Source organism: Schistocerca nitens, chromosome 1 (genome assembly GCF_023898315.1).
Source record: "Schistocerca nitens isolate TAMUIC-IGC-003100 chromosome 1, iqSchNite1.1, whole genome shotgun sequence".
Lineage (NCBI taxonomy): Eukaryota > Metazoa > Arthropoda > Insecta > Orthoptera > Acrididae > Schistocerca > Schistocerca nitens.
Genome location: NC_064614.1, coordinates 1,059,150,937 through 1,059,413,599, shown reverse-complemented (window position 1 = coordinate 1,059,413,599; position 262,663 = coordinate 1,059,150,937). Strand labels below are relative to the sequence as shown.

At 42.6% G+C, this 262,663-nt stretch overlaps 1 protein-coding gene across 1 annotated transcript; it reads left to right on the top strand.

The window, feature by feature from the left end:
* The first annotated feature begins 32,078 nt into the window (after positions 1-32,078).
* LOC126197723 (inter-alpha-trypsin inhibitor heavy chain H4-like) lies at positions 32,079-227,908 on the top strand. Its single transcript, XM_049934660.1, has 13 exons — positions 32,079-32,142; positions 86,758-86,924; positions 91,952-92,062; positions 99,536-99,674; positions 114,760-114,874; positions 119,003-119,163; positions 143,536-143,739; positions 162,606-162,753; positions 173,905-174,275; positions 198,267-198,554; positions 210,213-210,333; positions 217,263-217,355; positions 227,475-227,908. Exons 1-13 carry the CDS (start codon positions 32,080-32,082, stop codon positions 227,516-227,518), a joined length of 2,025 nt encoding a protein of 674 aa, XP_049790617.1. The 5' UTR covers position 32,079; the 3' UTR covers positions 227,519-227,908.
* The last annotated feature ends 34,755 nt before the right edge of the window (positions 227,909-262,663 follow it).

Here is a 262,663-nt window from a genome sequence, read left to right as displayed (position 1 = left end):
TTGCACCCTCAGTACTAACCAGTTATACAGAATGGAAAGTGCAACACTATACCGATCAGTCAGCTTCTGTGGCTAAAGTTGCGGCAATAAACAAAAGAACACACAGATCACGAGGGGGAAATACAGATATCCGGAATTAGCAATGCGATCGCACCTGGATGCCATAACGGGCAGGAAAATGAACAGCTAAGATTCATGTACCATGGGATGGCGAAAATGTGCGATTAGGTTTGTGAAAGTATTCTGCAAATGTAGAACTAGTCTTGCAGCTGGACAAACAACGCGAGTTCGAAGGGGCTGGAAAGCGTGCTTCTAAAAATCGCACCCAGCCACAGGATTGCAAACTGAAAATGCAGATAAACCAGAACAGGGACAGCAACAGTAGCACGCAATGTCCTAGAAGGTCTGATCGCCTCTAACACCACCGAGACAGTGAGAAAGGGCAGGACCAGTCGCGGTATGAGCACGCCTTCTGACCCTCAGGAAAATGAATGAAAAAGGAAGTTGCAGTGTACACACAGGTCCTGAAGGCTCACGAGGAAGCCCGACGGGAAAAGACACATCAGCGTCACTAAAAACGATATGGCTATGCAAAACACCGAAGTACAGGATCACTGGCTGACGCCGATGGAATAAACCCTGGATAGGCACAAGCCTGATCGCTACCAGAGCCCAAACTGAGAGGACGACACGGAATCAAAAGTTGATTAAGGCCACACGACATAGTTGGTCTCTGACCATTAACGTAAACAGAATCGAATCAACAACTAAGGTAATAGGTCTCTAACAAAATGTACGTACTATGGAGGCTGATATAATTCTAATGTTAGATGTTAGTACCTCCACATTAATATATATTTCAGGATAAGACACATTATTGAATCTCGGTAAAGAGCACAGCACGGCAGTGTTACTGCGAGACGCCTCGGATATTATAGAACCCCATCACGTCAACGTGATTTACGTTTTTGGCATCCAAATTATTAATAATCACTTGTCTTCGTCAGGAAACGCTAAGCAGAACGCAAGGCATTTTTCATTGCAGAAATAACCGTTTCTACTCAAACAGCATCTGCGCATAAACTATCGTCGCTGGTGATTTTAAGAGTGTACTCAACCACGTGGATCAGATACCTAATACGAACTTAAGTGACGATCTACAGAATTTTATAAGTGACCTTTAATCATCCAACACCTGGAGATTAAAATACCCAATCAGACGTCTCGCTTAGTGTCACACTTAACGCTGCAAATTGATTAGACGACATACCAGTGTAAAGGAGTCGGTGGGTGTGGAAGTAAGGTTCTGTGGTGTAGGTGTAGAAGATGCAGGCAGCCAATGGCGGATGGTAAAATTTGTTGGATTTGTTGTTAGACAAGCGTAGAAAAGGCTCGCAAATGGCAGCCGGGCGTCAGGTGGCGAACAGTTCGAGCTTGAGCCCAGCTGTAGTCCGTGGCGTCACCAAGGATCGTACAGCGGACATGGAAGGAGGGTTTCGGCTGGCGGATTCGTGTGGATCGGGGTTGGGAGGGTCTTAGTTCGACCCTAGGACCATCATAGCAGCCGGACCACAGAGCTGAAGCATCCATAGAGATGGTTGAAGAGCATTGGCAATCTCACTGCGGAAGCCTAGACACAGCAGACGCCGAGTGGAAACACAGCTGTATCTGTGATCAGACTAGTTGGAGGACTAGCTTTTATACACGAAAGAGAAGGCCTTCTTGCTGCAGATGTCTCGTACGAAGCACCGCCGATACGTCTCGAGTGCTGGCTACTGCCCGACAGCCGGTTCGATGGTTGTGGAGCCGTGACATGACGACATGCTTCTCTGGCCTGGGTCTGCATCGTTACACATGTATCACAACTGGTAAACCAAATATATACGGCAGAATCCCAGCCTACAGATTTCTATATTGTTCTGCGTATCAAGTCACTACAGCTTACGCATAACAAAAAGTGGCTCTAAGCACTATGGGACATCTGAGGTCATCATTCCCCTAGACTTGAACTACTTAAACCTAACTAACCTAAGGACATCACACACATCCATGCCCGAGGCAGAATTCGAACCTGCGACCGTAGCAGCAGCGCGATTCCAGACTGAAGCGCCTAGAACAGCTAGGCCACATCGGCTGGCTTACGCATTGCAAAAGAGCCATTGGATTAGAGGAAAATGGCAGCTTAATTTCAGCTTACATCACGATGTGGAATTGGAGTACAAACTGGAATCCACTGACGCAAAGGAGAGAGCTGCACCTATCTGAAATCGAAAGGGGTACATGGAAAACTAAGCCCGCATTAGTCAACTACGTAAAACTGTATGCTAAGTAAAAGTCTACCGGACGAAAACTAACGCGAGAATATTATTTCATAGCAGTGCAGTAGTTATACCAGGTGGACTCGTCCACAGTGGACAACATTTTCAGGATAAAAAAAGTCAGGGCTAACATTTACAGTCTGATAAACATGCATGCAATGGATTTTCACGTAAGCTGGCATTTACTAGAGGGCACGAGAAAGAAAATGTGCAATTAAACCCCGTGAATCATTGTACCACTAATGCAATTCATGAGGGCTCTAATGGTAATCTGAAGAAAGCCACAATCACTTCAGTCGCTAATACGCAAACAGAGCTGATAATGAAATTTTTGTGAGGGTGGTTAACAGCCGACAGAAAACTGAAGTACCTGGGGTACAAAAATTTCCGCAGTCTGAGAATGTAGACAACTAATTTTTTAATAGACTGTCGAGACCTCGTCTATATTACTTGGCAAAAGCAGGAAACGTTTTGGTTTGCTTTTCTAGACTTCCAAAAAGTGTAAGATAGAGTGGAACTTGATTACCTTGAAAGAGACATAAATTAAAAAAGGAATTAAAAGGGCATACGCCGAGATCGTCAGGGTACGCCTACAAAATGCGCACACCTGATTCATGATTAATGATAACCCTTTGGAGAAGATACAGTTACAGAAGATCCTCCGTCAGGGTTCCCCGTTGTCTGCTTTCCTCTGTTGCGATTGCAACAGAACACTCTGAGGATTAGAGGCTACACTGACCAGATGATGTATCCGCGGGATGAAGATGATCATTGTCTAATTTCAAAATATTAGCAGGTTGAGGCCAGCGGAATTCGCACTTTCAACGAATATCACAGATTTTGCGGGGATAGAACTGACATGCCTAACTCAGCTTGTGTCGATATAGCACCCAAACCTCCATCTTGACGACACCTACTGCCGCATATAGTGGACACAAAATTCCACTTGGCCATGATCGTCGCGGTGGATTCCATATACATAAACTCAACTGGGAGAAGATGATCCAATCAGTCAAAATGTCATTAAGGAGCCGGGACCTACCTAGACCAAAATTGGCTTATTACATTGATATGTATATATCATCAAAACCGAATAATATACTTCCATCTACGGTCCTACCAACACCTGAATATTGTGCGTGAAAAATTCTATTACTGTGGCGTGCTGTCTGTGGAGACTCAGTATGTTCAAATTAGCTATCCTCATCCCTTATTTATTTATTTAGTCATCACAGTCCACTTTATTGATGACAACAAATGACCATCACAGATAAAATTATATGTATGTACTTATAAGTGTTTATGGTAAAATATTTGTTTTTTATTTCCTAATTTTTCTCGATCCTGAACAATGAATTAAGTTTAAAATGTCTATACTACCACATTTTCCTTATCATTATTCTTTTTGGCTACTATCGTTCTAAATTTAAATGTCTATTTTGACGCTATTCTACATCTTTTCCACTCTGTCACATCTTCCTTTATTGTAACAGAAAAAAAGCCAAACGTTTTCAGTATTTCAAATTACTTTGACTACTTTTTACAGTTCTACTGCTGTTTCTACCGCATTGTATACCAATTACCGAATCATTGCGAATATACAATGAAGAGCCATAAAAAGTGGTACACCTGCCTAATGATACGAGCACGCAGAAGTGCCGCGACACGACGTGGCATGGGCTCGACTGATGTCTGAAATAGTACTGGAGGGACTTGACTCCACGAAGCCTACAAGGCTGTCCATAAATGCGTAAGAGTACGAGAGGGTGGAGATCTCCTCTGAACAGCACGTTGCATGGCATCCCAGATATGCTCAACAATGTTCATGTCTGGGGAGTTTGGTGGCCAGCGGAAGTGTTTAAATTCAGAAGAGTGTTCCTGGAGCCACTCGTTAGCAATTCTGGAAGAGAGAGATGTCAAATTGTCCTGCTGGAATTGCCCAAGTCCGTCGGGATACACAATGGATATGAATGGGTGGACGAGGATGCTTACGTACGTGTCACGTGTCATAGTCGTATCTAGACGTATCAGGGGTCCCATACCACTACAGCCGCACACGCCCCACACAATTACAGAGCCTCCACCAGCTTGAACAGACCCCTGCTGACCTGCGAGATCCGTAGATTCATGAGGTTGTCTCCATATCCGTACACGTCCATCCCCTCGATATAATTTGAAACGAGACTTATCCGACCAGGCTACATGCTTCCAGTGATCAACAGTCCAATGTCGGTGTTGACGGGCCCACGCGAGGCGTAAAGCTTTGTGTCGTGCAGTCATCGATACTACACGAGTGGGTCTTCGGCTCCGAAAGACCATATCGATGATGTTTCGTTGAATGGTTCACACACTGACACTTGTTGATAGCCCAGCATTGAAATCTGCAACAATTTGCGAAAAAGTTGCACATCTGTCACACTGAACGATTCTCTTCAGTCATCGTTGGTCCCCTCCTTGCAGGATCTTTTTCCGGAGAAGCGATGTCGGAGATTTTACGTTTTACCGGATTCCTGATATTCAGGTACACTCGTGAAATGTTCGTACGGGAAAATCTCCACTTCATCGCTATCTCGGAGATGCTGTGTCGCATTGCTCGTGCACCGACTATAACACCACATTCAGACTCACTTAAATCTTGATAACCTGTCATTGTAGCAGCAGTAACCGATCTAACAACTGCGCCAGACGCTTGTTGTCTTATACACGCGTTTCCGACCGCAGTGCCGTATTCTGCCAGTTTACATATCTCTGTATTTTAATACGCACTCCTATAACAATTTCTTTGGCGCTTCAGTGTAAAAAGTCCCTACTAGTACTGGCACCATTTTGAATTTTCTACATTAACTACTACTATTATTACCACTGAAACTGAACTTCGATTACATGTGATAATGTTAGAGTCACTGACCCTTGGAGAGCAGTTAAATGTACTGCGCAACACTGTTAATGGGTATCTTTCTCGAAATTCGGTAACTGTCCCTCACTGAGATGCAAATGATTGAAATCTGCCTCAAAATTGCCTGCAAACTTTTCGTATATTGATGCCTTTGCGAAAGCATGGCGCCCTGCAACATTACCCTGACTCGGTGATTCATCAAACAGCAAGCTGTCGACACACGAGTAAAAAGGACAGAGCTCACAAGTTCATCTGAAATGTAACGTGGATTAGTAATGACATATAGGCACCAAATTTTGCTCGACGCTGCAGGGGACGTCTCCCACGGTGTGGAGTTCGTCACACCCTCTCCTACCTAAATTTTATCGCTTCGTTGTTATACATTTATTACGTAAACCCAACACCGCCTCATGTAATCATGTTGCTACTTTGAACGAGTCTCACTCACAAAATTATTGACAGCTATACGCTGTGTGTATCTAAAATACAAAGATATATTATTTCGAAATAAGACGCCCTGGAGTAAAATATGATTTTATGCTATTTGTCAGTCTTTACTGAAAGTCGCCTAATTACTTTTAAAGAACATTTTTGAAAAAAGTAACTTCCCTACAATATGGATCATTTCACATTTTGCTGTTAGTATTCATAGTTAAGTTTTTTTTTATAGATTAATTTCCGGTGGCAATAGCGTATAGCTTACTTCTGCACTCCCTCATGCACGCTTACTAGGGATGGAAAAAACCGACCAGTTAGAACTGATAACGATATTTTAGTTCTCAATAACCATTATTTTTAGGTATTCGTCTGGTCTCGGTTATAACAGGTACATTTTTCTATTTTTCACTACTAACTGTTTAAAACCGAAATATCAATTAGCCTAAAGGAAGTGCTAAATTTTTTGGTTTTTAAATAAACTTGTTTCAAAAACCTAGCAACATTTATTCATCAGATTTCCATTGCTTTGAGATGCAACAAATATATGGCATAAGAATAGGTACAGCAACGCTGGCACAAAAATGTACACACTGGAATTTGAATGAGTAGGCCGCACCTGGCTGTATGCAACCAACATAGCATTGCGGAGTCGCAGGTCCTATAAACCCCCTGCAGTACAGTCGTTACTCCATATACAATGGATTAACACAAGAGACTACTTGCGAACACTGCTCATTATGGCAGTCAGTCCAAAGGTAAACCAATAACGTCATACAACACAAAATATTAAAACTTGTAAATTAAACTTCATTACAATAAGTAACACTTCATAAATCGTACCACACTCGTTAAACGACATGACGAGTTGGTTCTTGCGATCCAAATTTGAGCCCATTCTTAACCAAACAAACCTTGCATGTCTGATAGAGACACAGAGAGACGTAAAATATCAGTTTACATGGCAGCACCTCGAAATCAATGATGATCTGTACATCACAGCACTGGGGATCCCCAGGAGTAACCACGAAAGGTGTATAATAAAGTGGATGCACATATGGGAAACACCATAAAGTAAAGTTATGTGAATGGAAGGGGAGTAGAACCCAGTACCTATACGAATTGTTAACTAAGCACAATGAGACTCAAAAAAAATATGCTCACCAACAGCGTGATACTGGTTCAAATGGTTCAAATGCATCTGAGCACTATGGGACTTAACATCTGAGGTAATCAGTCCCCTAGAACTTAGAACTACTTAAACCTAACTAACCTAAGGACATCACACACATCCATGCCCGAGGCAGGATTCGAACCTGCGACCGTAGCAGTCTCGCGGTTCCGGACTGCAGCGCCTAGAACCGCACGGCCACCGCGGCCGGCCCGTGATACTGGAATCTGAATGATTTTTGCCTGGAAGGTATTCGAACCTGGTACCTTTCGCTATTGTTTTATAGCTATGAATTGACAAGAACTATTGACGGTTTCTTCACCAGTTGTGAGATGTGCACATGTTTGGCTAGAGGTAACGGAACGATTAGTACTGTGCCGCCTGGCACTCCCGACCAGATACATATCGTCATTGTTGACATGAAGAGGTGTCAACTATCAAATTCTCTTTCACTAGTAGTTAGGGTCACGCCGTTAGTAGAGACGAGACCTGGAGGAGCTTGGCATCATTAGGAAACAACGAAATGCTAGGACAGTAGCATCTAGAAGGGCTGAAATCCAGAGAAAAATTGTAATTGGAACTCGAATCCCTGTCCAGTTCCAATATCTTCTAAATCTCATGGTCGCGTAAAACAAGAAATCGAGGACCTGTGACCCTAAATGCGACTGGTTTGTAAATTAAAGTAACGTTACTAGTGTATGAAAGCTTACTAGAGACAGAATTTCTGCAAGCAGTGATTTCTGCCTCTGACAGCCAAAAGTAATCCCACAATGTTTCAGTCAGCAGGGAAGGACAAGTTTAATGTTGATTTGGACCCCAACACTGTCCTGCGTTCTCTACTAAGCGTTACCGGAGGTGAAGAGGGTATGTTTGTGGCTATTAAAAACTGGTACCCTCCAGCAGGAATTAAATCCACACCTTAGCCATTACAAACTACCCGCAGTCAAACCAACCTCCAAATTTCACATGCGTTAGCATTATGTTTTTGTCATAAAGGGATTATGCAGCACACTGTAGGAGAAATGTTGACTTCCATTTGAGCTTTTACTGTAAATAGGCTATACGTGGTCTAGTAGTGCGAACGTAAATCCATGATATCAAAACCATCCTTTATCTTTCTTTTTTAGCTGTATACCGTCTGCTAAGAATATCAATATGACAGATGTTGAGACATTAGGTGATTTTCTAACCAGCCAGAAGTAGAAAGATCAAGGGTAAACATATTTGTGAAAGGACTCGTGGGTGTTCGTCATTGTAAGACCAAATTCACCGGCATCAGCCAGTGTCCGCTTGATACAGACCTGTGACCGCCCAAGTGATCGCGACGCATTGCCATAGTGCCTATGATCTCCAGCGGATTTTTCTGCGCTCGATTTAACAATTATAACATCATGTAACATTTCGAATGATATAATGTTTCAGCGTGTTCTACGGCGATTTTGTTTGGCACGTTGATATAAGCGAATTTAACTATGGTTTTACTTCGTTTAAGTCTGTAGCAAAGCTCATACTATGACAACATCATTATTTCTCATTTTTGACGTTATGAGGAGCGTCATTTATGCATTAGAAAACGGAGTCGAGGCGGAGTAAAGTCTACCACTTGTGATATTGTGTTCTGTTTGTGTTTAATATAAGGGGGAAAGCAGTCAATTCGAAACACCTGATCCCTGTAGCGACAGAGTGCTATAAAGAAAGTCAAGTTGTACCATTTCAAGTACGATCGTTTAGAGTTATTATTGTTGTTGTTATGGTCTTCAGTCCAGAGATTGGTCTGATGCAGCTCTCCACGCATCTCTATCCTGTGCAAGGTTCTTCATCTCCGTGTACCTACTGCAACCTACATCCTTCTGAGTCTGCTTAGTGTATTCCTCTCTTGGTCTCCCTCTACGATTTTTAACCTCCACGATGCCCTCCAGTACTAAATTGGTGATCCCTTGATGCCTCAAAACATGTCCTACCAACCGATCCCTTCTTCTACTCAAGCTGTGCCACAAACTATTCTTCTCCCCAATTCTATTCAATAACTCCTCATTCGTTATGTGATCTACCCATCTAATCTTCAGCATTCTTCTGTAGCACGACATTTCGAAAGCTTCTATTCTCTTCTTCTCCAAACTATTTATCGTCCACGTTTCACTTCCATACATGGCCACACTCCATACAAATACTTTCAGAAACGACTTCCTGACACTTAAATCTATACTCGATGTTAACAAATTTCTATTCTTCAGAAACGCTTTCCATGCCATTGCCCATCTACATTTTATATCCTCTGTACTTCGACCATCATCAGTAATTTTGCTCCCAAAATAGAAAAACTCATCTAGTACTTCAAGTGTCTCGTTTCCTAATTCCCTCATCATCACCTGATTTAATTCGAGGACATTCCATTATTCTCGTTTTGCTTTTGTTGATGTTCATCTTATATTCTCCTTTCAAGACACTGTCCATTCCGTTCAACTGCTCTTCCAGGTTCTTTCTTGTCTCTGACAGAATTACAATGTCATCGGCAAACCTCAAAGTTTTTGTATTCCGTCTTCATGGATTTTTATTCCTGCTCCAAATTTTTCTTTTGTTTCCTTTACTGCTTGGTCAATATATAGATTGAATACCATCGGGGGTACGTTCAGGAAGACAGTCTCACTCCTTTCCAGACCACTGCTTCCATTTCATGCCCCTCAACTCTTGTAATTGCCATCTGGTTTCTGTACAAATTGTAAACAGCTTTTCGCTCCCTGTATTTCACCGCTGCCACCTTCAGAATTTGAAAGGGAGTATTGTCAAAATCTTTCTCTAGGTCTACAAATGCCAGAAACGTAGGTTTTACCGTTCCTTAATCTAAGATAAGCCGTAGGGTCATTATTGCCTCACGTGTTCCAGCATTTCTACGGAATCCAAACTGATGTTCCCCGAGCTCGGCTTCTACCTGTTTTTCCATTTGTCTGTAAGGAATTCGTGTTAGTATTTTGCAGCTATGACTTACTAAACTGATAGTTCGCTAATTTTCACATCTGTCAACGCCTGATTTCTTTGGGATTGGAATTATTATATTCTTCTTGAAGTCTGAGGGTATTTCGCCTGTCTCATACATCTTGCACACCAGATGGTAGAGTTTTGCTGTGGCTGGCTCAGCCAAGGCTATCAATAGTGGGACTGTGCGGCTGGTCCCGGCGGAGGTTCGAGTCCTCCCTCGGGCATGGGTGTGTGTGTTCGTCCATAGGATAATTTAGGTTAAGTAGTGTGTAAGCTTAGGGACTGATGACCTTAGCAGTTAAGTCCCATAAGATTTCACACAAATTTGAACATTTTTTATCAGTAGTTCTAATGGAATGTTGCCTACTCCCGGGGCCTTGTTTCGACTTAGGTTTTTCAGTGCCCTGTCAAACTCTTCACGCAGTATCATATCTCCCGTTTCATCTTCATTTACGTCATCTTCCATCTCCATAATATTGCCCTAAGTACATCACCCTTGTATAGACCCTCTATATACTCCTTCCACCTTTCTGTTTTCCATTCTTTGCTTAGTACTGGTTTTCCATCTGAGCTATTGATATTCATGTAAGTGGTTCTATTTTCTCCAAAGATCTCTTAATTTTCCTAAGGGCAGTATCTATCTTACACCTAGTGATATATGCCTCTACATCCTTACATTTATCGTCTTGTCATCCCTGCTTAGCCATTTTGCGCTTCCTGTCGCTCCCATTTTTGAGACTTTTGTGTTCCTTTTTGCCTGCTTCATATACTGCATTTTTATATCATCTCCTTTCATTAGTTAAATTCAATATCTCTTCTATTACCAAAGGATTTCTACTAGCCTTCATCTTTCTATGTACTTGACTCTCTGCTACCTTGACTATTTCATCTCTCAAAGTTATACATTCTTCTTCTAAATTATTTCTTCCTCCGTTCTTGTCAATCGTTCCCTTATGCTCTCTCTGAAACTCTCTTCAACATCTGGTTCTTTTAGTTTATCAGGGTCCAATCTTCCTAAATTCCCGCCTTTTTGCAGTTTATTCAGTTTTAATCTACAGTTCATAGCCAATAGATTGTGGTCAGAGTCCACATCTGCCCCTGGATATGTCTTAAAATTTACAACCTGGTTCCTAAATCTCTGTCTTATTTTTATATAACCTATCTGAAACCTTCCTCTGTCTCCAGGCCTCTTCTACGTGTACAACCATCTTTCATGATTCTTAAACCAAGTATTAGCTATGATTAACTTATGCTCTGCGTATAATTCTAAACGGCGGCTTCCTCTTTCATTCCTTAGCCCCATTCCATATTCACCTGCTACCTTTCCTTCTCTTCCTTTACCTGCTATCGAATCCCAGTCCCCCATGACTATTAAGTTTTCGTCTCCCTTCACTATCTGAATAATTTCTTTTATCTCATCACACATTTCTTCAGTCTCTTCGTCATCTGCGGAGATAGTCGGCATATACACTTGTAATGATAATTAAATCAAGACCCTACGCTGTCGACAGGTGTTGATATACACCAACGGGGACAGTTGAAATGGTGTGCCCCGACCTGGACTCGAACCCGGCTCTCCTGCTTACATGGCAGACGCTCTATCCATCTGAGCCACCGAGGGCACAGAGGATCGTTCGACTGCAACGACCTATCCCCTGCACGCTTCCCGTGAGACCCACATTCACAACTTAATGTCCACACACTACATTCGTAGTACCCCTGCCCATTACACTCATTACTCGCGGCAAACAATCTCACAGAGTCTGCCGTAAGAGTTTGGGCAGTACGTATGCATCCGCACAGAAGAAGAAGGTCAATGGTCAGTTAGCCTTAACTATATATGAAGATGGTATCTGTTCTTTCGGACATGTTCGAAAGAACAGATACCATCTTTATATATATAAACTTGTACTACTGTGGTAGGAGTGGGCTTCGTGTCTATCTTGGCTACAATAATGCGTTCACTATGCTGTTCGTAATAGCTTACCCACGTTCCTATTTTTTTATTCATTACTAAACCTACTCCTGCGTTTTGATATAATTACCATATTCAGGAAGAAAAACAGTAGTTGATGAAGGACGTTTCTGCAGTTTACTATTATGGTCAATGACAGTGTGTCTGATAAATGGCAAATGTGACGGCAAATTAACCACCGTGCGACACTTGTGTTTAGTAGTCATATTGAGGCTAAAAGAAAGGAAGGGGGGATAACTAGGTGGAATGTATTGTTGAGAATTTCTCTGATATTTGTGTCTATTTCATTCAAAAACCTAATTCCCCTGTATTTTATGTTTCTTACCTCTAGATCTACAGGTTAGCTGTTTTCAGCTCTGTCAAAGAGACGTAAAATGCTGCTCTTGCGCCAGTTTGGAACTGAGAGCTACTGCCTCTTACTCTTCACAGTTCGTCGACATTTTCATGGAGCAAACGCCCAGCTGCAGCGTCATCGAATCATCATTGACCTTGTGACGGCTGACACAGATAATTCACAATGTAGACCACGAGGTTAGTTGTAGCTGCTGCATGAAGGCAATATCCGCTGTCTGTAAATATATTTGGTAGGTCGATGACACATCAAAGATGAATTCCTCCGAATCTTTGATTGGTATAACACAAATATATGAAGTGAATCTTACAAGATTCTTTCTGTCATTCCAGAAAGTAACAAAACTATCACTGTGTCACCAGACATGTTTCACTATATTGTCATGTTCCTGTCATAATCGTAGCAGGACTATAATGTTTCTACAGGAAATGTCTTTCTTGAGTGGGCTAACAATTTAGGAGTGCAACGGTTTCATTAATTTTCCCATGACGTCATGAAGAATATACTAATATTTATAGTGAGGGAGACGAATGTAAAGTTGCACGCACCATTGCAATACAAAAGAAAAAAATAAACGTAATCCACTGAGTTACAGATCCATTTAATTGACATCGACATGTAGCATGACGAGCGAACAAATACCTTGTTCCAACGTTATGAAATATCCCGAAATATATTATCTATTGACCGCAAACCATCATCGGTTTCCAAAGTAATATTCTTGTGAGAGACATCTGGCACTTTATTCGCACTACGTAGTGGATACTGGGGTCATCAAATTGATTTCCAATTTATAGACTTCGAAAAACTGCTTTGATATAATTCCTCATAATCGGCTTTCAACCACATTGCTTTCCTATGGGCTATCCTCTCAGCTGTGCGATGCGATTCGTGATTTTCCATCTGAAAGGTCACAATTTGCAGTAAATGATGGGAAATCACCTAGTGAAATGGAAGTGATAAATGTGATTCGGCAAGCAAAGTAATGGAGATCTTCTGCTGTTACTAATACACGTAAAATATTCAGCAGACAATCAGAAAATTTCTCTTAGATTTGTTCAAAAATGTTCAAATGTGTGTGAAATCTTATGGGACGTAGTTACTAAGGTCATCAGTCCCTAAGCTTACACACTACTTAACCTAAATTATCCTAAGGACAAACACACACACCCATGCCCGAGGCAGGACACGAACCTCCGCCGGGACCAGCCGCACAGTCCATGACTGCAGCGCCCTAATCCCGCGCGGCTCTTAGATTTGTGACAAGTAATGTTGCCCTGTTGCCGTCTAGTAAACTCCTCAGAAGAGGAAATCGAATTCCAAAATAATATTGAAAATATATGTTCACAGTGTAAAACGTAACACTTGACCGTAAAAAATAAAATTTGTGATGTTCTCAACATGTTTACTAAGAATGTTTCGTTAGGCCTCGAGAAATCGATAAGTAATACAAATCTGAGTATTATAAATGTAAAGAAAGTCATAGGGATTAGAAACATAATTAACGTATCTGGGAAATATCACATGCTTTGGCGAAGCTGAAACAAATATTGGGTTATTGACGCAATCCTTAGAAGAGACAACAGATCTACTGAGGAGACTGCCAGCAATACGGTCGTTCGACATCTTCTGGAATATTGCTGAGCATTGTGCGATCATTACCTGACGGGATTGGCAGAGGACATCGAAAACGTTGTAAGTAGGCAGCTGATATTGTAGTACAGTGAATTGTGGGAGAGAGAGTCACGGATGTTTTTCTTTCTTATCTCCTTTTGGTTGGATGTGTCAGGGGACATGGGGACGAGTTTGCGACGCAATATTAAAATAACGCTTTTTCACAGCACCACGTTATTTCCATGATATTTCAACCACTATCATTCTCCTCTGCATGCAACTGTTTTTGTTGCCACCACCGTACAAAGAATGATATTACTGTAGTAATATAAGAATAGAACTCACACATAAAGATTTTAGTGTCCCTTTTTCTTGAGTTTTGTACGTGGGTGGAACGATTGAGAAACTGAAGCGATTCTGTTAACTCTTTACGAAACACTTAACTGTGAATTACAGAGTTATCATCTATCATTGAGATGTAAATGAAGTGCGTCAGCGGAACATAATTTCTGTCATGCAGCATTCCTTGTTTCAGAGACATTGCGTACCCTTTATAAGTGCTCAAAATGTGAATAGTACTCTGTACATACAAAATTACTTGCCACTGTTTACTTTCACAGTCCGCTTATTTATCTGGGCAGAATACATATTTCCTTAAGGCGAGATCTCATGCAGAACGCTTACAAGAAAGAATAGCTTCCTTTATCACAGGGTTGTTAGCTAGCCGAAATATTTTGTGGTAGCTACATTTATCTTGAGTGTATTCTTTAACTTATTTTTCGTTAAATATTTGAGGGTAACGTCAAAAGTAGATGCGCCTGCTCATGTTATAGCAAAATTGCTCGAGCGGCCTTAGTTTACACCACAGACTTGGGTAGGGTAGATGAAAGATTTGATCCTTCACGGAGAGTGAGTGGCTTCTCCACCTGGGCTTGTATTAGCTGCGTCTAGCGAGCTACAGGCCAGCCAGGCCGGATAGCTACGTTGGCCAGCAAGCTACAGACTGGTGCTGAGATGAGAACGAAGCGAACCAGCTGGACGTGGTAGGCCAACAGCCAATCCGGTCGGGGCGGATCGTCACGGCCACAGGACATGGCTCTGCCCCTGCCGCTTCTTTTGACACAAATGTATTTACTTTCTGTCCTGACATCAGTATAAGAGCAGCAAGCAGAAATACATATCAGTCCGACTGTTGCAATGGCTTGCTGGGAGAGATGAGATACAGTCGTCGCTCTTATCGAAGAAGGTGGATGTCCCATCAGAGAAACTGGCAAACAGAATGACGTGCCACATACCTCTGCAACGAGATGATGGAGAAGCTAGCTTGTAAGAGGCGCTACCAACAGAGCTCCTGGCTCCGGCAAGAAGAGAGGGAGCTCACAGCAGGAGGACAGGGAGCTAGAGTCTAAGAGCAGAGAAGTTGCAGTGGGAAACGAATTTCCTTGGCTCCAGTGACACAATTCACCAAAGGCTGAGGGATGCTGAACTGTATGCATGACGATTCGCTATCAAACAAGAGCACAGTAAAGGCAAAGTTTTATACTGGCTGGCAATTGCAGAGCTCTGTCAAAGTGTGTCTTGGGAAAACGTCATTTTTACTAACGAAAAGGTGTTTCCCACCAGTAACGACGGTCGATGCGAAGAAGAAGTGGGTAGATATCAGTTTCCTGCTGGGGATGGTTCTCTGTGAGAGGAGCAGGATTTCTTCACAGGATAGAAGAAACTCTCGACGGCCAGCAGTACGTGTACGTATTGGAAAATGTGATCCTTCCATCAGTTCAAATGCCGTACACAGGATGGGGCTTCACATTTCAAGAGGAACACTGTCCCGTTCACAAGTCTGCATTCGTTCAGCAACAGCTCTTCACGATTGGCGTCAACGTGATGGACTGGCCACCACGGCCTGCTGATAGGCACCCTATGGAAAACGTGAGAACTGCGGTCACCAGAATGTGTAACAGTGAGCTGGCCACGAAACCAACCAACAACAGCTGATGCTCTTTGGAACTACGTTCTTGAAGCTTCGGAGGAAGTTGCTTGTTAAGGCTGTTACATCCAACGGTTTGGAGATTCTATCCCAAGACGCATAATAGAAGAACAAAATAATGTGGGATTCTGGATAAAATATTAGAGTCCTTGAAACTTTTGCTATGTCGTCTTTTCCTTCACTTTTCCTCATTGAGAGACCGTGTAAGATTACGTGGCAACAGATAAAATAAAATTTGAGTTTGTTCTCCTCTGAGTTGCCTTTTCAACTAAAGTGAATTTTTTTGAATGTACACTTTGTCAAATATTCTATTTTTGTTTCATTTATACCTTGTCTAGAGATTTGGTTCAAATGGCTCTGAGCACTATGGGACTTAACTTTTGAGGTCATCAGTACCGTAGAACTTAGAACTACTAAAACCTAACTAACCTAAGGACATCACAAACATCCATGCCCGAGGCAGGATTCTAACCTGCGACCGTAGCGGTCGCGTGGTTCCAGACTGTAGCGCCTAGAACCACTCGGCCAGCCCGGCCGGCTCTAGAGATTTACAAGGTAATCAGGCTAGATAATATTTCTCTCTCCCGACACCCCCCCCCCCCCCAAATCCTTAATATACCCTCCATCCTTCAAAAATTATGCAAAGGAAGTCGTCTTACATTTCTTGATTGTTAATTTCTTCTCTCTTGCCTCTCTTTCATTATCACTTGCCGTTCTACTCATTCTCCCAAAGTGTTATAAACAAATCTAGCCGTTTCCATTGCAACTGTACGCTCTCTTTTAGTTCCGGCTTTCTTTACTGTCTTTTATCATTCCTGCCAAAATCTATGAAATCGTATTCTATTATACCCCCTTACTATTATCCATTCTTTGTCTTGAAAACATTCCTTCCTTTTCTCTCTGTCCTAAGACAAAACGAACGGTGGCATACATTTTCGTAAGGAATATTTTGCAAGCTTTTCGCTCTTTTATTTCACACTTTTGCACTCTTATTCATTCCTAATTCCCTCCCTCCTTCCTACTACACATCGTGTGTCACCTGTATTCACACTTGGGATGCTTACGAAATCCATGTTGGTTTGAGGTCAATATTTGGGGATATTTCATAAAGTTGGAGCAAAGTATTTGTTCGCACGTCCTGCTGCATGTCGATGTCAATGAAATGGATCGGCAACTCACAATTAAGTGCTTATCAGGGGTTGGTTCAAATGGCACTGAGCACTATGCGACTTAACTTCTGAGGTCATCAGTCGCCTAGAACTTAGAACTAATTAAACCTAACTAACCTAAGGACATCACAGACATCCATGCCCGAGGCAGGATTCGAACCTGCGACCGTAGCAGTCGCTCGGTTCCAGACTGTAGCGCGTAGAACCGCACGGCCACTCCGGCCGGGGCTTACCACGGGTTTCTTTGGACAACTTTCACATTATTTACCTACCGTCCACCCTCAAAAAGCGCGTGGAAACAATGAATAACTAAACCTTAAAGTGCAAGCACCGATGCCTCTTATCACATCGGTCATATCTCCTCTGTATATTAGGATAAATAAAACATCGTGGCATTCAGCGGAGGAGGTTGGCGATTGGAGTTTCGTGAAAACACCTCGCCGCAATGTAAAACGCCACGTTTAAGCGATTTCTCTTCTAACTCATTTATCATATCAGCCACATAGTCTCCTATTTCACGATAATACAAAGTGAACTGTCCTGCTTTGAGTTTTTTCTATGTCTTCGACTAGTCCTATCTCGCAGGGATCTCACGAAGAGGACAGACAAGTGTGTTTTAGACTGTCGCTTTAATTGATTTCTTGCAGCTTCTACGCATTTTACCAATAAATCGCGGCCTTTTGGTTTCTTCCCGACAATATTTTCCATATGACGATCCAGTTTGAGTTGTTCGTGGTCGTTTCTCTTAGACTATTAGTTGAATCTATTACCATTAAATGTGACTAATTTACCGTGTAAGCCAACTTTAACGGAATTGTTTTGGTTTTCATGTGGATCACATCAAACATTTTATTGCATAAGATCAATTGTCACCTTTTGCACTGTGAAGATATATATTCAACACGATTTTGCAATTCGATCTGCTCGCCTGAGGAGTTTACTAGATGGCAACATTACCTGCCAAAAATCTAAGAGAAATTTTCTGATTGTCTGCTGAATAGTTTATGTACATATAATATTAGAAAAAGCAGATCTATATCACTTTACTTGTGGAACACATTCATAACTTCCATTTCATTAGGTGATGTCCCATCATTTACTACGAACTGTGAACTTTCAGACGGGAAATCAAGAATCCAATCGCACAACAGACTTATGACGAATCATATCAAAACAGTTCTTCGAACACTATAAATAGGGAATCAATTTGATGACCCTTGTATCCAATACATCGAGCGCATAAAGTGCCACATGTCTCTCTCAAGAGGGATGCTTACGAAATCCTTGTTGGTTTGAGGTCAATATTTGGGGATATTTCATAAAGTTGGAGCAAAGTATTTGTTCGCACGTCCTGCTGCATGTCGATGTCAATGAAATGGATCTGTAACTCAGTGGATTACGTTTATTTTCTTTCTTATGTATTGCGGTGGTGTGTGCAACTTTCCATTCTCCCCCCCTCACCATAAATATTAGAATAGTCGTCATGACGTCGTGGGAAAAGTAATTAAACAGCTGCATCGTTGACACACAAGGTGCATTTCTAAATTTTTTGCCCACTCAAGAAAGACATTGCCTGTAGAAACATAACATCACTGCTACGACTATGACAGGGTCATGACAACATACTGGAACATGTCTGGTGACGCTGTAAAGTTTTGTTACTTCCTGAATGACAAAGGATTATCTTGTAAGATTCACTGCATGTATTTATGACATACCAATCAAAGATGCTGAAGAATTCATCTTTAATGTGTCATCGACTTACGAAATATATTTAGACAGGGGAGATTACTTTCACGCAGCAGCTACAACTAATCTCATGGTTATACATTGTAAACTGTCTGTGTCAGCCGTCACAAGGGCAATGGGGATTCTATGTACACTGCAGATGGTCATTTGCTCCACGAAATTGTCGACGCATTGTAAAGAGTAAAAGGCAGTAGCTTTCAGTTCCGAACTGGCCAAAGAGTAGCATTTTACCTCCTCTGTGACAGAGCTACAAACAGCTATATCACTAACCTGCAGATCTAGAGGTAAAAAACATAAAATACAGCGGAATTAGGTTTTTGAACAAAATAGACACAACTGTCACAGAAATTCTCAACAATACATTCCACCTCGTTATCGAAAAAGGTCTAATGATGCGCAGGTAGATTTTCGATCTCAGACATGTAGTGACATGCTGATTTTGAGTTAAGCCACGTTTAAATCACAGTCGCCCACAACAAAACAAACAGAAACAAAAATCTTTCTTGTGTTTGATCGATAAGGGGGAGAAAATATTTAAACACATGCGGGTGCCATATTAGAAGACGGGCTGTAAGCGTGTTTGCATACCAAGCTCCTTGGTGCTGTCTCCAGGCCACATTTATCACTCTGCTAGTGAAAGGCGTCTCATTTGTTGGCAGCAATGTCTCTGTGATGACTTTCATAAGACAAAACAGCTTGTTTGAGCTATCAGATGCACATCAAAAACAGTACAGTGTGATTATGTTTACAGGCCATCGTTTGAGATAATGTTTGTTATGGCTTACTCACTACTTTCTCCTTTATGTGGTTATCATAGAATACTTCAAATCCCCGTCTAGTTGCACTGATATAGTTTGACCGCGACCTCCTGAAATCCATTACGGCAATCCTTTAAGAGGGTACAGACGGCTTCCTTCCCCATCCTTCCCAGTTCGAGATTCTGCTTCACGTCTAATCTCGTTTTTCACGGGACATTGTACAGTAATCCCCCTTCCTTTCTTTTAACCTCAATATGACTACAGAACAGAAGTGTGATACGGAGGTTAATTGGTCACCACACATACCAGTTATCAGATACACAGCCATTGACAAGAGTAGTAAATCACAGAAACGTTCTTCATCGTCCACAACTTGTCTTTCTGAATATGTCGATTAATTTATCTTAAAACGATCGTACTTGAAACGGTACAGCTTGACTTTCTTGATAGCACTCACTCCACACGGGGCATAGGTGTTTCGAATTGCCTCGACTGCTTTCCCCCTTTTATTAAACACAATCAGAACACCACGTCACAAGTCTTAGACTTTACTCCGTTTTAGACTCCGTTTTCTTGTGTATAATCGACGCTCCTCATGACGTCAAAAATGATAAATATTCAATTTTTCATGGCACGAGCTGTGCTACAGACTTGAACAAAATGAGACCATAGTCAAATACGATTATAGCAACATGCCACACAAAATTGCCAAGAGCATGCTGAAACTTAGTTATATCATATGAGATGTTCCATGATATTATACTTGCTAATAATTCATAAAATTCATGGAAGCGAAGAATTCGCCAGCTAAAATTACAATAAACATTTTCTCCACAGCGGACTGACGCAGCAGCAGTTTTAAGATTTTCATTTTCAGTTCTTGGCCGAGTTCCAGAGCCACTACTCCGACTACAACTAATTGTTAAAAGTGGTAAGAAATATTTCTCTCGTGCGTGTGTGGGCAATTGCCAGTAACAATCGAAGATCTCATGCTCGAGGACAAATATTGAGCCGAGGCAAAAATACCAAAAGATTATTTCAGTTCGTAACTTAAATGTAATGTATGTCAAGATAAGTTCGTGAATAATGTTGCTCAGGATAAATATTAACCAACCAATGTTAAAAAAAGTCATTTAAATTCAATCAACCATTTTAATGAGCCCACCACGTCACACAATTAATTAATTATCTTATATATATATTTCTAATTGTTACGGGAGAGATTCGAGCTCCAATTGCAAATTTTCTCTGCATTTGAACCTTTCTAGATGGTACTATCACAGCATTTCATTGTTTCCTAATGACCCCATACTCCACCAGGTCTCTAAGAACCGCACGGTCCTAACTACTAGCGAAAGAGGATTTGATAGTTGACACCTCTTCTGCGGGGCCAACAACATCATGAATGGGACGACAATACGCATGGAATCGGAGTCCCAGGCGGCACAGAACTATTCGTTCTGTTACCTCTAGCCAGACATGTGCACATCTCACAACTGGTGAAGGAACTATAAATATTTCTTGTTTATTCATGACTATAAAACAATGGCGGAAGGTGTCTGGTTCGAATAAATGCAATGCAAAAAATCATTTCTGTCATCATTTCAGATTCCAGTATCGCGCTATTTGGTGAACATATTTAATATCTGAATCTGATGGTGCTTAGTCAACAATTCATATAGGTACTGGGTTCTACTCCCATCAGCACAACTTTACTTCATGGCTTATCCCAGTTGTGCATTGCAGTTTATTACACACCTTTCGTGGTTACTTCTCAGGGGCAATATAAGCTTTATTGGGTTCCCTGTGCAGTGCTAAATGTATCGGTATTTATTTCGAGGTTCGGACATCTGGCCTTATAAACTAATCTTTGATCTATGCATCCTGTAACTGAGAGAGTCAACCTTTTCTAGCTTTGTTCGATTTCTACTTCCAGAAACCAGTTGTTTTGAGGGGTGTTAACAGGTTAAACTGGCGTAAAAAAACCGACATAACTGAAAACCGGTTGTTTTAGAGATAACCTGTATCCTTAACGCATGCACTAGGCGAGATAGCCGGACTTTAACGTTCCGCAACAACCGACCTGTTTACTTACTCCTAGCTGGATGGTTGAACGATATACACTGATAAACAATAACGACAGTTATCTGGACATCGACAGCCTCATAAAACGTACTCTCTCTCTCTCTCTCTCTCTCTCTCTCTCTCTCTCTTTCTCTCTTGGCTATGCATGCGTGCAGCGAAGACCATTATGTAGCTTTTCGGCTCTTTCAGTGAAATCTCAGCGAAATGGGAATACCGGAATGTAGTTCCCACGAGGGGAGAATATAAATAAAGCGATTAAAAGAAAGACAGTGGAGTGAAACACTATACAAACATGACAACGGTAGCAAGTGCTTGCACCTGAGCTTCTTAATTCCTCTGTGGTTTAATCACTTCATTAAAGCACCATGTTTTTATTTTATATCGCACAATGGAACCTGTACGTTTACAAAGAAAATTCTATTATGGGAACAATGTAATTCCAAATTTATACTGCATCGTATGACCGTTTTAAGCACCATCGATTTTCCAGTGTGGGGGCACAGAAATGGCATCATAATCGGTTTTGGTTTCTCAGAAATTAACTGATCTGTTAAAACAGAAAGAAGAAAGGGAATAGTAAAACTAGGAAAACTAAATTCCGTACTCAGACTTTGTATACAGTAACACCCATTTGAGTCCGTTAAATCGAAATTCATCAAAGCACTGTCGAACACGTCAACAAATGTCTGACGACATAAACGTTTATGCACTCTGGTTGAACGAGATATAGGCTAAAATTAATTGTATACCTGTTCAGTGCGTTCGGAAAGTCGCTGTGCACTGGAATACCAACTACGGTTGTAGCTTATGTTGAAAGTTCGAAACAAATCTGGCAGAAAGCAACCTTCACAACCACCTAAACTAAATGAACCGGAGTTGCTGGATGTTTCCAACTATATGCAGAAGAGGCCAACAAAGTCGTCGTGCAAGTTGGTACAATAAAGAGACAGGGACGGGTAACCATGCAAAAAGCGGTTACGTAAACACGGAAGTTGTCCTCGTATAAAGTAACAAAAATGGTTCAAATTGCTCTGAGCACTATGGGACTTAACTTCTGAGATCATCAGTCCCCTAGAACTTAGAACTACTTAAACCTAACTAACCTAAGGACATCACACACAGCCATGCCCGAGGCAGGATTCGAACCTGCGACCGCAGCGGTCGCGCAGTTCCAGACTGTAGCGCCTAGAACCGCTCCGCCACTCCGGCCGGCTATAAAGTAACAGCAGCGCATGGATTGAAAGATGAGGATCATGAAAAGCGCAATCGTACTGCAAATGGCTTACATCTTTTGTTGAGAGGAATACCACTGATATTCTTGGCGTCACCTTGCAAACATACGAGGCCTGGTTTCAACTCTCTGGTAACGTAACACACAAAGCAGACGCCATTACTTGATTAGAAATTTGGAATGTCGCTAGCAATATCCGGACGACGTATTACTGGATCTTTATTTTTTGAAGAAACCATGAAGAGTGAACGTTATTGTTTAATGATCGACAGTTTCAATCACCATCTAAATGAAGACAAAATAAACTACTCATGGTTTCAACAAGATGCGCTCACAGCTAATAACACTGTGGGTGTTCTGGAAGAGTCTTTTGAGGAACGCGTCATCTCAGAAACTCTATGGTCCCCTCGCTCGACGGACCTTACTTACAAGGGACCCTCCCCATCGCACCCCCTTCAGATTTAGTTATAAGTTGGCACAGTGGATAGGCCTTGAAAAACTGAACACAGATCAATCGAGAAAACAGGAAGAAGTTGTGTGGAACTATGGAAAAAATAAGTAAAATATACAAACTGAGTAGTCCATGTTCAAGATAAGCAACATCAAGCATAGTGACTGTTCAGGAGCGCCGTGGTCCCGTGGTTAGCGTGAACAACTGCGGAACGAGAGGTCCTTGGTTCAAGTCTTCCCTCGGTTGAAAATTTTACTTTATTTGTTTTCGCAAAGTTATGATCTGTCAGTTCGTTCATTGACGTCTCTGTTCACTGTAATAAGTGTAGTGTCCGTGTTTTGCGACCGCACCGCAAAAACCGTGCGATTAGTAGGCGAAAGTACGTTCCTCTCCAATGGGAACCGAAAAATTTGATCGCAAGGACATAGGTCAACCGATTCCTCCACAGGAAAACACGTCTGATATATTCTATACGACACTGGTGACGGCATGTACGTCACATGACAGGAATATGTTGTCGATCCACCTAACTTGCACACTTGGCGAATGGGTAAAAAGATTCTTCTACCTTGCCCGATTTAGGTTTTCTTGTGGATGTGATAATAACTCCCAAAAAAGTGATGAAAACATAAGAGTTTGTCACATAAACTGCAACAAATGACTGCAACAGTTTCACAGTCACACAGTTTTCCCTGTGCTGTGTCAAAACATATGTTTTTAACGTTTTCCAATTTTTTCCGTGTGTCAAATCCTGCATATGTCCAAGCAAATCTGAACATGTCCTGGAATTTTCGAGAGCGAAGTTGATTGTGTGAGTGCCTGAACTTTGATAATTGACACACGTCAATTGCTAGAAAATAAAAAAGTTAAAATCTTTACTCGAAGGAAGACTTTAACCGAGGTCCTCTCGTACCGCAGTTGCTTACGCTAACCACGAGACCACGGCACTCCTGAAATCACATTGTCATTGATGTGGCTTATGTTACACATCGACTACTCAATTTGTATATTTTGCTTATTTTTTTCATAGTTCGACAAAACTTCTTCCTGTTTTCTCGATTGATCTGTGATCAGATTTTCAAGGCCTATCCACTGTGCCAACTTATAACTAAATCTGAGGGGGGTGCGATGGGGAGGTTCCCTTGTTAGTCCATCAGCCTTTTTTGTTTGTGAAGCAGCTAAACTCCTTGTGTAGCGCAATCGCCCACGCACGCTTTGTGACTTCAAAACTAAAGCAACTGTGTACGCGACAAGCATATCACAGTCAAATCTGCACTTGTTTATCCTCCCGTGGACGCGATTTCCAACATATATTTTAATGCACAGCAACCCTCTCCAACACTTTTAACTTTACCTAGTCACAAGAATTGTTAATTGTAAGATGTACCGTTCTCAAAATAAAACAAAAATTGTGAAAATTATTTGAATATTAATACGGACAACCTAGACGCTCACTAGAAGCAGGACAGAGCCGCCGTCAATCCACGAGAGGGACTTGCAGTCGGCGACGCTCGCAAGTGCCCACTAAACAGACGGTATGAAAGAACTGTTAAATAAGAACATTAAAAGATAAACGAGAAACAACTGAAAAAGAATACCCCACGAAAAGAAAAGACCAAAATAAAAACAGGGAAAACAGCCACCATAACACAACAAAACAAAAAAATTTTCACATCCAGGTGACATCACATAAACATCGTGTTAACACAGTCTCTAGTCATGATTAGGATCTCAGTTCGCCGAGGAAGGCAGTCCACAAGTTTCTTCACGTATGCCGTATGCAGACGAAGCAATTCACTGTTGACTAGATCATGTGGAGTTTTTAAATCGCTTGGATCTTGGTAAGTTTCAGATTCTATTGCATATCGTACCAGAAATCGTCTGCGTAACTATGGTGGGATGAGTTAGCGGACTAGACGGGGTTTGATACGGTTCCTGAGTGTTAGTCAAACTACGAACGTAGGCGTGCAGCCCTGTGAACAAGTCATTGTCGTCTTGGAATATGGGAGTGTCCACGATATGCTCATCATGAAATTCGTGACCGAGACTGTTGAAATAAGCATTCTATGTCGTACCACGTTAGCCTGAATGAGTGGGCCCAAGACACTGTACTAGAAAACATACTCAAAACATTACTAAACCACCTTAGTCCTGAGCAACACCCTACACGTACTGTGGGTTAAGCGCTTCCGTTTCCTCACTGCAGTGGGTCAGTGAACTCACAGATTGAAACGAAAATAATGACCACATTACTGCAAAAAGTTTGGTGTACCTTATCAGATAATTTTTTTAACTATATATGACGGTAGTATCTGTTCCCGAAAGAACAGTTACCGTCAATGACCATGCAGCTTTGCTAGAAATGAAATGATAATTAAATGGACACCCTAGCTGCAAGCAGGCGTTGATACACTTCATTGGGGACATGTTGAAAATGTGTGCCCCGACCGGGACTCGAACCCGGGATCTACTGCTTACATGGCAGACGCTCTATCCATCTGAGCCACCGCGGGCACAGAGGATGGTGCGTCTGCAGGAACTTATCCCTTGCTCGCTCCCCGTGAGATCCACATTCCCAACATGTCCACAACACTACATTCGTAGTGCGCCTAATAGATGTTTGCCCATCATACTCATTACTCGTGGCAGATTAATCTACCAAGTCCCGTACGAGTTCGGGCATAGCGTGTGCGTTCGCACAAGAAGGTCAAAGGCCGGAAACACATATTTTTTTAACTATATATGACGGTAGTATCTGTTCCCGAAAGAACAGTTACCGTCAATGACCATGCAGCTTTGCTAGAAATCAAATGATAATTAAATGGACACCCTAGCTGCAAGCAAGTGTATCAACGCCTGTTTGCAGCTAGGGTGTCCATTTAATTATCATTTGTTATCTGATAATGTACTGGTAATATCTTTACGTCGTATCTCAGGATTGTCTAAGGCAAGGGGATGACTACACGATTAACAGCTTTCCAGATACAGAAGATACGTTGGAATAGGAGTAATTCGCTGCAGCTGAGAGCGAAGAATCTAAGTATACTGAACCGCCGCACCAGTAATCTGTGTGGTACGACGCTGAAAGATGTTTGGAGAAGCAGCGCAGCTATCTTTTGTATACATGGCCATTATCAGGCCAGAAATAAATAAGAGGAATAGTTCGGCTGCCTTTCCTTCCTTGATGTGTTGCTCAGGAGATTAGTTGATGGTACAGTGGGACATGCCAGTTATAGGAAGTCAACTCTGATTTTTAGCTGATAGCTATCGCCATCCGGCTGAGAATTACCTCAGCATCATCTCAGACCTGAAAATATGACAGCTCAGCTACCCTACCTCCAAGCTGCCTTTCTCCAGAAGGGTTATAGCGAAAGATCAGACGTGCAACTTGTCTATTAATCAACCGTGAATCGGGTGAGTGATAGAAATAACGAGTTGGCAGTTAATTCTGCCTTACACAGGTAGTATTTGCAACAGGACTGATCGCATTCTGTGGAAACACAGTATGAAGTGTGTTCCTCGCTCACTATCAGGTCCAATTTATGGTCTGCAAATGATGACTAAGGCGCGTGTCTGCCGTATTTCACGCAGTTCTGGCATGTCATACGTTGGTCAGACCATCAGGACCGTGGAGGTCCGGTCTACTGAACATAAGCGTCACACACCTTTACAACAGCTAACCAGATCTGTTATTGCAAAACATTGCCTTGATACCAGTCATCCTATGGAGTACAATAACACAGAGATTTGCTATCCGCTTCTGTCTGTTGGGATAATATTATTAAGGAAGCAGCTGAGATTAAATTATCATCTGGCCATAAGACTATGCTGTTGCTTAAATCCTGCTTGAAATCCTGATCCCATGACGGTCTTTCCACCTGTCGAAATATCGTCGATTGTCGAAGACATCCCTCGTTTGCATTCCCGGAAGTTGTCTGAAAATGTTTTAAGAATCATTATTTTTCTATGTACGAGGGGCAACACTTTATTTCTGGAAGCAGGCTGGTTTTATTCAGGATTCCAGTATATCATATAATTTCTCACTCTTTTCGCTACAAAACCCTGTTTCCAGAATGAGATTTTCACTCTGCAGCGGAGTGTGCGCTGATATGAAACTTCCTGGCAGATTAAAACTGTGTGCCCGACCGAGACTCGAACTCGGGACCTTTGCCTTTCGCGGGCAAGTGCTCTACCATCTGAGCTACCGGAGCACGACTCACGGCCGGTACTCACAGCTTTACTTCTGCCAGTACCTCGTCTCCTACCTTCCAAACTTTACAGAAGCTCTCCTGCAAACCTTGCAGAACTAGCACTCCTGAAAGAAAGGATATTGCGGAGACATGGCTTAGCCACAGCCTGGGGGATGTTTCCAGAATGAGATTTTCACTCTGCAGCGGAGTGTGCGCTGATATGAAACTTCCTGGCAGATTAAATTGTGTGCCCGACCGAGACTCGAACTCGGGACCTTTGCCTTTCGCGGACAAGTGCTCTACCATCTGAGCTACCGAAGCACGATTCACGGCCGTTTCATATCAGCGCACACTCCGCTGCAGAGTGAAAATCTCATTCTGGAAACATCCCCCAGGCTGTGGCTAAGCCATGTCTCCGCAGTATCCTTTCTTTCAGGAGTGCTAGTTCTGCAAGGTTCGCAGGAGAGCTTCTGTAAAGTTTGGAAGGTAGGAGACGAGGTACTGGCAGAAGTAAAGCTGTGAGTAGCGGGCGTGAGTCGTGCTTCGGTAGCTCAGATGGTAGAGCACTTGTCCGCGAAAGGCAAAGGTCCCGAGTTCGAGTCTCGGTCGGGCACACAGTTTTAATCTGCCAGAAAGTTTCAAAACCCTGTTTGTCAACATACTCCCCGTTCAGTGCGACGGCCTCACGCCATCTTCCTGGGCGTGTCTGTATGCTCGTATGTTACCACTGCAGTGGTCGATGACAGAACCAACTCTTGCTGCATGAATAACTGCGCCATCATCCAAGTACTGCTTCCCACGGAGTGCATCCTTGTTTGGTCAAACAGGTGGAAGTCGGATGGTGCAATATCCGGGCTGTAGGGCGGATGAGGAAAGAAAGCCCACTGAAATTTTATTGGTTCCTCTTGGGCGTGCAGATGCGTATGAGACCTTGCGTTGTCGTGGAGAAAGAGAAGTTGAGAATTACACACTTACAAAAACCTCGAATGAAAGTGCCCGCACTTTCGAACATTGCAGTAGTCACAGCTGTGTGCGACGGGCCGGCACACGGGAGATTGGACAGATTCGCGCGACTTTGCAATGGTGACAGACGCATCGCCCAACAACTCTCCCTGCTTTTCTTAACTGCCAGATTTCCGTTAACATTCTGCGAGCGTCTGTGAATATCTGCGATGCCCTGGCCTTCGGCCAAAAGGAACTCAACGGCAGCTCTCTGCTTGCACCGCACCTTCTTTACAGACACCATTTTGAAGGCTACGTACAGCGTCTCCACCTGTTGGAACTTCATGAAATTGTAGGGGCTGAAGCGGGAATATTTCACGATGTCCCACAACAAATTTGGCAGTTTTGAACCATAACTGGCCGAGAAAAAAATGTTATATTCGTAGAAGACAAGTGAATCCAGTCCCAACATGAGGGAATAGAAATACAGTACTCGTAACTAACTCTAGATAAAGGAAGGGCCAGTGAAGGGAAACAGAAAGGAGACAAGGATTTCTGATCAGACAGGTATAGGATCACATCAACAGCAGCAGAAAATGGTATAACGGGAGTAACATTCGTTATGAAAAGGAAGGTAGGGCAGAAAGTAAGTTATTTCGAAAAGGCCAATGACATCAGAATTAACAGCAAACCAACACTGACAACAATACTCGTAGTTCAGGTAATCATACCAACTTCGCTGGCAGGGGATGGAGAGACAGAGAAAGTACATCAGGATATTCAACCGGTAATTCTGTACGTAAAGACAAAGGAAACTCTAAAAGTCATAAGAGATTGGAATGTGGTTGTAGGGAAGGGAGTAGAAGAAGATTTTACGGGAGAATATGGGCTTGGTCGTGGAAATGAGAGAGGTAAAAGACTAATTGAACTCTGCATTAAATATCGGTTAGTAATAACGAATACTCTGTTCAACAATCACGAGACGAGAAGGCATACTTGGAAAAGGATTTCTGCTCACAATTTATTAATGATGAAGAGTAGGCGGAAATTTAAGAGTTGTCAGGAAGGATCGATGTGCCAAGAAATGGGGTATGGAGTGCTAAAGAATGAAGAGATTTGCGTGAAGTTCTCTAAGGCTATACATATTGTGGTGATAAATAGCTCAGTAGGCAGTTCAAGAGAAATGGCAATCTCTAAAAAAGGCAGTCACAGAAGTTGGAAAGAAAAAGGTAGGTAGAAGGAAGGTAACTACGAAGTACAAAAATTTTCAGGGAAATTCAGGTATACAAAAATCCAGGTCACTCATGAATGACATAAAGAGGGAGTGCAGGGAAGCTAAGGCGAAATGGCTGCATGAAAAATGTGAAGAAATCGAAAAATAAATTATTGTCGGAAAGACTGACTCACCATGTAGGAAAGTCAAAACAATCTTCGGTAAAATTAAAAGAAAGGGAGGTAACATTAAGAAGGCGGTGGGAATTCCACTGTTAAAGACAGAGGAGAGAGCAGATATGAGGAAAGCGACTTGTCTGATGACGTGGTAGAAGAAGAAACTGGAGTTGATAGGAATAAGACAGGGGATCCACTATTAGAATTACAATTTAAAAAGGCTTTGGACATCTTATGGTCGAGTAAAGCAGAAGGGACAGATAAAATTCCATCGGAATCTCTCAAATCATTTGGGGAAGAGGCAACAAAACGACTATTCACAATGGTGATAGAATGTATGAGTTGGCGGTATACCATCGGATTTTCGGAAAATCATCAACCACGCAATTCCGTAGACTACAAGAGCCGACACGTGTGAGAATTACGGAACAATCAACTTAACAGTTCATGTATCGAAGTTGCTGACAAGCGTATAACACAGAAGAATGGAAAAGAAAATTGAGGATCTGTTGGATGACGATCGGTTTGGCGGCAATATAATATGATGCAAGATATTTTACTATAAAAATACAGCAACCAGCCACTTTTTTTAATTCGTTTTATTTATGCCAATATGCATTTCGGGTTTGCAGCCATCTTCAGCTGGCAAATTATATGTATCTTCAGTTTCTACAGTGGTACAATATCGACAGCAGTTTGGATGCTGCAGCTGGCCTGTGCAAAAGCAACGATTCCAATCATTTACTTCAATTTCGCGATTGTAAAGTTACGCACTATCAGTTGTTCATTTTACTTTCATTCTCCTCAACGTTTTTTTTCTTGGCTTTTCTCCTTTTTTGCAGCAGCACAAACACTTTTTGTCACGTATTTTACATAGGCGCACTGCGTTATCCGCCATGTTGTCGACTGACAGTTTTTTTTATTTACATAGAAGCAGTTTATCTATGGACAGAGTTATATTTTATGAAAGTTTTGAGGTTCTAGCTAAGCTACTGTTTACTAAACATTGACTTGGGTGATAGAAGTATTCTAAGTACGATGTATACTAAGTTTTTTTTGTTACTTATGCAGTATTGAAGATCATAAACTAACATAACACATTTATACAAAGCAGTAATTCATACATTTATATTTTTTTGTTACTTAGGCAGTATTGAAGATAATAAACCAACATAACACATTTATACGAACCAGTAATTCATACATTTACAATATAACAAAGATAGAATTAAGATTTTCATGTTGTATATTATTACATGCATTTGTTGGGTTTGTATTACTTTATGTTATTTCTTGATTGTGCTTATTCAGTGGTTTGATAAGTAGAGTGTGGAAGTTTTTCAGAAATATTCGGTTTGGTAACTCTGTTTGGTCGTTAAGTATGTCAGAAGGGGATGCATGTTTATGTGAATAAATTTCAGTTTATTCTAGGAGGTTCATTCTTTTCCCATTGTTGGCTAGGTGGAGAACTTGTAGGTTATGGGATATGTCTGTTACTTGATGTTCTTCTTCTGCTACATGTTGGGCAAATGTGGATTTATTTAAGTTTTTTAAACGAAGAGCATCCATGTGTTCTCGAAAACGTATGTTGAAGTTTCTACCTGTTTGGCCTTTGTTATGATGCAAGATGTCGGGCATTGCTGTCCTCAGTGAAAGTGAAGAAGAATTGCAGGATGCGTTGAATGGAATGAATAATCTACTTACAGAGTGTCGATGAGAGTAAAATGAAGAAAGACGAAAGTAATGAGAAGTGGCAGAAAAGAGAATAGAGAAAAACTTAACATCAGAATTAGAGATTACGAAGTTATGGAATTCTGCTACCTAGGCAGCAAAATAACACATGAAGGACGGATCAATAAGGAAATAAAACGCAGAATAGTTCTGGCTAAAAGGGCATTTGTGGCCAAGAGAAGCCTTCTAGTATCAAGCATAGGCCTTAATTTAAGGAATAAATTTCTGAGAATGTCCGTTTGGAGCACAGCATTATATGAAAGTGAAACATAGACTGGGAGAAAACCGGAACAGAAGAGAATCGAGATGAAAAGATTGGCACAGGAGAGGAATTCGTGACAGGCCACATCAAACTAGTCATAACGGTGATGACTCAAAATTAAAAGAATTGTGGTCACTAATTGGAGAGTTGGATACTCGCACTGTGCAGATTAACTGATCGTACGTGATGGGGCCATAGAGGGAAACTCGTTCAGATTCAGACCGTGCGCTTCAAGATTAACATGATCGATACGCGCTTTGTTGTTGACGGTGGATGCACACTCACTGCACACTGGCTCTTGTGCCGCTGCGGTCACGTGACTCCCAGCTGGCGACGCTGTGGCGGCCTTGAGGCTGCTCCCGCCGGCGCTCGGCCAGCGCCCGCCAGTCGGCGCCAGAATGGGGGCAGCGGCGGACACGTTGTGCGCAGCGCTTCTGCTGGCTGTCTGCCTACACGTGCAGGTACTGTCTGTCAGACCTGTACAAGGCAGCTTCTGTCCGACCGAGGTTCAAATCCATCGCCGTAACAACGTCTGTTTTAAACACTCATTCTCTATACTAACTTCATGCAACTTTGTTTTAACTACGCATTTATGTCGTAGATATGTAATAAGACTTAAAACACAGTGCAGCTGCAGCCAGTGAAGCCATAAATGTCATATATACATGTTCAATCCGAACTCCACCGACAACGTCTCGGCGGTCGTTCGGGGAAATTTCCTGAGTACTTTCGTTTTGGTCTCCATTGACTTGAATTTTAAATTTACGAGTAGTTTCATTTCTTAGCCTCATTTTTTTATCTGTATTGCCCTGAAAACATCATGGATGTTACGTGCTGTGTGTCTTGTTTGGAATCTAACTTCTTTCACTCACACGCGGTACTTGCTGTTAACTTCAACCACCATTTTACTATTTGCCCTCAAGCTTGCTTGGTTTTCACTGGGATTTGTTTTTCCATCACTGCTAGTTGTCTTCTAACAGTGGTGTATATCACTGATATACGTCAGGTGTTCCAACAATAACTCACAGAAGCTGTTCATAAAATACCCTGTTGCTCGTTATCTTGTCCATAAGAATATGTTTTACTTCTCTTTTCCAATTGTGTTTTGCTTTGTTCTTAATCTAAAGCATTTCGCTTATTGGCTTCATCAATCTTCAAGACGTATCTCAGCAATGTTCCACTTAATTCGTTTCTTGTATTAATTTCTGTTCCGTATTGATTAATTTAGACATGATGTTTATAAAAACTATCACCTAATTCTGTGTTGCCGCGTACGGTTACTTTGCTAATTTCTCACAACATTAAGACCTGAGCCGACCGGTGTGGCCGAGCGGTTCTAGGCGCTTCAGTCTGGAGTCGCGTGACTGCTACGGTCGCGGGTTCGAATCCTGCCTCGGGCATGGATGTGTGTGATGTCCTTACGTTAGTTAGGTTTAAGTAGTTCTAAGTTCTAGGGGACTGATGACCTCAGATGTGAAGTTCCATGGTGGTCAGAGCCAGCCATTAAGGCCTGAGAAAATAATGTTAGGTATATGTACTGTAGTTCTCCGTTACGAGAGTTCTCATTCTTCTTTCCGATTAAACATCAACTTAAATACTACTGACACTGAAAACTATGAATGCGACACTAACGTCATTCTTCGATTACGTTTTCTATGACAGCTCCTTCCCACCCCTAATTCCACGCCTACTAGTGAAACTGTCACCAATTAGCAATGGCTAGAACTAAGTATCTGATGGGTAGTGCACCGAGTTCAACTGATATTACTGTAGGCATATCAGAGTTTCTACCTTCAACCTAGAGGTTCTATGGGCAAGTCATATTCTTTGTCCGATAAGAACATCTTTTTGTAAAAAGATTTGGTCACAAGTGTCCTGACGTACCAAAGCGATATTGGAAAACACATGCACACACAAATTCATTCATTTTAATATACGGAATGTATGTAAGTAATGTATACAGATTAATCGTTTCACTACAGTAAACAGGTTTAGGTGGCATTAAATGAAACAACAAGTTTACTGTTACCAGTCACCGTTTTATTTATTTCCACGACGCGTTTCGAAGGTTTAAACCTCTATCATCAGGTGGATTTACATTAGTAAAACGGTGACTGGTAACAGTAAACTTGTTGTTTCATTTAATGTCAGTAACAGTCACGGTAAAGCCTAACCTAAAAATGTTCGCATTTAAAAGTTTAGGTGGACGAAGGCTTCAGTAATTACGTAGATGTGAAGAGATTTTCACAGCATATACCAGGTCGAAAGCTACTCCCTAGGACAGTCTTTGGACTGAAGACAGAACAACAATTCAGATTAATGTGCACACTTAGTTTTATCAAATGGTTCAAATGGCTCTGAGCACTATGGGACTCAACTGCTGAGGTCATTAGTCCCCTAGAACTTAGAACTAGTTGAACCTAACTAACCTAAGGACATCACAAACATCCATGCCCGAGGCAGGATTCGAACCTGCGACCGTAGCGGTCTTGCGGTTCCAGACTGCAGCGCCTTTAACCGCACGGCCACTTCGGCCGGCTTAGTTTTATCACCCGTCTTAAAAATTGATGTAAATACGAAGTTAACTTAAAAGTGTTCCTAACTAACATGACATATACACTGAAAAACTAAAGAAATTGGTACACCTGCGTAATATCATGTAGGGCCCCGCGACATGCAGAAGTGCCACAACTCGACGTGGCAGGGTCTCGACTAATGTCTGAAATAGTGCTGGGAACTGATGCCATGAATCTTGTAGGGCTGTCCATAAATCCAAAGAGTGCGAGGGAGTGGATATCTCTTCTGAACAGCACGTTACATGGCATCCCAGATATACTCAATAATGTTCGTGTCTCGGGAGTTTGGTGGGCAGCGGAAGTGTTTGAACTCAGAAGAGTGTTCCTGGAGCCACTCTGTAGCAATTCTGGAGGTGTGGGGTGTCGCATTGTCCTGCTGGAATTGCCCAAGTCCGTCGGAATGCATAGTGAACATGAATGCGTGCAGTAGATCGATAGGATTGTTACGTACGTGTCACCTGTCAGAGTCGTATCTAGACATACCAGGAGTCCCATATCACTCCAACAGCACACGCCCCACTCCGTTACAGAGCCACCATCAGTTTGAACAGTCCTCTGCTGACATTCAGGTTCCATGAATTCATGAGTTTGTCTCCACATCCGTACACGTCCATCAACTCGGTACAATTTGAAACGAGACTCGTCCGACCAGGCAGCATGTTTCCAGTCTTCAACAGTCTAATGTCGGTACTGACGGGTACAGGCGAGGCGTAAAGCTTTGTGTCGTGCTGACATCAAGGGTACATGAAAGGGCCTTTGGCTTCCAAAGCCCATATTAATGATGTTTCTTTGAATGGTTCGCACGGTGACGCTTGTTGATGGCCCAGCATTGAAATCTGTAGCAATTTGCGGAAGGGTTGCACTTCTGTCACGCTGAACGACCCTCTTCAGTCGTCGCTGATCCAGTTCTTACAGGGTGTTTTTCCGGACTCAGCGATGTTGGAGGTCCTTGATATTCCCTTTATACTCGTGAAATGGTCGTACGGGAAAATCCCCACTTCATCGCTACCTCCGAGACGCTGTGTGCCATCGTTCATGCACCGACTATAACACCAAGTTCTTGATAACCTGCCGCTGTAGCAGCAGTGACCGATGTAACAACTGCGCCAGACACTTGTTTTCTTATGTGGGCGTTGCCGACCGCAGCGCCGTATTCTGCCTGTTTACATATAACTGTATTTGAATATGCTTTCCTATACCACTTTCTCTGGCGCTTCAGTGTATAAACTTCACACATCAAAAGGAATTTGTTATACTGTGGAGATTCAGGTTCGTATATTATACAGACAACTATCCTTCTTAATGCTCATCATGATTCGGCGCATTTCTACAGTCAACAATTGGTTACTTTTATTCAGGCCTGTAAAATGGAAGTATGTTACGAGTAACAAATATTCGAATGGGAATTAGGCCTAAAACATTTATACCTATTCTGCGGAATTTTAGTTACTAACATTGTAGAGCAGGTGGTAATAGTCACGAGAGATTTAATATGTTTTATGCCTAATTTTCCTTCCTTTACAGTACTGAACAAAGTTGCGAACTGTACAAATGTGCCAAAACACTGTTGAGCATTAGTGAGAATTGCTGTTTGCATAATGGGTGGGCTATAGTTTCATAATTGAATCTTCAAACACCAATACTGTTAGAATTTCAAAACAAAATGATGATAATTATAGTACAAAAATAAGTATCACAAATTCCTAAGTAATATAGTATACTAATGCTGGTGCATTTTAATGCACAAAAGGACAAAGAGAAAAAAATTCACGAATATTATTGGAAGAACTCATCTCACGAAAGAACAAACAGGAATGGGGAAAGAGAAGCAGGACTCTGCAGAGCAAACAGCGTACTAATAAAACTCACTTCCTTCAAGCGTCTCTCTGCACAGAAAAACACATGCATATCTGCAAATCCCTGTTTAAGAGAATTTCAAAGAGATCACGTTGCAATATCTAGCGAATCCTCCCAAGAAGTCCAGAATGTTCAGATAATTAGAAGTGCTGAACTAGAATTTGATACTACCTATCTAAAATCAAAGTTAAGATCTAACCGCCGCGCGGTGTGACCACGCGGTTAGAGGCGCCATGTAATGGATTGCGTTGCCTCTCCCACCAAAGGTTCGAGTCCTACCTCGAGCATGAGTGTTTGCGTTTGTGTGTGTGTGTGTGGGGGGGGGGGGGTAGGTGTTGTTCTCAGAATAAGTTAGTTTAAGTCGTGTATAAGTCTATGGACCGATGACCTCAACAGTTTGATCCCTTAGGAATTCACACACATTTGAACATTTAAATTCTAATCAAGAAATACCAAGAGACATGCCAAAGTAAATACTTTTGAATATTTTTAGAAAAAATTTTTAAAAAACTTTTTAAAATATTTAGACCACTTGTACCCATCTCCTGATTATGTCAGGAAATAATAAAGACTCTAAATATGACACTGAAAATTAAAACGAAGAAGAAGCTTTTGGACAAATTGGTACCGAAAAATCCAGAAAATGGAAACTATTGAAACAGCTCAACTACTCATAGCAAAGGAAACATTTCTTTTGGCCAAAGTCGCAAGGCAAGCCTGGTGCAATTTGCAATATGATGAAGCAGTCATGAGAAGACAAAATGCATCACAAAAATGGAATGAAGACAGGAATACGGGACACACGACAAGATAACTTCAAAACTAGGAAGAAAAAAGTCAAAATGATCAGGAATACGAAGAGAAATTGTGATAAAAACCAAATAAAACAAACGGACCACAAGTGAACATAGTGAGTTACAGTTTCCATAGATCATTTAAAGGATATATTTCGTCGAAATGATGTTAAATGAGTCAGTTTACAGGATATGTATACGTAATTAGTATTAATGTTAATGAACATATTATTTTTTAGTCCTGCTCATGAAAACACACTTAAAAATTAAGTTTTCTTTTTACAAGTTGCCACCTTTTCTAATAAAAGTTCATCGCTGGAATAGGAATTTCCAGTGGAAATTATAAGGTTTGGTACCCATCAGACGTTTTACGCTATTGGGCAAATGGTCATAAATGAAGGTCTCATCGGATTTGATGCCGGATCCTAAAATCGCCACCTTCAGGAGTACGCTGCTTCTCCTGATGGGTTCCGCTGAGAACTGACGCCAGGCTGCAAATCGACTTCCTATATAGGACTTCGTACCGTACGCGGCGCATGCGCCGCCCATCACGGTTGCTGCCCTCCAAGACTGGACACGTGGCGCCGCCCTTAGTATAACATTGGCGGCAACGATATATCGCACTCAGGGACGATTTTCGAAGACTCGGACTGGTCGCACCGAAGATCGTTCTGTTTTGATGCGAGATGGTACAGGATTCCACGTCCTGCCAAGAGGAAACGCATTGTCTCAATGAATTAAATTATCCGCCAACCTAATTTCAATTGTATCCTTATAGACATTGTTCCAAAAATTTAGGAAACTATCACAATTTCGTTAAATTTCATACCGTGTCCCTCATTTAAGCAGTGTTCTGCTACTGCCGATTTTTACGGCTATTGTAGCCTCGTATGACGGCGATGTTGCACATACTTGTCACGAACTGTGCGAATCAAACGGCCGATTTAAGCCTTCCCACATCGACACAGAATTCTGCATACACCAGGTTTCCTAAGCCCAAAATCATTTTCAGTCTTGGAAGGTGGACGGAACACACTCTTCGTGTTAAAATTCCTTAAATTCTTCCAATCTTAAACGATATGTCCCAGCATAAGGAATATAGGTCACCGATCTATGTTCCTATTCATGCACCTCCGGAGATTGTCGAAACTCCATAGCCCAACGAATCTGCTTCTCAGAGTATCCATTTTTCTTAAAAACAGCCATCAAATGAGCAAGTTCTTGGGTTAAGCTATCCGTGTCGCAAATGACATATGCTCTGTGTACCAAAGTCCTAAGGACGCCACTGCGTTGGTGGATCCTCCAGAGGGACTCGTGTAAACAGAGACACCACATCAAAACTCACTAATAGAACTGAAGGAAACCCGGTGTATACAGAATTCCGTGTCAATGTGGGAAGGCTTACATCGGCCATTTGATTCGTACAGTTCGAGAGAGGTACGTGCTACATCGCCGTCATACGAGGCTACAACAGCGGTAAAATCGGCAGTAGCAGAACACTGCTTAAATGAGGGATACGGTACGAAATTTCACGAAATTGTGATAGTTTCCAAAATTTCCGCTTTTGGGAACAGTGTCTATAAGGAGAAAAATGAAATTAGGTTGGCGGATAATTTAATTAATTGAGACAATGGGTTTCCTCTTGCCAGGACGTGGAATCCTGTACTATCCCGCATCAAAACAGAACGTTCTCCGGTGCGGCCAGTCCGAGTGCTAGAAAATTGTGTCTTAGTTCGATTTATAGTCGCCGTCGATCTTCTACTAAGGTCTTGGAGGGCAGCAACCATGACGGGCGGCGCATGCGCCGTGTACGGTACGGGGTCCTATATAGGATGTCGATTTGCAGCCTGGCGTCAGTTCTCAGCGGGACTCATCAGAAGAAGCAGCATTCTCCTGAAGATGGCGAACAGCCGAAAACCGAAATATCGAATCGAGTTGATTTTAGGATCCGGCAGCAAATCCGAAGAGGCTTATTACGCCGGGACAGCCTACGAAGTCACAAATTGTCATACATCTTTGTTGCTGCGTTGCGTAAGACATTATGAAGTGGGTATATCCTGAGTATGTCTGGACACTGATTCTTTTGTTTCCACGACTAGCAATTATTTAAAGATCAAAAGCAGCTGAAGTTAACTGTCTGAGCAGCTCAGTAACATACTTCTTCCGGGCCAAGTATCTATCAATACGCATACCAAAAACTTTGTAGAAATGTAAATAACAGTAGAAATTTCTATAGGACTTCTAAAAAAACTTAATTAAATGTTCTCCATCGAAACCTCGCCTGAAAGACTAAAGCTGTAAAAATAGCACATAATAACCGACAAAACTTTGACTTTTTAGTAAAATAAAAATTTTTAGTAGTCTTGGTTGCAATAAAAAATAAAATTATAGCATTTTAGCAAATTACTTTGAAAATTTATAAATTTGTGACTATCTTAAATCAAGTTTTAACTTTATATGAGAACAGCATACCAGAACTCCCATCCTCTGATGAAAGCAGAAGTCGAGAAAAGCATCAAATTCCTCGAATACAATCAAGCACATGGGAACGACTGCGATGACAATTAATCCGAACAGAAAGCAGCTCTTCCATTTTTATACTACGCATTAACAGCGCGACAGTAAGAGCACAATGCTTCAGAGGCTGTGACTGTACGCGATTTTTGAAATAAAAACTACGTAGTTAAAGCGTGATTAATAAAAACGTTGATGGGTGTTAATACATTTGAATATCTTAAAGTTTCATTTTACGTAACTTAGATATCTAATATATAAGTAGGACCTACTTCGAAGAGCGTAACAACACCAGTGTACATGTGCTACGGCTTCTGATCAATGATCGCGTTTCTGTTTGTTTAAATTAGGTTTATTCTTATGATGAACGGGTTATAGTAGCAGTCAGCATGGGTCAGCTTAGTAATGCCCCTCATTATTCTTCGTATTTTACTGCCTCTGTCAATACATGTCGATAAAACGAATATCACACTACATTAACCTGAGACCACTCTTTCAAATGGGCACGTAAGATTCCGCTTTAATCCTTAGCTTCCCAGGTCGGATTTTTGTCATGCCCTGTCCCAGTACAATCTCACAGACCTCTATATTTATGTAGCCATAACAATTGCATTCAACAATTTCAGTGAAAAGTTTCAGCTTTTTTATATAAAAGATTACATTAATATCATACAAAAATATATTGAAATAAATTTTATTTTTTTACGAAAAAACGTATTTAAACACAAAACTACGTAAAATAACAATACATCACAATATTAATTCTATAAAAATTCAAATATCATGTACTCTAAATGTTATTTTTTTGCTATGTTTTTATTGTTTTTTACACATGTAATAATAGAAACACAAGAAACTCCCATGAAACATAGAAAAAAATTAAAATTGCACTAGAATCTTTTAGGTTTTTAATTGCTTTCTCAGAAGTTCTCTTTGTACTCGCAAATTTCTGTGTAGCGGATTGGCTTCTTGCAACGATCGCAAATATGATGCGTCTTCCCCATCTATTTTGGGTCACAGGTAGAGCATGTTTAGCGTTTTTCCAATCGTTCAATGACGACTTCTGCTCTTCGTTCTGCTACATCCAGAACACAGCGAATAGATGCATTACTTTCGCGGGGTATGTGAGAGTTGTTGACTCGCTTTTCCGTCTGTGGTGTCAGCAACGAGTGTGCAAACTTCTTCAAAAAATTAAAGTGGCAGACTTGAGTATTGCCCTTGAAAGAGCTGTCAAGGACGAATGCATGTTCAACAGGCTGAAAACAATGTCATTGGCTACTGTTGGGTACGTCGGGCAGTTGAATACTTGACACACTTTTCATCTAGGGCATCAACACCACCTTTAATATGATTCTAGTATTAAATTATTTGTGTTTTACTTGTATGACCATCTTTACATTCTTCATGGTTCATAGACGAAATGAGAATCAGGAACCTATCCGTTTTTGGCACAAAAGAAACTAGACTTAGATCAGAACCAATTTCCTTGGTTGTTACAGGTAAGAATTCTTTTCCAGTTTTTTACGCTCACGTGTACTTTATTTCTCTCGATTTCAGACACGTTGCTAGCTAGACCGAGCTGAAGAAACTCTCTGCAGTAATACTGCTTTTAGTCTGTTTAGTTGGTTTAGCTAGTCTAATCACAGTCTGAGTTGGTGTCTGAACTTAGATTTTGTCCATCTGAGTCCCTTCCCGTGTAGACAAATGTGTTAAACAGATAACCAGTGCGAGCATCAATACGCCACATGATTTTTGAGCAATACTTCCTTGGTTTGTTTGGAACGTACATTTTGAATCTGCATTTACCACAAAATGATTCCTGCGTTTCATCGATACATGCACATTCTCCAGTGCTGTGTGACGTTGGACAGTTGTCAATAAATTTTGTAAAAATTTATGACTGGATCTAAGTGATTGTTTTCCATGCATTCAAAACGGGTTGCAGGGTCACCGAATTACAAGTATATTAGATCTGTGTCAAACCGATTTAGGGGTATAATGCATCTTAATGTATCACGTCCAGTACCACCTGTGGCATACAATAATTCGTAATCTTCTCTACTGGATTTGAAAATAGCTGAATAAAATAGTGAACCTAAGAATATATTTAGTTCTCGTGAATCAGCTTCATACCAATCATTTGGATCATTTTTAGGTTTTTCTTTGTTTATTTTTACGTTAGTTCAGTAAAAAGCAAATTCAGTTAGTAAGGGGATCTGGATTATCACGTACTTGAACAGGTGGTCGCACTGTTGCAGACGAATTATATTATGCTGGCGAACACGAAATCGCTTGAGAAAAGGTTTCGATGACCAGCGATATTTGTTTCGAACTAGTATATTTTTAGCAGAACTTTAGCATCAGAGTAATAACAAACGCTAGGATTAAAGATCATTTTGTTCGTAACGGGAAGCAAACCATTTTCCGTCGACATTGCACGTTGCATGAAAGACGTGATTAACAGTTTTTGTTTCGTCTGATGTCAGCTACACATTGCAAAACCTAAATTGCAAATATATGCCGAAACACCGGAGAAAATGTACATGCTCGTATTGTTAGCCAATCAACAGATTGTGCTAATAATTATGAACTGTATTTTTTGTACAAACATACATTTTTAATGGAAAAAGCCTATTCACTTTAATAAACTAAAAGTAGAGCAGATTAGAATGTCTGTGGTTTCTGTGGCAGGATTACAGTGCGAGTTGTTAACGGAATATCGTATTTTGAAAAGTTCTCACGCCGAAACTTGTTTGTGCCATTCAGCCTGTGTGGTTGCCAGGTACAATAATGTCATGTTTGCTTGCAGTGTACTTGTGATTTCCTTGAATACGTTGTGATTTGCTAGTCAGTTAGAGTGTGAGAGTCCAGGCAGTAGGTTGTGAGTGGCCGACTGCTCATTGTGTATGCAGAGTGTAGGAAGAAAGTAATTTCTGCAGTAGTTACGGTGCAAGTTTTAGGTGATCCACCCTGTACACGGCGTGTTTGCTTTAATCTGAGACAACTAAATATCTCGAAAGCAACGCATCAAATGCAAAAAAAGGTCTAGGTGGACAGTTAATATCAGTAAATGGCACATCTGTCTGCGCTACAACTGGCCACCTCCTAAACAACCCGTCTGTCTGGGCGGAATCAAGTTTGCATTTTCTTAGGGGAACGCTTCATTTTTATCAGGGTCCCGTACCTCAGTTTGTAAAACCGGAATTCTTATATGCTCGCTTTATTGTCTGACTATCAGTCTGTTTGTCTGACTGGTAAGAACCCTTCTTTTCAGGAAAGAGTAGATGTATCGAGTTCAAATTTATGTCACGTATTAAGCTCTACAGTGTACACCTTGGTGTAAAACTGTTAAGCTTCTATGTCAGTTCAGTCAAAAGAAACGGCCATTAATATTAAATAATTTGATATTCGAAAACTCATTCATTAAAACCTATAGGATACTTCCTGCGGACCTGGAATCGTGAAATTTGGCAAGAAGCAAGCTTTCACAGTGTAAGTAAAATATTCTAAAATGCTAAATCTGTAATTATATAACATAAAAAACTATTTTTTGTCGTTTGTTTATTACTCTTTCTGTTTGTGCGTCCCTCTGTCGAGACTATTTTTCTCTGGAAGAGATAGGCATATTAGATTCAAATTTACATCACATATGAATGTCAATGGTCGTTTGACGGTGTAAAAATTTTAAGCTTCTAAGTCAATTCAGTCAAAAGATACGGCTATATGTGTCCACATATTCTGATACTCAAAAACTTACTCATCAAAACCCATACGGTGAAATTTGGCTAGAAGCAAGGTTTCACAGCACAAGTAAAGGGAAAATCCGAATTTGTTAATTCGTAATTGTATGAGACGAAAAGAAATTTCTCTTGTCATTTGTTATCCGATTTCACACTTGAAAATATGACATTCTCGAAAGTTTTGGAATCACTGGGACCGATATCTTGCCAGTATCACTGTCGATAACAGCAATAATCGTGAACGTCCTCGATTTCTGGAATGGATCGACTATCTATACAAATAATACGGAACCCACAGTGCCCTATTCCTGCTCACACCTGGCCAGTCTTTTGCATAATTGGATTTTACGCTAAAATATACGCACGGTTTCCTCAAACCATTCTTTATCCATTCGTGGTAGATGGTGCTGTAATCAACATGTACCAGATGTGAATTTTAAAATTTTCCCGGCAAATTGACTGTTCAAACAAATTTCGGGCTTGCAGCCGGTCGTCGTTCAATACTTCGCACGATATTTCAACTGGGCACCTGCCAGTCATCTTCAGGTGAGCCATCGCAGACTGGCGATAAAGTTTTTTTTTTTTTCTTTATTGTCTTTCAATTCCCCATCGGGGCAGGCTGGCAGCAGCATAGGTGCTGCTCTTCAGCTGAAAGACATAGAACAAAACAATAGAAGACATTTAAAAAACAGCAAAGGAGAGAATAAGGTGAACATAGATATAGAAAAAGGGGGAACATCTTGGAAGGCAATAGACAAAAAACGGGGTGACTGTAAAATGGAGATAAAAAACTGTTTAAAAGTAGCACACACAAAAAGCCACACACTGCGACGGTTAAAAGAACACAAGGCACAGTACGACGGGAGCATAAAGGTAGCGACGGAAGGCATAGCACATAACGTAACACTGACGGAGAACCCCAAGGCAGTACACAATTAAAATCACACCTCTAGACGCACACGAGAAACAGCACTAAACACAACACTGACGTGGCACACTGACATGATCAATACAGAGGATCTGCCAGGTGCAAGGAGATGAGGGAGACCTGAAGAAGGGAGGGAGGGGAAGAGATGGGGGAGGTGAGCGGGGGGTGCGCGGAAGAGGGCCAGGTAGGGAGGGATGTGGGAAGGAGAGAGGCAAGTAGGGGGTGCAGGGTCTCAGGGGAGGGGGGGACGGAGGAAAATCCGCTCTGGGAGAAGGAGGGAAGAGGAAAAGGGGCCCTGGGGAAGGGGGGGGGGAACAAGGCCAGGTTATAGTTGGAAGGAAGGGTAGATGTCACGGCGAAGTTCGTCATCCGGGAGGGGGAGGCGTTGGAAATTGCCCTGATGAAGGAGATGGAGGGTGTGGAGGTGGAGAGAGGGAGGGATACAGCGATAGGGGCACGGCAACGGGCGGGGGGTGGAGAGGAAGGAGGAAACCAGAGGGTGGGGGGGATCAAGCCTGCGAACAATGTAAAGGATGCGGAGATGTTGGAGGAACAGGAGGAGGTGGGGGAAGGGGATCAGTTCATACAGGAGCCGTGTGGGGGAAGGAAGGCGGATACGGAAGGCAAGGCGGAGCGCATGGCGTTCAAGGATTTGGAGGGCCTTGTAAAAGCGAGTGGGGGCGGAGATCCAGGCGACACTGGCATAACAGAGGATAGGACGGATGAGGGATTTGTAGGTGAGCGATAAAGTTCTCCGCTCCGCAATATATAGCGTACTGTAACTATTCTGCGCATGCGTCGAAAACTTGATAGTTGAATCAACACTGCCCGCCGGCAGCGCCCTCACTGGTGGAATAGCGGAACTCAGTCGCCCTCTGCGTTGCTGTTTGCCACGGCCGTCGACGCACTCTGTCGTCTTCGATTTGAGCAAATCGTGGAGATGATGGGATTCCATGCACTGTCCAGCTGGTAGCCGCTGTCACGGTTTAACAGATTTTCCGCCAGTCGTATTTCTACGGATTCTTTAATAATGGAGTCCCAGAAAGACGTTGCTGTAGACAAAATCATTGTTTTCTCATACTCCATTGAATGTCCAGTAGAAATACAATGTTCAGCAATAGCGGACTTGCTTGGCTGCAAAAGGCGGGTGTAACGTTGATGTTCAGTGCAGCGTTCTTTCACGGTGCGTGTGGTTTGACCTATGTAAGCCATACCACATTGGCATGGTATCTTGTAAATTCCAGCCTTTCGTAGTAACAGGTTGTCCTTAACTGATCCCACTGATTGGTAACATGTTTCCTGTTGATATCACTGCTTTGTTCAGGCACGCACTTTCCTCAACTTATTTTATGTTTAATCAAGAATATTTTGAACAGACTGACGGTGTCGCCATGGGTAGCCCCCTCTCTCCTTTGGTCGCCAACCTTTTTATGGAGGACTTTGAAGAGAGAGCACTTGAATCGGCTGCCCTGAAGCCAACAGTTTTTTGGCGGTATGTGGATGACACTTTCATAGTGTGGCCTCATGGAGAAGATAAATTAATGGAGTTTCTACATCACCTCAACTCCATTCATAGCAACATCCTGTTCACCATGGAAATAGAGAAAGATGGTTGTTTGCCTTTCTTGGATGTCCTGGTTCGAAGGAAGAATGATGGTTCTCTAGGGCATTCAGTTTACCGGAAACCCACACATACTGATTTGTACCTGCAAGCATCGAGTTGCCATCACCCATCGCAAACCATGAGTTTGCTTAAAACGCTTGTTCATAGAGCTCATACTGTCTCAGATCTAGATAGCTTATCTCAAGAACTCGCCCATCTAAAGACAGTATTCAGCAAAAATGGGTATTCCATCCGGCAGATTAACAGGGCACTAACAGTTAAAACTAAGAAGCAGGAAGTGAATAAAGAGGAGAACATGCCGGAACAATCTTTAGCTTTTCTTCCTTTCGTTGGCAACACTTAGTTTAAAATAGCGTGAATCCTCCGAAAATTTCAAGTAAAAGTGGTTTTCCGCCCACCATCGAAGATTGCGGACCTTGTGGGATCAGTTAAGGACAATCTGTTACTACGAAAGGCCGGAATTTACAAGATACCGTGCCAATGTGGTATGGCTTACATAGGTCAAACCACACGCACTGTGAAAGAATGCTGCACTGAACATCAACGTTACACCCGCCTTTTGCAGCCAAGCAAGTCCGCTATTGCTGAACATTGTATTTCTACTGGACATTCAATGGAGTATGAGAAAACAATGATTTTGTCTACAGCAACGTCTTTCTGGGACTCCATTATTAAAGAATCCGTAGAAATACGACTGGCGGAAAATCTGTTAAACCGTGACAGCGGCTACCAGCTGGACAGTGTATGGAATCCCATCATCTCCACGATTTGCTCAAATCGAAGACGACAGAGTGCGTCGACGGCCGTGGCAAACAGCAACGCAGAGGGCGACTGAGTTCCGCTATTCCACCAGTGAGGGCGCTGCCGGCGGGCAGTGTTGGTTCAACTATCAAGTTTTCGACGCATGCGCAGAATAGTTACAGTACGCTATATATTGCGGAGCGGAGAACTTTATCGCCAGTCTGCGACGGCTCACCTGAAGATGACTGGCAGGTGCCCAGTTGAAATATCGTGCGAAGTATTGAACGACGACCGGCTGCAAGCCCGAAATTTGTTTGAACAACATGTATCAGGTGTGCCTGTTTTTGCGTTTAAGAATCGACGCATTTGATTCTATATGTTTCATTGTATTTCTTTGTATTTAAAGGTTGATATTTATGTTCGAAATTTACTTTGGTGATGCAAATTTGACAGTACAGAACAATATGTGTAGCCCTTTCAATGTCTCCTTAGAAACTACGTCTAGCGTAATCCGTGAACAACGACGTGGATCTAATACCTCTCTGTTCCGATCAGGATGCTTGACACCAGTGACTCCCCTCGCCTCTCACAGCTTGGATGCTTGATTTCAGTGAGCCCCTGCCTCTAAGGAAAATTGTAATCCACAATGATTTTAAATTGTGTACTTTTGTTCTGCGAACGAACCGATAAATCCATCGAAATGGAAAGACGTCAGTTTATTGTCAATTACAGTTGTGGTGAGAGGCAAAGGGGCTCGCTAAAATAAATGACCCCAACGGTGAGAGGCAAGGGGATTCACCGAAATTAAGCTCCACAGTGGTGAGATCCAAGGAGGCTAGCGATATCGGGCTTCCTGATCGGACGACAGAGCTACTAGATCGACGCCGTTGTTCCTGTGTCTCGCTAAACGTAATTTCTAACCAGCCATTGAAAGGGCAAAACATATTGTACTGTACAATCCAATTTGCAACACTAAAGTAAATTTCTAACATAAATACCAACCGTTAGACCTCAAATTCTTACATTTACATCGTGAATGAAATGTAGAATCAGATGAATCGGTCTTGAATGCCAAAACAGCCACACTTGTTGTTTGTCGATTGCAACGCCATCTGCCAACAATGGAAAACAATGGTTCGAGTAAACTGTACATGTGTTTTGCGGTACAATCTGAGTATGAATAAATATGGGCGGGGGTGTTCCCGGGTTTAAAGTACAAAGTTGATCCCTCCCACGTAGGAGATGTGGTTAGGAAGTGACCAGTTTTTTTTTTTCATACGATTCGTCGTTTTCTATACACAGTTGTTTGAGGAGAAGAGGTCAATATTTTTAAAGAGTGATAGAATAAGTAATTCTGAACTAAAAATGTTATATGAACATGGGTCCGCAAATGCTTCGTTAGGGACGTATGGGTATTGAAAGGAACTTTAATTCTGCAAATCTGATGTGCACAACGGGAACGCATACGCAATAACGTGATTTTCTTGCAAAGAATGCACGGTTACATGCCAGGTTTACGCTATGCAACCTATCATGTATTATGGTCATGTGACGTAGTTAGTACGTAGTACAATCACCAGTTGTTTGCGCAGTTGTGCCGTGTAAGCCGCATTGTGTAGTCTACCAGCGACGGATCGGTTAGCTGTGTAGTGTATGGCGTTAACTGTGTTCGTACAAGCGTTGCTAACAATGCCACACGTCTACATTAATGAGGAATACGCAGATATGGTGTATGCTTATGGCTTCTGCGACGGTAGTGCTACCGCTGCAACAGAAGAATACCACAGGCGCTTTCTGAGTCTACGATTACCTGATCGCAGGGTGTTTACCGAAGTGTGTATCACTTTGTGTGCAACAGGCTCTCTTCCAAGTAGACATTTTTCGTCCGAGCGTGCACGTCAACAATCTTTGCAAGAACAGGAAGAAATTGTTGCAAGTCAGGTTACCTTCCATTCAGAAAGCTCTTGCACTCAGCGATAGTTATATTGACTTGTAAATTATAGATTTCAGCGATCAGTCGTCTTCTTTAAATTTTATTGTGTAGATCTACATTTCGGCTAGAACCTAGCCATTCTCAATGCACTATTATTTTCGCTCAATGCATGTAATGCCTGTAGGTCGGGCTTCATACACAGTTATTTAAAAATGACAACTGATTGCTGCAATCTATAGTTTACAAATTATTGCAAGTGTTGAGCATACGAAGAATGTCCCTGCGTATGAATGTCCCACAGACACATGTATGGGAAACATTACATGCGCAAAACCTGTATCCATTTCACATACAGCGTGTCCAAAATCTCCACGTTGGCGACAATGCCCAACGACTTCGCTTCTGTCACTGGGTAATCGCGAATAGTCATTTGCTTCCATTCAAACTATTCACGTACGAAGCCCAGTTTTCACGACTTGGAATAAACAACACACGCAATGATCATCGATGGTCACGGGAAAATACGCGCACTTCAGTGCATAGTAATTTCCAAGTTCGTTTTGCCATAATGTTTCGTGCGGAATGATCGATAACCTTTTGATAGGTCAATTTACTATCAATCAGCGATTGACGAGAGAGAGCTATTGCATTTTTTGGAAAATTCATTTTTGTAATTATTGGAAGACCTTCCTTTAGCCAAGCGAACTGGCACGTACTTTCAACATGACGGTGCCCATCCACATGTTACCTTACGTGTGAAGGACCATCTCAATCGCACCCACCCTAATCGCTGGATTGTCCGTGGCGGTGCTATTAACTGGCCTCCAAGATCACCTGACCTTGCACCTTTAGACTTCTGTTTATGGGGTTGGATGAAATCAGAGGTGCACAAAGTGAAGGCAAATACACGAGATGAACTGCTTCGTCGCATCATGGACGCTGCTGTATTGATTACGAACCAACCACAGGCAACTGACCAAGCAACACAACATGTTATCGCTAGAGCGAAAAAGTGCATTGACTTTCATGGTGGGGTATTCGAACCATTTCTGTGAACTGTACAACATCTGTACGATAAGTGTTAAAGCCGTATGTAAAAGACATGGTACGTCTTTTTCAACTAAATACATGTATCATGCATGTTGTAATGCATTATGTACTGTATGCAAATTAAATAATCATTATTTAAAAATGTGTAACATAACTGTACTTCTCTGTAACATTGTTTTCAAGAAAATCACCTTACGGTCCAGTCATATTGCGTATACGTTCACGTTGTGCACATTAATTTTGCACAATTAAAGTTCCTTTCAATACTCATAGCTCCCTAACGAAGCATTTGCGGACCTATGTTCATGTAACATTTTTTGTTCAGAAGTACTATCACTGTGTAAAATATTGACCTTTCCTCCCCGAACACTCTGTATATACGTCTGTGTGTGTATGTGTGTGTGTGTGTGTGTGTGAGAGAGAGAGAGAGAGATTGTTTGGCAAAGGTGCTGAAAGAGCTACAAGAAGTAGCGATTGCTTTTCTGCTGGTTCGGTACGTTATGTGACGAGAAGTGTGGCCAGTCCTGTCAGAAATGTCATACTCACTGGACGACGATTCCTACACGTACATTAAAGTTTAAAATGCTGTAATTTTACTTCGGTGCATATGTCGGTTTTAACAACGTACTGAATCTGTAGATGACGATACAAGCGATGAATATCGCTTCAGAAAACTCTTGCAGCGGAGTTGTTTGAGCCGCTGCAGTCATTGCAGTGAACAATATATGGTTGCGTCAGATTAGATCACAAGTTCTCCATCACAGTCTACAAGCTAGCACAGTTGATATGCAGCAACCGTCGGAGTTATTGCGTTGGTGCCTAAGTTCGTAGCCTTTGTCCGTAAATTTGATAAGTACAACATACGCACATAACAGAGACTGTAGTTAGCAATAATGTATTTTCCTTCACTACTTAAAACTGTCAGTTAGCCAACGCTGGGATAACTTTTCGATTGTGCAGCTGTAGAAATCAAGTGGTTTTGAGGCGAAGAACTCATCGAAGCATGTTCGGAGCGCGTTTTCATCCGGAAAGGAAGACAGCAGAAAAGTGAAAATCTGAGGGCGCAAGATCAGGTGAATAAGGTGGGTGCGGAATGATTTCCCAACTCAGCTTCTGTATTGTCTCTTTTGTCAATCTAGCAGAATGTGGGTGAATGATACCACTGACAAGGGAACCTCCCCATCGCACCCCCCTCAGATTTAGTTGGAAGTTGGCACAGTGGATAGGCCTTGAAAAACTGAACACAGATCAATCGAGAAAACAGGAAGAAGTTGTGTAGAACTATGAAAAAATAAGCAAAATATACAAACTGAGTAGTCCATGCGCAAGATATGCAACATCAAGGATGATGTAAGCTCAGGTGCGCCGTGGTCTCGTGGTTAGCGTGAGCAGCTGCGGAACGAAAGATCCTTGGTTCAAGTCTTCCCTCGAGTGATAATTTTCTTTTCTTTATTTTCGTAAAGTTATGATCTGTCCGTTCGTTCATTGACGTCTTTGTTCACTGTAATAAGTTTAGTGTCTGTGTTTTACGGCCGCACCGCCAAACAGTGCGATTAGTCGACGAAAGGACGTGCCTCTTCAATGGGAACCGAAAACATCTGATCGCAAAGTCATAGGTCAACCGATTCCTCCACAGGAAAACACGTCTGATATATTCTATACGGAACTGGTGACGGTATGTGCGTCACATGACAGGAATATGTTGTCGACCCACCTAACTTGTACACTTGGCGAATGGGTAAAAAGATTCTTCTACCTTTCCCGATTTAGATTTTCTTGTGGATGTGATAATCACTCCAAAAAAAGTGATGAAAACATAAGAGTTCGTGACATAAACTGAAAACAAAAAATTAAAATTTCCACCCGAGGGAAGAGTTGAACCAAGGACCTAACGTTCAGTAGTTGCTCACGCTAACCTCAGGACCACGACGCTCCTAAGCTCACATTTTCTTTGATATTGCTTATGTTCGACATGGACTACTCAGTTTGTATAGTTTGCTTATTTTTTCATAGTTACACACAACTTCTCCCTGTTTTCTCGATTGATCTGTGTTCAGTTTTTCAAGGTCTATCCACGTTGCCAACTTAGATTTAAATCTGAGGGGGGTGCGATGGGGAGGTTCCCTTGTGAGTAGCATGACGTCACACAATCTACCTGGTCGTTGTGCTTCGATTGCGTCTACAAGATGTCTCAGCTGTCGACAATAAGTATCAGCAGTGATTGTTACACCTCAGGTAAGTAATTCGTGGAATACCAACCCGTCGCTGTTCTACCAAATGCATACAATTATCTTTTGTGGACACAAGCAGGTCTTTGTACTGGAATTGCTGCTTTGTTTGTGCTCAACCATTCCTTTCTTTTCCTTATGTTCGCCTAAAGACACAATTTCTCTTCACCTGCAACGATACAGTATGGGAATGGTCAGTGTTGTTCACGAGCCAGTTGATTATTATTTATCGTGTCGAAAGTACAGTACAGAAATATCAAAAAATAATTGTGTAGCTCTCATAAGGTCTTGCATGGTGCAGGTGGTTGGTGATGAGGAACTCTGAAAGAAATGGCTGTTGGTCTGCTCAACGCCACACTGGCAAAGAACTGAGTACACAGAGAAGCCCCAAGTCCGCAGATTGGTCTTGCATTTCGTTGTGTGTGATCGTAATTTATTGAGAGACCTCCATATTGACCACTTCTCCGAATGTCTAGGGGGACGTTCTACCTTTGGAGCCATCGATTCTCCCAAATACCGATATTTCTCCCGTCATCGCGAGATCCTTGCCGCATGTGTATTCTCGATGAGAGCCTCAGTAGTTTCCAAGACTTTCTTGAATTCAGACTAGGATGTGCGGGCTGACGACAATATAGTGGATGGGCTTCCTTCGTTGTTGCCTTACTTTTCTCATATCTCGCAGCTACCTCACGTCTGATTGCAGGAGGAGCTATGCCAGCGAGGCAATGGAGTTTGTCAACAGGAGTAGTTCTTAAGCAACCACTGATAACCCGCCAAGACTCATTTAGAGCCACATCTACGTTCCTGGCATGACTGGACTTGTACCATACCCAACATGCATATTCAGCAGTGGAACAGCATAGAGCAAGCGCGCTTGAGCGCACAGTGCATGAAATAGCACCCTATGATGTACCTGTCAATTTTCGCACTATGTTATTTCTAGCTGCCACTTTCTGTTTGATGTTTAGGCAATGCCTTTTATATGTTAGCGCGCGATCCAGAGTTACTCCGAGAAAGCAAAGATGCACATATGGTCACCCGTTCATTTTTGTGATTTTGGCTTAGAGCGTGCGGTACCCATGACCCGGAATTTTAATCTTCCCCACTGTGTGTGAATTTCACACGATGGTCGAATGATTACAGTTCATTCACATTTGCCAGTTCACGGGAACACTAAAGTGAATCATAGTGCATCAATGCGTTTAGACGATATTCATCTAACCCCGAAGGTCTTCCTGAACGTGGAGTGCCACTGATGTCAGAACGGTCGTCCTGAAATCGAGAAAACCATTTTCTTGCCGTGCTCTGTCCAATGGCATTATCTTCATACAAGGTGCAAATATGTCTGGCTGCCTCCCCTGCTGTCAGCTCTTTATTGGAAAACAGAAGAATATGGCGGAAATGTTCCGATTTCTCCATTTGGTACTCGATTTTCTAGCACCCACAGCTCCACCAGTATTTCCAAACGACAAAATGACAATATATCAACTCAGACAGCAACAGTGAACTACAAGTAAAAAATGACAGTCGATCAACAAAGCCTAAGCAACACGTGTACCAACAGATAAAACAAAAACGCTACGTACATATGCAGCAACCTAGTAGTTCAAAAATTAAGCAACTCTCCATCTCCTACATGTGCTTATCCGCTATGGGGGTTATCGCATTTTGATGCGTAGCGGGAAGAGGAAGATGATAGAAAAACAAAAATATGTATCGTAAATTTACGCTCGTCAAACGATACGCTAATGTTCCGTCTGCAGGTCCTACGTGAAGTGATCTTCAAGGTTACAAAACTTACCCAAAACATGTAAATGCGTACACATTAAAGAGCATACGTGCATAAAATTACTTCCAGGCTATTGCAGCCAAAGTCTGTCAGACAAAAACACATTACAGTTCACCTAACGAGGTGACGCTGTCCTTAGCACACTGCTCTGTCATTCGGACGGACGACGATTCAAATCCGCGTCCAGCCATTCAGATACATTTTTTTTTTTTTTTTAATTCTTAGCTTCATTACTTCTCGGCATTGCAGACAGAGTTTCTCCCATGGGGTTTGTGAAAATAATACATCTAGAGCAACGGATTTTGTCATTGACGGTGTTTCGCATTCTGCAACGGAATGTATCAGTTTAACTAATTGCTATATTTGCGTCAGTGATCTTTTGCTTATCAACTTTAGTTCAGTTAATTCTCATGTATAAAGTTTAATGGATAAACAGATTTCTTCTGACTGGCCACTGTCAACGGACTTATGTATGCACGCAAATAGACCTGCGACAAATTTATTTCAGTAAATTAAATAAAAATTGACGCCATACATATTTTTCAGGGTTATTGATAATGGATAATCAGTCGAAACCGGTATTGCAGTAAGCAGCTTACGTGAGACCTAACGAAGTAAGTTTGTTGGCGTTTCATCTTTTGCTCGGCTCTTCAGATTCCCAGAAACAACCGTTTGCAGAAGGAAGGGCTAACTCCCCTTTGTTTTTTCCTGGTTCAAGCTCTTACAGAGAATCTTGGAGGAAGTTACGACGCGAGTGGAAGTTTATTGCACTCTGGCCTTGACATGTTTCCACACGGTGTCCGCCGCTGTGTCGCTGTTCTAAATTAGCCACTGTGGCAATGAACTCGGGCTCTGCAACGGGAGTCAAGTGTATAAACTGAAGTATTTTGAGTCTCTCTTCAATTATCGCAAACTCTTTTCCGACACTGTTTCGTGCTTATAGGGAAAAATACTGCATTCTTTTCGAACCAGAACGCTTTCTAATCCTTTCATTTGTTGCGTGAGCCGTCACGTAAAAATACGTTAATAAAATGCTGGCCAGGTAGTTACGCCGAAGTGTTCTGTTTTTCATCCACTGCTTGTTTATGGACAGTACAATGCTTTACTTCACATCTGGAACGTAGGAAGTAGAAAGATATGCTTTAGTATCAGCAAAGAAGGAGGTGGAATGAGATTTTCACTCTGCAGCGGAGTTTGCGCTGATATGAAACTTCCTGGCAGATTAAAACTGTGTGCCGGACCGAGACTCGAACTCGTGACCTACCAAGTGGTAGAGCACTTGCCCGCGAAAGGCAAAGGTAGCGAGTTCGAATCTCGGTCCGGCACACAGTTTTAATCTGCCAGGAAGTTTCAAGAAGGAGGTGGTTTGAATCTGAAAAGGGTCATGAAAAAGAGGGGGAAGGGGGGGGGGAGGAGGGGAAGAGACGTCCCACGGCGTTCTGTTCTGGGTTCGTTGCTTTCCTTGGTATAAATCAATGACATTCTACCAAACGCGATAGACGACACAAAAATCTTTGCAGATGACACAACTGTTGTTATGAAACATATGGAACGTTACTAATAGGGAAGCCAGTAACACCAGCTCTTGGCTTTTAGAGAAGAGACCAACGCTTAATTACAACAAAAAACAACGCATTCTTTGACACGAAACTCTTCTAAAAGCGAGGTGTTACCATCAAAACGTGGTCAAACAGTATGTGATATCGAACGTTTTCAATTCTTGGGACTGAGGGTAAAGAGACTTAATTGGAAGTAATACATTGAAGGTCTGGTACAGAAACTGAAAGCTTCTATCTTCACTATAAGAATAATCTTCACTGTCTCTGACAATGAAACGCATAGGAATCGTTTGCTTACTTTCACTGTACTTTCTCGTATAGTCTTTTATTCTGAAGCAACTTCGCTCACTTTGTGTAAAAAGTATTCGGGTGCCCCGCAGTTCTAACTGTGCCGTTCCTGTGAATATGGGATTTTTTGTTGACAATGTTGATCCATTCAGAAGAAACTGCAAATTCACTGAGTGAACGCTACACCCTGACAACACATTCTTCAGCACTTCACAAAAAGGACTGCACTATGTACCACGTATCATTTTCAATAAGTTTCCAGCAGAATTTCAGAAATTGAGTCATAATCCCCAAGCACTCAAATTTAAGGTTAAAGGTTTACTTGCGGCAAACTGCTGTTTCGCACAGGAGTTCCTCGGAGTAGTTGGGGACTTTTCTCTGCAATGTGTTGTTTATTGGTATATACTCTTACACTTTTTGTTTTTTAATAATTCTTTCGCTTATAATCTTTCTAGTCATCATTCTGTAACTATGTACTGACGTAGCTTTGGCTCGTCAGGACCCACGGAGCGTGATATATAAATAAATAATGTCGTGCTCGTATGTTATAAATGTTTATAGAGTGATACAAAAATGTATTCTCTTCAATATTGACTTTCTTCGAAACAAAATAACTGTATTCACGATTCTTTCGTGTACTGTACTTTAAAACTATTGCGGAGGTATTATAGGGTATGTATACCCAGCTAGCAGAACGCAGTATATAAAGGGTACGTGGAATAATATTATCCTTTGAGAGCGGGAAAAAGCGTCAACGTGATTAGTGAAGTTCCTAAACATTAGCGGTAGAATACTAGTAGAACTGAGCCACTGAACAATACCAGCCATCAGGGTATGTGTGAGGTCTATGACACTGTTTATGGTGTGTGGAAGTGAAGATCTAGGTACACAATGGTTGAAGAAGTTTTCCCAAAACCAATTTTTTTACACGCTGTGAGAAATGAGTGAAAAATGAGTGAAAAACAGTGCATATGATTACAGCCCACAAAGAAACACACCAAGGATGTAGAATATGTCAGAGTATGTAATTGCAGAATTTCCACCAATTCACTCTCCGCTAAAGTACACAAAAAAATCTTTCAAGAAACAAACATATACTTCCGATGACTTATCAGTTGTCACGCAAAGCCGTCAGAAGTATAAGAGCAGGTAAGTCCTGTACAGTACCATCTTTAAGACTACTCAGTTTCAGGTCAGCAATCATAAGGAAGTAAAAACAGGTTACACTTTTTATACGTATAACACAAAACCAACCAAAGGTTTTTTTTTATATTATTTTGCAGAAATAAAGTGAGACCGACTAAAGAAGACTCATAGGTGTCGAAATAATGTTTTGGTAAAGAGTAATAAAACAGGAAAAAACTTTTTTTTGCAAAAGGCAGAGTTCTCAAAACTAAAATTTAATTCGGAAGCACGGTAAAGTGGCAACAAGAGCGTAGCCCAGCAAGAACAGTAATATGTTCACCTCCTAGTACTGCAGTGTTGTAACATTTCATACATTGTAAGGTTTCTACTTTACTTTTGGTATTCAAGTAACGTGATATAAGCTCTGTTTTGATTCGACCTGTCATACTTCATATATGTATACTGGTTGTTTCAAACAGGTTTTCGATGGTCGATATGATACGCCACAGAGGTTCTGACTACAAACAGCGTGATCTTGGGTTGCTAGTAGCATCGTCATTGCAGTAAACACTCTAAACTAAGCTAGTGAAATAGCTGAGCGGTTGGAAGAAGCTCGTAGAGCACAGAGATAAAGGTACACAGAACGATGAATTGTGAATTCTGAGTTAGTAAATATTAATTGGACAAGCGAAGATTATGAAATAATGTTTTCTCTGCATAGTTATGATTTGTTTCGGTACTGAAAGGTTAAGGGTAACTTTTCTGTAATGATTTGGGTTAGTCAGTTTTATTGGTTCGGTATAAGTAACTAAATTTATCAGTTCATATGGCTACCATTCAGAAGTTATAGATTTTACCACTCCTTTACTGTTTTCAGAAATTAATTACTTACTGCAGTAAATATTGTTATTAAACATAAATTTTTGCAATGTTTGTAGTAATCGGACAGTGAGTTCCAGTGTTTACATTACGGCTCTTTAAAGTTCAGTTCCTGTCATTAGTAAATTCAAATTTCATTACCGTCTCCTCACGAAAGGATTTCATATTATCTGATTATGTGTGTTGCCATTCTGCGGAACACACTGGCTAAAACTGAAACATGATCTCTGCAGAATAGTTGCATGTCCTTGCATTGCACTGGGCAAAGCTTTTTATTTCCTATTTAGCCTGCTTGCTACCGCGCTGCATATTTTATATTCATCACTTCAAGCAGTACAAAGTTTCCATTGCCACAGGTGAGCCGTAAGAAATTTATTAGTGCCAGTTTTGCATTACAGTCAAGACAGATCATTTAGTGTTAAACATTGCTTTTAGATGTTATAACCAGTTTCGGTATAGTTAAAGTTCAGTTAGGATTACGTTTCTTGTCACACACTTATTCTCACAGAGAAGTGCTACATTCGCGTACGTATTATTCAGCGCCTAGAAATTTATTAGTCGGTTTTGAGTATGTGAATTTACAGGATATTTTTGTAGAAACTCTTTAGTCATTTATTCCATGAAAATTTGATTATTAATTTCGTGAAGCGTTTTTTATTATGTTATCTTTGTGTGTTGAAACTACATGTCAAGTATTGCGGCATCACGATCTGTACCATTCTACGGTACCGGACATTAGAATTTCACTGAACGCCGTATTTAATATACTGGGTGGCCCAAAAAGGATGGTCGGATTTGAACTGCGTAGTACCATTGAAAGGTGAGGAGGGGGGACCACTGCCGGCCGTCTGCAAGTCGGCCATTACACCCAGTTTGCCACGAGATGGCGCAGTGGACGGTCGAGCATCGTGTTTTTGCTGTGGAACAGTTTTTCAGAAATGATGAATCGTTTATTACTGTGCAACGATTGTTTCGACAACGTTTTGGTGTAGCGCCTGATGGACCCATTCCAGATCGCAGATCCATATCACGTTGGGTGACTGCATTCTGGACAACAGGGTCTGTCAAAAGTGGTAAATCTACAGGGCGTACACGTACGGCAGTTACTCCACAGAACATTGATGTTAGAGCGTCAGTGCTGCAAAGCCCGCGTCGTTCCACTAGGCGTCGTGCTCAAACTTTAGGCCTCAGCCGTAGTTCGTTGCAGCGTATTTTAAGCCGTGAGTTACAGTTTCACCCACACAAAATTATGATCACGCAAAAGCTGTATGATCGTGATTTTGAGCAGCGAAGACGATTTTGTGAATCAATGCTTGACATTTTGTACTCTAATAATGATGTTGTGCTTCTTATGTCAGATGAAGCCCATTTCCATTTAGACGGCTATGTCAATAAACAAAACTGCAGGTATTGGGCAGCAGATAATCCCAGAGAATTGCACCAAAAGCCTCTTCATAGTGCTAAGGTAACAGTCTGGTGTGGAATTTCAAGATTGGGGATTGTTGGTCCTTATTTTTTTGAGGAGAACAACGCTACAGTCACAGTGAACTCGAAACGTTACGTTAACATGCTACGTAGCTTTTTGGTGCCGAAACTGCGAGAGTTACATGTAAATCGAGATCGAATTTGGTTTCAACAGGACGGGGCCACGGCCCACACAGCCAATGACTCCATGTGTGTTTTAAGGCGGATGTTCCCCCACCACATCATCTCGCGTTTTGGAGATGTCCACTGGCCCGCGAGATCACCTGACCTCTCAGCCTGTGATTTTTTTCTTTGGGGATACCTAAAGTCAAAAGTCTACGTACAGAAGCCCCGAAACTTAATTGATCTGAAGGAGGCAATCAGTGCGGAAATTATGGCAATTCAAGAAGAAACAGTAGTGAAAGTGATGGAAAATTTCGAGGAAAGACTTGTGGAATGCATCACCGAGGAAGGACACCATCTTCCGGAAGTCATTTTCCGTACATGATTTTTTGTGGTTAGTTCTTGTAATTGGGTGCCTGGGAGCATTTAGTTACGTAATTGAATAAAATTAATTTGTAAAACTGATGGAGTTATAGTTATTTAAAATGTGACCATCCTTTTTGGGCCACCCTGTACTATTACGCTTTTTCATCACTGTGATCACTTTGGTAAAGTGAACTAAAATACAGTTATACAGTTTCAGGCAGTTTTGGAGCTCTCTCACATAGCGTTTTCGTAATCACACCACTTCCACTGTTCAGAATTACAACACAGATACCAAAGTTATTAAGAATAGCAGTTCAGTTTACTCTAGTTTCAGTTCGTAAGATTAAACTTTACAACTGTTACAAAATTCAAGGAAAATTAATTCTATGAATGTCCAAATTAACGCATAGTGGATTCTGTGGTCTCCAATGTTGAAAGTATACATTCCAATATTAAAGCAAACACTGAGCGTCGATGGCCAATATCGAAGGCTTTAAAATTGCTAGTGAGACTGAAGAGGTGAACAGTAAATGGAATCCTTCGTGAATTTTATCTGTAAACGCGTGGCTTCATTTGTTCTTCTCCTTGGAGCGTTCGGTAACTGGGCAGGTATCTTCAAACAATAGGTATCTCTGACTTTGGGGAAGTTCTTCAAGACGAAAATCGTCCCCAGATCTCTGAGGCAACCCTACGTGGCCTTGGCCCGATGTTGGATCCAACGGAATGTGACTGAAGTCTTGGTACCAGTTGACCACGTCTGCGTACCAAGTGAGGACCTCAGTAATGTGCACCAAGCACATAGAAGCACATCCACATCTGCACCTGCTATCCGGGAACAAGTAATGGACTCCTTATTCTACCATTCCGCACCGTTGATCAGAGACGAGCAGCAGCCAGAGTAGTGAATTACCGTCCGATTCCTAGGCTGCAGTTATCACAGCAACACGAACGGCTACGTTTCAAGTGGTGCTATGACCGGGAAACATTGACTACCGATAAATGGCGTCGCTGTGTGTTTAGCGATGTTTCGTGATTCTGTACTACCCCAGATGGCTATCGCCGGCAAATATGGCGGCGACCAGGGAAGAGGTCTCATTGACAAATTGCCGGTGGGCTTCTGTCTCCGGTTCTTCGTCCGACATTCTCTGTCGATTTTTCTGACGTTTCGCCAGCACGAGCGACTGGCACTGTCAAATCTTCACGCTTCATGGCTGGTGACGAAAGAACATGAGTCAGAAGCCGTAGGAAATTTGTTAGAAAGTGGCCGTGAAACCCTTAGTAAACACATCAAAAAAACTTTTGCATCACCTCGCTTCCGAGAGTTCCGGAACCTATACTGATAATTGGAATACAGATCAACATAAACATCATTTCCGCCCTTTTTATTGTTCATGAAAACCATACATTGAATGTTGTACCACCATACAGCGAGGTCGTGGTCCAGATTGGTGTACACACCGGTAGCTCTAATACCCAATAGCACGTCCTATTGCATTGATGCATGCCTGTATTCGTCGTGGCATACTATCCACAAGTTCATCAATGCACTGTTGGCCCAGATTGTCCCAATCTTCAACAATGATTTGGCATGGATCCCTCAGAGTGGTTGGCGGGCCACGTCGTGCATAAACAGCCCTTTTCAGCCTATCCCAGTCATGTTCGATAGTGTTCATGTCTGGAGAACATGCTGGCCGCTCTACTCGAGCCATGTCGTCATCCTGAAGGAAGTCATTCACAAGATGTGCACGATGGAGGCGCGAATTGTCGTCCATGAGGCGAATGCCTCGCCAGTGTGCTGCCGATATGGTTGCACAATCGGTCGGAGGATGGCATTCACGTATCGTGCAGCCGTTTCGGCGCCTTCCATGACCACCAGCGGCGTACGTCGGCCCCATATATTGCCACCCGAAAACAGCAGGGAACCACCACCTTGCTGCACTAGCTAGATAGTGTGTTTAAGGCGTTCAGCCTGACCGTGTTGCCTCCAAAAACGTCTCCGTCGATTGTTTGGTTGAAGGCATATGCGACGCTCATCGTTGAAGAGAACGTGATGATGATCTTGAGCGGACAATTTGGCATTTTGTTGGGCCCATCTGTACCGCGTTGCATGCTGTCATGTTTGCAAAGATGGACCTCGCCATGGACGTCGGGAGTGAAGTTGCGCATAATGCAGCCTATTGCGCACAGTTTCAGTCGTGACTGCACGAAAAGCATTATTCAACATGGTGGCGTTGCTGTCAGGGTTCCTCCGGGCCATAATCCGTAGGTAGCTGTTATCCACTGCAGTAGTAGCCCTTAGGCGGCCTGAGCGAGGCACATCATCGACAGTTCCTGTCTCTCTGCATCTCCTCCATGTCCGAACAATCTCGCCTTTGTTCACTCCGAGACGCCTGCACACTTCCCTTGTTGAGAGCCCTTCCTGGCACAAAGTAACAATGCGGACGCGATGGAACCGCGGTATTGACCGTCTAAGCATGGTTGAACTACAGGCAATACGAGCCGTGTACCTCCTTCCTGGTCGAATGACTGGAGCTGATCGGCTGTCTGACCCCCTCCGTCTAATAGGAGATGCTCATACATGGTTATTTACATCTTTGGGCGGTTTTAGTGACATCTCTGAACAGTCAAAGGGACTCTGTCTGTGATACAATATGTACGTCTATGTTCAGGAGTTCTGGGACCCTGGGTGATGCAAAACTTTATTTTTGATGTGTGTAGTTTTGTATAGGTCCCATTCTTCCAATGGTTTGGAGACGTACAGCAGTGTTACTCAAGGCAGCATAGAGCCATCCAGTATGACGTCATCGCTGGTAGCGACTGAGGAAACTAACGACACAACTGTACATCCCATAAATCGTGAGTCATGCGACAGTACTGTGGTGCCAATTTTCAACAGAACAATGTCTTTCCAGACATGACATGTTACTGTTTAAACATAAATGTGACAATGAAGTACTTCTGTGGCCATAAGGATCTCCAACATCTTTATTAATGTGACAATAATGACGTGAACTGTTTTTCAATCTTTAAGTATCACATTATTCGAGATTCAATCTACTGAACAAGCATTAATGTAAAAGGGGAAACGCGTCTAGAAGGTAAATAAATACACATTCTACAATAAAAAAGCATTTCAGTTTACGAAATGAAAAAAAATTACGCTTAGAGTCCTTGGTTTTGTATCCCTGCTTCTATCCTGTTCATAGTTGATTGGCACCAGGACAGCTCTTTAGCTTTGTCAACGTTGAGACACTTCACATTAGGTTCGAAATTGGACCTTAACAAGGACATTTAATCAGTCAGTCATTAAAACAAAAGTACTCAAATTCCTTCACTAGAGAAACGTCAATAAGAATTTATTTGATTTGATTTAATGCGTGTTATTTAATGATGCAGTACTGAGCTAAACCAGCCACAGAACAAGCTAAATATTTACACTCATTTAGCAAAGGGGTATGTATCCGTTTAGTATCACATTTAATTACTTGACTATTTTGCTAGCTCACAGGTGATTCTTAAACAACGTAAGTAAACACAGTCTGAGTTTATTGTCGGTACTTTTGTGTCGTCTCGTTATCACTGTAGGCTTGTACCATGGGAAGCAAGGAGAGGATGTTGTTTGGTGGGCAGTATCTTCTTTCTATAACACAGCTGCATGCTTGTATTAACTGGGTTCTTTATTCATAAGAATAAGAAGTTTCTTATCTTAAGCTAATTGTTTTAGTACAAGCTCTTCTATAATAGTCCATGTTAGCCTCACAGCTGGTGAAGCACAAGTCCGCTATGTACACTACTTCGATCGCTAGGTACTGACTGACTCAGCAAGAGGGTGAGCTAACTGCAACTGCGACTCCCACTGGGCTGCAACTGATGTCTCCACTCGCTGACTCACTGAATGACTGACTAACTGGGCCCTCCAGTCCGCAGTGGCGATCTGAATACTGACGGCTGAGAGGGCGCTTGCGGCGCGTTTCTTGCGGGTCTGTCTCTGGCCTCTATCTATCTTCTCGCAACCTCTTTGCCACCTGGTGTGCTGACGACTGTTTGAACAGGTAATAGGTAACTGTTCAGCTCGGAATGATTCTGCCGCACCACTCATGTCTACATCAATTACCTGAAATGCAATGAGTCATAATGAGTCATATAGACTACACCTTTTGTGATTACTGCCATTGAAACGATCCTGATTTTGTAGATAATGCGAAATATTATAAATAGTGTTGTTAGCTTCTATTAGCGATACCACCAGAGTGTATCTTGGCATGGCTAACATTAGAGACAATGATTAAATGCAGTGCAGTACATTCATTACTAACTTTATTTTCGCTCTATACCAATAAACTCTATTTCTCTCAGTTATGAATGTGGTGTCGAAAACACTCGTACCTCCCGTGTACAATATGAAGTGATCATTGCAGATCTGGAATTCCACAAGGTCTTACATGTGTTCAAGAAAAAGTTATGATCTGTAGGAACTGACAAAACAAAGACTATTGTAACAACAAGAAGGACAACTCCTGGAGCTGTTGCAACAGTTCATGAGTCAACAGCATGTACAGCATTTCAAGACATAACGGTTCATCATATCTGAATAACTTTCTCACTCCCTTGTTTAAAACCGATTATTTTCTGATCTCTTTAGCGATACCCTTACCTTTTACTGGAAGTTGTGATCTTGTGGGTATGCATTTACAGTGTGACACCCACGACGTTGCTTCTCGTTTGAATTTCCTTCAGAACATGAAGCAGTGTAATTTTGTATGACGTAAATGACGGGAACGATCGGCTGGTGCGTTATCGTGTTTGACTACAAATATGTTGCAAATATCAGTCGTTCTTAGATGTGTTCTGTGTAGTTGTGAGTGCATTATGTCGGAGCTCAGTACATTCGAAGTTAGGCGACCTGCTGCAATTTGCACAGGCTGCAGGGTGGAACATGCAGCTTTTCTAAGAGAAGGTAGAGATTTCAGAAGTGCACCATACCACATTGTCGCACACTTAATTCATCATGATTTTCTGGAGCTCTAACGACCGCTCAGCTCCTGTATAAGGCTGGTTCCCGCAAGCACAAATCACCTGAAACACAGCAACGATCATGTGAAACAGAGCTCGTCCTGTTAGTTTACAAGATCTGGTGGCAGTTTTCAGGTAGACAACGTGTTTATTTACCTTGTGAAAGCCTTAGATACAGCTCGCATCGTCACATACTTAACAAAATGCGTTTACGTGGAATATCCGAAGAATTGTTCGACTGCATTTATGACTTCCTGTCAAACATAGCTCCACTGGATTGTTCATTCATTCATTTATCTATTTCTTCCTCATGTTCCTCAGATCACATCTACATAGAGGAGCTTCAGGGATGTGGGACAAAGGCAAAGAAGTTATAGAAACTTAATATTTTTTATCCTGCATAGTGCTGTAGAGACGATACTACATACATCAGTTGTACAAAAGTATGGAAACACTACGAGAAATGTGTACGTCATCGTAAGTGCAAATGCTATTCAATCCTATAGCTTGCGTTATCGTGTTTGACTACAAATATGTTGCAAATATCAGTCGTTCTTAGATGTGTTCTGTGTAGTTGTGAGTGCATTATGTCGGAGCTCAGTACATTCGAAGTTAGGCAGATTGTTGGTACGCGTATGCTGAGTCACTGTGGAACTGAATGTCTCACTCGCAAACCCTGTCACAACAAAAATATGAAGGGAGCTCCATAAGCTGGGAAAGTCTGGGCGAGTGGGAATTCCAAAACTTCACATCAGTGATGCAAACTCCCGTAACATGAAAATATGGTTTGAAAGCCATAAAACCTGGACCATGGAGCAGTGGAACGAAGTCACTTGGTAGGGTGAATCCTGTTTCGAGTTGTTTTCAACTTCAGGCCAAATGAAACATGACGGTGGTTCGGTGTTCATTTGGATGGCCATATCGTGATGTTCCATGATTACTGTGCAAGATGGCACTACTGCCAAAGATTACGTGACCATTTTGGCTGTCAGGTCAGTCTTATGGTATAATGTTTGTTTCCCAGTGGTGATGCTGTGTTGCAGGGCGATAGGGCTCTTGTTTACATCGCTCGCATCGTCGAGGACTGGTCTTGTAAGCACCAGGATGAATTGTTGCATCTCCGCTGCGCGCCGCAGTCAACAGGTCTCAGTATTATTGAGCCTTTTTCGTGTACTTTGAAGAGGAGGATGCGTCATGGCTTTCCAGCTGTATGATATTTACCTTTATATGCCACTGTTTAGCAGACAGAATGCTAAAAGAATCCTTTGAAAACCAAACAGAATATTTACTTATCCATTGCGAGACGCCTGCAAGCTGTTTTGAATGCCAACAGGTTTGCTAGAACGTTTTAAAGACGCTAATATGAATTTGATGTTTCCACATTTTTTCCCACTCTCAGTAGTAGCTGTCTATCTGCTATTAGTCGCTAAGTATCTACTAGATTTGAAGGTGTTTTGCAAAGAAAATATGTTCTTTTATCTGTAAACACTGACTCCTAATTAAAATACATTACTGTATGGCAAGTATCTTTGTAAAAAAACTGCTTGCCATGCAGGCAAAAGAACTTTTTAATTCATGAATATGAATATTCATGCAGTTTGTAGAAAGGGTGGTTAATGAGGTACGTTTTTAATTTTATTTTGAACTGGAAGGTATTCACGATGTCTTACTTTATGTTAGATGGGTGTTTATTGAAAACCTTCCCACTAGTTCTTAGTCCGTGACTGTATAAATCACATACCGGCTGAAACTGACATTTGTAATCAGTAACAAAAGGTACTAAGGAGGAAATTTATTGAGGAATGAGTGTAGGAATTCCAAGATCCTTTTGAAGGGTTCTGCAAGATGTGCAGTTATTTACTTTATATTCCTTCTATTCGCTTCTGGTTGAATAGCCGCTTCATTTCCTTTAGTTTCACTGTTCTAAAGGGAATTCCGTATGAGAGCAGGATATGAAAATGTGCAAAGTCAACGATCTTGTCCTGAGGTCAAAACAATGATAGTTCTAAGGGCAAAAGACGCTACCAGTAAACACCGATTCATCAAAGAGTCGAACACCCCTGTATGAAACGGCTTCAGATGTTTGATTACTTTGCAAATGAGCTAATAATAATTAATGTTAGACTTTAAGCATGCAACCGAGAATAAGTTTAGGAAGCGTTTGAAATTATGCTTAAAATTTATTGGAAGTCGCTAACTGCTCTCATTATGAAACACAGGATTAATATAAATTGGGTAATTTGCGCTACAGTTTAAGCAAAATATAGTTTTTAAAGGATCTCAATATATATGACGTTATATCTCCTGAGATTTGTGCCGTACAATGATATAATTTTTCAGGTACGATCACTGATATGTGTAGATACTGTCTACGAAGTGTGTTGTGAATAGAGTTAGTAGTAAGAAAGTTATGTATCAAAACGTCATGCCTGACGTTGCTGTTTTATTCCATAAACAGCGAAAAAGTAGTAACCGATAAGCTTGTTTCCTTTCGTCATTATGCGGAGGGTTGGCAGCGAGAAAAAGTTTCGAAAAGATTATAAATTATGTGTAAAATTTGTTGGAAGTCGCGAAGTGCTTTCATTCTCAAATACGGGACAAATGAAGTCCGACTATTTGTACGTCTTCAGTTGCACTGGCTCAAGGGAAACACACAGTTTCCAACTGTAACACTTTCTTTAGTGTGTTAATCTTTTAACATAAGATTAAACCTCTTCACGAGTGAATTACGACAGCTTTTGAAATTTTTAATTTCTCTGAATAATTGCGAGAAATAATTTTTTGTTGTCGCTAGAAACCGTTAGACAGGCAAGCTGAAACTGGTTCTGGGGTTCCGTAATAGTAATAAATATATGTCGATACTATTTAACTGCAATATAGCTGATTCACAAGAACTCTTACACAGTGTGTTTTATTTGTACGACCATTAATGTCTATTTCTGGTGCTGATACATCTTAATCGTTGACTTGAAATAGCTTGATGATATTAACAATTAAACACTTAGTTACTTCTTGGCACCTTCACCTATGATCTGAACTGTCAGTACATTTTTCTTAATGAAGACGGTGTAACTGTGTACGTTAAAACAGGAATTACGTTTGTCAGCAACAATCGGAATGCAATAAACTCAGCAGTGTCTTGAGCTGGAACTGACATTTAATTCTGAATATGAATAAATGTAACGTAATGCGTTTAAATAGAAGAAAAGTTTCCGTATCGTTAGGTCACGCGATAGTAACACAGTGTAACAACTTTCGAAGAATCTCTTTAATGCAAACAGCTAGCAGCGTTGTAATCTGAGATAAACAGTTGCCAGCGCAATTCCGTTGTTGCTCACAACAGGTTTTCATTCATGGTTATATTTCTGTAAGGACAACAAGTTTTACAAAACGTCCGGCTACTGCTAAATTAGGAACACACCGATAGTGTTACTCCTCGGAAAGGAATTAGATTTGACCGTGACTGTGTACTAACGATTAAGGTATTGGACTGTGGTTTAAAATGGCTCTGAGCACTATGGGACTTAACATCTGAGGTCATCAGTCCCGTTGAGCTTAGAACTACTTAAACCTAACTAACCTAAGGACATCACACACATCCATGCCCGAGGCAGGATTCGAACCTGCGACCGTAGCGGTCTCGCGGTTCCAAGCTGAAGTGCCTAGAACCGCTCGGCCACACTGGCCGGCTATTGGACTGTGTTTCGCTTATCTGAAGATATCTATTTAAAGAAGAAATAGCAGAACCAGTGTTCTATTAGTGATAAAGAGTTTCAATTGCCTCAACATAAGGGAGCACCAGAAGCCTTATACACAGGGAGCACAAGACTACACCAAATAGGAAGGCCAAGAAAGGTGATATTAACACAGCAAGACTAATTACGTTAAAGTGACAATAACTAGTCAACGGTATACGCGCGTCACTGCAAGATACTCACTGCAAGATAGCGACTCGACAAAGGGGGCGAAACGCTCGAAAGGAAATTAGGCTGCCAAATCCAATTACATAGCCTCGGAATAGCAAATTTTGAGACTCAGACACCTCCTGAGCCAATATAATTAAAACAGCGATGACATCTTCAATGTATCTCGAAACTGGCATCCGGACGTCCGGCAGGAAAAAGGTACTTCTCTGGTGCTCTAAGACGTTTAGCAGGAACATTATCTAAAACCCAACAATTCAGTTACTGCGCGACGACGGGAGGAGGGTTACGGCCACAGCATAGAAGAAACACATCGCTCCGTCTAGTTCATACTGCAGTGTTCGTTCTTAAATGCAGAGCGAACAGCGAAATAAATTAATGCAATACTCGATAGACAGTAAGTGATCCTTACACACTAAGGAAATATTCACAGAAAACGACAGATGACCAGACAAAGGGTAGACGATTTTAAACCCCCCCACTGCCAACATAACGCAACCACGCTCTGCTGCCGGTTGAAACCTACAACCACGGATAAAGGGGTGTAAGGCGAAAGGTTGGGGTCCGTGTACCATCATGTGTCATCTCCTGTTATTACCTTACCGACATAAATACCACTGAAACTTAAGCTTTTGGCAATCAATTTCAGTTAGTTGCATCACAGATTGAGCAAGATATCGAATGTCAGTAACAGGTCAATAAAAAAGGTAGGCCTTGATTAATAAGAGTTTAAGCTAACCCAAATTATGAAATATCTCTTAATTTAATTTCAAGAGAACAGGTTCAAATGGCTCTGAGCACTACGGGACTTAACTTCTGAGGTCATCAGTCCCCTAGATCTTAGAACTACTTAAACCTAACTAACCTAAGGACATCACATACATCCATGTCCGAGGCAGGATTCGAACCTGCGACCGTAGCGGCCGTGCGGTTCCAGACTGTAGCGCCTAGAACCGCTCGGCCACCCCGGTCGAGCAAGGGAGCAGGCTGGCCTTCAATAATAACAGCTTCAGTCAAGTAAAATTAGAAAACAGGCAGACCGTCAATGAAAGCAGCTTCAGTTGGGTAACCAAGAGTTTGAATTGACTCCTCACAAGGGGCGCACCAGAACCCTTATGCACAAGGAGCACAAGACTATACCAAATAGGAAGGCCAAGAAAGGTGACAAAAAGAGGACCGGTCTGCCAAAGCCCTTTTCGTTCGTACAGACCGGCAAAGGAAACATTCAAAAAGCAAGGTTAATAAGCTAGCGGGATACTCGCGTCACTGCAAGATATCGCCTCTACGACGGCGAAACGCCCGAAAGAAAACTTGGCTGCCAAAACCAATTATATAGTCGCAGCAATTGCAAAATTTGAAACGCAGGCGCCTCTTTAGCAAATGTAAATTGCATGAAGGGGAAGAAACGAAAGTAAAGGGGAGGGATCACTGCTGTCATCAAAACGATGACGTTTGCAATATCCGTAATGCCTGGGGGGGGGGGGGGGGGGGGGGCGGTGTCTGGCCACAGAGTAGAGGAAAAACGTTATTGCTACGGCTCAGGACACAGCACCGGCTCACACAGTTTAACGGCAGTTTAAGATATCCTGTTAAACAACCAAGGTCAGCTAAGAAATCGCAAAGACATGTCGGTATCCGTAAGAAAATAAGAGTTCAGACCTCAAAATCTAAAACTTAACTAATGTTCGCGAATTGAAGCTGAAGCTTGCCGGTTACATAGGGAGCCCAGAATTCTGTACAGCGAAACTGGCTTCAATTGCCTCATCTGTGTAGCACGTCCCAGAGCTGGTTGGCGGACTAGACACGAAGACGGCACTCAAAGTAAGCCACGAATTCAAATCGGCCACAAACATGCCCAGCAACCACTCGCCGAACTCCGTGCCATGGCGCTTGCACAAGTGCTCGCTTTCCTTGCCGGGCGGATGTTTCGTACCGTCCTCCTCGTGCCATTCCCACTCGTCATGGCACCACACTCTCCGACCCCATTAACAACATCGAGCAAAGATCTTAGTGGCCTCATACCGTAGGGACATCACACAGCGTATCGGGCCAGAGGCGCCAGGAATTCGAAAGGCGACGCCAGTAACTCCGTCTCGGCTGATAAACCGAGCACACATAAGATATGTGGCCCCTGAATCTGTAGTAGTTTGAATAACGGTGCCCAGTTACTTATTATAGCAGATAAATGTTATGAAATTGGTAGTTTTACGTCATTAGCACAGTAACTGTAAGTTGGGAAGCAAAGCTAGCTCAACAATTTGTATACGGGGTCCGAGGCCGATAGGGAGGGGGGGGGGGGCTAGAAACCAATCTATCAAGTGACTAAAATGCAGGCTGAATAGTTCTGTTACAACACAGTATGAAGAACACTATTAATTACGAGCATATGAAATATATTGTACATTGGTTGTTTTTAAGCAGACCCCGCAAATTTACGAGACAGTAACTATTGCGACCGACTTCAGTTTTTTGCAGGTAACTTCGGTACTGTACTGTACTGATATTTCAATAACACTGACATTAAAGCAAAGCACTTTAGATCTTTCCGTGTCAGTTACGCGTTTGTGAATCTTTAACTATCCTCCGTGAAAAACACATGATGTACTTCAAGAACAAAACTCACTGAATGATAAAGAAATCAAGTACTACACAAAAGTTGAAAATGTTGTTATAGAAATCAGATACTTTTCAGTTGAATATAATAGGACACTTGGGAATATCGCAGCCCTGGAAATGGGACCCTGTCCGGATACATGATGATAAACTATGGGTTTTCGACACAAAATTTAAAGAAAACAACATTGTTATTTGGATAAGAAAACAAATATCTGGTGCATGCTATTTTATAATACCCACCTGGTTATTTGAGACGAGGGTGGTGGTTGTGGCGATCTCCTCTGGATACTCCAAAAGGCGGCGAAAGTATTCATGGCTGTTGCTATATAACAAGTTCTTAAAATTTACTTCTTACAGTCAGAATTTCATACTACAAGGCTAACCAATGTATGCCGTGAATAAAGAGCCAAATATCTTCCATATTCGACGCGATGTTAAACAGTCTTGCTGCTCTTCTTACCTAGTTCAGCATACAAAATGCGATCAATTAGCATGCCAACCACCAAGTAACTTGTGGTACAATGAAGCCTTGAAGTTCAACTGCGAAATCCATCTTTTCTATTCCCGCCATGCGGGTATCATTGCAAAGCTACTTCCCTCCACGTTGTGCATGATTACAAACCGAAGTATCTTTTGCATGAATCAGTGTTAGAAGTAAAGTCTCAATACTTCCATTCTTTTACGTAACATTACTCTTAATTTTAAATCTATAGATTAATTACAATGACATAAGTAATTAATAAAAGATTTACATAGATGTTACATCAAAAAGCTTGGTGAAACAGAAGTCACATTTAGTAAAAGTAGACAACGAAGTTCGATAGTTCAACTGCAGATAACATCGATAATAACGTCATAGTTTGTCTTCTTAGATTACGGTTCCTGTGGGATAATCACATTTCTTTAAAATATGCAAAATTTCTCTAAAAGTTTTTAATTTGTTTTTAACGTTTGGTACATGCAACGTAGAGACACAACGAGATAGATGAACGCGGTAACACGCCACTTCCGGAATATGGGCAGGCCATCCTGGTACGGATCGAATCCGACTCGCGGATTAACGTCGACAGCTGGTGAGCCGGACAACCTTGAGGCGGCTTTTTAGGTGACTGCACACATCCACCTATGTAAAAACTTGGGTAGAACCCATGTCCCGTCTCAGATACATCTACACAGACACGTAGGGAACATTCTCACACTTGAACATCAGGCTTACTATAGAGACAGACAGATGGACCGCACGACCTCCGTCCCAGGGGATTGGTGACATCAGGAAAGAAATGTGGCCACCAACTGTCACTAACATTACCTCAACCCATATAACAGTGCCGACCCCGTAGAGAAAACTGGACTGGCAAAAGAAGCAGTAGAAGACGTACAGCCTATAACAGGAACGTGCGTTTAAACCAGTAGTGATTTCTGCAGATTAAAACCAGAGAGAAAACTTAGTCCTTAAGAACTATTCTACACAAGACAAATGAAAGATAAAGCTAGGAATAGAGGGAACTTCACCGGTTATAGGTTCAAAAGTCTATCAGAAATATCTATGCAGAACGGAGATTAATATGATTAGACTACCACATAAGGCAGAACTTGTAAGTAAGGGACAGTTAGACTGAGAAACGGTAAGTGAGAAATCAAAGACCTGCAGGGGAGAAAATTGATTAACAAGACTTAAGTGATACGATTTTCCCAACTACGAAACAAAAAGAAGCTGTCACTAATGAAAATAATCATGTTTGCGATAAATTTTGAAATGATTTCATGTACCTGCAAGTGTTCGTATGTCCACAAATTTTCGCGACGTAGAATTAATTCTTACTTCATCCACTCTTGTTGCAGTTACTTTTTATTGTAAAGCTTGAAGGGATGGATCAAAAGTAGAAAATTCACGCCAAAGATACGAGAGTAAAAGAAAAAAGATTTCAAATTTGGGTGAATCGAGAAAGAGAGCCTTTAGAAAGCTCGAATAAATCGTGCATTTTCAAACAATTTGGGTTTTAACAATAAAATATATGATATCCTATTATTTCATATTGGCCTCCTAAACGGCTCATGTTTGCTTCGCCACTCTTCTCATTAATGGAAAAACACATGACTTAGACGAACCTCAACAACACAGGCACATCACTTGTCTTGTCAGCAAGTGGCTTTCACAAAATTTCAGTACCGCGTTTCCGCGTTTTCACTTAAGGAGTAGCGCCACAGTGAAAGCTGTGATAACCGCAAGCGAAAAGGATGGACACAAGGTGGAAGTGTCAAACAAATGTTTTCTTCACGGCTGTAGTTTTTTGGGAAGATTTCCTCTCCTAGCGGTGATTTCTATACTATGCTCTTTATAGTGTCAGCAACGAATGATTGTGAAGGTAGTTGTGGCAATTAACTGTCATGTACTGATGAGTCAGTTACCTTTCAATATATCTTTAGATGTTACAGAGAATCTCACATACATTGTAAATGGACCATCGATTCCCCAAAACATTCTACGCTCTAAAATTTTCATTAAGCTCTTTTTCTTAAGCAAGATTTAGTTTTGAAACATCCCCTTAGAAAAAACTTATAAATGAGAGTGCTGTAAAACCTCTACGTTATTTGATTTTCAAACAGCTGAGCAAAACTGAACGTACTCAGACATTTCTCTCTTTATTTATTCTGATCAACACTAAACTGACACACAATATTTTTAGCGCAACGCAATCTGACTTCCAGTAATATATCAGTTCATGATTTCCATCTTTACAAATTTCCTTTTTCTGGCGGACACACCTCCAAGTCGTCTGCTTATAGTAACCTCTCAAAACTCCGCCATCTCTCTCTCCACACCCACCACTGCTGGCGGCTCACCTCCAACTGCGCAAGGCTACCCGGTTTCCACATCCAACTGCCCAACACTACAGTAGCAAATATTCCAACAATGCAAACCAGCCACAGACTGCACACAGCACAGTCAGTGATTTTCATACAGAGCGCTACGTGTCGTTAGCAACATAAAAACCTAAACAGCCTACTTGCAGTTTGATCCTGTGTCCTAGTTCCACCTATAAATATTACTGCAAGTAAATTATTCAGAAATGTGGAACATTGATATGAAAGGTGCTTCTGAAAGTTTCGTTGAAGGGGCCGATACCTGCATGATAAAGTTACAAATGCACACATCCATGTGCTCGTGGAGAAACATATCGAGAAGAGTTTCATATCATAGATCACACTAAGATGAAGCAGATTTTCTACTACGCCCAGTGCAAAGTACTACCTGCGAAAAGTTGTTTGATAGTCTGATGGAGCAGCGCATAAGCATAAAGGTTTACTATCAGCTTCTTATAACAACACCATGGACGTACGCACGTCGATGCATTGTATTGCTGGTGCGTATGTATGAAACAGAAATCGGGGGTAGAAGATACGTTTACACCTGATTTAAGTGCTGTTGTTGTTGTTGTGGTCTTCAGCCCTGAGACTGATTTGATGCAGCTCTCCATGCTACTCTATCCTGTGCAAGCTTCGTCATCTCCCAGTACTTACTGCAATCTACATCCTTCGAAATCTGCTTAGTGTATTCATCTCTTCGTCTCCCTCTACGATTTTTACCCTCCACGCTGCCCTACAATGCTAAATTGGTGATCCCTAGTTGCCTCAGAACATCTCCTAGCAACCGGTCCCTTCTTCTTGTCAAGTTGTGCCACAAACTCCTCTTCTCCCCAATTCTATTCAATACCTCCTCATGGGTTGTGTGATCTACCCACCTAATCTTCAGCATTCTTCTGTAGCACCACATTTCGAAAGCTTCTATTCTCTTCTTGTCCAAACTATTTATCGTCCATGTTTCACTTCTATACATGGCTACACTCCATACAAATACTTTCAGAGACGACTTCCTTGTCATTGCCAGTCTACATTTTATATCTTCTCTACTTCGACCATCATCAGTTATTTTGCTCCCCAAATAGCAAAACTCCTTTACCACTTTAAGTGTCTCATTTCCTAATCTAATTCCCTCAGCATCACCCGACTGATTTTAGTGCTACCAGGATGGAAAAGAAACGGCTAATAAGTCACGTTTGAGTCTAACGTAATCCTGCCTAAGGACCTAATTATTTCGGACTTCGAAAAACTGCAAAAGCTGCCGATACAAAATCGTTGACCTTTGAAAAAGATACAGGGGGTGAATAAAAATATGGAAATACCAAAACACAAGATATTACCATGCCTGATAAAGCTGTAGGGAACCTGTTAGCATTCAAAACAGCTTCCAGTCGCCTTGGAACGCATTAATACAGGTCCTGTATGGGTTTCAAGGGAGTCTTATACCAATGTTCTGGCAAAATAGAGGCACGTTCATGTAAAGGTGATAGAGGCGGACAGCGATCACGCACCCTTCTCTCCAAAGTAGACAGAAATGGTTCAATAATATCGAGACCTGGTGACTGTGGTGCCAACGGAAGATGCGAAGGTTCATCCTCGTGCTCATAAAACCAGCCGTGGACGATGCGGGCTGTGCGAACAAGGGCTCTGTCGTCTTGGAACACAGTATCACCATAAGGGAATAAATACTGCCCGTATGGACCTATTCAGCAAAAATTGTCGTATAATCCTTAGAAGTAATAGCATCTTGCAGAGTAGCCGTGGGGCCATGGAATACCACGACATGGCAATCCAAATCATCCCGAACCTACGCCAAGTTTCACTCTTAGGCATAAAGTCGGCCAGAACTTGGGTAAAATATATGGAACCGCGCGACCGCTACGGTCGCAGTTCGAATCTTGCCTCGGGCATGGATGTGTGTGATGTCCTTTGGTTATCTAGGTTTAAGTAGTTCTAAGTTCTAGGGTGCCGATGACCTTAGAAGTTAAGTCCCATATTGCTCAGAGCCATTTGAACCATTTTTGAACCACGTTTTCCCGTTACAGAAATTTTAATTGCCGATGAGTGGTTTGGAATTCCAATTTTCCATGCAATTTTCCATTTATGGAGCTCCTTTCGTGTTGTTTTGATACTGACAGGATCTACGAGTGCGACATTTAGATCTTCAGTGAGTTTTGCAGCTGTCGTCACGTTATTTTTCGTCAAATTCTCTTCAATGACCGTCAATCACGATGTCAACACACACTTTCGTTCGCGTTGTGACTTAGCGGATGACGTTTTTCCGCTCTTCATGCATACTGTATGCCACCTCTTGAAACACAAATATTTTGGCTACTTCGGTTACGAAGCACTCAACATAAGAGTACCAACAGTTTTCTCACTACAGAATTCACTTAGCTCCGATATAATGCATTCACAACGACACAGAATACAGTTCTGACCACGACTGACACTTTTAAGTGAGGACATTGCACAGCCGCCGTTCATGGTAACATACAACAGGTAGGCTTGGCTATAATCTGCATTTATGTTCAAGCATCCATTTCTCGTGGGTGTAGCTATACTTTTCTCCAACCACTGTGTGAGGAACTGGCAATCGAAGACTTTTCTAGTTCTCACGCACACACATGGAGAGGTCTCAACCACTGTTTCGTTGAACCCTTACAACGAGTCAGAATATATTTAATTAAAATGAAATACATTCAAAGATTCGAACTGTAGAAGAGATAATAGGCCAAACGACTGTCATCACAGGCCATTTCTGTGCATAATCAATGGGCTGGTAAACCTGAGAGACAAATTTCCCCACAAAAATAATTTTCTCCAAAATTCTGAAACAACCAAAGTCTTTCAAAGGAAAAAAGAAACCGTCGGATGAGAAAGTCCAGAAAATTTGAGACTGCAAATAACTTATTTATTAAAATAGTCCCTTGATGTCGCCTTCATTAAAAGGGAAGAAAGAGCTGTTACATTCAAACTTGATTCATGACATCATCATCATACAAGAACACTTTTTTATCAGCGACTCTGGATTGGTGTCAAAGTAAGAAATGAAATCCCTTCAGCTGCTCAGCAGTAAAACATCAGTAGAAGACAGTGCCGCCTCCACTGTAAAGATAGCGGCGCGAACTTTTTTTTTTCAGTTGAGGCACACCGAATAAAGAAACAAAACCGATGGAGACATGCTCTCCAGCCACCCAGAAGAAGTTACTTGTCTCTGCCAGTTGGTCAAGGTTCACTGAGATCAGTGTAGACGTCTGCAGCCATCTTGGTAACAACATGTGCAGCATTACCTGTGAGTCAGACGTCTACTGGAAGCTCACAATAGTAATCCAGTTGTATCGCAGTAACGTGCATCCAATTTCCACAACAATACTCATTCCCACCCGGTTCTGCAAGCAACCTAGTACAAGCACGCCGATGGTGCAGCTGGGCGCCAGAGTTGTAAAACTTTGGCAGCGTCTGCACGCAGATGACAGTATCTCGTCTTTCGCCAGCTATATCTGTAAAGTTGCGCAGCTTCTGCAAATACAGAAGCTTCTCAATCATTTTCACGACCATCTCTTTTCATACCAGCCTTGTACTTGCAGTAGTCATTCCCAGCGTCTACTGTATGCTTAATTGTATCTTGACACGAGAGGCCAATCAATGGAACGATAGAGAAGCGTGTGCTTGCCTATATTGGCATCCTTCCACTCACAGTAGCCAGTCTCATCTATACGTAAATCCAGTTAGGTTCCCCAAGTCTATTGCCAACCAACCTGAGTTCACGTTAATGAAATGTTACACAGTTGAAGTTTATATGTTTGTTCTCTCTTGGTCTTGATATTAGTTAATAAAACTCTTTGTGATACTTTTCAGTGACACCCTCTCTCATTCCCCATGAAGTCATTTATTTTGTTGTGGGTTTGAAGTAATTAAATCAGTGTTATGCCTAGTTAGCCAACTCAGGAGTGATCCACACACAGTTCACTGTTTAATGTCAGATTTCCTTGCGTTATCAATAAATGTGGTACCTCTTTGGTAAGGTGTTCATGATCTTTTAGTCGTTTGGCAGATAGGGAACTGCCGCCAACATTAGTTTGCACCCTCCACTCATCTCCAAACTGAGGGAACCCAATCAGCTCTGGGAACAATGCTGCAAATTGTGAGCTCTGCTTGCACTCCACTTGCAAGACCAGCAACCTTCATTACCTCCGACAGCAGCCGGTATGAAATGAGGATGGCCTCAGAATCCGTAGCTCGGACGTCGTTGGTGCCAATGTGAGCTGCTACATACAGATTATTGCACCCTGCATGCTCCACATTTCGGTTGAGGCCCCCTGGCTGACATAACAAGTGCACACTGGCTTTCTTACCATTTCCCTAAAAGCTCAAAAATTCTATTATCGAAATATCTACTGTAAAATAAGAGCCCTGATATTGAACGATTAAGAGCAAAGGCGGATGTTTCAGCTCTAGTTCAGCTGATAAATCGCAGAAAACAGTGATAGAATTGCTATAACGTTCGCGATCATCGACAGCAGTCAACCATCCGAGTTTTTTCATGATACCAATGTACACATCCTTTGTGGTCAATTCACCTTAGAAATTCCACATTCGATATTTGCCCAAATGTTCATAGCCAAACGAAGGGCGTGGAATGGGCAAATGGGGTATCGAAGTCCCAGCGAAAGTCAAGTTTTGCAAACAAAGATTCAAATTATTGGAAGAAATCCGGGTAATTAATAAAAACTTAAATAACGAGCAACGAGAAATTGAATGATGGGTTCTCAAATTGACCAGCATGAGGCCAAGTTTTGTAAAATCAGTATTTAACTGCTTGAAAATAACCGTAGTAGTTAAGAAAAACTTATTTATTTATTTGAAGGAAAACTGAAATGTTATAGCCATAGTGCTACTGCCTGCGTAAATGAAGTGTCAAAAAAATCAAATCACGGCGTAAATTGAATCTTCTCTCTTTTCCCTCATCCATTTTCTTGTAACAATAGTAATCGACATGTAAATATACTATATTTCAAGCTTTCTGAACAATGCTTGAAAAAGTTAAGAAAAAACAGTGAAATATTTTGTGAAATAATTTGTCTTAAAGTAAGAAAAATATAGATTAGAGCAATATTTGACACGCCATTGAATGATGTCGAAATTATGTACAGAAAACGGTATGCTGATTGAGAATTTTAAGCTCAGTACTCAGCTTAGAATCTTGGAATTTTAAACGGTAGCACAGAATAACTGTCTGGTGGAATTTAACTCAGTGGTCTTCTTGCGCCATTGACATATGACCATCTCAGCTGTTGTCATTCTGCAGTACTTCATGTGATTCCCTAACCTATATTTTTTCTTGCTTTTAGATAACTTATATCACGAAACATTTGACTGGTTATTTTAGCTTGTATTTTCATCTATTAATCTCGGTGGGAGTGGTGCTGAAGCAACGCTACAAAATTGTGCAGGGTTTCAGTCCTAGAACATACCGAACACGAGTTACAATCCAGCAACAATTCTTTGGTTCCATCCTACTGCACATCAGGGCTTCCTCCAAACCTCCCCACTTTCCTTCCCCTCAAACTTCCTCCATCTATTTTCTCCTTATTCAATATATGGCCTTGTCTCCATCGAAGTTTCGCGCAGCATTTCTGTTTCCTACCATTTAACCTCCACATCACAGCCCCTTGAACCTTTATTTGGCAGCCGCTGTGGACGAGCAGTTCTAGGCGCTTCAGTCTGGAACCACGCGGCTGCTACGGTCGCAGATTCGAATCCTGCCTCGGGCACGGATGTGTGTGATGTCCTTGGGTTAGTTAGGTTTAAGTAGTTCTAAGTCTGGGGGACTGAAGACCTCAGATGTTAAGTCCCATAGTGCTTAGAGCCATTTGAACCAATTGAACCTTTATTTACACCCATATCCTAGGACCTTCCAAAAATTCTAACCTGCCCTCTCCTAGCCCTATTTTTTGCCACTATAGGTTCTTTCAAAACTAATTTATGGGCAATGCTCTCTTTCTAAGATTTTCCTCCTTCTTCCTCTGTTCCTGTTAAAAAACGAGCAGGGAAGTCAACAGCCATATTTTTTAGATAGCATCAATGAAAATAATTACTTTAATATAAAAACACATGTAAATATCTCACACTCGAATCAAATTCAATCAACCCATGTAACTGAAAGCTTTTCCACTGAATGCTGCTGATAACCCACCACTGCCTTTTAGAGAGGTGAGGAGAGGTGAAACAACAATAAAGATAAAAACAGGCGCCAATTGTGAAAGGCTTCAATGACAAATAAACATAGCAGGTATGAGAAGGGGTGCTACTAGTTTGACCCAGAGAAGGGTAGACAGTTGACAACGATCCACATCGCATTTCCACCGATATCAAAACATGTGAAGTACATCCATAAAGGTTGCTTAAAGTCTGTTGTGGCCAACAAAGTTTACTTGGTAGACAAACAGAATTTTTTTGCTGCATTCTATTTTTAATACAACATTAACTGAACTGCTTCGACGCTCCTTATAGAGTTCATTTGCGTTTTATGTCCAAATTTCGTCGATTAGTCTAATGAAGAAGTATGGCCAAAATTCCAGGAACATTTCTTACACATAAGAAACAAAATGTTATACACACCTTGATCTGGAAGTGTTTTATATTCGTGATACAACCCTTTTGTGGTATATTAACGGTAAGGAAACACAGGAATTCTTGAATCATACGTTAAAAATGCCCCCGTCACTATTAATCCACGCATCAGTCCACCGTCATGTTGCATCCTGAATGCGCTAATTCATCCCTGAAGTATTGCCCATGATTTCACAGTCTTTCACTAGGCCACAAAGACTCTTTGCATCTTGTACCGGACTCTGGTGTACAAGAGCGTTCAGGTACTTGAATGTCTAGTGGATTTACCTTCCGAGAAGAGGCCAGAGAATTGGTCTGCCTCTACCAATCTATCTGTCACTGTGTGTGTTACTTAGAAACCGATACATATTAACACTGAAATAAGGATGAACTTCCTCGTGCATTAAGTAAATGTTTCGCTGCAGTGGTAAAAGCGCATCTTCTAGGAAAACAGGTGAAGTACCTCTAAGAAAGCATTCACTTTTCAGTCTTTGTGAAAATATCTAGGAGTCAACAAACATTCAACCAGACGTAACCAAGAGGACATCTTGAATGTTTCAATGCAGAAAGAGATTCATGTGGCATTCTTGTAATTCTATTCCCATGTGTTTCTACATATTAATACATCACAAAATGTTTAGGAACATAATTCTAAAATAGAGCCAAAGCGTTTCTGGGGCGATACCCATATATTTCTCTCTTTGTGAGTATAATTTTATTATGCCATATCAGCATTACGGTTTATACTAAGCGTAGTCATTAAGCTATAATCACTCTGAAAAAAATCGAGCTGCGACCATGAAAGATGATGACATATCCTTCAGTGAGCAATTTTCCCAAACGATGACTGACATGGTGGAGACCTCGTGTGTAGGAATCAGCTTTCCGACAGTTTAGGAAACGCTCCATCAAGAAATCTACGTCGTCGTCATTCTGGAAATGCTTGACACCCAATGGTTTCTTCGTATAAGGAGAGAGGGAGAAGTAGCTGGATACGATGTCAAGATGACCACATTTTGATTACTGAAGGAAGCAGTATGTGTGATTGTGTCTTGTGTATAATGATCTGGTTCTTTGGAAAGAGTAGGGGAAAGGATTAATAAAGTTTTGACACTTTGGGAAACACTCATACAGTTTGTAGTAGTACGAAACAGAGAAGATCCCTCCCCTAGCAGGTGAACATTCCCCTCCGTCAAGCCTTAATTCAAATTTTGTACCTTTTCACTTTAAAAAAAATTGGTTCATTTTTAGAAGACGTCTATTACAACAAAACTGGTTTTGCATTTAGAGAACTTTCTGAATACCTGTTAAATACAAACATAACATTTTGTTTATAATGTCAGTGAATATGGGATAGTAACATTTCGTAAATGTCTCCAAACCCTCCATCCGTAACAAAGAACTTCGCTTCGTTATTGTCAATATTTCTTTTAGGTACTTAACAGAAAAGACCGTATAATAAAGATTTGTTTTGTTTTTCTCATGCTTCCACTGTTATCAAACAGACATAGGTGTGCTAGGCAATTCGTACGCGAACCACTCTTTTAACTCATCAGGTGAATGAATCGTTTACAATATTCTCTGTCAAGTCTCATAGTTGACATGCAGCTATGCTGGACCACTTATGCGTCAGAGGTTCAGATTTTGTAGACTAAGTTCCTATTGTTTGAAGAAAATGTTCACCAACGCACACAACTTCGTAGAGCTTTACGTCCTCAGACGACGGTGTTGTTGCAGCCATAAGTGAAATATTTTACGAATTTTTTCACGAATTTCTGTTTTCCCACTTATCAGTCAAAATGTTGGTGATTGGAGACAGAACGTACACTGCAGCACTGTTCCTTTGCTTAACACATGTGATTGGCTTTTGGTATATCACAAATCCAACTGTTCACCACACTGTCTGTGAAACTTCTTCCATGTGAAACACCCCCAACAAAATGGCTCTGAGCACTATGCGACTTAACTTCTGAGGTCATCAGTCGCCTAGAACTTAGAACTAATGAAACCTAACTAACCTAAGGACATCACACACATCCATGCCCGAGGCAGGATTCGAACCTGCGACCGTTGCGGTCGCTCGGCTCCAGACTGTAGCGCCTAGAACCGCATGGCCACTCCGGCCGGCAAACACCCCCAACACTCTTCAAGTTCTTCATATAATAGTTTTTAGAGCGGTTTTGTTGTTCAAGATCTAAGTCACTTTTTCAGCACATATGCAACAGCCTTCTTTGAAATTGAATGGATAAGAGGAAGACAACCCTTAAACTTCTGTCATCTACATGTGCAGCTTTCCGGTTAATTAGTTTCTTTGTATTACGTCGCTTAATACACTCCTGGAAATGGAAAATAGAACACATTGACACCGGTGTGTCAGACCCACCATACTTGCTCCGGACACTGCGAGAGGACTGCACAAGCAATGATCACACGCACGGCACAGCGGACACACCAGGAACCGCGGTGTTGGCCGTCGAATGGCGCTAGCTGCGCAGCATTTGTGCACCGCCGCCGTCAGTGTCAGCCAGTTTGCCGTGGCATACGGAGCTCCATCGCAGTCTTTAACACTGGTAGCATGCCGCGACAGCGTGGACGTGAACCGTATGTGCAGTTGACGGACTTTGAGCGAGGGCGTATAGTGGGCATGCGGGAGGCCGGGTGGACGTACCGCCGAATTGCTCAACACGTGGGGCGTGAGGTCTCCACAGTACATCGATGTTGTCGCCAGTGGTCGGCGGAAGGTGCACGTGCCCGTCGACCTGGGACCGGACCGCAGCGACGCACGGATGCACGCCAAGACCGTAGGATCCTACGCAGTGCCGTAGGGGACCGCACCGCCACTTCCCAGCAAATTAGGGACACTGTTGCTCCTGGGGGATCGGCGAGGACCATTCGCAACCGTCTCCATGAAGCTGGGCTACGGTCCCGCACACCGTGAGGCCGTCTTCCGCTCACGCCCCAACATCGTGCAGCCCGCCTCCAGTGGTGTCGCGACAGGCGTGAATGGAGGGACGAATGAAGACGTGTCGTCTTCAGCGATGAGAGTCGCTTCTGCCTTGGTGCCAATGATGGTCGTATGCGTGTTTGGCGCCGTGCAGGTGAGCGCCACAATCAGGACTGCATACGACGGAGGCACACAGGGCCAACACCCGGCATCATGGTGTGGGGAGCGATCTCCTACACTGGCCGTACACCACTGGTGATCGTCGAGGGGACACTGAATAGTGCACGGTACATCCAAACCGTCATCGAACCCATCGTTCTACCATTCCTAGACCGGCAAGGGAACTTGCTGTTCCAACAGGACAATGCACGTCCGCATGTATCCCGTGCCACCCAACGTGCTCTAGAAGGTGTAAGTCAACTACCCTGACCAGCAAGATCTCCGGATCTGTCCCCCATTGAGCATGTTTGGGACTGGATGAAGCGTCGTCTCACGCGGTCTGCACGTCCAGCACGAACGCTGGTCCAACTGAGGCGCCAGGTGGAAATGGCATGGCAAGCCGTTCCACAGGACTACATCCAGCATCTCTACGATCGTCTCCATGGGAGAATAGCAGCCTGCATTGCTGCGAAAGGTGGATATACACTGTACTAGTGCCGACATTGTGCATGCTCTGTTGCCTGTGTCTATGTGCCTGTGGTTCTGTCAGTGTGATCATGTGATGTATCTGACCCCAGGAATGTGTCAATAAAGTTTCCCCTTCCTGGGACAATGAATTCACGGTGTTCTTATTTCAATTTCCAGGAGTGTACTTTCACATCGACATACCTTTATTCACTTCAATCATTTCAACGTTTTGTAGAAGAGTGATGAGCCTCATCCTTCCGGTCCTTGCCGATACGTGTCAAAGTTTCCAACTCCTTATTCATTTTTGATAGCTCCCTTTCTGGAACAGATTTAGTGCAAATGAAACATGTGATAGACTCCAGTGTTATTCATCTCTGACTCCACAGAAAAGGTAGTAAGAAGAAATAATACCGGAACTGTCTCGCATGGCTTACGTAAGTACACAATGCAATCTGAATTAAACTGGAGACGTACAGCTGTAAACGGCAACGACAGTGGTAGGGGGTCGGTGAGTGAATGGGAACGTAACCGTTTTCATCGTTGGGCGGCTAACCCCGATGTCAGCAACACTGAACTAGGACTGTTGATATTTTTAAAAATATGGGGAATCCAATGTATCGATATTTTAAATGGTATCAAAATGGCCCTCAAAATATCGTAAGAGGTTTCGCTACAAAGATATATCACGGAAAAAATATCGATGTACCGGAAAAAAGTCGGCTGTACATTGTAAATATACTGCCAGTTACAGAGCTGTATATTTAAGTATTCATTTATTATTAGATATTCTGTACATCAACAAGCTATCTGCCTGCTCATTTCCCTCAGAGCAAGCATTGAAATGAAAAGGTGCACTTTAACGCTTGGCGATTACTACATTGCTAACCATGGTGACTGCAGGTAAGTGTCGCAATAAAATGTCAGGTTACCCTCCATTCAGAGGCTGTTGCATGCAGCGACTGTTATTTTTACTTGTAAATAATAGATTTCAGCTATGTCATCCTTTGGAATTTTTATTGGCAGATCTAGATTTAAGCTAGAAACTAGCCATTCTCAATGCACTATCATTATTGATCAATGCATGTAATGCCTGTTGGTCGGGCTTCATCCGCAGTTCATTGAGTATTCAATGAACTGTGGATGAAGCCCGACCAACAGGCATTACATGCATTGATCAATAATGATAGTGCATTGAGAATGGCTAGTTGATCAATAATGATAGTGCATTGAGAATGGCTAGTTTCTAGCTTAAATCTAGATCTGCCAATAAAAATTCCAAAGGACGACTGATAGCTGAAATCTATTATTTGCAAACAATAGAAGGTGTCCGATGTGTCCGTCGTTCGGTTTCGTCACATGTCGGATTTGTCTGGAACACCTCATGTCGACTTCCTTGCTTTTCGTTTCTGCAAACGCCAGCGACATGGCAGTTGAAGTGTCGTAATCTTCTTTGTGCCATTTATACTTATTTCAGATAGTCAAAGAGAAAGACGGGACCTGCTGAAAGCTCAAAAAGTAGTATGACTTATTCTCACAGTGAAAATAAAATAACGTTCTACTGCAATTTCAAAACATTGCAAAAAAAAATACTGTATAATAAAAATATCGCCACTAGATAAGCCAATTTGACGTCAGTATATCGATATTCGGCCAATATTGTCAGAGTCCATCGATATTCTATGGTGAAATATCGACATAACGATATATCGATATCTCATTAGTCCTTATACTAAACAAGCAAAATAAATTTTTTTCAAGTTGAAAAATGTTGAAAATAATCGAAATCTTCCCATATAATTTATTACCATTTTTATTTACATAAGTAATCACAATCATCCCTAACTATTCCTAACTATTTGTATAGCTTAAATTATGGACGAAACATTTTTGTATAGAAATTAGCAGGAAGTATTACTTGTAATTACAGTTACCTTCTAAAAATGAACCATTTGTGCAATTTTTTTTAAAAATAGAAGAAATTTACTTGCGGTGGGGGCAAAAGAGGGTCGGATCTTCCATACGGATGGGGGAGGGTGGGAGGAAGAAACTTTCCTGTTTCTTACTACTATACTCATATGAGTATTTTTACGAATATTCTATACTTTATAAGCTATCTCCCACATTTGCTGTTTTTTGACTAATTTGCCTGCGGTATTTGGACAGCCCCCGGTAATCTCGTCAGGAAATTTCTATAGTACGCACCTGCGAGGATTCACCCCTTGGAAGCACTTCGCGGCAATCCCCCAGCCCCCCCCCCCTCCAAAAAAAAACAGCATTACTTTCCCCTTGTCACTCGGTGACAAGCAGCACTCGAGCATTGCAGTGAGTCAGCGGCTGGATAGTTCTAACAGTGCTGCATGTCCACTCCTCTCTTCGTTTCGCGGGCCTTTTGAATAGCCTTCAACATTCGCGGAACTCAGCAGTTGGTGAAGTTAGTCCTGTTAAAAATTCCATGCGAAAAGTTGAAATCTGACACCTGACTGATTTTCACTTTTCCCGCTATCGCCTCGATTGTGATACGCTGGACTTCCATCACCAGTGTCTCACCTGGTCGTCACAGAGAGACGGTTTACCACTTTGTTGTCGTCATGTCATAACTATACATTACTGACGTACAGCTTTACCAAAGCAGCACTGATTATTGCAGCGTTGTTCGGATGCAGATACTTCACTTTAACAACGGACAGCGCTATTATGTTTTGGTTTATCTACTGCGTGCTACAGTATGGTGGCGTGGGGATTTCAGTGTGTACCTGGACTGCAGACTTGTAACTGCAAACAAATTAGCTATGTAAATTTCCTCTTTCAGTGTGATAATAAAGCCTTCTGACTACCCCTCGTAACGTACGACGCGCCAGATTGCAGAAGTTAATCGTTATTTTTGCCTTTAATTTCCAGGGGTTTCGTCGTCCCGATGTATACAGCGTACGCGTCTTCTCCGAGGTTCGCAACCGGTACGCCAAGACGCTGATGACCACCAGAGTGGCCAACCCAGCGCGGCGCGCGCAAGAGATAACCTTTGACGCCGTGCTGCCTGACAAGGCCTTCATCTCTGGATTCGTCATGTGAGTCCACTGAAGCAGCATAAGCTGCCGACGCCGCTCGCTTCTCCACCTTGTATGGTCCCCGTCGTCTTTGCTACATACTGCGTGTAGCGAAAAAAACGGATGATTACTTCTTTTCGGTTTTTTATTCGTATTGTTTTCTGTAGTAAAGGTAGAAACTGAACAAAGAATGAAAAATTTTTGGCTTTCTCAGTTTCAAGATACATAGAATCAAAATATTAAATTAAATAGGCAAATAAAAGAAAACTTAATCGGTCTACCAGTCTCTGCTGTTCTCGAAAGTGGTGAACGTTTGAATGCTAGAAAGAAAATCACGAATATTCTCGTATTGAAGTTAATGTTTCTAAACTCTGCTCAAAAATCATGTTGTAACGGGGGATCATACCACTATTTGAGCATTACGAATAGTCAGTGCTAAAGGGTGAAAACTGAGATTGAAGAACTCTATTTTTTGTATTAATTTCTCTGTTTTCAAGCACTACAGGCAAATAAATTTTCGGGAAACGTTCAACTATTTACCAGATGAAACCCCTTTCATTTTGTAATAACAGGGTGTATACGTGGACACAGGCAGCAGATCAGCTACTTTCTACTTTTATAGTATATTATGGATCAACGGTTGTTAAGTTACATCTGTTATAAAAGAGCCGGCCAGTGTGGCCGAGCGGTTCTAGGCGCTACGATCTGGAACCGCACGACCGCTACGGTCGCAGGTTCGAATCCTGCCTCGGGCATGGAAGTGTGTGATGTCCTTAGGTTAGTTGAGTTTAAGTAGCTCTAAGTTCTAGGGGACTCATGACCTCACAAGTTAAGCCCCATAGTGCTCAGAGCCATTTGAACCATTTTTGTCATAAAAGAGGCTAAACAAATACCAAAAAATACCAGTTATTCAGAACTAATTTATCGGTATTTGTTTTAACCAGTCGGTTTTCCTGTTTCTAGTCCTGCAGTGGTAAACAGTTCCTCTCCTCACTCACTTCTGCAAGAGGCTGCAATACTAGCCGTATGAAAATATTGCCTTATAAGTAGACCCCAGTGTTAACGTTGTTCTGCTATTTTTCGTTGTTCACCATTTATAAACTGACATTTCCATTTACTTCCGTATTCTAACACTAGTGTGAAAAGGGAAAATTCTAGTGGAATGCACATACACACACATGACACCCGTGTTGTAAACAAGAGAGTAACTAAAAAGCCCTAGAGTCGGCGAAGCTTTAAATGCATGAAGAGAAACGGGTGTCATGACGAAAAAATACTTTCAGTGCTGTATGCACAGAGCCAATATTAATAAACCGCTTAAACCTCAACCTCATATATCATGGACACACAAATAGGCAGTGTGACCAATACTGTTGTGAAAGCTTCAGTACGCTGAGAATAAGAGGTGATCTATAATACTTACAGCACTCGAATCTCGTCCGTTTGCAACTGCAATTTTGACGCATTTATATTCTTGAAAATGTATTTACAACGAACAATGGAGGAGGAGAAACAGGAAGAGATTAGGTTTTAACGTCCCGTCGACAACGAGGTCATTAGAGACAGAGCACATGCTTAGATTAGGGAAGAATTCGGGAGGAAGTCGACCGTGCCCTTTCAAGGGAACCATCCCGGCAGTTGCCTGAAGAGATCTAGTGAAATTAAGGAAAACCTAAATCAAGATTGCGGACGCGAGGTTGAACCGTTGTCCTTTCGAATGCGAGTCCAGTGTGCTGACCACTGTACGATATCGCTCGGTTTTTAGAACAGTGCATACTTTTTTGCTATAAAGTGAGTCACAAAGCACACCCCACTAGTTGCCACATTCCTACCGTGCACATTCTTCTCAGGTGCTGACAGTACAGTACAACAACGTCTTACACGCCCCAAAACCGTGGAATTCATCTCTTGGACCACAGTATAATGTTGGACCACAGCATAACAGTCAACCTAGCACATTTTATACGTGGGACAAGTTTCATTTTGAGTGTACTTGGTCAAGGGAAACTGCTCCGACATGGAACAACACACGGTTAGCACAATGTACGTGAGGTGTCGATTGACAGAGGTCTGTACGACTGTGGAAATCCGCAGATACGTATGTCGTATATCAGAAGATACCTGCAGTAATATTCATTTTGCGGATACAACCCTGAACCACTGCAGACATCCTTGGGTCTACCAGTAGATGTCTGCAAAATAAATTACTTTGTGGTTTAAAGTTACAAACTAGCTAATATTACGATTTCCGTGTATTTTTATCGCTAAAGTCATTATTAATACCGACAGCAACGGATTGCAGCTAATTGGCCTGAATGAGCAGTGCGAGGATGTGGCAGCTGCTTTGTTGACATTTAGTAAGGCTAAAGATGGCGACGTGACGATTTCCTGATTTTCTACACAGCTACACTTACGTTCTATTTCTATCGTGTTTTGTTTAAATTAACAGTGAACACTTATGTAACTATCAACAGCTGCCACAAAACGATATTAAGGCTGTTCTAAGACACTCCATCCATTTTAATAATGAAAACGTGATCCAAGTAAACTGTATTCTTTTTATTATCTATGTGATTGGCCAATTTCAACACCTGGGTCATTTTTAAACACGTATCTCAAGCTTTCAGTTTTATTTTACGTTGTAATACATCACAAGTGCATGTGGACAGGAGTACGTCGTACCTCTGTGCATATGTGACACATTGGGATTTTTGCTTATTGGTGTGACCCCTATTTGTGTACAATGTAACTTTCGACATAGCATCAGTTATGTTATTAATTTTTCTCTTAGATAGTGCACAATATAACGCTTATTACACAGAGGAGTGTATCATTTTAACATTATTTAACCTGATGATTAATTAATGTTCATTTGATAGACGAACTACATGAATAACATTTAATATCATGTTGCGATACCTGGTAACAGGAGTTCATTTGACTTGCCAATGTTGATGGAAATATTGTACAGAAAACTTCACAATATCTGTCGAGATAGTTGCGATGGAAAACTGTAACTTAAGGAACGTATGAAGAACATGAGAGACCATGTTGTATTTAAATCTGGTCACGATCGGCCGCTACGTTCTTAGTCTATGGAATTCAAATTACGAAGTCCGACTTCAGCTGACGAAACTTCAGGCCAGGCACTAGCATACTGCCAGAGTTCCAACCTACCGATCAGACTAGAGGGCTTCACAAAACTTGTAATAACAGGCTTGTGGATGAGGACAAGAAACACGCAGATGCGGATTGTATTTTTCTTATTCGTGCAGACGTGTAGCGATGGAACGTAGTCTGCAATGCGGATAGGAGCATTTAACTACACTACTGGCCAAGAAGAAATGCATATGATAAAACATTGGACAAATATATTATACTAGAACTGAGATGTGATTAGATTTTCACGCAATTTGGGTGCATAGATCTTGAAAAATCAGTACCCAGAACAACCACCTCTAGCCGTAATAACGGCCTTGATACGCCTGGGTATTGAGTCAAACAGAGCTAGGATGGCGTGTGCATGTACAGCTGCCCATGCAGCTTCAACACGATACCACAGTTCATCAAGAGTAGTGACTGGCGTATTGTGACGAGCCAGTTGCTCGACCACCATTGACCAGACGTTTTCAATTGGTGAGAGATCTGCAGAATGTGCTGGCAGGGCAGCAGTCGAACATTTTCTGTATCCAGAAAGGCCCGTACGGGGCCTGCAACACGCGGTCATGCATTATCCTGCTGAAATGTAGGGTTTCGCAGGGATCGAATGAAGGGTAGAGCCACGGGGATCGTAACACATCTGAAATGTAACGTCCACTGTTCGAAGTGCCGTCAACGCGAACAAGAGGTGACCGAGACGTGTAACCAATGGCACCCCGTAACATCACGCGGGTGATATGCCAGTACAGCGATGACGAATACGCGCTTCCAATGTGCGTTCCCCGCGATGTCGCCAAACACGGACGCGACCATCATGATGCTGTAAACAGAACCTGGATCCATCCCAAAAAATTAAGTTTTGCCATTCGTGCACCCAGGTTCGTCGTTGAGTACACCATCGCAGGCGCTCCTGTCTGTGATGCAGCGTCAAGGGTAACCGCAGCCACGGTCTCCAAGCTGATATGATAGTCCATGCTGCTACAAACGTCGTCGAACTGTTGGTGCAGATGGTTGTTGTCTTGCAAACGTCCCCATCTGTTGACTCAGGGATCGAGACGTGGCTGCACGATCCGTTACAGCCATGCGGATAAGATGCCTGTCATCTCGACTGCTAGTGATACGAGGCCGTTGGGATCCAGCACGGCGTTGCGTATTACCTTCCTGATCCCACCGATTCCATATTCTGCTAACAGTCATTGGATCTCGACCGATGCGAGCAGCAATGTCGCGATACGATGAACCGCAGTCGCGATGGGCTACAATCCGACCTTTATCAAAGTCGGAAACGTGATGGCACGCATTTCTCCTCCTTACATGAGGCATCACAACAACGTTTCACCCGGCAACGCCGGTCAACTGCTGTTTGTGTATGAGAAATCGGTTGGAAACTTTCCTCATGTCAGCACGTTGTAGGTGTCACCACCGTCGCCAACCTTGTGTGAATGCTCTGAAAAGCTAGTCGCCGGCCACGGTGGCCGAGCGGTTCTAGGCGCTCAGTCAGGAACCACGCGACTGCTACGGTCGCAGGTTCGAATCCTGCCTCGGGCATGGATGTGTGTGCTGTCCTTAGGTTAGTTAGGTTTAAGTAGTTCTAAGTTCTAGGGGACTGATGACCACAGATGTTAAGTCCCATAGTGCTCAGAGCCATTTTTTTGAAAAGCTAGTCATTTCCATATCACGGCATCTTCTTCCTGTCGGTTAAATTTCGCGTCTGTAGCACGTCATCTTAGTGGTGTAGGAATTTTAAAGGCCAGTAGTGTACATTACCGATTAAAGGAGAAGCAATTCTGAGAAGTAATGATCCAACTAGCATTATGTTCGTCTATAATCTTACGAACTTTCAATAAATTGCATGGCATTAATAGTTTGTGACACCAGTGTTGTTGCAGTGAGATGGACGGTAAAGCGTACCACGCGTACGTGAAGGGCAAAGAGGAGGCACGCAGAGAATACCATGATGCGGTGGCGCAGGGTCGCGGAGCAGCGCACGTGGCCGTCAGGTAAGTCTCTGGTCCACGTGGTGCCTAAGACCAGCAGTTGTCAGCCTGTAATACAGTCTGTTGTTGAATATAAACACAGAACAGTGTGTCTAGTCACTTTTTAAATATTTATTTTTTACCCAAAAAACTAGTTTTCGAGCCTTCTCAGGCTCATAATCAGATGGGACATGCAGCGTATAGGTTACATCTTTAATTTCATAGCGCGGTGGTATGCCTCTGTGATAATAAGATAGAAAACACTTTAAGGTTTCGTCACGAATGGTAATTATACGTCAAGTTGTGCTCAGAAATGAATTCCATTATTTACTGTAGAATGGTCAATATTTTAACTGTCTGTTGACTACGTATTGGTCACCATAAATACGTTGTACAACTCTGGTATATTACCAAGATCTCCTCTATAAATCGCAACGTTTCTCTCTCAGAAACAGGTGTCTTGCTTTTGTGTGCATAGTATAATTGATATGTGGCAAATACAGTATATTGATCTATAACGCTGTTAATATGATTCTTGGCGGACTTAAATTAAAATGCAGGCTGCCATATGGACACTAAATACAATACTGCCCTCGTAAATAGTGGAATTCGTTTTTCTCACATCATTGTTACTCATGATGATACACTAATCTGCTTCCTATCTTCTTGTCACGTAGCCAGCTCCCACCATGAATCTAAACTGTACATAGTCTAAAAGCTTAAATAAGCTTAAACAATTAGTTATTAAATGGTGAAACTAGACAAATAGCAGTACTGGCAGCTATGTATACTACCAGTATACAGTCAGACGTAAACAGCTAGTCACATATAATAAGGATAGCGGTTCACAGAATATTGTCAAAAACTACACTGATGCTCATAAAATGACGATAATTGCAGAATGTGGTGCCACGCAACGTGACACTACACGAAACTGGCGCTAATAGCATAGTCACATAGGGAACACACACGACACAGATCTGTAAGTCCACGGTATTGGTGATAAACTGAGAAAACCGTCCCGAAATACATGTGCTACAAAACACAAGTACACAGGCCGCACAACGGGTTGGTGGCATACTCTGGATCAGGTGGTCGAGCAGCTGCTGGGGTATAGCCTCCCATTCCTGCACCAGTGCCTGTCGGAGCTCCTGAAGTGTCGCAGGGGTTTGAAGACGTGCAGCGATACGTCGACCAACAGCATCCCAGACGTGCTCAATGGGGTTTAGGTCTGGAGAACAGGCAGGCCACTCCATTCGCCTGATATCTTCTGTTTACAGGTACTCCTCCATGATGGCAGCTCGATGGGGTCGTGCGTTATCATCCATCAGGAGGAAGGTGGGACCCACTGCACCCCAGAAAAGGTGAACATATTGGTGCAAAATGACGTCCCGATACACCTGACCTGTTACAGTTCCTCTGTCAAAGACATGCAGGGGTGTACGTGCACCAATCATAATCCCACCCCACACCATCAAACCACGACCATCATACAGGTCCCTTTCAAGGACATTAAGGGGTTAGTATCTGGTTCCTGGTTCACGCCAGATGAAAACCCGGCGAGAATCACTGTTCAGACTATACCTGGACTCGTCCGTGAACATAACCTGGGACCACTGTTCCAATGACCATGTACTGTGTTCTTGACGCCAGGCATTATGGACTCTCCTGTGACCAGGGGTCAGTGGAATGCGCCTTGCAGATCTGCAGGCGAATAAACCATGTCTGTTCAGTCGTCTGTAGACTGTGTGTCTGGAGACAACTGTTCCAGTGGCTGCAGTAAGGTATCGAGCAAGGCTACCTGCAGTACTACTTGGCCGTCTGCGGGTACTGATGGTGAGATATCGGTCTTCTGGTGGTGTTGTAAACTATGGGCGTCCCGCACTGTAATGCCTGGACACGTTTCGTGTCTTCTGGAATCGTTGCCTAATCTGCGTGACACACGGAGGGCCCGTGCTACGACCTACTGTGTTTCACCAGCCTCCAGTCGCCCTAGTATTCTACCCCTCATAACGTCATCAATATGTGTTTTTGAGCCATTTTCAGCACACAGTCACCATTAGCACGACTGTAAACGTCTGCACACGTACTCGCTGCACCGTACTCTGACATGCACCAACACACCTCTGCGTATGTGGACTGCTGCCAGCGCCACCGTGCGACGACCGCAGGTCAAATTCACCACATGGTCATACCCCGAGGTGATTTAAACCCTCAAACCGCACAACAGAGCGTTGTTTCACCATGTATCAACATTATCCTTAATTTATGAGCATGACTGTATATAATGCAACAGCAGCAGTAGTTGGACTGTTACTGCGAAGCAAACAAGCGAAGCATACACTGAACTTGTCAAAATACCAAATTTAAAACCATACTAGAGTGCAACTCGCCAAGCAGCGGCATTAAAGGCAGCCAGCTAAGATGGCATACTAGAAATTTTGGCCGTCTCCTTTCTTAAATTTGTTTTCTTTATCCTTTATCTTTCGCCAATCACTCGTATGATGATCTTTCAGTCATCCTGAGCGGTTATGAAATGCTAATCAACTATTGGTGCAGCTTCACACCGATTCGTGCCGGAATACGTCGAGAAACACGCGTTCATTTCATCAAGAACCATTTTTATAACACGATTATACCTTTTCACGGATGTAATACTCAAAGTCAAAAGTCGCACACTCAAGAAATGAGCTTGAGGGAGCCAATTCGGGATTGCACCGCCTTTCATGGCAATCTCCTTGTCGAGATGGTATGCCATTACATTCTTCCGATCTGTTATGAAGTGTCAAGCGTGCATCTGTGACGTGTGGAAGACTGTGACGAGTGTGTGAACTGTGCCGTATTGTAGTTAGAGTGAACAGTCAAGATCCCAATACCATTCGTTTATTAACCGATTTCGGCATGTGTAAATTCCATCTTCAGAATTTTTGGCCCTGCAAAGGTAGGAACAGCAGAGTCACAAACAGTATTACTTATGTTACATGTGGCTTTAAAATAAGATACAAAATAGGTCTAGTGAAAATTACAGACAGTACATACAGTATATGGAGTGATAAAAACAGAGAAGACCACAGCGTTTACCCCTATGGCCTGTGCTTGCGGTTCTCGGTTATTTCGTGATATACAGGGTGTTACAAAAAGGTACGGCCAAACTTTCAGGAAACATTCCTCATACACAAAGAAAGAAAATATGTTATGTGGACATGTGTCCGGAACTGGTTCAAATGGCTCTGAGCACTATGGGACTTAACATCTATGGTCATCAGCCCCTAGAACTTAGAACTACTTAAACCTAACTAACCTAAGGGCATCACACAACACCCAGTCATCACGAGGCAGAGAAAAATCCCTGACCCCGCCGGGAATCGAACCCGGGAACCCGGGCGTGGGAAGCGAGAACGCAACCGCACGACCACGAGCTGCGGACCGTGTGTCCGGAAACGCTTAATTTCCATGTTAGAGCTCATTTTATTACTTCTCTTCAAATCACATTAATCGTGGAATGAAAACACACAGCAACAGAACGTACCAGCGTGACTTCAAACACTTTGTTATAGGAAATGTTCAAAATGTCCTCCGTTAGCGAGGAGACATGCATCCACCGTCCGTAGTATGGAATCCCTGCTGCACTGATGCAGCCCTGGAGAATGGCGTATTGTATCACAGCCGTCCACAATACGAGCACGAAGAGTCTCTACATTTGGTACCGGGGTTGCGTAGACAAGAGCTTTCAAATGCCCCCATAAATTAAAGTCAAGAGGGTTGAGGTCAGGAGAGCGTGGAAGCCATGGAATTGGTCTGCCTCTACTAATCCATCGGTCACCGAATCTGTTGTTGAGAAGCGTACGAACACTTCGACTGAAATGTGCGCTCCATCGTGCATGAACCACATGTTGTGTCGTACTTGTAAAGGCACATGTTCTAACAGGTAGAGTATCTCGTATGAAATCATGGCGGTGAATCGAGGAAGTACACCACATACTGACGAAACTAAAATGAGCTCTAACATGAAAATTAAGCGTTTCCGGACACATGTCCAAATAACATCTTTTCTTTATTTGTGTGTGAGGAATGTTTCCTGAAAGTTTGGCCGTACCTTTTTGTAACACCCTGTATATGCCTAACATACGATGACAAGCAGATAGAAGAAGTGCGCAGTGTTAAATTCTTGGGATTACAGCTTAATAATAAATTCAGCTGGGAGGAGCACACCACAGAACTGCTGAAGCGTCTTAACAAATCTCTATTTGAAATGCGAATTGTGTCAGATATAGGGGATATAAAAATGAAAAAGCTGGCATACTATGCTTACTTTCTTTCCATAATGTCATATGGGATTATTTTTTGGGGCAATTCATCAAGCCAAGCTAAAGTTTTCCGGGCACAAAAACGTGCAGTAAGAGATATATGTGGTGTGAACTCAAGAAAATCTTGCAGAAGCCTGTTTAGGGAACTAGGGATACTAACTACTGCTTCCCAATATATTTATTCCTTAATGAAATTTGTCGTTAAAAATATATCACTTTTTCAAACCAAAAGCTCAATTCGTGGAATCAGTACTAGTAATAAGAATAATCTTCACAAGGATTTAAAGTCACTTAGTCTTGTACAAAAAAGTGTACATTATTCAGAAACACACATTTTCAATAACTTGCCAGCAGCCATAAAATCTTAACAACCAATGAAATTCAGTTTAAGAGAAGCCTAAAGGATTTATTGGTGGCCAACTCCTCCCTCCATTGATGAATTTCTCAGTAGAACCAACTGATTTGTGTATATTTATTTCAGTGCAGTGATGTGTTCATTGTAAATAAGTGTGTGTGTGTGTGTGTGTTTGTGTGTGTGTGTGTAAGTACAATCTAACTTCAGTACCAGTTCAGTGCGGTAATATGTTCATTGTAAATAAGTATTTAGTAGTTGTATTACAAGTTTATTACCTTATAAATAAATAAAAAACTTTTTTATTTTAAATTCAATGCATTAGTATTTGTAAAATAATTCTTTCATATAGCGTTACTTAAAAAATTATTACCATGCCACTTGGGACCTGTGGACTGGTACATTAGCTTATTTTTTTGCGTTGTAAATATTTGTCATGCATTGTTGTTTTTCTGACATGTTCTACATCCTAGAGGACCTCCTCACTACAGATCAATTGGAATGAAAGTAAATCTAATCTAATGTAACCATGATCGTACACTGACTCTGGCTGTAGAGTCATTTGTTAAATAGTGTGCAATTCGCGCGCTGACTGTGGCTCACGTCATCACCAGCCAATCGCAAACGTTTCACAAGAGCTGTATGAAATTTGCACAGGGTAAGTAGCCCGCGTACGAGTACATAAGATGTCAAACATTATCAAGCATAAGGCAAGTAGTCATTTACGTTCAAACAAAATAAAATAAACAAACTTATAAAACAACAAAAGAAGCAATGTAATCTATTGACATTGATGTGAAACATGAACACATCGTTCTTACCAATGTTTTGTCGATACGAATAAAACGAGAGAGTGGTAATGTAATTATATGCATATAGATATGGCCGGTATTACACTATCAAATGTCTTTGTCAAAGATTTGATCAAAGATGTGATCAAATATTCGTCAAATATATTTGGCAAAGATCTTTGACGTGGCGCTAAAAAGGGGTATTACACTGCCATCAAATTTTTCGTCAAAGTTCAAGATGCCTGACAGCAACAAACTTGTTATTAATTGCAGCAGTTGCTTGTACCACAATTGCGCTGTGTGCACATGTGAAAGAGAAGCGGGGGAAAGAAAGGAAACGTACCTGGGTGAAGCTGTGGGTTTTACGACGACAAGATAAAAGCATTCAACAAAACTTGTTACGTGAGCTTATAGTGGAGGACGTCAAGTCATGCATCAATTACTTACGAATGGATGAGCATACATTTCAGTATGTGCTCAGTGAAGCGTTTCCTCATATCACAAAGCACAATACTCAGTAAAAAGTGCTATATCTGCAGAAGACAGGCTCACTGTAACACTCCCATTCCTTGCTACAGGAGAGGGTTAGGTTAGGTTAGGTTAGGTCAGATCAGGTCTCCAGTCTTCTTAATCTATTTTTGTATTTAGGGTGCTTTTCACGTTGTAAAGCGCCTCATCAGCTTCATACATCTCTATTAATTTTGTAGTTGTCGGTACAAAACAATTGTATTTACCAGCAATGTTTACAAAAACACTACAGACGACAGAACGCTGCAGGGTTACCACGTGGTAACACGTCACATTTCAGTGAACAGAAGACAAGCGACTTCTTTGATCAAATCTACAGCGAGGCCCTAGATTTGATCAAATATCGGACGACATTTGACAAAGTTCCCTATTAAACCATCAAATATCTTTGACAAAGATATTCGACAAAGACATTTGATAGTGTAATACCGGCCTATGACACAAAGAGTTAATGAGAGGTAAAATTACATTAAAAAAACATAACCATCAAAATATATACACGCCATTGTGTATTTACAAGGCAGTGCTCTCTTGTAAGAATTTAAAAACGACGCCGTTTCCACGACAACTTGAAGGTTAATATGGCCGCCATGATAAAATAAAAGTGTGCGCTGAAAAAGACGCCGTGGTCATGGTAACGTAACGGCCGAAGTGGCAGTCGAGAAACCAAAGAAGTACGCGATGGTACGCCGACTACGATCAAGGTATCGATTCAGGCCGTATTGGCTTTGTGTTGTTATGGATGAAGGTCGTGTGCCGGCACATAGCCGACTCCTCTCGAAAGGCACAAGGGGGCCACCAAGCTTAATGCCCCCATCCGACGGAAGGATCATTTAGAGCAGTGTCACAGGACCCGACTCCGTGACTCACTGCGGAGAGGTTTGGAATTTTATCAAGGACACTGGCGCGAGGAAAGGTAATTAGGAACTCAACGCGACCAGCCCTCTCCACCGTTATCTCAAGGCGAAGAGAAAATTGTCAAACCACATGGCGGATAGTACTAGGAACAGAAGTATTCTGCACTGTCTATAAATTAACCTTACTTTGGCACACAGAGATGCAAACTATGCAGCCAAAATGTATTTCGTCACCTTCCCTGTGCACTAAAACTGTTGACAAATAATGAAAACTTTTAAGAACAAACTGTAATCATTTCTGCATGATAACGGCTACTTTGCAGTTAGTTTTCTGAGTAGGCAGTATCTATGTGGTTGAGGTACTTCAATTAAATTGTGTCGTAGATTAAGATAAGATCAAGAAGTAGAGTTTTGTAAATGGCAAAGTTGTAGTCATGTTTCCACAGAGGAAATCCGTCTTAATTTTGAAACTACCGACACCTTCTACATCACCGCAATATGTCGCCATTGTTATCCATGGAACATGCAAAAAAAAGCAATACAGAATTAAAAATAACAAACAAGTAACTTTGTAATAGTGCATGCAGAACGTTGCGTAATTTAGTCGACATTCGCACATAAACTTCTCTCAACGATGATCTGAAACTTACTTACCATTACAGCGCGCGAGACTCTAACGTGGTGCAGGTGTCTGTGAATGTGGAGGCCCAAACAAAGCTGACCTTTAACCTGACGTACGAGCAGCTGTTGGAACGGGAGGCGGGCGCCTACCACCTGCGCATCAACCTCAACCCTGGACAGGTGCGCAGTTCTTCTCAGTCACGTCTCTGCTTATTATGCATCTGATGTCTCTACTCCGATTCTGCATTGTTTTCTTTTTTTATTTATTTATTGTATTACTTAACGTGGCAATATTAGGACATGGAGATCCACAGAAATTTATTCACTGGGGAAGAGGATACGGGAGAATGCGGAATATAAAAGTGCCAAAAACTTAAGTTATGCAGCATCAGGTAAGGCTATAGTACTGACCCACCTAATGCTACAGCTGGCTAGACAAGAAGTGTAGCGGACTCACGGAAAATCACTTCTATTTATTGTAATATGTGAGCATTCTGTAACGAATAAAAGCTCTCCGGACTTCTGAAAGGAGCAAATGTCCCCTCTTGCCCTTGTGGATAGCAATACACAATCTGATCCAAAGTATACCAACACCCCTCTGTGGTGCGGAATTGACCACTAGACGTAACCTAAAGGTGGATCCCCGATTAAAAAACTAGTTGGGGATTATAACATTGGCAGTAAACGGCCCATTGCAGGAAGCATTGCAGCGTGCAGAATCAAACAGTGGACCCCACATCAGATGGCGGCAGCTCATAGCGGTTACTTGTGCACGCTGAGGTGATGACGGGCAGTTGCTGAGTTTGCCTGCAAGGCGATGGCGACTGGGCAGCTAGATAGCCCAAGCATTAAATGCGGGCCCCCAAGGAAGTTGGCCCACTGTAGATGGAAATTAGACTTAGTCAGATAATAGCTAGTGTAGGTGGCATCTGGCGGCAGCAGCTCTATGAACTCCCATTTCTGGACGTTTAATGACGTAGACGTCCCCTCACAGCTAGCAACTGACGATGACTGATACTGCCTGCCTATATTGGTTAGTATTCTTACAAACTTGGTCCACCATGGTTTCCTTAAAGCCAGTTCTTCTCTCTCGTAAGTCGCAACACATCAACAAGGCATGACCATTGAGCAACCGTGACATCATTCGCTTAGAGTGTCTTAAGCAAAAACACCTAATAGGCCCCTGTACTGTTGTTTCTTACATCATTCTGTTATGATATCTCCAGAGTCAGTCATGTGGTTGTTCTGTTGGAAGAGGTGGAGTTGTGGTGCAACATGCTTACATTCTATGGAAGATCAGGTCCACCGGATCGTTGACGATTTACATCTCTGGAAAAGGTCTCGATAACACATCTCATAACTTGACAATTATGCACCATGCATTTTCATTTTCCTGATACTAATCCAGCTTGAAACAGAATGTTCAGTGGTTGCTTACTTAACTACGTTTTGCTTCCTAAGGCTGACCTGCTCAATTGGAAACTGGTGCACAGGTAGTTTAGGCGAGTGGGTGGTTTTCAGCCTAAAATAGACCAGGCTGCACAAAGAAGAGTTGAAACCACACCAGTGCTTGAAACTGAGACACTCACCATTACAGCTCTGCAACGTCGATCACTACGATATTACTGCACGTGGTGGAGGACCTCCTCCGCAGTAATGTGTCCGCTTTTAGTTGCTGTTAGTTCACCGAGTGTGTGGAAAAAGACGAGTTCCACGCAGTCGTTGAGACAGTTTAGTTTCTGACTTGAGAGCACTTATGCTGGTTTATCTGGCTAGTACAACAAAGGTTGTATCACGTTTAGAATGTTTGTACCAGTTGTCATAGTCTTGAAATGAAAAGTTGATCCTACGATGTCGCAAGTTAAACTGTTAATCAACAAATTGCTGCACTGCAGCTCCAGTCGTATCGCTTCCAGCTTCCCCACACTGACCTTGCTTTTAGCAACTCGCAACAACCATTTGCATATAATGTATCTGATGTTGCAATGCTCTTTGAAAATATGGTATAGAGTGCCAGGATATCCTGTGGACGTCTTCTGCTCTTCAAGGCTCTATAGGAATAATTGCACCTCGTATGCCTCTAAGTCGGTATGAACCACGTGGGTCAGGCACATGTTGATCCATCCACTCTTTAAGACAAATACAGACTTTATCCGCTGACATGAGCAGTCAATTCTTCCCTTCTTTGGAAATTTACCTTACTTCTTTTGTTTGCATTTGTACATATTTCTCCAGGCCCTCCGATTTTACCAGATTGGGATGAACTGTACTACATTTGTACCAGCTACTGGAAACTGGACCAACACATAGAGTCGAGCACTGTGTGTGTCGATTCCTACCATTATGGGATGATAAAATAATTACAGGATCTTGTTTATTCAGCCCTTCGATGAACTACAACCCAGCTGGTAGTTCCTTCTGGTCGTTCTGTAGGTTGTCTAGAGGTAGTTCAGAAGGTAACAGTGTACGGCTCAACTGCCCATGTACTGTTGGCCTGTAACCTCCTGCAGCCCCATTACCACCACTCGAGATACTGTCAGCTAGTGATCAGAAAAGTGTCACTACTGTTACCCTAGTGACCAGCATACCTAACCGTTTTCGTATAACATTCACATCACGATTCACCATGCTAATGGCAGTTTTCACATGGCCTGTCAAGTCTGCTGTTAGCTTTCTCAGTATTCGAGTGTTGGTCAGTACATTCCAAAATTCTCAAGTTCATAGTACGCCACTCAGTCACAACTGTAGTACCATCCGTTGTTTCTGTCACCTGTCCAAGAGTATCATTCAGTCTCATATGTCGTTGGTACTTATGATCCCGAATATCGTTTCTGGTAACCTACCTCATCTTCCAAAAAACTCTCTCATTACCTCCCTGCAACCTACTTGGTACTAAATCCACCGCTTGCGATAACTGTTCCCACAAACGATCGTGGGTGAAACATAACCCTTCATACTTCCCCTGCGCTTCTTTCAACACCTCCTCCCCCTCTTCTTGTTATCCATAAGGGGCAGTTGCGAGAACGCCTCCTCCGTACTTCGTTTCTCACTTTCACACATGGTATGCTAATTTTAGAGCCCAACAGTGGCTGGTTACCAATGCATCTGACTTTCCTCGTTGAAGAGGTACAACACCACCAGAACTAGGATACGCATCATGGTCGTCATTGTTGGTGACGTTACCAGAAGAAGGAAGCTGTTATCATGCTCCCTTTCCTTTCCAGCTGATCCATTGTCTGTGATCCACACCCATGAATACAGCATCAATCACATGAAAACAACTTCCATTGTATCACCGTACACCTTACCTACCAGTTAATTAAAAAACAAACTTACCTCATTCCTACTTATCAGAGTGAACAAATCTCTAACTCCCACCATTAACAAAACTATATTCGAAGCAGAAAAAGACGAAAATTACATAAACAAGATACAATAATTAGCAAACACATAGCTATAACCGATGAAGACTCTAAACTAACATCTCAAGCAAAATTCCGATTCGGTACATAAAAGCATAATGTCAATCCCCTTCACAGAGACTGCATTTGAAGTAAAACATGCTAGTCTACCCCTTACTTTCAAAACTTGAATGCTTATGGCACTTCACGGTTAGCTTGTGCAAGTGTTTTTGGCTCCCTATTTTTCCTTAGGGAATGGTGACTATCTGCGGCAACTAATCCAGCACGTCTTGAAGGACGACGAAGGAGCTCCACCTGCATAACAGTTTTACTCGTAGCCAGTGTAACTTTCACCAGCGATGTCATTTCAGCAACTTGGTACAGGCCCTTCGAACACAGTCTAACTGGCTTATCCTTTGCGAGGTACGAATCTGGCAGCAGTACGTCATTGGAAACAGCCTCTCTCAGTCTTAGCAACGCCCCACGGAGTTCCACCGGAGCACTGCTGAAGATGAGTTTTTGCACGTTATTTACACCATAAATCCAACCCTAGAATCGCGCAGCACCCTTCATCTACATGGGACAAAACGTTCATACTCTCGCAACTGGTTTGCTCCAGTATCAATACCTAACATCGCTGATGTAGCAATTCTGCATCATTATCCCCTACGCCTCATAACCCGTATTGTGGAGGGTTTATGCTTTCTATAGATTATTACGCCATCTAAGCAACATTCCACTCCTACATACATCTTCGTAGCATCGATAGTTACTGGGAACAGCGTCCAGTTGGTGTTTCACAACTGATTACCTGTAATTCGTCTTCGCGCATTTTGCCTCTTACTTCCACAATTCTGCTCTTGGTGCCAAAGCACTCCACACTTTGTACACTATGGTTCGCGATATTGCCTCTTAATATGTTCCAAACTTCAAATGGATAAAACCTTAAATTAGTGGAGAAAACATCTAATTTATTCCGTATTCTTGCTACTATGTCAGTCTCTTCACCCTAAATTTGAATCCCGCATTTGGATCTTTCTTTTATTACCGTCGTTGCTTCTTCGTTGTATAAACTGAACAGTGGGGGCGAAAGACTACATGCCAGTATTACATCCATTTTAATCCGTGCACTTCCATCTTGGTCTCCCACTCTTATTATTCCCTTTTGGCTGTTGTACATATTGTATATTACCCGTCTTTCTCTATAGCTTACCCCTATTTTTCTCAGAATTTCAAATCTCTTGCCCCATTTCACATTGTCGAATGCTTTTTCCAGGTCGACAAATCATAAAATTGTCCTGATTTTTCTTCAGTCTTGCTTCCATTATCAAACGCAACGTCAGAACTGCCTCTGTGGTGTCTTAACGTTCCCTAAAACCCGACTCATCGTCATCCAACAGAGTCTTAATTTTCTTTTCCATTCCTCTGTATATTATTCTTGTCACTAACTTGGATGCGTGGGGCGTTTCGCCGATTGTGCGATTATTCTTGCACTTGTCGGCTCTTGCAATCTTCTGAATTATGTGGATGATGTTTTTCCAAAAGTCTGATAGTATATCGCCAATTTCATACATTCTACACACCGAAAGTCTGATAGTATATCGCCGCTTTCATACATTCTACACACCGCTGAAAATGGTCGTTTTGTTTCCACTTCTCCAATGATTTTAAAAATTCAGATGGAACGTTATTTATCCCTTCCGCCTTACTTGACTTTAAGTCGTCCAAAGCTCTTTTAAATTTTGATTCGAATAATGGATACCCTATCTCTTCTATATCGACTCCTCTTTCTTCTACTGTTATGTCATCAGACAGAACTTCCCCTTCATAGAGGCCTTCAAAATACTCTTTTCACCTATCCGCTCTCTCCTCCACTGTTAACGGTGGAATTCCCATTGCACTCTTAATGTTACCACCCTTGATTTTAAGTTCACCGAAGGTTACTTTGACTTTTCTGTATGAGTCCTTCCGACAATCATTTCTTTCTTCATTCCTTCACTTTTTTCATGCAGCCATTTCGTCTTAGTTTCCCTGCACTTCCTATTTATTATATTCCTAAGTGACTTATACTTCTAGGTTCGTGAATTTCCTTGAACATATTTGTATTTCTTTCGTCTATCAACTGAAGTATTTCTTCTATTACCCATGGTTTCTACGCAGCTACCTTCTTTGTACCTACGTTACTCTTTCCACCTTCCGTAATTGCCCTTGTCAGAGATGTCCATGCCTTTTCAACTTAACTTCCACCTGAGCTATCCTTACCGCAGTATCTATAACCTGAGAGAACTTCAAGCGTATCTCTTCATTCCGTAGCACTTCTGTGGTCCTCTGCTTTATGTATTGACTCTTCCTGACTAATGTCTTCAACCTCAGCCTACTCTTCCTCACTACTACATTATGATCTGTGTCTATATTTGCTCCTGAGCACACCTTACAATCCAGCATCTGATTTCGAAATCTCCTTGTGACCAAGATTTAATCCAACTGAAATCTTCAGGTATCTCTTTGTCTGTTCCAAGCATACCTCCTATTCTTGTGATGGGAAAACTTAATTAGTCTTTCTCCTCTCTCATTGCTAGTACCAAGCCCATACTCTCCCGTAACGCTTTCTTCTACTCCTTCCCCTACAACCGCATTACGGTCCCCCATGACTATTAGATTGTCATTTCCCTTCACATTTCAATTACTTTTTCAATATCTTCGTGTACTTTGTCTAAATCTTCATATTCGGCTTCCGACGTCGACATGTATACCTGAACTACTGTTGTCGATGTTGGTTTGCTGTCGAGTCTGATGACAACACCCGTACCACTGAAGTGTTTACATTAACTTACTCTCTACCCTACCTTTCTATTCATAACTGATCTTACTCCAGTCATAACATTTTCTGCTGCTGTTGATGTTACCCTATACTCGTCTGACACGAAATCCTTGTATTATTTCAATTTCACTTCACAGATCCCCACTGTATCTACTTTGAGCCTTAGGATTTCCCTTTTCAGGTTTTCTAGCTTCCCTGTCACTTTCAAACTGCAGACATTCCACGCAGCCACTCGACATACCTTGTCCTTCCGCTGGTTCTTCAATCTTATTCTCATGGTCACCTCCCCTTCGCAGCCCCCTCGCGGAGATCCGCATGGAGGAATCTTTTGCCAATGGAGAGACCATCATAACACTTTATCAATAACAAGCCACGTTTTCTGAGTATACAAATTATGTTTTTAATACAGTGGTGTCTGTTGCCTTCTGCGTCCTCATGCCTTTGATAATTGGTGGTTCTTCCGCGTTTAGGGGCAGTTTCGCATTGCAAGGGCAATGTTGTTGTTGTGGTCTTCAGTCCTGAGACTAGTTTGATGCAGCTCTCCATGCTACTCTATCCTCTGCAAGCTTCTTCGTCTTCCAGTACCTACTGCAACCTACATCCTTCTGAATCTGCTTAATGTATTCATCTCTTGGTCTCCCTCTACGATTTTTACCCTGAACGCTGCCCTCCAATGCTAAATTTGTGAACCCTTGATGCCTCAGAACATGTCCTACCAACCGGTCCCTTCTTCTTGTCAAGCTGTGCCACAAACTCCTCTTCTCCCCAATTCTATTCAATACCTCCTCATTAGTAATGTGATCTACCCATTTAATCTTCAGCATTCTTCTGTAGCACCACATTTCAAAAGCTTCCATTCTCTTCTGGTCCGAACTATTTATCGTCCATGTTTTACTTCCATACATGGCTACACTCCATACAATTACTTTCAGAAACGACTTCCTGACACTTAAATCTATACTCGATGTTAACAAATTTCTCTTCTTCAGAAACGCTTTCCTTGCCATTGCCAGTCGACATTTTATATCCTCTCTACTTCGACCATCATCATTTATTTTGCTCCCCAAATAGCAAAATTCCTTTACTACTTTAAGTGTCTCATTTCCTAATCCAATCACCCGACTTAATTCGACTACATTCCATTATCCTCGTTTTGCTTTTGTTGCTAAGATAAGCCATAGGGTCAGTATTGCCTCACGTGTTCCAATATTTCCACGGAATCCAAACTGATCTTCCCCAAGGTTGGCTTCTACTAGTTTTGCCATTCGTCTGTAAAGAATTCGCGTTAGTATTTTGCAACTGTGGCCTATTAAACTGATTGTTCGGTAATTTTCACATATGTCAACACCTGCTCTCTTTAGGATTGGAATTACTATATTCTCCTTGAAGTCTGAGGGTATTTCGCCTGTTTCATACATCTTGCTCACCAGATGGTAGAGTTTTGTCAGGACTGGTTCTCCCAAGGCCGTCAGTAGTTCTAAAAGAATGTTGTCTACTCCCAGGGCCTTGTTTCGACTTTGGTCTTTCAGTGCTCTGTCAAACTCTTCACGCAGTATTGTATCTCCCATTTCGTCTTCATCTACATTCTCTTCCATTTCCAGAATATTGTCCTCAAGTAGGTTGCTCTTGTATAGACCTTCTATATACTCCTTCCACCTTTCTGCTCTCCCTTCTTTGCTTAGAACTGGTTTTCCATCCGAGCTCTTGATATTCATACAAGTGGTTCTCTTTTCTCCAAAGATTCTCTTTAATTTTCCTGTAGGCAGTATCTATCTTACCCCTAGTGAGATAAGCCTCTACATCTTTACATTTGTCCTCTAGCCATCCCTGCTTAGCCATTTTGCACTTCCTGTCGATCTCATTTTTGAGACGTTTGTATTCCTTTTTGCCTGCTTTATTTACTGCATTTTTATATTTTCTCCTTTCATCAATTAAATTCAATATTTCTTCTGTTACCCAAGGATTTCTACTAGCCCTCGTCTTTTTACCTACTTGATCCTCTGCTGCCTTCACTACATCATCCCTCAGAGCTACCCATTCTACTTCTAGCGTAATTCCCCCCCCCCCCCCCCATTTCTGTCAATTGTTCCCTTATGCTCTCCCTGAAACTCTGTACAACCTCTGGTTTTATCAGTTTGTCTAGGTCCCATCTCCTTAAATTCCCACCTTTCTGCAGTTTCTTCAGTTTTAATCTACAGCTCATAACCAATAGATTGTGGTCAGAGTCCACATCTGCCCCTGGAAATGTATTACAATTTAATACCTGGTTCCTAAATCTCTGTCTTACCATTATATAATCTATCTGATACCTTCTAGTATTTCCAGGATTCTTCCATGTATACAACCTTGTTTTATGATTATTGAACCAAGTGTTAGCTATGATTAAGTTGTGCTCTGTGCAAAATTCTACCAAACAGCTTCCTCTTTCATTTCTTTCCCCCAATCCATATTCGCCTACTATGTTTCCTTCTCTCCCTTTTCCTACTCTCGAATTCCAGTCGCCCGTGGCTATTAAATTTTCGTCTCCCTTCACTACCTGAATAATTTCTTTTATCTCATCATACATTTCATCAATTTCTTCATCATCTGCAGAGCTAGTTGGCATATAAACTTGTACTAATGTGGTAGACGTGGGCTTCGTATCTATCTTGGCCACAATAATGCGTTCACTATGCTGTTTGTAGTAGCTTATCCGCACTCCTATTTTTTTTATTCATTATTGAACCTACTCCTGCATTGCCCCTATTTGATTTTGTATTTATAACCCTGTATTCGCCAGACCAGAGAAAAAAAATCAGAGGCCTTAGAACTTGAATGCACCTCGTATGTCAACTCTTATTGGGTTTTCTTGTATCATGTAGCACATACAGGGTGTTTCAAAAATGACCGGTATATTTGAAACGGCAATAAAAACTAAACGAGCAGCGATAGAAATACACCGTTTGTTGCAATATGCTTGGGACAACAGTACATTTTCAGGCAGACAAACTTTCGAAATTACAGTAGTTACAATTTTCAACAACAGATGGCGCTGCGGTCTGGGAAACTCTATAGTACGATATTTTCCACATATCCACCATGCGTAGCAATAATATGGCGTAGTCTCTGAATGAAATTACCCGAAACCTTTGACAACGTGTCTGGCGGAATGGCTTCACATGCAGATGAGATGTACTGCTTCAGCTGTTCAATTGTTTGCCGGCCGAAGTGGCCGTGCGGTTAAAGGCGCTGCAGTCTGGAACCGCAAGACCGCTACGGTCGCAGGTTCGAATCCTGCCTCGGGCATGGATGTTTGTGATGTCCGTAGGTTAGTTAGGTTTAACTAGTTCTAAGTTCTAGGGGACTAATGACCTCGGAAGTTGAGTCCCATAGTGCTCAGAGCCATTTGAACCATTTTTGTTCAATTGTTTCTGGATTCTGGCGGTACACCTGGTCTTTCAAGTGTCCCCACAGAAAGAAGTCACAGGGGTTCATGTTTGGCGAATAGGGAGGCCAATCCACGCCGCCTCCTGAATGTTTCGGATAGCCCAAAGCAATCACACGATCATCGAAATATTCATTCAGGAAATTAAAGACGTCGGCCGTGCGATGTGGCCGGGCACCATCTTGCATAAACCACGAGGTGTTCGCAGTGTCGTCTAAGGCAGTTTGTACCGCCACAAATTCACGAAGAATGTCCAGATAGCGTGATGCAGTAATCGTTTCGGATCTGAAAAATGAGCCAATGATTCCTTTGGAAGACATGGCGGCCCAGACCAGTACTTTTTGAGGATGCAGGGACGATGGGACTGCAACATGGGGCTTTTCGGTTCCCCATATGCGCCAGTTCTGTTTATTGACGAAGCCGTCCAGGTAAAAATAAGCTTCGTCAGTAAACCAAATGCTTCCCACATGCATATCGCCGTCATCAATCCTGTGCACTATATCGTTAGCGAATGTCTCTTGTGCAGCAATGGTAGCTGCGCTGAGGGGTTGCCGCGTTCGAATTTTGTATGGATAGAGGTGGAAACTCTGGCGCATGAGACGATACGTGGACGTTGGCGTCATTTGGACCGCAGCTGCAACACGGCGAACGGAAACCCGAGGCCGCTGTTGGATCACCTGCTGCACTAGCTGTGCGTTGCCCTCTGTGGTTGCCGTACGCGGTCGCCCTACCTTTCCAGCACGTTCATCCGTCACGTTCCCAGTCCGTTGAAATTTTTCAAACAGATCCTTTATTGTATCGCTTTTCGGTCCTTTGGTTACATTAAACCTCCGTTGAAAACTTCGTCTTGTTGCAACAACACTGTGTTCTAGGCGGTGGAATTCCAACACCAGAAAAATCCTCTGTTCTAAGGAATAAACCATGTTGTCTACAGCACACTTGCACGTTGTGAACAGCACACGCTTACAGCAGAAAGACGACGTACAGAATGGCGCACCCACAGACTGCGTTGTCTTCTATATCTTTCACATCACTTGCAGCGCCATCTGTTGTTGAAAATTGTAACTACTGTAATTTCGAAAGTTTGTCCGCCTGAAAATGAACTGATGTCCCAAGCATATTGCAACAAACGGTGTATTTCTATCGCTGCTCGTTTAGTTTTTATTGCCGTTTCAAATATACCGGTCATTTTTGAAACACCCTGTATATTATGCTCGTTGTCATAAGCGCCAGCCTAACATTTCTTCCACGCGGTCCTTCATGTAACTCTACGTTCATCTGTTACATTGTTTATCAATTCAATTTTAAACTCTTTTCTGGTATCTATATTTTTTACTTTATCTGAATTGGTGCATCGTTTCACAGCTCTTAGAAATCTTATTTCGTATGCTTGAATTCTATTCCTCTGTTGTTGTTGTGGTCTTCAGTCCTGAAACTGGTTTGATGCAGCTCTCCATGCTACTCTATCCTGTGCAAGCTTCTTCATCTCCCAGTACCTACTGCAACCTACATCCTTCTGAATCTGCTTAGTGTATTCATCTCTTGGTCTCCCTCTACGATTTTTACCCTCCACGCTGCCCTCCAATGCTAAATTTGTGATCCCTTGATGTCTCAAAACATGTCCTACCAACCGATCCTTCTTCTAGTCAAGTTGTGCCACAAACGTCTCTTCTCCCCAATCCCATTCAACACCTGCTCATTAGTTATGTGATCTACCCATCTAATCTTCAGCATTCTTCTGTAGCACCACATTTCGAAAGCTTCTATTCTCTTCTTGTCCAAACTAGTTATGTCCATGTTTCACTTCCATACATGGCTACACTCCATACAAATACTTTCAGAAACGACTTCCTGACACTTAAGTCTATTCTCGACGTTAACAAATTTCTCTTCTTCAGAAACGATTTCCTTGCCATTGCCAGTCTACATTTTATATCCTCTCTACTTCGACCATCATCAGTTATTTTACTCCCTAAATAGCAAAACTCCTTTACTACTTTAAGTGTCTCATTTCCTAATCTAATTCCCTCAGCATCACCCGATTTAATTTGACTACATTCCATTATCCTCCTTTTGCTTTTGTTGATGTTCATCTTATATCCTCCTTTCAAGACACTGTCCATTCCGTTCAACTGCTCTTCCAAGTCCTTTGTTGTCTCTGACAGAATTACAATGTCATCGGCGAACCTCAAAGTTTTTACTTCTTCTCCGTGAATTTTAATACCTACTCCGAATTTTTCTTTTGTTTCCTTTACTGCTTGCTCAATATACAGATTGAATAACATCGGGGAGACGCTACAACCCTGTCTCACTCCTTTCCCAACCACTGCTTCCCTTTCATGTCCCTCGACTCTTATAACTGCCATCTGGTTTCTGTACAAATTGTAAATAGCCTTTCGCTCCCTGTATTTTACCCCTGCCACCTTCAGAATTTGAAAGAGAGTATTCCAGTTAACGTTGTCAAAAGCTTTCTCTAAGGCTACAAATGCTAGAAACGTAGGTTTGCCTTTTCTTAATCTTTCTTCTAAGATAAGTCGTAAGGTTAGTATTGCCTCACGTGTTCCAACATTTCTACGGAATCCAAACTGATCTTCCCCGAGGTCCGCTTCTACCAGTTTTTCCATTCTTCTGTAAAGAATTCGCGTTAGTATTTTGCAGCTGTGACTTATTAAACTGATAGTTCGGTAATTTTCACATCTGTCAACACCTGCTTTCTTTGGGTTTGGAATTATTATATTCTTCTTGAAGTCTGAGGGTATTTCGCCTGTCTCATACATCTTGCTCACCAGATGGTAGAGTTTTGTCAGGACTGTTTCTCCCAAGGCCATCAGTAGTTCTAATGGAATGTTGTCTACTCAGGGGGCCTTGTTTCGACTCAGGTCTTTCAGTGCTCTGTCAAACTCTTCACGTAGTATCTTATCTCCCATTTCGTCTTCATCTACATCCTCTTCCATTTCCATAATATTGTCCTCAAGCACATCGCCCTTGTATAAACCCTCTATATACTCCTTCCACCTTTCTGCCTTCCCTTCTTTGCTTAGAACTGGGTTTCCATCTGAGTTCTTGATATTTATACAAGTGGTTCTCTTCTCTCCAAAGGTCTCTTTAATTTTCCTGTAGGCAGTATCTATCTTACCCCTATTCCTCTATTGTTTGGAAAATGACAAAGGTCTCACTGACGTAGAGATGTACTGTACAGTTTCACCAAATTTCAATTTTAGTTTCTTGCCACAACCTATTTTTCAAAGTTGCAAGCATATACTGGATTCATGCAAGTTTTTTATCTACCTCTTGGTCTTATGGAAAACTTGAATTGGAAGACAGTTAGCTTTCCACTTGTTCTGATATATTGTCATAAATTTCAATTTTTAATCGCTCGTATTCACCTCCATTAAATGTGGTGACTTTAGTCTTATGGGCAGAGATCTTCGTTTTAAGTTCTTTGCACAGTAAGCACAGCTCGTGGATGGTGGTTTCCAACAGGTAATTAACTGGGAATCAATCAATAATCCAGTGCTTATTCGTGTTTCGAATAATATTTATAATCCAGGGTGAACAACTGTATCTATAACACCGGGTGAAAAGTTATACTTGCATTTAACCTCCTGATTTACGTCGAGTTTATCAGTTACCTTTGAACCCGTTTTACTTTTGTTGTTCTATTTCTGTATACAGGGTGTTACAAAAAGGTACTGCCAGTCTTTCAGGAAACATTCCTCACAAACAAATAAAGAAAAGGTGTTATGTGGACATGTGTCCTGAAACGCTTAATTTCCATGTTAGAGCTCATTTTAGTTTCGTCAGTATGTACTGTACTTCCTCGATTCACCGCCAGTTGGCCCAGTTGAAGGAAGGTAATGTTGGTTTCGGTGCTTGTGTTGACATGCGGCTCATTGCTCTACAGTACTAGCATCAAGCACATCAGTAGGTAGCATCAACAGCTTAGTGTTCATCACGAAAGTGGTTTTGAAGTCAGTGCAGTGTTTACAAATGCGGAGTTGGCAGATGCCCATTTGATTTATGGATTAGCACGGGGCAATAGCAGTGGCGCGGTACGTTTGTATCGAGACAGATTTCCAGAACGAAAGTGTCCCGACAGGAAGACGTTCGAAGCAATTGATCGGCGTCTTAGGGAGCACGGAACATTCTAGCCTATGACTCGCGACTGGGGAAGACCTAGAACGTCGAGGACACCTGCAACGGACGAGGCAATTCTTCGTGCAGTTGACGATAACCCTAATGTCAGCGTCAGAGAAGTTGCTGCTGTACAAGGTAACGTTGACCACGTCACTGTATGGAGAGTGCTGCGGGAGAACCAGTTGTTTCCGTACCATGTACAGCGTGTGCAGGCACTATCAGCAGCTGATTGGCCTCCACGGGTACACTTCTGCGGATGGTTCATCCAACAATGTGTCAATTCTCATTTCAGTGCAAATGTTCTCTTTACGGATGAGGCTTCATTCCAACGTGATCAAATTGTAAATTTTCACAATCAACATGTGTGGGCTGACGAGAATCCGCACCCAATTGTGCAATCACGTCATCAACACAGATTTTGTGTGATCGTTTGGGCAGGCATTGTTGGTGATGTCTTGATTGGGCCCCATGTTCTTCCACCTACGGTCAATGGAGCACGTTATCATGATTTAATACGGGATACTCTACCTGTGCTGCTAGAACATGTGCCTTTACTAGTACGACACAACATGTGGTTCATGCACGATGGAGCTCCTGCACATTTCAGTCGAAGTGTTCGTACGCTTCTCAACAACGGATTCGGTGACCGATGGATTGGTAGAGGCGGACCAATTCCATGGCCTCCAAGCTCTCCTGACCTCAACCCTCTTGACTTTCATTTATGGTGGCATTTGAAGGCTCTTGTCTACGCAACCCCGGTACCAAATGTAGAGACTCTTCGTGCTCGTATTGTGGACGGCTGTGATACAATACGCCATTCTCCAGGGCTGCATCAGCGCATCAGGGATTCCATGCGATGGAGGCTGGATGCATGTATCCTCGCTAACGGAGGACATTTTGAACATTTCCTGTAATAAAATGTTTGAAGTCACGCTGGTACGTTCTGTTGCTGTGTGTTTCCATTCATGATTAATGTGATTTGAAGAGAAGTAATAAAATGAGCTCTAACATGGAAAGTAAGTGTTTCCGGACACATGTCCACATAACATATTTTTTTTCTTTGTTTGTGAGGAATGTTTCCTGAAAGTTTGGCCGTACCTTTTTGTAACACCCTGTATATGTAGAACACCGGGCGAAGTGTTATACTTGCGTTTAACCTCCTGATTTACGTCGAGTTTATCACACGCCTTTGAACCCGTTTCACTTTTGTTGACTATTTCGGTATATATATTTCAGTACGACAAGTAGTATCAATGCTCTGGTTAAGTACACCCTATACGTTTCCGCCAGTATTCCAATGTCATTCGGCCCGCAGTGCCCATGAAACGTAGATCACGCTTTCTGTTTTCTGTATGTCCTTTCATGTGCTCATCCGGGGGCCGAGCTACAGCTTGTAAGTGAATGGTGTACTGCAGGCTGCTTGTCGCGCGGCGACCTGCCTCAAGAGTGGTCCGGGTTGTAACGTGCTGTCCCCGGTTACAGGTGGTGAGGGACCTGTCAGTGGAGGTGCGCGTGGAGGAACAGGCTCCCCTGCGGCTGGTGCAAGTACCCCGCATGCGGAATGACAACGAGATCACGGACGAGCCGGACGATACCAGTAAGTGGCGCACCGCGTCTTACGACTGTGTGACCAACTGAACTATGAACATTGGATGCTACACTCGAAAATTTCTGTTTGTGAAGCAACAGTTTGAATAAATATCATTCGCACAATACCGAAGACAGCAAGGGCAGGTAAGTGCAAGAACTGTCACATATTCAGCTTAAGACTGTATGCATCTATGTTGCTGGCAATAGTAATATACAGAAAAATTGAAAAGAAAACTGAAAACGAACAGTGTGGCCTTTGGAAAGATATAGGCAGCACACTACGTACGCTTAGGTGGCGACTGTTCATCAAACACAACGGTACCGTCAGAAATTCCACAGGCAATAGTGGTAGGCCCGCTCCTACTCTCCATATACATAAATGATCTGACAGACAGGATGAGAACCAATTTACGGTTCTTTGCCGATGACACTGTCGAGTACGGGTAAGTTCCCTCGTTGAGTGACTGTAGGAGGACACAAGATGACTTAGGCAGTTCAGTTCTTGGGACGAATTGCAGTTTGCTGTACATGTAGAAGAACGTAACTTAATGTGGATGAGTAGGCACAATAATCCTGTAACGTTCTAATACAGCTTTAATAGGGTGCTACTTGAGATACATCGATTAAATATCTAGGCGTAACGTTGCAAAGTGATATGAAGTGGAATAAGCACGTCAGGTCGGTAGTAGGAAAGGCAAATCCTCGACTTCATTTAACTGTGAGAATTTTGGGAAGTCTAGCTCATCCACAAAGGAGACGGTGTATATAACGCCAGAGCGACCGATTCCTGACTACGGTTAAGAGTGTTTCGGATCCCCACCAGGTCGGATTAAAGGAAGACATCGAAGCAATTCAGAGGTGTGCCGCCTGATTTATTACTGACGTGTTCGATCAGCCCTTTATCGTTACGAAGATACTTCGTGAACTCAAATGGGAGTTCCTGGAGGGAAGACGACGCTCTTTTCTCGAGGCACTAGAAGCCTCATTTGAGGCTGTAAGAACCACGAAGAAAAATGAGAGAAATTAGGTGTCGTACGGAAGCTTTTAGACTGCCATTTATCCATCGCTCCATTTAGGAGTGGAAGAAGAATGGGAATGACACCTAGTGGTACTAGATACCGTCCGCCATGCACCACGCCGTGGTTTGCGGAGTTTGTATGGAGATGTAGACGTAGATGTAGAGACAGTTCTGACGTTGCACTTGATAAATGAAGAAAGACTTAAGAAAAATCAAAACACATTCGTAGAACTGATCGATGTGGAGACAGAGAAATGCAAATTCATTGAAAATTTGGTGGAAGCTATAGGAAAATACAGATAACATACAATATGTACAAAAATCAAGAGGGAAGAAAAGAGAACGGTGGACAAGAACGAAGAATTCGAATCAAAAATAGAACAAGATAGAGGTTCAGTCTTTCGCCTATATCGTTCAGTCTATACATCGAAGAAGCAATGATTAAATGAAAGGAAGATCCATGTTTTGGATTAAAATTCAGGATATAAATGACGATGCTATTATTAGTGAAAATGAGGAAGAATTACAATACATGTTAAATAAAGTGAAGAATCTAATAACCACATAGTGTGGATTTAGAGTAATCCGAAGAAAAACGAAAGAAATGAGGAGTAACAGAAATGAGATAACCAAGAAACTTAACGTCGAAGCCGTGAACTAATGAGAACACGAAGTGATGAAATTCTGCTACCTTGATAACAAATGACGGACGAAGCAAGGAGGCATAAAAAGGAGACTAGCGTCGGTAAAGAAGCCACTCCGGTCAAAATAAATCTAATAATATCGGCCTTAATATGAGGAAGAAGTTATTGAAACTGTACGTTTTGAGTATAGCGTTGTATGGAAGTGAATCATGGACTGTTGTAAAATTGGAAAACAAAAGCGTCGAAGCGTTTGAGACGTGGTGCTAAACAAAGATTCTGAAAGTCAAGTGGACTGATCAGATAAGAAACGAAGAAGCTCTCCACACAATCGGCCAGATAAGGAACACGTGGAAGTAAGTGTCAGGATGATAGGACATGTATTAAGAATAGGGTATGCGTTAAGAACAATTTCCATGGCGCTTGAGGGAGCTGTGAACGATAAAAACTGCGCAGCAAATGCGTGATGACTTCAGGACAAGTGCTACTCTGAAATGAAGAAGAGAGACACCACACGCCTGCAAATGAATTCCTTCTCCAACAGGAAGGGGCATTGGTGTGTGGTGTTTGTGGGGTACAGAAATCAGTAGGCCACTTGTTGACAGAATGCATAATGTTCGCTTATGTGACGGCTGTCCATCTGTTCTCTGTATTGGTGACAACAATAATCGTTTCCAGAATGAATATTCTGTTGAGTGTGCACTGACAATTCCTGGCAGACTAAAACTGTGTGCCGGACTTGCACTCGATCATGGGACCTTTGCCTTTCGTGGGCAAGTGCTCTACTGACTGAGGTACCCAAACAGGCCTCCTGACCTGTCTTCACAGTTTTACTTCCGCCGGTACCCCATCTTATACCTTCTTAATTGGATCGAAGTTCCCCTGCATACCTTGCGGGACTAGCACTCCCAAAAGAAAGAACATGGCTTATCCACAGCTTGGAAGACTGTTCACACAATACATTTTCATTCCGTAGCACAATGTGCACTGTTTGATGCTTTCTGGCAGGTTAAAACTGTGTGCCGGACCGGGATACGAACCTGGGATCTGCGTCTTCTGCGGGCAAGTGCTTTATCGTATGAGCTACCTAATAGCTCCTCACGATCAACCCTCACGGCTTTGTTTCCACCAGTGCCTCATGTCCTGTCTTTCAGATCAGTGCACACTTCGCTGTAGTGTTCAGGAAACAATCCACCAGGCTGTGGCTAAGCGTTGCGGCAATGCTCGGTGAACACCAGGGGCAGGCGCTACAAGAAAGTTGTTGTGTAATACTGAGATTTTTACTCTAAAAATTCTGTAGGGCACGTACCAAGAGAAGCTAAGCAACATATTAATCATCCTGAATATATCTACTGTAGTGACCACCAAATTTGAGCCCATACTTAAGGGAACACAAATGGAGCGAAAGTATCTTCCGCCACACACCACAGAGTAAGTAAGACAGTAGATGTACATGTAAAATATACGAGTTGGTAACTCTACGTTGCAAACTTCTTTTCTTTTAACATTTTCTTGCGAGAGCGTTTTGTTGTGGTCAGACAATATTTGAGAGGTACTGGAGGCTAGTGGACGGACTTGATGGTTTCAGCAATCAATGCGTGGTATAGTTGCACGTCAGTCTGCTTCACATTTTAGCTGTTATGCCAAGTGCTGTCCCTGTACGAGTAGATGAAATAGAAATTGATGACGAACTGAAAACCTCAGCTGCCGAGAGGTGCTGTTGAAATACCTCGATGTGGACAGCTGAAAATGTGTGCCCCGACCGGGACTCGAACCCGGGATCTCCTGCTTACATGGCAGACGCTCTATCCATCTGAGCCACAGAGGACACAGATGAATAGCGCGACCGCAGGGACTTATCCCTTGCACGCTTCCCGTGAAACTCACATTCCCAACTGTCCACAATTCTACATATGTATTGTACCTTATAGACATTTGCCCAACCACTCATTACTCGCGCACGCTTTGGCGATTCCCGTAGGAGTTTGGGCAACCTGTGCGCATTCGCACAGACGAAGGTCAATGGCTGGGTAGCATTTAACTATATATATACGAAGACAGTAACTTGTTCTCGAAAGCGTGCAAGGGATAAGTCCCTGCAGTCGCGCTATTCATCTGTGTCCTCGGTGGCTCAGATGGATAGAGCGTCTGTCATGTAAACAGGAGATCCCGGGTTCGCGTCCCGGTCGGGGGCACACATTTTCAGCTGTCCACATCGAGATATATCAACAACACCTGCCGGCAGCATCGTTTATTCCAGGGAAAAGCTGCACGGTCATCAACAGTAACTGTTCTTCCGAGAACAAGTTACTGTCTTCGTATAGAAATAGAAATTGCCACTCCAAAACTGGACGTAAGAGCCTTGCTGTCAGAATATTGTATTGCCAGTGTGGTAAACAAATTATGCAAACTAGGTATTATGATAAAACATAGAAATTTCCGTCATGTGCCGCGTTCTCTGCGCTGTCTGTTGCAGCGGACCCCCTGGCGCGCATCGAGCGACCCACGCTGTCCAGCGCCATCGTGCGCTGGTCATCCACCGAGGAGGAGCAGCGGCAGCGGGGCGCGGAGGGCATCTCCGGCCAGCTGGTGGTGCGCTACGACGTGGACCGCGATGCCAGCCCCAATCAAATACTCGTGAGTCTCCACGAAACACCTCACTGCTCCCCCAACAACACACATTCGCAGCTGTGAATATGTCCCCATCGAGTACAAATTAAGATCAGATTCATCTCCATCATAATAAAACCACAAAATATCGTGCTATCATTAGATACTATTTCACAAATGCAGCTAGTGAACTGATGTCGTGCCGGTGGAATTAAGATGAGTAACGTCTAGGACGCAAAATGTATGTGTGAAATTAGTGTGCAAAACTGCGGGAAAGAACAGCACTGCAATAGATAGGAAACAACTAAATTATTGAAATATTGTTACAGAAGAGAGGGACTTGGTACCCGTATGTCAGTATTGAAGAAACACATATGATGTTTTATTTGGTTCTAAAAAGATTATAGAAACCAATAACTTAAATTGGATATAAAATAACTTGAAGTACGTCATTTGTAAGTGATAAAAAATTGTTCAAATGGCTCTAAGCACTACGGGACTTAGCATTTCAGGTCATCAGTCCCCTAGACTTAGAACTACTTAAACCTAACTAACCTAAGGACATCACACACATCCATGCATGAGGCAGGATTCGAACCTGCGACCGTAGCAGCAGCGCGGTTCAAGACAAGCGCCTAGAACCGCTCGGCCACAGTGGCCGGCTCGTAAGTGATAAAATTGGGAGGGAGAAGGGGAGGGGTGTAAGTGAAATGGCAGATAAGTATGGAGAGGAAAGGGAAGGGAAATTTAATTAGCTACAGTGCAAACGTCATAATAAATTCCTAGAAAAAAATCCACAGAACATATACCAAAGCAATTATCAAATACAATAAAGATGTATCCAGAACATTAGGAATTACGTAATGCGCGGTCTACAGTGGTGACCGATATATAATCTCACACAAAAGGAAGGTAAAAGTCCCAATTAACATTTTTTTATGCACTGACATTTCGGTGCCGGAGCAATAGTACCATTTTCATGAGAGGAAGAAAGCTAGCTTTGCGTCATATTTATCCCATAAATATATAGTTCATCCTAATACGCAGTCTCATAAAGGTATACAGGGTTGAAGTCATGCAGACAGCATACGTTGCTAAACTAAATACTTTGACGTACCTGACTAAGGGCAGGACACGAATATTTCATTTTTTACTGGTACAGTATATTTTGTTGCCAACTTAAGTTCTTTTAAGTTGTATAAAATGGGCGAGGCAGTTTCAGTGCATAAATCTCAACATAATTTGTTGACTGAACCGAACAGTGGGTTGAAACTCATTGCACATTGTTTGTGATTGGATGTAATTGATGTTTCATCAGTACTCTCCATGCTATATTCTTCGAAACATGCATTTCATGGGCAAGTTGAAGAGTACTTATTGATGAATCTATTGCCACGCTGTGGCAATTCTGTCGTCAGTCGATTTGACTAATGCAACTTCTACAGACGACGAGGTGCCGTTCATATGTCTGTGCAAATAGGGCAATACAGTCAACAAACATTATCAGGAGCGCATACATACAAATATTATACTTACTGGAATAATTACAAATGTTTATGTACAAAAAGTTGATTTACTCAATAATGCAAATATTCAACTCTCGTGTGGCCATTATACAAAATTAGTCGTACTTTTTTCCAGTGCACATTCACTGATTAGGTTTAAATTATGGTGAATATCTGCTCCCGAGCGTAGTCTCTGCTCCGTGGCAGTCTTACATTATCGCTGGGCTGCTGATTTCCCGTCGGAATCGTCGGCGGCGAGTGTGATGATTCTTTTGGTAGGGAGGTCGATTCTCCTTAGTAGGAGAGCTACGATAGAATTGCTGAGATCAACGTAACTCGGATTATGTCCTGGTGTACACAGTGATGTACTTGTTACAGGTGGCCGCTGATATACCGCCCATGTCAGGATGGTATCAGGTGGGCATCTGGGGTGTTTTTCCTACAGGCAAAATGATAAATGCCATTATTCAGGGAAAAAATGGGTTTTATTCCAAAGAACTACCACTAAGGGATACAATGCTCATGAAAACTGGCTACGGCCGCGGGGTGAACCGCCCATGGTACGGTAAGAGCAATAGGAAGGACTGGTGAACGGGTTGTACACACTTGTGAGAAGCGACACTTGTGAGAAACTGGAATGTGGCGACACTTGTGAGAAATCCGGGTTGCTAAGAGACCGGCACAGAGTGTGTCGCAAATACTTCGCCACTACCTGCTCGGCCACCACCTGCTGCCGCTTGGTGTGACTGAGCGCTCGACTTGTGCCGGCCCGGGCAGCTGCCGAGGGACATTCACACTCTTCCAGTGCAGCCAGGTTACATTATTTCAGAATTTTTTGGGCAGGGAAGAATAGCCTTAGACAAATTAGAATTCGGAGCTGCTTTTGCCCCCACGATATCATGTCAACCATTAGTCGCAGCACAGTTATGCGTAAGAGCTTTTTCATTGGAATTTTTGTTCTGATTAATCTTACATAGGGCATAATTTTCGCTCAACCTAATACGTAACTATATATTTTACAGAAACTATAGAAACCGAAAACGTTTTCAATCTTTCAACCCCCAACCCAAAATTTGATATGATAGGAGTGGCAACCTTTTACCATATATTAAGAGGAGCTAACTAAAGAATTTAGTTCTCGGTAGAAACGTTTTCTTTAATTATTTCGAAATAAACCTCAATTTTCCCGTGCCAAGCAGGGAAGTGTACTGAGGTCTAATGTGATTGCTGCTAGCAGTTAGCGTTAAGGAATGCAATTTCTAAAATTCTCTACACAAAAATGCTGATTGTGATTGTTAGAAAAGCTATGGCTTGTCAGACTTCATTAGTGAATCTTTTACAATTTGCAAGAGACATGTAGCCGACTTTGTGTCATTTCCAGGGAACACCACGAGGAGGTAGTCTCTCTTCGTCCCGCATTATATTTATTTACAATATTTGCAGGATGATTATTTATTTACAATTTTTACAATAGGGCTATTGGCGTGAACTTAGCCCCTTTTCAATATTCACAAGTGTTGCTGTAGGTTCAGCCATTTCCTTTTCATTGTAATTTCTGTGCATAGGGCACGCAAGTAAGAAACGATTTTATATTGCCGTCAGCTTGGAGTCTTGTGAGAGTCTTAGAATCTATCTCATCTGTCTTAATTGCGGACTTCTTTCTTATTTTCCCACCTAGATTTAAAACTAGTCGGTCAAATTTGTGCCCATGATATTCTGCGTCTTCTCTGAGAATTTTTACTAAGGAGTAAAAATTTGGATGAACCTTCGAAATCAATGTATTTATCCTCCGAGTCCATCCTTCTGAAACATTGTTGGTGCGGTGACGCCTTCCTGCGCAGTTCCATATATCTCTTGGCATGTCTTCATTATCCAGCCATCCAGCCATTGTTTAACAAAACAGTCGTAAGAATGCTGCAGTTTTTCATTATCTGGCGTACTCTCCTGAATGCATAGCCACCATCTTTTAACATGTCCAGGGGAATGTGAGCCAAAGCGGAACACAATCTTATGTGAAAACGAATTTCTTCGTTTTCCTTGTAGGCAGCAACAAGGCCGCAATTCTGCACTTGCTTCCACAAGCACTGATTGAACTGGTAGTTGCAGCCATCAATCTTTGCATCAGGAAACAAATGTGCTACTGATTAGATGACTGCAGCTTCAAAATCCATCATGATAGCTATAGGACTCCATCCAGGAACGGTTGCTCTTAACAGCTGTGAAAAATCGATCGTACGTTTCTCGCTTTTTATTGGGTAGCAAGGAGCACACAGTTGGAACTGTGCTTGTTTCCTCCTCAGAACTAGAAATACCGGCATGAACAATAAATAATTGTCAAAACTGCTTGCTGGAGCTTTTGAACGCTCCATCAACAAAGAACTAATTGCAGTCTGTTAAATAGGATTTTCCCCTTTCGCTGGCGAACACCAACATCCTGTCATTTGGTCCTCTGTCGTCATCTGCAAGTAAAAATTTGTTCCCATCATTCATTACCAAATGATGTTCTTGCAGAAATATTCCTGCAGCATCGATCGGATCTTGTGTAGATCCCGCGCTTTTTGCCTGATGCGTTGCAGCGATCGTTTTGCACTCCTGTGTGACGGCAGTGATGTGACGATGCAGTACTGAACTGTGGTGCACTATCTGTTTGGTGTCCCTGTAGACTCCCGCTACCTGTTCGGCCGGGTCTCCTCACAACAGTCGCTCCTCACAACAGTCGTTCCTCACAACTGTCGCAACCCCCTGGTGGACACGTACAGAGGTAAGGACGCTCGCAGGCAAGAGCGCGACCCTCTTGCGTACCTCACATGGCGGCACCCCGTCCTCCAATTGGCGTGTTTGTGGCAGAAAGTTGGCGTCTCTCATTCAGAAATGCCGTGGTGGCGTCCCTAGCTCAGCGTAATACCGTGGGAGCCAGCCACAAGTGCTGCGGAGCAGTTTACGTAACAGCTCACGGCGGTGCCTAAGTTAAAATGATGAAAGTAGAACACAGTAGAATATTTTTACCATTTTCACCCGTTATCATGTACAATGCATCATAGTTCCTGTTGTGCTGGTGACATATATAATTTGTCGTTCGAATTTATAGTGGTTTCGCTCCGCCTGGAAAGTGGGCTGCTCCGTGTTACCTACGTGGCTAGAGGGAAGGCTAGCCTGCGGCCTAGTTGCGACCATACGACTCGCAGTCACAATACGCACTATTTCCTCAAAAAGCAATTAGTTTTATAGAAACTTATCTTGTTCTCTTTGGTTTGGATGTTCAGTTTCTTCATCCATTTAAGTCTGCGGTGATGAATTACCTCTAATTATAGTGATGACTGTCGCGAATAGTTTGCTTTGTGTACTCTTTCAGCTTTCCGGGTACCACATCCCGCAACGTTAAATACATGTCTGGTAGTCCCTGTAATGAGTACTTCTCAGCCTTCTACAAACGGTCATGGAGAGTAAACAGTGGTTAACTCCACTTCGAACGCTCCACACACTGCTATATAAGCAACTCAATAACTAGTGCCTTACACACATTGCTCGTTCAAAACCTCGTACTGCCTTAAATATTCACTTCTTAACGCAGGGTAAATATTCCAAAACTACTGACAGGAGTGTTTCAGGCCTTGCAAGCATTCTATTTCGTGGAGTTTCGACATACTAATCTCGGATCACTCGAAACTAACACCTGAGAAACGCTTTAGCTCACTACTTTTGCGTTTTGCGTTTGTACGCAACTGAGAAGCTGGATCTATTTAGCACCAGACGGAATCGTCACAACACTAAAAAATAAGGACATTTTGTATTATCAAGAAAATTGGAGGGCATACATGAATCCGTACTTTGACAACCTGTAACTGATCACTGTCTATCTCACAAAATAAGTTATCCTTTTTTAGGCAATGTGAGGTGAAAAGGCGACCAAAAGTGTAACGCAAAATTATTTCTGATCTCTCTGTCTCTCCCTCCCTCTCCCTCCCTCTCTCTCTCTCTCTCTCTCTCTCTCTCTCTCTCTCTCTCTCTCCCTCTCTCTAATTGCGTGGCGTGTTTCACAAGTCATGTGGAACGTGATCGCAATGGAGCAGTTGAGTGCACAATCTTTATCGGAGTTTAATTAAAGATCCTGTTATGTAAAGACACCAAAAACTGTAACACAATTTTACTTAAATGAGCAAAACTATCACACAAACCTGTAAGCACTTTAAAAACTGCATCTTCGATCTGATGAACTAAATGTCCACAGCCTTGTAGACAATCAGTTGTCAACTTCAATAATTCAGAAGATGTTATCATACGAATTGAACGTGATGATAACTGCCGTTAAGAGGTGTCTTTTTTTTTAAAAAAAAAAAAAAAGTAAGCCAAGTTTTCTCACCATGATCTACTGGTCGGCAAATGTATGTGTACATGGCAATGGCTTTAATTTAGTGTGCTTGGGGCAGGTGACGTCTGTGCTTTTCCTACTGCTGTGGCGAATACGGTTCAGTTCATTATGAAGGGTTACCACAACAGGAACGAAAGAAGTGAGTCTCCAATAAAGAGAGAGAGAGAGAGATCCGTTTTGCACATGGGATTCTTGGTCGCCCATCTACATTTATTAATAATGTTGACATGTACCAAACAGCTCACAAAAAGCTGACAGTGTTATTAAGTCTGTAATTCACAAGTCCCTACGAAAAGCTACAGGGCTGCCGTGACACATTCATCTGCCTGATCATTTGTTGGACTAGAGTATGTATCTCGACACTGATATTTCCACTGATAATACCTTCTGTACCTACATGTCCATAAGGTAGTATTCCAGAATATGTCCTATGTGAATACGCTATTCCATCTGATTTTTGTACTCAGTAGCTCAGTAGCCAATTGGCTACGGATGCATCTAACTCTGAAGTTGGCAACGTAACATACATAAAAAGAAATCTATTATAAAACTGAATAGTTGTTTGAACACCACTGTAATTTCCTAGGCCTGGTGCCACTGGAGGTGCTATTCCGTTTTCTGCCTCCAGTCTTTGAACCAACTTTTTCACATAGCTATAGGGGGACAGAGCCACTTGCACTCCGAAGAAGTGTGCAATTTGGCATTCACCGTTATACACATAAACACCGCCAAAGACGAAAGAAGTGATAATGACAATTAAAACTCCTAGGACAGTCCAGGGATCGAACCTGTCGACCCGTGTCGCGGCACTTCACCACTGAGCCGCAGAACCATCACGTTGTACATATAAACAGCCATGCCGTCTCCCGTGCCGTGGCCAGTTGCCTTAGGTTTCTCGGTTGAGGATCCATGGTGCGAACAGCCCGATCGAGATGGTCCCACAGATTCTCGATTGGGTTTAAATCCGGGAAGTTTGGTGGCCAGAGGAGTACGACAAACTCATCTGTGCGAATGCCACGAAAACATTGCCCAGACCATAACGCTCCCTCTTCCTTTGCTTTCAGACGTTTCAAGCCGTACACGCTAATGGATGTCCGTCCTATGGAACATAAAATTTGATTCATCTGAAAAGGGCACCTGTCATCACTTATTGAGGGTCATGTTGCTGTACTGGTGTGCAAATTCCAGTCCTCGCCGCCAATGAACATCAGTGAGCATGGATGCATGATCCAGGCGCCATCTGTGATGGCTCATATGCAGCAACGTTCGCTGATCAGAGGTTGAGGTTGGTAGCTTCTTGGTTCATCTGAGGGCTTCTTGTTCGAAGGTTGCACATCTCCGCAGCCTTCATTCAAAAAGTAAGAAAGCACAAGCTGAACACCTAACAGAGTGTTTACTTGTGTAACTATAGGGTGTTCGGAAATTCCTATTACAAGCTTCTAGGACCGGTAGACGGGAGTGATTACATAACATTTTCAATAGGAACCGTGCCGTTTGGTTCCACCACGTATTCAGTTCATATGTTCAGCTCATCCACTTCTGCTTGAGAAAATGATTTAGGCGTGACACAGTACAATTATTAGGTAATAATTGGAAATTAAGCAACGAAACCCATTTAGCACTTAGGCACATTTTTTGTATTACGACTTAAGCATTAATTGTTTACATTGGTTCAAAACGGAAAAATAATCCAGCATTCTGTACACTCTATCCTTCCTTCACCATATCGTCTGTGGAGCTGTTTTCTACACGCGCATGAGAATTGAGGTGGTGCCACATCATGCTGAAACCACATTTCCTGACGGAGAGTCACATAGCTTCCAAGAAAGGGTCCAATACTTTTTGTAGGAACACCAGGTATGCAGGACCAGTTATCTAGAGTGGAAGGAACTATGGCCCAACTATATGACCCTCCGAGATACCTGCTTACACGTGAATACCAAATCAGTGCCGAAATCCCTGAACATGAGTGGCTCCAGGGTTTCCATCTGCCCGGACAAGGCTGTTCCGCAAATTCAGACCACAGTCGCTAGTGAACTTATATTCACCTGTGTACAGAACTCGATGTGGAAATAGGGGTGCGTCGATGCAGATGTGTAAGAACCACGTGCGGTAGGCAAAGCGTTGTGGAAAATCGGCTGGACCCATAGTGTGTACCCTTTTTAATTTGTACGGATGTAATTGTTACTCACGCAGAACCATCCAGACGATACTGTGACTAACACCCATAGTACGCGCAGTTGTTTGAGTACTCGTTGAAGTGTCCTCTTCATTGTAATGCAGTACATCTTCTTTAAATCCGGGCGTTCAGCGTTGCCGTGGAGCACCTCGCGGTGAAGGTACCTGTTTCTCGATGCCGCTCCGTAACTCGGGCAAAAAGTTTGCGCGATAGCGTGCTACGTTGCGGAAAACATTCGTGATACAACGGATTAGCAACTCTTCCGTTACCTCAACTTCGCCATACACAAGCAGCATGCCAGTGTATTCCGAAAACGAGTACCAAACGATGTTTTCTACATGGGATACATCTTGCAGCAAGACGGGAGTTAAGTGATATTAGGTGGCCATCTGACGTAGTAAACGTCATCCTGTCTATCCTATTGCATACCAGGACAAGCAGCTCTGAGACTTTTCTCTTTCCCTCAGCAGACGTGTACGCGTTACAAACCCGAATTGAAACCGTCGTCGGACATGAATTCCTGCTCAAAATATTATCTAGTCACTCCCCTCTACAAGTCTTAATTTCCAAACATTCTGTACAACAACAAAACAGTCAATGATATTATATAAACATAGCTATAGAGATAATGTGCTCAGGACAACTATTTACAACGTATCTGGTCTTCCACATCCTCTCCATCCTTGTCGTCCTCCAGAGCGACGACCAGCTGGACTGGCCTAGTAACATCTCTTTTTATCCAAGACAATGAGGACAACGGTTCAAGGTAGCCCGTCTCCAACTTTCCGTAGTTCTTTAGCTCTGTTGCACATGTGGCGGTGAAGTACTGTACATCCTCTTGAAGGACAATGCAAATTAATAAAATAATAAAAAGGTTGTGGATGACGTAACAAGTAGAAATTCGTGTATAAGAGGTAATTATTTATTAATAATTGAGACGTTATCTTTTACGTAATACTATGAGGCTATGCTCAGTCGTCTATCTTGAGAAGCTCTGTAGTTCGTTAACGCACTCAACAAAGTTCAGTGTTCGTAAATATGTTAAGTTCGAATTTTTACCTTTTAGTTTCCCATGATCCTTTTTAGGTCTATTACGTCTTCAATAGTTACCCGTAATAGATGCGAAATGTACATTAATCTTGCTAAGTCTTCTTGGTTCAGAACTGGCTTTGATTGAAGTATTCGACAGTTAATTAACTCCCAAATATTTTTATATTTTATACTTTATAAATTGTATGTAAACTATACAAAATTCTGTTCCATTCTCTTATACAAATCAAGAAAGGCGTACAGCTCAGACAAGTTTCATCACAACAAGAGAAAAGACCATATTAGAAAGGTAACAGAAAGAGATCGTAAAGATTCACTTTTTCATTTCCACTAGTAACTGTCTGATAGTTTCAATGATTCCACTTTATCTGTTATTTAAAGTCGCAACTATGTTTCTCTAATGTATACGTGCTTCGTCATACAGATTTTTAGAGTGACCTTTTTTCACAAATTTTTACTCACCAACTAAATAATATCACTTACCTCTAGTCCGGACCTCCAGTGGTTGCCAGTGTGCTTAACTTGATGGAAGCTCTGAAGACGCAATAAATACTCTTTGCTCTACCACTTCCAAAAGTCGTCGGTTATTTTCTGGACCATCTTAAATTTCTTTACCAAATCTATTGTTTTTGCTGGCTCGAGGACCGTGGGTAGAATGATAAGCCTTCCTCCCACGGAGAAATGAACTTGGGTAAGCGCTTGGCTCACAGTTTGTGTGATGGATCTTGAATTGAGGACAGTTTGTAGGCGTTCCTCGTCCATGCTGCAGCGCCCCAGTAACTCGCGGAAGCTTCGTTTAATCGAATCAACCATCAGCTCCGACCATCCTCCCCACCAAGTCACTCGTGGCACTACGAACTTCCATTTGATACGTTGTTTTATAACGAACTAGCATGTCTTGTCAGCAGAGCCATACTTCTGTTAGCTCCCGGTTCGCTGGATGTGAAGTTTGGACGTTGCCATGTCGACAAATAAACCGTTGGAAGGCTAATAGGATACGGTCCATTGTCTAGTTGGTTGTATGTTTTAAATGAACCGCTCTAGTTACAGCACAGGTGATTAACATGACATAACAATGATTTATAGTGATGCCTGATTTTGAGTGTAGGGCCCCGAGAAATTAATTCCAAAAACTTCAGACGGCTTGAGAGGTTTCACTCCCTAGCTCGTAATAGCCCTTCTTTCTGTTGGCCATCGATGTAACTGCAAGTGTACAGGGAAGATGACTACGTAGAAGCGTTATGATCATACGATGGGCTTGTAGTAGCCACAAAGTTTCTCTTAGTTATAACAGAATCACTCGTACTCCAAGATGTTGATTGTTATGTGTGTACATGATCAGAAGATTGGAGAAGTGACGGTTTCCTTCTACAATAATGGGTGACGTTCTTCGATAGACGCCTCAGCGTGTTGCAAGCAACCACCTAAACGTAATAACTCACCATAAATATAGGTTAAAACATTTTATCTTAGACGTGCTAGGAAGTGGAAGACCTTTGTATAGAGTGATGATTTCTGATGAGAACCATTATTCCGGAGAGTTTTAATCCGATAAAGACGAGATTCTGATATCTCTTCTGCAGTAAAGTCTTCACACGTGCCTGTTTTCCGAAGGAGTTTTCTTTTCAAGCGAAGCACGTAAGCAGTAGTTCGTAATAATTTCCAGTAAGAGCTGAATCTGTTTACGTCTGTGAGTGATCGTGGAACCCGAATGACTGAAATCTGAGGTGTTTTATCTAACTTCCTAGCTCCAAATAAAATTTTACGTACAAAGTTGCGTGATGAATGCTCTGCTATAAATTAGGATATAGTGATGGCCATGGTGGACCACATCACTAGATGTCCAGTATTCGCAATCTCTGAGGTGTGAATCCTCTTGAAACTAAATTCGCTGTGTTGTCTTCGCCTGGACAGTGTCTCCAATGAGACGGTGTGGTGAGTGTTTGTGTTTCTGACACACTGTCGCATACAAACGTTTTCCTTGTGGCGTGATCACCCTTTATCCATCCAAGGATTACAACGGAAAATGTCAAAGTGTTGTGTTTCTAAGTTTGATATTGTAGTAGCCTGGCTCCTGTCAGTGCTGCTAGCAGTTCAAGCTACTTTTACTACACATTAGTTCGGAAATACGAGGTGTGGCTAGAAAAATACCGGACTAGTACTGGTGAAACAATAAAACGAATGCAATAAGACTGAAAGTCGCGTGGCCTGTCACGTGACTCTCGCTCCGCCTACTGCTCGAGTTTCATCTGCCTCCTGCACTCAGTCTGCCCGTGGCGTCTGTTTTAAGTAGTTGACGTTTTGTCTGTGCGTCGGAAAATGTTGAGTGTACAGAAAGAACAGCGTGTTAACATCAAATTTTGTTTCAAACTAGGAAAATCTGCAAGTGAAACGTTTGTAATGTTACAACAAGTGTACGGCGATGATTGTTTGTCGCGAACACAAGTGTTTGAGTGGTTTAAACGATTTAAAGATGGCCGCGAAGACACCAGTGATGACACTCGCACTGGCAGACCATTGTCAGCAAAAACTGATGCAAACATTGAAAAAATCGGTAAACTTGTTCGACAAGATCGCCGTTTAACAATCAGAGCAGTGTCTGAGTTAACAGGAGTTAACAAGGAAAGTGTTAGGCAGATTCTTCATGAAAGTTTCAAGATGGACAAAGTGTGTTCAAAAATGGTTCCAAAGTGTCTCACAATTGAACAGAAGGAACGCCGAAGAATGATTTGTTCTGACATCCTGGAAAACATTGAAAGTGATCCCACCTTCTTACAAAATGTTATTACTTGCGATGAATCGTGGTTTTTTACTTACGATCCCGAAACTAAACGCCAATCGATGCATTGGAAAACTCCTGGTTCTCCACGACAAAAAAAAGCAAGAATGTCAAAATCGAAATTCAAGGCAATGATGATTGTTTTTTTTTTTTTTTTTTTTTTTTTTTTTTTTTGACATCAAAGGGATTGTGCACATTGATTGGGTACCAGAGGGACAAACAGTGAATCAGCATTACTACATTAGCGTCCTGGCTACCCTACGTGAGCGAGTACGGAGAAAACGGAACGATTTGTGGAGAAAAAAGTCATGGATCCTTCACCAAGACAATGCCCCAGCTCACAGTGCGTTGTCAGTGAAGACGTTTTTGGCAAAACACAACATTCCCATCTTAGATCATCCACCCTACTCACCTGATTTGGCCCCCTGTGACTTTTTTCTTTTCCCTAAAGTCAAGTCAGCTTTGAAAGGAACTAGATTTGAGACTGTTGAAGCAGTAAAAGAAAAAGCGACGGAAGTAATGTATGGACTTACCGAAAATGATCTGCAGCATTGCTATGAACAGTGGAAAATTCGTATGGAGCGGTGTAGAGACCGAGGAGGAGAGTACATTGAAGGAGATAACATGAAATTGTAAATAATTGTAAATAAATGTTTTTTCCAGCATCAGTCCGGTTTTTTTCTAGCCGCACCTCGTATTATCGCAAGAAGTGATGTACAAGACGGCACCATATTCTCTCTCAGATGTATTACAGACAATGTGAATATGGAAGCCATCGTTCCCTGGCTGTTGAATCCTCCTTGGAATGATAATATCAGATACCTCAGGGATATTTGCCATCCAGTTGCACCACCTAGCCGATAGCCTGTGAGGCAGGAGTTCGTCCCCACATGAAACAGAATTTTTCTACGATGGATATTGAAGTTATCAATCCCAGAGAGTCATAAGGACCTGCTATTGCTCGTAGTAAATTTATTTCTGTTGCAATTATTTCTGCAAATTTTGCGATGACTTGCCTCTGACTCACTGAGAATATGTCGTCTTCCTAGCTCCTTGTCATCCCTAGAATCGTGACTTTCGTTTGGATATCTCTTCCTTCCACTTTATAAACTGCGGATAACTGTTGCGAATTAGTCCCCCACATCGACAGAGTCAGTTTTATTTTCTTCATTACCGAAGATAACTCGCAACACAGAGGGACTGAGTTGCTTTCCTATTCGGTTCTCGCAGCAATGATGCATCCAAGTACATGTTCTGATGCAGTAAGGCATCTACTGCGTGGAACTGAAACTGATAATTATATGTTGGCTGACGAATAGTAGCTGAAGGCAGAAACGGGCTGCATTCGAGACCGAAACGTAAAAGTGACGAGCGATGAATTTGCCTTTGTCCTGTATTAGTGTGAACTTCAAGCATGTTATTTTTGATCTTGTACCAAAAGAAACTAGTAAGATCACTATCACCGGGGTGTAGTGAGAGCTGCAGAAAAGCTTGAAGAATATCGGTAATGACTACAAAGCCTCGCAGCCGAAGTATTATAAGGACCTCAATCACCTCAGGATACCGACTACTAAAGTGTCATTAAGAGCGTTGTGTTATTTGGGCGAGGAGACCAAACTGCGAAGTCATCGGTCTCATCGGATTAGGGAAGGATGGGGAAGGAAGTTGGCCGTGCCCTTTCGAAGGAACCATCCCGGCATTTGCCTGAGCGATTTAGAGAAAACACGGAAAACCTAAATCAGGATGACCGAACGCGGCATATCCCGAATGCGAGTCCAGTGTGCTAACCGCTGCGCCACCCCGCTCGGTTGTCATTGACAGTTCGTGTGAGGAACTGTCAAAGACTATTTGCCAGTTTGTGCTGCCCTGTCTTACTCGCTTTACCAATAGATGAGGCAAATAAAATGAATTTGTAGATTCTTCTGTAGGAGCCACTCTCTGTGATCATTTATAACTTATTCTAAAATTAAGTTGTCATAAACGTGTCTTATGTCATCATTTTCTGCATAGTCTTTTCTGTAAGGCAGCAAAAAGCCCATTGGCATCGTGAAAGTTGTCAGATAGAACGACAGCGGATTTTCGAGGAAGGCCAACTACTCGCCGTTGGTCTATACGAAAATCTTTAACTACCGCTGGCTCTTTTTCAATCGTTCTTGATCGGCGTTGATTCCGACTGCTTCTAAAAGCTACGTGCAGTGTCTCAATTCGGTTCTTCAATAGCTAAATTAATGAGATTACCGGCTGCGTGCTTAGCTTAAACATCTGGGCGATACTCACTGAGAATCCACCCGAGTTCAGAGAGCAACAATGCTTAAGACGGAGAAATGTGTACTGACGCTGCGTCGTCCACAATTTCTTAGTAGTGACCCGCTATAATAAGTAATTCAATAGGAATACAGCTTTCCACTTCCGGGGGGCCGCCAACTATAAATATTTAATTTTTGATTTATCGTAACATCTTTGGACACTGCATGATGTTCCGTGAAGTAATGTAAACTTTCGAAAGCGTAGAGCCTAACATGAATGCGTCTGCGTGCGTTACTTACCTTGAAACGCACATGTCTACGTGGCTCAGACGTGAAAGAAGATTGGACTTCATCTGCTGACAAGGGCCGAACATCAGTAACCTTCAGGTTTAGATTGTCGACCAGATTTCGGCAAATGAACGAGGATTGGCTGCCTGCATACAATATACCACGTGTGAGTTACCTTTCGCCTGTGCGCTCTATTTACAAACACGCGTGCCGTCTGAATGGGTGTGAAACTTGAACGCCCCGTGACCACATCGCCCACTGAACTATTAACGCGGACGCCGAGAGAATCAGATTGTTTGCTGCATGTCTTTGGTTGGTTCGAATAATCACAGAGTGATCGGAGATGAATCCCTTTCCAATAAGAGCATGCGGCTCTTCCTTTCTTGGAACAGTCTTTGTCAGAGTGGCAAAGATAAAGAAGACACAGGTTTCCCGATTTTAAGTTAGAATCTTGAGGCGCTCTGGAATATCCTTTACCATCTTGCAGTCCTCTGCCCAATGATCGCTATGTTCGCAAAAAAACTCAGTAAGACTTTACGGTGTATATGGTCTCGTGTTTCGAACGGCCTTGCTTGAAGTTGACGTTGAGACATGGTGCGGCAACAGTTCATCTGCCGGAAGTACTTGCTGTGCTCGTGAATGACGTTTTCTTAGGTAATTTCTGCGCAGTGAGTGCACCATCAACTTCTTTCTCTAACAATTCCATTAAACGTAGCACATCCCCTTCGGATAGTTTCTCCGTCTTGACATGAATTACCGAACGCCAACAAATGTCTACGGGGAAAGAGAGAAAAAATTTTTGGAGTGAGAATCTTACGATAGAGAACACCCAAAGGTTTCTGAGCTTGGATGCATTTATTGCGTTCTGTGAATGTCGAATTAAGAGTTTCAGGACATTCACTTCTTCTGTCCGCCCCCGGTAGCTGAGTGGTCGACAGAATGTCAATCCTAAGGGATCGGGTTCGATTACTGGCTGGGTCGTAGTTTTTCTCCGCTCACAGTCTGGGTGTTGTGTTGTCATGCTCATCATCATTTCATCCCCATCGACTCGCAAGTGGCCGAAGTGGCGCCAAATCGAAAGACTTGCACCCGGCGAACGGTCTACCCGACAGGAGGCCCCAGTCACACGACACTTAGTCTATGCGTTTGCGGTCTCCATATGTTGTGTGAAGAATTCGCTTAGTGTCTTCGTAAGCAGAAGTAATCGTTGATATCCCATCGACCGTTGTCTGAGCTTCCCTAAGAGACATCCTGTTAGGAACACGTGTTTGTTAATAGTAGACATAGAAGAATTCCTATTGATACAGCTTTCAAAATGTTCCCAAAATCTAGGCCAGGTCTCTATGTCTACAGAGAATGATTCAAGCTTAATAGACGGCAGCTTAATTGACGCAGGGATCTAAAGCACAGACGAAGCTGGATCAGTCACATACAATGCCGTGGCAGACGTAGACAATTTTTTACTCGATAGCATTTTGAGCTTTGAAAATTGCGCTGTCGAGAAAGTCATCGGAAAGAAATCCGTGTTACACTCCTCGTCCAAGACAATAACGTCTTGGAAGAGAAGTATTTTGACAAGCTGTGATATAAATGAAGCTATAATATCCTCTAAAGGTGTTGATGCGTCTAACGCACGCGATAATAAAGAACATGTGCCAGAACAAGATATTATTTGAAGCGTGCTCGCGCAACTGGCTGAGAGCAAGCAGCATTGTCCCTTACACTCCCTCTATCCCTTGAACTGAGAGAGCTTTGGTTCGATGGTAATCATTGTGAAAAGATGTAGTCTAGCTTCTGATCTTAATGAGTGAACGATTCTGATTTTGTGTGAGAATAATAAGCCAATAAAGCAATTTGCAGCAATTCGGTTCCAATAATTATGGAAGCTGTACAGAAAATTGAAATAGAGATCAACATAAACATCATTTCCGCCCTTTTCATTGCTCATGAAAACCACGCATTGCATTTTGAAACACCATTCAGGGAGACCTTCAGAGGTGGTGGTGGTCCAGGCTGCTGTACACATACTATCCACAAGTTCATCAAGGCACTGTTGGTCCAGATTGTCCCACTCCTCAACGGCGATTCGGAGCAGATCCCTCAGAGTGGTTGGTGGATCACGTCGCCCATAAGCAGCCCTCTTAAATCTATCACAGGCATGTTCGATACGGTTCACGTCTGGAGAACATACTGGCCACTCGAGTCGAGCGATGTCGTTATCCTGAAGGAAGACATTCACAAGATGTGCACGATGGGGACGCGAGTTGCTGTCCGTGAAGACGAATGTCTCGCCAATATGCTGTCGATATGTCATTCAGGTACCATACAGCCGTGAAGGCGCCTTCCATGACCACCAACGGAGTAAGTTGGCCCCACATAATGCCAACCAAATAGCAGGAAACCTCCACGATGCTGCGCTCCCTGGACGGTGTATCTAAGGCGTTCAGCCAGACCGGGTTGCCTCCAAACACGTCTCCGACGATTGTCTGGTTGAAGGCATATGCATGCGACACTCATGGGTGAAGAGAGCGTGATGCCAATCCTGAGCGATCCATTTGGCATGTAGTTGGGCCCATCTGTATCGCGCTGCATGGTGTCGTGGTTGCAAAGATGGACCTCGCCATGGACGTCGGGAGTGAAGTTGCGCATCATGCAGCCTATTGCGCACAGTTTGAATCGTAACACGACGTCCTGTGGCTGCACGAAAAGCATTATTCAACATGGTGGCGTTGCTGTGAGGGTTCCTCCGAGCCATAATGAGTAGGTAGCGGTCATCCACTGCAATAGTAGCCCTTGTGCGGCCTGAACGAGGCATGTCATCGACAGTTCCTGTCTCTCTATATTTCCTCAATGTCTCAACTACAGTGCTTTGGTTCACTCTGAGACGCCTGGATACTTGCCTTGTTGAGAGCCTTCCAGGCACAAAGTAACAATGCGAACGCGATCGAATAGCGATATTGACCGTCTAGGCATGGTTGAACTACAGACAAACACGAGCCGTGTACCTCCTTCCTGGTGAAATGACTGGAACGGATAGGCTGTCGGACCCCATCCGTCTAATAGGCGCTGCTCATGCATGGTTGTTTACATCTTTGGGAGGGTTTAGTGACATCTCTGAGCAGTCATAGGGACTGTGTCTGTGATACAATGTCCACAGTCAATGTATATCTTCAGGAGTTCCGGGAACCAGGGCGATGCGAACCTTTTTTTGATGTATTTGTGCATTCCTACTAGACGTTTCTTTGGACTGTGGAAGCTCGTACCTGCAAACTCTATACGGTCGTTAATTTAAAGACTTTTAAACAAATCCATTTAGACGGGCAGGCTTCCATAGAAAGGAAAATTGGACCGTAGTTAACGTAGACTAAGATAGCGACAGATGCAGTACGCAGTTTTATGACCGGCACGGACATCGAGTGCAGCTTACAGTCAGCGTGCAGCAGCAGTTCTATAGTCTACCATGCACAATCCCCTGAACATAAACGTCGTCTATTGAAATCTGTTTGGTTATCTATTCACTTCAGAGACCGAAACCCTTTTCTTAGAGAGTCTTAATACTAAAGAACTAAGTATTTGAATCACTAATAATAATAATAATAATAATTAAAAGAAAGTAGTAACTAAATGAATAATACTAATAAAAATAAAAGCAGTTCATCGAGGTTAATTTTTGTCTCTGAAAGGAAATTTTCAACACAGATCTCCATCCAATAACTGCTTTCAGGGTAAAACAATGACTCCTCTCATGAATCATTCCATCTCAGTAAAATTATAATAATTTACCTTTCGCGTGAGAAGGAGTTACAGTGTGCCATCCAATAGGTTTTCAATTTCGAATACTAGAGGCGTCTTAGGACTTCTTTGACGCGATGATTTTCCTTTCAAACTTTATAACAGCCATTTTTTTTTAATTTGGCTTTCAAATAATACGCTAATACGTCAAAATATTCCACTGTTTCAAGTAATCGAAAACCGACTACGTGAAGCAACTAGTTGTTGTCCAGATACGCTAGTGCCTACCGCAGGAGACAGTTGACGAGGAATTTTACACGCACAGGCATATGATTTTTTTTTTCCCTAGACATGACACTTCCTAGTGTATTTTAATATATTCTAACGGCAACAGCAGGCTTCACGGTCTGTGATAATTGTCTTCTCAGTCACATGACCACTGGACAGTGTCAATCGTCTGTGTAGTATGTCTACTCTAAAGCGCACACTTGCGTCACACCTATGAAATATAGTTGTACCTGCATCCTTCGTCAGTGGCAAGAAGACGGCAGTGTATCGTCTGATGACAGATAGACCACGAATTCCTAGCTCCGCGGTTGCGGCATCGGAAAATGTCGCCGTCGAGTTCAGAACGTTAAGAAAGTACAATCGATCATTTTACAGGGTCTTTACTTACGCAACTATAACAGCAAGGCACAACATAGGTAGAAATATAAAGTGCTCAGGACAACTGTGTACAGCGTCTTTGAGTTTCTACAACCCTTCTTAACTGCGGCCCAAGTGCACCATAGTTTCCTCGGTGCAATTTTGGATAGCGCCATTTCGCCATGCAGTTGTACTGTAACCACGGAGGCACGAGATCAGTTTATAGACTTAGCCGTTGTGGATATCATGGTCTTTTGGATATCAGATAAATTTCTCCGTTTCCCCATTACAACGACCGCACTGTTTCTCTGCCCACCCTCCACGCCCACGCTTTGTATACCCTGCACTGCTAGTGCTACCGTCTGCCGTCTGTGGGTTGCTGCTGCACGTTGACGTCGAACATAGGCGATGGTCACATTGATGTGAGTGGAGAGTGTATAAAACAGATCAACATGGACTTAATGTTACCTTACTTGACGAGTTTTTTCCTTGATGAGATGAAAGGTGGTTCCAAAGCAACGATTGCCGCTTCATTTCAGAATCATGGCGATAAACTCAACATTTAAACGGAAGTTTGGATCGTCTTGAAAGAGTTGTTTACTTTCTATGCAGAGTTCCACGCTATATTGCTTCTGATTGCTTCTGGTACAAACTTTGCCGCAATCCTACTAATGTTCATTTCATCTGACAAGACACTATTGCACACACCGTATCTTATTCCCAAGGTACTGCACAGTTCTTACATGGCATGCCTATGACCTTGCAGAATCATATCCCTTACAGTCTGAACGTTTTCTCGTGGGACACCAACTTGAGTGCTAACTGGAACTGTCCTCATCATCTCAAAGTTCGCTTAGAGCAGTTGTATGGCTGACATAAAGTGTTGTCTCCAAAGGCTTGCTTCAACATTTGGTGTTTTTCTGCAGCGGCTTCTCGAAATTCAAAATGAAACTGCTGCACTATCTAATCAACGACAACAAATTCACGGAAACACGACCATAGTAATATCCTCACTAACATTTAACAAATCACACATATTGCAGCCACTAGCCATACTGACTCCTCAAAAGGATCAATGGGGAGCACCTGGCTGTGTTTCAATGTACTCTTAATCATTTGGAAAGGGAAGCACAGGAATATGTTTTCATAACCTACGTCTACATTAAACACTCTAGGGTATCAGAACGTAGATTTTAACTGAAACATTCTTGGGTAAGAACTTCAGGTATCTATCGCACCAGATCTGCATGCAGTCTTCAGCAACATAAATGCTGATGGTGGCCAAGTAAGCAGGTCGAAATGTTGGAATTGACCCGAACGACCCCCATGCAATGTCCTCAATACGTTGCAAGTGTCAGTCGTGAACAGAACAGAGTACCGTGCAGCTGAGTGCGTCATGTCACACCTAAGTTAATTGGAACGTGGACAAATTGTTGGTGCTAGTATGAGGGGGTGCTTCCGTAACCAAAGTACCCGAAGTGTTTGATATTTCAGTAGACATCGTATCGAATATCTGTATCACATACAGGGAAAGTGGAACAACATCATCCGCTAAATCACAACGCGGACGAAAGTGTGTGCTGAGAGATCGTGACGGACGGCGATTGAAGAAAACTGTGACAAAAAAATAGACGACAGCTGCAAAAGTCACTGCAGAACTGAATGTCGGACTTGCAAACCCCGTCAGCACCAAAACAATGAGGAAGATCCAGAAGTAGAGAATTCCAGGTCGAGCTGGATTTCCGACACCACTCCTCACAAGGGAACCTCCCCATCGCACCCCCCTCAGATTTAGTTATAAGTTGGCACGGGGATAGGCCTTGAAAAACTGAACACAGATCAATCGAGAAAACAGGAAGAAGTTGTGTGGAACTATGAAAAAAATAAGCAGAATATACAAACTGAGTAGTCCATGCGCAAGATAGGCAACATCAAGGAGAGTGTCAGCTTACGAGCGCCGTGGTCCCGTGGTTAGCGTGAGCAGCTGCGGAACGAGAGGTCCTTAGTTCAAATCTTCTCTCGAGTGAAAAGTTTAATTTTTTATATTCAGATAATTATCAAAGTTCAGGCACTCACACATAATCAACTTCGCTCTCCAAAATTCCAGGACATGTTCAGATTTGCTTGGACATATGCAGGATTTGACGGTCTACGCACGGAAACATTTGAAAACGTAAAAAACATATGTTTTGACAGAGCACAGGGAAAACTGTGCGACTGTGAAGCTGTTGCATTCATTTGTTGCAGTTTATGTGACAAAGTCTTATGTTTTCATCACTTTTTTGGCAGTGATTATCACATCCACAAGAAAACCTAAATCGGGCAAGGTAGAAGAATCTTTTTACTCATTCGCCAAGTGTGCAAGTTAGGTGAGTCGACAGCATATTCCTGTCATGTGACGCACATGCCGTCACCAGTGTCGTAAAGAATACATCAGACGTGTTTTCCTGTGGAGGAATCGGTTGACCTATGACCTTGCGATCAAATGTTTTCGGTTCCTATTTCGTCTACTAGTCGCACGGTTTAGCGGTGCGGCCGCAAAACACAGACACTAAACTTATTACAATGAACAGAGACGTCAATGAATGAACGGACAGATCGTAACTTTGCGAAAATAAAGAAAGTAAAATTTTCACTCGAGGGAGGACTCGAACCAAGGACCTCTCGTTCCGCAGTTGCTCGCTCTAACCACGGGACCACGGCGCTCCTCAGCTTAGATTGTCTTTGATGTTGCATATCTCGCTCATGGACTACTCAGTTTGTATATTTTGCCTATTTTTTCATAGTTCCACACACCTTCTTCCTGTTTTCTCGATTGATCTGTGTTTAGTTTTTCAAGGCCTATCCACTGTGTCAATTTATAACTAAATCTGAGGGGGGTGCGATGGGGAGGTTCCCTTGTCAGTGATGCACACGTCTTTAAAGGGACTCTGGAGGAATGGAAGGCTCGATTGAGTCTTTGTTTTACACTGTTTTCAGCTTCTGCTCCAGCTCACGTCTCAACAGTACGACAGATCGGCGGTTCGGTGGTGATCTGGGTTACCATATAGTGGTACTCACAGCTACTCTGCAAATTCCATTACTGCCAAGGATTACGCGACTATTTTGGCTGATCAGGTCTGACTTATAGCACACAACATTATGCTGTGTTCCAAGACGACAGAACCCCTGTTCACGGAGACGACGTCGTCCAGGCTTACTTCGAGGCTATGATGTTGCTTTTTAAATAAATGTCTATGCACACGTGACTTTGGTTTATACATTATGTGGTTTACTTGTGCTACCTTATAATGGATCTAATTTAATCGTTACTCTGTAAACACATTCTCTGTTTTCCCGTCTGGCGGTGCCATCAACTAAAGTATCGGTCACTTTGATTCATAGCTCTGTAGTAGCAGCCGTAAACGTGTGCCATTAGGACGCTTTATACATCTGGCCTATGTTATAAACATGCCCTGCGTTCTGTTAAGAGCGAATAAGCTTAAACACAGGTGACATGTGAAACTTCCTGATAGATTAAAACTGCGTGTCGGACTGAGACTCGAACTCGGAGCCTTTGTCTTTCATGAGCAAGAGCTCTACCGACTGCGCTACCCAAGAACGATTCACGACCCATCCTCAAAGCTTTAATTCTGCCAGTATCTCGTCTACTACCGTCCAAACTTCGCAGGAGAGCTTCTGTGGTCTCTTAGAAATGAATATTTGTTTCTTTAAATCCACCCTTATATATGTGGTTTCTTATGTTTGTTCCGCTTACCGCTCTTCGCCTTATAATATATTCTTATCTATTTCCGTAGGCAGCTGTGTCCTCTGTATTTCGTTGGACGACGTGCCATTTTTGGTGACTGCGGGACGTTCTGTACTCTTGCCAGTAATCGTCGAGTGTTTTTACCCAGTGGACGGAGAATGTAAGGTTTTATTGGATGATGTGCCATTTTTGGTGACTGCAGGATTTTATGTATACTTTCCAGCGATCCTCGAGTATTTTACCCGGTAAGTTTGTCTTTGGTTACCCTCTTTTCACAATTCAGGTCGTGGTTTTCAACCTGATTTACTTAGCGGACAATGAAGCTTTATAGCTGTTTCCTGGCTCGTAAATTTATACTGAGGGAAGTTTTTCCCCCAGATGCCTGATGATACTCCTGTGAGACTAAAACGCGCCTCAAATTAAAAAAATAAAAAACCATTTTGCAACTTAGACAACCTATTCTTTCTTGATCGTCCAGGACTTGTTTGACCACAAGGGTGAGTTATTGCACCTTCCATGGCCACCATAGTTACGAGACCTCGACATTATTGAGCCGTCGTGGTCTACTTTGGAGAGATGCGTGGGTGATCGCTATCCATCCCTATTACCGTTACCTGAAGTTCAGATATGGTATGGGATGAAACTTCGTGAAAGATTAAAACTGTGTGCCGGACCGAGACTCGAACTCGGGACCTTGGTTTGCAGAAGAGCTTCTGTGAAGTTTCGAAGGTAGGAGACGAGGTACTGGCAGAATTGAAGCTGTGAGGATGGGTCGTGAGTCGTGCTTGGGGAACTCAGTTGGACGCCGGCACGGTAGCTCAGCGTGTTCGGTCAGAGGGCTGTGTGCTCTCTGTAATAAAAAAAAACTGAGTCAAGGAATCAACGATCAACTTGAACGGATGTCTTGTGACGGCCGCCAAGACCAAACGCGACGAGCTATATTGAACAAAAAGAAAAAAAAAAGAAAAAAATCTCGTTTGAGTCACTTTTTAAAAATAAAAAAAGTTGGTAGAGCACTTGCCGCGGGAGGCAAAGGTCCCGAGTTCGAGTCTCGGTCCGGCACAACGTTTTAATCTGCCAGGAAGTTTCATATCAGCGCACACTCCGCTGCAGAGTGAAAATCTCATTATGTTATGGGATACCTTTGAAAACCGTACGTGACCTGTAGAGACAATTAGACGTTGTTTTGAATGCGGATGGTTTTCCTACATCTTATCAGGCATTACTGAACACAGCCTCATTAAAAAAAGATTGTGCTCCATGAAACGGAAATCTTCCAGCTGCTTGGGTTCTGTCAACATAGAAGCCGTTAATATCAGAATGTGCAGTAACTGCTTCAATTGGGGCAGTTGCCATACCATAAGTGGTGCACTGAAACGGGCGTTTGATGTTGACAGACAATGGAGAAATACGCTGTCACCCACCGTCTAACGAAATCAAAACTGGTACCCGTGTTCTTGTGTCATAATCATCGGCATATTCTCCGATAGCATGTGGAAGTTTCGTGTCTTCGCGACGTCTCTGTGACATAATTTAGCCAATTAAATAAAATACCACACGCCATACAGAAAAATGCTGACGTTGCCGGTGTGGGATGTCGTCGAAAGTTTGAGCGCGCATACAAATCTGACGCTGCGGGATACCCGTGAAGCATTTATCCACCTTCAGCACATTTTCCAAACGGTGAAATTGTGCTATCGGCGTGTTTCGTTTTCAAAAAAAAAAAAAAAAAAAAAAGTACAGCGGAGAACACAGCTTTGTTTCACAACTTTTCAGTAATCAGTGAGGCTCATAGCGCTGACACATCAACTGTGTCCATTCAGCTGTCTTTGTCTCCAGCTGACGCCCCCGTGTGCAGGTGAGCGAGGACGGCTACTTCGTGCACTTCTACGCGCCTCCCGGCCTGCCGCCGCTGCCCAAACACGTCGTCTTCGTGCTCGATGTCAGCGGTTCCATGCGCGGCCGCAAGCTTGAACAGCTCAAGACGGCCATGCACACCATCCTGGACGAGCTCAACGAGGGTGACACCTTCTCCTTGATCCCGTTCGCTTCTGAAGTAAAGGTAAGGTGAAGCAGCGCAGAGACTCTTGCATTTCAGACCCAAGGGTATACAAAGGGATGACAAATGAAGCAAGTGTCACATTCACAGAAATGGAAAGTGCTACACCATCAATGCAAAATTGGTACCCAATGCTTCCATTCCTGTGGATGTGTTGATTAAAATGTATTCCTTAATTTCTGAACTAATTGTATCACCAGTTGACAAACCCAAGCATTGCCCGGGTGTTCATTTTGCCTATTTTCTATTATACTCATGCTCATAAATTAAGGATAATTGCAGGATGTGGTGCCACACAACGTGGCACTATACAAAACTGGCGCTAATAGCATAGGCACATAGGGAACACACACGACACAGATCTGTAAGTCCACGGTTTTGGTGATAAGTTGAGAAAACCGTCCCAAAACACATGTGCTGCAAAACGCCACTGTTTCCTGCGTATGTACCCCGACATCAATATGGGATATGACCACCATGCACACGTACACAGGCCACACAACGGGTTGGCATACTCTGGGTCAGGTGGTTGAGCAGCTGCTGAGGTATAGCTCCCATTCTTGCGCCAGTGCCTGTCGGAGTTCCTGAAGTGTCCTAGGGGTTTGAAGACGTGCAGCGACACGTCGACCGAGAGCATCCCAGACGTCCTCGATGGGGTTTAGGTCTGGAGAACAGGCAGGCCACTCCATTCGCCTGATATCTTCTGTTTCAAGGTACTCATCCACGATGGCAGCTCGGCGGGGCGACCCACGGCACCCCTGAAAAGGCGGACATACTGGTGCAAAACGACGTCCTGATACACCTGACCTGTTACAACTCCTGTATCAAAGACATGCAGCGGTGTACGTGCACCAGTCGTAATACCATCCCATACCATCAAACCACGACCTCCATACAGGTCCCTTCCAAGGACATTAAGGGGTTGGCATCTGGTTCCTGGTTCACGCCAGGTGAAAACCCAGCGAGAATCATGCTCAGTCTACACCTGGGCTCGTCCGTGAACATAACCTGAGACCACTGTTATAATGACTAAGTACTGTGTTCTTGACACCAGGTTTTACGGGCTCTCCTGCGGCCAGGGGTCAGTGGAATGCACCTTGCAGGTCTCCGACGAATAAACCATGTCTGTTGTGGAGACTGTGTCTGCAGACAACTGTTCCAGTGGCTCCGGTAAGGTACCGAGCAAGGCTACCTGCAGTACTCCGTGGCCGTCTGCGGGCACTGGATGCTGAGATATCGGTCTTCTTATGGTGTTGTTCACTGTGGACGTCCCACACTGTAGCGCCTGGACGTTTCCTGTCTGCTGGACTCGTTGCCATAAACGTGAGATCACACTTTGTGACACACGGAGAGCCCGTGCTAGGACCTGCTGTGATTGACCAGCCTCCAGTCGCCATAGTATTCTACCCCTCATAACGTCATCAGTATGTGTTCTTTGAGCCATTTTCAACACACAGTCACCATTAGCACGTCTGAAAACGTCTGCACACTTACTCACTGCACCGTACTGTGACATGCACCAACACACCTCTGCATATCCGAACTGCTGCCAGCGCCACTGTGCAACGACCGCTGGTCAAATGCACCGCCTGGTCATACCTCGAGGTGATTTAAACCCGCAAACCGCCCACCAGGGCGTTGTTTCACCATGTATCACCATTATCCTTAAATTATGAGCATGAGTGTAGAAACGATACCTTATATGTACTCCTGTAGCAGACCTAGGGCTGTAACCGTGGTCTAGGGGTAGCGTCTTTGATTCATAATCAAAACGTCTTCGGTCCCTGGTTCGATCCCCGCCACTGCCTAAATTTCGATAAATAATCAGCATTGGCGGCCGAAGACTTCCGGCATAAGAAGTCAGCCTCATTCTGCCAACGGCCTTGTCAAAGAGGGCGGAGGAGCGGATAGAGGTTCAGGGCACTCACTTGTCCTAGGGGTGGGAAATTGCCCCCAAAGGCGGAAGAATCAGCAATGATCAACGACATGAGGATGCAGAAGGCAACGGAAACCACTGCATTAAAGACACGTAACGTGTATCCACAGGACATATGGCCTGTAATTGAAGAAGTGTCATGATGATCTCTCCATTGGCAAAAGATTCCGGAATAGTCCCCCATTCTGATCTCCGGGAGGGGACTGCCAAGGGGGAGGTTACCATGAGAAAAAGATTGAATAAGCAACGAAAGGATAACGTTCTACGAGTCGGGGCGTGGAATGTCAGAAGGTAGGGAAACTAGAAAATCTGAAATGGGAAATGCAAAGGCTCAATGTAGATATAGTAGAGGTCAGTGAAGTGAAGGAAGACAAGGATTTCTGGTCAGATGAGTATCGGGTAATATCAACAGCAGCAGAAAATAGTATAACAGGTGTAGGATTCGTTATGAATAGGAAGGTAGGGCAGAGGGTGTGTTACTGTGAACAGTTCAGTGACCAGGTTGATCTAATCAGAATCGACAGCAGACCAACACCGACAACGATAGTTCAGGTATACATGCCGACGTCGCAAGCTGAAGATGAACAGATAGAGAAAGTGTATGAGGATATTGAAAGGGTAATGCCGTATGTAAAGGGTGACGAAAGTCTAATAGTCATGGGCGACTGGAATGCAGTTGTAGGGGAAGGAGTAGAAGAAAAGGTTACAGGAGAATATGGGCTTGGGACAAGGAATGAAAGAGGAGAAAGACTAATTGAGTTCTGTAACAATTTTCAGCTAGTAATAGCTAATACCCTGTTCAAGAATCACAAGAGGAGGAGGTATACTTGGAAAAGGCCGGGAGATACGGGAAGATTTCAATTAGATTACATCATGGTCAGATAGAGATTCCGAAATCAGGTACTGGATTTTAAGGCGTTCCCAGGAGCAGATATAGACTCAGATCACAATATAGTAGTGATGAAGAGTAGGCTGAAGTTCAAGACATTAGTCAGGAAGAATCAATACGCAAAGAAGTGCGATACGGAAGTACTAAGGAATGACGAGATACGTTTGAAGTTCTCTAACGCTATAGATACAGCAATAAGGAATAGCGCAGTAGGCAGTACAGTTGAAGAGGAATGGACATCTCTAAAAAGGGCCATCACAGAAGCTGGGAAGGAAAACATAGGTACAAAGAAGGTAGCTGAGAAGAAACCATGGGTAACAGAAGAAATACTTCAGCTGATTGATGAAAGGAGGAAGTACAAACATGTTCCGGGAAAATCAGGAATACAGAAATACAAGTCGCTGAGGAATGAAATAAATAGGAAGTTCAGGGAAAATGTGAAGACATCGAAAAAGATATGATTGTCGGAAGGACAGACTCAGCATACAGGAAAGTCAAAACAACCTTTGGTGACATTAAAAGCAACGGTGGTAACATTAAGAGTGCAACGGGAATTCCACTGTTAAACACAGAGGAGAGAGCAGATAGGTGGAAAGAATACATTGAAAGCCTCTATGAGGGTGAAGATTTGTCTGATGTGATAGAAGAAGAAACAGGAGTCGATTTAGAAGAGATAGGGGATCCAGTATTAGATTCGGAATTTAAAAGAGCTTTGGAGGACTTACGGTCAAATAAGGCAGAAGGGATAGATAACATTCCATCAGAATTTCTAAAATCATTGGGGGAAGTGGCAACAAAACGACTATTCACGTTGGTGTGTAGAATATATGAGTCTGGCTACATACCATCTGACTTTCGGAAAAGCATCATCCACACAATTCCGAAGACGGCAAGAGCTGACAAGTGCGAGAATTATCGCACAATCAGCTTAACAGCTCATGCATCGAAGCTGCTTACAAGAATAATATACAGAAGAATGGAAAAGAAAATTGAGAATGCGCTAGGTGACGATCAGTTTGGCTTTAGGAAAAGTAAAGGGACGATAGAGGCAATTCTGACGTTACGGCTAAAAAAAAATCAAGACACTTTCATAGGATCTGTCGACCTGGAAAAAGCGTTCGGCAATATAAAATGGTGCAAGCTGTTCGAGATTCTGAAAAAAGTAGGGGTAAGCTATAGGGAGAGACGGGTCATATACAATATGTACAACAACCAAGAGGGAATAATAAGAGTGGACGATCAGGAACGAAGGGTGTAAGACAAGGCTGTAGCCTTTCGCCACTACTCCTCAATCCGTACATCGAGGAAGCAATGATGGAAATAAAAGAAAGGTTCAGGAGTGGAATTAAAATACAAGGTGAAAGGATATCAATGATACGATTCGCTGATGACATTGCTATCCTGAGTGAAAGTGAAGAAGAATTAAATGATCTGCTGAACGGAATGAACAGTCTAATGAGTACACAGTACGGTTTGAGAGTAAATCGGAGAAAGACGAAGGTAATGAGAAGTAGTAGAAATGAGAACAGCGAGAAACTTAACATCAGGATTGGTGGTCACGAAGTCAATGAAGTTACGTAATTCTGCTACCTAGGCAGTAAAATAACCAATGACGGACGGAGCAAGGAGGACATCAAAAGCAGACTCGCTATGGCAAAAAAGGCATTTCTGGCCAAGAGAAGTCTACTAATATCAAATATCGGCCTTAATTTCAGGAAGAAATTTCTGAGGATGTACGTCTGGGGTACAGCATTGTATGGTAGTGAAACATGGACTGTGGGAAAACCGGAACAGAAGAGAATCGAAGCATTTGAGATGTGGTGCTATAGACGAATGTTGAAAATTACGTGGACTGATAAGGTAAGGAATGAGGAGGTTCTACGCAGAATCGGAGAGGAAAGGAATATGTGGAAAACACTGATAAGGAGAAGGGACAGGATGATAGGACATCTGCTAAGACATGAGGGAGTGACTACGATGGTACTAGAGGGAGCTGTAGAGGGCAAAAACTGTAGAGGAAGACAGAGATTGGAATACGTCAAGCAAATAATTGAGGACGTAGGTTGCAAGTGCTACTCTGAGATGAAGAGGTTAGCACAGGAAAGAAATTCGTGGCGGGCCGCATCAAACCAGTCAGTAGACTGATGACCAAAAAAAATAAAAGCAGACCTGGCGTGAGTGATCATGGACAGCTTCTGTATCTAGGTGCAGCTGTTTCGTGTGTCTACAACTCGATTTTCTAAAAATACCTACGGCAACGCCTCTTCATAGCTTTATGGACGGCTAATGTTTTCGTCTACAGCCGTTTGCGATTCGCAGTTGAAAGCAGTCGACAACGCTGCCAGGTGTCGTGGATTTCCTTAAAATCCCTTTGTACAAAAGGATAAACTTATTAAAACTTCATACATCATGCGACATTTTTTCAAGCATCGCAGCATTTACAACATCATAACTCTTGAAACATGTTTCGTAAAATTATATATTTGTGTAGGTACAATTGAGCTGCATATGTCGATACTATCTGCGAAATGTGTTACGAATAATGTTAGCAGCAAAGAAGAAATAAATTTAAACGTCATGCACAATGCGGCATTTATCACCCATCTTAGGGTTTATGTAGTCATATCTTCTGAACCTTTATAGGTGACCAATATAGCAGCAATTGTTAGCTGTCACTAATAAATATATATACCAAGTTTGGTTGAAATCATCCCAGTGGTTTACGAGATGTTGAACATATGTACACAAATAAATAATACAAACATACATACATATTTATAATATGTGTCGATTTACTTATTCTGTATTTTGTCTGAGCAGATTAGGACCTTAAGTCCTCTCTTACAATAGACCAGGAAAACTCACATCATAAAATATTACTAAATAATCTCAATTTCTGTGATCAGGCCTACTTCTGGCTCATTTATTTACATGTGAGAAATTATTGTGAGAAGAGTTACAATTACAAACACAAATAATAACAGTGAATAATAACAACTGCCTTTAATGATGATAATAATAATAATAATAATAACAGCCAAACTGTTCAGGAATTCTAAAGTAAATTATGATGAAAACCAATTCAAACAAATAGAGCTCCACTCCAAAATGAACAATACTGGAAATTTCTATAATAATTTTAAAAAAAAGGAACTCAAATATTCTCCAACAAACATTTGCTCAAAAGATTACAATGGAAAAACAGCACATAATAACCAAGAAAAGAATGACATTTTAATAAAGAATTTTTAAAATTTAAAAACTTGTGAATGTCGTACATAAAGATTTGACTTTACTCGAGAACTCAGTACTTTAAATCGCATCCCGGAACGGAAGGAGAATTCAAGGACGTCATCAAATCCCTCAAAGCTAGTAAAGCACCTGTGGACGATTCCGTAACTGCAATACTTTCAAATAACAAATTTCTGGACAAGCTAACCGAAATCGTTTTAAATATTTGGTTGACAGAGGAGAATTCTGAAGGCTGGAAGACAGCGTCGACACACTCACTGCACAAATCAGGTAATAAAACGGATTTGAACAGCTACAGAGGCTTTAATCTGATGCCAGTTGCCCATAAAATCTTATCAAAGGCATTTTTGACTATGGAAAAAATACAATTATTCCTTCAAATTGGTCAAAAGCAATGTGGTTCTATAGAAAACTCTTATGTTCACAGCAGGTTCTCATATTAGTGTCAATAGTAATGTATCTGATGAGATTTAAAAATTTCGTAATCACTATTGTTGAGAAAAGCATATGACTCAGTCAATAGGTGACGAAGTATGGTTAGATACCAAAATCTTGGCTCTCACTAAGGAAACACTAAAAGCATCCACTGAATGTGAAAATTAGAAGTAAAATTCCTTGAAGTTTTGGTCTCGCCCAGCTGCTCTTGTGCGCAATAAAAAATCATATGGAAATGGAGAATGTCTTTAGGACAATACAATTCAGTCACTGAGTTAGAGTTAAAATAGCCGGTCTACCGTTTCCGAACGACCTGGCTATTTTTCACGCTCACTGGGACCAATCACTAGACATAATTGCTGAAACCAAATGCTGATGAAGCAGTTTTGTAAATCTCCTTTGAGAACTGAACAAGACAACTAGGAGACAGAGGCCGTTAAAGTAAGAGTTAATAAGATGATTACAGCTCACTACCGCACTAAAGATGTGTATATGGTCGCCACGCTAATTTTATCTGGTATTTCAGCAGATATTTGCAATTACTTTTTTGCCGGAGTCTGCCCAGACAAACACTACTCATCAACATTTTGATTTGCAGCTCCTTGTGTTGGCCGTGTTTGCATATAAATTATTGGATGTGAGGTCCGCGAGTTATGCAAAAGATCGTTTTTTCTTAGTACCCAAACAAGTTTCGGCACCACTGTGCCATCATCAGTGGGTTTTCGTTTTTATTTATTCTTTACATTTGGGGTGCATGAATTGTCACAACAAACCACAATCACACTGTGTTTTGGTGAAGTGAAAAGTGTTTTACTACGTTATTTGTGGAAAATACTTGTTATAGTTACGTGTGCATCACAACACCTCACCATGATGCGGAAAATGAAAGTGCTTGCCACACTAAAACATGACAAGCTACCTGTAGTAATTAACACACAATTAATCTGGAAAATTCATGCAGTTAAGAGCAAATGCAATATGGAAGACGTCACAGTAGTGAATCTTTTACGCATACTGAAAAAAATAACAGATGTGATTAGGAAAAGAATAGCTTTCTATGGCCACATACAAAGGAAATAAATTATTTGCAAACTTTTCCCAAACAATTTAAGAAAGGAAAGTTCTTCTTGATGTTTGTGTAACGATAATGTGTCACTGTGCACATTCCGCCAAAACTATACTCCATTTTGTATGTGGATGTTTCTCTGCGATACGATTTCTAAGCTTCGTTATCGTTAGAATTTCATAAAGCTTCCTGTTAGCGAGGCTTCCGGTATCGACGAGGTAGTACCGAATTTAGCTAATTTCCATGTATTACAGTCGTATATGTCGGTAATACAGCAGAATGCCGGTGATATCAATTTGTTAGCCGAGGCCATGGGCCTCCACCGCTTGATGAGGTGTGTGATGTTATTGGTCCTCCGGGTACTTCCTGACGCGATTTAGAAGCAGGATTACATATTTTTTGTGTTCCTCGATGAATTAAAGGCCGTGTTTGGACGTGGAAAAAGTTCATCTATCAAACTGAACTTTGTGTCCTCTGAAAAGAAACCAGCATGCGCATGCTGTATACTCTTTGCTAGTGGTCGGATATAGCAAGAACTTGCGCCAAATAATTCATCTTGATTGTAATGGCGATCTCTATGGTTTTAACCTTCTGTATTAATGTCAAGTGACAGTCGGAGGCGAGTATCAAAGCAGCATGTAATTTATTAAACACTTGTCACCAGTTCTTCGTCAGGAATCTGTGTGGAATGACCTCAAAGATAACACCGAGAGTTTTGTGACAAACCTTTTCTCTGCACCAAATAGCTTGCGATGTGTCTTCTATTCCGCGTCCATTTGCAAGTCTGTGGTTTTGGTTCTATTTAATTTTGCTCCTGAAAGAAACTCGTTTCTGCTGAATTAAGTTGTTTTGACGATGACACAGCTACGCTTATATCGTCAGAATACGCAATGCATGTGGCAGTAACAGAGTCGATGATAAGCCCGATCCCTCTATGCACTAAGTTCATCAGTAGCAGATCCAGTGCAATAGCGTATAATATCATAGACAGTGGCCATTCTTGCGGGGACAGACTGCCCAATTTCAACTTCTTTCGTACAATGGCCATTAATGAGAATCCTCGAAGAGACGTTTGTAGTGATGTATAAATGCATGTTTCGCGGCGATATGTATTAACAAAATTTTCTCCGGCTTCCAGCCGCGTCAGGTGGTAAAAATCCCACGAGCTTTCGATCGAGCTCTCCCCGGTCATTGTCAAGTGGTAAGACTGACTGCTGTGTCGCCGTGGCCGCGTCGTTATATAGCCGCACTGCTGGCTGTGACGTCACTGGTGCTCCCTTCCTCGCTGTATACGGTATTGTTTTCATCTCGCTTCCGTCGCGCCCGTTTTAACATCGCGATAGCCGCGTCCCAGGCTGTGCTGAGCTGCAAACCGCCGTCCTTGCTGATGGCGTTTTCAGAGGTTTTTATTTCAATAGCTTCTTTTATGACGCTATCCCAAAATCCCTTCGTCTTCATAACGATTGATGTTTCGTCGAATGGAATTCGGTGTCCATTTTCTAAAGGGTGTTCTGCCACGGCTGATTTTTCTGGATAGCATAGGCGTAAGCACCTCTCGTGTTCCGTCCGGCGTTGCTCGACCGTGCGTACTCTTTGGCCGACGTAGTAACAGCCACACTGACATGGTATCTTGTACACTCCAGGCGTTCTAAGCCCTCGATCGTCCATCACAGACCTTATGAGCTGACGAATTTTTGCTGGGGGCCTGAACACCGATGAAATGTTATATCTCTTCAGGAGCCGGCTAATCTTTCCCGACACTGTACCACAAAAAGTCAAAAACACAAGTTTCTTGCTTTCTTCTTCGGTGGTATTCTCTCCTCAGTTGGTGTGTTTCTTGCATGCTACACCAGATATAGCCTGTGACACCTGTCCGTGGCTGTACCCGTTTTCCCGGAAGACTCTTCGGAGGTGGCTCAGTTCTAGTGGCAGACTTTTTGCGTCTGAGACGACTTTAGCACGATGGACAAGGTTGTTCAGAACGCCACGTTTTTGTGCCTGGTGGTGGTGGTTGAGAGCGTGCAGATACCGATCTGTGTGTGTCGCTTTCCTGTAGACACTGTGGCTGAGGTGTCCATAGGTTTTCCGCCGAACGAGGACGTCAAGGAAGGGCAATGCACCATCTGTCTCGACTTTAACGTTTGTAGCGAGTTTGCGAATTAACTCGATAAAGTGAGGTCCAAAACCCAGTTTCGCCACGCTTTTAGAGAGGTAGTATGACGCACACGATCATATACTCTCTCAAGATCTAAAAATATCAGGGTGTCATGTCCTTTATTTTCAGCATATGAACAGGTGATGTTCCTTAAGTCACAGGCAGTTGAGACTGTACCTCAGCGATGCACTGCACTGTGTTGGTAGCTGACCTTCTGCATAACAATTCGCAGGCTTAGCTTAATCGATCTGGTAATAATTTTGAAATCGGTGTTCAAAAGTGTGATGGTCCGAATATTCTCCACCTTCCTGCTATTATGATTTTTCGATAAGGGCAAGACGATGCCTTCCTTGAATGCACTGGGATGTGTTCCAGGTGTCTGATTTCATTCGCTGTCTCGAGGTGTGTTGAGCCGAGAAGATTCTAGTAAGGCTGGTAAAACTCAGCGCTGAGGTCGTCGGGTCCTGGTGATTTCCCTTTCTTTGCACTGTGGACCGCTAGTTTGACTCCGACCACGGTGGCAACAGATTCCAAGTACGCATTATCCTCGCGTCGGCAACTCAAGGTCATAAGAAAATTGTCGCAAGACTGTTCATCAACTGTTTGCTTCTTATAAAGTTGACTGTAATAGTCATAGAAGTGAGAAATGATGTCACGTTGCTTTTTGATGGCATTCTTGGTGTCATCAAAGATTTCTTCAATCACCATAGCTTTATATCGTTTTGTCGTTCTCAGAATGTGGTACGGAGAGGCTCGTTCTTCGGCGGCAACGTCTTTTGGCTGGGCTCGCATGATGACTCCTTCCATTTGTTGCGATGATTCGCCTTTATTTTCGCTTTGTATCATCTGTACATCTATATTGCGTGAAACATCGTTAGTTAGACTACACAGTTCTCCCAAACAGCGCCAATAAAATTCTGTGGTCTCTTTCTGCTAAAAACTTTTCCTTCGAGCGTAGCTCATGATGGTTAGGCGTAATTTTGACTTGGTATATTGAATCCACCACTGTAGAACACTGGTGTAACGATGTCGGTGGAGCTAGAGTTGTTGCTCCACAAGGCTCACCTCCTCTTCAAGTTGCGCATCCTGCACTAGACTGATATTCAACTTCCAGTAACCTTTGCCACGGTAAATTTTCTGACACTCTAGGTTAAGGTAACACTGATATGCTCAGTGGTCGGAGATGTTGACAGGAGCTATGTGACAGTTCAGTATGTCGCCGGAATTCATCTGATACACAGATCCTATCCAGACGTCTGGCAGAGTGACCGGCTACAAAAGTGTACGCTACTCGCTCACCGTATGGTTTTCCCCACGTGTCATGAAGACGCATGCCACGAATTAAGGGTTCGAGTTCCACACATCTGTTCATCTTAGGAGTTTGGTCTCTGTCGTTAAGCACACAGCTAAAGCCACTCACGAAAATAAGATGTGCATGATTAGCGCCAAGAAGCATGGAACCTCATGTTAACAATTTGATCTCCACCTGCTGCTGCGTTTCACTGGGAATATTTCCAGAAGTGACGGCGCATCTTTGGAATCCAGCGGTAACTGTCCCGGCGCTGATAATGGGGCTGAAGTGACGCCCATCCTTCCCTGAATGTCGCTGGAACTGCTTTCGACATTAGCTGGCTTTTCATCTTCGTGAACCTGTTCCGACTGCCGGGGTTTTGGTACACTAGATTAGATTAGTTTTTCGTTCCATAGATCCGTGCTGAGGAGATCCTCGTGGATGTGGAACATTTCAATTTTTTTTAAAACTGAAATAACAATACTAATAGTATGAATGTATACAATACATCATTTGTTTCTATTACAAAATTCGTCAATGGAGTAGAAGGAGTTGGCCACTAGAAAGTCTTTCAGGCTCCTTTTAAACTGATCTTTATTTGTAACTAAATTTTTTGTGTTTGCTGGCAAATTATTGAAGATGAGTGTTCCTGAGTAGTGGACCCCTTTTTGAACTAAAGTATGTGCTTTTAAGTCTTTGTGCAGATCATTTTTGTTCCTGGTATTGTATGTATGAGCTGTTTGTTGGAAAAAGAGATATATTATTTAGGACAAATTTCATGAAGGAGTAAATATACCGAGAGGCAGTTCTTTGAAGAGGTTTCTACAGGACGTCCGTGAATTTACTTCACAAATAATACGTATTACAAGCTTTTGGACTCTGAAAACTTTTGTTTGACTTGAAGAGTTACCCCAAAATATCATACCATATGACATTACGGAATGAAAGTAAGCAAAGTATGCAAGCTTTTTCATTTTTATGTCGCCTATGTCTGCTAACACTCGAATTGCAAATGCAGATTTGTTAAGGCGTTTCTGAAGTTCTGTGGTGTGCTCTTCCCAACTGAATTTATTATCAAGTTGTAATCCCAGGAATTTAAGACTGTCAACCTCTTCTATCTGCTCTTCTTCATACTTTATGCATATGCTTGGTGGAAACCTCTTACAGGTTCTGAATTGCATATAGTGAGTCTTTTCGAAGTTTAATGTCCGTGAGTTGGCTTTAAACCATTTATTAATATCCATGAAAATATCATTAGCAGATCTTTCTAGAACTACACTCGACATACTGTTTATTCCAATACTTGTGTCATCTGCAAAAAAAAAAAAAAAAAAAAAAAAAAAAACCGGACTCTGCTTCTGGCAGTGTAACTGATGAGAGATCATTAATGTATACAAGAAAAAGCAATGGCCCTAATATGGATTCTTGTGGGACACCACATGTAATTTCTTCCCATCCTGATGATGACTGATGACTTAATTCACTAGTCCATTGCACTGACACCTTTTGTTTCCTGTTAGCGAGGTATGAACTTACCGCAACTACCTCACTTCCCACTACCGTCTACAGGACGTTAACAGGGACGTTAAATGGACGTCAGTATGTGCAGTTCATCCGTAGATTTTCCGTCGAATGACAGATCGGACAGATAGGTTGCCGCGTTTACCTGCGCGCGACAGCTGCCAGTGACAACATAAGAAGATATGAGCTTCTTTAAATCCACAGGTCCATTTCTCGCGCCACATTCCTCTTGATAACGATATATACCCGATCACTTTTCATTGGTTACCAACAAGAAAATGCTGTACAGCAACAGAGCATGAGCACTGAGCTTATTATGACACTCTGGGGGCACATAAAATACCCTGACTGTTCATACTCCGTAGCCCAAAGGCACGACCTTGACAGTACTAAAGCTGTCATCGGTATGCTGAAATTTTCTCATGCCGTCAAGTTCCTCAACAAATTTCTCGTAAACTTCACTTGAAATAAATCTGGCAAACAATGAATACAGCACGAAGTCTAACTGAAACTTGTCGACTATATCTTCAGGCATATCCTCAAATAACCACTCGTGAAACTCAAATGCCGTCGACCGTAAAGCAGAGCGATAGAAAATACCCCGAACGCTGTTAACTCTGTTGCTTGTCGCCATTGTACTTACAGGTAATTATACATAAAAAAACGTATACCATTCTTGTACAGGCTGCTCGGCTTGCCACCTAAGCACCGCTCGGCGATGTAACCACTGGCCGGCGCGACCGCCCGCCTCCACGCGATGTACACTGGTCCAATATACGTCCACGACTGCGTGCTGGGAACTTACTCCGTATACTCGTTCCTTCGTGAAACGGTCTACAGTGCGGCATCGTATTGCAGGATGTCATGTGAGGAACGGGTAAACTCAGTGTCACACTAGTTATGCTGTCTACACTAAAAGTGCCAAAGGAATTGTTACGCCTGCCTAATATCGTGTAGGGCTCCCGCGAGCACGCAGAAGTGCCGCAACACGACGCGGTATGGACTCGACAAATGTCTGAAATAGTGCTAGAGAGAACTTACACCACGAACCCTGCTGGGCTGTCCATAAACCCGCAAGAGTACGAGGGGGTAGAGACGTATTCTGAACAGCACGTTGCAAGGCATCGCAAATATGCTCAATGTCTGGGGAGTTGAGTGGCCAGCGGAAGTGTATAAATTCAGAAAGTTCCTGGAGACACTCTGCAGCAATTCTGGACGTGTGGGGTGTCGCACTGTCCTGCTAGAATTGCCCAAATCCGTCGGAATGCACAATGGACATGAATGGACGCAGGCGATCAGACAGGATGCTTACGTACGTGTCTCCTGGCAGAGTCGTATCTAGACATATCAGGGGTCCGATATCCATTCCAACTGTACCCGCCCAACACCATTACAGAGCCTCCACCAGCCTGAAAAGTCCCCTGCCGACATGCAGGGTCCATGGATTCAACAGAATGTTTCCTTACCCGTACACGTCCATCCGCCCGATACAATACTCGACCGACCAGGCAATATGTTTCCAGTCGGCAACAGTCCAATGTTGGTGTTGGCGGGCCTAGGTGAGGCCTAAAGCTTTGTAACGTGTAGCCATCAAGGATACACGAGTGGGCTTTCAACTCCAAAAACCTATGTAGATGATGTTTCCTCGAACTTTTCGCACAGTGGCACTTGTTGATGGCCCAGCATTGATATCTGCAGCAGTTTGGCGGTGCTGCTGGGGGGCGGGGGGGGGGGGGAGTGGGGGGCGAGAGGTTGCAGTTCACTCCTGTAATGTTGAACGATATTCTTCAGTCGTTGTTGGTCCCGTTTTTGTATGATCTTTTTTCGACCGTAGCGATGTCGCAGATCTGATGTTTTACCAGATTCCTGATATTTACGGTATACTCGTGAAATAGTTTAATGGAAAATCGCCATGTCATCGCTTTCTCGAAGATGCTGTGACCCATCGCACGTGCACAGACTGTAACATCACGTTCAGACTCATTTAAGTCTTGATAACCTACCTGCAGCAGTAACCGATCTATCAAATGCGCCTGACTTGTATAGGCGTTGCCGACCGCAGCGTCGTAATCTGCCTCTTTACATATCTCTATATTTGAATACGCATCCCTCTACCAGTGTCTTTGACTCTTCAGCGTAAAGCCATGCTTCTTTCTCGACAACTTTTCTGCCTCAAGGACCTTTATTGTATTCGAACTGAGAATATGTTCACGAATTCTCCAACAAATTGATGTTAGGGCTATCGGTCGGTTCAGCTATTTTGCTCTTCTTATTTATAAGAGTCACCGGCGCTTTTCTCCAGTCGCTTGAAACTTGGGCTGGGCGAGAGGTTCGCGATGTATGCAAGCTAATTATGGGCCCAGTGCCATAGAGCACTCTTTGCGAAACCGAATTGGAATACCATCCGGCATTTTCAGTTGCTTCTCTGCGCCAGGAATGCATATTACTACGTCTTCCACACGAGAGTGTGTGCGATGGTGAAACGACTGTATGTTTGTGCGATTTTCCTTCGTGAAAGATAACTTAAACGCAAAAATTAAAACTTCAGCGCCGGCCGGAGTGGCCGTGCGGTTCTGGGCGCTACAGTCTGGATCCGAGCGACCGCTACGGTCGCAGGTTCGAATCCTGCCTCGGGCATGGACGTGTATGATGTCCTTAGGTTAATTAGGTTTAATTAGTTCTAAGTTCTAGGCGACTGATGACCTCAGAAGTTAAGTCGCATAGTGCTCGGAGCCATTTGAAAATTTCAAATTTCTTTTTGCTATCTTATATTGCCACACGAGACAGGTGAAAGGGTGACTGCAGAGAAGCCTTCTCTTGAGATGAAAATTGTCACTGCAGAATCAAGTGGACGACAAAAACATCCAACGATTAACTTAATTTCCCACAGACTTGCCTTACGCGTCCAGATAACTACACAGTCACACTCTAAATCCATCTCATTGGAGACAATATTTCTGTAGACTGCATTGAAAACTGCCTCTCCTGCGACGTGTAATTCGTCTTTTAGATATGCATAAGTCACTAAATATTCCAGAACTTTCTACTTCGGAGGCACCTCACGGTCCCGAGAATATTTTAAGAGACAAATTTCCGGGAACTTTGTTACGAATACTTTGACAATATACTGATGAAATTTTAATAGTCCAAGCGTGTTTACTCTGAACGCGGTCCATTTCGCTATCTGCATGTCGACTGTCCAGTATTCATCAGAGTACCTCAAACTACGGCCTAGCCTAAAAAACCCAGGTGCACTCCATAAGTGCTCTGCTCCCTGAGTAGTGCACCCATTAAGGAGAGTCCTAAAACTTTGCACCCAATAACGCAGGTCCAAAAATTTACATCCAAGACCGTCACAGAATCAACAAACCCTTTGGTTGAGACCCTCCATTCGGCTCCCCACTGAAGTACCCCGATGATTTCTGGGAAGAATGCTGCAAATTGCAAACTCTCCTTCCATCCCTACGCGTGAGCCGAGCAGCCTTCTCCAGTCCCGCCAGGTATCTGAATGAACTGAGGATGGCCTCAGAACCGAAGCGGCGGCCGTCACTTGTGCCGACGTAGCCACAGCTTGCAGACATCTGTAGCCTGAACGCACGATAGCCGTAGGCAAGGACTCTTCCACTTCTCATACGAGGCGCCCCAGCTGACGTGCACAATGTACATTGACACTGAACTACGGCCAGCTCCTCCTACGTCCGCATACAGCATGCACACATCGTAGCCATCCCAGCACTACCAAGAAAACACAGAAAAAGCTAAATGCTTAACTTGCTACTCTGCTGGAGCGTAAAGTGCAATTCACTGGGATCCCTGAAGATATTTTCTCCAAACTTTGTACACTAGTGATTTATGTCGGAGTACGTACTGTGGGAGGAGGTACACTGGTTCAAATGGCTCTGACCAATATGGGACTTAACATCTGAGGTCATCAGTCCCCTAGAACTTAGAACTACTTAAACCTAACTAACCTAAGGACGTCACACATATCCATGCCCTAGTCAGGATTCGAACCTGCGACCGTAACGGTCGCGGGGTCCAGACTGTAGCGCCTACAACCGCTGGGCCACTCCGGCCGGCTGTGGGAGGAGGCCCCTCGAAGCAGCTCAAGGGATGGGATTGAGAGTTGGAGTTGAGTTGTCAGAACGGATCAGACTGTAATGTATTGCGAATACATAGAAAGAAGGATCCTTTATTGTATGATTATATGACAGCGGAACAAACACTGGTAGCAGTTACTTCGGTAAAATATCTGGGAGTATGCGTACGGAACGATTTGAAGTGGAATGATCACATAAAATTAACTGTTGGTAAGGCGGGTGTCAGGTTGAGATTCATTGGGAGAGTCCTTACAAAATGTAGTCCATCAACAAAGGAGGTGGCTTATAAAACACTCGTTCGACCTATACTTGAATATGGCTCATCAGTGTGGGATCCGTACCATGTCGGGTTGACAGGGGAGATAGAGAAGATCCAAAGAAGAGCGGCGCGTTTCGTCACGGGGTTATTTGGTAACCGTGATAGCGTTACAGAGATGTTTAGCAAACTCAAGTGACAGACTCTGCAAGAGAGGCGCTCTGCATCGCGGTTTAGCTTGCTGTCCACGTTACGAGAGGGTGCGTTTCTGGATGAGGTATCGAATATATTGCTTCCCCCTACTTATATCTCCCGAGGAGATCACGAATGTAAAATTAGAGAAATTCGAGCGCGCACCGAGGCTTTCCGGCACTCGTTCTTCCAGCGAACCATACGCGACTGGAACAGGAAAGGAAGGTAATGACAGTGGCACGTAAAGTGCCCTCCGCAACACACCGTTGGGTGTCTTGCGGAGTATAAATGTAGATGTAGGTGTAGAACTCATGTTTCAGATTTCCTGCAGACACAGTTCTGTTGCAGAAAGGTTAACAGGTGCATCACACTATGCGAGTGAAATTTCATGGCAACTGGGAACGTGCTCCGATGTTAAAGTAAGTGGTACACTACGTTTCTTATGTCAAAACGTCTTCTGGTGATATATGGGCCGAATACAATGTCTCGACCGCAAACGACAATGTCTGGGCAATATTTTCGGTAAGTTGAACGACCATCTTACAGGAAGAGATTTTCCAACGATGAGGACGTTCACGCTGTAGTTCTCGAACGGCTCTGAGTCCGAGGAAGGGATTTCCATCATGAAAGAGTTCACAGATTGGTAGGACGAACTACTTTTGTTTACTGAGAGTTGGTGAGCATGCTGAAAAATAATGTCGCATATTTGTATCGCATTGAGGTGTAGTGTACCTGTGTTCTGTGGCATAGAATGAATACTTATCTGGCAGCATTCTATAAACCAGTGAAGCGTCAGCAGAGATATACTGCTACAATGTGGAGCCTAAACAGTTGGAGCATGTGAGCTGAAGAATCGCAGTTGGGCAGAAACGTTTATTTCATGGGTTGGATCAGAGCCGCTCACTCACTGGAATGAAGTAGCTCTTTTTCATGACTCACTATTCACCATACACTTATTACAATAAATGAAAGGAATCCACCTTGCCTTTTTAATTCAGATCACTCTACCTGTATATTATGTTACCCTATTTTAATATGTTCTGTAAGAAAATACTACATCTTACGTAGTTTTAAGATGTGCAGGAAGCCCTATAGTTCGTCTATATTAAAACTACAAAAATGCCCAACAGTTTTTCAACTTGGGAAATTATTTACATATTTGCATTTACATCACAATAAAAATCACAGTAAAAATAATCTCTGTGAAAAATTATTACTGTGGCTTCACTATTCGTAGTACTCTAATAACAGCACAAAAATACTACAATATTTCTGTTTTGTGGTACTCAAATGCTCAGAGTGAAAAAAAAAAAAAATCACTTCTCCTTGGACGCACTTGGTTGAGTGCATGTACATTTTTCAAAACGTCTGTATCTCGATTTACGTGTATGACAACAGAAACATGTCTATAGTGTTCAGCGTTCACTCCGAAACACCTTATTGGAAAATTCTTGCTTTGACTCACTCGGACATGACACCTACAATGGTTTTCACTTTCCCCAAGTAAATCCAGCATTTAATAAAATTTAAAGCAAAAGAACTACTTGTAATGGAAAGACGAACAAATTGAGTAATAGATAAACAACTTAGTAATACAAGGAAAAACACAAAAATTTTCCAGTCTCTATGTGTTGCTTTCATACTCTGCGCTGCTCGACTCTTTTAGATCTAAATCCATTTCATTTTTCAGCACAATATGTAAATTTAATACTACAGTTCGTAGACCATTTAGACAGTGTATTGTGAGTAATAAGGATTATTGCTAATATTATGCAGGTGTGGGAACCTGACGAGCCATTGATATTCACCTACTTGCGCGAAGAGCGGCTTACTCGTGAATCCATAAAGAATGGCGTTGTCTCTGCCACTAGAGAGAACATTGCCAAGGCCAAGAGGAGTGTGGACTCATTCGAAGCAATTGGAGGTTGGTACAATCAAAATAATTTTGTTCTTAGTTATTTCGGACAATGTAGGAACCTCGCTTTCTTTGAGTATTACTTATTGGTAAACCCAAGTAACACTGCCAGACACAGATTTGAATACCTTTATCATTGCTTCTATAAGATGGAAGAAACCAACGTGGTAATAAGGTCAAGATAGGGCAGAGGATTTCGATATCCGCCGGCCGAAGTGGCCGCGCGGTTCTGGCGCTGCAGTCTGGAACCGCGAGACCGCTACGGTCGCAGGTTCGAATCCTGCCCCGGGCATGGATGTGTGTGATGTCCTTAGGTTAGTTAGGTTTAACTAGTTCTAAGTTCTAGGGGACTAATGACCTCAGCAGTTGAGTCCCATAGTGCTCAGAGCCATTTGAACCATTTCGATATCCAGTAAAATTTTCCAGATAACCACAAACCGATAAATGCACCATTGTGGAGGTCTGACTGGAAAACGACAGTCGCCCACATGTGGGGCTTTATTGTCGATATTTCCCTGTAGTGTTAAAGATGAGATAAGATTTTATTAAATTCAAAAGTCTGTATTTATTAAATGAGTTACTTTTTTTTACTAAAGTAAATAAACGGAGCAGTAAATTGGAATGATCAGACACTGTACTATTTATAGCAGAGCATTTATGAAATGAAATGTATTTACACATTTACTATGTTGTGTGGCTATGCGTATGGTTTTAAGTATTGTTTTGGTTTAAAGGAATGTAAATCATGGTTGTGTTTAACTTTATTAATATTTTATTTTGTGTTAAATATGGAAGATTCTTGTTATTTTGTCTGAAAAGGAAAAAAAACGGTAGAGGTAATGACTGAACATGATAACGGTTAGGTTTTCACCTGTAGACAGCAGCCCATCAGCAGTAGTAGTTCTAGCTAATAGCCATAGCATGTCGAACGGCTCTATGATTCGGATCAACATAAGGTTAGACCAGCTGCTTGTTTCGGGTGCTGAATCTGATATAGGTTTGGGTTCTGTTGAAAGGTATGGTTTGAAAAGGCTATCCTACCTCTCAACAGAAATAGGAAAGCGAAATTGTCAGGGTTAGTAAGAGAACATTTAATCGGGGACACTGACATTGATAGACCTATGGTTATAGTCACTGGAGCCAAGGCAGCACCTTTTGTAGGGTACATTTAGATTTCAGGCTGTAATAATGTCGTGTGACGAGGGCCTCCCGTCGGGTAGACCGCTCGCCTGGTGCAAATCTTTCGATTTGACGCCACTTCGACGACTTGCGCGCCGATGGGCATGAAATGATGATGATTAGGACAACACAACACCCAGTCCCTGAGCGGAGAAAATCTCCGACCCAGCTGGGAATCGAACCCGGGCCCTTAGGATTGACAGTCCGCCGCGCTGACCACTCAGCTACCGGAGGCGGACATTTCAGGCTGTGAGAACTACATAATACTGAAAATTTTGAGCCTAAAATACGTGAAGCTGAAAGATATATTGAAATAAACGCATGTTGTTGTTGTGGTCTTCAGTCCAGAGACTGGTTTGATGCAGCTCTCCATCCTACGCTATCCTGTGCAAGCTTCATCATCTCTGAGTAACTATTACAACCTACATTCTTCTGAATCTGCTTCGTGTATTCATGTCTTGGTCTACCTCTACTATTTTTACCCTCCCCGATACTCTCCAATACTATATTGGTGATCACTTGATGCCTCAGAAGGTGTCCTACCAGCCGGTCCCTTTTTTAGTCAGGTTGTTCCACAAATTCCTCTTCTCCCCAATTCTGTTCAATACCTCCTCATAACCCATCTAATCTTCAGCATTCTTCTGTAGCACTACAGTTCGAAAGCTTCTATTCTCTTCTTGTCTAAACTATTTATCGTCCATATTTCACTTCCATACATGGCTACACTCCATACAAATACTTTCAGAAAAGTCTTCCCGACGCCTAAGTCTGTACTCGATGTTAACAAATTTCTCTTCTTCAGAAACGATTTCCTTGACAGAGCCAGTCTACATTTTATTACTTCGACCATCATCAGTTATTTTGCTCCCCAAATAGCAAAGCTTATCTACTACTTTAAGTGTATCATTTCCTAATCTAATCCCCTAAGTATCACCTGATTTAATTCGACTAAATTCCATTATTCTCCTTTTGCTTTTGTTGATATTCATCTTATATCCTCCTTTCAACACACTTTCCATTCGCTTCAACTGCTCTTCCATGTCCTTTGCTGTCTCTGACAGAATTATAATGCTATCGGCGAACCTCAAAGTTTTTATTTTTCCTCCGTGGATATTAATTCCTGCTCCAAATTTCTCTTTTGTTTCCTTTACTGCTTGCTCAGTACACAGATTGAATAACATCGAGGATAGGCTACAACCCTGTCTTACTCCCTTCACAACCATGCCCCTCTACTCTTACAAGTGACATCTGGTTTCTGTTTAGTTGTAAATAGCCTTTCGCTCCCTGTATTTTACCCCTGCCACCTTCAGAATTTTAAAGAGAGTATTCGAGTCAACTTTTTCAAAAGCTTTCTCCAGGTCTACAAATGCTAAAAACGTAGATTTGTCTTTGTTTAATCTATCTTCTAAAATAAGTCGTAGGGTCAGTATTGCCTCGCGCGTTCTAACATTTCTATGGAATCTTCCCCGAGTTCGGCTTCTACCAGATTTCCATTCGTCTGTAAAGAATTCGTGTTAGTATTTTACAGCCATGACTTATAAACATATAGCATCAAAATAAAGGAGGTTTAAAATATTAGATGAATGACCTTCTGATTTCTTTAGATGAATTGGAGCCGCTAAACAATGTTGATGTAAATATGTGTTTTTGAACGTCAATTGATAACAGATTCCGGACTGCTTAATATGGATAGATATAGCTTGGCACCGAGTTACTTCATAACAGATAAATAGAAAGGAAGTGTTACCACCTACATCAGAAAATTGCAGTGGTATGGAGGAAGTAAATAGAAGACAGACAATTTAATGTTAGGTGCTGTGAGAATAATCAAACCATCGAGAGGAAGAAAACTGGCAGAAAAGACTTGGGAGCAAGCCTTTAGTAAATCTGTGGGAGGCAGGTGTCTGGGAGAAATTCCACAGCCCGAACGGAGCCGTTACAGCTGGCGACATTCCCCAGGGCTCGCCACAACGGCGGGCAATGGGCCATTCTATTTTGCCCATAAAAAAAGTTGTAAATGACTGGAATACGAAATGACCTTGTCACAACACTGTGCTTTAATTGTGCTGCCCTGTTTTCTATAAAGAATAATTATTACATTCAGGACACATCGATAAAAGGAGCCTATCTTCCATCAAGCTATCTGCAATCATTTATTATGGTAACAAAGCTGCAGTTTGTTTCTACTCTTCGACTACTTGTTTGTTTTTGTATTATTGTTTAAAGCAGGTCAGGTACAAGAATTACTGAATCAGGAGGCAAGATGGTGACAATCAAAACTGAAAATTTAGAGTGTTTTGATTTTCTATTTCCTGGCCTTTATCCCATCCCGTCACAGGGTCGTCACGTTGTTTTAAAAATATAATGAAAACAATCTAGACACCATAAAACATTTTATTTTAAAAAAAGACGGTGACCAGTTTCTGTAAATGCATTATCATAAAAGTAATTAGAGGACATATGAAGGTAAACGTAACAGCAAAAACTATATAACTACAGTATAAATAAGAGATACCCTTGCTGACTGCTGGAGATGGTGGTATGGAGCACTAACTGCCCTTGCCTGGTGTGGAGAGCAGCTAACTGCATGTATGTGTCTACTAACCGAGCAGTGCACAACCGTAACTGGTCCTGCTAAGCTTATGCCCGACGACTTCCCGATGGAACGCACAACGATGAATACGTCGATAGCCTTTTGTGCTGGATGCATCCCATAACCAAGTTGCTTCTGCTGCTCGTCCGTACACCGCACGGCATCCTCAAAGGCGCCATTCTGATGACACTATTTTTCGTGGCCTGGAGCCACGCCTTCGGGAAGCTGGTAATCTTTGTCTACAAGTAATGGACACAGGACAAGACGTACTCCTCAAACAGAGGACACGATTCTTGAAACCGTTCACCAGCCACCTAGGCGAAGTCCCCGTGATATTGCAAGGCAGTTCCAGATATCTGAATGACTGGTTGTTGAAGTGTTACACGATGAATAACTGCATCCACTGTACACGTTAACTCAATATCAGCGGTCAGAAGGCCGCATTCGACGAGTACAGTTTAATGAATGGCCTTTGAACGAAGTGGATGATAACGAACATTTTATACATATCGTGATGTGGACTGACGACTCTAGCTTCATTCTTGATGGTGTTTTCAACCTCCACAACAGTCATTGGTCAGAACACAACTAGATGTCACATGTGAATGTGTCTTTCAGGCACCCTATGGCAAAAGCTTTTGGGCTGGAATCGTGGGAGGAGTGCTTTTGGGCCCTTACCTATTGCCGGACAATTTGAACGAGTCCTTGTACCTTACGATTCTTTGCAGTGCTTTGCCTGACACATTAGAAAACTTACCACTTGGTATTCGGCGACAGCTATAGTTTCGGCATGAAGGTGCATCATCACACTTTGGAATTATGTGCATAACTACTTAAATGAAGCGATTCCATGGAAATGGATTAGTTATGAACGTTCACTGTTCTGGTCTCCACGCTCCCCGGACATTCATCCGCTAGATTTTTATTTGTGGAGTCGCTTCAAGGAACAAGCTTTTACTACTCCACCCACGCATGTGCACCACCTAATAGCTCGCGTGCATGCCGCTTCGGCAATAGTGGATGCAGCTGTGTTGCATAGGGGCCAGTAAAGTATGATCCGACGAGTGGCGAAGTGTTTGCAGATGTGAAATTGAACGTTTCTCACATATTGGTTCTGTGATATAAGCCTGGACGTCAAACGTACAGAACTGAATTATTGTGCGTAGCACAAAGTGCAATCTAGAGTTTCTTACCTATTGTATTCTTCGTACCTCATTCGATACAGACGATGTTACTGTATCCACTGTTATTTTTTGTTAGCTTTATTTGTTCATAGAAGAAACATAGTGGGCCTTTATGTCTGTTAGAAGTTCAAAATGGCTCTGAGCACTATGCGACTTAACTTCTGAGGTCATCAGTCGCCTAGAACTTAGAACTAATTAAACCCAACTAACCTAAGGACATCACACACATCCATGCCCGAGGCAGGATTCGAACCTGCGACCGTAGCGGTCACTCGGTTCCAGACTGTAGCGCCTAGAACCGCACGGCCACTCCGGCCGGCGTTAGAAGTTCATGTAATGTTTTAATTATTAAATAAAGATAACAGTAACAGAAATACATACATAAGATACTGGACTGTGGAGGTGTAAGTTGGTTACAATTTGAAGTTTTAAGCGAAAAATAAATATTTACTGCAAACCTGACTCCTTCATCGACGAGTCTGCATGTCCATTCCCTCCTACATTGCTTCGTCTCACTGAGCTAAGGGGACCTCTCCAGCAGAGGGCATAGTTCATGCTACCTTTTTTTCGTCGTGCTGCACGCAGTTACAGTATGCCCAGTGAATCATTTTTTAAATCGCATTTCTATTAAACCTATTGCTGGGACTAGGTTTTGTTACTCGTAAATACCTTTTGTCTTAACACGGGATGAGGAATCACATGCTGAGCTTCAAGTGTGGCATTTTTTCTTCAACCTGTATTTTATGCAAGCCTATTTTTATACATACATGGCTGTGGCCGCTATCCAAATACGTCATACCACAATTATATTATTAGTGTATTTATTCGTAATTGGCAATATTTTACGTGGTCTGGACCGTTTTTATTATATTTTGGTAGTACTTTATGACCGCTGACATTTAATAAAGCTATGTTCCAAAAATGATTAATTGTTAACTTTTGTATTTGGCAATGTCAGCGGTAAGGGGTTATCAGGCTTAGTTCCTGTCTCCACCCCTTCTTCCGCGAGATGAAATGTATGTACACGACCTGCCTGCGTCTGATTTTATCCCATGTGGAAGTATGCGAATGTTTTAGAAATCGTTGTGAAGTGTGTAACGGAAGCGGGTACCAGTCCAGTATTCACCATGTCGGATGTGGAAAATCAACTAAAAACCACGTACAGGTTGATCAGCACACTTTCCCTCGTCGTTAATCCGCTAGGTGGATTACATCCGAGACAGGCATGTCTACTCAAATCACAGGAGCAGCGTACTAACGCGGGGGTTATAAAGATTGGTCAAGATTCTCAGTATTTTGATAAACTGGCTAATAATGAAGGGAGATGCGAAACATCTTTAAAGAAGTGAAGCTTTTGTGAAATATTTCCGACATGAAACACGAAAAGAAAACACCCCACCATAATAGCACAATAAAATTATTTACTTAACAAGATAATAACAGAGAGCACGTTTTTATCATCGATATTGAGCCATACCTCAACGTGTCGATGCATTTGTGGGTATGGCACTTTCCTTACGGCGCTACTCGTGAGTAAACTACAGATATTTTTCGTTCGATACCGTGACCCTACTTCCATCAACTCATGGATTGTTGAAATTAGTAGCTGTATGATAGTCTACGAGAACATACTGAAAAGTAATGCCTCCGAATTTTTTATGTGACAACCTTATTAACTGTGAAACTTCATTGCAGGTGACCATCAACTGCTTATTTTTATACTCAATGCTACCAGTTACGATCAGATGACCGTTATCAAGCCGAAGCAAACCCTGTCTTGATCGGAACCGGTAGCATTGGACATAAAACTAAACAGGTGATGGTCATCTACAACGAACTTCCACAATTATTTGGCAATTGTAAAGCCCTATTTCACCACAAATCTAAATGTTGTTAACATTACACATCTTTGTTCTCCACATCTACATATCTGCAGCCCTCTGACACTAGAGGGTTCCAAATTGTAGCGTTTAACATCTCGATGTGAAATGTAACTATCTTAGTCTGCGTGAATCAGCGTGCTGTAATCGAGTTTCGAATTCGAAGAGTTCGTCCACACATGGAGCAACGTCTTCTGCAGCGAGACAGTGCCAGAGCACAGAGGGGCGCTGCCACCTCTGCCAACAATTCAACACCTTGGGTTCGGTGTCATCGATCATCTTCCACACAGTCCTGACTTGGCCCCATCCACTGTTTATCTCTTTTCAAAACTTAAAGAACACCTTCGAGGACTTTACTTTGCTAGTGTTGATGCGGTATAGGCAGTGGTGATGTTGTGACTCCGTCAAAGAAGTCAAACATTCTACAATGACAGTATCAACAAATTGGTCTTGTTGACAGAAATGTGTTTGTCGCCAAGGTGTTTTTTGGAAATTTTAGGACAACACACACACACCCATGAACGAGGGAGGACTCAAACCTTCGACGGGGGGAGCCGCGCGAACCGTGACAAGACGCCTAGACCGCACGGCTACCTCGCGCGGCCGCCAAGTTTACTATGGTGAGAAACATACAGGGTGCCCCAAAATAATGTATACACTCTTTTAAATTGAATATCTCTTTAATTAAAGTAGATAGAAATACAGTTCAACGTTTGTGGTGTACCTGAAGGTTCAGCTAAAGGTGATAAACGTTCAAGATGTCCTCAATCCGCGACAACACATAGTCGACAACGACTTACAACACAGCTACATGACAACTGTATCGTTTCTAATGGTAATGTAATGTAATGCCTCGGGCATGGATGTGTGTGATGTCCTTAGGTTAGTTAGGTTTCACTAGTTCTAAGTTCTAGGGGACTAATGACCTCAGCAGTTGAGTCCCATAGTGCTCAGAGCCATTTGAACCATTTTTTTCTTTAAATTTCTGAGCCCGTAAAATTCTATGGACACTACTTTTCCATATCTCAGTCCCACGAGAGCACTGCCTCGGGCGGCCGTGATGGCTGAGCGGTTCTAGGCGCTTCAGTCTGGAACCGCGCGATCGCTACGGTCGTAGGTTCGAATCCTGCTTCGGGCATGGATGTGTGTGATGTCCTTAGGTTAGTTAGGTTTAAGTAGTTCTAAGTTCTAGGGGACTGATGACCTCAGATGTTGAGTCCCATAGTGCTCAGAGCCATTTGAACCATTTGAACTGCTGCCTCGAAGATTTCTTCGGGGAGTGTGTGTACGCCTGGATCACTACACCAACACTTTCATTGTGTGTTGAATGTCTCTTCCTTCTACACTGTCTCTTCCTCATATCCTGCACCGTTCCATCGACATCTCACATTCTTGTAATTGTTACCCTTGTTGGTGGTGGTGTTCCAAATTCAGTCCTCCAATGTCGTCGTACCTCACTAACGTTCTCTGTTTTCTGTTGATCGAATAACGATATATTTGTTTACATTCATGAAACAAAATAAAGTCTTATGTTTGTCACTACCTTCTGAATTATTACCTCCAAAAAATATATCTCTGTCTCCTTTAATTAAAGAGATATTCAGGTCAAATAGTGTATACATTCAAAGTCTCTTCGGGTTTGCTGCCGGATCCTAAAATCCAACTGGTCTGAGAACTCAGCGGGACCCATGAGCAGAGGCAGCACTCTCCTGAAGATGGCGACCAGTTGGATCGCCGAAATATCGAATCAAGTTGATGTTAGGATACGGCAGCAAACCCTAAGAGACTTTCAAGACTTATTACGCAGGGAAAGCCTACGAAGTCACATTGTATATATTATTTTGGGACACCATGTTTATATACAGACATGAAGTGAAGTGCGGTATCATGTATCGATACGACCCCAGGGCGTCAAACCTGGCAACAGAATCGCAAGTTCCCATCAGATGCCGACAGTTGTCGCGTGTGATCTGCCGGACCCAATGGTGTGCGCCCGCTGAGCCAGGCATCCAGTGGTTCTGTACCAGGACCGCCACCTGCCACCGCGATATCAGACGGCCAGTGGTAGCCACGCGGTCGACTTGCTGCGTGACGCTACGCAGGCACCACCTAGTCATAAGTCCAACACCATCGACCGTGTCTTTAGTTCAGAGAGCCTCTTACTTGCTGACATCGAGAGCTGGCATAGTTTTTAATGAGTCTTCATACGCTTGGAGAATTGCAAGTTAAGTTAGTCTTGTTTACTGTGTTAAATTGTTCGCTAGTCATTTCTGCTCCTGTCCACCTTTCCTACCATGACAGTTTTCACATGACTCTGTAGCCCACCTCTCCTTAACGTTGTGTAGGAAGCTGCACACCAGGTTAAGAATCAAGATGTATAATGTTAATGAAGTCTGTTTTATTTTTAAAAAGTTAAGAATTTTCATATAAAATATTCGGAGGCATTACTTTACAGTATGCTCTCATACTCTATGAATGGGGTGCGCCACACTGTGTTTTTCTTCTTTCGGAGTTTGCTACATTACATTACATGCTACATTACATTGTATCAGGACTACACACACGTACATGCAAAGCAATAAAAAATAAACTTATGCTCTCAGATTTGTAATTACACTACTGGCCATTAAAATGCTACACCAAGAAGAAATGCAGATGATAAACTGGTATTCATTGGACAAATATATTATACTAGAACTGACATGTGATTGCATTTTCACGCAATATGGATGCATAGATGCTGAGAAATGAGTACCCAGAACAACCACCTCTGGCCGTAATAATGGCCTTGACACGCCTGGGCATTGAGTCAAACAGAGCTTGGATGGCGTGTCCAGGTACAGCTGCCCATGCAATTTCAACACGATACCACAGTTCATCAAGAATAGGACTGGCGTATTGTGACTAGCCAGTTGCTCGGCCACCATTGACCAGACGTGTTCATTTGGTGAGAGATCTGGAGAATGTGCTGGCCAGGGCAGCAGTCGAACATTTTCTGTATCCAGAAAGGCCCGTACAGGACCTGAAATATGCGGTCGTGCATTATCCTGCTGAAATGAAGGGTTTTGCAGGGATCGAATGAAGGGTAGAGCCACGGGTCGTAACACATCTGAAATGTAACGTCCACTGTTCAAGGTGTCGTCAATGCGAACACGAGGTGACCGAGATGTGTAACCAGTGGCACCCCATACCATCACGCCGGTTGATACGCCAGTATGGCGATGACGAATACACGCTTCCAATGTGCTTTCACCGCGATGTCGCCAAACACGGATGCGACCATCGTGATGCTGTAAAAAAAACCTGGATTCATCCGAAAAAATAACGTTTTGCCATTCGTGCACCCAGGTTCGTCGTTGAGTACACCATCGTAGGCGCTCCTGTCTGTGCTGCAGCGTCAAGCGTAACCACAGCGATGGTCTCCGAGCTGATAGTCCATGCTGCTGCAAACGTTGTCGGACTGTTCGTGCAGATGGTTGTTATCTTGCAAACGTTCAAAATGGTTCAAATGGCTCTGAGCACTATGCGACTTAACTTCTGAGGTCATCAGTCGCCTAGAACTTTACGTAAACCTAACTAACCTAAGGACATCACACACATCCATGCCCGAGGCAGGATTCGAACCTGCGACCGTAGCGGTCGCTCGGTTCCAGACTAGCGCCTAGAACCGCACGGCCACTCCGGCCGGCCTTGCAAACGTCGCCATCTATTGACTCAGGGATCGAAATGTGGCTGCACGATCCGTTAGAGCGATGCGGATAACATGCCTGTCATCTCGACTGCTAGTGATACGAGGCCGTTGGGATCCAGCACGGCGTTCCGTATTACCCTGCTGAACCGACCGATTCCACATTCTGCAGTTAGTCATTGATCTCGACCAGCGCGAGCAGCAATGTCGCGATACGATAAACCGCAATCGCGATAGGCTACAATCCGACCTATATCAAATTCGGGATCGTGATGGTACGCATTTCTCCTCCTTACACGAGGCATCACAACAACGTTTCACCAGGGAACGCCGATCAACTGCTGTTTGTGTATGAGGAATTGGTTGGAAACTTTCCTCATGACAGCACGTTGTAGGTGTCGCCAGCGCCAACCTCGTGTGAATGCTCTGAAAAGCTAATCATTTGCGTATCACAGCATCTTCTTGGTGTCGGTTAAATTTCGCGTCTGTAGCACGTCATCTTCGTGTTGTAGCAATTTTAATGGCCAGTAGTGTAAAACGTTAAGACTCCCCCGTATAGTTTCTCTCTGTAAACTGTGACTTCGCGGGAGCTGAGTCTCAGCCCGTGTGTGACGTGCCTGTGTTGACTGCTCCCAGTAACGTACATGTTCGAGGCGCTGGAGACGGCGCTGCTCGTGTCGAAGGCGGCACTGCTGTCAGAGAGGCGCAGCAGCGCACCCATGGTGGTGCTGCTGACGGACGGCGAGCCCAACGGCGGCATCAGCAACACCGACGAGATCGTGCGCCTCGTCTCCGAGCGCAACCGCGAGACGGCGGCCGCCCTGTTCACGCTGGCCTTCGGCGCGGGCGCCGACTACGGCTTCCTGCGCCGCCTCGCGTTGCGCAACGGCGGTATCGGAAAGAAGATCTACGAGGCAGGGGACGCGCACCTGCAGCTGCGCAACTTCTACCGCCAGATCGCGTCACCGTTACTTGCCGGAGTTACATTCAAATACGACTACGGCAAGGTAAGTTCGGTGTCGGTTTTGTGGGCTTCTTTGTGTCGATGTGTGGCCCTTGTCAACTCTTGCGCTAGTCATTCCAATTCCTACAAGGGATGTTCAGTTAGTAATCCGACACTTTTTTTCTGATAACGGGTTGGTTTTATTCGGGATTCCAATACAGAACACAGCATGTTGTTCTCAATGGAGACACGTCTAGGGACGTTAAAGTAACCTCTGGCGTGCAACAGGGGAGTGTTATGGGACCATTGCTTTTCACCATATATATAAATGACCTAGTAGATAGTGTCGGACGTTCCATTCGGCTTTTCGCGGATGATGCTGTAGTATACAGAGAAGTTGCAGCATCAGAAAATTGCAGCGAAATGCAGGAAGAACTGCAGCGGATAGGCACTTGGTGCAGGGAATGGCAACTGACCCTTAGCATAGACAAGTGTAATGTATTGCGAATACATAGAAAGAAGTATCCTTTATTGCATGATTATATGATAGCGGAACAAACACTGCTAGCAGTTACTTCTGTAAAAATCTGGGAGTATGCGTACGGAACGATCTGGAGTGGAATGATCATATAAAATTAATTGTTGGTAAGGCGGGTGCCAGGTTGAGATTCATTGAGAGAGTCCTTAGAAAATGTAGTCCATCAACAAAGGAGGTGACTTACAAAACACTCGTTCGACCTGTAGTTGAGTATTGCTCATCAGTGTGGGATCCGTACCAGGTCGGGTTGACAGAGGAGATAGTGAAGATCCAAAGAAGAGCGGCGCGTTTCGTCACAGGGTTATTTGGTAAGCGTGATAGCGTTACGGAGATGTTTAGCAAACTCAAGTGGCAGACTCTGCAAGAGAGGCGCTCTGCATCGCGGTGTAGCTTGCTGTCCAGGTTTCGAGAGGGTGCGTTTCAGGATGAGGTATCGAATATATTGCTTCCCCCTACTTATACCTCCCAAGAAGATCACGAATGTAAAATTAGAGCGCACGGAGGCTTTCCGAAAGTCGTTCTTCCCGCGAACCATACGTGACTGGAACGGGAAAGGGAGGTAATGACAGTGGCACTTAAAGTGCCCTCCGCCACACACCGTTGGGTGGCTTGCGGAGTATAAACGTAGATGTAGATGTAGACACCATATAACTGCCCACTCTTCTGGCTCCAAAACCACGTGTTTCAATGTAACCTTCGTGCAGTGCGACAGCCTTACGCCACCTTACCGGGAGGGTTTGTATGTGAGCATGGTAACACTCTGTTGGTCATCGTTGGAGCAAATGTCTTGCTGTATCAATAACCTGTCCATGATCCACATACTGCTTCCAGCAGAGTGCATACTCCATTGGGCCAAACAGATGGAAGTCGGAAGGACAGAGATCTGGACTCTCTTGTGGGTGAGGAAGAACATTCCAATGAAATTTTGTGAGCTCCTCTTGGGTGCGCAGATTTGGGTGAGGCCTTGCTTGGTCAGGGAGAAGGCAATGAAAACGGTAAAGCCTTTATTGATAGAATGACCCCTTCAGAAGACCGTCGCCATGACCTTATCTGTTGAGGGCGCGACTTTGGACGTTTTCTTCTGGGGAGAGGTGATGTGGCGCCACACCACAGATTGCCATTGCGCTTGTGATTCGAAGTGATGAACCCACGTTTCATAGCCTGTGACTATCTTCGTCAAAAATTGTCACTTTCAGCCTTTCACAAACTGCGACATTGTCGCGAATAAAACGATGACACGTATATGCAATAAGTTTCCTTTACTCTACGTCTATGGTCACAAATTTTTTGTTAACAGATTGCCGGTTTCGATCTATAATGACCATCATCAGATCTGCAGCAAAAATGGGAAAAAACATAAATACACTCGCAGATTGTCTACAGCTTAAAAGCAGGTTGAGATTCATTGAGAGAGTCCTTAGAAAATGTAGTCCATCAACAAAGGAGGTGACTTACAAAACACTCGTTCGACCTGTAGTTGAGTATTGCTCATCAGTGTGGGATCCGTACATGAAAAGTACTACTTACAGCATATGCATGTGTGAAGTCCTAATGTACTGCAGCCATAGTGGCATCGTTAAATGTTAAATGCAGAATCAACACAAGCATCGTCTAAAATATATAAATAACATTATGTGCACGAGTCATGTTGTCAGTAGCACTACTGTTCAAAACAAGCTGCCGTACAGTAGCCACAAGATGTTTGTGTTGTAAGTTCACCAGATATCGCTAGTGTCGGCATTCACTGGTTTTCAATAATTAATTGAACAGCGAAAATAAAGGAGGATGCAATAGTTGAAGTCTGTAATGAGCTTATAACGTATAACAGGCATTACAGTAATAAAAGGCGTTAAAAAGAACACGACAAAAGTAAGATTGTTAAAAAGAGGAAGAGTTAAGAAACAGTAGTTGACATATGCTCTAGTGCCAATATTCTAGATAATGACATAAATATTAAACACCTTTGATAGTGCACCGGATAATATTAAACAACCATAAAACAAATCGCTAAAGAAGCCACAAATGCTGCACGTAATCAGCGCCCTCTGTTAGCGCTAACGCCAGAATTCCGCACGGCGGGAAGTGGTTGGAGGAACGTGACCACCAGATCTGATGATGGTCATTGTAGACCGAAACCGGTAATCTGTTAACGAAAAGTTTCTGACCATAGACGTAAAGTAAAGGAAACTTACTTTCAGCCTTGTAACACACAAGCAATTCTGGAAAGATGGTTCTTCATTGCACACATTTGAGTACCCCTCCTGGTGTACGAGTGTGTGAGCAGTACTAACTGAGACGTCCAGTTGCACAGCAAGACTGTTGACTGTGATCCGTGGATCACCTCGAATGAGAGTGTCCGTTCGTTCCAACACTGCAGGAGTCATACCTGTGTGCGGCTGGTCGGCACGCGGGAGGTCAGACTAGTTTGTTGCGATGATGACAGATACCTCACCCAACGACACGTCACTGCCAGATCTCCGTAGACACTCTGCAAAATCCTACGAATATCTTCAATGCTCCGATTTTCCGCCAAAACAAACTCAGTGGCAGCTGCCTTTTTGGAACGCACCTTTGTTACAGAAGCCATTTTGAAGGCTACATATAGCGCTGCCACATATCCCAAAATCTTGATACTATAGGGACTGAACCAGGGGTATTCCACGATGGCCCACAACGAATTCCACTTTTTTTTCAAATTGTCCGAGAAAAAAAATGTTGCACTTCGTGCTGAACGTCCCACATAAATGTAATGTGCTGTATGCACTGTGTGTGAAACTGCTCTGTGCAAGAATGCTATGAGGGAAGTGTACATCGTATATACTTCATGGGAATAGTGCTTTACATGCACACAATGGAATCGATTGGTACCTATGTGTCTTAGCTTAGTTTACAAAAAACAAGCTCCCATCAGCAGATTCCAAAATCTACCCCTCCTGAGGATATACAATACTATACAAAATAATGAAGCACTCAGAAGACATGGTCGGATACCAGTATAACTTCATACACATACACGTCATCGTATAACGGCCATAACGGGCATGAACAAAGCCAAACATTGGCTAATCACTGTGAGGTACTCATAGACGCCATGTGCTCATGAGAGCCAGAGTTATGAGCACTTGGAAGAGTTTAGAAGGGGTCATATTGAGCCTCTCTATTTCATCAGCTGATTGTATCGTGCACGAATTGACCACAAGGAAGGATCGGCGTATTGTGCATTAAACACGTAGCAACCCCTTAGCATTTGTTACTGCCATCCGAGAGCAAGTAATGAATCCATGCAACATCCTGTGCCATCCCACACCACTGACACCTGACAGTTGAACCAGAGAATCATTGTCCCAGTCATAGGCTGCTATTAACACCACGAGACAAACGGCTTCATATAGATTGGTGTTGTAACATCGCGTTGTAATCAGCGATGAATCGCGGTTCTATACTACCACAGATGACCATAGTCGCTGATTATGATGGCAATCTCGGTAGAGAACCCATTTTTAGAATGTTTTGGAGGGCCACAGTGGTATTATTTCTGGCGTCATCGTGTTTGCTGCCATCGGTGCGAACAGTCGTGATGGGTAGTGATTAAAGGAACTCCAGCGGCACAACAGTACATTATGGAAATCCTGCGTACCCATAGCTCACGTCTCATGACAACTGTGGGCAACACGTCACGTGTCTCTATGAACTGTATTGTGCAGCACGGTGTTGAGATACTCTCGTGGCCGACAAGGACCCAAGATCTCTCCCAAATCGAACATGAGTGGGACTAGCTCAGTTGTAAGATCTGCCTCAGTGCCAGTACCCAAGATATCCTTTGGCTGCCTCAAGAGAGGATACAACGACTTTATGACACCCTTCCCAATCGAATTATGCGTGTATCAAGGCCAGAGGGGGTGCGACGCCTTACTGATAAAAGGGTTGATACTATTAATTTCATTGTTATTTGTAATCACTAAAATAAGATAACATACCCTCATTCGATTTCGTTTCCTCCCTAGCCTCTCTTCTCAGTGAATCACTTATTTTTGGTCAGGTAGTCTACTTACCTTGAGGTTCTTGTTTTTACTACACTGCAGGTCCACAGATCCAGTTTTTGTCGAGTTGATTTACCTTTACAAATAACAAACAGGAAAAAAATGGCTCTGAGCACTATGGGACTTAACATCTATGGTCATCAGTCCCCTAGAACTTAGAACTACTTAAACCTAACTAACCTAAGGACAGCACACAACACCCAGTCATCACGAGGCAGGGAAAATCCCTGACCCCGCCGGGAATCGAACCCGGGAACCCGGGCGTGGGAAGCGAGAACGCTACCGCACGACCACGAGATGCGGACAACAAACAGGAACTACGAGTAACATTTGTTTGCTATTTCTCAGTAGAAAAACAAAGACATATTGCCTCTGGATTAGTCAGAGTTGCCAACAAATTATTTAATAAAAATCCTTAGGTTACAGCCAATATTATCTCTTCAGTCGGGCCCGCAGCATAGAACACATCCTAATACGACACTTTGTAACGAGTAATTCCAGGTAAACTACAAATGGGTTCACTAGTAGTCCTTCTACTTCACTACAAGCTTGTTTCGGCTATAGCGCCATTCGCAGACCTGTAGATGTTACATTTGGTGAGTCTATTACGTTTACAAAAGTTGTACAGTAAGGTCAATCTACATACATATTTGCATCTAGGTGGGATAGATGCCGATATTGCATCAGTGAGTAAACTGGTCTGTCCATTTGTTACTAGATCGCTATATTCACGAAGTTTTGTTTATGCAGAATATTTTGCGAAATATTTTTGATTGCTGCATTTACAGTTTATTCTCGCTGATGCTTTATGTTTACAGTGAAATCTTTGCTAGCTAATGACGTTAGTTGCGCATCATTGCTAGTATGATTTTGTTGTAATTTCTATGTATGGCTATCTTTGACACTCTGTTTACTGTGATTTTCATCTTTTCACGTTTTCCAAAATGCCAATAAAATTTTCTAGGTAATTTTTTGTTTGAGATTGATTTCTTCATTAAGGATAGTGTTTGGATAATTTTTTGTGTGTGTATATATATTTCTAGTGCTTGCAAAATGTCCATTTTATGTTCCTCTGATATTCTGTATAGACTTTGTAATGTATTTTCGATATGATCAGTTTTGTGGTTTTGGTTTTTGAGATGCTGGTAAAAGCTTCCTTGATTGCTGTCGCAATTTATTGTGTGCTCCTTGGACCGATACAAAATTTTGCGTAGTCGTTATACAATGTTTTGTATATGTCTAGGTTGTCAAAAATAGGGATTTTGGTTTTTCCGGATGGAAGTTTCGTTTTTAGGTTATCGTTTCTTTTGAAAGCTAGTTGTATGGTTGGTTTCTTGAAGATTTGGTTTATTTTATTCGATGTTTGACGCAAGTATATCATCGGTACGTAATTTGTAGTTGTTTACTTTTATTTTCGCTTCTTAATTTTATGTCTTTGTGAATGGTTTGAGCTTACCATGTGTGGTTTCCGGTTCTTCCCCTGACTACCAGCTCCTTAACCTTACCCGTCACCTCTCCCTCCAGTTTAACTGCCATCCTTCCGCTATATTTGTTTCCCTTGACCTGCAGAATACCTATGACCATGTATGATATACCAGGCTCCTTTTCAAGATCCAGACCTACGCCCTTTCTACCAACTCCATCCTTCCTATGTCACAATCCATAATACCAATTCCCTTATATTCTACTCTACCACAGGTGGGCCCCAGACTTCGTCCTTTCTCCTCTATATTCTGTACACCAATCATATGCCAAAACCACCCTCCACCCCTCCATACCCTTCCATATGCTGATGACGCCACCTTCCTTGCCCTCTATCCTACTTAACCACCTCCAAACTCCCCTAGACCAGGTTACTGCTTGGTGCAGCCAGTGGCTCTTCGAATCAATCCTTCCAAAACCCAGGCAGTCATTATATGATGTACCACTCCCCCCTTCCAGCTCCATAATTTCTACATCACCATCTATGACCATCCTGTCCAACTTGCTCCCACCTTGAAATACCTCAGTCTCATTCTGGACAGTCACCTCAACTGGACTTCCCATTTCCTTATCATGCAACACAAAGCCCACAAAAGACTCTGCCTCTAGAAACTCCTGTCCAGCCAGATGTGGGGATTAGATCCTTCCACCATCCTTCATGCCTACAAATCCTTGATATGTCCCATCCTTTGTTACACCAGTGTTGTCTGGATCTTCACCCCTTCTAAACTCTATAAAGACCTCCACAACCTTGAATCGTATGCACTCTGCCTCCCTTTCCATATCCATGTCCCATCTGCCATTAGGAACCTCTATGACCTCATTGCTTTCCCATATCTCCTCCTTTTCCTTCGACACATCCCTATCAAATATATCAACCACTGCCTCCTCCCCACCCCCCTGGTGTCTCCTTTCCTCTACACTCCCTGACTGCTGCTGAGCCTTTACCCTTGTGTCCCACCCTCTCCCCATCTCCACACCCTTCACCTCCTTCCCCAAAGAAACTACAAGTGTCTCCCCATCCCCGATGATCCCTTCCAGCGTCTCCCCGTCTTGGATGATGTGCTTCGCCTCGATATTTATCCTTTCTTTCAACTCTGACCATCCCTCTCCCAGCCTCCTCCTCCTAGTGCTCCCACTCGTTCACCTCCCTCTCTGCTGGTTCCTCTCTCCTACTTTCTGGCATTCTCACTTCTCCTTTCCCACTCCTTGCCCTCCTTCGTGGTTGGCTCCCTCCACACCCTCCATCTCCTGCCCCTTGATGTGCTACCAGCTCCCCTCCATTTCATCCCTTCTTGCCCACCTCCTCTGCCGACCACCCTTCTCTCTGTCCTCTCTCGCTCATCTCTCACCTCCCCTTCCTTATCAGGTTCTTCCAATTTTAAATCAGTCACTCTCTGTCATGTTTTGCTGCTCGCCGTGTATGTTACGTAAGTGCAGTGTGTTTTCAGTGTCATACTGTGAACGCTATTTTTAATTGTGCTATTCGTGCCGCCAATGTTTATGTGGTATGTCTTTGTCGAGACCGGCTGCTGTGGCCGAGTGGTTCTAGGCGTTTCAGTCTGGAACCGTGCTGCTGCTACGGTCGCAGGTTAGAATCCTGCCTCGGACATGGATGTGTGTGATGTCCTTAGGTTAGTTAGATTTAAACAGTTCGTAGTCTAGGGGACTGATGACCTCAGATGTTAAGTCACATAGTGCTTACAGCCATTTAGAACCATCTTTGTCGAGTTTCATTTTACAATGAAGAGCCAAAGAAACTGACACACGTACCTAATATCGTGTACCGCAACACAACGTATCGTGGACATGACTAATGTCTGAAGAAGTGCTCGAGGGATTGACATCATAAACCCTGCAGGGCTGTCTATAAATCTGTAAGAGTACAAGGACGCAGAGATCTCTTCTGAACAGCACTTTGCAAGGCATCCCAGATACGCTCAATAACGTTCATGTCTGTAGGGTTTGATAGCCAGCAGAAGTGTCTAACTCAGAAAAGTGTTTCTGGAGCCACTCTGCAGCAATTCTGGATGTGTGGGGTGTCGCATTGTCCTGCTGGAATTGCCCAAGCCAGTCGGAATGGATACAGGTGATTAGACAGGATGCTTACATACCTGTCACCTGTCAGAGCCGTATCTAGACGTATCAGAGGTACCATATCGCTCCAGCTGCATACGCTCCACACCGTTACAGAGCTTCCACCAGCTTGGTCCTTCGCTGACATGCAGGGTCCATGGATTCATGAGGTTTCCTGCAAACCCATACACGTCCATCCACTCGATAGAATTCGGAACTAGACTCGTATAACCAGGCAACATGTTTCCAGTCATGACAGACCCAGGCGAGGCGTACAGCTTTGTGTTGTGTTGTCATCTAGGGTACACGAGTGGGCCTTCAGCTCCAAAATCCTATATCGATGATGTTTCGTCGAATCTTTCGCAGAGTGACACTTGTTGATGGCCAGCATTAAAATCTGCAGCAATTTGCTGAAGGATTTCACTTCTGTCATGTTGAAAGATTCTCTTCAGCCGTCGATGGTCCCGTTCTTACAGGATCTTTCTCCGGCCGCAGCGATGTCGGAGATTTGATGTTTTAGCGAACTCCTGATATTCGCGGTTCACTCGTGAAATAGTCGTACGAGAAAGTCCCACATCATCGTCACCTCGAATATGCTGTGTCCCATCGCTCGTACGCCGATTTTAAAACCACGTTCAAACTCACTTAAATCTTGAGAACCTGCCCTTGTAGCAGTAGTAACTGATGTAACAACTGCGTCAGACACTTATTATCTTATATAGGCGTTGCAGACCACAGCGCCATACTCTGTCTGTTTACATATCTCTGTATTTGAAAACACATGCATATACCTGTTTCTTTAGCGCTTCAGTGTCAATTGTATGTGGATTTTATGTAAACGTCTATCGTCTGATACCCCTTTTTTGTATAGTTTAACTCCAGTTGGGTGCCCTTCTCATGTGTAAACTTAAATTTTTGTCCACATATTTGATGTATATACTGTTCTCCTGTGAATTTTATACAGTCTCTTGCCTGAAGAGCGGTGAATGTTCCGCTGACCGCCAACCCCTGCCCACCTGGGACAGAGGTATGAAATAACAATAGAGGGAAACAAAGATTCGTGTTGCATCGTTCACGAAGAGTATTCGATTGTATCGAAGTATTCTTACCGAAATGTTCGTTGTTAGTCAGTCATAGTGTTTCGTGTGCTCGCAGATGTATTCGCGGAAGTACCTGCGCAACTGCGTTTTTCACGGGGGCGTCGGCGGAAATGTGAAGGTGACTGCGGGCTGCTATCCGTTGCCCATCTGATGACGACACGGATCACGTCACGGACATCGCGTCGGACGCTACACTGGGTGACACTGTACCACTATAGCGTGACACTGCGAAGCAAGGCCTGAAGGCTAGGTCTATACCAGACACAAAGGTCAAACACCAGGGGGAGGACAACGAAGACCACCGACGTCATCGCCCTTTTTGAGCCACTAGAGGCAAAATATTACGTTCGTATTGCCCTTTGTTCGAGTATATGTCTTTTTTTTTAAGGTTCATCCATTTATTCTTCTTAATAAGTTAATACAAAGACATCGTAATTAGACATAAGCAGAAATACTGCGTTGGAATTCTCAGTGAGCCAACTGATAACGATCAAGTAAAAATGAATTAATAGTCACGTCTTTGATTTTACTTGTTTTAAATTAGAGTGTGCTGTAGTACTGCTCCCGACGTCTCAATCTTGTCTACGGAATATTAATATCGCTCGTTGTTTAAATGGTCGTACTTCAACACGTATGTCTGTTGCCGAGACTTTGTGAATGTGCAAAAACATTCATGCCAGAATGATCTTTCTCGAAACAAAATATCTCTTTGCCGTAGTTTGTCCAAAAGCAGTCACCTCAAATGCTATACGAAGGTTCACAGCTGCCTCTGCTACCTTTACCCTTCTTCGAAAAACAAAGAAAACAACATGTCACAATGTTAAACCTTTCTCCATATGCGATTACATTTTCTCACATTTGAACAACGTTCGTAAGTTTTCGGCATGCAAAATCCAAATCATAAATGCGAGATGAATGCATTAACTTCAAATATGATAATGATCGTTGGTAAATACACTCATACCGCTGCCCCACGTTCACCTGGTCGGAGTCGTCTGACGTTGGCGGCGTGCAGTGTATGGCCAGTAGATGGTAACTGCTTTGGGGCAAGGAAACTCTCGACTGTCAACTGTTCTGGTGGATTAGAAAATGAAACGAATTATTTTTGAGTTTCCTTGCGACTGATAACTGTAGCGGAAAACTGATATGCGAATCAAAAAAACAATGGAATGGAATGCCCTCGAATGCGTGACTTTATGCTCCCAGAGTGCGAAACTTAACAAAACCACAAGCAGATACAGTTTCTTAACAGCTCGCAAAGGCTGACATAAATTCCTCCGTACACATCCGAATGCTACAGTGTTGCCAGATCGTACATATGGCCAGATTTAGAATTCTGAGTGGCGACCAGAAGTATTGGCCACCTTAAGTGAACGACTTGGGCTTCATCTCTGCAGTTGCCCACAGCAATGCTGTGCTCTCTTGTCACCTCAATGACATATTCTGAATGGCTTCCATTTAAGATGTGATACTGAGTAAATGAAATTCATTGTTTGAACCCAGATTTGACGGTTGGCACCTGAGCTATGATTTCTCTCTAATCTCACGTTCCAAGTGATCTATATTAGGACAGTGTCATGCTGACTTAGTGCTAAAAGCTCCATTTTCAATGTGCTGGTTATATACATGGCGGTTCGGGTCTCGCTGGAGTAACACTGTCGTTTGTAAGTCCTTTCTTCGTTTTCTGTATTCGGTCTGCAAACGGCAAGAATGAAATTCAGAGACTCTGCTTTATAAGCCATCTCACAGCGTCCATTCAGTAACTGTAGCAGTGGCCAGAAGTGTCTGCTTTTCTGATACTAAGTTACTTCACAAAAAAGCCTCAGAAGTGCTTCCAAGGGACCGTTACTGACAGAAACTTGTGTATTGTCTGTCATTTATGGAATCATCACCCAAGACAAATGTTACGGAAGCAATGAACATAATGAGGTAAATCTGGAAGTGAAAAACGTTTTCAATAGCAAAGCTGCAAACCTTTTCGTATCTTTATTTTTGTATCTGCATCACAAGAGATAAGTTTTCCTTATAAAAATATAGCTTTTGATTACTGTGTGATGTACTTGAATCATTTCACAACTGTGACTGAAACAAACAGTTTCCTTTCACTACTTCAGACTTTTGTCGTAAGATAGATATGCTAAGTGTATAATTCAACTGCATTTCCTGATACATTTCGAGCATAGTGATAGAATATATGCTTCAAACATCCTAAAGCCATTCTCTCACGAGCAGTTGGCACATGAGTAACTTTGCCATCATTGTGTTGAAATTTTGTGGCACTTGCGACAACTACTGTTAAATTCTTTCACTGTCTCACACACAGTATTTCCAAAACAAGCAGATATGATAAAACCTAGCAGAATATCTACTTTTCACATTCAATCAACCTTGTTCTTCATAATTCCGTTCATGGGATTCAAATTCAGGTGGACTGTCTGCATTTCCGTCGAAGACGCACCGCGCCCGTTTCACTCGGTTCATCATTTCTTTTTCGCGGAAAAGTGTGACATCAGAAACCACATCACATTGGTTTGTAAACTTTGCATATGTTATTGGTAGAATGTATAAAGTAATCTGTTTCTGATCTGCAGATAAGGGCTCGAATTCTGTCATTCCAAGTGTCTTAATTCGTGGTAAGAGTTATTAGTTTAGGACACGAGAATTACTTAGCATTCACCATTTTAAATTGTTCATAAGTATATGACTGAGGATTTCGATTTTACACCCACACCGCCTGTATTGCACTACTTTTACTCTTTATGTATTGTGATTTCTGCTTGACATTAAAAGAGAATGCGCTTTCGTCGATATTGACGTCCTGCCTGCGTGTAAATAAAGGCAACAAAAATTAATATGATACTTTTTCTCGGCGTAAAAAACAAAATACTTCTTGTTTGATGCCTTCATCGGCATTGAAGTCATGCCCCATGTGACGAAAACAATTGGCTTCATGTTTGTCTCAGTCGTTTTCATTAATGGTCGTAAAATAATTTAAAATCAATTGTCTATTGGACGATTTTAAAGTGTGAAGTATACAACCTAATTTCTATGCCTAATCTGCTCCTCCTTTTTTCATTTTATTGATTTCTTTCTTTAAAGGGAAAGACAAACGAATGTTCCTCTTCCTCGATGGAAAATAAAACATTCGTTCGTCATAAGCAAATTTTTTTCTCTTATACAAAAACTTTAGTATCGTGTCTAGTTCCTGACCTCCTCCAAAATTGCATTTAACCGCAAGGGAATAGAGGCAACCTATTTCTGGATGAAGCTGTTACCCTGTTACAACTCTTCCGATGTGTCTTGGGCTGCTTCACACTTGCTTGGTTGTCGATGCTGCTTTTCTATGCTTTTCTACGCTTGATAATTTTCTCTATCTGTGCCCATACGTGATCTATGGGACTGCGGTCATCATCTTTGGGTGGCCATTCCAACAGTCAGTGTCTCCGTGCGCTTGAAACAAGTGTATTACACAGTTCGTAGTGTGGACGGGAGAACAGTCTCCTTGGAAGGTTATTCAGTCTCAGACGAACAGAAAGAAGCATTATCTTCTCCAATAGCGATACAAGGAAGAGAGCACTACCTTCGCCTCAAAAGTCAAATTCATTCTCGATTATATCGCTCTGAAAAAATGATAATGTAGTTCCTTGTATTATTTAGTGTTTAGTTTAAAAGCATTTTGGCTGCAAACATAATATGTAGTAATAATAATGACACCTTTTTCATAGACTCATGTTTCTCCGGCTCATGTTTCTCCAGTTATCGTATTTTAGTCAATTGTGTTACCTCACATATTACACCGGAAGTCAATATCGCCGATCCATATGGTTTTCGAATTGTTGTTTGAAGATGATCTCAGTCTTTGCTTGTTAATCGATTTGTATTGTTTGTAATTTAGCAGTTTAACAACACCATAAACTCTGTTTCAACTAAATGTTTCCACAACTACAGGAACACAACGTGTGATACCTCTTAGGCAAAGTATAAAGCAGTGCTATCAGAAGAAAAGATCAACCTGGTCCGGACTAGGCAGATTTTGTTTCAGTCTGTTTCCTACATGGACAATAGGCTTTCTTTATTCGGTAAATTTGTGAACGCTGCTGAGTAAGATGTTTTAAGCCGAAACCAAATTCCTTCACCTACGTCAACGGTAAAGGAAATTTTATTAACAGCACTGAATGGCGGCTTGTGAAGCCATTACTGGCAATGAAAGGAGAAATGAAGCGAAACCTATCATCCTGGGAGGTCATGTGACTTTTATTTCAGTCATTAAAAAATCAAGTGAAACGAAAAATGAAGTTGGCACTAAGGGCACACAACTGGCGTCAGTACGACTTGCACTCGAAATTACTGTTGCTGTACAGTTAGAGAGCCCAGTAAGTCAACTATGTATTCTATGGTGAGAAAGAGCAGAGTAAACAATCTTCGTTGCATCAGTTTACTGAAAGTGGTGTTCCATAGTGTTCGAATTTCTGGTTGGCGACTAAGTGGAAGGCCTCTGAGTCGGATGCGAGTTTTGCAATGTTGAAATATTTTTCTAAATTTCTAAAGTGCATGCTACAGTTAGAGTAATTCCGCGAAAATATGAACATGGACCACGTAGAATGAGTTTATTGGCCGGCCAGAGTGGCTGAGCGGTTCTAGGCGCTACAGTCTGGAACCGCGCGACCGCTACGACGTAGGTTCGAATCCTGCCTCGGGCATGGATGTGTGTGATGTCCTTAGGTTAGTTAGGTTTAAGAAGTTCTAAGTTCTAGGGGACTGATGACTTCTGAAGTTATGTCCCATAGTGCTCAGAGCCTTTTGAACCAATGAGTTTATTGTATCGGAAAGCAGCTGATCTTCTGTGACATTTTCCTCCTTGTAGTACTTGAAACAGGTGACGCCGACTAACTCTTCTGGAGAGAGTGACAGTAATATTTAACAGAAAACATTAATCTCCTCTGACTTTCAAACGGGCCTATACCGCCATTGTTAGCATTTTACGAGCGTCGTTGCTAAGCGCAAATACATGAAGTAATGCAACGCAGTTTCTGTTATGAAGTAACGTCTTCGTCAGTTATCGTGGTTTTAAAGTAATCTACGAATAACTGAACATGTCCGATGTTAACGCAAAAAAGTATCCCATAGAAATGGAAAGAACTAAATAACTACCTGCTACGGTCCAGTTGCCACACAACGCCGCGCTGATTGCTGCGAACTAAATACTTATCTGTTTTTGGGCACCTGCTTCTAAAAATGACTAGAAGCATTTATTGCTTCCTTCAAGCAAGCGAGTAGCAGCAGCACAATGAAAACTTTAATAACGTTTACAGCAGTGATGATGGAAGTATTTAGTAACTGCATATTCTGCAATGCTATTTCTCGATCTAAGATAATTCTTGAAATAGTGAAAATTTCAAAATGGTTTCGAATAGAGTCTATGATGGCTAGAAGCGTCTTTACTTCCACTGACATGAGACTAGCATAACATCGGTGTCAGAAGCCTGCCAATAATTAACCTGTTAATAGAGAACTGTATTTTTTCACCGCGTCTAGTTTGAAAGCTATGCGCATCGTACGTTACTCCACAGTCACAAATGTAGCGGATGTGATCTTCAGTGGTCTCCTCATTGGAGGCTAGTTCCTTAGTTGAGAGGTATGGGTGCGATTCCCATTTTCAGCATGTACTTTAAACACACACGAGCATATCTCCTTCACCTCTAGCACTGCCAAGTGCAGGATGTCAGGTTGCACCGCAGTTCAGAATCCGCATTATAAAAATCATATCCCTTCGCTGTTAACGGGGGCAGAGTCAGTTTAGGATGGGCCTTAGCAGAGGCGAAACTTTATTTAATGAGCCAATGGCCATTTAAGGTCACAGGGCTCCTATTTTACCTGAACTTGTGAGCAGACAATTCATGGCTAGAAAATAACGGCGGGTTCGATACCTGGTCTGACAAAAAAAATTGTATACTCATTTCAAATTTACACATTTCATTGTTGGTGAAAAAGTTCGTTATGGAACATTTGATTTTGCTTAGTTAACAAACTGCTTACGTGGTGGTTCGAGTCCCCCCACAGAACTTTACATCGAGGCAATTCATTTTAAACCCGCGCGATCTTTATTATTTTAAATTGTATTAAATGTTTTTTGTGGCTAGTTAAAAGGGAGATACGGGCCTTGACAGGAATCCAGGCAGAGCACAAAAATTTTCAAGTTCAGATTTTTTAACTGATATTCGTGAAAACCGATTTTTCACTATCCTTTATGCCTAGTCACCAGTGATAAATATTGCTGTGCTCGAGTCTCGGTCAGGAACGAAGGTTTTGCTTAGTTACAATGGTTTGGTTTCAATCCAAATCCACAGCAGAAAAGTTCGTCATCTTTCAAAGAGCAAAAATACTTCGAATTGTCAAAGAACTTTATGAGTTCATATACCGTCTCAAAATCTCTTGTCCATAAATATATGGAACTTTGCCTATAGATTGCTGGAATGGCATAAGTTACTGTGTTAGTTAGCTCAAATTCTATTGAGTATGGTAGTGATTCATATATTCACTTGCTATAATAATACTGAATTTAAAATTATTAACGGCTCATCTCCAACGACGCGTTTTTCCTAGTATTTGCAGTATCAAGGTACTGATTTCCATTTAGACTCGTTACCTTGTAAGTAGGTTGTTTAGGTTTTTAAGTTAGTAACGTCACCTAGCGCTCTGTATAAAAATCACTGGCTGTGCTGTGTGCAGTCTGTGGCTGGTGGGCATTGTTGAAATAGTCGCTATTGTAGTGTCGGGCAGTTGGCTGTTAACAGCGCGTAGCGTTGCGCAGTTGGAGGTGAGCCGCCAGCAGTGGTGGATGTGGGGAGGGAGATGGCGGAGTTTTGAGAGCGGATGATGTGGACGTGTGTCCATCAGAGACAGTAAATTTGTAAGACTGGATGTCATGAACTGATATATATATATTATGACTTTTGAACACTATTAAGGTAAATACATTGTTTGTTCTTTATCAAAATCTTTCATTTGCTAACTATGACTATCAGTGGTTTGTGACTTCAGTAGTTAGAATCTTTTATTTAGCTGGCAGTATTGGCACTCGCTGTATTGCAGTAGTTCGAGTAATGAAGATTTTTGTGAGGTAAGTGATTCATGAAAGGTATAGGTTATTGTTAGTCAGGGCCATTCTTTTGTAGGGATTATTAAAAGTCAGACTGCGTTGCGCTAAAAATATTGTGTGTCAGTTTAGTGATGACCAGAATAAGTAAAGAGAGAAATGTCTGAGTACGTTTAGTTTTGCTCAGCTGTTTGAAAATCAAATAACGTAAGGGGTTTACCAGCACAGTAATTCAATAATTTTTCTAAGGAGACGTTTCAACCTTAAAGAACAGTGTTTTCTAGTGAACTCTTGTGGTATCCATTCTGTACAATCAAACGAATGTACTGCAAAGCGATTAGAGGATTTGCAAGACAGCTACGTTATGTGGGCCGCATACAAATCAGGCGAAACGCAATTGAGACGGTTCGGATACGTTTAGGAATTACTGTACAATGTTAGGAATTTCTTCCTCAGATTTAGACCGACGTTTGGTTCTGTTAGACTTCTTTTTGCAGCACTGCTGTCTCTGCCTGTCCTAGTCTGCTTTTTATGCCCTCCTTCCTTCGTCTGTCAGTTATGACTTTGCTTCTAAGTTAGGAGAAGATCTTCACTTTGCTACTTCGTGGTACCCAACTCTGATCTTAGGTTTATCCAAAATTGCTTTCTGCTTCACTTTGCTTTAGTCTTTGTTTGATTAGCTTTCAGCTCTTGGTGTATGCTCAACAGACTATTCATTCAGCAAGACTTACAGTTCTTCCTCAGTTTCGCTGAATACAGCGTCATCTGCATGTCTGTGAATCGCAATAAGACGCGTTGAGCTGCCGCGCTCAATATAGCTCCGGCCTTACACCTTATTCTACATGAGCAATCTCATGTGAACGTGGTGCGGCACGAGAGCAAGCAAAAATTCCGCCTGTCTAACGTGAAGCGGTTATTCTTCCTAGGCGCTTTCTTCTGCCGTCTGCAAAGTCAGCATAGTGCATTCATTATGGACGGACAAAGATTTTCGGGACGTATGGAAATATTCTAAGTGTCTTGAAAGTTTTGATGGGAAACAGTGATTCTCACTTCGTCCATCAGGAGCTACATTGCTTCCCTGTCAGGAGTACACCTTCTGCTTATCTAATTCACCTACTTCTTTTAGATTGGATTATAAGCTGTCAATGATGCAAATTATAGTTTTGTTATGATGAAACGTGGGCTCTTAGGACAAATAAAACATGCAACAGAAATGAGAAAACTAAAAATACGTGAAGAAGAATTATTGTCATGTTCTGGTAACAGGTGTCACTTCATTTTCCAAAGGTTGCAGCATTTCCTCTAAAGGAATATATAATGAGTTTTCGAGAAATAACGACTGTAGGTAAAGCTAGAGAGAGATAGAACCATCGGTTTCCTCGAGGAAAAATTGCGTTACAATGTTCTTTTGTTTCTATAACATGTAAATTTAGAATTTTGCATAATATTAACAAAACCAGTATAGAAAGTGCAGTGCACGTCGTGATAGCTGTAACTTTGTTATACACCATATGTGATCTAAAATCAGTGATTGAGGCAGTGGTTGCATTTCTTCAGGATGTATTCCGAAATACAACAAGAACAGCACAAAATAATTTGAAAAACAGATATAATGCTTCGTCGCGACTATGCAAAAGACGGTAAGCTTTAAATTAAATTTTCAGCAAAATACTGTACGAAGAATGGAAACTACACAGCGCAACTCAATTACACTCCTGGAAATGGAAAAAAGAACACATTGACACCGGTGTGTCAGACCCACCATACTTGCTCCGGACACTGCGAGAGGGCTGTACAAGCAATGATCACACGCACGACACAGCGGACACACCAGGAACCGCGGTGTTGGCCGTCGAATGGCGCTAGCTGCGCAGCATTTGTGCACCGCCGCCGTCAGTGTCAGCCAGTTTGCCGTGGCATACGGAGCTCCATCGCAGTCTTTAACACTGGTAGCATGCCGCGACAGCGTGGACGTGAACCGTATGTGCAGTTGACGGACTTTGAGCGAGGGCGTATAGTGAGCATGCGGGAGGCCGGGTGGACGTACCGCCGAATTGCTCAACACAGTACATCGATGTTGTCGCCAGTGGTCGGCGGAAGGTGCACGTGCCCGTCGACCTGGGACCGGACCGCAGCGACGCACGGATGCACGCCAAGACCGTAGGATCCTACGCAGTGCCGTAGGGGACCGCACCGCCACTTCCCAGCAAATTAGGGACACTGTTGCTCCTGGGGTATCGGCGAGGACCATTCGCAACCGTCTCCATGAAGCTGGGCTACGGTCCCGCACACCGTTAGGCCGTCTTCCGCTCACGCCCCAACATCGTGCAGCCCGCCTCCAGTGGTGTCGCGACAGGCGTGAATGGAGGGACGAATGGAGACGTGTCGTCTTCAGCGATGAGAGTCGCTTCTGCCTTGGTGCCAATGATGGTCGTATGCGTGTTTGGCGCCGTGCAGGTGAGCGCCACAATCAGGACTGCATACGACCGAGGCACACAGGGCCAACACCCGGCATCATGGTGTGGGGAGCGATCTCCTACACTGGCCGTACACCACTGGTGATCGTCGAGGGGACACTGAATAGTGCACGGTACATCCAAACCGTCATCGAACCCATCGTTCTACCATTCCTAGACCGGCAAGGGAACTTGCTGTTCCAACAGGACAATGCACGTCCGCATGTATCCCGTGCCACCCAACGTGCTCTAGAAGGTGTACGTCAACTACCCTGGCCAGCAAGATCTCCGGATCTGTCCCCCATTGAGCATGTTTGGGACTGGATGAAGCGTCGTCTCACGCGGTCTGCACGTCCAGCACGAACGCTGGTCCAACTGAGGCGCCAGGTGGAAATGGCATGGCAAGCCGTTCCACAGGACTACATCCAGCATCTCTACGATCGTCTCCATGGGAGAATAGCAGCCTGCATTGCTGCGAAAGGTGGATATACACTGTACTAGTGCCGACATTGTGCATGCTCTGTTGCCTGTGTCTATGTGCCTGTGGTTCTGTCAGTGTGATCATGTGATGTATCTGACCCCAGGAATGTGTCAATAAAGTTTCCGCTTCCTGGGACAATGAATTCACGGTGTTCTTATTTCAATTTCCAGGAGTGTAGAAGGAAACTCCACACGAGCGTGCGAAGCAGGAGGGATGGAAAGTTATAAACACCGCTTGCTGGTTCGGATCACGTTCCGATTTTGTAGAATGGTTTTGGATGATCCCTAGTGAGTAGAACGAAAAATCAGTCGCCCTAATGATTAACAAATGTTGCTGACCCACAGCTACTCCAGCATGCTGGAAGTTCGTGTATGCAGTCCCTAGTGGTGTCACCCTGTACACCAGAGCAAAACTTGCTGTCACCCCACACTCCTAAGGTATGCGACCACGTTCAATGGTATTGCAGACCCACGATGTCCTTGAAGATGGACTGAATCGTACGGGGGTGTCAGCAGTGACTCAGTGGCTAAAGTTATCAAGAAGTAGTCCTGTTGCTCATCACACAACGAGCTATCGTTTCTGACCGCTAAATATGTGGTCAGCAGCGACAGAAGTGTAGCGGTGGTTTCGTTGACGCCCCTTATGCCACCCTCTGAGACCTTTCCACGTCAAATGCGAGCGGCGGTGTGTCTAAAATGTTTTCCTCCCATGTCATTTCAATGCAGAGTGTCGCGGTTCTGACCTCCATCACAGAGGCGTCTAGAGAAAAGGTGAAATGTGAGTATGAAGTGGTATGACGCCCTTCAGACCGCTGACACGTTCACGGTGGCGTTGGGCCGAATCGTGGAGAAATTTGGTGTCAATGTGAGGTCATCAGCTTTACACGTCACATGAACTTCTGAGCTCTGACCTGTTTTCTGCAAGTGTCGTCAAAGTGGTGACGGTAGTCACGACTCCAGAGAGTACTGCACCACAGTCGATAAGCCAAGTTTCAAACACTCGTAAACGACAGCCCGCCGGAGTGACCGAGCGGTTCTGGTCGCTACAGTCTGAAACCGTGCGACCACTATGGTTGCAGGTTCGAATCCTGCCTCGGGCATGGATGTGTGTGATGCCTTAGGTTAGTTAGGTTTAAGTAGTTCTAAGTTCTAGTGGACTGATGACCACAGATGTTAAGTCCCATAGTGCTCAGAGCCATTTGAACCTTTTTTTTTTTTTTTTGTAAACGACATCAACAATAATTTTGTATTTTTGGGCAACACTTATTCCTGTAAGGATCTTATAAACTGAGGATAATAATAAACTGAGGATAATAAATCTGGGTCCTGAAGTTACAATAAGATCGTTTATATTACTAAAACGGTTGGTTTTCTTTCGTAAATCTTTTTAGTCAGAAATTTTGCACTTTATGTCTCACCCAGGTCGAGACCTGAAAGCAGGGAGTTACGTCGTTCCAGTCGGCTGCTGGCCGATAGGAAGCACGTCCAGAGAAGGGGCTGCCACTTCATAGCTTATGGACGAGCCTCGGAGGTTGTTTCAGCCACCATTAAATTAGGGAGCCGACAGTTTTGGTAGCTGCCTCTAACGTGGAGAACAGAGGCTACCTAGTGCATATGAAGTAGCACCGCCTTTATAATAGCAGGTTCTTTGCAGTGCCATGGCATTGAAGCCTGGACAATAGACACAAAAGATTCGCAAAGGCTAATAGCCTGTGCAATGAAATTCTTGAGGCGAGAGGATGTTTACACAAAATGAGATCAGAAAAGGAATACAGATTTGTTGAAGAAATTTGAAATGGAACCCATCACACATTACATTCAGAACTATCAAAACAAATGGCTCTGAGCACTATGGGACTCAACATCTTAGGTCATAAGTCCCCTAGAACTTAGAACTACTTAAACCTAACTAACCTAAGGACATCACACACACCCATGCCCGAGGCAGGATTCGAACCTGCGACCGTAGCAGTCCCGCGGTTCCGGACTGCAGCGCCAGAACCGCTAGACCACCGCGGCCGGCACTATCAAAACAATTGGATATAACGTCAACAGTGGATGAGCTCAAAAGGAATCCCAAAACCCATGCTACCATCCCAACGACACCGATACAGGATAAGAATGGTCGGTGTTGTTCAAGAGCTGAGTGATGAAGAGCAAGCAGTCACAGTTCATCACACTTGCCAGTTCTCGAATACACTGGCGTGCGTCATTGTGGATTAATGCTTTTAAACGATCTCCATCACACCCCGAAGATCTTCCTGAACGTAGAGTGTCACTAATGTCAAAACAATCCTCCTCAAAATGAGAAAACAATTTTCTTCCTGTGGTCTATGCGTTGGCAGTTACGAACTATACCAAGGTCCGCCATGGGTCGCTGGTGCCAACCCGTGGGCATCATGTGTGTGGATGGCGATTGATCTATGCCTCGTTAAATACTGGAGCACAGAGCTCAGGCGGATAATTCTCTTCATTGCCCTGAATCGTGTACGGTCTCTAGTTACCGCCGAGTCCACAAGCTGCAGTGTTCGTCCGTCGTCTCCGAGACTTAAGCTCCGTAGGTATCGTACACCAGTTCTGGACTCCACGTATGCATCGCTCAGAGGCACAGTGAAGGGACTTTAATATTTTAGAGGACTTGTAATAACTTCAAAATTCTTATTGTGCTGGATTTTTCACAAGAAGATGCATCATTTAAGTTGAGTATTTGTTCATATTTAATAAATATCATTTTATTACTTACTGTTGGGAATCTTTCTGATGAAGATAACCCATGCCGGCCTCCTGCATTCTCAACAGTCACTTTACTGTTTGAAGGGTTGTGAAATCCGTGGATGACGTCGCAGGGAGCGGCGCTTTTGAACCATTCGAGAGGAAGGTTGTAGAAACACTTGACCCAAAATTTCAAAGTTCTGTGTTGCAATGGGAGACAGTCATAGAGTTTCGAAAAAGCTACCCTTTATATGTATTGCGCATTGTATGCTGCTTAATACTGATTGTAATACCAATCATTTTGATAACTTTCATTGCCGGTACGATATTTAAACGCTTATTATTATCTGTATTTCTCTTTATGCAGAATTCAACACAGCACTGGTCAATATTTTAGACGTTGCAAGTAGTAACGCGAAGCGCAAACAACGTCGCGCATCAACTTCGCCACATCGCGCGTGAGACGATGCCCCGCGTCCGCAACAGTTCACCCACGTAGGACAACGCCTAAAGCCCTCGGCACACGGGACGAGGCAACTTAGTGTCGTTGTTACAGCTCATTAGCTAGTTAACGGGATATTAGGCTCTCAGCGCTCTCCAGTGGCACTTTTCACCTTTACTTGGCTCGCGAACCACACATTCACGAAATTGGATGCGTGTACAATGCCTAGCTCTCTTGAAATGCACATTTTCTTTCTTGCCCATATGCCGGTTGTATCTGTAGTATACATAAATAAAAGCGTCAATATCCGTGAACGTATTGTAAGACATAAATGAAGGCTACGTGTCAACTCAGGAAAGATATTCTGTTATAAAAAATTCACCGAAACGAACTAACTCCCTTCTGGAAAACAGGACACTTATATTTATACAACATTAAATATTACAGAAATTATTTCTATTAATTTCATGAGATAGTTCCATAAGCTTTTAGAAAACGAGAACGTGAAAGAAAAGTTGATCCATCTCAGGATGCGAACCCTCTGTGAAACCACCGTTAGTTCCGTAGCGTGACGTGTCAACGAACTACGCTACACTGACACTTTGACTGTAAGGCCCTCGCAGTTTATGTTCTGGTCTTCTAAACGCTTTAATCACCCAAATGTTATTAATTGATATTTAATTATAACACATCCGAACAAGAACGTCACGTTTTCATGAATCTTCAACGGGTCGTTGCCTTTAAACGGCTTACACGCGAGCTATAATGCGAAATAACTAAATGCGAAAACTTTTGAACCCCCAATATGACATCTCCCGTCATTTTATCACAGTACATCGCACCAATAATGATTCGAAACTAGAATTATATTAATACCGTCAGCTGCGCACGGGCGTTTATATAGATCAACGGGGACAGGTGAAAATGTGTGCCCCGACCGAGACTCGAACCCGGGATCTCCTGCTTACATGGCAGACGCTCTATCCATCCGGGGGCACAGATGATAGTGCGACTGCAGGTACTATCTCGCACATGCCTCCCGCGAGACTCACATTCTCACCTTGTATGTCCACACACTACATTCGTGGTGTCCCACCCCAACACACTCATTACTCGTGGAAGACATTCGTCCAAGTCCCGTAAGAGGTAAGAGTTCGGGGGCACAGAAGAAGAAGGTCATGGCTGGTATCGCCAGAACTATATGCTTACATGGATATGGTGTCTGTTCTCTCGGACATGTCCGAAAGAACAGACACCATATCCATATAAGTAAATAATGATTCGTTCTCGAGACATCTAAGTTGTGGTACTTAGAACCACTGTACATTCGTAAGGTGTAAGATACAAACTAAAATCCATCGAATTCTATCGAACACGGCGATTAGTGTGGCATCTTTTTCTCTTATTGTGACGTAGGAAGCGTTTTTGCTTTCTATTGGTTCAGCTTAACGTGGCACGTTCCCGAGATATCGCAGAACTTATTTTGTGTTCCACGTGACGAAATGGCTCCTCGACGTGAACTAGCAGGAATTTGACGTCACGAAACTCGTAGAGGATCGCATCAGAGTTAGGTAACTCGCTTCGTGTGCCGACGGCTTCAGTCTGACGCGCTGTGTTACACTGTGTTCCACAGGTGGACGAGGAGTCGGTGACGACAGCGAGCTTCAAGTCGCTGTACCGCGGGGGCGAGCTGGTGGTAGCGGGGCGGCTGTTCGACGACGGCCGGAGCCCCGGCGCGGTGGGCCCCTGGTACCGGGTGGACAGCAGCTCCGGCAACGCCAGCGTCGCCGAGGCGTCGGTGGCGGCCGCGCCGTCCGCGGAGCGCCTCTGGGCCTACCTCAGGGTGCGCCAGCTGCTGGACCAAAATGCCGCCAGCCCCGACCAGGCCGTCCGAGAAGAGGCCAAGCGGATCGCTGTCCAGGTAGGCACGCGCCACTCTGTAATCACGCTAGCGGCGGTGGTGTATGTGAAATAATGGACAGTTATGGTAAGCTCAGGAATACGTGCGTGTGTGTCTCTGTGTGTGTGTGTGTGTGTGTGTGTGTGTGTGTGTGTGTGTGTGTCTGTGACGGCTGGTCCCGGGGTAGGTTCGAGTCCTCCCTCGGCCACGGGTGTGTGTGTTTGTCCTTAGGATAATTTAGGTTAAGTAGTGTGTAAGCTTAGGGATTGATGTCCTTAGCAATTAAGTCCCATAAAATTTCACACACATTTGAACATTTTTTGTGTGTGTGTGTGAAATCGTATGGGACTTAACTCCTAAGGTCATCAGTCCCTAAGCTTACACACTACTTAACCTAAATTATCCTAAGGACAAACACACACACCCGTGCCCGAGGGAGGACTCGAACCTCCTCCGGGACCAGCCGCACAGCTCATGACTGCAGCGCCCTAGACCGCTCGGCTGATCCTGCGCGGCTATGCACAGGATGCTTGTGAAACCAGAAATACGCTGAAGCTGACAAAACTCATGTGATTTCACCTAATACAGCGTCGGACCTCCTTTTGCCCAGTGTAGTGCGGTAAATTGACGTGGCACGGACTCAACCAGTCGCTGGAAGTCCCCTGAGAAATATTGAGCCGTGCTGCCTCTATAGTCAATTGCGAAAGCGTTGCCAGTGTAGGATTTGGTGCACCAACTGGCCACGCGATTATGTCCTATAAATGTTCGATCAGACACATGTCGGGCAATCTAGGTGGCCAAACCATTCATTCGAATTGTCAAGAACGTTCTACAAACCAATCACGAATAATTGCAATCCGGTGACATGGCGCATTGTCATCCATAAAAATTTCGTCGTTTTTTCGGAATAGTCAATGTGCAAGACAATCCCATGTAAACATAGCCCACACCTTTAAGGACCCTCCACCACAAATGGTTGTTGACAACTTGCTTCGATTGCTCAGTGAGAATTGCGCCACACTCGAACTCTACCATCAGTTTTCACCAACTAAAATCGGATGTCGTCTATCCGGGCCACAGTTCGTCTGTTGTCGTCACGATCACGGTTGAGACGCTGCTGGCGATGTCGTGCTGTAACCAAAGATGCTCTCGTCGGTTGTCAGCTGCCGCAACCAATTAATGTCTGATTTCACCGAAATTTTTTAAACGGATACGTTCGTCGTACGTCCCATGTTGATTTCCGCCGTTATTTCACGCAGTGTTGCTTGTCTGATAACACTGACAACCCTACGCAAACGCCGCTGCTCTCAGTCATTAAGTGAAATGGTTCAAATGGCTCTGAGCACTATGAGACTTAACATCTGAGGTCATCAGTCCCCTAGAACTTAGAACTACTTAAACCTAACTAACCCAAGAACATCACACGCATCGATGCCCGAGCAGGATTCGAACCTGCGACCGTAGCGGTCGCGCGGTTCCAGACTGTAGCGCCTAGAACCCGTACGGCCAATGTCGGGATTCGTAACATGTAAACACTTCTCTGTGATAGGTACAATGGCCTCCAGAGTTCATTCCTATAGTTCATGTTTAGTATTTTTACCATGACTGCCAGGTTATATAAAGGATGTAAACAACGTCATAATTTGAATGATCACTGCGAGGGACGCGAAGATGCTTCGTACTCGTCTGAGGCTGTGTTATCATCACCGGACAGAGTTCGAAAGGGATCGCATTTGACAGCCTAGTCGAATGACACCAAAAATAAAAACAATCCAGATATACATATTGTGAACTTTGTTTTTTTTTTTTGTTCTAATAAAACCCCATGTCATTCCAAGTATCTGTGTCAATTTTTACCTCTCTATCTACATTATTCCGTGGTTTATTAAGTTTTCAAATTTATACTGACTTTTTGATCACCCGGTATAAACATTTGCACTTCATATAACGAGAAAACGTAGTATCTTCTATTACAATAACAATGAATCACAGCTGCAATCGGTCAACTTGTTTAAATGCCTGGGATTAATAACTTGTACGGATGTAAAATGGAACGATTACGTGCAGTCCTTCATAGATAAAGGTGGCAGACATTTGTTCATTGGCAGAATCCTAGGGAATCGCGATCAGTCTATAAAGGAGACTGGATTCACAACATTCGTGTGAACACTCCTATAAGGCCGGCCGCAAGATGAGACGCAGGTCCGTGACGTGACGCAGGGTGGCTCACGGTGAGTTTCTGCGAACCACACAGTTGAATGGGGCAGCGCACGTTAGAGCGCAGCGTGACGTGGCGCAGTTCCTGCGCGTGGTGACCCTGCGGAGCGCAGTTTCCTGTACGCAGTTTCCTGCGAGGCTCACGGTGATTCTGGCTGTTCGCGTTCAGCGTTTCGTAGTTCGGAATGGAGGAGAAGCTAATTGAAGCCGTACGTGTTCGCAAAGTACTGTATGATACAAGCCATGAAGATTATTTGAAAACGAAGCTGAAAGCTGAGAAGTGGGAGGAAGTGGCCAAGGAAACGGACATACGAAGTGGTAAGTTGCATTGTAATTCATTGTTAACATTTTACATGAACATAGAGCCCATCACAAAGACTTTTACTACAATTAACATGTACCAAGGTATTGTTTCACAAAATAGAAGGATGACATAAATGTTATGAATTAATTTATATATTTATTTATATATTTGAAACATTATGTCGTAGCACTGTAACTGTATAGATATTCTTAGTTTCTCAGTACTTTCCTTTAAAAACACTTTCCCTTTGCCAAGGAACCATTCCTGTAGTGTTGAAGTATGTAGTGAAGTTCTGTCGAATTGTGAAAGCTTTCTGTGAACATCGTGTTACATTTGATTGTAATAATGGTCGCATTTGATCCTCTGGCATATCTTCCATAGTGTCGTCTCCACATATTTCAGCTTTAGAAGTAATTAAATAGTTGTGCAACACACAAGCTGCTTTGACAACACTGATAACACTTTCTACTTTAATTTCAAATGGTACTCGAAAAACTCGAAAACGCGAAGCAAGTATACCAAAAGCGCACTCTACCGTTTGGCGTGCTCTTGACAGTCTATAGTTGAACACTTTGTTTTCATAATTGTCAGTGACGCTTCGTTTAGGATAAGGCCGCATCAAATGCTCACATAAAGGGAACGCCTCATCTCCTACAAATACGAAAGGGATTGCCTCCTGTATTTGTGGTAGTGCTGCAGGTGACGGAAGCTGTAAAGTGCGTTTCACCATTCTTTTCGCCAAAACGCTTGTGTTGAAAACGCTTCCATCACTGAACCTCCCTTGTGACCCAACATCAACTGTAGTGAATTTATACTCGTAGTCTACGGTAGCCATTAGCACGATGGAGAAAGTGTGTTTATAATTGAAATAGGAGGATCCAGTTTTACGAGGTTTTCTTATTACTACATGTTTCCCATCGATGGCGCCTATACAGTGTGGGAATTGCCATCTTCGTTGGAAACCAGCTGCGATTGATTCCCACTGTTCTTTTGTGGGTTCTGGCATAAATATTGGTTGCATTACTTTCCATACAGCTTGAGATACTTCTGATACGATGTTAGAGACCGTTCGTTCTCCCATTCTGTAGCTGTAAGCAATAGTTCTGTATGTGTTTCCTGTCGCCAAATACCTAGAACGTAAAAGAAAAAAATTAAAAAAGGAATGATAAATTTGTAGCTGTATTTTTTTACGTTTGTAATTAAAAAGTGAATAATTGACATAGCGAAATTCTCATTTGACGCGGTTGTTGCAGGTGTTGAAGCGAAGGCGTTGTGGGAGAAATTGAGACATTCGCTGAGAGATGCTCTCAGAAGACAGCAAAAATCCATGAAAAGTGGGGCACCGGCTGAATCGGTTAAAGAATGGAAATTTCAAAAGCAGATGGGTTTTCTACAACCATATATGGCCAATAAAGCACGAGAGGGGAACCTTATCGAATGCAATGACGATAGTGAAACAACACCACAAACTTTTGCCACTGATAGTCCAACTGATGTAGTCGACGAGGGTGAGGAATCACTGAACATGCAGCAGGGAATCACAAGTGCTCGGGACGATCTTCAGTCACGGGCACTTCCTGAAATTTCACCCCCGCCAGAAGAACCGACATCAGCAAAAAAAATTAAGAAAGACACTATTGCTGGATTACTCAAACGAAGCATTGAACAACATGAAGAACGAAGAAAATCGAGATCAGAGGAAAGAAGAAATCTGTTGGCACAAACGAGTGCTCCAAGTGATCCTCTGTACCACTTCTTCATGTCAATGTACCAGATGACCAGACGCATGCCACCGTCATCTCAGTATGTCGTCAGAAATGACATTTTCCGTGTGGTTACAGAAATGGAGGCCTCGTTGCTGAACATTCCCGTGAGATCTCCACAGTCCAACACAGTTCAGCGGCCATCATCACCGTACAGTAACCAAACCCTCAGTCCATCCTACACTAGTTCAACTCCATCCCAGTCCTTACAATCCAACAGTCCCTCGCTTACAACAGAAGATAATTGTGAGTTTCAACAAAGCAATTTGCTCACATTTATTAATAATTTCTCTGAAAACTGATTTTTAGTAAAAACTTTGCTATTCACATTTGATGTACAGAGTGAATTTATGTGCTATTACAGAACATTTTGGCCATTTCAATATTATTTATGTTTATTCAATAAAGCGTTCATTCAATAAAGTGTTTCGCACATTAATGGCTATACACAAACCAACTCAAATTTTTAATTTTATAGTGCGTTTAAAATTACTTGCGACTTTTGACAGGTCGGCGTTGAGCGAGTGGAGGGGTTGTCGGTCTTAGGAAACATTGTTGCTTCAAAGGATCCGCCACTGTGGCGGCGTGGTCCGCATAACTCACATTGTTACTTCAAAGGAACCGCCGTTGTTGCGGCGTGGTTAGCATCAGCTGGTGTAGCGGCAGCACGGGGCGACAAAGAATCCGTCAAACGTCGCAAGTAATTTTAAACGCACTATAGAGATATAGATATAGGTTAATCATAATAGCTTACCTTAAAAACACAGCTAGTTTCTCCTCGGTTCCAATCGGCCTTGTAGCGTTGCATCCCTCTCTGTCAATTTCATTCTTGATGAGACCATGCACTTCTTGGAATTGATCACGATTTAATCTAAAATAGTTCGTGAATTTTTCATCATCAAATTCCTTAGTTAAAGCGAATTCCCCATGACTTAGTCTTCTTTTCATGTATGCACTTTTTTCTGCTTTTTGTTTCATCAAAGCGATGTAACACACTGTTTCGAATTCGAACTCAGAATCGGAATCCGATTCTGAACTTAAATCTATTAACATAGCAGAAGTAGTCGCCATCTCTGCCAGAGCCGAAGTTCCGCAGCAAACTGCGTATTGAAACTGCGATCCAACTTGCGGTGATTGTCGCCGTGACTCACGCCGCCGTGAGAAATTTGGCGTGAGCCACCCTGCGTCACGTCACGGACCTGCGTCTCATCTTGCGGCCGGCTTAAGTGGCAGTCAAGTGAAAAACGTGACAGATGGGATAAAAAGTAAGTAAACTGTTTATTATTTCAAAAGTAATACGAAAAAATTATTGTGCTCAGGCGTGCGTCTCCTCTTCCAAAGCAAATAGACGGTCATCAATGTCTCTGTTCAGCCCGCTAAAAATGTGGAAACCGCATGGGGGGGGGGGGGGGGGGGGGAGAGAGCGGGACTGTATGGAAGATGCGTAAAAACTACCCAGCGAAACCTCTGCAACGCAACCGAAACAACCTTGGCAACATGTGGGCCCGCTCATGCATTGGTGCAATCGTGGTTCAGTAAGCAATCGCAAACATTTTTCAGTAAAGGTGTCGACCGTTTTGTCTCACAGCGGTATAAATAAATTAACAGTTATGGCGATTACTTTTAAAACAATAAATAGTTTATTCAAATTTTTTCCATATGCCTCCTTTTCATTTGACTACCCCTTACAGAATAAGGCCCGATTTTTTTGGAATTGTACCAAATAAGACTAATAGAAGGTACTGAACGTTTACAAAATAGGAGAGCGCGAACCGACGCAGATTTCACTCATGGGGAGTATCAGGGAGATACTGAATCAGCGAAAAAAGCACATGCTTGAAGACAGACATAAACAACCCTGTGAAAGCTTACTTAGAATGTGTTAGGAACCATCTTCAAACAGTTAATCTAGGAATATACTAAAAGCTTCTACGTATAATCCTCAAAGGGATCGCGAAGACAAGATTAGAGTAATTATAGTGAGCACTGAGACGTTTAATCAGTCATTGTGCCAGTGCTCCGTATGTTAATGGAACGGGATAAAGCCATACACTCTGTCAAGCATTTCACAGTTTTTTGCAGAGTATAAATGAAGATATAGAACTGGTGCGTGATCTGAGGACTACAGCCTTTCTAATAGCCGTTACTTTGTACGTGACAACATTCTTGACATCACAGGTTGTCGTCCCCGGCAGTTGGCCCTGGAAGTGGCGGTTTCATTCATGTAGGCCATTACACCCTTGACACGGTGTCATGTAAAAGCCCAGTGCCTGTACGATATCGGAGATGGAATGTGTTGTCCGTCAACCATTGAGCGTGTTCCATTGACCCTGGCGACCGGAGTACACTTTCTAACTTCGCAACCATCTATCGTTTGCTTGTATTGTACGAATAAAAAATAGTCCCACTGTCGTACATCTTTATTAGCTCCTAAGCTTTAGGTAGTATTGATGTGTCGGCAGCTGGGCCAACACCTTGTAGATAGAGGTGGCTTAAAAGGCACGCTAGACTAACGCAGACGGGCGTGAAGTACTGGAACAGGACACGTAATTAATGCTATGAAGAAAAGTACGTGGCTGGTATAATACTTATCTTTAATCAATCATTGTGGTACATCGCACAAGGAGACTTTAATTACAATCACTGTAAGGCTAATGGCGCCTTGCTAGTTCGTAGCCATTAATTTAGCTGAAGGCTATTCTGTCTCTCGGCTAATGAGAGAGAAAGGCTTCGTACGTCTAGTCGCTAGCTCTGTCGTCCGTACAACTGGGCTGAGTTCGAGTCGAGACCTGCCTTGTGGTGGCGCTAGGTTTGCGATCACACAGTGGCGACACGCGGGTCCGACATGTACTACAGGACCGCGGCCGATTTAAGCTACCACCTAGCACGTGTGGTGTCTGGCTGTGACACCACAAGTATAATGTGCCTCACATTGGAGGAGAGAGAGAGAGAGAGAGAGAGAGAGAGAGAGAGAGAGAGAGAGGAAACCCAGTGGATGAGATTTACATACGCGTGGATGCAGAGAGGGGTAAATACCATCTGATGCGTCGCTCACATCGACGCAGGGAAAACAGCGATCAAAGTTTACAAACGATTATTGTTCAAGGAAATAAAACGTCTGCTTCGACGACAATAACAAAAAAAAAAGGTTCAAATGGCTCTGAGCACTATGCGACTTAACTTCTAAGGTCATCAGTTCCCTAGAACATAGAACTACTTTAACCTAACTAACCTAAGGACACCACACACATCGATGCCCGAGACAGGATTCGAACCTGCGACCGTAGCGGTGGCGCGGTTCCAGACTGTAGCACCTAGAACCGCTCGGCCACTTCGTCCGGCCGACAACAACATAAATCACAATTACAACGCCTCACAGGTATGAAGACTTGACCTTATGGTGATTCCAGAGTCTGACAAAGTAACACAATTGGGATCTTCATAGATAATTACACCCGCATGGAAAATATTCTACGTCCGATGAAACTGTCCTGACAAACACAAGCCTAGGAACAGAAAAGTCTATCCTGTATACAGGTTGTCCCAGCTATCTTGCCCACCCAAAATATCTCTGGAACAATAACAGCTATTGGAAAACGACTTTCATCGGTATCAATGTAGGGCTGGGGCCCATGAATGTACATATTTGGAAACATTCTAAAACGAAACCATATGTGTTTTTTAACACAAATTTATGTTGTTTTTTTTAAATGGACCTCCTATATTTTTTCTTCAGCAATCCATAGCATGACAAAGCACATACACAATGGCGTTGATTGCATTGCAATATTCCCGTTACATACCGAGATATTAAGACGCGAAGTTGACGCTTGAAACACCCGACATGCGCTGCTAACGCACGTCCTGAGGCTCAGGCGTGAACCCCATGCTGCCTGTAATCGCGATGTGATTGACATGCATAATCACAGTTCCATACTAATCATGAGGTCCGAAACGAATAATACGGTCTGCTGCCATCCTGCATTAACGTCGTACATTCCAGCAGGTATTTATCCCATAGGCTAGGGGTGATGCGGTTCTGTAACATATCTGTGTACCGCAACGTTAGTCACAAAGTTAACTTCGCTTATCGTTAATCCGTTACTAAAAAGGTAATGCCGTTCAACGTTAAAACTTTTCTTTACTGTAGATCTAGCGCAAGTGATAGTTAATCATTCACTTGTAATAGTAAAATTCATGTTGATGGTTTTAGTGAAACGAGCAAGTGGACTAGAAGTTTTACCGTTGTTTAGGTAAAAATGTTTTGATTTGGGAAGTTCAGGTAGGACTTTGAAGATGAATGTAAACATGTTTAACCAATTAGTTTTATTATCACATAATTATCGATGTTATGTTTATCTAATGCGTTAAATGACAAATTGTTGCAAACAAATGTTTCCTAACATCACTGGGTACAATGGCCCTTTGTAGAAACTTCCACTGTGATACCAGAACTGCATACTAAACATGATGTCCATTGGCTTGCATACATAGGTTCACTCTGCGGATGAAGGATGCCCTACTTCGTGCTACTGTTTCCTCTTTGGTGGCTGTACAAGCATCAATAGTGCGTTGCTTCATGTCCTCTGGTGTTGTTGGTTCATGTTGGTAAACAGCATCCTTCACTGATCCCCAAAGAAAATAATCCAGCGGTGTAAGGTCCGGAGATCGGGCAGGCCACCTAACTGGGCCACCTCGTCCAATCCACCTACCAGGGAACTTATGGTTCAGAAGTCGTCGTGCTCGTATGGCGTTATGTGCAGGGCATCCGTCATGCTGATACCACATGACCATTCTCCGGTTCAGAGGTACTGTGTCCAAGAGAAGAGGAAGATTGTGCCGTATAAATCTGGAGTATTTTCTGCCATTTTGGATGCCATTTATAAAGAAAGGTCCGATAATGGTATCTCCAATAATCCCACACCAAACATTAACTTTCCACGGACGTTATTGCTCTACCTGACGGAGCCATTTTGGATTGTGTGCGGACCAATAATGCATATTCCTCATATTGACAATTCCTTTGTTGGAGAATGATGCCTCGTCGGTAAAGAGAACATCTGCAAAAAAATTTGGATTAGTCAGAAGTTTTTGCTGAGCCCACCGACAAAATGTTACCCTATTGCGGAAGTCATTTCCATGAAGATCCTGGTGTAAATGAACATGGTAAGGATGAAATTTATGACGTTTAAAAATACGCTGTGCACTTGATTTCGACACACCAACTTCACGTTCAATTTGACGTGTGCTGATTTGAGGATTTACAGCTATGGTAGCGAGCACAGCAACTTCAGCACGTTCATCTGTGCGTGTTCTAGGACGATGTCGAGGTCTTGGATTTAAGCTTCCCGTTTCACGTAGACGAGATGTGAGACGACCAACATCCGGCGCGAAGGCGATGGCTTGTCAGGGAATCGTCTTCTGTACAGTCGTTCTGCCTGAACAGCGTTTCGTCCACCTACAATAGGGTACAGTACAGGTATGTAGAGTAGGGTAGAAAACAGATATATTAACTTAATAATCATAATGTTCGCTAACAGTACTATCAACAAACAAGCAATCTCATAACGTATTTCCCGTCACCGTACATTCTCCATAGATCAGCAGCATTTCTATCATATCTTCATGTGTGTACATTATACCGTACAGTATAAGTTCCTCAACACAACGTTTATTCACAATGTGTACTACCTCCGTGCCGTCACTAGATTACTCTGATGCACGACTACACTGGCAACCGGTGTACTGCACGCCAAAGCAACAACAAATGGGATGCTCGGAGGGTGGTGGAGTACAGGAGTTTGCATGGGTCGCAAATCATAAACAAGGTGAAGTGGTAACTGTGGCAGTAGTGGGAACTACGTTGGACACTTGACTAGGTAGAGCCAGACCCTGCGCGACAGGCACAATGGGTCATATAATGGATTAGGTAAACCTTATTTTGGGTGTGCAGGATAAATAAGACAACCTGGCGGGTGTACACCGATCGGTACTGGTTCATATTGTGTACGTAGATACGTAAAACGTGCAAGAGGGAAACCATTATGTGCTTATGAGAGTTGATGGCAGCAGACCGCGTTATTCGTTTCGGACCTCTTGATAAGTATGGAGGTGTGATTACACATGTCAATCACATCGCGATTACGGGCAGCATGGGGTTCACGCCTGAGCCTCAGGACGTGCGCTAGCAGCGCATGTCGGGTGTTTCAAGCGTCAACTTCACGTCTCAATATCTCGGGATGTAATGGGAATATTGCGATGCAATCAACGCCATTGTGTATGTGCTTTGTCATGCTATGGATCGCTGAAGAAAAAATATAGGAGGTCCATTAAAAAAAATTGTGTTAAAAAACACATATGCTTTCGTTTTAGAATGTTTCCAAATATGTACATTCATGGGCCCCAGCCCTACATTGATACCGGTGAAAGTCGTTTTCCAATAGCTGTTATTGTTCCAGAGATATTTTGGGTGGACAAGATAGCAGGGAAACACTGTATACTCCGATTGCAATCGGTATGAATGCTGAATACAGCGGCGTCGGTTCCTTCGAAGAACTTCGAAAGCGTCCTAAGAAGATGGAATGAACAGCACCCGCCCGGTGGCTTGGAGAGGCCCTCGAAACCGGAAGGACTGACTTGCGTAGCTTTGGCGCAGACCTTTATAGCGGCTGGCGATGGCATACTGGTGGCACCATTTTCTGGTCACGTGTGTGGAGGACGCTAATAGGTCCCTCAGAAGTGGCGGTTTTTGTTAGCGCTGGTACAACCGCCTGGTGTCCGTTCGTTACTTCTCAGGGCGAGTCCGAGAGGCTGAAGCGGGCAGGGGCAATGTAGGCTGCACGTATGCCCGATGTGCCCGAAGGGTTGCCGACCGCTCTTGCGAAGATCACCAGTGTAGCAACTTCCATATTGCCACTGAAGTATGGCCTCGTCGCAGTCTGAAGGACTGCTTTTATCGTAATCCTACTGTGTTCACGGCAATGAGTCTGGAGACACACTAAATCTCAGCGACTGCCGGAAGACGTTCAAACCCAGTCCACTTTCCGACTTGCGATGTTATTTACGTTTTTAAGTACACAGTTCTTTCTTGCTTTCACAGTTTACCTTTCACACATTACAGTCTATTCCGAAATCCATAAAGACCACCAAAAACACAAAGACTTGCGCCATACAGACATGTGTAGGAAGTCAGCAAGTGCAGACGGAAATCTGAAAATGCAGCCATTAACTGGCTCAGATCTTGGCAATTCCCATAAATGGCTATTTTATTCTATTCGCAAAAGCGTATCAATTTAAGGGACGTATCTAACAAATATAAGAGAGAAATGATGGGTGGCCTTGGTAGCTAGCTCAACAGCGAGCAGACACTCTTGTGATGCTGTGCTTTTCTTCCAGTACTCTTTCGTGACGGAAGTGACGTCGCTGGTGGTTGTCAAGCCCAATGAAACGTCAATATCCGACCTGGAATCGCCACCTCTCTCCCCAGGCGTAGCATATACGCCGGGCGTGTTCCAAGGTAAGTACCAGCAGCGTGAGCTTCTACAGCTAAGCATCGCTTTCAACAGGTAATCACCACGCTGTCCCTTTAACGTTAACAAACACACAGAACTGTCACATTAGAACTGAACTTTCCAAATCCCAACTTCGATTTTTTAAAGAAGTGATTGTATCAATTTTGCTTCTGCATCACAATACAACTTACAAGAATGCTTGTTTTGGGTGTAAACATTAATTCAACTTAAGTGATGCTTGAAGCTGACTTAACATGATAAAAAACTACTATTTCTTTTCCTTTGTTTTTATTGTTTTCTTATTCAATTATTTAACCCTGCAGTCTATATACACTGAAACGCCATCGAAACTGGTATAGTGATGCGTATTCAAATACAGAAATAAGTTAAAAGGCAGAATACCGCGCTGCGGTCGGCAACGCCTATATAAGACAAGTGTCTGGCGAAGTTTTAAGATCGGTTGCTGTTGTTACAGTGACAGGTTATCAAGATTTAAGTGAGTTTGAATGTGGTGTTATAGGCGGCGTACGAGTGATGGGACAAAGCACCTCCAAGGTAGCGACGAGGTGAGGATTTTCCCGTACGACCATTTCACGAGTGTACCCCTAATATCTTGTGGCACAACTTGACTAGAAGAAGGGATCGGTTGGTAGGACATGTTCTGAGGCATCAAGGGATCACAAATTTAGCATTGGAGGGCAGCGTGGAGGGTAAAAATCGTAGAGGGAGACCAAGAGATCAATACACTAAGCAGATTCAGAAGGATGTACGTAGCAGTAGGTACTGGGAGATGAAGAAGCTTGCACAGGATAGAGTAGCATGGAGAGCTGCATCAAACCAGTCTCAGGACTGAAGACCACAACAACAACAACAACAACAACAACAACAACAGCCCCTAATATCAGGAATCAACTCTCTGACATCGCTGCGGCCGGAAGAAGATTCTGCAAGAACGGGACCATCGACTACTGAGGAGAATCGTTCAACGTGACAGAAGTGCAATCCTTACACATATTGCTGCAGATTTCAATGCTGGGCCATCAACAAGTGTCAGCGTGCGAAAAATTCAACGGGCTTTAGGAGCCGAAGGCCCACTCGTGTACCAATAATGACTGAACGACACAAAGCTTTACGCCTTGCCTGGGCGCGCTAACACCAACATTGGACGGTTGGTGACTGGAAACATGTTGCCGGGTCGGACGAGTCTCGTGTCGAATTGCATCGTGGGGATGGACGTGTACGGGTATGGAGACAACCTCATGAATTCATGGATCCTGCGTGTCAGCAGGGGACTGTTCAAGCTGGTGGAAGCTTTGTGACTGTGTGGGGCGGGTGCAGCTGGAGTGATTTTGGGATCCCTGATGCGTCTAGATACGACTCTGACAGGTGATGCACGTAAGCATCCTGTCTGATCTCCTGCACCCATTCATGTCCATTGTGCATTGCGACAGAATGGGGGAACTGCAGCAGGATAATGTGATACCCCACACATCCAGAATTGCTACAGAGTGACTTCAGGAACACTCTTCTGTGTTTGAACACCTCTGTTGGCTACCAAACTCTCCATACGTGAACATAATTGAGTATATCAGGGATGCCTTGCAACGTGCTGTTTAGAAGAGATCTCGACCCCCTCGTACGGATTTCAGGACTGCCCTGCAGGATTCATGGTGTCAATGCCCTCGAGTACTACTTCAGACATTAGCCTAGTCCAGGTACCTGTACCAGTTTCTTTGGCTCTTCAGTATACGTAGAACATATTGTAAGATAGATCTAATACAACATAGAGAAATTACAGTTTACATTCTTTCAAGATAAGCACAATAATGAAGATAAATTCCGGTATGTAGGCTTACATTATGAGCGCTAGCAGCAATGGACAGTTTACATTCTTTCAAGATACGCACAATAATGAAGATAAATTCGGGTATGTAGGCTTACACTATGAGCGCTAGCAGCAATGGACATGAGAATGGCAGAAGAAAGTGAGAAGCAGGAACAAAAGCGGTGTGATTTACTGTTAAAGGAAACATAAAAAAGTGTAACTGCGAGAAACACTGACTCTGATGTTTGACAAGGGGAAAATTGGCGATACACAGTGGGTTGATTTTTGGAGAAACGTTATGAGGGTTCCAAACAAAATGCTTCAGCTTCTTCTTAAAAGCCATTGGCATTGAAATGTGCGGGGTTACTTGTTACAGAAGCGGATGGCAGCGACAGATATGTAATTTCAGAATGTTTTTGTTTCATGAAAGGCCGCAGCTAGGATAGTTATATGAATAAGTGGTCTTGTGTTTAGATAGCAGGTATTGAACCTTTGGTAATACCAAAGAATACTTGCGAGCTAGGGAGGAGACGAAGTAGATACAACGTATGGTATACCTGAATTGTATTCATAGTTGCGAATATGGACAACCATCAGCTGTGTAACGGAATGGCGACGTATGGTAGTAGCGTATCTTGTTCTGCCACAAGCAACCGAACTATGACTGACATAGGCGCATGTTGCAGATGTAGCACACACACATACAGTCATGATTAGTTCTAAGCATTTACTGTTTTCACTGTTCATGCCGTGCTGGATCACATCACCATAGTGGAGGTTCAGCAGAACAAGTGACTAAGCAAGTTTACAATCCACATTCTATTGAAAGGTTTCAGTGCATAGAGGCAAGCGTAAGTATTTTCGGTCCAGGTGAAATGCTCGTCCAAATTTACACAAAGTTCTTAATTGTCTTCTCATGAAGCATTGGAATACCGTCGAGAAGACTAGGAAACAATAGTTAGCGGAATTTTGAACTAATTAATTTCTGATAGGATGCTAATGTCACTTATGAATTATTCTCATTTAAGACCCAGGTTTTGCGATCATTTTACCACTGAAGGCAGATCCTCATTAATCTGGACGATCAAACTCTTCATATTTTCATGTGTGACTCAGAGGTGAGGCTGGAGTTCGTCGCATAGAAGTGATATTTACAAGAGGCTACAACCGACAAGATATCGTTGACACACAAGGAAAACAAAAGTAGGCGCACGTATGATCCTTGTGAAACTCCTGATTCCGGGACGACTGCCCATTTCCACAAACATATACTATTGTCTGTTTTCAACGTAGCTTTCAAACCACTTCAGCACTGTCTGAAAAATTTAGCTGTCGCATTTTTCTGAAAAATGTGTCAAAGTTGACAGTATTAAATGCTTTGCTGAAGTCTAGTAGAGTCAGTATTGTGGCATCGCGTATGTCCATGGCATATTTCAAGACATCAGTTGCTTTAATTAATGCGGTGTTTGTGCTAAGATGTTTACGAAACCTGGTATGATATTTGTCACATAAGTTGAATTTTCTTAAATGATCGATAATTTGCTTCTGAACAATATATTCCAGGTCTTTGGACACAGTATGCTAACTGGTCGGTAATCACAACGGCATTGCGGGTTTTCCTTCTCAGAGATAGGTCGGAATATGCTTCTTTGCCATGGAGTGAGATATGTTCCATTCTCCAGAGAAAAATTAAATATGTCTGTAAAACACATATTAAGCTACCTGCAACATACTTGATCCTGGTTATCCTCATACCGTCATTGCATATCGCTTCAGAACAGGTTCTCATCATCGCTATTCTTATTGCATCTATTGTAACGCGTTTTAGATGGAAAGCGTCGCTCTTAGTTATGTAGTCAGGGTATATCTGCAGGCGTTAGTTTTTTGGAACATGGAGGTTGAGTGGTGCAATAATAAATTCGTTCAATTCGTCGGCTAAGACCTAAAAGTTTCTGATTTCGTCTTTCTAGTACCTATGTTGTGGAGATTCCTTCACAGAATTGCGGGTTTCATGTCGCTGCACGCAGAGGAGCACGCGTGCCTGGTTATGGCATTACGAACGCATTGCTTTACAGTACTTTACAGTGCTTTCTCTATTCTTCTTAGTGATCCGGTATTGAATTTTCCTTTAAACCTCTGTGAGCAGCATTTCTATTGATCATCATTCAAGGTAAGTTGTAGAGAGCTCTTTATTCACATGAAGTGTTGAGTGCTATTGACAAGGAATTTCAGATCGATTCCGTATTTCTGGATTTCCGGAAGGCTTTTGACACTGTACCACACAAGCGGCTCGTAGTGAAATTGCGCGCTTATGGAATATCGTCTCAGTTACGTGACTGGATTTGTGATTTCCTGTCAGAGAGGTCACAGTTCGTAGTAATTGACGGAAAATCATCGAGTAAAACAGAAGTGATTTCTGGCGTTTCCCAAGGTAGTGTTGTAGGACCTTTGCTGTTCCTTATCTATATAAACGATTTTGGAGATAATCTGAGCAGCCGTCTTAGGTTGTTTGCAGATGACGCTGTCGTTTATCGACTAATAGTCATCAGCAGATCAAAACAAGCTGCAAAACGATATAGAAAAGATATCTGAATGGTGCGAAAAGTGGCAGTTGACCCTAAATAACGAAAAGTGTGAGGCTATCCACATGAGTGCTAAAAGGAACTCGTTAAACTTCGGTTACACGATAAATTAGTCTAATCTAAAAGCCGTAAATTCAACTAAAAACCTAGGTATTACAATAACGAACAACTTAAATTGGAAGTGACACACATAAGATGTTGACCGGGCGTGGTGGCCGAGCGGTTCTAGGCGCTACAGTCTGGAACCGCGCGACCGCATCATTAAAATCGAATGAAGAAAACTGAAAGAAAAAAAGCGCTATTGCTATAATACTACTGTTTAATTTCTGTACAAAAATAAAATCTCATTTGAGAAACTAACTTCAGAAACTAATGTAGCTCTGTTTCATTTACATAACATTTTACAACTACAGTATATTAAGTGTACAGAATGTCAAGTCAAAACACCCTTCTGGCGTCTAAATTTCCAAATTGTTATTTTGTTGAGCAACCAGTTTCGGCGATGTGTTACATCATCTTCAGGTCCGCTGACTGAGTTGTAGGAAGAGTCCCATCTCTGGTCCAGTGAAAACAGGGGCCAGCATGCAATGACTGGTATCTGTAGATTTTTACTTGATACAGCTATGACTTCAGTGATCATCTACTGTGATAATTGAAGTAATCCCTGTGTCGAGTAGAAATCGACGGATACCAGTCACTGAATGCTGGTCCCTATTTTGACTGTGCCAGAGATGGGAGCCTTTCCACAGGTCGGTCAATGGGTCTGAAAATGGCGTAATATATCGCCGAAACTGTTTGCTAAGGAAAATAACAACCCGCAGGTTTAGATGGCTGAAAGGTGTTTTGATTAAAAATTCTCTACTGAACCGCCGAGGTCCAGCAACCATCTGTATAAAGATGGAGATACAGAGATATCAAGGGTGATTTTGCATTTTCTATATTCTAGTTTTGGTGATGACTCATTAGAGTCAAAACTCGGAAAGTGTAATATATTAACCAATGCAATAATACAAGAGCGCATTTCAAATACACTCCTGGAAATTGAAATAAGAACACCGTGAATTCATTGTCCCAGGAAGGGGAAACTTTATTGACACATTCCTGGGGTCAGATACATCACATGATCACACTGACAGAACCACAGGCACATAGACACAGGCAACAGAGCATGCACAATGTCGGCACTAGTACAGTGTATATCCACCTTTCGCAGCAATGCAGGCTGCTATTCTCCCATGGAGACGATCGTAGAGATGCTGGATGTAGTCCTGTGGAACGGCTTGCCATGCCATTTCCACCTGGCGCCTCAGTTGGACCAGCGTTCGTGCTGGACGTGCAGACCGCGTGAGACGACGCTTCATCCAGTCCCATACATGCTCAATGGGGGACAGATCCGGAGATCTTGCTGGCCAGGGTAGTTGACTTACACCTTCTAGAGCACGTTGGGTGGCACGGGATACATGCGGACGTGCATTGTCCTGTTGGAACAGCAAGTTCCCTTGCCGGTCTAGGAATGGTAGAACGATGGGTTCGATGACGGTTTGGATGTACCGTGCACTATTCAGTGTCCCCTCGACGATCACCAGTGGTGTACGGCCAGTGTAGGAGATCGCTCCCCACACCATGATGCCGGTTGTTGGCCCTGTGTGCCTCGGTCGTATGCAGTCCTGATTGTGGCGCTCACCTGCACGGCGCCAAACACGCATACGACCATCATTGGCACCAAGGCAGAAGCGACTCTCATCGCTGAAGACGACACGTCTCCATTCGTCCCTCCATTCACGCCTGTCGCGACACCACTGGAGGCGGGCTGCACGATGTTGGGGCGTGAGCGGAAGACGGCCTAACGGTGTGCGGGACCGTAGCCCAGCTTCATGGAGACGGTTGCGAATGGTCCTCGCCGATACCCCAGGAGCAACAGTGTCCCTAATTTGCTGGGAAGTGGCGGTGCGGTCCCCTACGGCACTGCGTAGGATCCTACGGTCTTGGCGTGCATCCGTGCGTCGCTGCGGTCCGGTCCCAGGTCGACGGGCACGTGCACCTTCCGCCGACCACTGGCGACAACATCGATGTACTGTGGAGACCTCACGCCCCACGTGTTGAGCAATTCGGCGGTACGTCCACCCGGCCTCCCGCATGACCACTATACGCCCTCGCTCAAAGTCCGTCAACTGCACATACGGTTCACGTCCACGCTGTCGCGGCATGCTACCAGTGTTAAAGACTGCGATGGAGCTCCGTATGCCACGGCAAACTGGCTGACACTGACGGCGGCGGTGCACAAATGCTGCGCAGCTAGCGCCATTCGACGGCCAACACCGCGGTTCGTGGTGTGTCCGCTGTGCCGTGCGTGTGATCATTGCTGGTACAGCCCTCTCGCAGTGTCCGGAGCAAGTATGGTGGGTCTGACACACCGGTGTCAATGTGTTCTTTTTTCCATTTCCAGGAGTGTAGATGGCTTGCTCAGGTTTGACAGTGTCAAATTTCATTGTGAGATTTCATTGCGAGACAAGGCTTCATTTTGCAGCGGACGACGATCGGGTGACACTGTGGGCAGGGCCGTTGAACTTTGACCATTCGTCGGTGCCACTCCACTCGGCGCCGAAGTGGCTGCAAGCAGGTGAGTTCTCAAATATTATAAGCTCACAGATTAAAGCTTCTCCAGGCCCAGCTCTCTGATTTCTATTTACTCAAATATAAAAAGTTCTGAGGTTCAAGCTTCTGCATGCCCAGCTCTCTGATCTCTATTCTTATCAATGAGCTCTGTCAACATTGGAATGGAAGTAAAGTTCATATTGTTTTGCTACATTCGCCAGCACCTTCCCCGTCTGCGAGGTTAGAAGACCAGCTTACTTTCATTCTTGTAGTGTCGTCTAATTATTTTTTTATTTATGTTTATTTTGATGTCGTTTAGGCGGTTGCTTGAGCAGGAACCTACTACGAATATCTGTGCTGCCGACTAATTTTCATTTGTCACCGACAGAACGAGAGAAACTAAGTATGTTACTCTCTATTGTTCTGGTACACTTGTCAATGATAGTAGGAGAAAAAAATATTTTTTCCCTCTTGTTCTTGAGTATATGTCACAGCCGGAAGAAGAAAAACAAAATATGCTACTCCCTCGTGTACTGTTACATTTGTCACCGACGGAAGGAGAAAACCGAAATACATTACTGCCTCTTTTTATGATACATTTGTCATTAACGAAAGGAGAAAAACAAAATATGTTACTCCCTCTTGCTCTGGTACAATTGTCACCGGCGGAAGGAGAAAAACAATACCTCTTACTTCCTTTTGTTCTTTTACATTTGTCGCCGACGGAAGGAGAAAAACAAAAAAAATGTTACTCTTTGTTGCTCTGGAACATATGCCACTGACGCAACGAGACAAACTGTGTTACTCTCTCTAGTTCTGGTACCTTTGCCACTGACAGAAGCAGATAAACAAAATAAGTTACTACCTCTTGTTCTGGGAGAAATCAGAGCAAGTAGATGCATCTCATAAGTGCGCTCCCTTTTTTGTATGATTTTGTTCGATAGTGAAAAATTTGAGGTTTCCTACAGTTTAAGTTCAAGATTTGTAACGCTATCTCCTTCCAGGCTTCTCCGGAAAGCTGAAATGAAATGTGCAGGTCAGATTGCCTATTCCGAAAGACTGTAACTTACAGACTCTATAGAACGAGGGAACACTTTTTATTGTATTACAAAACTCACCGAATCTCTCGGTAAGTGAATTCGACGACGCATTGCAAGAGCAGTTCTGGATGCAGTTAATACAGACACACTTGCAAAAGTGGGGTACGGGTTTGGCTATTGTGTTTATGTTTGTCGTGCATTTGGTTCAGAGCAAATTGAACAATTATGAAATGTTAATGAAACCTTTGCTCCTAACTGTACAGAGTATGTATGATAGATATATCCGTATACTGCTTCTTTTTTTTAACAAAACCTTTGTAGTTCTGTGCGTAAGTTATGATTCACCCCAAGCTTGTGTCTCGATTCATTACACTACTGGCCATTAAAATCGCTACACCACGAAGATGACGTGCTACAGACGCCAAATTTAACCGGTTGGTGTTTTAGCTCTCTGGGGCACTCTGGGATGCTCTCTGTGCCTCTCTGTGATGCTCTCTGGGCTGCTCAATAGATGTCGAGCACAGTCTCTGATTGGTTGTTTTGTTTTTGGCGCGTGTTTGTTGATAACTGCTTTCAATGATTATATAAAGTACAATCACCCACAATGCGACAATCTTCCAAAGAAGGAGGACCACTAGCCTTCACCCATAAATGAACACTAGAATCAGAATTTATCTTGATACGTCTACGACAAGACAAAGACAAACTCCCGTGTGGTAAAAGGTAGGAACCCTCACTAGCAATAATAATCTCGGAAACAGGTATAGTACGGTAAGCTAAGATTTCACGAGTTTCAAAAGATTCCAAACCGTCGTCGCCGGCGAATGCTGGTTTACAAATCACTTGTCAATGTGGACGGCACTCTTGGTGCTTCGACATCTTCTGCGAAAGGTAAAAAGAACGAAACAAGAGGAGTAGCTAAAACTACTCAATTTGTTCTTATTAATGGGCCTACTTTATTTTGTGGTGCGAGGTTAATTTTTTTCTTAATGAAAGTTTCTTCTTCCTCCAGTTTTGGTAACGAATGGTTAACTGTAGCTTTCGTTGCTTGCAACAATGCAGGAAGAGCCGGTTTGGAATCTTTTGAAACTCGTGAAATCTTAGCTTACCGTACTATACCTGTTTCCGAGATTATTATTGCTAGTGAGGGTTCCTACCTTTTACCACACGGGAGCTTGTCTTTGTCTTGTCGTAGACGTATGAAGATAAATTCTGATACTAGTGTTCATTTATGGGTGAATGCTAGTGGTCCTTCTTCTTTGGAAGATTGTCACATTGTGGGTGATTGTACTTTATATAATCATTGAAAGCAGTTATCAACAAACGGCCCTTTTAAGGGCCAAAGATACTACACATTGATCTTGCCAAAAGCCGAGAAGCGATTCTTCTTGGTGTTTTAGCTCTCTGGGGGGCACTCTGGGATGCTCTCTGGGCCTCTCTGTGATGCTCTCTGGGCTGCTCAATAGATGTCGAGCACAGTCTCTGATTGGTTGTTTTGTTTTTGGCGCGCGATTCAAATCTTCGCAACACGCTTTTCAGAGCATTCACACAGGGTTGGCGCCGGTGGTGACACCTACAACGTGCTGACATGAGGAAAGTTTCCAACCGATTTCTCATAAACAAACAGCAGTTGACCGGCGTTGCCTGGTGAAACGTTGTTTGTCGGATTGTAGCCTATCGCGATTGCAATTTATCGTATCGCGACATTGCTGCTCGCGTTGGTCGAGATCCAATGACCGTTAACAGGATATGGAATCGGTGGGTTCAGGAAGGTAATACGGAACTCCGTGCTGGATCCCAACGGTCTCGTATCACTAGCAGTCGAGATGACATCTTATCTGCATGGCTGTAACGGATCGTGCAGCCACGTCTCGATCACTGAATTAACAGATGGGGACGTTTGCAAGACAACAACCATCTGCACGAACAGTTCGACGACGTTTGCCGCAGCATGGACTATCAACTCGGTGACCATGGTTGCGGTTACCCTTGACGCTGCATCACAGACAGGAGCGCCTGCGATAGTGTACTCAACGACGAACCTGGGTGCACGAAGGGCAAAACGTCACTTTTTCGGATGAATCCAGGTTCTGTTTACAGCATCATGATGGTTGCATCCGTGTTTGGCGACGTCGCGGTGAACGCACATTGGAGGCGTGTATTCGTCATCGCCATACTGGCGTATCAGCCGGCGTGATAGTATGGGGTGCCATTGGCTACACGTCTCGGTCACCTCTTGTTCGCATTGACGGCACTTTGAACAGTGGACGCTATATTTCAGATGTGTTACGACCCGTGGCTCTACCCTTCATTCGATCCCTGCGAAACCCTACATTTCAGCAGGATAATGCACGACCGCATATTGCAGGTCCTGTACGGTCCTTTCTGGATACAGAAAGTGTTCGACTGCTGCCCTGGCCAGATCTCTCACCAATTGAAAACGTCTGGTCAATGGTGGCCGAGCAACTGGCTCGTCACAGTACGCAAGTCACTACTCTTGATGAACTGTAGTATCGTGTTGAAGCTGCATGGGCAGCTGTACCTGTACACGCCATCCAAGCTCTGTTTGAATCAATGCCCAGGCGTATCAAGGCCGTTATTACGGCCAGAGGTGGTTGTTCTGGGTACTGATTTCTCAGGATTTATGCACCCAAATTGCGTGAAAATGTAATCACAAGACAGTTCTAGTATAATATATTTGTCCAATGAGTACCCGTTTAATCATCTGCATTTCTTCTTGGTGTAGCAATTTTAATGGCCAGTAGTATAGAAGACATAGTCTTGTGATATCAGATGAATCTATTTTAGTAAATTACAAAGTACGGACTGTCAATTTTTCTCACTGCTGCCGATATTTATTTTTTTATTTATTTTTCTAATGTCTAAGCAATACCATGGGTTATGTTGGCCTCCCAGCCAGTCCATACATGCCGCTCAGTTCGTCATTGACCATGTCCAACAGCATGGAGTTGTGCCAGCCTCTCTCAGAGAAGTGTTTTCTGTACTGCGGAATATTTTTAGTTTTTGAGTTTAACGAAAAAGTTGTGCAGGTAGAAATTTATAAACTAAAGTCTTCAATGAAAGTAGAAAATAAGATGGTAGGCATGATAGTAAGGAAGGAAGCTGGGTGGTTTCACAGCCAATCCTACAGCAGATGTCGTTGTTACGGATACCAGCATCATCTGTTTGCGACCTGTTGTTGTAATTAAGCCATCCATCACAGAATTGGTAGCTCTCATAATGGGCAGAAATCTCCCTCATCCTACAAGGCACTGCAGTGTTAGTACTTTTCTTGTGTTACGGTCATTCTGTGTTAGTTTGTTTTCTTTCATTCGTGTGTTTGTCTGTATGAGTTACATTTTTTACATGATGACATGTTAGCAATAATCATTCACGATCTGTACCTACCTTTTTCACTTTTAATGCGATCTGGAGCTACTCTGCGTGTAGTGTGTAAGTACGTGCGTTTCTGTTCCCGTATATCTATTTTACAAGTTTATATGGTGTAGAATGAAACCACTGGTATATGTCGACCTGGAAGAAAATAAGTTTTTGTTCCAGATAAAGGTAGGAACATGCGAATCAATACCGACTCCACGACTTATCCCAGATCAATACCGTCTCCACGACTTATCCCAGAAGATAGTTTGAAGACAGACAGACTCACGTTTATGCCATTTTGAGATTTAGAAAAAACATATTTGGTGAAGGTTTACTTTCAATACGCTCTTTGAAATTATGAAAGAATCAGGGATAAGATAAAGGGACAGAGGTATTATTAAAAACAGATTGTAGTATAAGAGTTGAAGGGTGAGGAAAGGAAGGAGCAGTGGAGAAGCGAATGAGACATTGTAGTTGACTATGCACCCCACGGTACTCAACATGTACGTAAAGCAAGCATTAAAAGTAACCAGGCAGAAATTTGAAAAAGGAATTAAAGTTGAATGAGAAGAAATAAAAACTTCGAGGTTTGCTGATGACATTGTAGTTTTGTCAGAGAGAAGGTAATGGTTGGTATTTATCAGATCTACGCAAGTAAAACAAGGGAAATGGTATGTAGTCGAATGAAAACGGGTATGCTGACCCTAAAAAATGAGACACTAAAACTCGTAGGTGGGTTTTGCTGTTTAGGCAGCAACGTAACTGACGATGGCCGTTGTAAAGAGGGCATAAAATGAGTGTTGGTAATAGCATCCGAAAAGCATTTCTTCAAATGAAAGTTTTATTAACACTGAGTGTAAATTTAATAGTTAGGAAAACTTTCCTGAAAGGAATTGTCTTAAGTGTAGCCTTGTACGGCAGCGAAACGTGGCTGATAATCAGTACAAGCAAGAAGAGAACAGATGCTTTAGAACTGTGATGCAACAGAAGAATACTGAAGATCACATGGATACATTGAGTAACATTTATTTACTAATTATCGTATGGCATACATTATGAGTTTTTGAGTGACAAGAATAGCTATTCATTAACAAGTTTACTAAACTTGAATGCCAACATTTGAACACAGCTTTCCAGCGTAACATAACACACATGAAAACAGCTATAGACGAGTACCAACGTCTATTATGTAATTTATCACTCCAGTCGTGTCGTCAGGAAATCATCGGATTGGCCCTTGTAGGCACTTGCAGTACATGTTGATAGAACAGGAGCAACTGACCGTAGTTCTGCACCACAGTCACAAGATGGTGGTGAAGATTTACCCCACTTGTGGAGAGTGTTTACCCATCTTCCGTGGTCCGTTCGAGCGTGGTTCATGGTCGAACAAACTGCCCGAAGCTGGTCAAATCCAGATGTTTTTCCGAGATTTACAGCAGTTTCAGCCGTTGTGGTGTACAGTTTTTTTGCCAGTAGCGTTTTCATTCATCGGTGGTACTGAACTCAATTTCTCTAAGAGTCCTGGCCATGATAACAAATGGATGTCTAGATCTTAATCTTTTTCGCTCCGCAGAGAACACAACGTTCAGTACAGGAGGGGCGAGGTTATCAGCAGTCTTGTTGTATTCGCATCGCTTTCCTGTTCAGGAGGTGGACTGTGGCTCAAGATAGGGGAGTATGCGGGAGTACATCGCATAGACACTAACGATACGCGTGCCTTCGTTAAGTCGTACGTCTACCTTTTTTACATATGAACTATTAAGCCAGCTGTCGGGTGTACTAAGCCGTGTTCTGACAATCGAAGAGTGTCTGATGACGATCCGCATGTAGTTCAACGCAGTTTCTGGAAAATGTCGTTTCTGCTTTCCAGCTCAGTAGATGTTCGTATCAAGTGCTCCTTAAAACAAAAATATTGTATGTATCACGATTTCAAGGTATTTTGGATGAATCTTATGGTTAAGTTTGTCTCCTTCAAAATAAACATCATGGGCTGTGTGTGTCAATCTACTGGACGGATGAAAATATTTATATGAATGCGAGGTGTCTGTCCTTTCAGACAAATCCGAAGTTTATCATTGAGGAATTCAGATCAAAGGAAGCACACATCTCACAGTTAAACATGTCCAAACAGTCGCATCAGTACGCAGTGTACCCCTCCTCCCCCCGCCAAGCAATAACGCAGGACTCTATTCCCTCAAGCAAACGACCATAAAGGTACCGAACTGCATCGTGCTGGCCCAAACATCTTGGGCCTTTTGTTGCAATTCGGCAGTGGTTCATGTAGGCTCTGAAAAACGAGTAAGTTTCTTCATATGTCCCATACGTGCTAAATTGGCGAAGGTGTGGTGATCTTGCTGCCCAGAGCAGTTGTTGTACACCACGAAGTGCACTTTGCACCACAGTATCCGTATGTGGTGTCATGTCCTGACTTAGGTGGGAGAGGGAAAAAGGGGGTTACTGGTCAGTCTGCGCTCGCGAGCGGTACAGAGCAGAAGGCAGAAGGACAATTCACAGTGAAGGCATTTGATTGTTTTCTTCTATCTGAACCAACACTGATACAGGCATTTGCTAAAAATGCAGGTGATGAAACTCGGTAGGGAACTCGTTGTGGAGACTGTTGGACGAACAGGGTTTTGAAATAGTTGTTTATTCCAGACAGGACTAACTAATACACAGGAGGCTAGTTCTAGCGTTAGAAAAAGCATGAATAACACTGTTACAACAGAAACCAGTGCAGAAGTCCCAGGAGTGGATGCTAACCACAGTAGCAAACACTAGCAGCATCTTAAGGCAACAACTTACTTGCAAAACAAAACATACTGAATGTGACACTGTTCACTGAGGCACTCAAAGAGAGAGAGAGAGAGAGAGAGCAGACTTACGCGGAGCTGGACCGAGACTGGAGTAGACGGACGCGGATTCAGCGCCCAGATCGTCTGACTGAGAACTCCACCCAAATGCGGAATCTAGGGGTTTTAAAGAGACGCGTGGGGGCACTGTTTTTCCCACTTAAAGCCACCCAGTCAGTCCCGTAGGTCTCTTGCAGGTGCCTGTCAATCACGGTTTAGTTATGTCCCCTCTAAATGGTTCAAATGGCTCTGAGCACTATGGGACTTAACAGCTATGCTCATCAGTCCCCTAGCACTTAGAACTACTTAAACCTAACTAACCTAAGGACATCACACACATCCACGCCCGAGGCAGGATTCGAACCTGCGACCGTAGCAGTCGCGCGGTTCCGGACTGAGCGCCTAGAACCGCGTGACCACCGCGGCCGGCGTATGTCCCCTCTACTGCTCCTAAGGCTGGGATGTTAATGCAATTGCACTAAGTCCGTATTTGGTGTCAACATTGTTCACCTGAAAGCTAAACGTAACTGCTCTGCCAAATAAGGCTTGCAACATTATTGTTATACGTCATTTAGCCCCGCTCCTCGGGCTCCCCGTAGTAGGGACTGCTAGGTCAACAGTTTTTGGTGTTTCCGCTCTCTTTCTAACCCTTGTGAGCCTACTGACGTTGCTGTTCTCAGGGCTGGTATCAAGCTGGCTTTATACACTAGTACGTGCCTGTTGGTTACGAAGTTCTATGGTGGCAACCTGCTACAGCGTCTAGACAATATATGAAGTTACATGTTAATTCCTTGAAGAGTAACTAACACTCTGGGACCGCTTGTGGGGGCGTCTGCAATTTCGCAAAACTCTCCCCTTACGGTTTACTTCGCTTAACAATATCTGTCCTAGTTTCGTCTGCCTTCAGCATCGTCTCTGCTTCCGCGCCTTGGAACGCCTGTCCTCCTTTCTCACAGCTTCAAGTTAACACTGCAGTAGCAAGGAATAATCAGTTATTACAGTGGAAATGTATTATGCCGCTGGAAAAGTACATCACCTTCCTGTCCAAGACATGGCAGTAACTCGGTCATAACAGCCACTGCATTGTAGGGGGCACTACTTATTTCACCATGCAGAAGTGCCAAATGTGACTGTGCGTTGTAACTGATGGCCCGCGACAGTGAAGTCTGGGGTAGGACCTGTGTGTTGTGGACGATTGCACTCTGGAATGGTCAGCTCACCAGGTTTGCTCCATACACGTGTAGGGTCGTTACTCGCACACAGACACAACCAACGCTCAATACTGAAGACAAAAGAACGCAGTTCCATTCTGCAATCAACTCTTTCCGGACGCCAGAGTAGGCGCAGTGTCGTAGCGTCAGTGGTAGCCTGACCAGATGCACACATGATCCAAACACTGCTTGAAGTAAACGGTTTCCAATGGTACCTAATGAAATAGCGGGTGCAACATGTGCACAGATTTCGCCTTTAGATGATTTTTTATGCACAGTGCACCGACCTTTACGTGCGTCAGTACTATGCGGACATCCAGAACCCGGTCTACGGGTCTGAGAATGTTCCACTAGCCACTGCTGAAAGCAGCGACACTCCTCCGATACACTGTGCCCAACATATGCAGCATTCCGTCGATTCGTCCATCCAGCTTCCCACAGTGGGACCCCATTCAAATGGCTAAAGCTTTTCAACAGGAGTGCGTACATGTCGGTGGGGCATGATTGTATCCCATAATTAATGTTGCAACCACAGTTCACTTCCAAACCCAGCATAGTTACAACCTCCAGAGCCAAAACGGTGCACAAATAGGCCTCCTGAGTGTCATCTGATAGTCAATCGCCGTGATAAACAAACCACTAACACTGTACACAGTGCTTGCGGTGTTGCATTTTATTCGGCAGTGTATTTTGAGTGTTGCAGGATTTATTTGGCATCTCACTGCTGCACAGCAAACATGGAGAAAAAAGTTGCTGCAACATTCATCAGAAGATATCACACAATTAAGAACATTAATATTAATCAGTATTCCTGAGAGAAACGTCTGAAATCATTTGTGTGGAGGTAGAATTTCAAAACTTTTACGCTAAGCAGTTTCAGAAAATTTTAATCTGTTCACAAACCATTTTAAATCTATATTTACCCACAACAGTAAAAAAAGAAAAAAAGAAATAGTGGTTGTCATAAATTTACCATATTTTTTAAACTTTTCAAGTAAGATTTTATTGCGGCCACTAATATCATTATTCATTTTAATTGCAAGTGTAAACTTTCCAACTAGGATAGCTAGTGCAGCAGACAATATGTTTACAGAACTATCTAATTAAAAGCAAATTTAAGTCACTGAACCAAGACTCGGTGGCCTCTCAGACCATGACATGTAGTTGCTTATGTTCATTATTAAGACTAATCAGGATGCACAGAAGTAGTTAATAAGATGATTCTGAGTATTTTTGGCAACTAGTCGCATATCTGAACTGGAGAGATGAGGTGAATGAAAATACAACACATTTAAGTCGTCACATTACATGATAACTGTTTTTCACACTAACAAATTTACGTCAGACAGAAGTCTACCGAAAAACCATGGTTTAGTCAATGAAAAAAATTATTTTGCAGAACAGGAAGAAAATTGTAACTGATGGTTTGGTACTGATACTTTAGTTTGATACTGATACTTTAGACTGCTACAATACAAACTACAAATTTTGAGGGAAATACGCCGGTCCTTATGCATTATGCAGATAGGTAAGTACTTATAAAGGGTATAAAATGTTTGCAGGTGGTATGGTGTTATTAAATGAGATGGCGTAGAAGCTAACCGCATTATACACTGAAACCGAAAAAATGTCAGTTAATAATTTACTTCTTGTTTCTTTCCAGTTTCCATGGTTGTTGCAGTCCTAATTGTGCTCGTGTTTAACTAAGATGATGTAGTTTGTAAGCGCCCTGGCGAAGAAGGTAACCATCCACACACCAGCACTGACTGCAATGGGAATTTGCAACAAGGAGCTGCAACGTGCAGTATAGCAAGTGTCTTCCGTGGTACATCAGCCTGCCTGTGTGTTCGCACTGCTTACTGATGAATCAACAAAGTATCAGCATTATAGTTAACGTTACATACAATTAGTCATGCTCATAATCAAACATATTCTTATTGTGTAAAGTAAACCCGACTGTCTTTCTTCATAAACCGCAGAGGAAGGTGTATGTCTCAGTACATGTTCTGGATACTGCTAATTCTTCAGTTACGGAGTTATATGGTAAATAAAGTTCTGTGTTGAACTCTTTGACAGATAAAATCCTTTCTGTTTCGGGATGACGTGTTCTACCAACTGAGCAACCCAAGACGAGTCAAGACCTCACAGCTTTACTTCCGCCAGTACCTCATCTCCTACCTTTCAGACATTGCGGACGTTCTCCCACGAAACTTGTGGTACTAGCACTCCTGGAAGAAAGGATACTGCGGAGAAGTGGCTAAACCACAGCCTGGGGATGTTTACAGAATGAATTTTTTTCACTCTGCAGCGGAGAATGCTGATATAAAACTTCCTGTCAGGTTAAAACTGTGCCGGACCAAACAGGGCGTTTGGATCCCTCAGTAAGCGCTTTACCAACTGAGCTACCCAAGCACGACTCACGATCCGTCCTGACAACTTAGGGCCCTTGTCCATAACAACAATTTAGGCGGACCGGCTTTTCTGCAGGCCGGTAGAACAACGGCCGGCCACGTCCACCGAGATAGCAGGCGCGCCGAAAGTACTGCAGTCCAGTTCTGTGCAGAAGAGCAGTAGTATTGGTAATACTGATGTTAGCAGCCTCGTTGAACTCTATAGCTTTCACAAAAACAACCAGCGCCGACGTAGAAAGTGTTGCGTACATCCTCACTTGCAAGGCTGATTTAAATTTGGTGCCTTCGGTAAGACTATATGAGAGGCTACGGATAGGACAATACAAAGCTTGTTAATTTATCCAGGATATCAGAAAGAAATTACTGTCAATTTTACGAATTCATTTCCATCATAAAGAAATCAAGATGCGGAACAGCATTTCTCCTCCTGAAGTGCTCGCAGTGGTAATGAGGTAAGTACACAATTGAAATTTACTTCTTAGGAAATATTTATTTCTGTGCAGAAAAAAGCCTCACAGTTTAAAAAATCTCTTTCTAAACACAATGAGAAGTCAACAAACATAGTTATTTTATATATATAGAGATGAAAAATCACTGTTGAGTTTAGACTTCCTTTCAGAAATCGAGTCTCTGAAGATTAGATAATGTCGAAGAAGGACTCGTATATAGTTCCAAATAGGTGTTTTAGGTGCAGCACTTGTAGGGGGAAAGAAGGGTAAAGTGGTCAGGTTGGGAAAAGTGGCCATTGTTTATATGACGTCTTCAGCAGCGCTGCTACCTACATAGAAATGGCCAGAGTAGCTGTAATCGACACCATTAGAGTTGTCAAAGACACTGACAAAGGAAGCTTGCTCCTTATCATTCTGTGAACACGTTTATCTTTCCTGATCTTTTAATGTAAGGTAAGTCTCTCACATTACTTCAGTTTCTTCACTTTTGTGTAGAGAAACAGATTTTTATGATATCACAGGACACTTTTTTTGGCTGCTTTTCCCGACGGCTCGTCACTATTCCTGAGAATTCATTTTCAGTCTGTTTTTCCCAATGAAAACTAGCTAATTCCATATTTTATGCACAGCACAACAATTGAAATTAAAACATTACAAATCGTTTTATACAGAGAACTAATATCCACTATTCTGTTTTTCTTCAAGGGTTTGCAAAAGTTTAGCCAAGAAAATACATTCACAAAACAGATCAACGAACATGCGACCCTGTTGCGATGTAAAAGGCGACTGAAGTAGCAAAGAATGATAACAAGCACCAAAAAAATTCAATATTCCACATAAAACGATAAAACGAAGATTTCTAAATAGAAGTAGAGATGGGCAGCTTACGAGAAGTATTCAGTGAAGCACAAGAGCATGAAATCCTTAATTACGTTTTTGAAATGGAAAAGCAGTTTACGCAGTTACAATGAATGACCTGCGGCTGTTACAATTCCGGTTGGCAGAGCGTAACAAATCCCATATCGTATCAACAAAGAGTCTGAAATGGTAGGCAAAGACTGGGTGGCATGCTTTAGAGAACGGCATCGTAATATTAGTCTTAGGAAGCCAGAATCTAACTCTATGGCTAAAGCACAAGCGTTTAACAAGGTGAACGATAAATTCTTTTTATATCCTTAAAACATTGCAAGATAAAAGATTTCATCTCCCGCTTATCGTATTCATAATGTAGATGAAACGTATCTTCTGACAGTTCAGTCCAAGAGCAGAAAAGTGTTTGCTCTCAAAGGAAAAAAATGGTTCAAATGGCTCTGAGCACTATGCGACTTAACTTCTGAGATCATCAGTCGCCTAGAACTTAGAACTAATTAAACCTAACTAACCTAAGGACATCACACACATCCATACCCGAGGCAGGATTTGAACCAGCGACCGTAGCGGTTGCTCGGTTCCAGACTGTAGCCCCTAGAACCGCACGGCCACTCCGACCGGCGCTTTCAATGGAAGACAAGTCGGAGTCACAACTTCAGCTGGTAGAGATCTGCTGTCGACTTTGCATCCCCCCCCCCCCCACTCCCAGCGGGTGAATTCAGTGAGCGTAAACTTTGTTGGATTGGTTTCAACATTCTTAAAACATCGAAAAACAACTTCTCAAGATCCAGTTCTACTAATCTTAGATGGTCACTCCACCTATACTAAAAACATAGGTTTCATTGATAAATCCTGAGAAAATCATACAACTATTGTGTGATTTCACCCACACTGTAACCACAAGCACCAACCTTTGGCTATGGCATTCATGTCTCCTGTTAAAATCTTCTAAGATACACAAGCTTGTGAAAAACTTCTTCGCAATAATCGAAGAACTGTCACATAGTTCCAACAAGGGCACTCTTGGGTGAAACGTTTATTCGCACAGCCGTTCCAACGACGATGGCTTCGCAAAGTACGGAATATTTCCTGCAGACCCTAACGTGGTTACCGATTCAGACTTTACTGCGGCTGAGGTTACTACTGATATTCCTTTGGACAAGAACACCAATATTGTGGCTTCTTCAAATATCGGTTCTTCTCTTCTCAAACCTTCTGAGTCTTCTGCAAGTGATGGTTCCTCTAGACGCCAAACTGCTATGTCTTGATCAAGTAAGCCTTTTGGTGTATTTCCGGAACCAATTTATGAGCTGTCTTCAATTGTAGGCTGCCTTCAGATTATAGGAGATAAGTCTTATACACGAAAAGGTTCCCCTCAGCGTCCGACCACTGAAGAACATCCATCTGAGTATCAAACAAATGGGTTCCACATAAACCCAAAGAATGAAAACCTTTGCCTAAGAAATAAAGTGTGAATCAGTGACAAACTTGGAATAAAAAATCGAGGGTTTAATGGATTAATTCCTTGATATCCTCTAGCTAACCTTTCTTCTATCTTGGATCCCTGACCACAGAACCGATAGCCTGTAGGATGCAGTTCAACTGGTAATTTATTAATTAAAGTATTAACTAGTTCTTTTCCACATTTTTCACTTTTCTAAAATGTGTGATGTAAATTATTCAAAAATGTGATTAAATAAGGAGTTCCTTTAGGCTCATTAATAGTACAACCATTAGATTTATTAGTAAACATTTGAGGTATTTGTGCACTTTCATTATGATACTCTTACTTACAGTTAATTCTCATTTACCAAATGAGTCACCATGATTTGATTCTGAAAAACTAGGAAAATGTTCTTCAACAATTGGTTTTATCAAATAATTCTGTTTACTTCCATAGCTTGGTTTAATTTTATTTGGATTATTTTCATTATATGCTGCATTTGAGTCGAATAAGATTCTAGCATAATTTTGTAAGTCAAGAGAATCAAATTCTGCTCCTAAATCTTCCATAGTTATTTGTTTTTTTTTTAGTTATATGATGCATCTGTTCCTCCATATTCTTTTTTACCAATTTTTATACTATTAGCATTGAATTCTACTGGTAATTCAACAATACATTTAAAAGTACTAACAGGTCTGAATCCAAAAACGTTATCTTGTCTATGATCTATAAATTCTAACATTTATTCAATTATGTTTATTTTTTTACATCTTCAGTTTTTAACTTTCTTTTTTACAGTTCTATAACAATTTTTTTTATTTCCAATTCACTTATTGTGTAGTTATACTTAGCAGTATTACAGTCAACCCTATGGTGGAATTGATTGTATATCCTTAAGTTCTTCTAAATAATGACGATTTTACGGAATCATTTTCATTTTATGTTCTCTATTTCCTTCAGTTGCTTTTAAAAAATTAATTCCTTGATTAAGGTTTACAATTGTATCGATAACTGCTTGATCTTTCTTTAATTCTTCACATTCTGTTCTTGATTGTTTTTTCCATTTCTTTAACTCTTCTTTTCATTGTTCCTTTACTCTTCTATTTCGTCTATCTTTTCTAGCAACTCCTGGATCGTATTCTCCAATTATTTATTAAGGATTAAAAAATACAATATTCATTTTTATTTTGTGCTCAGTGTTTATGTTCAATATTTACATTTAATATATAAGTTCAATGTTTATATTCAATGTTTAAAAGTTTCCTAATCTTTCCTTTATATTTACAATTATTAATGTTCCTTGTCATATCTATCATAATAAACCAAATTCTTCTTTATTTCAACATTTACTACTTATTTCTTTAAATTTGTCAGTCTTTAAATCTCCACCAAGAAATTCATGATAAATGTAATTTAAATTAGCTTCATCTTGTCTAAAAACATTTTAAAAATTAAAATCGTTTCTAACTAATTGTTTTTGTAGTTTTGAATATGTTTGAGTTAAATAAAAACAATCTATTTCTTTATGTCTAAATCCAGCAAAAAATTTTTTTTAGTGAAATGAAAATTTCATTTTGCTTGTATAGACAAATTTTTGTTTGGGGGATGTGACGAAACCAGAATCCTGGTTTACATCCTGTAATTTTGAATCAATGTGCTTTTTGAGCCAGCACTCTCATTCATATACTACGACTATCAACAATATATTCGTATCATCAAGTAAATGCAGTGGCCACAAGCAATTAAAATATTCACTAAAGGATCGAAAATAGCTCATCAGGCACATGAAGCGAGGATGGAACATTTTATGTTAAGCAGTTGAAAGATACCACGGGAAGCCTAAATCTTGAACACTGGACAGGGATTTGAACCAGTGTCCTCCCAGATGATAGAACAATGCATTATCACCGCGCCACCTGGCTCAATATGAAGGAAAACATCGTAGAAGCGCCTTCCTGTGTTATGATCTGCAAGTACAATAGTGTTCTGATCTGCAAGTACAATAGTCATACTTTCTTCCTTAGAAACGTCAGTGTCTACCACAGAGGCGGTAGCCATCATACTAGTTTCTCAAGCCGCTTGGACTGGACAACGTCTTGATCATGTACTTACTACAAGTAAACCCTTAGTTCTCAACGTCCCAGAAATGCAGAACAACAACCACGTTCATCTAAGGAACGTAGAGCAGAACATACTTGAACTGCTTTTATTTTGAAGATTCTCATGTGTGCCATGCGACGAGGATCGATACGTCACGTTAGCCTCCACAGATCTTATTCCCGAGAGAGTTCGCTGCTAGAGGACGCACTTAGAGCGCTCCAAGATCTTTAAGTGTGACGGGAAACCTAAGAGCGTGTGAGGCCAGTATAGGACATGCTCGCTTAAAGAGAAGTCTGCCATCGTCCTATGCCGCTTCTTCGGAGAGAGTCCGGGTTTCGCTACCCATATTCTGCAAAAACGCTGGGCGTGTGGAGCGAGAGAGCAGAGTGCAGTTGGCCAAGCGGAGCAGCAGGGTGACGACCGTTCGGGCAGTCCGCCCTTTACCAGCCGAGGCAGGAGGTTCTCTGTCTGTCACGGGTACACAGTCTGAGCTGATGTTGCAGCGTGGCCCTGCGTACATCAGGTCAGCAGCGCCCAGTCAGCCGAGGCGCAGACAGGAGGTCGTGTGGGCAGCAAGTATCAGGGAAAGGAAACAGCAGTGCGAGGACATGGAAATTACACGTATGAGAGTCTGCTAGCACTAACAGGCCCCTGCCAATGAACTATGCCCGGTGAGCGTGTTTCTGAACTGATGTGCATCACGGTCGCTCCGCGGTTTTGGTGAGCACCGAAATGAAGTAATTATGGCTTGGCATCTAGTTTTGACGTGAATATTGTGTTAGAGACATTTAGTAATTTTTCAGAAGTGCTCCCTTATGCCAGTCCCCTAAACCTGCGGCCCTAAGTGCTGTTTGACAAACGAGTATTAATTCTAAAGTGTTCTGATCAACAGTATGGCACAATCACTCGTGGTGCACGTTTGTCAATGAGTTAAATTCTTGTTTCCAGTGTTTAATAATTGTTTCTAAGATTAATTCAAATTGTGTTATTACTGTATTTCAAATATTGACGAGACTTTTCACGAATTATGTTCTGCTGCTTGCTCAGAAAATTGTGGCAACATTAAGAGGTTATTGTTCACTTGTAAATTGTACTGGGCGTTACTAAACTATCATTCTGTATATATTTATCCATAGATGTGGGGAGTTACCTTACATATTTGGCTTCCGCCTGTTACTTGAGTTTAGTCCTTTAGTGTTATTTTAAGGAAGAGCATCGATTTCACTGTACGTTATCACCATAACACTGAGTTTTTGTAAAAGTGGGTGCTATCTCATCCGTGGGCAACTCATTTCCTTTTCTTTTTAAATTATTTTGTATATCAACAGCGTGAGTTGCCCCGTGTCTCCACATTTCTATACGTGTTTTAAGATAACTTTGCACACATGTGTTACAAGTGTCGAATGGTTGCCTCACCCGACCTGTGTACGCTGTGGCGCGTGAGAGCAGTGGTTGGCGTTGGGATTTGATTCTTGTCTCCCAACGTGTCGCTAGGTAGAGGGCTTGTTGTATTAAAGTAGTTGTTCTTTGTAATCGCATTATGAAAAATGTTACCTTTTCTTATCGCAGCACTACGAAATTTGTGTTATTGTTACGAACAAAATTCAGTATCTCCACTGCCTGGTACTTCCACTATCGAAGCAACTAATGACAGCTGGCCGCGTATTAGCAAGCACATGCTGTGACTGATTTCACTTCGACGCACCAAATCAGGACGACAGTATGTAACGCATGCAGACAAAAGTAGGAATGAATACGACGGCACGGAGGCACTGTTTTATAATCTACAAGGTGCTCCCGCCGGCCACTGTGGCAGAGCGGTTCTAGGCACTTCAGTCCGGAACCGCGCAGCTGGTACGGTCGCAGGTTCGAGTCCTACCTCGGGCATGGATGTGTGTGATGTCCTTAGGTTACTTAGGTTTAAGTAGTTCAAAGTCTAGGTGACTGATGACCTCAGATGTTAAGACCTACAGTGCTTAGAGCCATTTGAAAAAGGTGCTTCATCCAAGAGGAGCATGCAGATGCATGTAGCACTAATCGCCTCCACTAGGAAAACAGCGCCGCCTGACGAGACTAATCAACAAATAGTTGCAAGACTGTGTGCGACTTCAGTCCGGTACTGAATTGTTTTGCATTGTCAACAACATTAACCGAGTACACACTGAGATTAAAAAAGTTAAAGGATACCTCCTAATGTCGTGTCCAACCTCATTTTGCCCAGCGCAGTTTAGCATCTTGATGTGGCAAGGACTCCACAAGTCGTTCGAAGTACCCTGCTGAAATACTGAGCCATGCTGCCTCCATAACGGTCCATAATTGCGGGAGTATTGTCAGTGCAGGATTTTGTGAACTGACCTCTGGATAATGTTTCATGTTGGGCGATATGCATGGTCAAATCATTCGTTCGAATTGTTCAGAACGTTCTTCAAACCAATAGGGAAGAATTGTGGCCCGATGGCATGGCGCATTGTCATCCACAAAAATCCCATCGCTGTTTGGGAACATGCGGTACATGAATGGCAGCAAAGGTCTCCAAGTAGCCGAACATAACCATTAACAGTTAATGATCGATTCAGTAGAACCAGAGGACCCAGTCCATTCCATATAAACACAGCCCACACCTTTATGGAGCTGCCACCAGCTTGCACACTGCTTTTTTGACAACCTGAGTCCGTGGCTTCGTGGAATCTGTGCCACAGCCGGACCCTACTTTCAGCTGTTACTAACTGAAATCGGGACTTATGACCAGGCCACGGCAAATTTCGCCTCTCTGTCCTAACGGAAACGTTCGTCGTACTGTAGGGAAGCAGCCTACTCACGCCGTAGTAAATTCACATCAGTCTTTCCATTGTGTGCCAGCCAGTCCTCTGTAACTAGCTCTGACGTCATAAATGTTGCGCAATACTTTAAAAATTAAGCAAATAACCTAAAACGTTTCCAGCATGTCAGGAGTAATACTAAATCAACATGTGTTGAATATCAGTTCGATAACTTTAACCATTTTCGAAATTTGGACGTTTTTCTGTAAAAATCATTGGCGCAACAGAAAAGAGCTAGAGACTTAAAAATTTATATTTGGATTCCTTTTCCATAATAATTTAATAGAAACAGTACTTTGGATCTCACAAATTAAGATTTTAGTTGAAATTCATAATTTTCTGGTTTTTGTCTTAAAAATTAAGGAAGCAAGATAGATTAAGTAGTCTAATAAATAAGGCTAGGATGTTTATATTTAAGTAGAATGGAGATCCGCTATAACCATAAAGATGTGAGAAGTTTCATTTGAATAACTATAAAACTATAGCGATAGCGTATCTCCAAGGGGCAAGTTCAGAGCTCGTCTACTGCGTGCAGTGTAATTAAATTAATTTTCTCGCCCAAAATATTTAACTTAGCCACGTCAAACTTTTATTATGATTACTTACCTGTGTGCTGAATGCACATTTAAATTGAGAGCTTCATCGGCCATCAGCAAAAGAAGCTATGATTTATTCAATAACTTAATGTGGCGCATTACTAGCCCAGCGGCTAGTCGGGAGAGCCGATTTGATCAGGCGTTCCCTTAGCCGTCCGCACCGCGGCTTTATATATAAGAACGCTGCGCGAGGAAGTAAGGCCCAATTCTCTCCAGACGCTGAATAGCACACCATCTGTGTCGGGGGTCGCGTCGCGTCGGTATCATTGCTATAAACGGCCTCGGATGCCGTAGTAAGTTACTCGGGATACGTGTAACCATGAAATCATTTTCGAGTGAAGTGTTAATTCTGGGATGATTTTAATTATCTATCTTCAGTTTGCGTATGTCGTATTTTCACGTGCCGCCGCGGGACAGACATTCTACCATTATTTAGCGTGGCGTTTGATGAACCTAATCATCAAATTATGGCGAGCATTCACTTAAACATTTAATTTGGACAGTTATAGTTGCATCAGCGCATTAGACACTGAACTGCTCTGTTAGTCAGATTGTGTGGATACTTTTTTTTTCATCTGTGACTTTCAGAAAATAGAGAACGTTTCTTTTTTCACGATCGTTTTTGATTATGAATCCCAGACAATTTCCTAATTCCTCAGAGCGCCCGCATCTCGTGGTCGTGCGGTAGCGTTCTCGCTTCCCACGCCCGGGTTCCCGGGTTCGATTCCCGGCGGGGTCAGGGATTTTCTCTACCTCGTGATGGCTGGGTGTTGTGTGCTGTCCTTAGGTTAGTTAGGTTTAAGTAGTTCTAAGTTCTAGGGGACTGATGACCATGGATGTTAAGTCCCATAGTGCTCAGAGCCATTTGAACCATTTTTCCTCAGAGCTTTAAGCTGTAGCTCTAAGTGTATTTCTCAGATGAAGTGGGTGCTAGGAATTCTAATTACAGGCTTCACGTTTTGCTAATCACTTTCTGGTTGCCAATATTGTAGTTAGAGAGCCAGTGTTGAGAACGGCAAAAGACAGCATAAATAATAGGAATATTTATGTAACAATTAATTCCACTCGCCGCCCCACATATGGTTAAAACGGCAAGGAATGCATCTTTTCTACAAACCAAACATTATATAATAACAACGATAAAATTCCACCAGCCGCCCCACAGTACCACCACATCGACTTCTGTGGTTATTTCAAGCAGTGTTCGTTATCTGTGAGCATTGTCAACTCTGCGCAAATGGCGCTGCTCTTGATCATTAAGTGCAGGCCATCGGCCACTGAAATTTGGTATTCTCTGCACTCTTTCGACACTTTGGAATATTGAATTCCCTGACCATTTCCGATTTGGAATGTCCTAATCGTCTAGCTCCAATTCCCGTCCTGCAACCATAATCACTTTTGACATTTCTTTACAGGAATCACCTGTGTAAAAATGACAGCTTTAGCAATGCGCTGCCCTTATATATCTGGTGCACGCGATTCTGGCGCCATCTGATATGTGCATAGCGCTATAACATAATTTCTGTCACTGTCTGTACAGCGCAGTGTAATTTGACACTGTCGCCATTCTATGTTGTCTTCGCTCTGCTGAATTTAGTTTCGTGTGTCGTTGACTCCGAGTGTCACGTTTGCTTTCATACACAAAAGACGACAACGTGCTAAACTTAGCGCTGTCTGCTAAGAGAGTCCGGCTGAATTGGCAACGAAGGAAGCGGTCAGTGTCGTTCGAGTACCTTCATTTCAATTATCCCCCCATTATCATCGCCCCGAATGTCTCCAAAGAGTGTGCGAATAGTAGGCCGCAACTGATACCCAGCATAAGGACACGCTTCCAGCACGGTAACCTCCTCCGTCACCTTTACAGGAAAGGTGTAAGAGATTTCACAACATGATCGTGCTACTCATCTCAAGATGGTGACTTTTTTGTGTTAATAGAACCGCGAACAGCATGTCAGCTCGTTCGTAAGACTAATCAGGGCCATTGGGTCTATTTCTTTCTCAGCACAGCCAACTCAGATAAATCTAACTGGGACACAGCGATGTGCTCTGTGCGTCTATGTACTCGTAAACGAAACTATATTTTTAATTGCAAATACTGGGAAGATGATGCCCTCTGTATGCGGTCGTAATGGCATGATGACGTTGACACAGAATTCATATGGCTGCAGCTCTGTCAATGTATTAACAAACCATATTGAATGCTAACGTTTGTAGAGGCCACCAATAATTGAATATCGGTCTGTAGCTATATACTGTCTTGCGACTACTGTCCATACAGCTATTGTCGGTAGCCACGCATGGAGAGTCTTCTCAGAGGGAAAAGTTAATACTTCTGCTACTGTTTATCTTATTTCCTCTCCATGATTGTAACTGTTACCAGTTACTAGGATGTGTTGTTATGGCATGTTATTATCTACTGTGTAGTTTGTGTGACCCTACACTTTTTGTTAATCATAAGATGTACCTTTTATGTATTAAGGTTCTGGTTATAATGTATGTACGACGGACGTCGATAAAAAGGATGGCTGTAAGAGGTGAAAGTCGACCATTTACTCTTTTCAGGTGACGATTGTCGAACACGGAGTCAAAATTCAGTTTCATTTTATTCTTGGAATAGGACCATAGGAGTTGTTTTCTGTTGGGTATGTTTGTATTTGCTGAAAGTAAGTGCCTCATAAAAATGACAGGTTGGGAAATATTGTTACAAATACACATTGATTTGATATAACTACGCTATATTAAACATTATTCAGAAAGTTTTTCATAATAAATACGAAGTATTGACCACGTAAGGTTTTCAGTGTGTGATACGCTTCGACGAGCAACATCTATAAAATGGGTGGATGGTATAGATCATTTCATAACAACTGGCCTATAATTTAGTCTCATTTTTACAAAATTTCAACCCCCTCATGTAATTCATTAACACATCTATGCTCCAAGCCACAACACCCTCACGCTTAACATTTCACCACACACAACCCACGAGCATTCAGTCTCTGTGCCCTTTGTCTAACATACAGCTGCCCCCATCCACAGGATTTATGCATCCTGCATTGCCTTCAAATACAACATGCAAGACCTTCATCATGTCTGCTCACTATGTGCAAACTATTAGTCTGAGAAAAAAATGAGCAGGATCTTTTTGTAGAAAATGTGATATAGTTTGATTTTGTACTGGGCTACATTTTCACTAGAAGCCATAGTTTTCGAATTATTCAAGACAATCATACAAAAGTGACCTCCAATCGGGTTTTTATTGAATAACCTTGGTCTCCAGCGAAAACTTGTCCCAGCACAAAATTTATCTACGTTGAACTTCCTACAAATATAGTCCTGTTCATTTCTTCTGTAGGACTAATAGTTTGCCAATAGCGAGTAAGAGAATATGCAAAATCCCATGCATGGTTTTTGAAGATGTTGTGGGTTACATAAAGCCTGTCATAATGGGCAACTAGTTCTGTAAATGCTACTGTCAGACCACAAGAAAGGTAGTATGTCCGATATTTATAAATTTGCCGATCACTTGACTGTTTGCCTCCTCCTCGAAGATAGTGAGGAAAATTATGAAAGCAAGACCAGTAAATTGCAAAATAAGATAATTAGCCTCCGCTCGAATATCAAAAGGGTCACTCTAAAGAACGTTGCATTTTGCAATTCACGAATAAGGTTTAGTATTCAAAATTATCGCAAATGGTATTCTTCATGACTTGTCAAATGCATTTTATTGAGCAGTTCGTGGTATTCTGGCAAGAGAAGCTCAATTATTGTGGAATCAGAGATCTTGCTGATAGCTGTTCTCACTCTATATAATGACAGCAGTGAATCATGTTAAGAAACCCAGCAAGCATACACAACGCAATAGCATCCTCAGACCCGGAATCATCATCAAAGGTGTACCACTCCGTCCCTTTTTGTTATGGTTTCATGAATATGATCTGCCCTAGCAGAGTCAAGAAGGGGATATGAATCAATTCCCTGACAATACTTGTGAAGTTGTCAATGGAAATATATTTTCTTTAAAAATTATTACCTGACTGTCTGCATAAAATCAGTCGCTGGGTTTCTTTAAACGACAATACATACACTTCTGTATCTAACAAGTCTTCAAAGAGAACCATATGGGAAAACCATTAACGACGCAGAAAAATCTTAATTATTGTGTATTCGTTATTGATAAGAGACTAAAACGGAATTCACCTGTTTTTATAGTCTAAAACACTGAAGATCGGCAACTTTTGCATAATAGCTTATAGCAGTCTTTGTAGGTGAAAATGTAAAAAGAATTATCTTACTTTTCCAATTTTCATGCGCTGTCTTATTATGGCTTCTTCTTCTTGGTAACTCTGCACTGGGAAAAAATTGTTTGTTGCACAATATCGCATAACGTGGATAAAATGTATTCGCTGGGGAACTTCTTGTAGACAGCTCTTTAAATAGTTTGCCGCGTTGACCACGTCAGAATACAGTAATTCTCTTATGAAGTTGTTTCGCAACAGTCGCAGTTGGAGAGTAGTAGTAACGTTAACAAAAATACAATGAGGTGATAAAATTCACCGAATACGTCCTAATAAAATGTCGGACCTCCTTTTGCTGGGAATAGTGCAGCAGCTCGATATGGCATGGACACAACAAATCATTGTAAGTCCCCAGGAGAAATATTGAGCCATGCTGCCTCTCTAGCAGTCCATAACTCCGAAAGCCCAGCAAGGAGGACACCAAAACTAGACTAGCAATGGCAAATAGGGCATTCCTGGCCAAGAGAAGTCTACTAATATCGAATATCGGGCTTAATTTCTGAGAATGTACGTCTGAGTACAGCATTGTATGGCAGTGAAACATGGACTGTGGGAAAGCCGAAACAGAAGATAATCGAAGCACTTAAGATGTGGTGCTACAGACCAATGTTGAAAATTAGGAGGACTGATAAGGTAAGGGACGAGGAGGTTCTGTGCAGAATCGGAGAGGAAAGGAACATGTGGAAAACATTGATAACGGGAAGGGACAGGATGATAGGACATCTGTTAAGACATGAGAGAATGACTTCCATGGTACTAAAGGGAGCTGTAGAGGGCAAAAACTGTAGAGGAAGACAGAGATTGGAATACATCCAGCAAATAATTGAGGACGCTACTCTGAAATGAAGAGGTTAGCACAGGAGAGGAATTCGTGGAGCCGCATGAAACCAGACCAAAAAAAAACAGCCGATGCAGGATTTTGTGCACGAACTGACATCGCGAATATGTCAAATGAATGTTCGAGGAGATTCATGTCGGGTGATATGGGTGGCCAAATCATTCGCTCGAGATGTCCAGAATGTTCTTCAAACTAGTCGCGAAAAGTTGTGACCCAGTGACTTAAGTCCATAAATAGTTGCAAAAAGTCTCCAAGTAACCAAACCTAATCATTTACAGTCAGTGATAAGTCTATTACATGTAAATAAAGCGCACACCATTATGGAGCCACCACCAGCTTGCACAATGCCATGTTGACAAACTGAATCCATGGCTTGGTGGGTCTGCGCCACGCTCGATTCGTAGCGTCACGTCTTACCAACTGTAATCGGGAATCATTTCACCAGAAGGTATTCGAGTCGCCTAGGGTCCAGTGGATATAGTCACGAGCGCAGGATAGGCTTTGCAGGCCGTATCACGCTGTCAGCGACGGCACTCACGTTGGTCGTCTGCTGACATAGCCCATAAACGCCAAATTTCGCCGCAGTGTACTGACGGGTAGGTTCGTCGTAACGCCCCATATTGATTTCTGCGGTTATTTCACGCAGTGATGCTTGTCTGTTAGCACTGACAACTCTACGCAAATGCCGCTGCTCTCGGTCGTTAAATGAAGGCCGTCGCCCACTGCAATATCCGTGCTGAGCAGTAATGCCTGAAATTTGCTATTCCTGGCAGGCTCTTGGCACTGTGGCTCTCGTAATAATGAATTCTCTAACGATTTTGGAAATGGAATGACCGATGCGTCTAGCAACAATTATTATTCAAAGTCCGTTTATTTCCGTCGTGCAGCCACTATTACTTTGGAAACCTTTTCACGTGAACCACATGAGTACAATTGACAGCTCCACCCTTTTATACCATGTGTACGCGATACTACCGCCATCTGTATGTGAGCATATCACAATCCCATGACTTCTGCCACCTCGGTGCAATATTACAACAAGAAAACGACTATCCATCATGTAAAACTAATGTGGCACAGAAAGGAGTGTAGTACTTCCCTAGTCAGTAAAATTACCTACAGATCTAGAGAAGAGTATATGAATACGTAATTCCACTGTATGTATGTGCGCGTGAGTACGGTGAGAGAGAGAGAGAGAGAGAGAGAGAGAGAGAGAGAGAGAGAGGGAGTAGGGCAGTATTGCGCGTAGATCTCTATAATTACGCAAATAAAATTAAATACACCTCAAAATTAATATAAATGTCCAGTATGTTTCCATAGGTGTCACTGAGTGAATGTACTACAATTGGAAACTAAATGACAGGTACCACATCAGAATGATTTGACGTAATTATTATCCGTGGGAAACGCAAATAACTGACTAATATATTGAATCCTAGATGCAAAGTAATCTACCTGAAAATACAATTAAGGGTCATGTAGGATATCTCGCAGAGGATTCTAGCTCAAGAATGGAGAATTTCGGACGTCAAGTAAAATTAAAGCACTGCACAAGAATTCAGTCGGCGGTAAAGGTACGTCATCCGTAGAAGACGTGTTGTAAAGTAAGGAGGAATGAAATTTCGCGTTTCATTCCGCCTCTCTTTCTCTTTCCAGTTTTTATTCTCTCCTGTCGTATTTGAGTACATCCAACAAACGACTGAGGACATTGGATACTAGCGATGGAGGAATTCGTGAGTGGCCACATTAAACAAGTCAATAGGCTCAGGGCCAAAAAAACTCACCATCTCTCTAATACCAACCTGTCTGGTTACGTCTACAAGTTCACTGTTATTTAAATCTATTAATCTGTCACATTAATAAACGGCTATCTGACATCCCGTTTTTATACACTAAAGAAATCAACAAAATCAGCAAGTATACTGTAATATTTTATTCTGTAATTCCTACATATTCCACTAGAATTTTTAAGATTCCAAATAAGAATGCACCATAACGTCTACAAATATTCATTTCTGGCGTTTTGTCGTCACAGTTAAGTCGTCAGTTAACAGCTGAACCCCCTATGATTAAACTTTGAGTTCGAAGCGTATATTGGATAGAAAAAGCGTTATTGAAAAGACAAAGGGCGATTTTTATTGTAGCGTAATCCAAGGTTCTGCGTAATATCTAGGCATCTGATATCAAGTCTGCAAGGAAATGGACGTTAATACTGAAGTTGTTACATTGCTCTAACAAAGCAGGTTGTCGAATCGTTTCACATTTCGCGGATAATGGTTCAAATGGCTATGAGCACTATGGGACTCAACTGCTGAGGTCATTAGTCCCCTAGAACTTAGAACTAGTTAAACCTAACTAACCTAAGGACATCACAAACATCCATGCCCGAGGCAGGATTCGAACCTGCGACCGTAGCGGTCTTGCGGTTCCAGACTGCGAAGCCGGCATTTCGCGGATAGGAAGCAAATTATAAGGACTGTCAAGTATACGATTAATAATTTTTTGTTTTGGAAAATTCACCTGCTACAATTACTGTGATGTCGGTATCTGCATGTGAAACACGTAACACATTGCCACAAAGAGAAATGCATTTTACTGTCACGTGAAATGACATGTTTAGAGCCGGGCAAATACGATGTTGGAGGCACTTTCGCCTACACCGGTTGATACAGCATTCCCCATGGTCCAGTAATGCCATTTGGGTTGCCTGCTTAGCAGGCGTTAAGCTGCGAAATGGCGTACAGCTAAAGCCGTGGTTTCGTTCTTATCTACAGCGAAAACCTTTGCCTCTCTACTTTGGATTACTTCTCACGTCTGCGGAAATAGAGCGACGCTCGGTGCCATTCCGTCCCCCGGTATTTATGTTGGTCAACAAGGAGCGTTTACTGGAAAGTCAGTCCTTCGGTTCTACTTCCGGAGCTGGGGCCAAGCCTTCTAGTTACGACGATCACCATTGGGTGACAATATGCTACCAGTCGTCGAGAGCCGCCGCCCTTTCACCAGTTCATCACTTGGCGATGGGACTTCAGCGTTTCTTGGAAGTGCCTACCAACCACATTTGGACTTTGATTCAGAGTGATACTCGTCAATATTGTACCTGACGTTGAATCTTTTCCAAACAAATGTACAGTATACGATTGATTTCGTAGTAAATAGTGTGAAATTTGAACAATTTATGCATATTTAAGTGCTGTAGTACGCTCAGGCCTAGTAAACCTCGTTGCTTATGTTTACGCTACAACAGATCACAGTATAGCACATTGTCTGTGGTAAGACTCGTTTATGATAGTAAGACAGAACTAGCGAGAAAAATTACCAGCAATGTTAAGATCATCGCGACGATATTTCTAAAGCTACAACCCACAATGGGAATTAGAAACCTTTTTATTGTTTTATGATACAAGGGTTGGAACTTTAATGCTGGCAACTATTTACTTACAGTTCGTACAAAATAGATACGTGTTTCAAAGATTTACTGACCTTCAGAGTAGTCACTAACATTGTGCATAACCCGTTACCAGCGATGGAGAAGTCGTAGGATACTTTTAGCAGTGCCAGTTGTGTTGACAGTTCGAGCGGCATAAAGACATAAGTGATGACACTTTCTGCAGGACCTGACCATCATTTTGCACAGTGCAAGCTGTTACTGATTTGTTTGACTAATGGGGCTGCTAAGTTCTATGCCACCTACTGCACTCCCCTCGTGAGCTCAAATAGATTTCTAAACTGAAGGAAACACTTCACGGTATTCGTTTCAGAACTGGTACAAATTCATCGGGCAATAGACCGCGCCGCTCGAACTATCAACACATCTGTCACAGCTAAGAGTATCCTACGACTTCCACATCGCTGGCAACGAGCTGGTGACTACTTTGAAGGTCAGTAACACTTTGAAACACGTATCTGTTTTGTACGAGCTGTAAATAAATAGTTGCCACTTTGAATGCTGGAGGAACGAAAGATAACCAGCATGATCTGAGGCAGAACAGGTAGGAACAAGTATCCATGTAGGTATGTATGTTGTGGTTTACAATTATGCTTTATGACGTTTCGGTGCACTTGCTAATTTGAAAGTATTAACTCTGTGAGCGAAACCGATCGTAAAATATACATTTCAGACAGCCTGTTTTCCAAGGACTTTATAAATTTCTCTTCGATTTTAAACGAAAGGACTGGTGTCTGCGACGAAGTCTTTGATTTGGTCAGAAGGCACGAGGGAACTGTGACCGACGACGTATTTTGTTTAATAGGAAACGTAACTGACATACATGAGGTCTGATGAATGAAATGTCGTGTGGCTAGGGCCTCCTGTCGGGTAGACCGGTCGCCTCGTGTAAGTCTTGTTAGTTGACGCCGCTTCGACGGCTTGCGTGTCGATGGGGACGAAATGATGGTGACAACAACACAACACCGAGACCCCAAGCGGAGAAAATCTCCGAGTCAGCCGAGAATCGAACCCGGGCCCCTTTTTATGGCATTACCACGCGTTGACCATTCAGCTATCGAGGCGGACAGTATCCAGACAGTAAATACCACTAATATACTGAGTTAGTGTACTGGCAAAATGTGCCAAAGTAAATGGCATCATGGAAATAATTTCAAGGGTTGTAATATACCAATTGTAAATAAGAAAACTAGAAAATAGACTGTGAAGAGATATGTTACTGGGCTAGAGGCTCTTCGGGAAAGCTTTTACAGTTGATATAGCAACTTAATCAGTTTGAATTTAATTTTAATCTTCTGTAAGTCTTTTTGAAGTTGATAATGAACAAGCATCGCACCGCTTCCCAAAAGTAAGTTTCAGCTAACTGTTAGTGTAATCGTATGTTCTGGAGATATTTCAGGCACTTTCCTCGTGAAGAGCTTCCGCAGTTGTTTAAAAAAGCTTCTCTTGTCGGTGGTGCCTTCGGAACTACATGTTATTTGAATGTGTTTTTAGGCTAATGAAATTAACGAAATCAAAACTTACATGTAGTCTCACTGTTGCTTATCTGGCTGGAAAACTTCTTTTGATGACCAGTAGATTCACTCCAAGCGTCAAGACGTCGACAAAAAGACATTAAAAAAGTTGAGTGATATGTAAAAAAAACTTCGAAAGTTGTGGGTCTCCTCCGAACTTCACTCTTTTGTGTAACTTTAAGTGAAATATGTTAATAGAGGTTTAATAAAACTGTGTTTCTTGCACGTTATGCATGCGTTTTATTTGTGACAGTAGTATAAAAAATGTATGACAATATTTCTCTGTGTTTGACAATATATCTCTAAGCCTAAACACGCGTGCGTTTTCCACCTGCGCGACAAACACAGCTGTGGTCGCTCGAAAATTTTATCCCGTAGGCAACCTGGCATCTTGCTTTCTCGCAATAACGGAACAGCCCGTGAGCCGCCAGGCATGATACTTTGTAGCTACACGAGATTATGGCACACAGTACAAGTCGGTGGCATACCAGTTGCGAAAGAGTGAACTACGTTACAATAATTTTATCTTGGAACTCTTCCATTTGGTCCGTGTTTGCATAGAAAAACAATATCAGAAATTGAGTCCCCATTGATGAAAAACACCTTGTTACTCGTTTATTTCTTTATTCTCCCAAACTAGTTTCGGCGAAAAATATCACCATAATCAGTGGTTTTTTTAATAAATAATATTAAAAATCCGAAACTAGTTTGGGAGAATAAAGAAATAAACGAATAGCTAGGTATTTTGCATCAAGGCGGACTCAATTTCTGATATTGTAGAACTACGTTACGCTTAGCAGTCGAAACGGCGCCAAATTCAAAGGGAGAGAATGACCACACAGACAGAACATGCATGAGAACATTAGAGATACATTCAACTTCGCGAGACAGATAAAATGTAAAGAGCACTGTGTCTTAGCTTCATATAAATGAAGGCAACGTAAACCAGAATTGCAAAAACAGCATTAAGTGCGCCGGGATATCACCATCCTTAATTCAGACTAATAGCTGTCGACTTTAAGAGTGTTCCTGTTGTCAAACGTCATTATCTCAGACAAGCTGCATCTACTATATTGTGATGCAAATGTCTGACAAAACACATAAGAGCATGGTAGAACATAATACACGAATTGTGCCAATTTTTAGTACAGAAAATGTGGTTTAATGACGTAGTGTTACACAGCAGAAATTTATCACGGCAAATGTAAAATTTTAACACGGTTGTCTCCAACCAGCACCAAACCAAAACAAGCAAGGCCAAATCCTTAGACGCAATGAAAAAGACAAAATGAACTAAACAATGTGACGTCAGCGAAGAAAAGGCGTCACGTCATTTTAACAGCACAACCTGGTACATCAAGACAGAATAAAAGTTGCACAAGAACGCATAACAGCCTGCTGAAATGGCAAAAAAGCGACAAGCTGAAAGTGTTAAAGCCATTCTTACGAAACAGAAATGGATGGGGTTGCGGGTGGGGGTGGGGGGTGGGGGGTGGGGGGTGGGGGGGGGGAAGTTAAGACAGTTGATAGCCCGGAAAAGGAGGCCACATTCGGTCATTACCGATCAGACATTACGTCATTACCTCAGACAAGCAGTAATAAATAGTCAGGCATCCGAGCTTTGACATCTTCACATTGCAGTACACCAGCTGTGAGCACAACTGTTCTTCTAAAGATTCCTCCCGCCTAAGAGACTGTTATCCGTTGACCTGTTATGCTGGGTTGCTGTGAGCTGCCGATCTCGCAACCACTGATGAGGGAGACTTCTACCTCCGGCTTGCTGAACCGAAAGCCGAGAGTGTCTGGTGCACCGTCCATCAGTTAAGGTATTCTGCAAGCGCTTAAACCCTGATGCACCCAACTAGTATCTGAAAGTAGTAAACGAAATTCCTAGGTGGAAGGGCTATGTTGTTGTTAACCTCCACACCATGCAGAGATGCTGAGAGAACCAGAGCACACCTCTTCTACGCGAGTGCTGTGGTAAAGCACAATAGCTGCCCCGGGTAGCAACGCCTACAGTACGGGCTAAGCCGATCGCCAACGAGGCCCACCGTTCCCCTGACACCGTGTTTACGTGAGACGGACACAAGCGGGTGACGTCCTCTACTGATCGATGAGACAGCAGCAGCACATTCCAAGGCCGTGCGATTCACTGCCGCTGGCCTGAGCGCCACCCCAGAGAAGAAGACACGATTGCGAACATTAAAGTGATATGAAAATCAAACAGTCATGGGAGACAGGAATGCAGTTGCAGGGGAAGGAGTAGAAGAAAAGATCACAGGAGAATATGGGCTTAGGACAAGGAATGAGAGAGGAGAAATATTAATTGAGTTCTGTAACAAGTTTTAGGTAGGCGTACCAGGGAGCAGACATAGACTCAGATCACAATATAGTAGTGATGAAGAATAGGCTGAAGTTTAAGACATTAGTAAGGAAGAATCAATACGCAAAAAAGTGGAATACGGAAGTACAAAGAAATGACGAGATACGGTTCAAGTTCTCTAGGGCTATGGATATAGCAATAAGGAATAGCTCAGTGGGCAGTACAGTTGAAGAAGAATGGAAATCTCTAAAAAGAGCCATCACAGAAGTTGGGAAGGAAAACATAGGTACAAAGAAGGTAGCTGCGAAGAAACCATGGGTAACAGAAGAAATACTTCAATTGATCAATGAAAGGAGGAAGTACAAAAATATTCCGGGAAACTCAGGAATAGAGAAATACAAGTCGCCGAGGAATGAAATAAATAGGAAGTGCATGGAAGCTAAGGCGGAATGGCTGCAGGAGAAATGCGAAGAAATCTAAAAAGAAATGATAGGCGGAAGGACAGACCCAGCATACAGGAAAGTCAATACAACCTTAGGTGACATTAAAAGCAAAGGTGATAACATTAAGAATGCAACGGGAATTCCACTGTTAAATGCAGAGGAGAGAGCGCATAGGTCGAAAAACTACATTGAAAGCCTCTATGAGGGGGACTATTTGTCTGATGTGATGGAAGAAGAAACAGGAGTCGATTTAGAAGAGATAGGGGATCCAGTGTTAGAATCAGAATTTAAAAGAGCTTTGGAGGACTTAAGATCAAAAACAGGCAGAAGAGATAGATAACATTCCAGCAGAATTTCTAAAATCAATGGAGGAATTGGCAACAAAACGACTATTTACATTGATGTGTAGAATGTATGAGTCTGGTGACATACCATCTGACTTCCGGGAAAGCATCATTCACACGATTCCGAAGACGGCAAGAGCTGACAAGTGGGAGAGTTATCGCACAATCGGCTTAACAGCTCTTGCATCCAAGTTGCTTACAAGAATAATATACAGAAGAATGTAAAAGAAAATTGAGCATGCGCTAGACGACGATCAGTTTGGCTTTAGGAAAGGCAAAGGCACGAGAGAGGCAGTTCTCAAGTTGCAGTTAATAACGGAAGCAAAACTAAAGAAAAATCAAGAAACGTTCATAGGCTTTGTCGACCTGGAAAATGCGTTCGACAATATAAAATGGTCCGCAGCTCGTGGTCGTGTGGTAGCGTTCTCCCTTCCCGCGCCCGGGTCCCGGGTTCGATTCCCGGCGGGGTCAGGGATTTTCTCTGCCTCGTGATGACTGGGTGTTGTGTGCTGTCCTTAGGTTAGTTAGGTTTAAGCAGTTCTAAGTTCTAGGGGACTGATGACCATAGACGTTAAGTCCCATAGTGCTCAGAGCCATTTTGAGCCAATATAAAATGGTGCAAGATGTTCGAAATTCTGAAAAAAAAGTAGAGGTAAGCTATAGCGAGAGACGGGTAATATACAATATGTACAAGAACCAAGAGGGAATAATGAGAGTGTACGACCAAGAACGAAGTGCTCGTATTAAAAAGGGTGTAAGGCAAGGATGCAGTTTTTGCCTCTACTTTTCGAGGCAGCAATGATAGAAATAAAAGAAATTTTGATGAGTGGAATTAAAATTCAAGGTGAAAGGCTATCAGTTACACGATTCGCTGATGACATTGCTATCCTGAGTGTAAGTGATGAAGAATTACGTGCTCTGCTGAACGAAATGGTCTAATGAGTACAGAGTATGGACTGAGAATAAATCGAAGAAAGACGAAAGTAATGAGAAGTACTAGAAATGAGAACAGCGAGAAACTTAACATCAGGATTGATGGTCACGAAGTAGATGAAGTAGATGAAGTTAAGGAATTCTGCTACCTAGGCAGTAAAATAACCAATGACGGACGGAGCAAGGGGGACATCAAAAGCAGACTAGCAATGGCAAAAAGGGCATTCCTGGCCAAGAGAAGAAATATTTGAGAATGTACGTCTGGAGTACAGCATTGTATGGAAGTGAAAGATGGGCTGTGGGGAAACCGGAACTGAAGAGAATCGAAGCATTTGAGGTGTGGTGCTACAGACGGATGTTTAAAATTAGGAGGACTGATAAGGTAAGGAGCGAGGAGGTTCTGCGCAGAATGGGAGAGGGAAGGAATATGTGGAAAACACTGATAAGGAGAAGGGACAGGATGATAGAACTTTAAAGTCAGTACCGCCATTACACTGTTTTTTATTGGCAGAGTTATATTTACACGATCATGATTTCGGCTTTAAAGTGCTGTTATCAAGTGTTTTAACATTATACAGTGTCTAAGACGGCATACTGTCGTATTTAAAATACACTATTAGACACATTGTCTAAGGGTCAGTATTTCTGGTAAAAGTCTACTGCTTTATCACTGAGTATATCATCTTGAGCAAAAATCGTATACTCAGTGATACAACAAAGTAGTAGGTTTTTACCAGAAATATTGACCCTTAGACAATGTGTCTAATAGTGTATTTTAAATACGACAGTATGCCATCTTAGGCACTATATAACATTAAACCACTTGATAATGGCACCTTAAAGCCGAAATCATGATCGTGTAAATATAACACTGCAATTAAAAAGCAGTCTAATGGCGGTACTGACTTTACGGAAATATATTATGACTGTGGTCCCACATTATGAAAAAATTATTAAACGATGATAGGACATCTGTTAAGACATGAGGGAATGACTTCCACGGTAGAGGGCACAAACTGTAGAGGAAGACAGAGATTGGAATGCATCCAGCAAATAATTGTGGACGTAGGTTGCAAGTGCTACTCTGAGATGAAGAGGTTAGCACAGGAAAGGAATTCGTAGCGGGCTGTATCAAATCATTTAGAAGACTGATCACCCAAAAACAAAAGTGATGAAGTCTTGTTTCGCTATTGTTGTACCATTAGCGCCCAGCGCGCCGACCTTCCTGCTTCTCTGCACTCCACGCTACATCATCTCGAAATCGTAGCTGTCTCAACCAGAGCGCCTACAGCATCATGATGACCATTGACCTTTTTAAAAATACACACAGTTTTACATCAGTGAGCTGTTTTGTGCAGAACCTTAAAAAATACAGTGCAATCTTGCACATTCAGCGCTAAAGCGCAACATTATTTTAATTCTAAGCACTCGTGGTTAATTTTCTGCGTAAAATGTGGGCACAGTGGCTGCGGACTCCCTGGCGGTGCAGAGCCCTGCTGTGTGTTGTGTAGTTAATCGCCTCTGTGTTCAGCAATCGACCGTCACAGCTTGAACAGTTTTCATAAAAAAGACACTTCGGCAGTGTGTTTATTTTTCATTTTTTTAATGATTAAGGTATAGTTACTGAGTTCAGTGATATGTCTGTTTATATAACATGGAAAAAATATCTTCATATTTTCGTATTACTAAGCTTTTGCCTGAAAATTTACAATTCAAACAACAATTTAAAAACAATATTTTCATTTGCGTTAAATTTTGTTTTAATTCACATTATTTAACAATTGTATCTTATAATAGCAACAAAATAGTATAATTAAGACAGGTAATTACAAGAAAATTTCAAGTATTTAAATTCACAAATTCTATTTCAATTATTGTATTTGCTTTATTTGCGTTTGTACTTTATTACATCGAATAACGACATCTTTTCAATGCTGTGTTAGTAGCACTGCTGCTCCCTTCACAGACAGGTTCATAGAATAACACTGAGCCGCCAAACCCTAGTTCTCAGATTAAAATCAGTGAGCCAAGCTGGCTGACATAATACCATAATTTTTCGCTTCATATGCAAATATTAAATATTTTCCTCGGTCATTCTTTTTGTGTCATCCATTTGGGCGTTTAGCTGTAAATAATAGTACCATAGGCCAGAAATACTCTACTCAGCTGTCTTTGGGTACGATTTTCATATTCGAAAATATATATATACATATATATTTTCTAAGGTCAGGCGCGCGGGATAGCCGCGCGGTCTGGGGCGTCTTGTCACGGTCCGCGCGGATCCCTCCGTCGGAGGTTTGAGTCCTCCCTCGGGCATGGTTGTGTGTGTTGTGCATAGCGTAAGTTAGTTTAAGTTAAACTTCCTAGCAGATTAAAACTGTGTGCCGGGCCGAGACTCGAACTAGGGACCTTTGCCTTTCGTGGGCAAGTGCTCTACCATCTGAGCTACCCAAACACGACTCACGACCCGTCCTCACAGCTTCAATTCTGCCAGTACCTCGTCTGCTACTTTCCGAACTTCACAGAAGCTCTTCTGCGAACCTTGCAGAAGAACATTCTGGAAACATCCCCAAGGCTGAGGGTAAGCCATGTCTCCGCCACATCCTTTCTTCCAGGAGTGCTAGTTCTGCAAGGTTCACAGAAGGGCGTCAGTGAAGTTTGGAAAGTAGGAGACGAGGAACTGGCAGAATTGAAGCTGTTAGGAGAGGTCGTAATTCGTGCTTGGGTAGCTCAGATGGTACAGCACTTGCCCGCGAAAGGCGAAGGTCCCGAGTTCGAGTCTCGGTCCGGCACAGAGTTTTAATCTGCCAGGAAGTTTCATATCAGCGCACACTCCGCTGCAGAGTGAAAATCTCATTCTAGTTTAAGTTAGGTTAGGTAGTGTGTAAGCTTAGGGAGTGATGATGCAAGAAGTTTGGTCCCATAAGATCTTACCACAAATTTACAACTTTTTTCTAAGGTCATAAATATAGACAACCGAATAGAGTATTTGAAAAGTATATTAGTACTCACCAGTTACTGAACAAAAATTTGTTCAGTTACGTAAAACGTTAATTAGGGCAACGAAGCTTAGCACCTTTTAAAATCCAAGGAGAAACTTAGATTTCTGCACATTTATCTGCTATAGTTGTTTTTTGTAATTTTTAACAGGATTTTTTTCGGCGTCTGTCGTTACACTATATAGTAACATATGTGAGATATCAGACACGTAGTGTAATTTGTGAAGAGAAATTATTCAGACGTCACACATGTAAACATTGACTTATGGATAAAATTATAACGCTATGTTGACAGTACCTTAAAACTATCATGCACAGTATGCTTTTCACATAAGTTATCAGAATCAAACTCTGATACAGAAATATAAACTGATTCTGCGTATCCTCTGTCTACTACAATCGAGTGTAGGAAGACCTTATTGTTTTGTACACCAGCTGCGTAATAAAAAGCACGCAATGTCCCAAAACATGTAGGGGATGAACAGAGGAGGATACGAACGTTGTGACAGGCGGCTGTCTGGTAAAGCAAGCCAGCGTTTACTCCAAGAACCAACCTCGTTACTAACCACAGTGAAATTACAATATTAACCTTACATGTTTCGGAAGTAAGAGAGTGGAGATGTGTTGCTGGATCATCCTTCAAATTGCAAAGTATTTATTTCTAAACAATCACTAAGATACATCTTTTATCATGTGTTTGGTGTAGATGACAGTGATGAATGTATTTATGAAGTAGTGATTACGTTATTGCTGACGAAGGATAAGAACTAAACCAGGTGCTTACTCCGAGTTCAATATCCTCTTGCGGCTTTAGGAATCGCCATCATCAAATCACTTGCTCCCACTGCATGAGATACTCCGGAAATGTTTGAGATTTCACTGTAGACAACAGTATACATTCTGGAGGTCCAGAGCTGTATGGAATCACATCTGCTCTTCCCTGTAATTTCACAAATATGAAAGTTTACTTCATCACTAGGAATCTACCCGTCTATCTTCGCGTCGAGTGCCGTCACATTGCGCCCTGGCTATGCTGGTGAGTGTTTGGGAAGTGATAACAGATTACGAAAATAGAATGCGTGAGAACCGTTCTTCATTGTTACCCTTGACAGAACTCTGGTCATTTGCAATAAAACAAGGGTTCAATGAACCAATGCATAGACTGATCAACGGAAGAATTAGGTTACCCATGGATTGAAGAATGGTTTTCGCTTTATGTCACGGTTCTTGCTAACCAAAAGCATCGCTGCGACTCACATGGACAGGCAAGGTCACAGGTGATAAAATTCACGTCTACTGCTTTATCTTATGTATGGATTTTATCGAGGTGTTTTATATTCATGAAAATCAATGTATCGTCAGGTTTTACCGATCGAGAAGTATCAGACAGCTCTGGGCCGAGTGCCGTTCCGCGTCATTGACTGTGAGCTATTCATCCAAATCTCTCCAGATGACTGCTGAGGTGATTGCCCTAACAATACCGTGCCCGATGCTCCTCAAGTACTAATTAAAATGTAACACACTTTTCGCTTTAGCGATATCCAAACTCATCTGACGACTTCACCAATCTTCTTTGTTACATGATCGCCATTTTTTAATCTAAGGAGGTGCCGTCAGCACCTCTTTATCAAATATTCTACAGTGATAGCCCAAGAATTCCGTCACTCACAAGTCTTGAAACCTTGTGTCAACAACCGAAACAGTACACTCATCGATATTTATACCACTCACTCGGAGAAGTATTTATGAAATATCAACATTATTTGTTGCCAACGTGTTAGACGACCTTAGAGCTTAGAAGTGGTTGGCCCTTTATACAGAAAATTCTGTTTCCGTCGCATTGTATTTACAAATAACGCGCTGACCCGTCACGAGTATTGCGAAAGAAACTAGCACACTCGAAACAAGAGTTAATCTTTAAGTCTTCACTCAGAGGGGGAAAGTTTCGGGGTATAATACGGTAACGACTATGAATCCTCCTTTAAAATTCTCTATGGCAAAATTTAATGTGAGCGTTCTTATCAAGAAGTTTAAGAATCTACATTAAAGCATGTAATAATAACACGAAGTTAACATGTGATTCGTAGGAAATAGCTGAGATGATATCTTTATCTGAGATACCTCCGATTGATAATAAAAAGTTTTGTGAGGCTTGTTGACTGTTCTATAGCATTTTGATTTCTAGTGTCGCGTTTTCTTAAATGTAAAAATTTCAGAGGTATGCACTTGAGGTTCATCCCAATTTCTTCGCCTTGTGAATGAAGCTGATCATAAATATGTTACAAGCAATTCTTCATTCGATAGTCATGTAACTGAATTGAGTTCTGTACTTTAGGGTGGTGCGTGATGTAAGTTTTTGACTTTAAGATGTCTGTTATTTTATACACGCCGTCTCAGGCGTTCCACGGTCGTAAATAATGTAGTCATAGCACAGGCTACTTCAAACTGTATGTGAGCCGTAAGTTTAAACAACTTCTGAAGATAGGTCATCTTGTGCTGTCACCACCTCATGAGAAAAATAATTAATTTTCATAAGAAAATTACAGCATTCCAACGTTACAAATTAGCAGCGAGTCGTTCATGACCAATGAATACCCACTGCAGGAATCAAACTTTGGTATAATGGATGGATGTAGTTACTACAGTACTGCGATGAACCTGCAATAACCGTGAGATAATCGTATCCAAATCAGAAACTAACACCAATTAATTGAACAGATATAAAAATGTGACAAACCAGCATACCAATAACACAAACATGATGTTATTATTAAGAAGAATTGCTCAGATGAAAGTGTACAGTAACTAATCACATGGTGACCCTTTACTGCTAATTTCATTAACTGAAATACCTTGTCTGACTGTATTCACTTGCTGTGTTTATTTACATATTACGTTTTACTATTTCGTTAAAATAGGTCATATCTAAGTAGTACTACAAGATGGTTATTTCTTAAAGAGGTTATTGACTAAGTGTGTCAAAAGATATCTTTTTATTGCATCATTCACGAGTGAGAGTTACTTCACAAAACGAGTACCCTGTATATCAGTTTTTGTCTTTTGAGTACATGTGAAATCGCAGTCATACTAAAAGAGAGTATCTCGTCGAAATTCTGACAAATCATTTTCACGGAATGACATTTCTTGTAGAATAGTTGAGAACACTACTGTAACTTTGAGTTAAGTTGTGCTATTTCGGACAGCAAGTAGTGTAGAGCATGCTGTCACATACATAAATAAGTGTTCATTTAATAACTAACAGCCCAGCTATTCAGAATGACACAGGTATTTTCTAACATAACTCACAGCGTATCCATCTCCATTCGGCGATCTTTTACCACAGCATAACATAGGAATACTACTTTTTCCCCAGTTCCTATTTACGATACAATCATTGAAAAATACATAGAGAAGATTAATAGCCCAATCTAATGAGTGTATTACATTACCATAGTACACTAAAGTAAAATGGTAGCGGACTACTATACTGTACTTACACACGCAGGTACACAATTCACCTACTACTGAGATTTGTTCTGTCACCAGTTTTTATAGATGCTACGATCAAATTTTCTTTAATAGTCCTTAGTGTATAATAAAGTTATATTCTGTTCAGAGTCTACTATGTGTTTTTTTTCCACTTCGTTAACAGACTGGCAATGACAGCCACAACTCTATTGCTGCGTCTGACTTCACATCACCTCTAGCTAAAGACCTCAAAAATATCGCCAGCTGCACATCGTTGAGGACGGAGAAACGGAAAATCACAGCGCAGGGAACAGGCAAATTTTGTAACCGAGAGAGTCCGATCTAAACTAGTTGGCAACTGGCAGGTAGAGGGCTGGATTCCTCACGCCGCCGATACACCAATGGGAGGCTGGCATTTCCAGCTCCCCAGTGTTGCCACTTCCGCTGCATAAAGCATTGTACCTGCATGCAAATCCTCAGTGTACCTTTGCACTAAGACATCCCTATTAGGTGTAGTTTAGCGTACGTGGTGATGTGCAATGAAAAAAGTCGAAAGAGGAGTATAGTGGGGCTACTGTAGAGTTCTACATTAAGCATGAACTACAAAATGGGAGGCTGGCATTTCCAGCTTCCCAGTATTGCCACTTCCGCTGCACAAAGCATTATACCTGCATGCAAATCCTCAGTGAACCTTTGCACTAAGAGATTCCTATTAGTAGTTTAACGTATGTGGTGGTGCGCGATGAAAGTAGTCGCCAGAGGAGCATAGTGGGGATACTGTCGAGTTCTACATTAAGCATGAAATACAAAATTTTTGCGTCATTTTTGCAAGAGATAGAGACTTTAAACTCCGTACATGTTACGGGTTAGCTGTTGGAGAAATTCAAAAAACGCCGTTTTACGGAACTTATGCATATCATAGACAATGTGATATCCAATTCTGGAAAGGGCTATTGTTGAGCCACGAATTTTTGGTAATCACATAAAAAGTATTACAGCGAGTTTAGTAGCTTTCGAGATGGGACGTGATAAGCTTGAGACTGTTTTCCGCACAGGAATATTTAACCCATTTTTTTTAAAATATAAGTTACACGCATTATGAAACGAAATGTAAATTGTCACGTCGGCCGCTATCAGTCATGAACTATACGGCGATAAGCGAAAATTTGTGTCGGACCTGGTCTCGAGAGCGGATTTCCCGCCTATCCGAGTACACTCCCCATATAACCCAAATTGCCAACTTGTTGGATACTACCTACGTAGTGCCCCAGTTCACCACACACATTGCCCACAGCCTCTCGCTGATTCCCGCAAAAATTCAGGGGATAGTGCATCCGCACGGAAACGATCTTAATGGCCGTCAAGGCATATATGTTTAATTATCAGTTGTGTCAGTTCTTTCGTACATGTTATATGTTTACAGATGTGTGATGTCTGTTCTTTCGGACATGCTCTTCTTACATGTACTAATTAAAGGTAACAAGATCTTCGCTCAGAGGTAAAGTTCAGATTTTTACGTGAGTTTCGTTGTATACAGAGGCTTTAAAGCGCCGTTCTACCTCCATAGAGGGCGCAGCCATATGACGGCTGAGTGCAGTCGGTACTCGTCACTACAGTGTCACAACTTTGACTCTTAAACGTCAGATGCCAACTAATTTAAACCGGATTATAGGTCTGTCACACTACGTCTCCTGACACTTGAGCTGTGTGTTCACTTCTGAGTCACTCGTCGTTTAAACGCATTATGCACAATAATATATGGACGGAAGGTTCTGGACGTGTACCACTGAAGTCCACCAGGTGTCACGTGTTTGATCCCGACGCGATGGTCGAGAGCGCCCGAGCGCGTCGCCTGTTTTGTGCCAGGCGACGGCCACGCCCCCACCGGCAGCCCCGCCTACCGCAGCACCCTGGCGATGCCCAGCAGCGGCAGCGCGGGCTGCAGGCCCTGTCAGATGGTGGGCAGCCGACCGCCCACGCCACCCCCGCCGCCGCCCCCGGGCGCCGCAACGGCGCGCGGCTCCGGACTGACGCTGCCGGGTAGGTGCGGTAGCAGAGTCGTAGTACCGCCGTACGACGAGTTCTGAAAAGGAAAGGAGAGCGCTGTTAAATTCACATTTTCTCTAACATGATTGCCATGGACAGAGCAGTCGCTATAGCTGTAGAGCTATAAGTCATGTCAATAACTCATATGAAACAGGTAATAAAATGCACTTTAAGGTAAAAAAAGAAACACAACGCACGAATTACCCGAATGGGATTGAAATCGGTAGATCTAATGTAAATGTACAGCGAAACAATCGATTACGTTTTTAGAAATAAAAGAAATAAAAACTTTGCGGTTTGCGGATGACATTGCAATTCTGTCAGAGACAGCAAAGGACTTGGAGGAGCAGTTGAACGGAATGGACAGTGTATTGAAAGGAGGACATAAGATGAACATCAACAAAAGAAAAACGAGGGTAATGGAATGTAGTCGAGTTAAGTCGGGTGATGCTGAGGGAATTAGATTAGGAAATGAGACACTTAAAGTAGTAACAGAGTTTTGCTATTTGGGGAGCAAAATAACTGATGATGGTCGAAGTAGAGAGGATATAAAATGTAGACTGGCAATGGCAAGGAATGAGTTTCTGAAGAAAATTTGTTAACATCGAGTATAGATTTAAGTGTCAGGAAGTCGTTCCTGAAATTATTTGTATGGAGTGTAGCCATGTATGGAAGCGAAACAAGGACGATAAATAGTTTGAACAAGAAGAGAATAGAAGCTTTCGAAATGTGGTGCTACAGAAGAATGCTGAAGATTAGATGGGTAGATCACATAACTAATAATGAGGTATTGAATAGAATTGGGGAGAAGAAGAGTCTGTGGCACAACTTGACTAGAAGAAGGGACCGGTTGGTAGGACATGTCCTGAGGCATCAAGGGATCACCAACTTAGTACTGGAGGGCAACGTGGAGGGTAAAAATCGTAGAGGGAGACCAAGAGATGAATACACTAAACAGATTCAGAAGGATGTAGGTTGCAGTAAGTACTGGGAGATGAAGAAGCTTGCACAGGATAGAGTAGCATGGACAGCTGCATCAAACCAGTCTCAGGACTGAAGACCACAACAACAACAACAACAACAATTTCAGAGAAATTGGATGAGTTATTCAAGCGAAAGAGCTTCACTAAGTGAGCAAGTCAATAACGTGTTGTCCCATCCATGGAAATTCTGCAAGCAGTTATTCTTCTTGGCTTTGATTGCATTGTTGGATGTCTTCGTGAGGGACATAATGCCAATTTCTGTGCAATTAGCGTGTTGGATCATCAGAATCCCGAACGGTTTGGAGTGTCCTGTCCTCAACGCTCCACAGGTTCTCAGTTGGGGAGGGATTCGGCGACCTTGCTGGCCAAAGTAGGGTTAGGCAAGCACGAAGACAAGTGGTAGAAACACTCGCCATACCCGGGTGGGCATTGTTTTGCCGAAATGTAAGCCCAGGATTGCTTGTCTTAGAGGGAATCATAAAATATCGCCGACGTTCTGCTGCTGCGGATGACGATCAAAGGGGTCCTACTATGAAAAGAAATTGTACCCCAGACCATCACCCCTGGTTGTCGGGCCGTATGGTGGACCACAATCAGATTGGTATCCCACCACTGTCTGGGGCGTCTCCAGATACGTCTTAGGCCTGGAATCTCATTAACTTCAGTAGAATTGTCTTCAGTGATGAGTTTCGTTTCGAATTGAGCACCAATAACGACGAATATGTGTCTGCAGACGACACGATAGCCGTGGGACGCCACACGACCTGACAATGGCTAGTGATGTTTTGGGATGCCGTTTCTTTTTTTCATCAAATCTCCTTCGATTGTCATCCTGGCACTCTTACAGCATAGCGGTACGTCGGAGACATCCTACGCCCCGTTTTCTTAACTTTCATGGCAACCCATCATGAGCTTACTTTCAGCAAGAGAATGCTCGCCCGCACACAGTGAGAGGTCTCTTGCTTGCTTTAGTACTTGCCAAACACTACATTGGCCAGAAAGATTGGCAGATCTTTCCCCAACTGAAAATTTGTAGTATGGCAGGCAGCGCTCTCCAGCCAGATCGTCATGTTGACGATCTAACGCGCCGATGGACAGAATTTGGCACGATGTCCCTCAGGTAGACATCCAATAACTCTATCAATCAATGTCAAACCGATTAACTGCTTTCATAAGGGCCAGAATTGGACAAACGCGTTTCTGGCTTACCCAATTTGTGAATCTCTTTCTCTCGAATAAATTATCCCTTTTTTTCTGAAATTGCAATCATCTGTTTGGCTGTACATGTACACTTACAGACTCCCATTTCATTCGGATAATTCCATAGTGGTGCTCCGAGAATGAAAGCAATTTCGGATCGACTCCTCGCGGAGCAGAAACACAATTTCAGGAAAGCAAGGTCTTACACTGGTTATTCATCGCAAAAAAAATACTGCACTGTTCGCCATTGAAGTTGCAACACAAGTAAGGATAGCTAATAACGAAATTCTGATTATTGTCATCATACAATATAGCAGGTAGAATACACGGTTACTTTTATAGGTGATATTAGGGGATACACGCTGGAAAACATAACACAAGAGCTGCAAACTCTGGCACCAACAGTGCAGACCGCGGACATTATATGGGCACCGGGGCAATTTTCAATTGAAAATTTTCACTTCTAATAGGCCTAAATTAACTCTTGTGTCCTATATGCCAGACAGAAGCATTCCCTCATCATTAAAGTTGTTTGTTCTGGAAAAGAACGCCGGCAGGCGAAGTTACCCGCGCGGCGCCTGAGCAACCGATGAAGTAAGCAGGACGCGACCAGAGCGTCAGATGAGAGATGGACGCTCTCTCTGGTCCTGACCCTCCTTGAAGGTCGACTTCTCTCCTTCCCACTCCGTCTTGGTGGTACTTGCACTGATCCGTTGCCTAGAGGCACCCAATATGACCATCCTGACCGGTGCACTGATCTCCAATTCCAGGGTGCGCTACACTGTTTATGTACGCGGCAATATACTTCGCATTTTATCTTGAATCCTTTATTTTCAGTTATAACCTCCTCCTGATGCTCACTTCCTGGCATATATTCTAGACACCAGAGCAATATTTTTAACACACTTCGCATCGAATCAATTTGATCTCGGATGGCAGATACAGGTACGTAATTACATGCTGCTTCAACTCTATGCCAGACTACGTCAGACAAAATGTCTGGTGAGCATTGGCATGCCAGTCTCTCAGCAACACATGAACAAATGTTTTCAGTGGGTCGGAGACATCAACAACATGCTGGCCAAGAAAACAATGGAACCCATCCCAGGTACCGGGTGGTTGGAATGAAAGTGTGGCTACTCATTGAGATCCAATCTGGGCTATAATTATTGTATGGCAGCGATCTTGTTAGATATCCTCTTGCTTTAACTCTGACCGATTTATGCTGGAAAAATAATTAGTTCATATTTTGACAACCAGGTGCAAATCTGTGACTGCAAGAAAGATGTACAGAAATGTTTCCATAAAATGTTTCCATTCATAGCGGAT

Bases quoted from the DNA above. Each gene is read 5' to 3' on its own strand.
- LOC126197723 (XM_049934660.1), top strand. From the start codon at position 32,080: ATGGGGGCAGCGGCGGACACGTTGTGCGCAGCGCTTCTGCTGGCTGTC. The intron at 86,925-91,951 runs GTGAGTCCACTG...GTGTTGTTGCAG, and splicing joins TTCATCTCTGGATTCGTCAT to TGAGATGGACGGTAAAGCGT. The intron at 162,754-173,904 runs GTTGGTACAATC...GACTGCTCCCAG, and splicing joins CTCATTCGAAGCAATTGGAG to TAACGTACATGTTCGAGGCG.